At 43.3% G+C, this 288,358-nt stretch overlaps 3 protein-coding genes, 1 long non-coding RNA gene, 3 other non-coding genes and 3 pseudogenes across 20 annotated transcripts; 5 read left to right on the forward strand and 5 right to left on the reverse strand.

Moving 5' to 3' along the window:
- Window positions 1–303: 303 nt before the first annotated feature.
- CLTA (clathrin light chain A) lies at window positions 304–19,118 on the forward strand. The gene is made up of 5 exons (XM_075560137.1): window positions 304–638; window positions 7,213–7,250; window positions 8,694–8,811; window positions 12,491–12,602; window positions 18,665–19,118. The coding sequence occupies exons 1-5, from the start codon at window positions 431–433 to the stop codon at window positions 18,834–18,836; spliced, it is 648 nt and encodes a 215-aa protein (XP_075416252.1). The 5' UTR covers window positions 304–430; the 3' UTR covers window positions 18,837–19,118.
- A 2,556-nt stretch (window positions 19,119–21,674) lies between these two features.
- GNE (glucosamine (UDP-N-acetyl)-2-epimerase/N-acetylmannosamine kinase) lies at window positions 21,675–59,047 on the reverse strand. Of its 3 annotated transcripts, none has more exons than XM_075560138.1 (12): window positions 58,892–59,047; window positions 50,052–50,257; window positions 44,516–44,967; window positions 39,585–39,737; window positions 36,436–36,648; window positions 34,602–34,689; window positions 32,783–32,993; window positions 29,910–30,039; window positions 29,266–29,487; window positions 25,695–25,877; window positions 23,431–23,547; window positions 21,675–22,981 (listed from the first exon to the last, which is right to left on the reverse strand). In XM_075560138.1, the coding sequence occupies exons 2-12, from the start codon at window positions 50,213–50,215 to the stop codon at window positions 22,746–22,748; spliced, it is 2,169 nt and encodes a 722-aa protein (XP_075416253.1). In that variant the 5' UTR covers window positions 50,216–50,257; window positions 58,892–59,047; the 3' UTR covers window positions 21,675–22,745. The 3 variants fall into 3 exon arrangements, with proteins under 3 accessions (XP_075416253.1, XP_075416255.1, XP_075416254.1); XM_075560140.1 differs by lacking the exon at window positions 58,892–59,047 and adding an exon at window positions 58,660–58,681; XM_075560139.1 differs by lacking the exon at window positions 58,892–59,047 and adding an exon at window positions 58,422–58,579.
- Window positions 31,958–32,073, reverse strand: LOC142460356 (U5 spliceosomal RNA). Its single transcript, XR_012786571.1, has one exon. It is a non-coding gene; the product is annotated as a U5 spliceosomal RNA (small nuclear RNA).
- Window positions 55,830–58,132, reverse strand: LOC142458478 (NEDD4 family-interacting protein 1 pseudogene; annotated as a pseudogene).
- A 28,720-nt stretch (window positions 59,048–87,767) lies between the features above and the next one.
- LOC142457885 (mitochondrial import inner membrane translocase subunit Tim8 B pseudogene) lies at window positions 87,768–88,246 on the forward strand (annotated as a pseudogene).
- Window positions 88,247–88,533: 287 nt separating this feature from the next.
- On the forward strand, window positions 88,534–89,429 carry LOC142458479 (small ribosomal subunit protein uS5 pseudogene; annotated as a pseudogene).
- Window positions 89,430–118,898: 29,469 nt separating this feature from the next.
- RNF38 (ring finger protein 38) lies at window positions 118,899–226,280 on the reverse strand. 12 transcript variants are annotated; one of them, XM_075560152.1, is made up of 13 exons: window positions 226,183–226,280; window positions 178,824–178,894; window positions 152,569–152,616; window positions 139,721–139,914; window positions 137,275–137,488; window positions 133,676–133,846; window positions 132,880–133,050; window positions 131,170–131,331; window positions 130,571–130,677; window positions 129,703–129,787; window positions 127,403–127,524; window positions 124,200–124,299; window positions 118,899–122,273 (listed from the first exon to the last, which is right to left on the reverse strand). In XM_075560152.1, exons 4-13 carry the CDS (start codon window positions 139,825–139,827, stop codon window positions 122,211–122,213), a joined length of 1,302 nt encoding a protein of 433 aa, XP_075416267.1. In that variant the 5' UTR covers window positions 139,828–139,914; window positions 152,569–152,616; window positions 178,824–178,894; window positions 226,183–226,280; the 3' UTR covers window positions 118,899–122,210. The 12 variants fall into 12 exon arrangements, with proteins under 12 accessions (XP_075416267.1, XP_075416266.1, XP_075416265.1 ...); XM_075560151.1 differs by having other exon boundaries at window positions 152,554–152,616; XM_075560150.1 differs by having other exon boundaries at window positions 152,467–152,616.
- Window positions 166,552–166,658, forward strand: LOC142460392 (U6 spliceosomal RNA). Its single transcript, XR_012786604.1, has one exon. It is a non-coding gene; the product is annotated as a U6 spliceosomal RNA (small nuclear RNA).
- On the reverse strand, window positions 219,777–219,880 carry LOC142460408 (U6 spliceosomal RNA). Its single transcript, XR_012786619.1, has one exon. It is a non-coding gene; the product is annotated as a U6 spliceosomal RNA (small nuclear RNA).
- Window positions 226,281–226,687: 407 nt separating the features above from the next.
- Window positions 226,688–237,226, forward strand: LOC142459029 (uncharacterized). The gene is made up of 3 exons (XR_012786436.1): window positions 226,688–227,434; window positions 231,175–231,349; window positions 231,667–237,226. It is a non-coding gene; the product is annotated as an uncharacterized LOC142459029 (long non-coding RNA).
- The last annotated feature ends 51,132 nt before the right edge of the window (window positions 237,227–288,358 follow it).

The raw sequence follows: 288,358 nt of genomic DNA on the forward strand, positions 1-288,358 counted from the left end.
CCTCGTCGCCCGGGTCAGGACTAAAATCCCTTTCACAGGTGCGGTCCCAGGTCTTCCGGGCTCCTGGAGGCGGGGCGAAAGCGATGCTTTAAGTCAAGCGCTGCTTCCGCCTCCGCTGGACCGCCCGGCTCGCCTCCCGCGTCTTCGGCGCGGCCCGAGTCACGAGTTACCGTCGACGGCCCGCCTCACCTCCTGCTGATTGGACAGTTCCTAGGCAGTTCTCCCCTCTCATTGGCTGCTGCCTTTCCAGCGTCGCGTCACTCCCTAGCCCAACCGGATATAGGGGCAGGGTTTCCGCTTCCGCCTTCTCCCTCCTCCGGCTCGTCCTCCGAGCGGACTCGCCAGCACAGCTGCTGCTTCCTGCTGCGCTGTCGGTGGGTCGGTTGGCTTGTCTCCCAACGTCAGTGGCCGTGCCGTTGAACTGTCCGCCATGGCTGAGGTGGATCCGTTTGGCGCCCCCGCCGGCGGCCCCGCACTGGGGAACGGGGTGGCCGGTGCCGGCGAGGAAGACCCGGCCGCGGCCTTCTTGGCGCAGCAGGAGAGTGAGATTGCGGGCATCGAGAACGACGAGGCCTTCGCTATCCTGGACGGCGGTGCCCCGGGACCCCAGCCCCACGGCGAGCCGCCGGGGGGTCCGGGTGAGAGTGCGGGCACGCGGGGGCGGGAGCACTGGTCTGGAAATTCAGGCCAGAGTGGCTCTGAGGACGGACGTGTGGCGCCTTGCTCCTTGCGAATCCGGAAGGCTAGAGAGGGGTGAAAAGAGGAAACGAGACCCCTGCCCGGCCATGCGAAACCCAGGCTCGGGAAGCTGCCCCGTCAGTGACTACCGTGGGCGCGCGAGCGGGGCGAAAAAGTAAAAGAAAGTAGGATGGGTGGTACTTAGGCTGAGGAGCCCGAGGAAACTCGTTCAATTTAAGCAAGTTTTCATTAAGCACTGCTCTTGGCTTGAACTTGCCCTCTGAAACAGCCGCGTTGGCACATTTAGGCCAGTCTTCCACGCGAGTCTGCCACCAGAGAGATCCAGGACAGAGGAAGAGTAATACTTTGTGTTTGAGGTCTCTAAAGCTGCCAGCCAGCCAGCAGTGCTGGTCAAGCGTGTCAGCGCTGAAATGCACAGGGTGCGGGGTCTCGGAGAGAGAGGAGTGACCCGCAAAGTCAAAGACCGCCTCCAAGAAAGACACTTGAGCCAGGGAGGACGAGAAGGTTAGCCTTTGCTGAACTGGGATTTCTGGAGCTCTTCTGGGAACGGCTACATGGGCTTGGGACGCTAATATTAGCTGGCACCAGTTAGAGGGAAGGAGAGGTGTAGAGAGAGTGCAGTCTGGCGCTCCCCTTGCTCCCCCAACTCGGGCCAAAAAAAAAAGGGGGGGTGTCTGTGTCATAGGATGCTACTTTGACCTGTGAATGCTTTGCCTATGTGTGAGGCTTAACATTGGAGCACTTAGGACAAGCCTGTTGTGTGGCGGAGCGAAGTAGGGACTGTGGTAGCCAAAAGAAAGGAGACGTGACTGGCCATTTACTTTTGTAAATTTCCAATTAAGGGGAAATAAGGCCTTGGTGGGGCAGATAGGGATATCTGTACCACTCTAAACTCTGGAATGGAGGGATGTGGCAGGTAGTATAAATGAGATAAGCAAACTGGATGTGAGACCTAAGGAACATTGGTGACTGACGCTGAGTTCACTTGAGAGTAGGACTGTGTTTAAACAGGCCCAAACTCTCCAGTTTACTGAGTCGGCCAAGCAGAACATCCGCCAGGGTGGGAGCCTGCTTTCTGTAGTCTCAGTTCTCTACGACACCGTGCTATCTCCTAAGCTATCCGTCCCCCAATAAGAACCTAGATGGGAACCAAAAGTGCCACCATACAATGCAGATGAAGGGCTCCCCAGACATAAGCTGTTGGTATTCTCTAGAATTGCCCAGTGAACATAGGATCTGTAGTAGGCACATTGGACTGCGCTGGGCTGTGACTGAGAGTCGAAGTTGCTTTTAGGTGGTTAGATGGTATTTGCATGCCAACTTATTAACATTTGCCTGAGCATCATAAAAACGTGCTTTTTAGTTTTTTGGGGGGGGGTGTTTGTTTGTTTTAGCTTCTTAATTTACTTTCCTACGTTTGTCAAAAGAAACCTTGAGTCCCAGGGAGAAGTGACTTAAAAAAAGCCAAGTTAATAGCTGAGTCCCAGTCTTTCTGCTCTTTGTGCCCCATTCTTCTACAGTTGTGTTAACAGGTGGGGTGAGAGAGGTGGTCCTTTTTGAAAGGTAATTATGCTGCCCTGGGTGTCGGAGAAGCAGGAGCCCATGGGGTGTGTCCTTACTACACCCCTCCTTAGAAGGCTGCCCTGACTCAAGGACAGTGTTCCTTACTGTTCTATCCCTAATGCCCAGCAGGTTTCTGGCACCTTGTAGGTGCTTATATGCTTGCCAGAAGAATGGGCAAAAGTATCAGGCCCATCTGTCCCTGCAGAACGGGCAGGTCTGGACGTAGAGAACAGAGTTGGACACTTAGGCCCCGTGTGCATCAAGCCGTCAGCAAAGGGAAGGAAGGAATGATTGCTGACTTAGTTCTTTGGAAGAACTTTCTTAGTTAACTAAGCATTTGGTGACCTAAAGCCAGATTCCTGGCTGTGAGGCTGAGTTGGTCATGCAGTGGTCAGCACTTCCTTTGAGGATTAGAGAACTACTGGACACTTTTCTTCATTTGTGTGTGTGTGTGTGTGTGTGTGTGTGTGTGTGTGTGTGTGTGTTTTAAAGAGACAGCACAGTGTAGTATAGTATAGTATGCTGTTATGTAGTCAGCTTGCATGTTTAACCTTTGTGGTCTCAGGCAAGTTACATGTCTGCTACTACCATCGTGCTTCAGCTTCCTCTGTAAAAAAGTCCAATATATGCCACATAGGGCTGTTGTGATAAAAACAAGCATCTCTACAGTGTTTACGCATCGTACCCGGTTTAGTCATCTTCCAATGAATTCCAGCTACTTTTTGAGGGGATGGTGGAGAGAGGGAATTCAAGACCTATGGGTTTGGGGATATTCTGATGAGATTGAGAAGTTTTAGGTGGGACCGCTTTCTGATGAGTTTAATAAGGTAAACAGGGGAGTTACAGGGGAAAGGAGGAGAGCCACACTAACCCCAGCCATAACCAGGGCAAGTGCAGAGGTGAGAAGTAAGCGTGAAGTGGCTCCAGCGATGAGGAGACAGACCAAGGGAACAAGGAAGGAGCCGCAGATGCCCAGAACCATTGAGGGCTGAGCAAGAATGGGAAAGGTGATATGGAGCCATGAAACACTGTTTTCTTGAAGGGGGGGAGAGTGGAAGGACAGTAGTTGGAAGTTCCCTGGAGGAGACATCACATTGGCAGTGATGGCAGTGAAGAAAAGTTTGGGAATCTTGGGCACGCAGTTCACTTAGCAATAATGGACTTACTCTGCGCTCCCTCCATTCTTGCTGTCAGGTGCCATTGAGTCGGTTTCTCTTGTAGCAGCGGTGTGCATGCTCCTCAGTCGCTGCTGTGCTTGAGCCCATTGTTACCGCCAATGTGTCATTTCATCTTCTTGAGAGTGTGCTTATGTGGCTGACCCATCACCAAGCCTGATGTCCTTCTCCAGGGACTGGCCCTTTCTGATAACAGCGCCAAAGTATGTGAGATGAAGTCTCGTCATCACATCTTAAGCAGCATTCTTGCTATAATTCCTCCAAAACAGATTTATTCAATCTTCAGGTAATTTGTGGCATATTCATTATTCAAAACACTGTAATTCACCTGCATCAATTGTGCTCCTTGCTCCATCATCCAGCTTTTTGTGTACATGAGGTAATTGAAAAGAACCTGGTATGGCTCAGGTGACTGCTTGGCATTTTAACGCTTTAATGAGAAAATGTGCAGTAGATTTGACCACGATATGTCGCTTATTTTCTTGATGGCTGCTTCTATGGGCATTGATAATTAACCCAAGTTAATAAAAACCATTGCCGACTTCCATCTTTTCTCTGTTTATCTTGGTATTCCTTGACGCAGTTTGAAAGACTTGTTGACATTGGGTTGTAATCCAGGCTGAAGGCTGCAGCTCTCTCTGGGCTGTCATCTGCTAAGTGCTTTAAATCCTCTTTGCTTTCAGCAAGCAGGGCTTCTGTCGTGCACCTATCTCGGGCTTTTAGTGAGCCTTCCTCCAGTCTTGATGCGGTGCTCTTCAGAGAGTCCAGATTCTGTGGTATTTGCTATGCATAAAGATTGAATAAGCAGAGTAAAAGGATACAACCCTGACGGATACCCTTTTTATTTTGAATGATGCAGCATCTCCTTGCTGTCTTTGAATAACTATGCTGTCTTTGAATAACTACCTCTGTCCAGGTTTTCCTTGAGTATAGTTGTAGTATTTCTGGGATTTCCATTCTTTGGTAGTAACCATAATTTGTTATGATCCCCACAGTCACAGGCTTTTTGTGTTATCAATAAAACAGAGATGTGTCTTTGTGGTGTCCTCTGCTTTGAACCAAGATCCATCAGATGTCGCATTGAGGACCATTCCTGTCTTCCGAGTCCAGCCTGGACTGCTGGCGTTTTCCTGTGGCTGTATGGCCACAGCTGTTCTTAGCTTATTTTCCACGATGTTACTTGCATGTCTTATTCATGGTATCTGTGGCATGTACTTCCAGATATGATGAGACACCATGGTAAACTGATAGGAAGAGATAGTATGGTGATGGGAGGACTAAGTGATAAGACGGGGGTCACGCCCTGCTCCTAAGGTAACAAGCTAGTGATGTCTCAGCTGAGAGTCAAACCCACTAGACCTGACTTCAAATGATTGAGAAACGCAGGAAATTGAAGATGAATTTGGAACAAAGGGTCACATTTGGAATCTTTGGCCATTGTTTCTGTCTCGATTTTGAGTTCCTACTGTATCCCAAAAGGTTTCCTTCTGGATCATCAGGTGGCTTGGTTGGTTGTCCTAATAAATTGAGTCCAGGACTCATTTCCGCATATTTCTGTGGACCGAGATTTACAGTTTTCAAAAACCCTAAAAGGCCAATCCACTTTGTCTTAGGGAGGGTGTGAGTCAGAGTTGACTTGACGGCCGATGGCCGCGTGCTAGCTACCCACAGAAGAATACCAGCCCAATAACCGAAACCTCGGTCCATCAGGATGCGTCTTCTAGAATCTAGCTCGACAGGCAGGCACCACCTGATCTAGCCAGAGGTATAGAACAAGGCTTACGTGTAGTTTTCTTTTTGGAGTAGTGATCAAAGTCTCTGTCCCCTTAGGTATAGCCCTGGGCTGGAACAGATTAACTGGGTCCTCCGTGTGGTTGCTGTAACACATTAACCAGAATGTAGGCCTGGCCAGACAAGCTCTAGGATTCAGAACTATCTCACTCTTTCCCATCTGACAGAAAATTAATGCCAGGTGTATTGAAGAGGCTTACTTAAAAAAAAAAGGAAAAGTGAAATTATCTCAATAAGACCTTAAGCATGAAGGAAATGCTAGTGTGTACATACCCGTTAAAGGGTTCTTACAGTCCTTGGGCGTGTACGCGGTTGAAAGCTCAACTAAAGCGAACAGCTTGGTGGTTTGAACCCATCCAAAGTCACCTCAGAAGGCAGCCCCCACCTGCTGGGTTTCCGAAAGGTCGGGCACAGCCTTGACAATCCTACGGACACGGAGTCGTGAGGAGACCAGCACGATGGCACGTGACGGCAACGTACAAGAGGTTTTTGTTAAATATCACAAAAGACAGAATGGAAATATCTGCACCTGAAAAATTTCATATCTGCTAAATAGAGAATCTTTAGATCAAAAGATAGAAAAATGGGCAAAACTCGACAGTTCAGTACACAATAAAATGCCAGCTAGGTACGTAATTGCAGGAAATAGGATTTGTCCATCTAAGTCACCATGAGTGTTGTTTTCTTTTGCCGCAGAAATTCAGTATGTTAAGTCTGCAATGTCAAGGGTACGCTCGTGCTGTTGGTGCCTCACTGCTTGAGAGGATTGTGACGGATGGAGACTTCATATAGGACAGTGTAGCTCTTCCTCTGTTGGTTTCTGAGACTAACTCTTTCCTGGAGGAGAGAGCCTCAACTTTCTTCCATGGAGGAGCTGCTGGTTTTGAATTGCTTACCTTGCAATTACCAGCCCAACTTGTAACCACTGCACTTCAGAGCTCCTTGACAGTAATATAAATTGGTAGGCCCCTAGGGGAGCAAGTGGTCAGTGTCTTAGAAGTCTTTATAAAAACCTATCCAGTCATTCTTTTTTTTTTAAACAATTTATTAGGGACTCATACAACTCTTATCACAATCCATACATGTACATACATCAATTGTATAAAGCACATCCATACATTCCCTAGCATCAGGTCCTCTTTTTTTTCCCCCTTCCCTCCCCGCCCTCCCCTCCCCCCCCAGTCATTCTACATCAAGAATTATATTGAATGTGCTAAAGAAGATGATAGGGTTTGTGTGTGTGTTTCCGAAACTTGACAGAGTGCGATGCACAGAAACAGCCACTGACAAAGGTCAATGTCTTTTTGTGTGATCAAATAGGCAAAGGACTAAAGCAGAGAATTGAAAATTTTTAAAGGATCAGAAAAAATGTTGAAATTATAAAATCTATAAACCGACAACTGAAATATAATGAAAACTGATGTTGGTTAGTAAATGTTTGCTCCAAGGATTGTATTCATGTGTCAGATGAACAGATGGGCTTTTTTGAATTTCCTGGCTTGCTCAGGAATTGACTCTTGTTAATTGTTGATTGAGCTCAGTGGGCAAGTTAGTTCTAAGCATAAAGTACTTACATGAGAAAGTACTATGATTGATTATCTTCGCGTCATCTCTTCATGATTGTGATGTTCTTCCAGGTTTGTTCTGAGAATTAAAACTGCGCGAAGTGTTAGACACAGCAGATAGCTGTCACGTGGGAGCATTAGATAAATAGGCATTCTCAGATTGAAAGGTGTTGAGAATTTAATGATGTAGATAAGTAGATTACCAAAAAGCTTTGTTGTAAGTGTTCCAATTGTGCCGAAAAAAGCTCATGTATCTACATTAGATCAACGGAAAGGATGGGAAAACTCCAAAGCCCAGGGAAAGGAAACCAGGAGGCGCAAGAGAGCCAGTGGAATTTAGAGATGGTTTGGGAACTCATTCAGATTGGGTCTGACTAGTCAGCCACCCTGACTAAACACTGACCTCTTTTGTCCTGCAGATGCTGTTGATGGAGTGATGAATGGCGAATACTATCAGGTACTGAACACTGGGATAATGTTGAATGAAATTGGGCTGGAGTTTTCCTGGACTGTGGTTTGAAGGAATGAATGACCTAGAGAGAGACCCCTTTCTTTTGACTTCCTTGATGTACTCTTGAACACAATCTGCCAAAGTAGAGGACCTGACGAGAAGTGGCATTGGATGGATGAGCTCCTTTTACGATATTAACCAGGCTGGCTGGAGTGTCAGCTGACTCCTCCAGAAGCGACCTGCTGTCCAGTGGGACTAGGCTCGCATGTAAGGTGCAGGGAGATAACCCCTCTGTGTGCCTTGGGGTGGGGAAAGCACTAAGTCACTGAGTGAACACTTTGAATAATTCTTTGCTTATAATCTCAGTGGGTTGTCCTCATAATAGTGCCCAGCTCTGGTTGGTCACCTGCGGCTTGACAGTCATGCCAGCTCTTTCAGGACGCATGTGTGACACTTAAGTAAAGGTGAACATGAAAAAATAAAACTATCAGTTTCTTTTACAGGATATCTTTCAGATAATGATGATTTCATTTGTTGGTAAAAATATGCTTGTGGCTGCCAAATAGTTTTTAACTTGTCAGGGACAGGATTGGCTCTTCCATCTCAAAAGTTTGCCAACCCCTGCCCTAGTTCCACAGGTGCAATACTCTTCTAAAGAAGTACATCTCTTGAGTGTTTTTCTACCTGCTGACTAGCTCCCCAGCCTCACCCATCAGAATGAGGCGTTTCTCCCCAGGACTCACGCTTAACTGCTTTATGCGCGCCCCCCCCCCCCCCGCCCCCCGGTCCTTGGTGTGACTGGCCACCAGGCATTTTCTTTAGGACCCTGTTTCCTTGGCCACACTGAGTCTCGGTCAGGTGGCAGGGATGACCTTTTCCCTGCCTAGTACGGGAACAGCTAGACCCCTTAAGGGCTAGAGTTTGCCCTGCTGCATGTTTACCTTTGTTAGTTTGAAGTCTCCACTAAACTTTTTTATCTCCCTCTCATATCCCACTTATTGGTAGGTAAGGTCAGTACTTTGCCTCCCTCATGGTGTGGTAAAAATGAAGTGCACTAATTCAACTTTGAGCTGAAAGGCCGGTGGCTCGGATTTATCAACAGCTCACGTCTTCACAGCTGGTCCACAGGGGCGGGAGAGGGAGAGATAGAGGCGATCGGCTTCTATGAAGGTCTGCCACCTCGGACACCCTATGGCGCCTATGGGGAGGTTCCCCGTCCTGTAGGGTCGTCGCTGTGAGTCGACACTGGCTTGATGTCGGTGGGGACTGTCCACAGAGCCCTGTGGCATGTAAGGTTCTCTTGTTAGGGTTGAGGTCCTACGCCTCTCCCTTACTTTAGCATTTCACACTCGCCTTCAGCTCTGTGTGTAACGAAAGTTCTAACCGGGATGAAGTACATTTCTGGAAGGAGTTTTTGGTACTGACAGCACAATTGTGTTTTGTGTTAAGGAGAGTAATGGTCCAACAGACAATTATGCCGCTATCTCACAAGTGGATCGATTGCAGTCAGAGCCTGAGAGTATTCGTAAATGGAGAGAAGAGCAGACGGAACGCTTGGAAGCCCTTGGTAAAGCATCCCTTTTTGTCTTTGGGGTTAGTTTTCAGTGGAATTGTTCACCTTAGCTCTACCTTTAGCCCCTTTTAGCTTGAATTAGCCCTGGTACCTTTGTCTCCTGTGCGAGAAGAGAAACGTTTTCAGCTGAAGATGACAAAGCCACTCTGTGGAGGTCATTGTAGGGCGGCAGCCCCGAGAGCCTCCGAGTGCCTCCTCTTTCACAGAAAGCGCAACGTGATCTCATCTCGAGCAGGAGACGTGCAGGAAAAGACTGGCCCCAGGCCCAGCCCCAAGCAGCTCAGACCTTTCAAGAGTCCGCCTCCTCACTGGAGGAGAGTCAGCTATAGGCCCTCACAGGTAGTCTTAGGTGGTATTTATGAGAATACTTTATAAGCTTGAAGGTAGTCTGACCACATAAGACTTCCGTCATCCACTTATCGTTACAAGGCTGGCTTTGAACGACACTTGGGAAAGAAATTTGAATTGCACTCGCAAATGTACAATCTGTTGTCATGTTACTGTAATACCTCTGTAAGCCTAGTTTTTCCATTTTTATGGGTGAGGAAAGTAAGGATCAAAAGTAAATTTCGCTCTTTGAATCACAAATTAAAAATGGGAGAGTTAAAGTGATTCACTTTATATCAGCCCTACTTTGGAGTCCTACCCATCCTTTCTCCCTCTCGTTCTATCCCAGCGGTTCTCAACCTGTGGGTCGCGACCCCGTTGGAGGTGGAACTACCCTTTTACAGGGGTCACGCGATTCATAACAGTAGCAAAATGACAGTAATGAAGTAACAACAATAATCGTATAGTTGGAGCATCACCACCACCACATGAGGAACTGTATGAAAGCGCCGTGCATTAGGAAGGTTGAGAACCACTGCTGTATCCAAACACACTCCATCTAAACAGTCATCTAGTCTGGCAGGCAGAGCCTCAGATCAGTACCCATTCGCCTGCCTTCGGTGACCAGATGCATGCGGATGGAATAACACCTGTCCGTTGACTCAAATGAAGTAGAGACCTGGTGCTTTAAGTTAGGTCGAGAAGGCTGAAGGGTGATGAGATACGCCAGGACATGTCCGTGTTCAGCTGTTAATTAAGAATTTCAAACACAGAATAGTAAAATGAATTCCTGTATCATCTAGACACAATAACACTTTGGGTTACATTACATAAATGAAATATATATGTGTATGTTTTATATACACAAGCACACTTGGGGGCAGGGGGCTGTTCCACTTTTAAGATACAAACATCATTTACTTAATGCCTGCTATTTTGTTTTCCTGCAAATCAGCAATATTCAAGAATCACCAAAAAGAGGTTGTTTTTCAGATGGAGAAATTAAAAATTCAGAAATAAGGGTCTTGGACACAACTAGCTAGTGTCTCTCTAGCCCAGTAGCTGATTTTCAGAACAAATCTCACACTTAATTCTGTTGGACTCCGTACGGATTTCCTGGGTCACAGAGGTCGTCTACCTTTGTGCTGTTCCGTGTGGAAGCCACTAAGCCCCGTGTTGATCTTGAACAGGGCCTCCAACTGCCCCTTAGTCCCACCTCTCCTGAGCACTTGCCTTACTGCTTGCTGATGAACCGAATCAGCATCTGCGCTTTGGCAAGGTCTGCAGGTGATTCTTACAAATCTTGGGGCAGCTTGTTAAACTGTTGGTTCTAATTCAGTATATCTGGGTGGGAAGGTACATTCTCGTCAGGGAGTTAAACTGGAAAGACCCAGGGCAAAACCTTGCTCTTGAAGACTGGTGATGTAGCTAGTAGCTACTGTTCGGGGTCGTGCAGCCCTAGAAAGGTGAGAGGGTCTTTGGTGTTAGCAGGCTTGTTTTTTGTGTCTTCTGCAGGCTGAGAGGCAAGACTTACACTAATAGTAGTCCTTCTGGAGCATTCTCATGTTAAAGAACCTACCTTCATCTATGTTCTTTCTCAAAAGCTTTAGCAAAGTTTGTTTTTCGATGGCGTGTACCTTGCCTTCTGGAAATTCTTAGTTTTCTTTGTCCATGATCACATCGGGCCCTTTGGAAATAGTCCTTGAAGCTGGTTAACTCAAGCTAGCTGGAGGCTGAGTTCCACATCTCTTCCACTTGAATTGAATGCAGTAGGCCGGGGAGCTAAGCGATCTTCCGTTTCCCTTTTCCCTTGCTGAGAGCTAAGAGGGAGCACCAGGTTGGAAGCCAGTGCTGCCTGGCTTTCCGCTGCACTTCTGCTGGAGATGGACAGAGGCAGGACCTCTTGGATGCCCTGCTCTCTAAGAGGAGACTTCTCTCCCGCCCCTTCCTCCGTCACTCAAAGAGAGTGCAGTAAGGCTTGGATCTTTGTCCCATTAAACGAAACATTTTAGGATGCGAAGTTCTTACTGCCAGTAGTTCCTTGTAAATCTTTAAAAAAGCTACATGACAATTTAAAACAAGCGGTTACATGCAATAAATAGCGTTTTTGCAGGTGCCCATTGGCTTTTATTTAAATTAACTTATTAGAGATCAATTTCCATATCCTTGGCCTTGGTATAATTTAAAACTTTAAATGAGTATTAATATATTGAAAGAAAGAAAACATGTCATTCAAAAACTAACTTGTTGGATACAACTTCACGATTACCAAGGAGGTCCTACAACCTAAATGTGGTGTTTCCCGGTTCCTGTCCACGTGCTCACACACCCTCCCCCACTGGCTTTCTCGGCAGCTTAGCATCTTCCCTTCCACATGTGGCTGTGGGCAGGGATTTGCAGTCCTCAGTGGGAACAGCCAAGTAAATAGATTTTCCTTCTGAATAACAGATCACCTTCTGAGAAATTAACAAATTAGAAAATGCATAAATGAAAACCTTGGATAATCTGAAACTGTTGAAGAATGTCTAGCTGCTGCTAGGAGATTGCTGGCTGTGACTGAGCTTGCCCTGAACATGCCCAGGAAGGCACATTGCCTCCCTTCAAGTGGTGACCGGACACCGCCCTGGGCTCTGCTCCCTTCTCCAAAGATACTAATTGTAGGTTGAGCTCTTGTCTGGATCACTGGCCACCACCTTCCAGCACATCCTATTATTATTCAAGATGTGCTTGAAAGTCAGAGCCGGGTCTGCAGTGTGGCTCTGCCTCTGACTGTCTGCCCTTCGGAAGTTCACTTTAACTCCCCGAGCCTTGGCTTCTCTCACTCCGGGTGTGTTTACCTTCTTGGGCTGGTTGTAGTGATGAAACAAAATGTCTGTAAAACACCTCCCAGAGAGGAGATCATTCCAAACGTCTAAAGTCAACTCTTTGAGGGTCACCGGAATTCTCAATTCCACTCACCGATAGTGTCTCCCGCGCTCCATGCTCATGTCCCTTTCTTCAGCTGAATGTCTCGGTGAAACGTATAGTAAGTCCTAAAAATCACCTTTGGTGATAAGTCCCTGGAAAGGTGGGGTGGGGAGGGGTAGACATTGTCATGGGAATATCTGGCTGGTGAGCTAGCTGCCAAGGGCTTGGCAGATTGGGATGAGCTTCGAAAACCAAGAATCAGGTCACTGAACTCCAGAACTGATGATACAAACAGGAAAGACAGGGCTTTTTGTTCACTGCTCCGCGCGCGCGCACACACTCACTCACCCTGAATTTAATGAGACCCAAATAAACTGATGGAGTTAACTTAAATGTGTGTTTTCCCTCATTTATGGTATTACCTGTCCTCCCTTCCAAGATGCCAATTCTCGGCAACAAGAAGCAGAGTGGAAGGAAAAGGCCATCCAGGAGCTGGAAGAGTGGTACGCAAGGCAGGACGAGCAGCTCCAGAAAACAAAAGCGAACAACAGGTCAGTCAGGAGGGAGGGCTGGCCGGCTTGTTTCCTAGGAGCGGGTCCCAGTCGGTCCCGGACCCAGTCTAAGTCCTTGCTGCCTCTGTTAGTACGAACCGCCTTTGCAGACTGTTGTTTCCTTTAAAGTGCTCGACCCAGGCTTGCAGCTTTCTCCTGCTCTGTGAGCATCAGCCAGCTCGTGTGTGCAGCGAGTGAACAAGACCTGGGCCGTTAGTGCGTCGCCTGGACGGGTCAGCACCACAGGATTAAGCCCCTATGTAAACATAAAGCCCCGAAATGAAAGGTCACTTTCTTGCCATCCCAAGATCCCATTTAGCTCACGATGATTATAGATTTCCTTGGTCTCTTCGCCTCCCCGGAGCCCCGCCCTGCCTGCTGAGCTGCCTCCTGAAGGGCCCATTGGTTGGGAGTGCGCTTTGTCATTAGGCCACCAGGGCATTCCAACACAGTGCACGCTTCTCCCAGGAGAATCTTGAATTGACTTTTTAAAACGTTCCTTTTTCGGTGCCTGTGAAGGTTCAGGTGTGTGGAGAAAGCACTTTGCATTTTGTGTCACCAGCCGGTGGCTGTGACTTCAGGGCTCCCCACTTGGCCCATCCCGCAGGCAGCGTGGAGAGAGGCCAACGCCCTCTCACGTCTGTGTAAAGGCGGGGCTGACTGACCCATGCAAGCATTTCCGGCACCTGCTCCGGTGCCCTGGGAGGGGAGCAGGCCTTGGGCTACGTGCCCTTGTCTCTGGAAGTGGATCTGTCCGGAAACAAGGGGCAAGGCAGGGGGAGTCGGCAGCCTAGCAGCCAGCCGGGCAATGACAACAGGACAGACGGACTCCTTGTAAAGCATCCCGTCAGCAGTTTGCTTTTAGTCATCTCGCTCTGCTTGCTGTCCTTCAGGTGCCAGGCTCCAGCCACATCCTGGCCGCCCCTGGAGGACTCGCACTCAGGGAGTGCCAGCGGTGCCCCATTTGAAGTGGTGTGGCAAGTGTGGGGGCTCTGCTCTCGGGCATCAGCAGCACAGGGCTAAGGCTGAGCTATTGGGGTCAGTGTGACTTGCAGGCAGGTCCTCCTCTTCCCCCATGTGGGTTCAAGGTCACTTGCCTCCAGTCTGTGCAGAGAGGAGTGGGTGCTGGGTATGAACCCTGTGCCAGGCCCTGCAGCTCCTCGGCAGATGGCTGTGATTGGGTTGGGGACAGGCTTCCCTCTGCACAATTTTTCAAACCAGTTTTGGTGAACTATTGTTCTGTAAAGAAAGGGGTGCTTACTTTCTGGGGGTAGAATTTTTTGTCTTTCAGGAGAGTATATGCTCTGTTTTAAGGAGTTCAGTCTAGTTGACTAGTCCCCGCAGACACTGGTTTGTGGCTTTGATACCTTTGGGGAGCCCTGTTGGCTTTGTGGCTTGATTGGTAATTGAAAGGATGGCAGTTCAAGTCCACCAGCTGCTCTATGGGAAAAGATTGGACACCCCGTGGACAGTTAGGTCTCCCCCGTCCTCTGGGGTCCCTTTGAGTTGGACTCCACCAGCGGCAATGGGTGGTGGGGTCTACTTCCCCTCAGAGGTGCAGAGAGGGAGAGCTTCAGCCTGCGAGCATAAAGCATGTGGCCTACGAGCCACTGTCACCAGGGCAGAAGGGGGGTGGATTTTACATTTGGTCCCAATTTTTCTTTAGTGGTTAGGGGTGGGAGTCATTTAGAATCACTGGGGAGGACTTTTTCCAATGTCTTCCCCTACCTCTCTCTAATGTCTAAACATCTTAAGAGACTGGAGGATCAGGACCCATTTATAGGTATGAGATGTCTCATCTTTCTATTGTCGGTCTACAGATGAATAGTGTCTTTTTAGGAAGGAGAATTGGGGTGTCCATTTCAAGCCCATGTTGTTCTCCTGGGTTGACTCCTGCAGCAGCTGGATGCTCCAGGGACCCAGAACTCTGAGGCAGAAAAGCAGAGACGTTTGAGAGCAGCGTGGCGGGGTGGAAAGGGCCTGGTTCTGTGGGTATGTCACCGGCCTCCCAGAATCCCTCAGTCACTCAATGCAGCCTTGGAGAACCTCTCGGCCAGGCTTTGGGTGGGTGGTCAGCAGGTACAACGGGAGGCCTTGCCCTCGCAGAATCCACTGTCCATTGGTTTAGGCTGCAAACTATACATCTGCCTCCCACCTCTTCTTCAGTGGGGGCCTTAATGTCAGTGCGCAAGAGCCAGGTGTTATTAAGTGGCGACCTCTGGGAAAAGGCCCCTTGTCGAGGGGGTCAGTGGGCACGCTCCCATGTATAGTTGGGGGTTGCTACTCCTTCCCAAGCCCTCACAGGAGCCTTTCTCGGATGACAGGGACCTTTGGAGCTGAGACCTTGCAGCTCTTTGGGGGAAACCGAGATTTTCCGGGAACATGTTTTCCCATGCCCACTCAGGGTTATTTATGGAGGGCCCGCATGGGAGTCAGGCTTGAGCTTGCTTGTGTGTCGAGGACCGAAGGTATTCCTTCCTCCGCCTCCCCTTGCAGTCCTCCCTGCAGCCTCCGTTGCCCGGCTGAGGGCAGCTGCTTTGTAGCCCCTGGTGACGAACAGGCAGGTGGAGGAGCTGCCTCTTGGATGTGTGTAATTGCCTTTTTGTTCCAGGCCTGTGACCTTGACAGACTGTGCTTGTCACCAACTGGCCCTTTAGCTGCAGGGCTTGCTGCAAAGGAGCAAAGCCTGACACTCCACACTTTTGTCCTCGTTGGTAAACGCTGACTCTCGCAGCTGGAGAAGCTCGAGTTAAAACCAATTAGATGTGGCCTCTGTGGGAACTGACAGGCTCAGGGCTTCACGAGCTGGCCTGCCTTTCCTTTCCCGCTCCTCACTGTGCCCACAACCAACTCTGTTTTCTTTCCTGCTGAGGCGCCGGAAGCACGGGCAGACTGCTCTGTGTGCTCTGGGAATGCCCACAAAACACCTATCTTTAAAGCAAATGGGAAAGAAGGAAGGGTGAGCTTAAAAATAAACAGATGAAGATTCGAGTACATCGTGCACTTGGAGGAAGGAGCCAGCATGGGTATTCCTAGGGTCCCTTCCAGACCACCCCTCCAGATCGACCTGGCCCAGGCTCAGGGTGGGCTCACACTCGCCACGGTGGACAGCGCTGGGCCGGCCGGGCGGCCCCCGCAGTGACAGTTCCTCCACCCAGAGCCCTGTCATTTTGTCCCCTTCCTGGTCTGAGGGGTCTCAGGGCTGTGCCTTGTGAAAGCCAGTCCAGCCCAGTGTGGAGCTCTAACTTCTAGAGTGTGATTCCCGCTGGAGGCAGCGCCAGGGCTCCTGCCTCCTGCCCGCCACGCCCCCCGCCTCCAGGTGCTTTCATTGTAAGGTACGCATTTTGGAATGACTTTTCCCAGGATCTTGAAAATTTGTCCGAGCCAGCCAGGGTGGGGAATGGAGCTAGAGCAACTAGAGCTGAAGTGGCAATGCCCAGTGGTCTTTACTCAGCTGCACATCCTTGGAAAGAGGCTTCCTATCTAGAAAAGCACATTGGGTCCGGGTCGTTGCAGAGAGCTGAGCGGTTCATTGCCACCTTGTAAAATGCAGGTGAAAATGCTGGCGGTCCTGCAGCTGGTAGGGCCGAGGACAGAGTCAGTGTCATGTACCTCTGGCAAGGTCTTTGCCCATAATCGGGGTTTAAGTGCCCATTGCTGCTGGGACAGACCCCTCTGTGGCATGTGCTCCAGAGCACCCCCGCAGGCCTCCCCACTGGAAGGCTCCCGGGCTGGAGGCCTTGCCGGGCTAGGGCTGAGCTCGCGGGTTTTAGACAGTTCTGCTTCTCAACGCTCTCTCTTTTTTCCTGCCTGCTTGCCGCCTTTCGGACCTCTCGCTGTCTAGGGTGGCAGACGAAGCTTTCTACAAACAACCCTTCGCTGACGTGATTGGTTATGTGTATGTTGCAAAACTAATTCCTTGTTTTGATTCTTTCTACTTTTGTTTAGATTTAATGCTCCTTTTATGTCACAAGCCGCTTTGCTTTTTAAGTGATTTCAGCCTGGCTCTGTGGGGCTCCTCAGGGGATAAGCCGGGGTGTGACCCATGCATGGTAACAAGTGGCAGAAGGACAGCTTCCTGCACCGTGGGTTTCCACTTCGCACAGTCAGGGTTCTAGAGGGAGTAAAGGGACTCCCTTTCGAGATGTAACTCCCTTGTGGCCTGGTCTGGGCAGGGTTTGGGACTCGGGTGAACTACTTCATGCTGTTGCTACCACCACTGCTGCTGCCGGTGCCCTGCGGCCTGCGAGCCCCCCCCCCCTAAACACACACCCACCCCACCCCACCCCTGGTAGGAAAGAGAACTCTTCCAGTCTGGGAGGAGGGGAGACCAGGAGCAAGGAGCAGCAGCAGCACCTGCTTTTCCAGTCAGCTCTGGTTACTGGACACATACATACCATATATGCATCATAAGATAGGGGGTTGCTTGCCTGTCCCTCGGGCAGAACCACCCTGTGCTGGGGCAAGGGAGTATCTTTGAGGAGTACCTGTGCAGGAATCATTTGGTTCTCTTAGGGACTTATATTGGGAAATTGTTTAATGGTCAGCTTTCCGCCAAAAATGGTTCCCAGTTAGGAGGTTCAAAATAGTCAAAAGTGATAAGACACTGCCGTTTTGGCTCCTCCCACCCCAGAAAATGGCATTCTGGGAGTAGATTGTGTTTTTTAAGAAGATTCCTGATCTCAAAGCAGTATACCAGAGACTTGAGAACAGGTCCCATGGTTCCCTCCTGAAAGCCCGGGGTCCTGGTTGATCTGAGGTAGATGGATGGAGGAGGTGGGGAGGTTAGGCAGTAGGTGGAGGTCTGGGAAGCCCCTGCCGGGCCTGTGCCCCGGAGGTGGGCATCCTGTTAGACGACAGCTGTGTGTCCAGGGCCCCCAGATGTATTTGCACTGAGACTTGTGAAATGCTGGACTTACAGGTGGTGGTTGAGTGATTTGTGCACATTCTCTCTGGAGTCGCAATGGAGCCTAGAAAGGCCGAGTCTGGGTCTGCCGGCAGCAGGGCAGCCCAGCAAGGCCAGCTGCACGCTCCTAGCGTAGATGGAGTGCCAGGGCATGTCTAGCTGACTGACCATCTGCATCGAGCTCATTCTCATCTTCTGTAGCTGACCTAAAGTTTCTCTCCTTGTTTTTTTCTTCTCTTCACTTTTAAGCACAAACATAAACCATCCTTGCTACAGCCTAGAACAGTTAAGTAAACCTGTCTCCCTGCCCCTGTGTGTGCCATGAAGTCGCAGTGTTGTGGTGGCTCTGGGCTTCAGCAGTGTTTGCCACGGCCATCCCTGTGATAGTGCCACCCTCCCTCCCCACAGACCAGTCATCTCCATTGCTTTCGCTTCGCCCGTGCTTGTTGGAGTAGCTGAACATACAGTGTGTTTTCCCTCCTCTCTTAACCACTGTCCATCTGGGGCTAAGCTCCCAGCTCGGGGTGGGCCGACGTGGACCTGAGCGAATGTTGGAGCAGCACCCTGCCACAAGGCAACTCCAGTGGCTCTTCTGCCAGCGTGCGCCGGGCGTGGCCCATGGCACCTGGCCGCAGGGAAAGTGGCGAACTTTTGGCTCAATTGGCAAATGTCCTACCCAACCCTCTCGGAGAATGGCTTTTGTCTCTGGTGCCTGCTAGCATGGGGCTTTGTCTTGAGTCCCTGTGATCTGCCCTGTTTCTCTCCTGCCTTTGGAACGCATCCACAGTGTGTTTTGCAGTGCCCTGTGGACTTTTTCCAAGGTCTCTCAGTTTCCTTGAAACAGCACAGCCCAGCTCAAACGACGACTGCTCCCGTTCCTTGGCCAGCCGCCTGCTTTGTCCTACTCCTAAAAGCAGTGTGTAGCTGGCTCAGGGCATGCTTTTCCACCATTCAGAATGGGCAGAACCAAACACCTGTACTCCAACATTTTACACAGCAGTCCGGGCCCACTTGTGCTTAGAGAGCCGGCCCTATGTCTGCCCCGGGCCGGGGGGGTGCCCTTCAGTCAGGCATGAAGAGCCAGTCACTTGTATAGCAAGGCAGCCAGGTAGCGCGGGTTCTACATGACACCAACAGATTGTGTTGTTGCTTCCAGGGCAGCAGAAGAAGCCTTTGTAAACGACGTGGACGAGTCTTCCCCAGGCACTGAGTGGGAACGGGTGGTCCGGCTGTGTGACTTTAACCCCAAGTCCAGCAAGCAGGCCAAAGACGTCTCCCGCATGCGCTCTGTCCTCATCTCCCTCAAGCAGGCTCCCCTGGTGCACTGAAGAGCCACCTCCCGGAAACACTACATCTGCAATATCTTAATCCTACTCGGTGAAGCTGTTCCCAGTAATTGGATTAATTATGTTGAGTTCTTTTGGACCAAACCTTTTTGTCTTTAGAGTTGATCATTGTTTGTGATTGCATGTTTCCTTCAACTGTGTTCTCCCTGGTGTTCAGAGAGGAAGGGAGAGGAGGAAGAGGAGGGAGGGAAGAAAGCCTCCCAACTGTAGCCTCCCCTGTGCTTTTGTGCATTCTTTCTGAGAATAAATTTCTGTTCAAACAAACGGGAAGCTTCTTATTGGCCTCGGTGTTATGCAGCTTGGAGTGAGGTTTGAAGGAATGAGGCACTTCCTTTGTCATTGCTAGAGCTGAGGGGGCACAACCATCAGGCGCCCCTCTCCCCCATTCCCCACCCCGCCGGCCTTAGACTCAAATCACCCCTAGTCTCTACTGCAGTAGGATTCTGGGGACATTTTCACTGGCAGACGTGGCTCTGTGGCTAAAAATTAACCCGTTACTCACCACAAGGTCAGTGGTTCAAGCCCACCAGCTGTTCCACAGGAGAAAGAGGAGGCTGTCTGCTTCGGTAGAGAAGCCCTCCATACTCACCAGGTGACACTCAACCTGGTGGCGGTGCATTTGGTTGGTTTGGGGGCCCTTACGAAAATGGCTATGGTTTTCTTCATCACCCAGACGTTTCCTCCAAGATGGGCTCTCGGCACTGCTCCTTAGTGTAAGGTCGGTTAACAGGCTTCATCCAGGGTCTCTGTGTAGACTACAGATAATAGGGTCTCTACTCCATCGAGCTCAGCCAGGAAGCCTGGGTGAGGGAGCATTACGGTGTTGTGAAGCCATGGTTCTCGACTCCCTAGCGGGGGGTGGGCGGGGGCAGGACCTGGGCCATCCCTAGCATTCCGTTCACGGTTCTCTAGTACAGTATTTCAATGGACAGGTGCTGTCCAGTGTAGTAACCACTGACTTGTGACCACTTAAATGTGTAATTGTTCCTAGCCTTAGTCTCATACATGTGCATTAGCCATGTTAGGTGGCTTCCAGAGTGGATCACACAGGGTTAATAGCCAAGTACTTACCCACTGTGCCACCAGAGTACCTTGATAAGACTCAAGACACCTGATCGTATTTCCATGTTGTAGATTGAGGTAAACTATCATACTGCTTTGGGGTTAGGTCTCACCATTGTCGCCAAGGAAAGTTCACAATCTTGAATATCACTCGCGTTTGGTGGGCAGACACACCTCCTTTGGCATTTCTCGTTTGGCATTTCCTAATCTGGCCACATTTCTAGCCTCTGACCATTCCTCCCCTTTATCTATCCAATGCAATTAGACTCTGTTTACAAACTCTTATTTCTGGGCCTGTTCTCATTGCCTCCCAGCTACATGTCAGAATCCAGTCCCAGAACGAACTCTTTGAGGTGGCTTTTGGCCACCTCCACCATGCCTTGCCTTAGTCTCTTCAAGCCCCCTGGACTCCATGACCCTCTCTGTCTCGGTATCATCTTGTGCCATCTGGACCCATCTTCCCATACCATGATGGGCTGGTTAAGGGTAGGCATGGCAGGTTTAAGATGTCAACAAAGTCACTGGCATTCCCCAGACCAAGAGCCGACTGGTCAAAATGTGAAAAGTGATGGTATGGGACTTCGAAGACGAGGTTGTAAAGGGCAATGCAATTTGTGTCTAGTTTGCTGGGACACAGCTGCCAGTGGCGCTAAGCTACTGTGTAGAAAGCTCTACCACCCTCAAGTCACCAAACTGAGGAAGCCCATGCTGGCCCATGTGGAGACCAAACGCCCATAAACTACATGCGGAGAGGCCTGGCTGAGCCCGGGGCGGTCTAGCCTTCTGTGCCAGCGCCGGCCACCAACTGCTGGGAGGAGAGGCGCCCTGTGAGCCACAACCGCCAGGAGCACCTTTCCTGGATTCCTGACCAACAAACCTAAATCTTGAGGTCGCTGTTACATAGCAATGGGAGCCTGGATCGACTCACACCTTTTATATTCCCATGATGGCTCGATACTTCCTGTTTATAAAAGACTCTCGGGTTGAGAGATGGGTACTATTAGTTGCCTTAAATAATATAACCTTTTAAGGGTTATAGAAATGCTTTTAGCTAGTGAGTTCGTTTAAGAGCAAAAAAAGAGAAAGATACCAGAGTATCAGAATTTCCACAAAGAGATATATTTTTTTCTTTAAAATTTGGCTCAGAATATTAATATATTTACATCAAAATAAATTAAGATTTTAACTTAATGTGGTTAACTATATGTAATTTTAATATATTAGCTGTTCCATGTTTACTAAGAACTTACGATTCGGTTTTTTTATTCGGTATGATCCTTTCAGTGTTTGTTGCAGCTGCTGGAATGACTGGTGCCCTTCACCACCTTGCCCAGACCTTGATAGCTGAGCAAACTCAGGCTCACTCCCTTCCCAAGTGTCACCATGGAATGTTTCAACCAGAACCAGGACTGGGAGCTGACTCAGGGGCTGGTAGATTTTCAGGAAATCTGCCAACCGCTATCAATTTTTCACATTGACCCACCAGGAAGGCAGGCAGCTCAGATGTGAGTTTGAATCTTTCAATATATTTTATATGTTAACACTGAAGCAAATATATTGTAGAATCCCCAACGTTTCCCTAAGATAAAAATAAAAGATCTGAAAAACAGATCTCTCTCCATTTTTAGGTCATTTAAAAGTACCCATAAGAACTTGTCACCAGTCTAGACCAAATACCGTGCAGGCAGAGCGACAGTGATTGGCTCACAGCTGAGACAGGGTCAAGGATGCATCTAGTTTTGTCCAAACTACAGCGAGTCAATTCAGGTATATTTATAGTTGAAGTACGTTTTGATGGTTGAGCAGAAACATAATGGGCTTTAGGCACAGCATTTAAACAGCCCTAATTTTTCTCTCTCAAACTCAATTTTTGTGAGGATTTAGGACAATGTCTATAAAGCCCCTAGTTCAGAGCCTGGTATATGGTAGGCCCCAAATCAATGGTGACTATATTAGTATTTCTTCCAGGTTAAAATTGCTAACCACCTTCTTGCCTTGGCCCTTGTATTTTGATATCAATAAGAGCACTGAATCTTATTTACAGGATTCAGACTCAGATCTGGACACTTACAACACATACCAATACTGGCCTTACGGGTGTGGGTCCCCTTCCACCTGATAGGAAAGCTGTTGGAGGGCGAGGCGTCTGTTGACAGTGGTCTTTTGGGGACAGTTAATCTCCTTTCAAAAGCTGTAAGTGCCAGTGGCTTTTCAGCTGTCCCTAAGAAGATAAGGACAAAGGTTTCCAAGGGCATCATCATTCAGATCCATGGACTTCATATAAAGTCCCTAAATTCTGCTAGAGTAACAAAGCGACACCATTCAATAAATAGCAGACAGGTCTGATGTCCCGAGTGTGGTGACTGCTTCTCAGGGAGTATACCTGTACCAGAGCCTATGGAAGAGCGCCACAAAGCTGTCTTCTGAACGTGCGCAAACCTTTGTGGGGAGCCCTCGTACTGGGTCTGCACCTGTGAACTGGGTGCCGAATTAGAAGAGGAGAGTGACTCATCCAGACTCCAGGGTCCCACTCCCGCTCGAGTCAAGGCCTGGAGCTCGAAGGTGTACAGCTAGTCGGCAACTCCGTGGGGCTCCCGCACACCAATGTGACTGGTACAAGGTTTGAAATGACCCAAACTCGGAGAAGGAGTTTCTACAAAGCAGGGGATGGGCAAGGTGACTTTGGAAAGGGAGACAAAATGTAAAAACTGCTTATTTCTCTGTTCAAGAGTCACCTGCTTTTTTTCAATTGATTATCAAAAAGGTAAGAACTTGATTTCACTACATCTATCGCTCTGGAGACTCAGGCCTGGTCCAGCCGTGGAACACCTAGTAGATCCTGCGAGTTGTGTAGTCCAGGACCATGCTGGCAGCACCCAGCAGGGCAGGATCTACCAAATCGGAAACTACCACATCCACATCCTGAACTGAAGGCAAGGCTTGCTGGCGGATGACGTCTTGGATGGTGTGGATGTAGTGGTTGGCCAGGACCCCGGAGAGGATCACAAGGGAAGGATTCATCGTGTGCAGGATGTTCACAACTCCGAGACCCAAGGCTGTGCCAGCTGCGGGGAAACCAAGAGTAAGCTTAAGGGAGAAGGCCAGATCCAAGCCACCAAAGGGAAGTGGCAATGAGCCAGTGGTACTTAAAAGGAATGACGTATAAACATCTATTCAGTATCCCCATAGGATCTCTACTAGGTGCAAAAAGAAATGACTAGAATGTAATATAATGGTGAATCTAAGTGAACATCAAAACCATTTCTCTACTCTCCTAAACAGAATAAACAAACATTATTTTCATAGTTGTGAAACAAAACGAAACAAAACCTCTTTTTCAGAAAGGCAGTGCTGCCAATACCATGAATGTAACTTCCCCCTTTCTGAGTAGGAAAAACACTTCTAACCAGGCATCCTCATCTGTCAGTGGGTTCGGGGCCCCAGGGTGCTGGAGGACCACCCGATCCCCCTCTCAACCCCACACAAACTTACTACAGCTGAGCCCCACACTCACCAGTCCGTAAAATGCTCTGGGCCTTCACGTTGCCGAGTTTCCCAGCTTGGATGAGATGGAGGGCGCCCACCGCCTCACCTTTCGGTACTGACATCCCTTCTACTAGGAGCAGGTCCTCTGAGTAGATGTGAGAAGGGCACGCAGTGGTGAGCGACTTGTAAGCAACCTGGGGCTGCATAGCTCTCTAGCCTGCAGAGTCCATCCTCAGTGCCTAAGACCGTCACTGCGCTCTTAATAGCTGGTTATACATAATCCAGACCCCCCGCTCCCCGCACTCAAAAGGCTTTCACCCTGACCACAGCCTCTTTCCCCTCTGGCTCCATTGCTCTTTCCAGTTTTAGAAAGGGTCCTTGGGCTGTCCTTTCTCCCCTGTCATCAGACTCCTCCCACAGTCACCGCCTTCCTCTGCCAACCCAGGGATTGGGGTGCACTCTTCAGTCTGGGCACACGCAGGCTTCTGCCACTGAGCTGCATGACCCTGTCCAGGTCACTCAGCTAACCTCTCGGTTTCTCTTTCCTGGAAGATTGGGGTAACAATAAGGATGAGTGTACGGAAGGAAGAGGTGCTCAGTGCAGTGTGGCCCAGGGGTAGTTCCAGCATCCGTGTCCTTGCTTTGCCGGCATCCTGCCAGTCAGCAACCCAGCTCACCCCACTGTTGTGACCTGCTGTTCCCCTTGCTGGTGGGAGAAAATCCACACACATGGGCTGCTACCTAGGCACCGAGTGGAGGTCCCCTGGCAGTGCTCCCTCCCACTCTGTCATTGCTTGTCCAAACCTTCACCGCCTCCTGAGGCCCCTCCCCCCGGGCACCACCCAGGTTTACGGCCTTTTGATTCTCAAGGACCCCCTTTCCATTCTGCCCCCCGCTTCCTGTTTCTGTCTACCTGGGCTTGACTAAGGGCTAGCCCACCCTTGTCCTGCGTTCTCAACCTGCGCTGCATTCCCTGTCCTGTCCAACCGCTGTGCTGCTGCAGGTCCTTTGAGCACACCCCTCCGCTTATGCAGGAAGCTTCTGTTCCCGCTACCAGGGGCCTTCAAAATGCTCCTGGAAAAAAATCCTATTATCTTTTCATTACACCTTTCCACGAGCTTTTCTAAAGCACTCTTGTAGTTGAATGGAACTTCTTTAGGACATGTATTCACGCCCAAGCAAGAAAAAATTTGGGTCTCTGGGGGCAAATACAGCTTATCCTTTTTCTGTATAAAACACAACTGCATAAATAAACATGTACCAGTACAGCATATCTGGTATTAACATTTCATGGAGGGGAGATATTGGGGGGGGGTGAGGCTGATAAGGGAGTGATGCTGTAAAAAGGTTAAAGATGTCCTAATAAAACTGAGTGAGGGTCTCGTGTGTCTCTTCACGGCAGGAGGCCATACTATCAAGCACTCCCTCCGTGCAACCCCCTCATTCTGGCTTTCAGGCCATTCCGATTCCTGCTCCCCACTCCAAGTGTAGAGCTTTCCCTCAGGAAGCCACCCTCTGGCGCCTGTGGTCTCCTAATCAATAGCGCCTCCTGGGCATCGTCTCGGGCAGCTCCCGCAGGTACCTGGCCATCATCGTCCACTAAACCGGTCCTCATTTATTCTCCCAACCCCCATATGTCCTCCCCCCAAGCTGCAGCTGTCCCAGTCACAGCCAGTTTAGTGAAGAATCGAACACTGAGGTCCAACTATCTAATGAAAGCTTTCCATTGCCTGTGGCCCCAGCTTACCTCTTGCTACTCTCTTCTGGGTTGGCCTGTCTGCACCAGCACCACTGGAGAGCTAGCTCCGGTGGCTGCCTGTCTCCTCCTCACTTTCGTACTCTATTGCTCCCATCCTTGTATGGGGAGGGTGCGGAGAGAACCTAGGTGTCCTTATATGCACTATCCTGTCATGATGGTCATAGGCATTCTCTGGCCTTAACCTCGAGATCATGCTGACTTTTGAAACATGTCCATTAATAGCGTTCATTCAAACAGTTCCCTCAGGGTTCAAAATTTCTAACACATTCATCCATTTAGTTCCTCATTAAGTGTGTACTAAGTAATCAGCCTCAGCAAGAGACTGAGAAATCAAAGATGAGAGGAGTCTTCCTGGGCTTGTCCGCCTCGCCCCCTGGAAAGGAGGAGTGCCACTGTGGGTCAAGATCAGGGGCACTGGGCTTCAGGATGAGGGGGCGCAGCTTTCCCTTTTGCACCTCTTTTGGGGATTTCTGTTTTGAAGTACCATCTGTTTACCATCTGTCTATTAAATTTCTTAGGGAAAAGAAACCAACCATCGTGTAGCTTTTTGGCTTCCCTCTGTAAGGCCATCCCAGAAGCATAGGCTTCAATACACCCGTGGCTTCCACAGGAGCAGTCGGGCCCATCCAAAGACACGACGAGGTGGCCAAGTTCTGCAGCACAGAAGGAGCTTCCGTGGATCAATTCATGGTGGTGGACGATGCCGCCGCCAATTCCTACAGAGAGACAAAGTCACTGAGGTGGCTCTTCCTCAAGCACAAGGCAAAGCCTCACCTGTCCCACACTGCTTCGGAATGTGAGGTTCTGCGCAGTGCCCAGTTTTCTAGATAGCAGAAGCCTATGAAGTAGCAAGATTGACTTTATCTAAAGAATTCTGAATGGGAACCTTTTTAGCAGGGCCTTTGTTGTCCTGGGACACAGTGATTCAGCCCCATCTATGGCAGTTGAGTGGGAACTCACCCTACAGTGATTTACATCCCCAAGCACCCAGTGCCCAGCCACTCCACTTTCTGCACAAAGGCTTCAGCCAGCGGCCAGCGGCAGCCCTCCACTAAGGAGGGCAAATCCACTAATCCCGTGGGTTTGAGCAGCTACTTCTGAGTGGCAGTTGCAGGCTTCTCGGAGGTTTTAGCAGATACCAGCCCCAATTGCACGAGGGCAGCGTCTGTAGGGATGGCTTTCCTCCTGTCTCTCCCTCCTGCTTCCATGAAGAAATGCCGGCCTGAAACCTTGTCTGAGGCACTCACTGTCTTTGGAGCAATGCCTCTTGTGTTATGGAATCTGGAGTTAACTAAGGATTCAACAGCATTTTCACCATATATATGTGTGTGTGTGTGTGGGGGGGGGGCTCTTCTTTAGCTTCCACTCCTTCTATCCGCAGCTAACAACTGCTCTAAGCTGCCAGTGGTGTTCACGCTGGCTCACACTACCCAAGACAAAGGGAATTCATGGATTGAGCAAGGGCAGAGTGTGGTGAAGAGCAGACCAACTTCGGAGCTTACGCAGGCCTGGAATCAAATGTTGGGTAGTTCACTTTCTCACTGAATCTTTCCTCACGAGGTGTGGATGGATGTTCTCTTTTTTTTTTTTCCTACCCCCAGAGGAGATGACTGAACAAGTACATTCAGGAGGTGTAGTTGGGTGCCATCAGCTTTCTTCACCACATTTGCTTATGCACCTGCTTTGTCTTCAGCGATCGTGTCGGGAAGGTGAGCACCACGGAATGCCAGGTTAATAAAAGAAAGTGTTCTTGCATTGAGGGAGTACTTGAGTAGAGACCCATTGGCCACCTGCTACCTTAATACTAAACCTATAAATATATGCACATAAGTCACCTTGTTTTACAATGGGCACAAATATGGATCTCTTAAAGTTAGTTGGCCAGGTATTTGTCTTCCAAATTTCTTGGCTTAGATGAGTGAATGCTTCCAATATTTTATCAACTTGTTGAAACATTTCTATTGGTATTCTGTCAATTCCTGGAGCCTTGTATTTTGCGCATGCCTTCCGGGCAGCTTGGACTTCTTCCTTCAGTACCATTAGTTCTTGATCATATGCTACCTCTTGAAATGTTTGGATGTTGCCTGGTTCTTTTTGGTACAGTGACTGTGTATTCTTTCCATCTTTTTTTTCTTTCCATCATCTTTTGATGCTTCTTGTATCCCTCAATATTTTACCTCTAAAACCCTTTACTATTTCAACTCAAGGCTTTGTTTTCTTCAGTGCTTTCAGCTTGAGATAAATTGAGCATGTTCTTCTAACATGGTTCTCTAACTCCATGTCTTTGCACATTTCATAATAATATAATTCATTATAAAATTCTCTTTGAAATTTTATTTTTAAAATCATTTTATTGGCATATAATTCACATACCACACATCATTCAATCATATTATGAAGACTTGTATTATCTTAGACATTTTCTACCTAGTTGTTTTATTTTATCATTTCTTCCACCTTCTTGGAATAGTATCGAGCCATAGAGAGAAAAGGAATTCTGGTATATGGTGATGATGCAGATGAACCCTAACATCCAGCGTTTCAAACACGGTCAGAGCCAAAAGGAACAAGAGTGAAGAGCTAAAAGAAAACTAAAGAACAAACGGACTAGAAGAAAATCTGTAAGAACGATGAAGTGAGAACTATGCCTGTACTTGACATTTGCATAGGAAATGTTATTAAAGAGATAAAGATTATCAAGAGAAATTCTGGACATTTACAGTAACAAAACTTCAAGTTATTTTACTTTTTCACTAGAGGGGATTTGAGTAAGCAGAAGCAAAGAATCAACAAGGCTTCATATAGGTCAGTTACGATTATCCAGTCTGAGAACAAAAAGAAAAGAGAAATACAAGCAGGGCCTAAGAGGCCACTGGGATGCCATCAACAGTGCCAATGGGAAGAAAGAGGAGTCAGGTGAACTTTTTAATGGAGAAGGGGTTTCTTTCTGGGCAATGAAAATGTTCTGGAAGAGCTGTGGTGATTGTACAATACCATGAAAATACTAACACTAACTTCATGAAATCAATATCATGAAAATACTAAAATGCTAACTTTGTATTATGTGGATTTTATTTCAATAAAAAAGGGTTCAATGATGAACCCTACTTTATGAGCAGTTAATAGCTTCTATTATTAGAGTGAACATAGATTTTCCCACAATATTAAGAAATAAGTGCTTTTTTAATCCCTATTTGACAAATGAGGAAACTAAGGATTTGAGGTGAAGTAGTTTCCAAAGTCACGGAGCTAGCTAAATGGCAGAGCTGGGATTCGTGGTAAACTGAGGGCCTGCATGAGAATGTCCTGCAGCTAAATCCTCCATGCTCAACATGACAGGTCTGGAAAGCCAACTCTGGTGGGAGAAGACTCTCATGGTGATGAGATATAAATAAATCTTAATATACATTCTCATGACTGCATACAGTCCTTCCAATAACCCCCATAAAGGAACTGTCATAAAGGAGCTACCATATAAGATGGATCATTTCTGTGTCTGGCTACTTCACAATGCCTAAAGGTTATCTGCAGATAAAAGCAATCAGCTTCTGTAGCCAACCCACCACAAAGGTAGCAGCCCCCTGGGAAGGGTTCGGTGGGGGTTGGGTGGGGCAGGGAACTGGTGTCAACTAGTACTAGGTCAAGACAATGACCCACTTTATTACAGGTTTATTATGTTACCCGCTTCTGAATTATCACCCATTGACCTTGTAATATGTTAGCTGTATGACGTGCAAGTCTTATGACAAGCCCCACTAAATATACCCACTAGAAAATACATTCTCTCTCAGTCCTGACATGGGATGAAGAGCCCCTATGCCCCACTGTCTGTCTGTCTTTAATATTTTCCATAATCGTAAAGTCGTGCCTGAGGACCCGCTCGAGTGTTGGGGACCCTCTCACCCCCACAGAGATTCAGTCAAGTTCAACAATCTCCAGTCTGGACTCCTAACCACTATATACATTTGTTGCTAAAGGGTGCGTACATGTAGGGTTTAAAAATATATATTCTGAACAAGGAATAAGCATAATAGGAGAGGGGGTACCTTACCCTGAATTTAAAATTCTAGCTCCAGAAGCAACCTCCTCTTTGACTCTCCTTACCTGTGCCTGTGATAAGAGTCACAAAGTTCTCCAGGCCCTTCCCTTGGCCAAATTTCCTTTCTGCCAGGGCAGCACAATTGCCGTCATTGTCTACCCACACAGGAAGATGCAACGTGTCAGACAGAGGCGTCCTGAGGTCCACAGAGTTCCACTCTTGGATCAGTTTTGTTGAATGGAGAACAATTCCTTCCCGAGGGTTTACCCGGCCACCCGTGGAGATACCTAAATACCACAAAAACGAAAGGATGCAATTCTGATTAACAATTGAAGCACGGGGTGCCGACTTTCTTGGCTCAGGACATAAATCATTTTACTTACCGTATTTATTAATCTATAATGTATTTAAATAAATATAAATTTACAGTAGGAGAAATCTATCCTAAGGCAAATACTACCCAAGGACTGCAAGAAAATCCAAGGCAACTCTGGTCAAAGGGTACAGTCCCCCGAGATTTATGCCACCAATGTGTCCCCATAACACTTGTTGCAGTGATCCACAGAGTCCCCATGCTGGGTCCCACCGACAGAACCTGAGCCATCTGAACACAGGGCCACACTAGCTTGATGTTCAGTTTTGCATCAGAACCAAGTAAACATTGTACATTGATATGTCCATTGCCTGGATATGTAATTCACAATCTCACCTACTCCCAAAATCCTGCAGTTCAATTTTACAGCTTCTGCGGCAGCTTCCACACACATCTGTAGGATTAAATTAATTCTTTCTTCATAGGTTCTAGGATTGAACTGAGTATACTTCTTAACTATTTCACCCTGAAAGAGGAAAAACAACAAGGTCTATCTAACTGATCTCAGCCGAGAAGCATTCCATAAATCTTTTGACCTTTATGTCAGAATCAAGCAGACATTGCTGTAGACTGAGATGACCACACAGGAGCGCTAGTACCTGGATTAGGCTGGTTCCAAGGTAAGCCCAAGTGGTTTCCTACGAAGCCACCTTGACACATGGCTGCTGAAGCAATGGAAACTCCACAGCTGCCCCAAAGGGCTTTTGCCTTAAGCTGCCCTGAATCCAGTTCCTTCAAAGATCCTATTTTACGCCTTCGTTTCAGGCTGACAGTTCTTCTTGCTGAAATGCCTAGGTAAACAAATAGATACCCTAGACAGCTGGTGCTAGTCAACTGGGCTACCTGAAGCCGTACCGGCATGCTTACCCACTCATTCAGCCATTCCCCCTGTTGGTGGCACAAACACCACTGTGCTTTGTGACATACTTTATTATCAGACAGGAATCCTGTATTTTTGCTGAGTCTTTTCCACCTCTTGGCAACCTCATGCGTTCCAGGGGAGAACTGCTCTCTATCATTTCCTTGACTGCAGTCTTTACAGAACATTGCCAGGCCTTTCTTCTGTGCAGCCAGGGGGTGACTTCAAGCCAGTGACCTTTAGATCAGGAGTACAGCATAACTCTTTGTAGTCATCAGGGCACTTACTGATTCTTCTTTAATTTTTTTCTTTGCTCATATTTTCGTATTACTTTAAGTAAATCTTAGCATAATGTTAACCGTTTAAAATCTCGCTGATTTAAGACTCTTATATAAACTTACAAAGAAATCTCATTGATGTACAGATGTGCTTTACACAATTGATGTATATATGGATTGTAATAAGAGTTGTATGAGCCCCTAATAAAGCGATTAAAAAAAAAAGAAATCTCACTGAACTGCTGACTAGAATTACGAGGGGTACCCCCCAAAAACCAGGACCCCACCACCAAAACAAAGTTATGTATTTAAATTTTTTTTACAAAACAACCTTATCACCTTAAAGGCACTCTCCATTACACTTAACACATTTGTCAAATCTGCGATTCCATTCTTGGAAACATTTTTCAAACTCATCTCTTTGGATGGCTGACAGCACAGCACCTCCCTCATTTTTTTCTTCATCTCTTATACATTGTCAAATCACTCTCCTCACATGTCCCTGTTTATTTGTAGAGACAAAAGAAAAGTCGCAGAGTGAGGTCAGGTGAGTCAGGTGCTTGGGGCATGAGAGGCATGCTGGTGTTTGCCCAAAACTGGCGCCCTGAGATGGTTCTGTGAACAGGTTCACTGTTGTGGTGGCAAAACCAGTCCCGTCTGCCACAAATCAGGCCTTTTCTGTCGCACACTGTTATGCAATCTTTTCAGAACCTCTAAATAGAAAGCTTGATTAACAGTCCGACCTGGTGGAAAGAACTCCAAATGTACTACAGAGTTGACATTTTCATCCATTCGGGAAGTTGACAGATGTCCAGAATGAGGTCTGTCATCAATGTTCCATCTTTTTTGAAACAAGAAAACCACTCGGACACTTGAGCTTTTCCCATTGCGCTGTCCTTGTAAGCTGTGTGCAACATCACAACAGTTTCTGTGGGATTTTCCAGAGTAGGAAACAAAATTTCACAGTCCCATACTGTTCTCTTAAATTGGCCATCACAAACGAAGTTTGAGTGAAACTGATTTTATGAACAAATTCACTTTCTTCTTAATGTAGGAATGTCTCTAGAATTTCACCATTACAAGGAATGTTAGCTGTTTACATGGATGGAGTACGTAATCTTTGTGTTAAGAAACTACTCTTCTATTAACACTTTTTTTGTTGCTGTTAACACTTTTTAAAGAATATGTATGAGAGACCTTTTTTTTTTTTTGCAGGTTTATTTGTCCGTTTTTATAACACCAAAGTGAACCTTGCATAAGCAAGGTCTCAAAAAATTGGTTAATGACTCAGAGTTGTTTCTCTCCACGGAAATCTTTAGTAAAAGGCGAAAGATTTATACGATCTGAAGAGAAACCAGAGTATTGAGAGACCTTTTAGCTTCCTTGATAGTCATGTTTTGTTTCTTATTTGACCTAACCATATTATATTAACTGATTTATTTTAACTTCATCTTTAAAATATTAAAAGGCTCCTCATTTTATGCATTGACAATATTTTAAAATGCTTTTATGTAAGGCTTATCCTCTTTCATTAATCAATAAAGCATTTTAACATGGACAATTTGGTATTTTCATGAAGGCTCTCTTGAGCCCTGATAACACGGTGGTCTTGATGATGGTCTGGTTAATAGACTGCAAGGATACTGGACTCAGGAAAGAGAATCACACAACTGAAAACTGGAGAACTGACGCACCTGATAATGTTCTGGAGGAGACACTATTCCCTTTCATACGCCCTCACTGGGGCAGTCTAGCAGCCAGTATACTCCGGGCTCCATCTGTCACCAAGCACAGAATTTCAGGCCCCTGGACAGTCAAAGTCCTCTCTGGTGCCAGAGGACATCTCCATTCTCAACTCAGGTCAACAACACTGGATTCCCTAAGGACTAACTTACTTATTCCTTTGAAATTTTATTAGTAAAATGGTAAGAGAAACATTATATATTGGATCCAAAGTCAATTATATGGGCAAATGATTATAAGCGGTTTTGTATGTCTTTAGCCCTACTTTCCTACTATACATTTTCACACTCACATGGGACACAAAATTATGAGCTCAGTAGTGACTTTACCTTCATACTGACTATTGCAACCCGGAGGTTTGTCCCACCCAGGTCAACAGCCAAGGCACTTAGAGTTTCAAGAATATGGTCGATATCTTGAGATATATTCTCCTTCACAGGAGGAAAGCAGAATTTCTTTTGTAATGGCTCTTGAAGATCAATAGATTTGAGAAATTTCAAAATCCTGGGAACGGCATTTCCATCTCCATATATCTTTGAACTGCAAGATGCAAAGTCAATTGAATTAAATATTTTACCAGACACATCAAATAATATTGAAGACATATTGCTAATGCTATTTGAGACTTCTGGTCAAAAATAGGTAATGATTCTTCACTTTAAAATAGTAACCTTTGAATCTCTCTAGCAACATAGAACTAAGTACCCTACGTATCAATTATCAATTAAAAAATATATCAAACTCGCCAACCGGACACCCTTTACTGAAGGGTTGTGGGGAGGAGATGAACCAGGCAGTGTGCAGGGTAGCAACGATGAAACATATAACTTTCCTCTAGTTCTTAAATGCTTCCTCCCCCTCACTATCATGATCCCAATTCTACCTTACAAATCTGGCTAGACCAGAGGATGTACATAGGTACAGATAGCAACTGGAAACACAGGGAATCCAGGACAGATGACACCTTCAGGACCAGTGGTGAGAGTGGCGATGCCTGGAGGGTGGAGAGAATGTGGGGTACAAAGGGGGAACTGATTACAAGAATCTACGTATAGCTTCCTCCCTGGGGGAGGGGCAGCAGAGAAAAGGGCGGGGGGAGACATTGGACAGTGTAATATACGACAAAATAATAATTTATGAATGATGAAGGGTTCATGAGGTAGGGGGGAGTGGGGACGGAAGGAGAAAATGAGCAGTAGATACTAAGGGCTCAAGTAGAAGGCAAATGTTTTGAGAATGATGATGGCAACAAATGTACCTATGTTCTTGACACAATGGATGTATATGTATGGATGCGATAAGAATTGTACAAGCCCCCAATAAAATGATTATTAAAAAATAAATAAATCAAACTCACTGCCATCGAGTTGGTTCATCAAACTGATTCCAACTCATAAAACCCTATAGATATAGGAAAAGGTAGAACTGTGTCTGAGTTTCCGAGACTGTAACTTTTTACCAGAATAGAAAGCCACGTCTCTCCTGCGGAGGGGCTAGCAGTTTCAAACTGCTGACCTATAGTAGCCCAACTCATAACCCACCATGCCACCATTGTCTAATTTGAGGGTTAATTACAATACAACTATTTCCAGCATGAGCTGTCACTAACAAGCTCTCTGTATCTTCAAAGAAACATTATCAATTGTTAAGCTAATTTAATATAAAAGTTTTCAGCTGCTTTTTGATGTTCTTTTTAAATTTTTACTTCTTGCACTTTTAACATTCCTGGGAAAACAAATTGACATTCAGAAAAGCTATTCAAATATAGGACAACCATCTCTTTGAAACAGAGAGCAGGGCAGTCTGAATTAGTTAAAAGGATGAACTAGAAAAATCAGTGACATTATTAATATATCTAGAAATTCAAATTAGTCCAAAGAAGTATTTCTTAGCAAAAGTGCTATATTAATTAGCTGAAAAAAGTACATTCTTCTTTTTTATTTTTATAAAAGTACATTCTTCTATGGTGGAGTCCATGATAGAGTGATAGGGCTCTGATCACACACTCAGTGGAAGCGGCAGCTAGGGCCCCGGGCATACAGAAGGAGAGCTGTGTTGGGGTGTTTAAGCAGTGCTCAGTTTTAAAGTGGCCCCTGAGGCAGCTGCCCTTTTAAAGCACCCCCACCCCCCAAACAGCTCTCTACTCACCACGGGTACTGTTTGCCAAACTGAAGGTGCAGCGCTTGCAATATTTTGTCCTGCGTGTCCGCGTCCCGAACATGAAGCACGTTCTCCCCTAAGTGGACCAGCGACACGTTAGAAGGACTTGGAAGTGAGGCAGCCAAAGACTTAGCAGTTAGCTATGTGGTGTGCTAATATTTCCTGAAATGAGGACATTCAAATGGAAGTCGTCTCAATTTCCACTTTTGGACACTCCTAGAAAAATGTCCAACTATAAGTCACATATAAGGGCACTAGGATTGTGTGTTCCCAGAAAGAATACATCAAGTTCTTGTTGTTTACTGAAGTAAGTGGATTAATCTAGCATCCACTTACGACTCTTTCGTCATCTATTAAGCACATTCTTCCAACCTGCTCGGTGGCAAAATCACTTTGATCCTCTGGAACTCAGACACCATGACCCTGAGGGACCCTCTAGAATGTTGGAAATGCTCATTGCTTGGAGTCACTTTCAGGTTGAGCAGAAATAGCTTAGCAGAGAGTGTATTAGGCACCGAATTCCTTTGGATGGTATCTACACGCAGCCATTTTTGAGAAGTAGGAACTGCAGGGTCTAACTGAAAACACCTCACTGTCATCAAGTCAATACTGACTAATAGCAACAGGGTACAAGGACAGGGTAAAATTGTCCCTGTGAATTTTCAAGACTGTAACTGTTTATGTGAGTAGAAAGCCCTTTCTCCCTCAGAGTGACTAGTGGTTTTGAACCCCTGACCTTGAGGAAATTCACAGCCCAATTCTTAACCACTCTGCCACCAGGGCTCCTTCAGGGTCTGACTAGAGGCTCTTTGGCTGATTCTGTTGCTACAACGAATGGCCTCTGAAACGGCTGGAGCTCTGAAGCTATCTTCTGAGACACGAGCGTATTAATGATCTCTATAACCCACTGTCACCATTCCCTCTTTGGAGCGTCTTCCTCTTATGTTTGGGTGATACTGCCTGAATGGAATCATAGCTAATCAAAATAAATGTGCTGTATCACACTAATTTTGGTCTTATGCTAATTCTAGGTTTTTGACACCTGCTTCCCATTCAACCACTCAACCAGACAAGGTCGGCTAGTTCATCAGCCAAGCAGCTGCTCAGGCAATCATTTTCTCTCCAACACACCAAGCTAGGCATTTCCTTACCAATGGGAGGGAGAAAACACAGGAAGATGGTTAGGTTTTTCAACAGGCTGGCTATAACGAGGAGAGCAGAAGAGGGGTAGCCAGGAAGAGGGCGGGGGGCGGTTCAAGGAAAATGATGTTTTTAAGAGGCCTACATGTGTCTAAATCATAGGCTCTCAAACGTATTTGGCCTACCACCTCCTTCTCAAAAAAAATTTTTGTTTTAATTACTCAGTTCCCCTGGCAATAAAAAGCATTTGTACTCTAGCCCAGAATCCAGGATAAAGTATACTTTCTGCTTTTGCAACCTCTTGAATTGACCCAGCAGGCACACCCCCCACAGGTACCTTACTTAGACATTAGAGGCCACCTTACAACGACCATGCTCTGAAGTACTTACTGCAAGGAGTCTCCCCTCAGCCCAGAAAATGAAAGACTAGTGTAGTGTTCAGCCACAACCCTCAACACAGCCACCAAAGACCAGAGTTACATTTTTAGCTCCAACAGACATTACAGAAACAAGCAAAATGTAAGTAGAGTTTTCCTGACTATAGATTTTACGCTGTAATTCGTTATGAACCTCATTCACATACTTGTTCATAAATATATATGCTTGGTACTATTTTATGCATCTTATAATAATTCATACCCATTTATAAAGCCTAGTCAGTTGAAATATAAGTAAAGTTGACCTGTTTCTCTTCCGATCTGACGTGTTCCCAGGTTGATCACAGGTGTTCCGAAAGCCCCAACCTCTCGCACCCCACAGCTGCTGTTCCCAATCATGCAACCAGCATGAGCAACCAATTGTATAAACTGGTCAAACGGGACGTGTTTAACTGCCCGGAAATTAGGATGATGCTCAATGCCCTTCTTCCGCATCACTCGAACCATCTCTTTGCTCCCTGTGAGAATAAAAAGCATCAATGTTAACTGATTTATTAAATAAACAATTTTCATTGGCAAGTGTAATAGGCCCATTTAAAGAAATCTTCCTATAAATATCCACACTGACTATGGATTAGGGAAATAGTAAGGTCACTGTCTGACCTTTTCATGAATGATGAATATCTAAAATGTCTGGCCAGGTCACTGCTTCAACTCAGCTAGGAACTCAAACAGCAGCACGTGGAACATTCCAAACAGAACTTAACAAAGAGAATGTCTTTCATTAATTCCCCAATGAGAACCCGTGGAGATGCAGCGGTTAAGCGCTCCGTGGGAGTAAGATCTGGCCATCTGTTTCCATAAAGATTTACAGCCTTGAAAACCCAATAGAGACATTCCACTCCAGCTTATATAGTTGCTATGAGTTGAAATCAACTTGACCACAAGGGGTTTGGAAGAACTTTTACTTTAAGCAACAACTGAGAGGCTAAAAACAGGCCAAAAGTTTCTCTCTTAAGCCGGGAGGAGCTAAAGATCTCAGACTCTATACACCAAGCTAATGAGTCTCTGTCTCAGCTTTTCTCAAATTTACACTCAACTGGCTAGCTCTCACACTTAGGTGGGATGAATCCCCCCCAACTATAGATAGATCCTGATACTGTGGTGAAGAACTCATCTTAAATGCAGTATTTAAAACATCTTAGGGTATCGAGGGAAAGAGATGTAATAAGAGCCTCTCTGGTACACTCTTTTCTTAGCTAACCCCTACCCAGGGAAGGAAAGTTGGAAGTCTGAGTAGTTAGAAAGCTGGACAGCAGCCACGCCATGTTCACAAGCGCAGAGCCACTGCGTTAGCAGGAGCCCCACAGCTCTGGAATTTTCCTCATCAGTGGAACTTTCTCTACAAATCAGGATGGGTAAATGGACTCCAAACCTAACTCCCTGGAATATGCCTGGACACCACTTTCTATATCCAGTCTTCCTAGATCACGCTGGTCATGACCTATAATTACTGTAGTCCGGGGAGATTCAGGAGGTGCTACTCTGATCAGATTCAGAACAGGCTCCTCTTTGGCCTTAACCCTAAACCACTAGTGCTCCAATCCAGTTTTCCAAAGAGTCTTACGCTGGGGTCTGGAAGGCCCCAAGCACGCCGCGGTCCACGGCGATCTCGTCGGTCGGCCGGCTGGCCGGCCGCGCACTCAGGTACGCGTAGTGCTTGCGGGTCAGGCTGCAGGTGTTGGCCTGCGGGTGCATGGCGCTGTTCCCGCTCCACTTCTCGGCCGGTGACACGCTCTGCTTGAAGCACGACAGGCGGTCCTCGGTGCCGCCCAAGTAGCCCGGTGCGCTGGGACTGCAGGGACCATCGGCTGTCGTCATGCGCAGTGGGAAGCGGCAGTGGGCATCGGGCGCCTCGCGCTCGCAGGCCACGTTGCCCTCCTTGTCAGCAGCCAGCTAGCGGCTGCGCTGCTCGCCTTCTCGTCGGGCGGCGGCTCCCGCGTCCAGATCTGCTTCTTTTTCAGGCTTCAGGCTGCTGGCTGACGCTCCACAATAATTACTTCTTTATATAAAGCTTTTTTCTCACACATATATGAATGTCACTGGATTTGTTTCTCTGGTCAACCCCGCCTAACACCAATACAATTCAAGTTTTTCTGGGATCCTTTACTTCAGCAATTTTCAGATGGTAAAAGTAGCACTAATTTAAAAGTGTATTATTAAGAAAATCTCTTAAAAAGAGAATATCATTGACAGTGAATACAAGAGACATACACAACTGTTTTTAAATATTTATATAAAAGTTCAAGGATTAGAAAGGAAAAAAATGTTGATTTTAGAAATATTAATGTACTACCTGAATGAAATCGGGATTATCAGTTACCCATTCCCATTGAACTGATCCCAACTCTTGGCAACTCTGTGTGTTACAATAAACTGTGCTCCACTGGGTTTACAATGGCTAACGGCACTAACTGGTTGCTGAGAGCATCAACGATTTGTAACACCCAGGAAGAAATTTGGGTTCAGGGTCCTAAAAAGATATGTCAACTAACATTCCACTTTTTGCTTCCTCTAGAATAGCAGTTCTCAACCTGTGAGTCACGACCCCTTTGGGGGTCGAAGGACCCTTTCACAGGGGTCACCTGATTCATAACAGTAGCAAAATGACAGTGAAGTAGCAATGAAAATAATTTTATGGTTGGGGGTCACCCCACAACATGAGGAACTGTGTTAAAGGGTCACGGCCTTAGGAAAGTTGGAAACCACTGCTCTAGAAGAAAGATTATTCAAGGCACACTGCATGCAGACTTTCCAAAAAAAGTCCTGAGAGTTCTGCAGTGCCACACACTCATGGTACTGCCTGGTGTCAGTTAATAATAACCAGTCATTACATTTCTTTGCTGGCACTTCTCACGTATACTTCATATCCACATGAAACATTACCACTACACCACAGTGAAATACACCAGTGGGTGATCTACCAGGTCAAGTCTGAGGACCCACTGGTTGGGAAACCCAGACCTGTATGACAAGTTCAAGATGATTTTAAGATAACACCTCTCATAAATAAGCAAAAGAAAAGGAAATAGCAATAATGGTTATTTTATTTCAATCAATAGAATTACTTTTCTAGAGATAATCTTTTTTAAGGTTAAGGTTTATGTCTTAGTTATAACTATAATATTAGACTTCATAAAATCATCAAATTTTAAGCCTATACTTTGAAAATATGAATGAATTTCAGAATGGCTTTCACTAATGATAAAAATAGGAATAAGAATGTAATAGACAGTTTTTAAAAGTAGGTGACATACTACATATCCTCGAGCATAAGCCAACCCGAATATCAGCCGAGGCACCTAATTTTACCACAAAATTACATTAAAAATGTGCTGAAAAACTCGGCTTATACATGAGACTATATGGTCATTTCATTTTCAAGTTCAATTACCTGCATCAATATTTGGAAATAGAACCAGGGTCCGCTTGTTAAAGGAGATAAGTGCATCCAATGTTAATTCAAACATCTTTATGGAATGCTTAATGTCAGTGGTCACAGGGTGCTGTAGTGCCACAATGTAATCTTTAGCTTTTACATCATCACCTGTTAAAAGAAAATCAAGCCACATTAATTAAGAATACTAAAGAGAAGGATCTACATATAACCTCCTCCCTGGGGGATGGACAACAGGAAAGTGGGTGAAGGAAGTGGGTAAGATAAGACAAAATAATAAGAACTTATGGATTATCAAAGATTCATGAGTGAGGGGGGAGTGGGGAGGTAGAGGAAAATAAATGAGGAGCTGATACCAAGGGCTCAAGTAGAAAGCAAATGTTTTGAGAATGAAGATGGCAACAAATGTACAAATGTGCTTGACACAATGGATGTATATATGAATTATGATAAGAGTTGTACGAGCCTCCAATAAAATGATTTAAAAAAAGAGAGAGAAAATACTAAAAGGAAGAGGGGAATTCTGAAAGCAAGATTCCAAAGTCTGTGCTTTTTAAAAAAAGAATTCTCAGCTAAAATGGTTTGTCATGTTCTAAGCAGGGTATCCAAATTAGAATCAATTTATAAAGATTTATTGCAACTAGCCCAAGGATATAGCAATTTTAAGATATTATAAAGGTGCTTGCAACCACAAACAAATAGTGTCAGTAACAGGTATAAGAGATTTATTATGTTTTAAAGTCCAAAGTGTTTCAAAGCATTATAAAAATAAATGTAAACCTTTCCAAATTCTCCAGATGTTTCTTATGAATAACCAGCAGTGTTACTAAATAATAAAATGTCGCAAATTAAAGCACTTAGAGCTTGAATGAACAATAAACACATTTCATATAATACATGGAGCTTCCTTATACCATTACCTGGCAGATTCAACACAGTTAAGTATGTCTAACTCTGGTCAAAGGGTTATGAAGACATCCCCAGGCTGGGACGCTATGGACAGTCTTCAGCAAAAAACCCTGAAGTGTAAAAGATAAGAATGGACAGTGCTACACCACATGAATGGAGAGCACCATGCCAAACAACACAAGATGCTTATCAACATAGACCAGACCCAATCAAGCCCATTCCAACTAACAGTGACTTTATGGGCTCCTTAGTGCTTCTGAGGCCATAGGTCTTTCCCTTGCAAAGTCACCTATCCACAGGGCCGCATTAACTTAATGAGGTGTTTCAACAGGCAAAGGTAACACCCGAGGCACTCACTCATCTATGCTAAGAAATCTGAGGGACAACTACCTGGCCAGCCAACTGGAAGAGATCCATAGCTCTGTCCATTCCAAAGAAAAGGTGAACAATACAGGCATTACTGAACGACAGCACTAGTATCACAACCAAGTAAAATTTTGCTGAAGATCATTCAAATATAACTGCAGTAGTACACCAACAGGGAGCTGCCAAAAACTCAAGCTGAACTCAGAAAAGGACATCAAACTAGGGATCTCACTGCTGATATCATTGCTGATGTCACATGGATCTTGGCTAAAGTGGAAAATGCCAGAAAGACATTTGCCTATGCTTTATTGATTATGAAATGGATAACACTGTAAAGAATGGGAATTCCAGAATCCCTGGAACCTGCACTTACACAAAGAGGCAGTTTTTCAAGCAGAACAAGGGGATAACCTGTAGGGTTCATCCTAACTGCACAGTAAGGAAAGGTGTGTCTTAGGGTTGTATCCTTCCCCAGATTTACCCAGTCTGGATGCTGAGCAAATCACTGGGAGCCGGACTATATGAAGAAGCATATAGTGTCATGATTGGAGGAAGAATACATAATAACCTCTAATGCACAGATAACACAACCTTGTCTGATGAAAGTGAAGAGGAGCTGAAGCACTTATGGAGGAAGATCAAAGATTCAGACTTCAATATAAATTATTCTTCAACATAAGGAAACAAAAAATCCTTATAATTGGACCAATTAGCAGCATCACGATAAATAGAAAAGACTGGTGTTGCCACTGATTTAATTTTCTTTGGATCCACTATCAATGCCTATGGAAGTAGCAGTCAAGACATTTAACAATGTTGGACAAATCTGCTGCACAAGACTTCTTTCAAGTTTTAAAGAACAAAGATGCTGCTTAAGCAGAACCAGTTTTTCAGGGTGGTGCAGGGCCAGGCAGGGTTTCGTTTTGCTGTCCACAGGATCGCTGAGTCAGAACGGACCCAACAGCATCTTCCCAACAAACCCATCATCAACTACATGGTTTGTATTTGTTTCTAAATTCAACCAGCAGCAGTTATTTTTGTGATTTAATAGTAACAATGGAGCTTCACTACGTTAGAATCTTCAGTGGCATTTTATTTAAAAGACTATGTTGATTCCAAGTTTTTATTAAAAAAATTATGAGTCACATATAAGCTTCTAAAGTAAGGAGGAAATATAAGTATAAAACGTCTGTACACAGTATAAAAAAGACCTAAAGGCCTAAACAAATATATAAGAAACTTGATAAAATATGAATGGTTCAAAGATCAAAAACAAGACACCATCTCTAATTATAGTTAACAGAAATCTTTGAGAAAGATGTATTCAAAGACAAATTCAGATAATTGACTAGATATATATTAAGCCCTAGGGTCTCCTAAAAGAAATTATTTCAAGGAGAATTTAAAACTAGTAATAAAAGTGTCTTCACTGTAAAGGATATGGGGATACTATGTATAAACTATAATCTGACCACAGCTACAAGTCGGCTCTGTTATCATGCGTGTTTCTGTCTATAAATTGGCTTGTCTCTGCCTGGTCAATAGAGGAATGACGTCACTCTTTAATGTAGCAGTTGAGTTATCCACAAATATTCTCACCACCATTGAGTCATGTCAGACTCACAGCAGCACTTCAGGTTAGGTTAGACCTGCCCCTGTGGGTCTCCGTGACTAACTCTTACAGGTGTGAAAGTCAAGTCTTTCTCTTGCAGAACTTCCAGCTGCTGACCTTACACATAGCAGCCCAATGTGTAACCAAGACATCACCAGGTCTCTTCTCTACAAGTGAAGGGGCTTAAAAAATGGTATTAATACCAATTTTGGTATGAATGGAACTTATGGAATAAATTTCTGGAAATTTATAATGGAATTTTTCTGGAGGGTAAGAGAGGATGGAGAAAAATGAGGAGCTGATATGAAGGGCTAAAGTAGAAAGAAAATGTTTTGAAAAGGATGATGGCAACATATGTACAGATGAACTTGACCCAATGGATGTATGGATTGTTTTAAGAGTTGGAAGAGCCCCCAATGAAAGTATTTTTTTAAGATAATAATGGAATTTTTCTACAAACTCTTCGAGGCATGTGCCTATGATCCCCCACAGTCCAAGACACAGAACCCTAAGGGAACTGTACCAACAAGCTGTGGAGAAGCACAGTGCCTGTCAAAGGACCATTCACCTCACATGCGGTCTCTTGTTTCCGTTTGCCCGTGTACTCACTTTCTTGAAAGTACATAGAGCGCAAGTCCCTCTGATCTTTGTGCATGGAGGATGGGGGATTGTTCCTTTGAAAAGCAGTAATGTTAGAGTCCCCTTCAGCAGATCATTGTATACAAGAGGATGTATCAATCCTGACTGCTACGGACCAAGCAAATGGTGACAAGGGAGCTAAACTCCAGTTTACTCCTTGGGAGTGGTCCACTTCTCATTTTTCTCCACTTCGTGTGATTAAGAAACATTTGTAGTGGCTAAGAAAAGCCATTATAATGCAGAGTGCTGTAGGAATGCATGGGCAACGTAAGATCCCATTTAAGCAGTTTCTTTATGAAAGGACTGCTCAACAGCCAAACCTACATGTTTTTAAAACCACAAAAAAAGAAAACACAAGATCCAGAATCATGTACTCCTAGCAAGAATCCATTTTGTGCGAAGCCTGCACACCTGCTTTTCAGCCTGCACTTCTGACGAATCCCTCTGCTCATTCCTTCAGGACTCAGTAGCCTTGGTGCACCTGTTTCACACTTTGAATCATGGGACCACAATTTTGTTTTCTTTTGTAATAGTCTTGAATTTACTGTGTTGTTTTTTCTCATTATTCTGGACTTACAATGTCTAACTTTGCTAATATTTTTAGTAGGATCGTTACTAATGTTCTGGTTATAGAGTTGCAATAAAGAAACAATTTCAATACTCTGGTTTCCTTTCAGATCTTATAAATCTTTCGCCTTTTACTAAAAAAAAAAGAAACAGTTTCAATGATTTCAAATAAGACCCTAAACCCGGGGTGCTTTCTGCTGCACAATGGTTATTTTCTATTCACTGCAATTTTTTCAAAAGCATGAGATTTTTCAGAGCACATATAAAGCTTAGTAGCAAAATCAGAACAGAGTACAAGAGTATTTACTTAGAACACAGGCTCCCAAACGTGGCTGCTCATTGGAATCACCTAGGAGCTTCTGAAACCACAGCTCTCTTGGTAGCCTAGTGGGTAGAGGAGCCCAGGGAGCTGTCGTCTCACCAGATCTCCAGGTGATTATGATGACCAGCCAAGTTCGGAAACCTAAGACTTAGAACATACGTTCCCAAATGCATTGGGCCTACCACTCCTTTTCAGAAAAAAAAAATTACTCATCAATCCCCCAGTAATTTTTGTAAGTTATATATATAAAAAAATTGTACTTTGGCCCTTAATCCACAATAAAGTATAGGTATCTGCTTTTGTAGACATGTTTGTTTTTAAATTCAATCCACTATTCTTATAGAAAAAATAGCGAGTCTGAGAGACCAAATCTCACAGCACGAGATTTGAACTAAAACCTTAGTCTTTAATACCTACTAGTATATTTTATCCACAATAGTTTCCAAAAGGACTAAAATATACCCAGTGTTTTTGACAAAACAACCATCAGACTGACTGAAATGCAGTACGTACCTAACCACATCCGAATGATGCTCATATAGTCCTTGTTCTTGGCTGAGAGAAGTTTGTCGTAGGAAGGACAGCCTGCCAAAAGGATGCGATCATGGTCCTCACACATGGATATCAGATGCTGCTCTGCACTTCGGGTGCAACATACGTGGTAATGAGCCAATTTTGTTATGGCGTGTCTGATAGAGTCATCAATGGTCCCACTGACTTCCCCACCTTCAATGTGAAGGATTCGGATGTTCATCAAAGCAGCAGATGTAGCCAGAGCTAGGGCATCAAACCTGTCTCCGTGAACAATCATGATGTCAGGCTTCAGGCGATTCAGGACATCTGGTAGCTTTACCAGAGCCAGGCCTACTGATTCTACCATGGCCGCCTCATCTTCTCCTCGAACAATCGTGTGTAGCCTGGTGTTAATGTCAAAGTCATCTTGTTCAATCATGCGATATGTGTTTCTAAAGCAGAAGAGAAAATAAAGACCTGAGAATATATCCTTAAATGTAGGCGCATTTAAGAACAGGAACGACATCTAACGCTAAGCGTGACAAGAACGAGATTTCTTGTTGTTAAAGTAAATAAACTGAAGTGCAATCGTTCAGTAATTACAATAGCCGAACACACTTCCTTTAGATACACACTAAGGTATACAGTTTTTCACAAGAATACACGTGTACTCACCACCTAGGTCAAGATAAAGAAGACTTCTAGACTTAGTGCCTGGAGGAGAAGCACCTGAGGGAGAGCTGTCTTATTAGGAAGAGACCAAATGTATAACAGTAATCATTTGTTTTCTTTCCTTCCTCTTGTGAATGTGTGTATTCACCAACTTTTTAAAAGCTGTTCTAATAATAGAAAAAATGCTACTTATAAAACAAAAGCTTATTTGTACATACACAAAGCTGGGAATCAGAAAGTCTAACATGTCACAATAACTTTGGAATGCTGAAAATCATCTCCAGAATGCTCCGATACAGTACCACTGCTGTTTTTCGCTCCTACTGACCCAGTCCCTGACTCATGGCGACCCCACATACCATGGAATTGCACCATGGTGATTCTTAGTAAGGTGACCAGATTTTAACATTGGTAAAGCTGGACACCAGTAGGGCCCATTGATAAGACTCATATCCTGGTGAAATAGCCACATGGCAGCCGAAAACCAGATATCCTAGCTTGTTGTGCATTCTTTCCAAAAATCGGGACTTTTTAAAAACACCGCGGGACACAGGAAAAATTGCTAAAAAGCAGGACGTCTGGTCACCTTTTATAGGGTTTTCACTGGCTGATTTCCAGGCTGTTCTTTTCAGTCCACTCTACTCTGGAAGCTCTGCCAGGTCTGATTTAGCATTGGTGACGTTTATCCTTGTTAGGGTTGACCTTCCTAGATATGTATGTTGATGTTTTTCACCAAATATAGAAAATCCTGATTATCATTTATTCTAACACCTTTCTGCTCAATTTTACCCCTTTTCTGATAACCCAATTAAATGTACATGCGATGGCTTGTGATCTTGGTTCAGACATCCCCAAGGTTATGTTCTCTTTCTTTCTTCCTCTTCTTCGCCTCGCTAACGCCTAATGATAGGTCTGTTCAAGTTCACTGATGTTTTCTTCACTTCAGTTTTCTGCCTCAGATTTTTCACTTCCTATATTGTACTATTCAGGCCTAGAGTTAATTTTTTTTTTTTTAGTTTTTTTTTTTTGTGTGTGGTGGTGGTGTTTTGTTTGTTTTTTTAACAATTTATTGGGGCTCATACAATTCTTATCACAGTTCATACATACACATACATCAATTGTATAAAGCACATCTGTACAGTCTTTGCCCTAATCATTTTTTCTCTTTTCTTCTTTTACATTTTATTAGGGACTCATACAACTCTTATCACCATCCATACATATACATACATCAATTGTATAAAGCACATCCATACATTCCCTGCCCCAATCATTCTCAAGGCATTTGCTCTCCACTTAAGCCCCTTGCATCAGGTCCTCTTTTTTTTTATCCCCTCCCTCCCCTTTCCCCCCTCCCTCATGTGCCCTTGGTAATTTATACATCGTTATTTTGTCATATCTTGCCCTATCCGGAGTCTCCCTTCCCCCCTTCTCTGCTGTCCCTCTCCCAGAGAAGAGGTCACATGTGGATCCTTGTAATCAGTTCCCCCTTTCCAACCCACTCACCCTCCACTCTCCCAGCATCGTCCCTCACACCCTTGGTCCTGAAGGTATCATCCACCCTGGATTCCCTGTACCTCCAGCCCTCATATGTACCAGTGTACAGCCTCTGTCCTATCCAGCCCTGCAAGGTAGAATTCGGATCATGGTAGTTGGGGGGAGGAAGCATCCAGGATCTGGGGGAAAGCTGTGTTCTTCATCGGTACTACCTCACACCCTAATTAACCCATCTCCTCTCCTAAACCCCTCTATGAGGGGATCTCCATTGGCCGACACTTGGGCCTTGGGTCTCCACTCTGCACTTCCCCCTTCATTCAACATGGTATATATATACATATATACACATACATATATACATATATACATATATACATATACATACACACACTTACATCTTTTTTTTGCATGATGCCTTATACCTGGTCCCTTGGCACCTCGTGATCGCACTGGCCAGTGTGCTTCTTCCATGTGGGCTTTTTTGCTTCTGAGCTAGATGGCTGCTTGTTCACCTTCAAGCCTTTAAGACCCCAGACACTATCTCTTTTGATAGCGGAGCACCATCAGCTTTCTTCACCACATTTGCTTATGCACCTATTTGTCTTCAGCGATCCTATCATGGAGGTGTGCAGTCAATGATAAGATTTTTTGTTCTTTGATGCCTGGTAACTGATCCCTTTGGGACCACTTGATCACACAGGCTGGTGTGTTCTTCCATGTGGACTTTGTTGCTTCTGAGCTAGATGGCCGCTTGTTTATCTTCAAGCCTTTAAGACCCCAGTCACTATCTCTTTTGATAGCCGGGCACCATCAGCTTTCTTCACCACATTTACTTGTTCACCCACTTTGGCTCCAGCCGTTGTGTCGGGAGAGTGAGCATCATAGAGTTCCAACTTAATAAAAGAAGGTATTCATGCATTGAGGGAGTGTTTGAGTAGAAGCCCAAGGTCCTTCCGCCACCAGAATAGAGTTAAATTTTTATGTATTACATCTTCTTTATAGTTTCTGTTTCCCTGTGGAGGTAACTGTTTCTAAAATCCTTGCTGCTAATTCCAACATCTAAACCATCTCAGGATCTGTTTTTACTGACTGCTTTTTCTCTTGATGTTAAGCCAAAATTCCCTGCTGTTTTGCATAATTTGCAATTAGATGCTAAACATAAAGATGGTCCACAATACAGACTGGATTCTGTAGCTTCCTCCTAGGTTATTTTGTATAAGCAGGAGAGTGAGTTGTGTTCAAAGTAGACAGCAGATGGCATTTGAGCTCAGTTTTTTCAGCCTCTGGCTGTTGCTTTCTGCTGGGCTGCTATGACCCTCCATTCACGTGCAGTTCACCACACATTGGAGAAAAGTTAATATATGAGAGGGCATCAAAATGTTTGTGGAAAAGTGGAATAAAAACATAACATTAGTTTCCCAAAAACTTTTTGAAGCCCCCATACAGTCGCATGGCTTAAGATCCATAATGTACAAATGGTTCTACAGTGACAAGTCTACCTATCACTTTCAGTCCTGTGGTTCCTCTCCCAAGAGGCAACTCATTTCTTATCTTAGAATACACTTTTCATTAAGTACTAGTCGAGCTTCCAATTACATTACCTTTCCACACTAAATTATTAGTAGTGCATAAGAAACCTACTACAATTTCCCTGAGAGCCTCTCTCCTTTTATTCTTTTATCAATCTTTTCTCACACAAGTAAGCAAATTCACTGAGGAGACGTTCATCCCGAGCAATGAATAACATCCCGCTTACTTCTTCTTCTTATCCGAATGGCTATTTCAGTCAGACATCCTCTCACCTAGCAGCAATCTGGGAACCCAGGAGCCAGCCATAAGCTCCTTCTCTAGTGTGCACATATATTTTCTAACAGTACATTGCTTAATTGTTTTATGGAACGCAAGGTTTTTTTTGTTGTCTTGCTTTTAAAGAATAGTCTGAAAAAGACAATTTTAATTTAACACACATTTTCTTCAAGTATAACGGCATTGGGTTTTTTTAAACATCTTTGGAAACTGCATTAATATTTCCATGACAAGGGCACACTAAATGCTACTTTACCACTTTCTGAGTTCAAGTACATAGGGCAAAAATTCATGTTAATTTCTAGTTTAACATTTTACTTCCTCAAAGATTTCCCAACCTTTGTTTTAAAATTTGAGATTGTGATCAATAGCAAACCTAGTGGCATCATAATAAATATCAATGATAATGGTCTACTTCACTTAGTGACCACGATTGTGTGCTCTCACCTTGATTCCGACGATAGCAACCCTAACACTTAGTAAAGCTGCCTCTTGGGTTTCCTGGGCTCAAAATGCACAAAAGCAGATCCAGGTCTCTTCTCCTACGGTGGGTTCAAACCACCACCTTTTCAGTGGCAGCAAGCACTAAACCACTGCACGCCAGACCTCTGTATATTTAAAGACCGTGTTCTGTGAGGCTGCTGTTCCGCTTGAGCCCACAGTTGCAGCCACTGTGTCAATGCATCTTGTTGAGGGGCTTCTTCTTTTTTGATGCCTTCCTACTTTGCCAAGCATGATGTTTTCCTCTCGGTATTGATCTCTCCTGATAACATGTCCGAAGTACAGGAGACAAAACCTCACCACCCTCCTTTCTAAGGAGTATTCCGCCTGTAAATTTCCTCCAAGACTGATTGGTTTGCTTTTCTAGAAGTCCATGATATTTTCAATATTCTCTGCCAACACCATAATTCATATGCATCCCTTTTTCTTCAGTCTTCCTTATGCATTGTCATATGAGTTGACTGAAAATACCATGGCTTGGGCCAGGTGCACCTTAGTCCTCAAAATGACATCTTTGCCTTGTAACACTTTGAATAGGTCTTGTGCAGCAGAATTACCCAGTGTACTATGTCGCTTGCTTGCCTGACTGCCACGTCCATGCATTGTGCCATACTCTTATATACATATGCTATTGGTCTCTATACCAGTAATAACTGCCGTCAGAGCTTACAAAACACTGCACGGGGAACAGTCACATTACACAGTATAGTCACACAATACATATTTACAAGTGACATTTCGCACAAATGTACCAACCAGTAAAAAAAATGTACTAACCAGTAATAGTGACATTGATACTCATCATCTATCAAGCATCTACTAAACACCACCACAGTGATGGGTGTGTGCATCACTCTATTCCTCACAGTAGAGGTTTTTACTCCATTTTATACTTGAAGAAACTGAGCCTCATAGGTGCTAAGTGAATTCTCCAAGGTCACATTAAAAGAACAAAGTGGTAAAGTGGGATGTGAAGCTAGTTCTAAACAGCTTCAGAATCCAAGCTTTCACTAATACACCAGAACGATGAAGAATCACAATGAAAGCCCTTTCATCTTACCCATAGTCATCTATCAGGTGAGAGCCAAGTACCACCACATCAAGCTCAAAGCAGTCCGGTTCCGTTTTAATGCCAAACATGATCGGGGCAAGTTTGGAATAATCAGCCCGGTTGCAAGTAGCGACACAAACACGAAGCTTTCGGGTATTCCCATTCTTCTCCATGACTTTTTTATTTCCTTTTAAGAGGGTCTTAAAGTAGAGTTCCTGAAGTTGCAAAAAATGAAAAGTATTATTAATAATCAGAATGACATGTCCTAAATGTAAACACAGAAAGCTTTCATTTTAAGACCTTAAAAGTTTGCAGTTGTAAGGAGCCCGTGTATGCAATGGTTAAAGCACTCAGCAGATAACCAAAAGGTCAGGGATCCCAACTCACCAGCTGCTCGTCAGGAGAGAGATACTTCCACCCAGACTTACTAGGTTCTGAAGACCCTACAGGATGGTTCTATTCTGGCTTCTAGGGGGCAATGGGTTTGGCTTTGCTGAGTCCTTAATCACTATTTAGCATGTAAGAAAATAACCAAACTCACTGCCATCTAATTGAATCCAAGTCATAGAGACCCTAGAAGACAGAGTAGAGCTACCACGACCACTCAAGAAGGCATACTGGAATGCAGTGAGAGTGATGTAACCACTTCTAATTTAGAAAAGCAAGCAGTAATAAGGTAACGATTACTTGTCATACTCCGTAATTGATCCCCACATGCAAAATTCTGGCTGAGAACCACTGGTCTAGCTCAGTGCCCTCAATTTACAGAAAGGAAACCATGTGTCTTGAGAGGGGAAATGATATCCTCCAGATTCAAGATCACATCTTGTTACGGTTACGACCACTTCACCGACACGATGCGTGTACAGACAGAGCACCATGATCAGCGCTGGGGAAGCAAACGAGGAAGATGAACGCCCTGCCTCCGAGGCCTATATAAAAGTAACTGCCAAACTGACAGCTCTGAACGCTACCAGATACCCCTGTTCTGTGTCCCATCAGCACTGCGAGTCCCAAACAGAGCTCACTTTCTTTTCTAAGTTGTTGCTTTTGCCTTATTCTCTCAGTTAGACACTTTCACTCACTCAAATGCCATGACATCTGCTCTCCTCTGTTCTTTATCCCATTTTTCCTAAGCCCAGTCAATTCTACCTCAGAATCCTTCAGATCCATCCCATCTTCATCCCACCAGGATTCCTCTGAGTCCAATCTTCACCTTAACCCCACCCACTGTCACCAAGTCATCCTGACTCCTAGTGACCCTACAGAACAGGGGAGCGCTGCCCTTGTAGATTTCTGGGGCTGTGAACTCTGTGGGAAGAGAAAGTCTCATCTTTCTCTCTCGGAGCACCGGTGGGTTCAGATGGCTACCCTTGTAGTTAGCAGCCCCACGTGTAACCCAGGCTACCAGGGCTCCTTGGTCTTCATCTTAGGTCTATTTAAGTAACTATTCAATGGACGTGCTTGTCTCTAGTCTTGTCCTGCTTGGCAAAAACTCTTTTGAGTGTTCTTTCTAAAAATCTTAAACCTGACTACATCATGCCAACCCATCTATCACTTGTGACAGAAAGGGTTAAGCTGCTACTTTGGACCTAGTCCATCTTTCCAATCTCTTCTGGATGATTGGATCTCTCTTCAGACTGGAAGAATGGACCGGGTGACAGAGCATAAGCCATACCAAAGTAGCTGCCGCTCAATGAACGATCTCCATACCTTACAGATGCGAATCTCCTCTGTCTAAAACTTCCTTTTCCTCTTGCCCAGACTCCCCTTCAAATCTCAGTCCTGCGGCACCGCTTTTGGCGTGCTTTCATATAAACTTGTTCCTGTTCACCCAACCCCACTGAGTTGCTCCCTCTTTCTTAGCACTCTGCCCTACCACATGTCCCTGACCGGGCTTCAAAACATGCATGGGGGAAAACAATGAAAAGATAATGGACTCTTCCCATGTGTTGAAGCACCCTCCTCTCCCCATACTGTGACTCATGCATCTGCCACTCACACAGTACCCTTCATTCAAAAATACAAGGCCGGGAGAAGGAATAAGAGATGTTTTACGGAGCACTGTCAATATCTCAGCTTAAATGTATAACTTCACTAACTCTGATTCCAATGCCCATGTCCTGGAAAACATACCAGTGTTTAGAATTTGTGATCAGGAATCCTGAGAAGCTTGATTCAGGATGCCAGTGAAATGGGAACTTCCCTCTGACCAGGGTAAACTGATGCTCACTGAGGTCCCTCTGTTCCGGGTCCCTCATCTCTTAGGCTAGAAAGAACCCTGTGGCCACGCCAACAGCCTCTCACTAGGCTGACTCTGAACTGTGCACCTTAAATGAAAGCTAATTCAACCTGCTGGAAAGCACTTTTAAGACACTGCAATGAGCTTTCTGCCTGAGCAGTTGTATTCTTAAGGTCTAAGCATTATTTAATGCTTATTAAAGAGACGAAAATATTCTTCAGAAACCACTGTCTTAAGTGTTCTTGCATGGAATCCTCCCTCCACTGATCATTAACTTTGAGCTGGATCGATTACTACTGATATTGAATTTACTAGGAGATAAAGGAAACCACTCATGATTGGTCAATTTACATTAATTTTACAATGAACAATAAACTTCCATGTGGCAGTACTGGAACCTTAAGCCTTTCCCAAAACTCAAAGCCTAGTCTACAAAAATGGAGAATAAGCTAGTCATGTAAATAAATGATGACAAAAAATCATCAGGCCAAAGCTTTTCTTTTAACTCTTAAAAGCAAGTCCTATGAGGATGTGGAGACATTTGAACACTCGTTCACTGCTAGTGAGACTATAGACTGGTACAGCTGCTCGGAAAAACAGCTTGCTCCAAAAGTGAGGCAGAATAGCCGCAGGATTCGACAATTCCACTTCTAGGTGCATCCCCCAAAGAATCGAAATCAGGGACTCAACCTTGCTGCACACCATGTCCACTGCAGTATTATTCATAAGAGCTAAGAGATGGAAATAACCCGAGTGTCTAACAACAGAATGAATAGATGAACAAAGTATGGTACAATGTCATACTACTTAGCCATAAAGGGAAATTAAATTTTGATATATGCTACTCAATGGGTAAACCTTGAAAATGCATGCTAAGTGAAATAAGCCACACACCAAATGACTGAGTGCTCCTCCATTTAAAAAATAAAAATAAACATTATGCATTATGTTAAACCCAGAAATCTGTGATTAATCATGGATCAATTCTCATCTGGATTGTAATCTGTTAACTTCCTTAATAAACACCTTCAATACACACACAAAATGAAAGAAATATCTACGATAGGCATTGCATAGAGACTGAAGCTTATTAGTAGTTCCCAGGAGCCAGAGTTGTAGGGGGTGTGGGGAGGGGGGGAAAGAGGAGAGATATGGGCAGTTCTTGCTTTTTTTAAGTAAAAAAAGCAAATAATGGTAAAATGCCCTTTAAAGAAAGCTCTTTTTAAAAATAATTTAAATGTAAATAATTGTTGTATTGAATAATGCATGCCCATTTACTCATGTTTAAACATATTTAAAACTTAAATGTCACAGGTTATAGGAGCAGAGCTTCTGATCTGTATTTTCTAGCAATCTGTATCTGGTGTCTGGGAGCTAAGAGTTACTAGTATTTTATTTACCTTGCATAGATTATACTAAGCACATATAAATACATATATTTTATAATTGGTTATATATCTACAAACTGTTATTATACATTTTGCTTTTAAAATGGACTAAAAGGTCGATAGGCTTTGACTTGGTGAAAGGGAGAATAGAGACCCATGAGGGAGAAGAGAAACCCGAGAGGAGAGGGTGGGATAGAAGATGGGGGTGGCGGTGCTTGGGGAGGGGTATAAACTCTTGAATGCAGAGTTGATGGTTTGAAATATAACCCCTTCCACCTAATTCACAATTTAAAAAAATCATAAACAAAAACCCCACAGAAATAAATGAAAACGCTTTCAATTGCATTTCTGAATTAAATGGTAAAGTGGAAGTTTAAATGTATTGGGAAGGAACCTCAAGGTGCAAAGTGCTGAAGATTACTGACCATCAATTTTTCAAATATCTAAAGGGTTATGAGAGCTACGAATATAAAACTATTCACTGTCACAAACATTTATGGAATATCTTCTCTTCAGAAAAAAAACTAAGAGCTATGGAGCTGAGAAGGACCTCCAGCCAAAACCAAACTCACATTATTGAGTCGATTCCAGCTCAGAGACTCTACAGGACAAGCAAGACCTGCCCGGGTGGCTTTCCAGAACTGTAAGTTTTGATGGGACTGGAACAGCTGGTGATTTCACACCAATGAGCAATGAGCAAGCCCTACCCCACTGGATTCAGCCCTTGAATTTTAGAAACTTACCATCTAGTACAGGACACCAGGACACACAATAGATTATAACAATTTTACTTTCTCAAACTGAAGAATCAGAAATAAAATTGATGTTCCCCCTCTTTCCAGTGTACATTATTTATGTGTTCAGGATAAGATGCATGCCTCAAAATTTACTTTTAGATGGAAAGCTGTGGCCAAAGTTGTCTTTATCAGTACGAGACAGGTAAATGTGATGAAATGGCCTTTGGGAGCAGCAGGAGAATTTAAGCTGTATAAAGTTCAAGATAAAGCAAGCAAGATAACACTCATTTATTTCCACAGTGAAATCCTGCAGGTAAATTTTAACTGCAATGAAAAAGGAATGGACTATGTTCATACTGTCAATATTGCTAAATCACAAAACCATAAAGCATGTTTTGAGGAAAAAGGAGAAAGTCTAAGAAGTTAAACACAATAGGGAACCATTTTTGTAAATGTTGAAAAAGACAGGCATTACTGTTTGGTGGTGGGGTTTCGTCTCACTTCCTTTGGACATGTGATCAGGGGAGACCAGCTCCTGGAGAGGAACCTTGCGCTTCAGAACATGGAGGGGCGGCAATGAAGGGGAAGACCCTCGGCAAGACGGACAGACCAAGGGGCTGCCCCCGTGGCTTCCAGCAATAACACCTTGAGAAGGACAGGCAGGCTTTCTTTCTGTTGTACATGGGCTCACTAGAAGGCCCCTGACAACTAACAACATGTACTGACATACAAGGATTAGTTTAAAAAGCATGGTACTAGAGCGGCAGTTCGTGCATCCATGTGTTTATTCTACACAAAACATGTGTAAGCCATGTTTCTGTGGTGGGGGAAGGTTGCAGTCAGGTTCTCTCAGTCATGCACTTGTCTTAGTCTCCCTGGAGTGCTTTCAAAAGAAGGTGGAATCAAAACAGCAGCTTCAGAGGGGTGTACTTGCCAGTTAAAGTCACACAGAGACGTCCACTCAGAAGGTTACGGGGACAAATTTGGGGGATTCTTGATAGATTTTTTTCTAAAGGACACAGGATGATCACAGGAGCTAACTATGAAGCTGCTTTAAGAAGTCGGAAGCACTGTTGGTGGGAACAAGCCAGGAACACTGTGCTGAGGAATGTTTGCCCAGCACAACAATGCACCTGCTCATTCTTCAAGGGGAGCAGGGCTGTCCCAGGAGACTTTCATTGAGAACCCCACCCTCCTCCACCCACCCCTTTAGGGTGCTTTTTGTTCCTGAAATTCAAAAACGTTTAAGGAGTACAATTTGAGTCCTTCAAGGATGCAAAACTGCTGTTCTAACCTGTGACCAGAAGAGCACAGAATTCTTCAGAGCAGGGTCCAAGGGACGGAACAACCCACCCACCTTCAAAAGTGTATCGACCTAGAGAGAGGATATGTTGAAAAACAATAGCTTCATATTCTGATATTTTTTGACAGTACTTTCTTTATTTTTGTAAAGCAGGTGATTTCTCCCCTGTTCTGCATCTTGATTCACTTCCTGCAGGTGTCCTCTGGCTTCTTGGGAGAGAATTCATAAACGCAGGAAGGCCTTTGCCAAAAAACATCTTTAATAAATAAAGAGAACTCTGGTTCTAGGAAGATTTGAAAAAGTTTCTGGCACCTTCCGAACTGTTGTATAATTGATGAATCCTCTGAGAAACAGGGAAAAGCCAAGAACCAGAAACACCCACCAGAGCCAGTACTGGCCATCAAAGTATCCAGGGAAATAGGTGGAGAACCTGACAATCAGGATCCACTTAATTAGTGAGAGACCAAATCCTGAAATGGCCCCTTACCTTCCTGCAGCTGAGGTGGTCAAGGCACAAAGACAGGAAAAACCCAATCCAGTTAAAGAGGAATGCCATGAAAAATGTTAATAAGAAAATCCCCCCCCCCAAAAAAAAAGAAAGAAAATCCCATCATTTCCCATCCTCAGCTGGTCAGCATCATCAAAATCATCCCGGCCCACAAAATCTTCATCTCTTCCAGGAACCAGAGGGATGGTGGCTTCAGCCTTGGTTCTCTCAGCTTCATTGTAACTGGGCAGTGTGGTAGCCACACTGTAAGATGGGGGCTTTGGAAACCCAGACTCATCTTTGTAGTCGGAATATGCCCCACTCTTGGCAGAGATGCTGCTGTAGGAGGGGAGCATTGCTTCCAGCCTGCTCAGCTTCTCCAGGCTCTTCTTCATTCGGCAACTTCCCAACCCGACAGCTGAAGACAAATGGGTGCACAAGCAAGTGCGGTGAAGAAAGCCGATGATGCCTTATAGCGCCTGGGGTCTTAAAGGCTTGAAGATAAACAAGCGGCCATCTAGCTGAGAAGCAGCAGAGCCCACATGGAGGAAGCAGCCCAGCCTGTGCGGTCACGAGGTGTTGATAGGGTCAGTTATCAGCCACCAAAGACCCAGAACAAACAATCATATCATTGTGAATGACAGGGAGTGTGGAGTGGAAGGGGACCCAAAGCCCATCTTATCTTGTGATATTTTTAATAAAGGTTTCTATGATTTTATAGCAATACTATTTTACTTGCCTTCAAACAGGAAACTTGTATGGGAACACAGGACAGGAGCGGAGTGGAGAGAAGGAAAGGAAAATGAGGCGGTGGGGATGGGGGTGAAAGGGCTTTAGCTAGCTACACAAACACGTTTTGTAAAAGACAAGCAGAAATCTGAAACAAACATGGCAACATAATAATATGGCAACATAATAATATGTTGACGCTTGGGAGCTGGCAGAGGATGTCTGCTGTTCTTTCTAAGCATATTTGAACTATTTCAGAATAAAAAACAAGAACTTTTAAAAAGGAACACTATGAAGTAAGTGTTGTCCATAGTATCCTGAAACTAAAACTCAGAAACAACAAACGAGGAATTGGATATTTAAATTCATTTCTCCATTTTACTCAACCCCATAATCGTGACCTACCGAGGCCAACAACCGTGTGTATGCCTACATCCAACAGAAAAGTCTGCTTGTCCCTTGCCCTCACGGGCAATCGCTGAGGAACCCCACTCTTCAAAAGCCCTTCCTGCATTCTCTTCAACTGGCCATCATAAACACTGACAAAAGGTGATCAACCCGTCCCAAGAAAATAAAGAGCATCCCACTCAACTTTGAATAAAGGTTCCACTTCCTATACACGTGTCTACATATATGCATCCATATTATGTATGTATGTAATTACCGTGGAGTGATAAACACAATGACAAAAGCTCAAGCAGTCATTGATTAAATAGTAGTAGTAGTAAACACTTGCTAAGTAACCCCTAGTGGCCAAACGTGTGCTATTCATTTCTTCTGCATATCCCCCTTATTAGCTCCATTTCACAGACAGGGACAGTGGGTATGAAGAGAATATTTGCTTTTCTGAAACAAAGTTAATAATGGACAGAACCATAATCTTAACCAGATGTGAATCATTCCATCAATCATTGCCTCACATGCAGCGCTTGCCTTCTTTGTTCATTTCATAAACATGGAGTGCCTGGCGCTACTAGAAACCACGAAGCTTAAGAAGTGCAGAGAAGATGAGATAGGAATTTGAAGGGGTCTGAAGGAGAAAGTGGCTTGTAACTCAGAGCTCTATGCCTCAAATATAATTCGGCTGAGCTTCTTGTCCCTCCAGAGTTCCTGCAGTTGGGGCTTCAAAAAAATCCATGGAAACATTCCATTATCCTTCAATTCCATTTCCCACCTTGTTTCGATGTTTCTGAAGCCCTCTCATTACGCCACCCCTCCTCTCGAGCACTCTAGCACTCAGAGAATATTTTTTGTGGTCTGATAAATTTACTAGAACACAATTATTTTAATTTTACTAGGACAAAATTATTGTTCTAGTCATTTTACTAGTATGTTCAAAGTCGCTGATGGAAAAACCAAGCCAATACTGACTCATTGTGAGCCTACAGGACAAGTAGAACTGCTCCTGTGGGCAGGACCGAAACTTTTATGGGAGCAGACAGACAGCTTCCTCTTTCCCCCCTGGCGCAGCGGGGTGTTTTCAAACTGCTCACCTTGGGGCTGGCGCCCCAAAGTGCAACCACAACACCACAAGGTCTCCTCTTGCAGATGGGAAGCAACAAATACTTATCAATCCGGACTCCAGGATGGACAGGGGCCTTCGAGCAACCTGCCGGTCACATAACGGTCCAGTCTCTCCAGTACACGGAGGGCATGGCTGGCTTTCTCCACCCTTCACGACAGCCCGTTTCCTGGCAGCACAGGACCCAGTTGGGCCTCCCTCTTACACACCCCACGCCAACGTGCCGGCCCTCGGCGAGTCGGCCTGCTCCGGGGCCACACGCAGAGCCGGGCCGGGGCAGAGCCTTGAGGAGGCGGGGCACGCAGGCCCTCGGAGGGAAGGGCCACCCGGGAGGCGCGGCGCGCAGCTGCTGGCCGCACGGCGGCCTCGAGGAAGAGGCCCCGGACGCCGAGAGGATGCTCTCCTCGAGCCCGCCCCCGAGCCCCGCTAACGCGGACTCACCAGAATCCTGCCCTGCCCGCCGCGCGCTTGGCTGGGCTGAGCTGAGTCCGGGACCTGGCCAGCGCCTCAGCTTCGGCAGCTCGGCCGCGCAGGTCGACGACTCGTCGCTCGACCCCGGCACCGGCCCCTCGCACACCCCGCCACGCCCACCCGGAGCGCCGAATCAGCGAACGCGTTACGTCACCTGAGAGAAACGCCGTGATTGGCTGCTGACCGTCCCTGCCACCACCCCTCTCCCAACAGTTTTTCGAAAAGCCGGATACGGTGCGGACGTGTGAGAGGCTTCCGTAGTCGTGGCGGTAATTACCTGAAGAGAAGCTGACCGCAGTCCCCGCCCTGAAGCGTTTTCCTCTGCTGACGGCATACACTCGTCCGAAATCCAGCATGGTTTTGGCCTTGCCTCCACGCTGGCTCTTCATCTACCTCCCACTCCCTCGGCCATTCCGTAGACCCTGCCGCAACGGGTCGAGTCCCGGCCCAGCCCGGAGCCGTCTCCTGAGTCTAAGCTCAGGAACCCAGAACCGTGCCGCCTCGAAGGCTCTGGGGGAGTGCGGGGTGGTGGCCGGGTCTCCGCATCCACTGCAGGCACCCCCCACCCCCGGAAAGCCAACGAGATTACGAGGGAAATGTGGCCGAAAGGGCTCACATAATTCCTAATGAAGACTTTTAAACCTTTTTTCTTCTCTTCAAATTTCGGGGTCACTTTGAGTGAGGTGGTGATCCAAAGCTTTGCCACAGGCGAAATTATTTAACTGATTTAACATCTCATTTAGATTTCTAGTAATGAAGCTAATTAACTAATTAGGCTAATCTATTAATTATTGCAAAACACTTTTCAGTAGTCACCCTCCAGCTGTCTTGGACACACTCGAAGGTCCCATTAGCCACTAAAGGGCACACATTAAAGAGGTTTGTGTGAGGAAGCGCCATCGGATTTCTTTGTTAAAGATCCCTGGCATTTTTGTGAAGAATGGATTAGATGAGGGTCAAAATGGTGGCAGAGGAACTCAATCGAAGTGGATAAATACGAGATTAATTCTGGAAACAATGGATGGAATTTGTAGGTGGCTTAGATAGGAGAGGATGATAGAGAAAAAGGAATTAGGGGAGACTTCTGGTTTTGGTATTTCGGAATTGAATGGATAGTGAGGGAACTACTTACTGAAATGAGAAAGAAAGGCTGGGGGAGTGACCCAGTTTGGGGGAGGAAAAAAAAGCAAAATTGGCACCCTAAATGTTTGAGTTGCTTATGAGTAGCTACATTAAACCATTAAATAGACAATGAGAGATATGAATCTGGACAGACTCACCAAGGTATGGATATGGTAATCATTTCTTGTTGCTGCTATAACAAATGACAGCAATTTTAATAGCTTAAAGCAATAAATTATCTTATAGTGCTTGGGGTTAGAAGTCCAAAATGGATCTTATAGGCTAAGATCAAGGTCTCAATAGGACTTCCTTTTGGAAGTTCTAGGAGAAAACTACTTTCCTAATTCCCAAAGGCAGCCCCCATTCCTTGGCTCCTAGCCTCTCTGATCTTTTCCCTTTTTTCAGTTCAAGGTCTGTTTGTTGACCTTTTCCAGTGGAATCTGGTGGGGTGCCACACCTGCCCTCAAAAAGTCTATTTTTTATATTCCCTCGTGACTTCCTTGTTCTGCTCCCCTTGCTGTTCTGTTACATGCCCTTAGTGTTTTGCCTCGGTGTGATTGGTTCAGATCGGATGCAATTCCCACACTGTGTCTCCAGTGTTGTCCCCTGTAGGGCTATAGGTCAGTGAGGGATGCCTGTTTCATAGTGGGGCCGGCCATATGATCCTCCTTACATCGTCCTCAAGGATTGGTGGGCCAGGATGTACTCCACTCTCTCTTCCCCTTCATTTGCTCTTGTGTGCTCTGATCAAACATGTCCCTTTTCCTGAGCTGTAGCTTCAGTGCTGTCCTCTGAAGTAAATTCTTCTGGGCGAGGGGCAGCTGTCCACATAGCTGGGATTGGGGCCCACCCCTCAGACCTCTCTATTGGTTCTCTGACTTTTTCTATGGTCACATCACACCAAAACTGTTAAGCCAGGAAGACTCCCAACCCCAACACTTCAATGCCCAGCCCCAACTGATTGGTAGAGGTCATCTGGAAAGCTGTGTTGAAAATGACTTAGGCTGAGTAGGAATTCAAGGGGAAAGATTCTGGGGGCTTGCCATGTTGGTGGCTGTCTGTGGTAAAAGCAATCAGTTTCTGTAGCCAACCCACCACAAATGTAGCAGCCCCTGGGGAAGGGCTCAGGAGGGTTTGATGTCAACTAGCACTAGGTCAAGACAATGACCCACTTCATTGCTGGTTTATTATAATACCCACTTATGATGTATCACCTATTGCCCTTGTAATACGTTTGCTGTATGACGTGCAAGTCTTATAACAAGCCCCACTAAATATACAGTCCTGACATGGGATGAGGGGCCCCTGTGCCCCACTGTCTGTCTTTAATATTTTTCATAATCCCAAAGTTGCTCCTGAGGATCCTTTCAAGTGTTGGGGACCTCCTTGCCCCAACAGTTGTAGGGGTGAGAGAGGATTATGGGAAAGCTGGGGTAATGTCATATGTTTGCCATCCCTGCTTTAAGTCAATATCTTGAAGAAATCAATTGAGATGGAGAAAACTGAGTACTGACTCCCTAGATTAAGCTGGATTTTTGTTTAATAATGTTTCCCTTTGCTTTTCCTTTTACCCCACTCTATCTTAGCTGTAAGGCTTTTAATTGTCACAGCTGTTAAGTATGCAAAGAATAAAACACTCCTTACAAATGAGACATTACTGCCAAGGCAAATCCCATAGACACCTCCCTACAGCAAAAAGAATGGTTCCTGGCACCCTCTTAGTAGCCTTATGAGGCTGCACTATATAGATAGTCATTCTTGAGGAGCCTTGGTGGTGTAGTGGCTACTCACTGGGCTGCAATCCACATAGATGGTCATTCTTTTCATCTAAGGCAGTTTCCTAAAGTGAGCAATATTGTCCACCTAAGGGGCACTGGAACTATCCAGGGGAGCTGTAAAAGTAAGTACCTTATTTACCTGGATTCTGGGCTATAGTATAAACGTTTTTAATTGTGGGGCAGGAGGATGCTGAGTAATTTTTTCCCCCCTGAAAAAAGGACAGTTGACCAAATAAGTTTGGGAACCTATGCTCTATGGCAAAGCTTCTTAGGCTGGGAGTTGCAACTCCATATAGGGTTGTACAACTGAATTGTGGGAGTCATGAAAAATTTAGCAACATGAACATGCAATGACGTAAATTAAAATGAATGAAAAACCAAACGCATAATGAATCCAAAGTGTTTCTGGCACCACTTGCCCATATGACAAATTCCTCAGGCAAAAGGTGAGTGGGAAAAGGTTAGGAAGCCCTGCTAAGTAAAGCATTGTAAGGATATTGGATACATTGCCTTAAAATAATTCAGTAGCATTCTAAACTACATGAGTCAACTTCAGGTTTTCAAGCCCCCTCAAGTGAAACATATGCTTACAAATGTACTGATAACAATACTCTGAACCCTTTGTGACCTGTGGACATCTAATGCTTACATATATTTCCTGCCTCTGGAATTTATTGGCAATGTCCTATCCTACTTTTATTGCATGCTGTCAGCTGGTGAGGACCTGAATGACTGCAAGAATCTGCAGAATCAGCCCTCATCCCACCAACCCTAATAGCAGAGACCCCTCAAAATCCCTTTACCTCGAAAAAAAATGTTTCCATTTCATTATAAATGCTTTTCATTACTGAAAACACGTGGTTTCAACAAAAATTGATAGCAGAACATAATTTGGCTTCAAAAGGATTAGCTGAAAGGGAAGCCTTTTTGTATTGAATTCAGTCCTCATAACCTCAATGATGAACCAAGTTTATCCTGCCAGTCAATCAGCTTTTAAAGCACTTGTGGTGGGTAGGTATCCTGTGTTGGTTTTCCCAGTTAAAAAGAGGGACAAGGATTTTTGTTTGTGTGTGTGTGTGTGAGAGAGAGAGAGAGAGAAAGAGAGACTGACACTGACGTGTATTGGAATTTTAAAATGTATTCTTTATGGGCAATGAAAGGATCATATTTTAAACCAATGAATGATCCTATTCCCTGTCTTCTGGGAAACGAGATAAGTCCATGCTCAGCCATCCTTGACTAACAGAAGTTTAGAAAGTTAAATTTGCACAGCTATTCCAGAAGAACTGGAAAAGTGTTAAAAACTAGTTTGCCCTTTAACTGTGGTTTTTATAAAAAGTTGGGTCAACGAAGTTATGATTTACAAAAAAGTGCTCTACTCAGGCCTGGCTCATGAAACCAGGGCTGTGAACCTTTACTTCCCAGATTCCCTTAAAGCACACGGCCCAATCTGTTACCTGAAAGCAAGGCCTGCGTCACCCAACTGTTATCCCCACCTCATGAGAACAATGCTCTGGGATTAAGGCACAGACTGCCAAACCAAGGACCACAGCCTGAATGGGCCGCAAGGTCGGGCCCCAGATAGTACTCTTCAAGCCACTTGGAGCAACACAAGCAGTCCCTGTGAAAGTTCTCATCTCTTCCCTCCTTCTGTTGTTGCCAATTAACGCGGCCCAAATCCAGGGTTGCCAGAGACCACCAGGGCCAGCGCCAGGGCTCAGGGAGGTGGCTCTAGGAAGGCAGGCTATGTTGTGAATGCAAATACCAGTTCCAAAAAGTCCCTAAGGGAAAGTTTATGACACTAGCAGTACTGGGGTCGCCAAAGAAACAGTGTCCCTGTGATCACTTCATGAGCAATGTAAAGAAAAACGGGCGCCGAAGGCACTATAAGGAAGTCAAACAAGTACTCCAGGCCAGAGGCTGCCAGCAGCTTCTCCAACAGATCCAGCTGGCAAGCTTGGCCCTGCCTTCTTAGGAGCTCAGAGAACCCACTCTCCCAGACAAACCCTCTCAGAACACACCCTGGGGATACTGCTCTACTGCCTGGTGCTTCAAAACCCTCACCACTACCCCTAAAATCGTTCCAGCAGTCTCCCCAACTTTTTTCCCCTCAAGATCATTTTGATTGCCCTTCTTAGGGATATTTCTTATCACTCAAACTTGGACTTAATTACCTAAAAGAAACCAGGAACCCTACCTTCCCTGGCTGGTCTCACCTGACCGTAAATATAGCAAAGAACAGAGGCAACAGAGATCAATAAATATTCTTAAATGCAAAAAAAAAACCCTATTCATGAAAAGAGTTGTATGAGAATATTTTCTTTTGTACTTTAAATGGTCAGCAGAGTTCAACAGCAACAACACAACTTTGGGGGAATCTCAAGACTGCCCAACACAGGCTAGGAGCCAGACTAAACACTGCTTGGAACTCCTGGCGCAGAAGACCAGGTCTCAGTGGTAGTCAGCTTACAGCCAAGGGTGAAAGTGGAATCCCAAATGGACATTCCTTTTGAAAAGCACATAATTAGCATCTATAAAACCTAAGAATGAACATAAGGTCTCAATGTTTTGCTTATCAGACCTTTCATGCCATGATTTGGTATCAACCTAATTCTTCCTCTCAAAAATCATTTGTTTTTCTTCCCTAACCTTTCTGCTCCTAAATGTGGGAACTCTCTTATTATTACTCCTCTGCCCCTTGTCTACATACTTGGTCTTTCAGAATTTTACCCTGTTGATGTCTGTAGAGATGATCCCTTGGGTAGATGCTCCAGTATGACCCCCTTTTCCTGGTTCTAGGCTCATAGCTTCAAGCCCCTGTATAAGACAATGTAGTTCACTTTTTTCCCTCTTGTTTTCCCTTCTAATGGTACCAATGAGTCACTTTCATTCAGACTCAAAACCTTGGTGTCATAATTTTAATCTTCACAGTGAATTCTAACATTTAATCTTTCAAAATCTTCAAAATGTTTTTGTATGTCTTTCCCTTCTGATTCTTATCACTACTAGTGGGAAAATATGTAAAGGCAATTAGTTAAGCTCTTTAACATCCAATTTCATTAATTGTGGCATGTTATATCTTATGATTTTCTATACTTAAAACCACAACCTATAATCAATGAATACATTTGATACAGAGGCTTTGTTATTACAAATTTGGTTCATAAAGAGTGCCTTAAGATCAAGAAATATATCTTTTCAGGCCTAAATGGTTACATTTTTATCTGTTCTTCTGGCCTGTATTCTCTTGCTTTTGTACTCTGTCCCACAAACAGCTGCCTGATCTGATTGACACAGTGGCTGTGCAGTGATGGCTGCAGCTTGGAGCTCAGGGCAGTGACTGTGAGGATTTGGGACCGGGCGGTGCTGAGGGCTGATGCAAACAGGGTCATTATGCGTCAGAACCAATTCGATGGCACCTAACAATAATCGCCTGACTAATTTCCAAATTCTCCTGTTCTTCCGGCACTCCCATTACACATATATTGGTATGCGTAGTGGTGGCCTACATTTCTCTGATGCTCAGTTCATTTTTCTTCATTCTTTCCCACTCCCACCCCCATCTTTTGGCTTGCCTAATCTCTATATTTAATTCTTCTTCCAGTTCAAATCTATTGAGTCTTCGTAGTAAAAAATTCATTTCAATAATTGTGCTTTTTAACTCCAGAATATCCATGTCTTTACTATTTTCCTATTGGACGCAGCATTGTCGTCATGCCTGCCTTCTTTAGTGAAACTTTCTTTTCATTGTGTGAATTTTCTGATAATGGTTACTTAAAAAACATTTTTTCTGGTAAGACTGGTGCTTGATTCGTTTCAGATGCATGGTCCTACTTTGTTTCTTTACATGCCCGGTATTTGGTTATTGTTGGAAAGTGGACATTTTAGACCATATAGTGTAGCAACTTTGGATGGACAGGTTGTAGTCTTTGTTTAGTGACTGGATGAATGGTTTTTAAGAAGGTTTCTCTCTCCCCTCACAGTGTTGCGTCTCTGGTGTTGCTCTCTGGGAGGCTCAGGCTTGCTGATGCCCACTGTCCCCTCAGACAGAAAGACAGCAGTGCTCTCTTTCCTTGAGCACACCCACAGTTGATTGCTCTGGTAGGGACTGCAATTCTACAGGCTATTCTGATGAAATTATGGCTCAGTCAACAGAATAATTGCTCAGGTCAGAGTCTGAGATTTGTTCTGACTCCCGGAGAACTCCTCTCGGTTGTCTTCTGTACGAAAATCACTCCAGTAAACTAGCCAATCTAGGCTATACTTTCATAAGATCCAGAACTCTCCTCCCCATTCCCTTTCCCATAGATTCTGCTGCTTTTGAGAGGATTTGCCTTGAGCGTCTTACGTAAATGTCTTTTGAAAATTAAGCCAGTTCTTTGGAGAAGAAGTTAGGAACTGTTTTATGACCTGCTTATCTTCCTGGCCAAAATCTGAGCCAGGGCTTTGGATCTAGGAACGAGGCCAATGGCAAAGTTCTTTCTGAGAGAAACCCTCCATCAAGAAGCTTAGCACTGTTGTTTGTTTGTCTTTTGGTGTCTGCCCATTGATTTGTTGTTTTTGTTGGGTAACTGGTCTTATGGAGTTTTGAGTTTGTCATAATACGACTCCAAAGTCAACCTGAGTTATACATGTTCCAGGGACAAGCAGATGGATTCTGGGCCCCGGCTTATATTCAAACCAGCAGCCATCTAAGTGAGGAGTCAACTAAATCCACATGGAAGAAGTACACCACCAGCTTATGTGATCCAAAGATGACAATAACAAAATTCAAATATGACAAAGGGAAAAGTAGCAGAGCCTAGATTGCAAACACTCAATTTGTAGAATGCTATAGAGGAGTGGTTCTCAACCTGTGGGTCATGACCCCTTTGGGGAGGGAACGACCCTTTCACAGGAGTTGCCTGATTTACAACAGTAGCAAAATTACAGTTATGAAGTAGCAACAAAAATGATTTTATGGTTGGGGGGTCACTACAGCATGAGGAATTGTATTAAAGGGTCTTGGTATGAGAAAGGTTGAGCGCCACTGCATTGAGGGTCCTTTTATGTCCCTCTTCATTCAAGGAAAAAAGAAGTGGCACAGAGCGAAGTCAGTAAGGGGTGTGGGGCAAGAGAGGAATGCTGGTTTTTGTCAAAATTGGTGCACCGAGATGGCTGCGTGAGCAGATGCATTGTCATGTTGACAAAATCAGTCCCCCATCTGCCACAATCCAGGCCTTTTTTGATCACACACTTTTATGCAATCTTTTCAGAACCTCTAAATAGAAGGCTTGATTAAGTCTGACCTGGTGGAACAAAGTCCAAATGCACTACAAGTCGACATTTTCATCCATTCGAGAAACTGATGGACATCCAGAACGAAGTTTGTCATCCACAGTTCACCTTTTTTGAAATGAGAAAACCACTCAGACACTTGAGTTTCCCCATAGCACTGTCCTTGTAAGCTGTGTTCAACATCACAACAGTTTCTGTGGCAATTTTCCTGAGCAGGAAACAAAATTTCCCAGCCTCATGCTGTTCACTTAAATTGACAACCACAAAAAAAAACAAAAAAACAAGGTTCCAGATCACTGTGAAAAAGCTCACTGACCAGAGAGAACACTCCCAGGTGCACTGGGTGCACTAACTTGGAGCAAGTTGCAGAAAAAAATGTGTGATGCTAAAGCTCCACCCAGCTGAGCTTTGTTTTGGTGGGTTTTTTTTGGGGGGGGGGCACCTCTTGTATATCTTTACAGGAGTGGAAACCCTCACCTTTCTTCCTCAGAGTGGCTGGCTGGTGGGTTCCAACTGCTGACCTTTCGTTAGCAGTCCAACACATAGCACCCACTATGTACCAGGGCTCTAGTATCTACTCACAGATTATTGTTATTACTGTTATGGTACAACTGTGTATGCAATACTATTTACTTCTGTTGCCTTTAACCTGTGATGAGATGGTTGGTCAAAGCAGATGTCTACCAAATTTTTTGGCATAGATGGATGAGTGAATGCTTCCAGTGCTTCATCAACTTATTAAAACATTGGTATTTCAACTGGGATTCTGTCAATTCCTGGAGCTTCTTTTTTGCTCATGCTTTCAGTGCAGCTTGGATTTCTTCCTTCCAATAGCATTGATTTCGGATCATATGCTACTTCTGTAGACAGTTAAATATTGACCAATTCCTTCTGGTACAAAGACTCTGCATTTTCCTCATCTTCTTTTGATGCTTCCTGTATCATTCCGCATTTTGTCCACAGAATTCCTCAATTTTTCAGCTCCAGGCTTGAATTTATCCTTCATTTCTTTCACCTTGAGAAAGGCTAAATGTGGTTTCCCTTCTGGTTTCCTGACTCCAGGTCCTTGCACATTTCATTGTAATGCCTTGCTTTACCTTCTCAAGGTGCCTTTTGAAATATTCTGTTCAGTTCTTTTACTTTCTTTCTTTCCCTCGTTCTAGCTATTCCACAGTCAAGAGCAAGTTTCGGAGTCTCTTTTGACAACCAATTTGGTCTTTTCTTTCTTTCGTCACTTTTTAAGGACCTTTTCTTCATGTATGATGTTCCTTTCCTCCCCCCCCCCCCCCAACAGTTTTATTGGCATAGAATTCACATCCTATACAATTAAATAGTTCAGTCACATCAAGGAGAGTTGTACAATCATTGCCACAGTTTTACAATATTTCCTTCATTCTTGTACTCATTATTAGCTCCCCATTCATCCATCACCCCATCCCCTTTGTATGATGCTCCTTTTGTCCTTCTAATTAATCGCTGTATTGGGAGCTCTTACAGATATCGTAACATTCCATAGTTCAATCACATCAAGCTACATCGTACAATTGTTACCAGTTTCAAAACACTTTCCTTTTTAAACTCCTTTATATCAGCTCCTCTTTACCCCTTCCTCCCTTCCTAATCACCCCCAAACCCTTATTTTTCCTCCCCTAATGGTTTTTATTTCCATATCTTACATGATCCAATATATCCATTCACATACAATTCTGTTGTTTGATCCCAGTGAATGGAGTTATACAGTCGTCAATGCTACCAGCTCCCTCTTTCCCCCTTTCCCACCTCTCTTCCTGTACCCCAGGAAACCATTACTCCAGTTACTGTTTCTGAAGGGTTATCTATCTTGACTTTCATGTACCAAACAATCTTAAATATACAAATGAACATGCATAAATCTAACATGATTAATGAGGTAAAACAAATAAAAAGCATAAAAGTACTGGGAGGAAATATTAAGGAACTAGAGGATAGCTATGTGGTTCATCAGTGCTGTACCTGGATTTCTCATCCCTTTTGTGTGGCCCTTCTAGGAGGGACTATCCAATTACCTTACAGGTGGGTTTTGGGTCTCCACTGTATCAACACCCTTTCACATCAATTTTGTTGCTTGTTTTTGAACTTCTGTCTTCACATTGACACCTAGTGGTCACACAGGCTGGTGTGCTTCTTCCATGTGGCCTCTGTCGCTTCTGAGCTAGATGACCACTTGTTTACTTTCAAGCGTTTAAGACCCCAGACACTGTATCTTTTGATAGCCAGGCACCATCAGCTTTCTTCACCAATTTTCTTATGCACACATTTTGTCTGAGCGCTATCAGGAAGGTGAGTATTGTATGATGTTCTTGATGTCAACCCACAACTCCTCTGGTCTTTGGGTAATAGTGGTCAGTGTGTCGCATAATTCTTGAGAAGCCCTCTAGATTCAGGGGTAATATATTCAGGTCATATTTTGACTCTTATAGACTTGTTTTAATTTTTTCATCTTCATCCTGAACTTGCACGTTGATATCCTATTCTACTATTGGCTGCTGGCCTTGTTTTGGCTGATGATGTTGAGTTTCTCTATCATCTTGTTCCACAGATATAGTCAATTTGATTCCTATATATCCCATGTGACGAGATCCACGTGTACAGTCACCATTTTCTTGTTGAAAAAAGTATTTACAATGTGGGTGGTATTAGTCTGGAAAAACTCTATCATGCTCTCTCCAGTTTCATTTCTATCACCAATACCTTATTTTCCAACCACTGATCCTTTCTCTTTGTTTCCAACTTGTGTATATCAGTCACCAATAATTATCAATGCATCTAGATTACATGTTTTTAGTTGGTAGAATTCATCTCCCATTTCTTTGTCATTGGCCCCAATGGTTGGTACATAAATCTGAATAATAGTTTTATTTACTAGTCTTCCTTACATGAGTATAGATATTATCCTATCACATACAGTATTGTACTTTAAGATCTTGAAATATTCTTTTTGATGAATGAAACATCATTCCTCTAGAATTTGTAATTTCCAATATAGTAAGCCATATGATTATCTGATTCAAAATAGCTAATACCAGCTCAATTCCGCTCACTAATTTCTAGGATATTGATATTTGTGTGTTCAATTACATTGTTAATAACTTCTAATTGTCCTAGTTTCCTACTTCATACATCCCACATTCTCATTATTAGTGGATGCTTGCAGCTAGTTCTGTCCATTTTGTGTTATGCCCCATCAGCAAATGAAGGTCCTCACAGCTTTGCTCCTGCCACGTCATTAAAGTCAACACTTTTCAAGGAGGCAGCTCTTTCCCAGTCATATTTTGAGTTTCCTCCAACCTGAGGGGTTGACCTACTGGCAGTCTGTCAGAAAACGTTCTGCTGCTATTCATAAAGCTTCAGTGGTCAGTTCTTCAGATGTGGACCACCTATGCCTTATTCCTAGTCTGTTCTTACCTGGAAGCTTTACTGAGACCTGTCCACTGTGGTTTCTTGCTAGCATTTGACATGCCAGAACATAGCTTCTAGCGCCAAGGCAACATGCGAGCCACCGCTGCGTGTAACTGACAAGTCGATTGCTTTTGTGTACATGTTCTTAGAGAGAGAGAGGAGAATTTCCCTTCTATTTCTATTGTGCTGGCTGTTTCTTTCAGGAATAGGTATTGTACTTTTTTCAAATGCCTTTTCTGCATTGACTGACATGCACTGGTGGTTCTTTTCCTTTGTTTTGTTTACATGGTGGGTTTTTTTAAAATAATAATTTTACTGGTGGCTCTTACAGTGTGTGGTGGACTTTGTGGATTGTTCTTCTGTTGCTGACCCATCCTTGCATATCTGGAGGTTACTATCAGGACTACGGTGTGCCTAACTCAAGCCATGGGAGTCCTTTCTTTCGCTGCCCCTCTACTTTACCAAGCATGATGCCCTTCTACAGGGACTGGTCTCTCCTGACAACATGTCCAAAGTACGTGAGGTGAAATCTCGCCGTCCTTGCCTTAAGGAGCTGGACTGCTTCTAAGACAGGAACGTTTGCTCCTTGGCATCCCACGGGACTTTTGAGATCCTTCGCCAGCTCCAGTTCTTCACTTTTCCTTTTCAGTGTCCAACTTTCACGTGTTACGAGGCGATGGAGAGCACCATGGCTTGCTCAGGCACATCTCAATCCTCAAAGGAGCCTCCTTGCTTTTCAACACTTTAAGCAGGACTTGTACAGCAGATTGACCCAATGCACTTCATAGTCTGATCTCTTGACTGCTTCTTTCAGGAGCATTGTGGCTCTAAGTAAGGCAAACTCCTGGACAACTTCAATCTTTTCTATTTATCATGATATCACCTATTGGTCCAGTTGTGAGGATCTGGTTTTCTTTAAATTGATTTGTTCTGTTTTAGTGTTCAACAAATCTTTAGGATTCCCCCCCCCAACTTTTTGTAGGGTTTATTAATTTTCTTTGAGGCTACCCTGTAATTTATCGTTTTCTTTCCATGATTAGAACAATCTGTTCTATCTTGATATCATCTTGACCTCCTTTCCATTTGGAAGGTCGGCAAGTACACCATTTATTCCCTTTTGGCTTTAACAAATTGTTGTCTCTGATCTCCTATTTCCAGTCTTGTCGGTTTAGTTTAGTTTAAAAACTTCTACATCTGATTGTATTTCCAGGTGATGTTGTTGTATATCTTAATCTCTGGTTGTTGTCTGCCATTTGGTTGTCTGTCCAAAGGATCTCTTTAGCACTTGTTGTACAATTCATTTGCTTTCACAACTTCCCTTAATTTCTGTTTATCAGGAAATGTCCTAATTTTACCATAATAATATTGAGGGGAAATTTTACTGAATATATAATTCTTAGTCTACTTTTGTTTTCTTTCAGGGTTTCATGTATGTCTTCCCATTGCCTTTTTGCCTGCATGATTTCTACAGAGAAAGCAGAGCATAGGCTCATTGGTTTTCCTTTGTGCTTTTTGGGCATTTTGCCAAACTGCTTGAATATTATCTTTGGCTTTGATTTTTGGAAAATTTGTTTCTGACATGTCTTAGTGACTTTATTTTGGGGTCTATCCTATTTGGGATTCGTTGAGCATTTTTAGTTCTTTTTTATTTTTATTTTATATGCATATCTTCTCGTTTCTCTTAGAGAAGTTTTGTTTTTGTTTTTTCCCACAAGTGCTCTACAGTTTCTCTCCTTTTTTTGCTTGTTGGCTGGTTTTCTCTGTTCTGGAATTCCAGTCATGCACAAGGCATTTCTTTTGATGACGTCCCACATAATTTGGTTTTGTTTGTGTTTTTGTTTTCCATTCGTCTTCCTGCTCATTCCTCAGATTAGTATTGAGAGATTTGTTTTTAATTTCACAAATTCTGTCTTCCATTGATTCAGTTACACTTCTTTGCCCTTCCAATACATTATCTGTTTCTGAAATCTTAGTATTAATCATCATGATGTATAGTTATGGTTTTTGTATAGTTTCTAATTTTGCATTTATTTGGTCAATTTATGCTTGAATTTTTCCCTAAATTCTTTTATAGTTTTGTCGATGTTTTCCTTTATATACCTCTCATACTGTTGAAGGGACCTAAGTATAATTCTTTTAATTCCTTATCAGGTAGTTCCAATACCATTTTTTCCTCAGGAAGGTTTTCTTCTCTGTATTTGGTCACTTGTTTAAGTCACTCTAATTTCTTGGTGTAAACTGAGCTATGTGTTGTTTCTGAGACATTGTAGTGTCACTGTATTTGACTTTCATTAATGATTGTGTGTTGGTGTGTTCTGTCAGGATTTGGGCTTTATTTCATCTTGATGAATCTGGGCAGGTAGGGTAGGTGTGCTATTCTGCACACTAGTTTGGCAACGTTTAGGTGCTCACCTCCTGTTTCCTGGTGGGTGTGGTAGAGATGGCAGTGTGTACACAGTTCTTTGTTCATTGTTTATACAGAGCAGTTAAAGGTCAGGGCTGATGGTAGCTGCCATCTGTCATCAATTAGGTGTTGCAGAAGCAAAGAGTTACCCTCTTCCCCCAGTGGGTGAGCAGCATGGAATGAGGGGTGGATGTGGTTGTACAGTATGGGCATAGTTGCTAAAAAAAAAAAAAAGCAAAAACACAGGAAAGAAAAACACAAAATCAAGAGGGGTCATGTAGAAAAGAGAAAAATAAAACACAAAGTCAGGGAAGGGAAATAAGATTGGGTCAGAGAAAACGGGTCACCTAGTCCAGGATGGGGCTTCTGCCAGTAGTCACAGAAGTGGCATGTAGAAGTCAGGGGATGCAGGAAGCCCAGTCCAAGATGGTGCTCCCTGTTGTCGACAAAGGTGCCATACCACCATGGAGGCAGCAGGGGTGGTGTGCCTGGCCTGTAGTGGCATGCTCTTCCAAACACAAGAACAGCATGCATGGCTGTGCCTGATCTGCAAGGGCATGTCTACAGCCTTAGGCAGGCAAGGGCAGTGTGAGAAGGGAGTATCACCAGCCACCAGGTGGGTGTGGGCAGGGGAGTCACCCTTCTGGTCAATGGGAGGGTGTGGAGATTAAGAGGGAAAGTACAGCTTTCTGGTCATCTGCTGTCAGTGTGGGCATGGTGCCGTCCTGGGCGAACCAAGTCAAGGATCTGATTCCTGCGCTGATGGAAATGCTGCTCGCAATAATTCAGAATGGCCATTGGGCAATTTGCTGCTCTGCATAGCTCCTGGTTCACGGTTCCCTTCAGCTTCTGCTCTTGGTATTTGATCTACTTCTTTATCGTTTCATTTAGTTCACGGTTCCATCCATATCCACCTCATTTTGTTCTCAGGTCTTCACTGGAGAGTGTCTGGGCAACACATATGGCTAGTCTGCCATCTAGCCAGAAGTCCTTTCTGGATTTTCAAAGGCTGCTTTTACAAACCATTTCACCAGTTCCATTGGGAGCATGTCAGCAGACCCTCTCCCACTGTCATACCTGAAGTTAATCTCCTTAAAAGACTGCCTTTAGCAAGTTATTCCTTTGCTTGAGAAAAATTACAGAGGCTTCTCATTCGCTGCGGACTAAACTATGCCATGGTGACTAACTAGGGATTTAAGGCCTTGATAATTATACCCCAAGTATACCCTGATCCCCCAAATCCTTCTGCCCTGGATGATTTGTGTCATTTCATTCCTTATTGAGAAAGCCGTTCCTAAATCTCTGCTTCTTAATCCCTGCCCAAGCTATACATCCTCTCTGTTGTAAAACCAAATCTGAACACTCTATCCCCAAAGTATCTCTCCCTCCCCTGAATTTCTGTAGCACTTGATTACCCATTTCATACTTTTTAATTGCCTGACATGTGTGTTTCTATAAAGTAATGCCTGTGATGTTTTTTATAAGGTACCTGAGAAAATCAGTCATATTAGCAAACTAATTCTTTACTATTTAAGTTCTTAACCATGAATTACTTGAAGTTAGCCTTGTTAGGGATATGTGTCTCCCTAATAGTTCCTCAGGTAGTACCTTACTTCAAAAACACCATCACTCATCATACTGGGAGTTGAAGAGACTCACCTATCTCAGTAAAGATTCAATCTTTTCCCCATGGCAAAACAAGCACAGGAGCCCTGGTTGTGCGGTGGCTGAGCACTCAACAGCTGGCCAGAAGATCGGCCGTTTGAACACATCAGCCACTCCACGGAGAAAGACGTGGCAGCTGGCTTCTGTGCCGATTTACAGCCTTGGAAACGCTAGGGATTCAAGTCCTACTCTGTCCTCTAGGGTTGCTGTTGTTGGAATCAACTTGACGGCAACAGGTTTGGCCTTGTTTTGTTTTTAAAGTCTAAGTCACTGCACTCAGCTCCCCCATTTACTCTTCTCCAGAACCAGGCCTTAGGACTGTAGTTTTACAATACTGTTGCTTGGTCCTTACAAGGAATCACGTTCAAGAGCATGCTGCACTGAGAAGAAATGTAGCAGTGGGAAAGGGTAAGTGTGGGGGTGCCGGAAGTGACTGGAACTATGTCTAAGATATGGAGAGTGAAGTCAGGTCAACAGAGACTTCCCGTGACTTCATGCTAAGGAGATTAGCCTTTCATCTCACTGAAATGCGGAGGGTTTTTAATTGGGGGAGTGATGTGATGATCATTTCCCTAATTAGAATTGCGGACGACGCGGACAGACTGGGAAGAAGAGGGAGGACTACAAGAAGAGACACCAGTTAGGAATCACATTTCTAACTGAATTAAGATGGTAGTAGTGGGGTTAAGAGTAAGAGGAGAGAATCGGAAGTATGTAGAAGGAGACTGGATAGAGCTTGATGGCAGAGGGGAGACTGGAGGGATATTGGTGGAAGAAAATGACTGAAGTTTCTATTTCAAAATCTAACTGATTGACAATAATGTTACCTGAAATAGAGCTGCATGTTTGGGGATGGGTTGAAGTAAGTAACAAAATAATCGAGCTCTAATTTGTATGCGCTGATTCTTTTTTGTTTTAATAGAAAACCTTTTTATTTATTAAATTTATTTTTATTTTATTTTTAAGTCATTTTATCGGGGCTCATACAACTCTTATCACAATCCATACATACATTGATTGTGTAAAGCACACTTATACATTTGTTGCCCTCATCATTCTCAACATTTGCTTTCCGCTTGGGTTCCTGGAATTAGCCCCTCATTTTCCTTGTATGCACTGATTCTGAAATGCCTACAATTTTTATGAGGATCCAGAGAAAGATACAGGTTGAATTTACAGCTGCACAAATCACCCCATAAATGGATCCCTTTTGAAAATGCTGGCCAGTCTAAGGCATGCCATTACATTTCTTACCCTACGCTTCACCAGATTTTTCTGATCTTCCTGACTCCTAATTTGCCAAACATTTACTTTTAGCCAATTCAGACATCTAGTTGGTTAGAGAGGTACTTGCTAACTGAAAGGCTGGGGGTTCAAGGTGGCCCAGAAATGTCTAGTGATCTTCTTTTGAAAAAAGGGTAGTTGTGCTCTAACATACATGGGGTTACCGGGAGTCAGAACTGACTCAATGACAATGAAGTTTTTTTCCTACACAATCAGATTCCAAGACAATATTACATTTAACATTATAGGGTATTCACTTCTGTGGGAAGCCAGAAACATCAGTCTATTGCACCTTATATTAATATGATGCTGCTTTCCTTGGCACAGTCTCACATTTTCAATTCACCTTTTCCAACTGCCCATTGACCTAAGATCCTCCAGTGTCTCTCCTTTTCACCTTCTTTGCAATGTTGGTCACTGCCTCTCTTGAAGCTTTCTTTGTCCCAAGACTCAATGGCATCTTCTGGCCCTACCCCACACCCTGCTGTTCTCCAGCTGCACCACCTCCTCAGACTCTTCAAGTTCAGGTTGCCTAGAATTCTATATGTGGCCTTCCTTTCATCTCCTTTCCCACAGCCCCCACCTCTTTACTTCCCTGTACTTTCTCTTTCCTCCCCTATACTTCCCTGACCACCCTGGCCTTGTCTTCATAGTCTCCCAAGTCTTTCCCTGTGGTGTGAAAACCTTTCAATTTCCTTTCTTCCTTCATAATAATGGTGCCATAGAGTATTGATCTTTATGAGAGTGACTAGCTTTGTGAGCATAACTTTCCTCCAGTTTTGCCCACGTCGTGAGGTGTTTGACAGACTCATCGTGGTGTGGACATACTAGAGTTTGTTTGCCCAGTCCCCTACAGACTTTTTTTATGACTGGGTTCCATCGTTTTGCTACTATAGAAATCGCTGCAGGAAACGTGGAAATGCATATGTCTGCTCACGTCCTGTTCTTTCATTCTTTAGGGTTTATACCTAGTAGAGAGTCTAGGATCACAGGTATTTGTATTCGCATTTGTTTAAGGTCACGTCAGACTGTTTCCCATAATACCTGTTCAATTCTGCAACCCCCCCAGCAATCCTCTCCAGCAGTTATTTTCTGTATCTTTACATTTTGTTAATAGTGTCAGTGTGAAGTGATATCCCACTGTTGTATTTCTCTTCTGACATTTCTTCATATGATTGGTGACATCATGAATGTCATCTTTAGTAAGTTCATGTCTTGTGACCATTTTTTAATTAAGTACGGTAATTTGTATTTTTCTTATTAAGGTGTTGTGGTTTTCTGTACATTATTGAATTTCGTTCTTTAACTGATATGCCATCGCCAAATAGTTCTGCTCGGTCTGTGGCTTCTCTTTTTACTCTTTGATGAAGTCATTTGATGTACAGAAATGCATTATTTTTAGAAAGTTCCAGTCCTCTATCGTCTCATTTTCACATACATCCAGCATGACTTCATCCAGTTGCACAGTTTAACAATGAACCCTTTTAATAGCTATTTCTAAAGTGAACTCTCTTACCAGTTCTTCACAGTCCAGACACTGGCTGCTTAGAAGACCTGTCTGTTTAGATGTGCTCCAAGAGCATTTCGAATCCATTCGCTCAGAATGGAGTTTCCTCTTCATAACCCTGGGCTTTGCCTCTGTTCTAAACCGCAGTGGCTGACATTAGCATCCACCAGTGCTGGGAAAGCATCTTTCATTTCGCTCTCTTTCACTTTTCATTCAGACTGTCATGAAATTCTATCAACTTTATACTTTAGGAGAGTATTTTCCTAGAAGAGAACACAGCATGATGGAAGACAACAGATGGGAATAAAAGTAGTACGCAGAGCAGACCAGCCTGACAGAGGAGTATTTTATTAAGGTCATACTGAAAAGTAACTGAACTTGTAGGTAGGAGAATACCTCAGAATAGAACTTAAAAACCATAGAGGACTTCAGAGTTGAAGTGCTCACAGAAACCATCCGGCATTAGGTAGGTGTAGGAGATGTCATTTCAAACAGCACTAAAAAATACCAGCCAGATGAAACCTTGAATGGCAAGACAGAGCAACTACACCTTCACTAGTAAAAGTAACAGTTTTTTTCGAAAATTTGGCTACAGCTAAGAGTTCAAGGAGTCTAACCTTCCATTTAAATTTGAATGCAACTGCTATTTTTAAAATATGAAGTTAGCCCTCATGGAAGCAGGCAAGTTGAACTTAGGTCTGTCACTGCACTGGCGATACAGCTAGAAGTCAATGTGCGGAAAGGGACTGCAAGAACGGCATGCTCTGGTGGGAAGTTCTCATGAACTCATTCCTTAAACTCACCTGCCACTTAAGTGGACCACATTGATTATTTATATGTTAAATATGTAGAATATGTAATTATTGGTTTCATACTAGGTTCTATATTTATATATGTCCTATAGATTTTAAATAACTTAATTGAAATGTGATGATTTCCCAAATATCTCAATCCATATGTCTCACATATTTTAAATGAAACATTATAGTTTAGCCACTATATGACATTTATATATTGATAAATATGGCAATACTCATTTTTATTTGGCTCAGAAATTAATTCAAAGTGAATGTTCACCCCCCACCCCCACTCCAAGCCCTCTGCTGCTGTGTGTTCAGTCAATAGTAAATAACAGGGGGGGGGGAGTATATACCAGGAAGCTCTCTCTATATATGCCTTGTTTCAAAGGAAAAAAATTACAATATTAAAATAAATTCCAGCAAATGATTTGAAAATAAACTTTAGATTTATGAAGCAGAGGCTTCAAAGAATGGAAGTAAAGCCAAGTTTATTTGTTGAAAGTGTCAAGAATCTGAGTGCTGGATTTTAGTTTTCCACTTAGGAAATGCAAAGAGACCACGAGTTTCAGCACGGTAACTGAGAAACAAAAAGCAACCTTAGGAACACCAACCTGAGGCAGCAGTGAACATTTCACTTTTAAAAGCCATGGGTGTGAGAGATTTCAAACCCAAATTTCCCTTTCTTCCTCAAAACTTCCCATTCTTTTCCAACTGCACTTTCGATAATATATGCTCCCTTCAAATGCTAAATTACTTACATGAGGCCCTTGGAAGGACTGCTCTCTGTGAGGATAGGTGTTCATCTCCGTCTATAAGCCCCAGCTCTGTACACAGCGTGGCTCAGATTCGGGAGAGCAGCTGCTTGCTGTCACGCTTTAGCTGCCACGGAGTCAACATAAGGAAGCACCTGAATTCAAGATGAAAAGTTAAGCCCCACCTCTCATAAACAAAAGGAAAAAATGTGGCTCTGGATTCTTCCTGTGTTCTTGGACACACGCTTGAAAGTCGGAGGATAGTCAGTCTCCCGAGCATTCCTTCCATGCTTTCATAGACCATTCTGCTGGTTTTACTTTCCTCTGGAAAGATTCATGACTTCCAAGTTTCTGAAAGTAGAAACGAATCTATCATCAGAAACGCAGTAATGATTTCCCATTGTTTTCCCACCTGCGTAGAGTCAAAGCTTTTACTGATATACGTGCTGTTTTGAGAAAAGACGTAAAATAAAGAGATTAAACGATAAGATTTTTTTAAATGTTTCTTAATAGTCCCAGATCTCAAGATATTTAGAACCCTACTTTCATGAGGATGAAGGAAAATCAATATTGTTGCATTCTATCTCGGCTACATTAGAACAGAAAACTGTTGCTACCTTAGATGGCGGATATACCTATGGCTTTGGTGCTGGGACCGAGCTTAATGTGAAACGTGACTCCTGCCATGTCTTGGGATGCGCTCATATGAACACACGGCAGCCTTATCTACCACTTAACTTTACATTCCACTTGAAAACATCTGTAACAAAAAGAATCAACTCTTTAAGACAGCAATATTTTATAGTGCTGCTTTTAAAACATTAATAAATTGTATGGGAAACATAAACAAGCTAGTATATTTTACTAAGCAGGCAAAAACTAGTACATTAAAAATTATATGAAATAGATTTACTAAGTAATATAAAAGTAAATAAATCTAACAATATATGAATAGGATAACATAGACTAACCAAACAACTTTATCTTGGATTGTGAATTAAGTTTTAGAAAATTGCTTGATTCAATTAACAAAAGAGAAAAACTGTACAGATAGATTCTGCTACAGCATTTAATATATTCCTTTCTGATCCTTTTATTCTCTTTAAGACTCTATAATTTAGGATATCATAAAATTATCTTAGTTTATTAAATAAAAACTACTAAAACCTAAAGCAAGTATCACATATAATGGTAAATCAACCGGGAGGGTGGAGGGAAGGTGGGATGGAAAGGGGGAACCAATTACAAGGGTCTACAAGTGACCTCCTCCTTGGGTGACGGACAACAGAAGAGTGGGTGAGGGGAGATGTCAGACAGGGAAGGATATGACAAAATAAAAATTTATAAATTATCAAGGGTTCATGAGGGGGGAGGGGTGGAGAGAGAGTGGAAAAAATGAGGAGCTGGTGCCAGGGGCTTAAGTGGAGAGCAAATGTTTTGAGAATGATGAGGGCAATGAATGTACAAATGTGCTTTCCACAATTGATGCATGTATGGATTGTGATAAGAGTTGTATGAACCCGATTAAAATGATTGAGAAAAAAAAAGGTAAAACAGAAAGCTTTCATGCTGTCATCATTGCTACTCATCTAGTTTTGAAGATTGTAACCAAGGCAATAAGAAAAACATGAGATAAAATACTAGAAAATAAGAATTAAAACCATCATTATTTTTAGATGAACAAAAGTATGCTTATAAATATTAAGAGTTCACCAAGGTGGCTGGATACAAATCCTCAGTAATAATAAGAAAATGTTACAGAAGGAAAAAAAATCCTGTTTGCAAGAATCACAAAGACAATAGAGTACTTCGGAATTAATCTAAGAAGAAACGAAGATTTACATGAAGAACCTTTACTTGCAGACTCAATACATTATTTTAATAAATGTACAGCCATTCTATGTTTCCAGATAAGAACTTAATATTATAAAGATCATGCCACACACTCCCACCCCCAACCCCACTGAGTAATCTCTAAATCCAAGGCAATCTCAATGAAAACAGTGACAGGATTTTTCATGGAACTTAACACACTACTTCTCAAGATTTTTTGAAATAAAAAATAAGCAAAAATAACAATAATAACAAAAAAATTTAAGAGGGGGAAAATGATGTGGAGAAATTGCTTTACCACATATGAAAATCTATAATGTCACAGTAATTAAAATAATGCTTTACTAGAACAAGAATAAGCAAACAGATTAATGAAATAGAATACAGTCCAGAATGTGAATTTCGTGTATGATAAAGATGGGACTTGTAAATAGAAAATGAAAGATAACTCAAAAGATCGTTTGAGACAGACAGTAAGTGATCCACAAGGAAAACTTTAAGTAAACTTCACATCATACTCAAGAAATTAAATTCCAGATTAATTCAAAGTCTAGAAAAGGTATCATAAGACAATAATATATTTGTAATCATAGGTAGAAAAGAACTAGACACCACAAAGAAAAAAAATACCTTATGAAATAGAAAATAAAAATTCCTCCTAGTAGAAAGCCAGGAGAAAATGTTTGCCACATATACCACAGACAAAGGTTTGATAGCTATAATATATAGTTTCTGCAAACATGTGATGATTAAGTGGGTAGAGAAAATAACAGAGGATAAAAATAATTCTTAGAAGAAAAAAATGCAAATGTTCCAATAAATATTCAAAAAATGCTCATTATGTGATGTTTACCTCCCCCCAACACTATCACTGAAGACAAAATGGGTACATAAGCAAATGTGAAGAAAGCTGATGGTGCCCAGCTATCAAAAGATATTGCTTCTGGGATCTTATAGGCTTGAAGTTAAATAAGCAGCCATCTAGCAGAGGAGCAAGAAGCCCACATGGATGAAGCACACCAGCCTGTGTGATCGTGAGGTGTCTACAGGATCAGGTAGCAGGCATCAGAAGACCCAAACAAACAAAAAACATATTGCTGAGAATCAGGGGTGTTGGAGCAAAGACCCAAAACCCATCTGTAGACAATAGGACATCCCCTCACAGAAGGGTCACAAGGAAGGGATGAGTCAACCAGGGCACAGTATAGCACTGATGAAACACACAATATTCCTCTGGTTCTTTGAGACTTCCTCACCACCACCACCACTCTCATGACCCCAGTCTTGCCTTTCAGTCTGGCTATACCAGAGCTTGTACACTGGTACATATAAGAGCTCATGATACATGGAATCCAGGTCAGATAAAGCCCTCAGGAACAGAAATGAGAGTTGGATGCCAGGAGGAGAAGAGAGGGAAAGCATGGAGGGAGGAAGGGGGATCCCACCCCTACCCCCCGCCCCGGGGGACAAACAACAGAAACATGGGTGAAGGGAGAAAGCAATTAGTATAAGATATGAAAATAATAATTTATAATTTATCAAGGGGTCATGAGAGGAGAGGGAGAAAAAAGAGGAGCTGATATGAAGGACTCAAATAGAAAGTAAATGTTTAGAAAATGATGGTGGTAACATATATACAAATATGCTTGATACAATTGATTGTATAGATTGTTATAAGAGCTGTAAGGGCCCCCAATAAAATGATCTCTTTAAAAAAAATGCTCAATCTCACTCGTACTTAAAACCAAACCCACTGCCATTGAGTCTATTCTGACTCACAATGACCCCATATAGGATTTCCCAGGCTGTGAATCTTTATGAGAACAGACAGCCTCATCTTTCTTTTATGGAGTGGCTAATGGTTTCGAACCATCAACCTTGTGATTAGCAGTTCAATGCTTACCTGACAGTATCACCAGGCCTCATTTCACTAGCACTTCTCAACCTGTGGGTCGCGATCCCTTTGGGGGTCGAATGACCCTTTCACAGGGATCACCCGATTAATAACAGTAGCAAAATGACAGTGATGAAGTAGCAATGAAAATGTTATGGTTGGGGGGTCACCACAACATGAGGAACTGTATTAAAGGGTGGTGGCATTAGGAAAGTTGAAAACCACTGTCCTGTAGGATCGCTATGAGTTGGAATCAACTCAATGGCATTGAATGAGTAAGTGAAGGAGTAGGGAAATATAAGTAAAACTAAAGAAGAATTATTAATATCATTTTGCCTATCAAATTTGAAAAAGTTAAAGGATATGTGTAATACTGATAAAGGTGCTGGGAATGTAAATGACCACATCCTTTTTTAAGAGAACAAATTGGCAATATCTACCTGATTTTTAAGTATACATAATTTTTGGTCTGTTACTCATTACACACACACACACACACACACACACACTCTAGGGGTCTAATCCATACACTACGGTTATTCTAACAAAATGTGCTTAGACACATCTCTGTGATGAGTGGATATGTTCATAAGAAAGAAGTCATAAGTGTAAAACTCAATTACAAAGGAAAAATACTGTAACCACTGCCAGGGTTTAAAAAACCCAAAAACACAACTGTATTCCAGGAGCCCTCTCTCAATCACTGCTTATTTCTCAGGTTCTACAGGATCCAAGGCTTTGCTGCCCAGGCAAACTCAACTAGCCTGGAATAGGGGACGTCTCCTAGGGCAGTGGTTTTCAACCTTCCTAATGCCTAGACCCTTTCATACAGTTCCTTATGTTGTGGTGACCCCCAATCATAAAATTATTTTCGTTGCTGCTTCATCACTGTCATTTTGTTACTGTTATGAATTGGGCAACCCCTGTGAAAGGGTTGTTCTACCCCCAAAGGGGTCATGACCCACAGGTTGAAAACCACTGTCCTAGGGACCCAAGTGAAAACACCTAGAAGCCAAGGGGAAACGTGTCAATACCATCCCGGTCTACCCTCACGATGAGAGCGCCAGACCAATGCCCAGGTGGGATGCCAAGGTTTACGAAAGGCGGGATGCAACAACACATAAAGGTAGGATTTTAAAATTATGATGGCAACAAATGTACAAAATTGCTTGACACAATGGATGGATGGATGGATTGTGATAAGAGTTGTACAAGCCCCCAATACGATGATTTAAATAATAATAATAAAAGCCCGCAGAATTTTAAATTTCCTTGAGTCACTTTCTTTCAGTCTCCCTCCACTGTTGCCCTCGGGGTAAAGACAGGCCAATTGCCACTGAAGGAAGGAGACTATTAGGCAAGAAACCTCTAGGCAAAAGAGAATCACCTATTTCTTCCCGCATCCTGGGATGGTGGAAAGCAACTGAGTCTGGGGAAGAGAGGTTGCAAACTGGAGGGGCAGGGCAGAATGTTAGTTGTCTTCATGGATAGCAGATATTTGGGCTTTTCATTGGATGAGAACTTTAATACAGGAATTGTCGTCCACAACACAGACTTCAGCCCCAAGTGACAAGTTCGATTCTTTTGGTGAACTCTGCCAAAGTATTACACCCCATGTAGAAGGCTAAAAAAACTGTGATGACATAGAAAATAATAACATTGTCTTCTGTTAAAGAGAGAAAGTTAAAGAGAGGTGTGCACCCTGAGCCTTCCCGGGGCACAGAGCTTCTTAGTTAATCATTATATTTGTGGTAATAAAACAAGTTGTGGGCTGAATTTAGAACAGTGTTGCAATCTGAGAAACCAACAAGATCACCGGGGTAATGTAATTTTTTACATAATTGTTTCTTCTATTTCTCAAATATGAGGTACACAATCCGCAATAAATTTTTGTTAATTCCCCCTTTCACACCTATCTTTTTTCACATCCAATCTGTTCCTTTCTTCTCTAAAAAGTTAGGGGGAAAGCCTGCTGCCTCCTCCCCCCTTCTTCCAATCGCCATCCTTAATGCTCCATTGCAGTCTCCCCAAGGCAGCAGGGAAAAGGACTTCCCAGGCCCTAGTCAGTTAATCTTGGCAGAGCACACACCCCAATAAAAAAGCTCAATATTTTAATGTATCACCTACAGGCCCTCTCTTAGTGTTGGTATGAAAGAAATGCCATAAGTGGGTGGCTTTAAAGAAAAGAAATTAATTTTCTCATAGTCCTGGAAGTCAGCAGTTCTTAAGTTGTGCGTCACAACCCCTTTGGGGGTCGAACGACCCTTTCACAGGAGGTCCCCCAATTCATAACAGTAGCATAATTACAGTGATGAAGTAGCAACAAAAGTAATGATATGGCTGGGGGGCGGTCACCACAATATGAGGAACTGTATTAAAGGGTTGTGGCATCAGGAAGGTTGAGAACTGTTGCTGGAAGCTAATGGACAAATTAGAGGGTCAACAGAATGGATTCCTCCCTTGTGCTCATCTGCTCTTTTTATGACCCAGAAATTATTAGATTTAGATGGTACCCAACTTGAATTAGAGGAAAGTTGTATGTTTCGTCGGGGCTATACTGCACCCTGTCTCGTGTCTTCCTTGTGACCCTTCTGTAAGGGGATGTCCAGCTGCCTACAGATAGGCTTTAGGTCTCCACCCCACACTCCCCGTCATTCACAAAGATATGATTTTTTTGTTCTGGGTCTTTCATGCCTGATACCTGATCCTATTGACACCTCATGGTCACACAGGCTGGTGTACTTTTCCACGTGAGCTTTGTGCTCCTCAGCTAGCTGGCCGCTTGTTTAGCTTCAAGCCGCCGAAGGGCACTCCAGAAAGGAGCAGCACAGGCACTACTGGAAAAGGGATTCAGAAGAATAAATCTCAAGCATTTCAGTGAATGGAGAAAATGATTGCGGGTAAGGGTTTGGAAAAAGAAAGGAAAAGCTATAGAACTTGGGAAAACACTTCAAGAGTAATGTGATAAGACAAATGCAAAATTAGAACCCCTATAAAAACTCCAAACAGAAGCCCAAAAGATTAATACTAAGATATTAGAATTAGATAATACTTTGAAAGTACAAGACTATAGAATTAAAGCAAAGGAAGGCAAAATTAGTGAGCTTGATGACAAATCTCTTGATAGAAATCTGAGAATGATTAATAAAATAGAGCAGAACAATCTGAAGAAAGTCTAAGGATTATGAGACTATCAAAGGAATATAAAAGGCAGGACCTGGCAGGCATTCCGAACAGGAACAAACAAAAAAGGGACAGAGAAGGTAGTCTTAAGATCATCAGACTAACATCATAAGAGAAGCAAAAAAGACTACCGAACAGGAGAGAGCCCCGAAAAAAGACTGACCACAGCATGCCAGTCAAACCCCAATGTCAGGGAGATGAAAAATCCTGAGACTGACCACAGCATGCCAGTCAAACCCCAATGTCAGGGAGATGAAAAATCCTGAGGGCATCTCGGGGAGAGAAAGAAAAATACCTAAAAAAGGGCAATCAATAAGAATAAGCTCAGAGTTTTCAATAGAAATTGTGCAGGCAAGAAGACATGGAATGAGAAGTAAATATTTTTTAATGATATAGAATTTATTAATAAAACAGACCTGATTTTAAAAACTTTTTAAATGCTTTCTGCGCACTGTGTTTTACTTAAGAAGACAATCTATATCCACTATTCATTGGGGGCGGAGGGGTTGGTGATAAATAAAATCTTTGAGGAAAAAAAACTGCCAAGCAAAACTCTTATACCAAGCAAAATTATTCTTCAAATGTGGGAGATAAATAAGGGCATTTCCAGGTAAGGAGAAATTGAAAAGATTTTGTAAAAACAACATCAAATTTACAAAAAATACTGAGGAAACCAGAAAGTAGAAAAAACAATAGAAAGAATCAACCAGACAAGAAGTTGGTCCTTTGAAAGGATTAACAAAATTGACAAACCACCAACAAACTTAACAAAGAATAAGAAGATGAAAATATCATGAATGATAAAGGAAATGGATGATATCACAACCGCACCAACCAAAATAAAAAAGACAATAGCAATACTATGAAGCATTATAATCCAACAAATTTGAAAACCTAGAACAAATGGGCTAATTTCTAAAACACACTACCTACCTAAATTAGGAAAGACTGAAGCAGAAAATCGCAACACACCCATAAAAAAAGAAGAAATCAATCAGGTTATTTAAAAATTCAAAAACAAACAAAAAACCTCAACCAAAAAATTCCAGGGCCAGATGATTTCACTGGGGAATTTACCAAGCATTCAGAGAAGAGTTGGCTCCAATCCAGAATATAGAAAAAGGACAGCAAACTCCTGGATAATTTTCCTGAAGGGAGTAAAACCCTGATACCCAAACCAGGCAAACACATTACCAGAATAGAAAATTATCAAACAATATCCTTTATGACTATAAATATGAAAATTCTCAGTAAAATTCTTCCCAAGGGAATCCAACAAAATTTCAACTATATATCTTGATTAAGTGAATATAGCATACAAAGTATGCAAATATGGTTCAACACTAGGAAAACAATCCCTGTAATCCACCATATAAATAAAACAAAGGAGAAGAGTTACATGGCCAGATATAAACTATGCAGAAAAAGCATTTGACAAAATCTAATACCAATTCCTGATAAAAACTCTCAACAAAACGGAAATAAAGGGAAATTTCTCAACATAATAAAGAACATACATGCAAAGTCGACAGCCAGTATCTCACTCAATAGGGAGACACTGAGAAGAGGGACCAGACAAGGATGCCCTTTATTACTGCTCTCATTCAATATTGTTCTGAATGTTTTAGCCAGGGCTATTAGACAACAAAAAGAAATCAAAGGTTTCCAAATTGACAAAGAAGAAATAAAACTCTATTTGCAGATGAGATGATTCTACAAGTAGAAATCATCAAAGACGCAACAAGAAAATTGTTGGAAACAAATGAAAAATTCAGCAACATTGTTGGGTGCAAGATGGATCAGATTCCTGCACAGTAACAGAGAACTCTAAAAAGGAACTCAAGGAAACAATACCATTTATACTAGTTACCCCAAATTTTTATTTTATAAAAATAAAGAGTTGGAGGCCGAGGCCGAGGCTTGGAGGCGATGGCGGAGCTGGGGGAGGCGGACGAAGTGGAATTGCAGCGCCTTGTGGCGGCCGAGCAACAGAAGGCGCAATTCACTGCACAGGTGCATCGTTTCATGGAGCTATGTTGGGATAAGTGTGTGGAGAAGCCAGGAAATCGCCTAGACTCTCGCACTGAAAATTGTCTTTCTAGCTGTGTGGACCGCTTCATTGATACCACCCTTGCCATCACCAGTCGGTTTGCCCAGATTGTACAGAAAGGACAGTAGGCTGTCTCTTAGGAGCGTGACAGAGCAGCAAAGGACTTGCTATTATTGAAGTGTCCGTGGAGTAAGGATGACATCTATTATCAGGTGATCAGGCTGATGCCAAGCCTCTTGGTGCTAAAAAGTAACAGATCAAATGTTCAGAACATAAAATTTATTTGAAATTCCCAAACTCCAGATTGTATCTCACCAATTATTTAATAAATGTGAATTCTCCAAAAAAAAATAATAATAAAATAAAGAGTTGTACAAAGAAAGCTACACTACTAAAAGAAGCCAAAAGAGACTTACAAACATGGACGAGTAATCCATATTCCTGGATAGGAATACTTACCATTGTGGAAAATGTCCATACTGCCTAAGCAACCGGTAAATGTAATGCAATTCTGATCCAGATTCCAGATTCATTCTTTAAAAATATGGGGGAATAAAAAGATGGAAAAACTAATCACTAACTTTATATAGAAAAGGAAGAGACCGCTTCTTCTCCGAGGAAACACCAAATGGCGGATGACGCCGGTGCAGCGGGAGGGCCTGGGGGCCCTGGGGGCCCTGGAGCCAGAGCTTGCAGCGGCGGCTTCCGCGGAGGCTTCGGCAGCTGCTTGCGAGGACTTGGTCGCGGCCGGGGGTCGGGGCCGTGGACGAGGCCGCGGAGCTCGCGGGGGGGCAAAGCCCAAGACAAGGAGTGGCTCCCTGTCACCAAGCTGGGTCGTCTGGTCAAGGACATGAAGATCAAGTCCCTGGAGGAGATCGCTCTGTTCTCCCTGCCCATCAAGGAGTCTGAGATCATTGACTTCTTCCTGGGGATGGCTCTCAAGGACAAGGTCCTGAAGATCCTGCCTGTGCAGAAGCAGACCCGAGCGGGCCAGCGCACCAGGCTCAAGGCCTTCGTTGCCATCGGGGACTACAATGGGCACGTTGGCCTGGGTGTCAAGTGCTCCAAGGAAGTCGCCACCGTCATCCGAGGGGCCATCATCCTGGCCAAGCTGTCCATTGTCCCCGTGCGGCGAGGCTACTGAGGCAACAAGATCGGCAAGCCCCACACGGTCCCCTGCAAGGTGACCGGCCGCTGTGGGTCTGTGCTGGTGCGACTCATCCCTGCCCCCAGGGGCGCTGCCATCGTCTCAGCCCCTGTGCCAAACTGCTGATGATGGCAGGGATTGATGACTGCTACAAGTCAGCTAGGGGCAGCACAGCCACCCTGGGCAACTTTGCCAAAGCCACCTTTGATGCCATCTCCAAGACCTACAGCTATCTGACCCCTGACCTCTGGAAAGAGACCGTGTTCACCAAGTCTCCCTACCAGGAATTCACCGACTATCTTGTGAAGACCCACACCAGAGTCTCCAGCTGTGGCTACCACATAGTCAATTTTATACAAAATGTAATAAAGTGAATTGAGCCTGGGGAAAAAAAAAAAGAAAGAGACCAGGTAAGTAAAGCACGACTACAGAAGAACAACAACGTAGAAGACCTCCCAACCTTAAAAACATCTACACATTGAAAACATCTTAGTATTGGTTATACCAAGAGATATACAGATATATAGACCATCTACCTCCAGACAACTGATTTTTTACAAAGGGTCTAAATACATCAAATGGAGAATAGACACCACTCCCCACTATCATGATCCCAATTCTACCTTACAAATCTGGCTAGACCAGAGCATGTACACTGGTACAGATAAGAGTTGGAACAGGGAATCCAAGACAGATAAACCCCTCAAGACCAATAATGAGAGTAACGAGACCAGGAGGGTAAGGAGAAGGTGGAGGGAGAAAGGGGGAAGCAATCACAATGATCTATATATAACCCCCTCACAGAAGGATGGACAACAGAAACAGGAGGATGGACAACAGAAAAGTGGGTGAAGGGAGACATTGAACAACATAAAACATGAAATAAATTTTAAAATTATCCAGGGTTCATGAAGGAGTGTGGAAAAAATGAGCTGATGCCAAGGGCTCTAGTAGCAAGAAAATGTTTTGAAAATGATGATGGCAATAAATGTACAAATATGCTTGACACAATGAATGGATATATGGATTGTGGTAAGAGCTGTAAGAGCCCCCAATAAAATTTTTTTAAATGGACACCCCCTTACAGAAAGGTCTCGGGAAGGAGATGAGCCAGCCAGGGGGTAGGGTAGCAATGATGAAACATACAACTTTCCTCTACTTCTTACATGCTTCCCCCACCCCACTATCATGATCCCAATTCTACCTTACAAACTCGGCTAGACCAGAGGATGTACACTGGTAAAGATAGGAACTGGAAACACAGGGAATCCAGGATGGATGATCCCTTCAGAACCAGTGGTGAGAGAGTTGATACTGGGACAGGGGAGGGAAAGTGGGGTAGAAAGGGGGAACTGATTGCAAGGATCTACATGTAACCTCCTCCCTGTGGGACGGATAACATAAAACTGGGTGAAGAGAGACGTCGGACAGTGTAAGATATGACAAAATAATAATAATTTATAAATTATCAAGGGCTCATGAGGGAGGAGGAGAGGGGAGGGAGTCGGGAAATGAGGAGCTGATATCAAGGGCTCAAGTAGAAAGAAAATAGTTTTTGAGAATGATGATGGCAACAAATATACAAATGTGCTTGACACAATGGATGGGTGTATGGATTGTGATAAGAGCTGTATGAGCCCCCAATACAATGATTTTTAAAAAAAGGATTCTATAGAAGAATCCTAATCAAACCGGGGGGAGGGGGGAGGGAATCTATAGACTGGGGGAAAAATTGGCAATGATATATCAGACAAAGGACCAATCTCTGAAATCTATTTTAAAAACTTCAACTTAACAGGAAAAGATGATGCCCGGCTATCAAAAGATATAGTATATTGGGTCTTAAAGGCTTGAAGGTAAACAAGCAGCCATCTAGCTCAGAAGCAACAAAGCCCACATGGAAGAAGCACACCAGCCGGTGTGATCACGAGATGTCAAGGGGATCAGGTATCAGGCATCATCAGAATAAAAAATCATATCATTGTGAATAGGGGGAAGTGCGGAGTGGAGACCCAAAGCCCATTTGTAGGCCACTGGACATCCCCTTACAAAATGGTCTTGGGGAGGAGACAAACCAGTCAGGGTGTGATGTAGCAGCGATGTAACACACAACTTTCCTCTAGTTCCTAAATGCTTCCAACCCCTCCCCCCACCCCACTATCATGATCCTAATTCTATCTTACAAATCTGGCTAGACCAGAGGGGGAAGGGGCGGGGGAGGGTAGGATAGGGATGGCACGGGATTCTGTAGGGTCTTGTATGGGAAGGGTTCAGAGGTTTGGGAGCGGGGCAGGTGACAACATGAGTTACTTCCCTGGGTGACACCAACCCGTGATAGTACTGTAGGAGGAACTGTATCAGGAAACACAGTTCTGTGTGTTTTAGCCACCCACTCATGGCATTTGCATCATAGCTATTGGAAACTGAGACAGTGCCTAGAGGACAAGTCATTCCAGGCTTCCCAGAACAAAGAAAATCGATAAGCATCATGCCTTTCCACCTACACTGTATTTGAGAAGAGACAGTCTGAAATATGAAGTAAATGTTAGTTTTCAATGGTGGGTGTAACTGTGCATGATGAAGCTTTCTGTAACACTGCAGGTTAAGGCAATCAGCATCTTTTGCATCTCAAAGAGGAACAGCAGTCAAGTTGGTATAGTGACCCCACTCTGCAGCAGATGGGGTTCTCCGGGAAGCTGGCTCTTTGGAGGAAATGAGTGTGCATATTATAAATTGCTCTCCTCTATGGACGCAAGAGGAAGGAAGGAGGGCTAGGGAGAGGACGAAACTGAGCTACAAGGTAGACTTCATGGAATTCTCGGCCAATCCTACAGAGAGTTCTAAGGGTGGGGAGATCTCACTGCAATTTCCAGTTGGGATGTGGGGGCAGGCCTTTATATCTCCTACGGTCAGTTATGAAATCAATCTGCTCGATCCCGGCAGGAAAGGAGAACTGAACACTCAAGACTCCTCAAATATAGGCAATAAACGTAAACCCTTGTTTGCAACAAATCCTTAAGTGTTAGTTCCCACCATCCAGTGGCTGCCCACTTACTTTCAAAGAGGCTCCATCTCCAATGTTTTTATTTCTTTAGTTGTCTTTTAGATCAGAATGAATGTTTCACGCAGGGCGATTTCTTGAGCTGGACGTGCTAACTTTACAAGATAAGGAAACTCCTTCTTCCTCCCTCCTCTGAATCTTCTTCAATGCACACCACTCCTTGCGTGGTAGACAGCGAACAGAGCCAAGCTTTGAAGTTGGCCAGCGCTGCTTTTCAATTCTAGCTCTGACGCTTACAGTTGATTAATCTTGGGCAAACTACAGAACTTTGCTGAAGTTGGTAACACTTCTCAAGAAATCATACTTCATAGGACTGTGACTGACCTCCAACAGAAACCCCAAGCAAATGCCCAAGCAGTGCCTAATGTTCAGAGCGCGTCTTCCTCTCCCCGGCCAAGGCAGAAAGGGGCCACAGGCTCTTGGGAGTAATGTTGGGGTGGACCTTGGTCTCAGTGACTGTCATATCTGTTTGTACCACTATATTTTTCTCAAATTCAACTTCAAGTCCCATCTTTTTTTTTCTTTCAGTTAGCCTTGTCCTAAACAAAAGCATTTATAAAATCAAGGGCTTACGGTGCTAATTATATCTTTTCCAATACTTGTACATCTATTTAGTCACTGATCCAAAAGCTACTTACTTACATGCTAGTTATCCACACACACAAACACATATTCTAATCTACATTAAAATGACTACATTCAGCTCACCATTCCTTCTGCAGCTATTTCTTAAAATGCATTATTAATTAGGAGTTAGTACATATATCATTCCAGAGTTCAATCACGTCAAGCAGAATTGTACAATTGCTACCACCATTTCCAAACATTCTTTTTCTTCCTAGATTCCTTGACATTGTCTTTTTACCCACCCACCACCACTGACCCACCCTACGCCCAAGCCCCTTATTCTACTTGCCCTTCAGCAGTTATTTAGAGGGGCCTTTATGTTAGAACAGCCTGCAGTTGGTTCTAGGCTCTTGGGCCCCCAAGCAAAGGCAGTTGGCCCCAGGCCCCAGGTATGCCTCCGACTATGGGTGCATCACTGGTACCCTGCTGTGCTGGTGTGCGTTTACGCAGGAGTTGAGTCAGGGTGCTTTGGCTGGAGGCGTTCTGCTATTCGTTTGTTCCAATGTGCAGCAGGGCAGTTAGAAGGAGGGAGAGCTGGGAGTCTATTTCAGGCCTTGGACATTGTGTTCTTACTTTCTCATCTACTTCTTCCTTAGAGACCACCCAAAGGAAATTGGAGCCAAGCCTGCTGTTGGTTTGCCAATTGGGTGTGTGTGTGGGTATATTTATCTGTGTACATGTGCTGCCAGTGTATATATGTGTATATGAGTGTGCATTTGGGTGAGCATAAGTGTATCTGTGTGTGTGTTCTCTCTCTGCCTTCACTTGCTCTTTTCATGCAGCCAATTGGCTGGCGTGGGGCCTGCAGGGACTTTGTAAGTCAGCCATGCTCACCTTCTTTTCTTGTCCTCACAAGCCTTTGCCCTAAGGAAATCCCAAGATTCTGACTTGGGGATTTGAGTTTCAGAACCTTTGAGCTCAACTGAGAGGTCCCACCCAACAGTTTTTTCCCCAAGGGCCACCATGGCTGTGTCAACACCTATCCCCAGTCTGGTTTCCCAAGGTTCCTCCTTCACCGGGGCTCGCTTTCTCAACGATGCCCCCTATCTTGTGCCTTTTCCAGCTCTGCTTTCCTCCACACGTCTTCCCTCGGGTCCACAACAACGGCAGAAGAGTCTTTCCGCTGTGAGCTTTTCAAACTCACCTTTCCCCTTCCCCAGTGAGAGCGGACCCCACGCAGGGCCTCCACTTGACAATCACCTCCCTCCCTAATCGCTGTGTTCAGACCCCAGCCACTGTCCTGAACCCGCTGTCCTAAACTTACCCGCGGCCTTCTCCAGCCGCGACCCTCATCTGCTCCTGCGGGGTCAGACACGCGGGCCTCTCCGCAGCTCTGGCACCTTTGAAAGGCTTCTCCGGATTGAACTTCTCCTCCCCGCGGGGGGGAGGGGGTTCTGGAAGCTTCTCCACTGGGCTCTTGCCCGCTCTCCCTGCACTGACTGTCTCCTGGGGCAACCTCAGCTGCGCTGTCCTCGGCCCTGCACCACGGGCTCCCTCAGCCCAAAGGGGAAACTGGGCCAAGCTGATGACAAGGCCTCTGGGGAGATCAGCTGGAAGGACTTGTGATTCCCGGGAGCCAGCCAGTCAGAACCACAAGGAGCTCCAGGGCCCGCGGAGCTCCAGCTGAAGGAGAAGCGGGTAGGTGAGGAGACGAGTCTCGCTCCCATCCTTGACTCCCACAGAGCCGACTGCCCGCAAACCAACAGGCCGTAAAGCACGCAGCACGCAGCACGCAGCACGCCGCACGCCGCACGCCAAGCACGCAGCACGCCGCAAACGCCGCCCGCCAGAGAGCGCCCTCTCCTGGAGGGGTGCGGAAACCTCAAGGTCACAGGCCTGGTCCCGCGCCCCTCGGGAGATTCGACCCTCTCAGAGGTCCATCCGCCTTCTGATGCCCAAACTTCCCTTCCCGCGTCTGGCGCGACAAACTTCTGGCTCGGAACTTCCATACGCATGTGCGCTTCCAGCGCGGGGCTGTTGGTGCTTTGCCAGGCGGTAGGGGAGGCCTCTTTGGTTGGCTTTTTTTGAAGACACCAACCTGTGTGCTATCCATGTCAAACGTGTAACAATTATGCCAGAAGACGTCCATCTCGCAGGCCGCCTACGTGGACAATGTGCTGACGAATCCACTATGATGGGAAACATTTCATTCTTAGAAAAAAAAGATGCTCTTCTTCCTGTTTTGGGTAGTTCTGAACGTTCCTTTTTATTTATTATTTTTCCCACGGAGTCAAAGGTACCTAAGTAGATGATTGCGAATGGAAAAATGGGGGTCCGGAATCAGGTATTGGCAGTTTTTCTATTTTCATTTGTGTGTGAAATGTTAATATAATGCGGGGACCTGCGGCATTATTGCAAGATGTTCAGTGAACATGGATCAGCAGTTCAACTGTATAGCAATTACCAAAAAAACCTGTTACATTTTTTTGGACAATGGCAGCATTTGGATTTTTTGGAAATATTTCTTATTGACAGCAACTAAATGGTGTTTACAGCATTTTTATCACACAGTAAATTCCATCCATCCACTATACATTTCTAACAAGTTGCTCTACATGCAAGTAAATGCTTTTAGTGTCTGTCTTCTGTGCTGTTCCTGTAAGTTTGCTATTAAAATACATTAAACTAAATAAAAAGAGAGAGAGAGAGAATGAGGCATAGCAAACCAGCCTTGTTTTTATTGACAAGAGGCAAACTGGTAACTGATCAGGGAAGCCTGAAGATACAGGCCCTCGGGTTTCAGAGAGGTGTCCATCTTAGGTAGTTGTAATAGCCTAAGAAGGAGACCTGGAGCCAGGTGAGCAAGAAGAAAACCATTTGTCCTGAAAAGTGTGGAGGAACCTCCGGGAGGGAAACGGGGTCTTGTGAGTGTGTCAGAATGACTGAGCTCCTCATGTAACTGCTGAGGACAAAATAAAGGTCAAAACTGCTCTGGAAACCATATGAGCAGGCTCTGGCCTCTGTTTCTACATGAGGACTCCCCACAAACTGTCTCTGGTAGCTTGTGTGCTCTGTAGAAACCAGGAACCCCTTATCTCACTGCCATCAAGGCCATGCTGTCTCACAGTGACTCTGTAGGACAGGCTGGAACTGCCCCTGTGGATCTCCAAGATATGACTCTACAGGAGTAGAAAACCCCGTCTTCTCCCCGAGGAGCGGCTAGTGATTTCCAACTGCCGACCTTACAGACTGCAGCCTAACATAACCACTGCGCCACCAAGACCCCTCTAGGTATTCCTTCTTACCAGGCAGCGCGGGAGCTGCTCGTGGTGTAGACATCAGGGGGCCCTGCGTGCAGCCTTCAGCAAACTCCCTGTGAACATGCATTAGGTCCGTCTGCTGCACACGACCTCTCGAGAGTATCGAAATGCAGGGATGTTCTTTTGAGGACGAAGGTGTGCCTGCCTCAAGCCATGGCCTCATATGGACGTGACAGTTGGACATTAAATAAGGAAGACAGGAGGAAATTGGATGCATTTGAGTTGTGGTGCTGGAGAAGAACATTGAAAGTACCGCGGACTGCCCAAAAGACAGACAAGTCAATCGTGGGAAAACAATGGCCAGTGTGCTCCTTAGAGGCAAGGATAGCGAGACTTCGTCGTACATACTTTGAACACGTTAGGAGAGACCAGTCCCTGGAGCAGGACATCTTGGTGAAGCAGAGGGGCAGTGAAAGCGAGGAAGGCCGTCAAGGAGATAGATTCACGCCGTGGCTGCAACAGTGGGCTCAGGCATAGAGACCATTGTGAAGATGGCGCAGAGCCAAGTAGCATTTGGTTCTGTTGTACACAGAGTCACTCCATAGGGACTCATTGGCACCTAACAACCACAACATAGAGGCAAGAATAAAGAAACGCTCAACAGCATAGCTTCGGCATTTGTGCATTATACTCTACTGACATTAGATCTTGTTAAGTAAACACCACGGAGGCAGCAGAGGGGCCTCCTCTTTGGTTCGGGGAGGCTACTTAGCTTCTGCAGTAGCTTCTGGCTAGTGGGGCTGCCTGGGTCAGGCAAACCTCTCAGCTGATCTTGCTGCAGAAGAGCAGACACTGAGGCGCATTCCACCTTCCTGCTCAGTCAGAGAGGGTGGGTGCGGGTGGGAAGGTGTGTTTGTTCACCGAGTTCTGAAGGAACCAGATGTCCAAGCAAGCCTTCCAGCTGTGCATCTGTGATCTCGAGCATCTGCCCCAGCATTGGCACCAGTTTTTCTAGTTCACGAGGAAGAGCTTCCTTGTTAGATAGCCTTGCTGTTGTCCTTTTGCTTACACCTTCATTGACTTTACAGCCTCATACAAGGTGTGACCTTGTGAGGATTGAGATTATATATGTAACGAACTCAGTAAATATCATTATTTCCACAATAAATATTTTCCTTCCTTTTCCCTAGTCTCTCATAAAGTCTCCATCTAAAACTCCATTCAGACTTTCCAAGTGTTGCCCAAAAATGGAACAGTTTCTGGAAATGATTTTTGGTCCATGTACGGGAATTGTGGGATCCTCTCTCTTCCAATTAGGTTGGCAGCTGCAAAGTCCGTTCATTAGAAGCGAGCATTGCTAAAAAAATAAAAGGAAAGAAAATATAATAATTTAGCCTTGCTGAAGTTTAGTCTTTCAAAACTGTGAACACTTGACTTCCACCCAGAATTAACGTGTATCCGAGAGTTTACTCCACTTCTTAAGGAGGGAAAGCACCTGTAAGATGTTAACACTGTTCCTAGGGAGAATTTGAAAACCAGAGGGTTAGAGGCCATCAGGAAAGGTGAGAAGGCTGTGCTACCAGATGCCACGCTGGTTATGTTTGCAGAACAATGAAATGTCATGTTTGGGGTTATCGTTTTCTGCAGAGGAGAAACCAGCTGTATCTTTACTAGACAAAGTTCATTAGCATTGGTCTGGGGGTTACTATTGGTTTTCTCCAAGTTAATTTCAACCCCTACGGAGTTGTGACATAGCCAAGTGGATACAAATCATCGAAGTACACAGTCCTGAAGACGCAACACTCCCAGGGTCTCCCAGGCAATGACAAGCACTCAGCTGAGCAGAAAGACTGGGGGAGGGATGGGAAAGGAGGGGAACAGAGGAGCTGATACCAAGGGCTCAAATAGAAAGTAAATGTTTAGAAAATAATTATGACAGAGAAGGATATATCTGATCTGAGCACATGGGAGCAGATGAAGGGGGAGGAGGAGAGAGTGGAGCACATCCTGGGCCACCAGGCCCTGAGGACGATGACCCCCCCATTAGAGCAGTCAGTCCACAGAGAGGACCACATGGCCAGCCCTACTATGAGACATGTCGCCCCTAACTGACCCATGGCCCTGCGGGGGACAGCACCGGCGACACAGTGTGGGAATTGTGCCCGACCTGATCCCACCACACAGAGGCAAAGCACTGGGGGAGTGCAGCGGAACAGCAAGGGAATGGAGCGGCAAGGTCCCCAGGGAATGCTGAAGGTGGACTTTGGGGCCAGGGTGTGGTGCCCCAACAGACTGGACTGGAAAACACTCATAAAGGCCAACAAACGATCCTTGAACTAACTACAAGCTTTTCTTTCTTGATTTGTTTTGTTCTTTGTCAGTGGTTTGTTGTTGTTGTTTTGTTGTATATTGTTGCTTGGTTCTGCTCTGTCTTGTTTTTGTGCATGTTATTATCTCCACAGGTCTGTCTAAATAAGATAGGCTGGATGAACTATCTGGAGGAAAAACAACGGGACTGACAGTTCCAGGGGGACATGGGATAGGGGGTAGTGGGGGGTAAGGAAGTGGTGTTAACAAACCCAGGGACAAGGGAACACCAAGTGATCCAAATTGGTGGTGAGGTGGGAGTGGCAGGCCTGGTAGGAAATGATCAAGGATAAGGTAACGTAACGAAGAGGTATAGCTGTAACCCAGGTGGGGACAGAGCATGATAGTGGGACAGGAGGAAAGTCAAGGGAAATAGAGGAAAGGGCTAGGAGGCAAAGGGCATTTATAGATGTCTAGAGAAAGACATGTATATAAGCAAATATATATATATGAGGATGGGGAAATAGATCTATGTGCCTATATTTATAGGTTTAGTATTAAGGTGGCGGAAGGACCTTGGGCCTCTACTCAAGCACTCCCTCAATGCATGAATACTTTCTACTATTAAATTGGCATTCTGTGATGCTCACCCTCCGGACACAACCATTGAAGCCAAAGGAGGTGAATAAGCAAATGTGGTGAAGAAAGCTGATGGTGCCCGGCTATCAAAAGAGATAGCATCTGGGGTCTTAAAGGCTTGAAGGTAAACAAGCAGCCATCTAGCTCAGAAGCAACAAAGCCCACACAGAAGAACACATCAGCCTGTGTGATCACATGGTTCTGAAGGGATCAGTTATCAAGCATCAAAGAACAAAAAATCATACCATTGGGTGCACACCTCTATGATATGATCACTGAGGACAAACGGGTGCATAAGCAAATGTGGCAAAGAAAGCTGATGGTGCCTGGCTATCAAAAGAGATAGTGTCTGGGGTCTTAAAGGCTTGAAGGTAAACAAGCAGCCATCTAGCTCAGAAGCAACAAAACCCACATGGAAGAAGCACACCAACCTGTGCAAGCACAAGGTGTCAAAGGGATCAGGTATAAGGCATTATCAGAAAAAAAAAAATCTTACCATAGTGAATTAAGGGAGAAGTTCAGAGTGGAGACCAAAAGCCCATTTGTCAGCCACTGGAGATCCCCTTGCAGAGGGCTCTAGGGGAGGAGATGAGTCAGTCAGGGTGCGATGTAGCACCGATGAAGAATACAGCTTTCCTCCAGTTCCTAAATGCTTCCCCCAGCCCCCCCACTATCATGATCTGAATTCTACCTTGCAAGTCTGGATAGAGCAGAGGATGTACACTGGTGCAGATAGGAGCTGGAGGCACAGGGAATCCAGGGCAGATGATACCTTCAGGACCAGGGGTGTGAGGGAGCGATACTGGGAGGGTAGATGGAGAGTGGGTTGGAAAGAGGGAACCGATTACAAGGACCTACATGTGACCTCCTCCCTGAGGGACGGACAACAGAAAAGGGGGTGAAGGGAGATGCCGGACAGGGCAAGATATGACAAAATAATAATTTAGAAATTATCAAGGGCTCATGAGGGAGGGGGAGGAGGGAGGGAGGGGAAAAAAGAGGACTTGATGCAAAGGGCTTAAGTGGAGAACAAATGCTTTGAAAATGATGAGGGCAAAGAATGTACAGATGTGCTTTATACAATTGATGTATGTATGGATTGTGATAAGAGTTGTATGAGCCCCTAATAAAATGTTTTAAAAAAGAGAAAATAATGATGGCAGCATATATACAAATATGCTTGATACAATTGATGTATGGATTTTTATAAGATCTGTAAGAGCCCGAATAAAATTATCTTTTAAAAACTTGGCTATTTGTCAGTATCAACTTGAAGGCAGTGAAAAAATTATTTTTTAATGGTGATTAAGATTATGTGCTGTTTTTCCCGGGGCTGCCACTTGGGTTCTGGACGCCGCCTCGGAAGCGGGAGCAGTCATACCCGCTTGTCTCGCCATTACCGATCAATAAAGACTCCGAGCCACAAAAAAAAAAAAAAAGATTATGTGCCAACTTGGTGGGCTGTGATTCTCAGTGCTCTGGGGTTTTGTAGTAACATAGCTTGTCATGTGTGTAATGATGTAATGTGATGGGCATATACTGATACAATCTGGCAGTTGTATAATGACGTAGTGACCCTCCATTTTGTGATTTGATGTGGTCAACCTCCATTTTCATCCAATGTCGACTTTTGTATAATGACCTGGTCTTTGGAACTTAAACATGTCAATAAGGAAAGAGCAGGTGGTATTTAAAAATTCATCTTTAATTTCAGAAAAAAAATGTTCACTTCTTATGTCTACAATTAAGTTGCACTTCTTTGATAGCGCAAACTCTGGTGCTCCCCAATCTCAGGTGTTAAATATTTGTTGACTGAAAGGTTAGGAAAAAAGGTGTTAGAATAGAATCCTTATCTGCCCAGAGAGTCTTTGACTGCTCAGTGCCTCAGAGTAGAACAAGCAGTTAGTTAATCAATGAGGTCAAGGCCCTTTCAATGCTGCCCACCACTCCTGCCATATATCAGATGCTTGTTCGAGTACAGCATTTATTTCTGCCAAATGATCTTTTGAAACCCACTCATGTTGGGTGCCCCAGGACAGAGCCCCATGGAGAACTCACAGCGAAGGCTCAGTAAGGGCGCTGATGTCAAGCTGCATACCTGGCAGCATTCAAAGGTGTTTCCCTCGAACGGGTCCAATGGTCTGTTCCTTGTGTAGATGAGCCATTCCTGGACAAAGGCACAGCAGAGGCTCTTGTGAGAAAACACCACTTTGGAGTCTGCTGGACCTGGGCTTGCTGTTGTCCACCATTGGGGTCCTCTGACAACTCCCTGTCTCTCAAAGATCCACTTTAAACTCCAAAACATTGAGCTCTCGGCTCTGAGAGAACAACATCTGGGAGGCACCAGAGGAAGGGGGAGACAATGGCAGTGAGAGACAAACCCCAGGGGGGAGAATGGGGGGAGACTGCAAAGCCCAACCAGCTGCAAAACCGGACCATGATGCCCACCGACTCATGGTGACCCCTGTGTGTCAGAGGGTCACCTGAAGGTTTTCTGAAAATCTGAAGGTTTTCTGTGCTTATTTGTTGTTGTTGTTGTTGTTTTCAGAAATAGATCATCAGGCTTTTCTTCCAAGATGACACTCTCAAAACTCACTGCCCTCAGGTCAATTCCCACTCTCGGCCTCTTGGTAAGATCGAGGAGCGTTGCCCTATGGGTTTCCGAGTGTTGACTCTCTATGGGAGTAGACAGCCTGAACCGGAGAGCGACGGATGGTTTTGGATCGCTAACCTTGTGATTAGCAGCCCAACATATAACCAACGTGCTTTGCCACCCGGGGTCCTGTCACATGGGTGGACTCCAACCTTCAGCCAAGCATGTGAAGCCTTCTCAGGATCTGTGCGAGCCAGACACTCCTGGGCCAGCATTGCCAGCCAGTGAGACTCCAAGCTTTCTTTGCAGTGGGACCGCGGCTGACTCAGCAGCCCGTAGGACAAGTGCAACTAACTGCCCCTGGGGCTCCTGAGACTGCAGAGCCTCGCGGGGTAGAAAGCCTCCGTTTCCTCTAGAGTATCACCAGCTAGTAGCTCACGGTTTCCAAAGAAAGCAGATGTTGCCGGCAGGAATCTTCACAAGAGGGAGTTCGGGAGAGCCTGTAGCCCGCTGTGCCCAGATAACACTGACCGGGTCTGTAAACTTGGTTGGAAAAATATTACACCTTTATTTTCATTAACCTCTAACTGAAATTTAGCTGTCCCTTTGGTTAAGAAGGTAGACCACAAACTATGGTAGCGCTAAAGGCACCTGGGACTGTCCCCAGTACACGCACAGATTGTCTCACCCTCACCACACTTGCTTCAGATGCCTGGACACATCACTTCCAGTTCCCACACCCTCCTTCGCAATTACAGTCAGAATCAGACTTCCCAGTAGGTCTTATCATGTCATGTATTAGTAAGCTATCGCACATGTGTTTGCGTGTTTGTTTTGATAACCATCTGTCCATCTTTTCCATACTAATAGTCCTTCGCACTTTATTTTATTCATTAAAAGTACGATTCTGAGAAGCGTCTGTGGCCTGCACCACACTGCCAGGGGGATGAGTTGAGCACACAATGAAAAGTCAAGAACCCAAAAGGCAGCCCACGAAGGGCAAGTTCAGAAAACACACCTCAGTAAGCCTGGTTCAACTTCCTTCTCAGAAGACACAAAGGCCTTTGTTGGTGGTATCTTATTGCCCTCAAAGCTGATCAAGAGCCAACTTAGAGAACAGGATGGAGCTGTGGGAGGAGTGGCCATGGAGACAAAGACGTGGAGGGTCTGGTTGACATTCTCACCTACACCGCCCTCCCCAAGCACACTGGTACCAGCTGAATGTAAACACTGGCACCCTTCCTGAGTGGAGGTAAACCAGCAGAGAGCCTGGGAGACACCAGCTCCTTACCCCCCTCTCACTCGGCCAGCAGCAGCTAGCTCCTACAGTCCCTGCAGCTGCCAGGTCTCAAACTCCCAATGTGTGAGACTACCCAGCTGCAGAGAGCTGAAGCACTCTCAGACCCCACACAGCTTTGCCTGGGGAAGTCAAAGGTCAACATTGTGCCCTTTATTTAAGGATCAGTTTTTGTGTGAACTCCGTATTCTCAGCACCACTTAAACTCTGCCGTTTCTGTCGTTCACTGAAAGGGCTATTGTAGTCTGGTCATGAGTCAAGGACATGTGGACTCTGGAGACAGCCACGTTTCTCTGAGTGAGTCTGTGGACCGGAGCCAACAGGAAGAGGCTCAGACAGAGGAGCCTGACCGGTAGGGCAGCTGATTCCCCTGAAATGAGCTTGCCAGACTCAAGCCCTGGTTGGAGGCCACCACTCTGGGCTGGAGGGCTACTGGAGTCATCGTATGGAGCCAGGAATATTTCCGGGAATAAGCCCCAGCCAAGGAGCCTGGGAAAAGGACTCCCCGCTTGGAAAAGGCGGGGTCAGAGAAAAAGGAAGACCCTTAGCAAGAGGGACTGACCCGGTGGGCACAAGGATGAGCTTGAACGTTAACAGTTGTGTAGATGGTGTAGGACCAGGCAGTGTTTCGTTCTGTTGTCCTAGGGTCCCATTCCATCACCTGACAACTGCCCCCACCATAAGCCCAGATGGTGCGTTGCATTAAGCTTGGAGCCGCTAACTGTAAGGTGCGGGTTCAACCCAAGGGAGGAAGGTAAGGCTGCCTGCTCCCGGGAAGCTTGAGAAGCCGCATGGAGTAGTCTGTCCTATGGGGTTGGCTGCTGGGAATCAGAATGAACTCCGTGGCAGTGATGTGTGAGCTATGCCCCCCCGCCCCTACCCCACCCCACCCTATACACACAGCTCACCTGTGGACTAAGGAGAAATTGTCACACAAAAAATCACAGAGGCAACACAAGTCTACAGGTTTCCTACATCTGGTGGAGCCGAGGTTTATAAAGAGACACAGTCAACAAAGGCTGTTCTTGATGTTCCCAGGACGCTAGGGCCATTGAAAAGAACAGCTGGATTCCTTTATTTGCTGGGGAGCCCATAGGGACATGGCTGTCCCAGAGGGGGAGGGAAAGAGAGTGGTAAGAAACAAGAAGGCCTTCTGCGAGGGTCTAGAGATCAAAGTTCACTGGAAGCCACCGGGGCTGGGGGCCGGTGGGGGTTAAGAGAACGGAAGACGATGTTTAGGAACACGGGGCTTCTGTTAAGGGCGATAGGAGAATTCGAGTCTAGTTCATGGTGACGGATGAACAGCACCGTGAACCTGCGCACTGAGCTGTGCATGTTCAAATGACTGAGATGGCAGATGCCGTGTGACTGGCATACTTACCACACACACAAGTAAACTTCAATAAACAAGAAAGGAAACATGCCTACCATTTTTGTGCATCTGTTCCATAAGCCGGCTTCCCAAGATCTTCCCCACCATCGGTTCTGTAAATTCCATTTTCCCATGAAGACAACATGACTTGGAGAAGTTAAGAAATGTGTGTCGGCTGCGTAGGGCCTACCTGTCTTTTGATTTGGGAAGTGACAGCGGCCTGTGAGCTTTTTTTTTTTTTTTAATTTTATGCTCCTGGACTTAAACCAACTGAGCTCACATGGAGCCATGCGAGATGAGTCTCTCCAAACGTGCTGTCTGGAGGAGGGCTGGTAGGGAGGCTGAGGAAGAGGGAATGGGGGATGGAGGAATGGATACCGCCAGGCAGCAGATCATTTTTATTAGGCAAACTATCTAGAGAGACCTGTAAACCCAAAACTCGTTGCAGAGGACAATGTTAACTTTCCAGTTTCAGAATAACAGGCTTTTAAATTATTGTTTCCGTCCTCTTTTGTGGAACAAAGGGAGAATCTTTTTTTTCCCCCGTTACTATCCATGACCAATAGGGAGATGATTCCGGAATAATCTCTCCAGAGCTTCAGGGTCTGTCTTTGGCCAGTACTACAGTTAAGCTCGTTTACCCGCACCAACGTATTTCATTCATTTCTTTGATTTTGTGAATGATCCCATTTTCCGAGTGGACAGGTAAAGAAAGGGATGTCCAAAAAGGTTCAGTAAACTATCCTCATCGGGGTGCCATCCCTGATTCACTACTCACTCTCTTCCCTGAGCTGGGATGGGATAAACCCAACCCGACCCACTGCCACTGAGTCAACTCTGACCCCCAACAACCAACCCCTCCACGAACGGGATTGACACAGCGGCTGCCCCCACGGACTCCAACATAACAACAGTTGGGAGGAGGCCCGCCCAGGACGGGGCAGGGTTTCCTTCCGGTGTACACACGGTCGCTATGAGTCGGAACAGAATCAAGAGCGCTCCTAACCACGACAAAGGCACTGACTGTCTTTTTCCTCTAGCTCAGTTTCAAAATCATGGCAAAATCCCACCAGTTAGCACAGGGGGTGAGTCACCGTGCAGTAACACGGCTGCTGCCCTGGCCTCCCTCCAGGCGGGTATCACTTCAGGTGGGTGTCCATCGTGAACCGAGCAGATCACTGAAGCAGCATGTTCCCGGCACACTAACAAATCCCCGCAGGAGGATTTGCTGGTGGGGAGATTGTGAGCTGTGAGCTACAGTGTCTGCTGGTCGCCCATTCTTTTTCTGTCCACCCACATTTTGTTCCAGTGGCCCCTGCAACTGTTTCCTGGGCCATTGCACAAAGAGAATAGAGAACGCTTTGAAGAACGGCTGCTTGGAAATCTCCCACTTTCCTCCACACATTTGTGTGATGCCCTTCTGGGACATGTCCCCTGGCACGGTGAATTCTCCGGCAGTCCTAAAGAGCCAGTTCCCAGGGGACTGACTAGACCTTCTGGGGACATTGGCCCTGCCAGGAAACCAAGATGCTGATGGCCTCTGTTCCTGTTGGTGGTTTTCTTGTGAATGGCAAGGGTATGTAGGGTAGGGCGTGGCCTTCCCCCCACCCCCTCCTGCCCTCTGCCCCCGCCTCGCCTGGGTTGGCCATGACCTGAATCTGAAATCACTTGATACACAAATCCAGTAAGGGCGGTTCACTCAGAATGAGGAGAGGCCGGGCGGCAGCAGCTGCAGCTGCAGCCCTGTCACGTCTTAGCAAAGGAGTGTCCGTTTATTCTCTGCCTGGAATTCGTGTGCTAACCCCAGAGCCTCAGGACTTTGCCCAGATGGACAAGCTCCAGTTCCTGGACCGTCAGCGGAGGGAGGTGGAGCTGTGAAGTCGATCACCCTGGAAAGATCTGGAAGGGAGGGGTCCTCTTCCTGCGGAGAAAGCAGTGGTGGCACTAACGTAGTCAAGCACTTCCTCCTGCCGTCTCCTGCGTCAGCCGTGCCTTAGCTGCCACAATTGTCGCTCTCCAAAGCCCCAAATCCAGTCATCTACCTGTCTTAGCTGCCTGGTCATGAGCTCTGCTCTAGAGCCATGAGTCAGAGAGGGTTCCAGAGGCCTATGGGTTTGGGAGAAACACACACACACACACACACACACACACACACACGAAGAAATAGTGATAAAACACCTTGGAAGGGAAAGCTTAGCACAGGGTTTTCCAGGCCGGGTGGAGCGTTTGACCCAGCCTTCAGGGACAGGAGAGATTTCCAGGAAGAGGTGCTACCTGAGCTGAATCATGGAAGGAGGGGAGGAAGGGGCTGAGGGGTCAGCATGAGAAAATAAAGACAGGGAAAAGAGCACCCACGATGTGTCTGCAGAGGGAGCCCTGGCAGTGTAGTGGTTACGTGTTGGGCTGCGATCCCCATGGCCAGCTGTTCCAAACCTCCAGCCACTCCGTGGGAGAAAGACTGGGCTTTCTACTCCCGTGAAGTTATGGCCTCAGAAACCCACACAAGTCAGCATTGACTCAATGGCAGTGAGGCTGCTTTGGGCTTGGGTATCTGGAAGCAGACAGGTGCTGCTGAGACAATAAATACAGGTCCAAGGAACCTTGAGAGCTGGGTCTGCAGCCTCACCCCGGGCAGCTGGACAGGGTGACCCGGACCTCGAGAGTCCCACAGGGTGTTAGCCCAGGTCAAGTGGGGGAATCTCAGCGCTCATTCGGCTCTTGACCCAAATAAAATAGCTGTGGAACTGACTCTCAGTAAACTAGCAAACTAGCTTACCCCAGTGGCTTTTCCTCGAACACAAGGCTGGACAAAAGTCACTTTATCCAATTACCAAGCTAGATCATGTCAAAGGTCTAGTGAACATTCCGGGTTTGCTCCATCACCCCCTGGTGCTACAAGAGCATTTCACACAGCGTTCAGAGCTGGCCAACCTCCAGAAAGCAGTGCCCATTGCCACACCGGCCATTTTAGCTCATGAACTCGCTCAAACCTGGGAGACTAAACCAAGCTCCGAGATGCACCGCTTGATGGCTTTGCAATACTGCCATCTCCTAACCAACAGAATGAACCGGAGGCCTTGGGCGCACGAAGCCTGGCGCTTGACAGGCATTGGAAAAAGGCTCCCCCAAGTTAAAGCAGCAGCTTAAGCCAGAGACCCGTCAATCAGTGACGTCATGAGAGGGCTCTGGGGACATCATGGAAGGAGGCTTTTCCTATGGTGGGATTTAACCTGCAAAGAGAAACTTCTCATGTTAATGGAGAGCCTTGCAGACATCGAACTGGAGATAGTGCAATGAGATTCCCACCCCACCCCCTTTTTAAATCATTGTATCGGGGGCTCCTACAAATCTTATCACAATCCATCCATCCATCACCCATCATCCATCCATCCATCCATTGTGTCAAGCACATTTGTACATTTGTTGCCATCATCATTCTCAAAACATTTGCTTTCTACTTGAGCCCTTGGGATCAGCTCCTCACTTTTCCCCCTCCCTCCTCCTCCCCTTTTATTTATTTGTGATAATTGAACACCTTTATTAGAATGTTCATGCTTTCTTATGAATAATCCCAAATTCCTTATGATTTAAACAGCAATGAGCACACCAATGATCCAGAAGAACGGACAGTGCCGTAACCAAGAGTGATCCAGGGAGATGATTGGCAGGGACTTACATATCGGGCGGTGAGTCCCGCCAACAAAAAGATGAGTGACAGAAGCCACACAGAGAGCAGATTGCGTACCATTCCATTGGAGATCACAATAGGCAGGAAACTAACCGCTGCAGCTGGAAATGAAAACAATCAAACTAAGCACATTTGGATATGATAGCGATTGAAAAGGGGTAATGGGAGAGTACATGGTGCGAATCATCTTTTGTTTGCTATTTTGTTCGTTGATTTGGAATCTGAGTGCTGAATGTGTTCAATCTGGGAAAGCATATCAAGCTGTATCATTATAAAAGGTACCCTAATGGCAACTGCATGTGTCACAGAATGACCATCCCCATGATCAGGTGCAGATCAGATTGTTTTGAATCATAGGCTCCTATTTTACTTTTTAAAATTGTGTTAAGTATGTAGATAACAAAGCAGAATGTCTGCTAATTCATCAATCTTCATATGTACAATTCGGTGGCATGACTTATGATCATTGTATTGTTCAACTGTTGCACCCGGATTCCAGGTATATCAGTCCACACCGAACAGGTCAATTTTACTAAAAGCCATCAACCAGGAGTCAGCTAGCATTCAAAGTCTCTCAGTCCAGTGACACTCAAACTCTGGTTTATAAAGCAACAAACCATGAGCGAACAGGATGGCTTTTTGTGTTCAATCAAAACTGCACACTCTTGACTAGGGGGACTGGTGAACAGCCATGGAACCTCCCACAGATCGTTATGGGCATGGGCAGCAGCCCGCCAAATGTTTTAATCCAGTGGCTCTGGGGGTGAAAACTGATGCAGAAACAGCAAGCTTAAGCATTGGAAAAAATAGAGGCGCTTCACCAGGCTAGCCCAGGAGTCTTGGGGTTCTTTCACAACCATCACCATCCCTGAATTTCCCCATCAAACGGAACAGAAGCTTGGTGCACGCTCCTACATAGGCTTCTGACCCACAGGGCTTTCAGGGGCTGATTTTCATTAAGTACATCACAAAGTCTTTCTTCCAGGTTCATCTTTGTCTGGGAATCTGTGACTCGTTTGGCGCCCCAACAGCCCTCAAAGCCTCCACTGGCTGACTGGCAGTAGTCTCGTGTTAGGTGCACAGCCCAGGAACACAAGCCAGGTCTCCTTGAACCACCAAGAGACATTTACCATGGTGCCCTAAAACTATGCCACCAGAGTGTGGGCACTTAATAAACGACACTTTCAATAATGAGTGGCTAAAGAAGGAATGTACATTTCCAGGGAACACTTGATTCCCCACTCCCTTCCCCTGTTCCTGTTTGAGGGTTCCCCTGGTTTCTGATTGTTCAGTCACCCCTGTTTCCCTGGCTGCTTCCCGTCAAGGAGGAATACCGGGCAGGTCTGTGGGTTGAGGGCCGACTTTGGACTTGGACTTGGGATAGAGAGGACGGCTCGCCATCTAGTTCTGTTCTGAAACTTTTCCATGGGATTTTAGTTGTGCTGTCTACTTGCCCTGTCTGCTTTTATAAGACAATTAAAAACTCTGACTCTATTGCTGCTGACATTTTCTCAGAATTCACTCTAACCGTATTAAAAAACAAAAAAAACCCGATTGTTTCAAAATAGCAAAATACATAGCAAATCAATAGTGCTGGTGCATAAAGCCTTAATTTCTAGTCAGAAGCACTGGTAGCAAATGTAGCTCCATGGGTAGTTATTGGACACGTGCAAATGTAGCCTAGGTGGCAGGTCTGGACCGAGGTGAGAGACAACATGGTAGCACATTCCTCCCACAGTTTGGAGAGGAAACCTTCTTCTGTCCTCCTTAGTATATCGCAGTGTTACCTCAGGACCAGCTTCCAACCGAGGACAGATGGAAGACAGGGCATCCATGCCCAGCTGCCTTCTGTCCAGATGGAATTTTTCCGAGGGATGATTTTTACACCATTTCTGTGTTTCCCTTGAGTACGGAACTCCAGTTTGGGAAGGCCCGTTCTTCATGCCATATCCCTCTCTCCCACTACTTTTGACTGAGCAAACGTCTGGGGTGGGGGGGAGCCCAAACTGCCGGCTGGCTGTCACCAAAGCACCGTGGCTCATCCCTCTCTTCTTGACTACTACATCGCGCCAAGCGCCTGCTCCTGGTCTCCCCTGCGCCGGCTGGGGAGCTGCTATGGGCAGGGCAGGGCAAAGAGGCCGGGGCCTGAGAAAGAAGGTGGAAGGTAGAGGGCAAGCTTTGTCCTCTCCACCCAAACCAATCCCAGCGACTGAGCACGCCCAGCTGCCCAGCCGTGTCCCTGGCAGTGCTCCCCACCCCCACTTTTAATTGGGGGCTAGAAGAGATGAGGTGGAAACCCTGGCCACTCGGCAATCAGCCCCACGTGTTTACAAAGCCTCTGCCCCTAGTCCTAACACTTCACAACTTGCACTGTAAATCAAGAAGGGTTTTGATTCACTCACAACCTTTCCTATTTCCCTCAGTCCTTTCTGTCTCAGCGCTGGCACTGCTGCGAGTTGTGCTGGACAGAGAGGGACCGTTTGTCTAAATGGGCCTGCTGTTCACAATTTTCTGAAAAAGGTGACTATCTTAATTTTTTGCTGAATTAAATTTAGAAGATCACTGATTTTAAAAAACCCAAATTAGCAAAGTTGGATGAAACTGAGAAACGAATGCAGATGTTTCTCGATTCCCCAAACCCAATTATGGTTAGGATCTAATTAGAAGCTTATCTTCTCAGTTTCATCTCATGCCCGGGTCTTACAAGCTCTCCACCAAAGATCCACGGAGGAGGAGCTGAAACAACTGAAATCCTCCAGAGAGTCTGGTGGAGACAGTCTTTCGGAGCCAGCGGGGCTGCTGCTTCTCGCTGCCGTCTGCTGCTGCTGTAACAGGCAAACCTGAAGTCTCCCATGGGAGGCCCGTGACGCCCACAGTCTACGCTTTCATCCAGCCCCCCTCTGCAATGGCTACCACGAGGGCTTGGTCATGGCCTGCCGATTTCCACATTGGGTAGTCACTTGTCACGCCAATGCAACTTTTCTAGCTAAGAAACTTCTTGAAAACATAACCCCCACCTGGGGATCACCAACATTTTTTTTTTTTCAGTGACAAGGAAACCTGTTTCCAAAATGGACAAAAACTGAAAGAAAGAGGCAAACATGCTCCTACCTATCAGAGCCTTCATTGGCCTTACGATCCACAATCTGGGCTATCAGAAAGAGCTAACGGTGTACTGAAGCCCAATCGCCCAAGCCTTCTGAGTCCTTCGGCTTATCCTGGAAGAAAGCCCATCTTCCTGTAATTCTAATTTTGAGGGCCATTTTATTTGGGACATACAAATGAACCCACATGAAATTATTACAGGCAGACGTGTGACTCGCCCTTATTTTAAACCTTCTCCTTATTCCAATTTAATTGCAGAATTGCGCGGCCATTCTGTAAACCAGCATGGCACCTCCTGAAACAAATGTGAATAGAAACATCGTACAACCCAGCAATCTCTCTACTACGTTCTACTAAGAAGTAAGAACAAAACACAGATAGAAACACGCACACCCGCGCTTATCACAACGCTATCCACAAGGGCAAATAGATGGAGATAACTAAATGCCCATAGGTGGAGGGATGGGAAAATAAACTCTGGTACATACACACAATGGAATAGTATGCATCCCTAAGAAACAGTGATGAAACAGTTAAACACCTTATACTATGAACAAATTTGGAGACGTTATGCTCAGCGAAACCAGTCAATCTCATAAAGACAAAAGCTGTGTAAACCAGTCAATCTCATAAAGACAAGAGCTGTATAAGACAACTTTGATACAGCAAAAAATCAAGAATTGTTTTCATATGAGAGCAGCTGACTTTCCAGGTTATTGGGAGGTCCAGTCACAGAGGGAAGAAGTGGTCACCAAAGGACAAAGGTACGAGAACTAGGTTCAGAGGGGAGAGACGACGGATGCAGCAAAGCTGACTCTTCTGCTTCTGGGTAGTGTGTTTGGATGGCGGATCAAGCTAGCAGTGGAAATGGAGAAAGCAGGAGGAGAAACAAACTTGGGACATGTTTGCTAAGTTCATATTTGCATAGATGAATGGCTCTGAATCATGGTTGAAACTTCATCTCATGGATTTTGCACATGCCATCGGGAAGGACCAGGACCCCAACAAAGGACAGGTTTCCCTATGTCCCCACTTTGCCTTATCCTGGAGTGACTTCATTCTCTCCAGTTCTCAAGATTCAGATTTCGGTGTCTGTTTTTAGCTTCCTGCTGACTGTTTTTTTAAAAACATTTATTAGGGACTCATACAACTCTTATCACAATCATACATACATACATCAATTGTGTAAAGCACATCTGTACATTCTTTGTCCTCGTCATTTGCAGAGTATTTGCTCTCCACTTAAGCCCCTGGCATCAGGTCCTCTTTTGTTCCCCTCCCTCCCTGCTCCCCCCTCCCTCATGAGCCCTTGATTTCTAAATTATTGTTTTTGTCATATCTTGCCTTGTCCGACATCTCCCTTCACCCCCTTTTCTGTTGTCCATCCCCCAGGGAGGAGGTCACATGTAGATCCTTGTAATTGGTTCCCTCTTTGCAACCCACTCTCCCTCTACCCTCCCAGTATGACCACTCACACCCCTGGTCCTGAAGGTATCATCTGCCCTGGATTCCCTGTGCCTCCAGCTCCTATCTGCACCAGTGTACATCCTCTGCTCTATCCAGTCTTGCAAGGTAGAATTCGGATCATGATTGTTGGTGGGAAGGAAGCATTTAGGAACTGGAGGAAAGCTGTATTCTTCATCGGTGCTACATCGCACCCCGACTCATCTCCTCCCCGAGACCCCTCTGCAAGGGGATCTCCAGTGGCCGATAAATGGGCTTTGGGTCTCCACTCTGCACTTCTCCCTTCATTCACTATGGTAAGATTTTTTTTCTGATGATGCCTTATACCTGATCCTTTCAACACCTTGTGATCGCACAGGTTGGTGTGCTTCTTTCATGTGGGCTTTGTTGCTTCTGAGCTAGATGGTTGCTTGTTTACCTTCAAGCCTTTAATACCCCAGAACTCTCCCTTCCTGAACATCCTGTAGGCTCTGACTCACTCATCTACCCTCCCTACCTGGTCCCAGCACTGTGGTCACTGCAAACAGGGGCTGTGGGAAGGGCAATTTGGTCATCAAGAAAGTTGGGACCAAAGAGGACACCATCAGCATTCATAAGCGTATCCATGGTGTGCACTTCAAGAAGTGTGTCCCTCGAGTTCTCAAGGACTCAGAAATTTGCCATGGAGATGGAACACCAGATGTACAAATTAACACCCCTACTGGGTGCTTGGGCAGTTGTCCAGAAAAGGTAACGAGGGTAAAGAGTCCCCAAGGAAGCTCTATACTCTGGTTACGTATGTGTCTGGTACTACTTAAAAAAAACTTAGTGTGGATTAAAACCAATGACTTGGTAGCTAACAAAAGTTATACAACTTAAAAAAAATTTCATTTTCAGACAGCAAAAGTGTGTCATTTGCATATTGCAGGTTATTGATTCTTCCTCTAATCCTGCTGCCAGTTTCTTGATTTGCTCGCATAGATTAAGTATGATGAAAGTGTGAAATCTTGATACACACCCTTGTTGATTTAAAATGAAATACCGCTTGTCCTGTTTAACTGACTGCCTTTTGATCTATGTAAAGGCTGCATGAATGGACTGTTCTGGAATTTCCATTCTTTGCCATGTTTTCCATTCTCAGCAATGATGATATCCATGATTTCCTAGCCTCTTCTGAATCCAGCTTGAATTTCTGATAGTTCCAAGTTTAATGTCAATGTTCTGCTGCAACCTATCTTGAATTATCTTGAGCAGAATTTAACTTGCGTGTGTTATTAATACCATTGTGGATCACAGCCCAACAAGTTACCAGTACACCACCAGGGCTCCTATTAATACCATTGTTAGCTAACTTCCAATTGTTGTTCATAGGATCTTGTCCTAGGGAGTCTGGACAGTAAGGGGCAGGTTGAGGTGAATAAATGGAGATGAGAGAAGTGGTTTAGGGAGAGACAGAGAATGGAGCAAGAAGAGCCCAGGCTGGGTCCCAGCTTTCAAAGAGACATGAGCAGCGACACATACTTCTGGGACGTCTTGTGAGACAGAGCTGGAAAGTGTTTGCTGCACTTGGCATTAAGGAAGCCACTGGTGACCTCTGCTTGGCTTTTTCAGAAAAAGCAGCCCTGATCTCAGTTGTACCTATGTGTGTGAGAGAGGTGCATGGGAGTTAAATTCCTTGAAAAATTGCATTTTAAAACTAAAGTGTTAAGCTACACATTTAAAATCCATTTAAATGTTTAGAAGACCAGTTCTATCTGAACAAGCTCACATGCTTAGGCGGGGTGGAGAGGAACAAACGCAGGATTAAAGCATTCTGGCAATTTCCCAGTAGAATCACGTCAGTTGTTGGCCTGTGAATGCTGAGACTTGGCTTTGGACAACAGTGCCCCCTAGTGTGGATGTTATGCATAAATACTCACCTTTCCACGCGGTGGTGAGAACCTAGAAAACAATGCTGCTGCTGCTCCAACTTCAAGGCACAAAGCACGGCTGTTTGGCGATGGGGAGTATCTGACGCGGGGTTGGGTTTGGTTTTACATACGCCACACTGGGCAGCAATATACCTGGCTAAGTTCAGTTAAGATGATGATTCATTTGTCCTTCTGTATTGTCAGCTACGGATTCAGACAAAAGGGCCAACTCATGTTTAAAACCAAGTTCAAAAGATGACAGTATATATTGTACATGAACCAGACAAGAACAACTCAAGTATCTGGTAAGAAGCAAAACAGTTTATTAAAGGGGGACAGAAAAGAGGGAAAAAAGAACCTGTGCAGGGAGCAGCCCTATGAGAAGAGGGAGAGTGACTGGCCCTGATGGCTCACAGACTTGGGTTTTCATAGGGTGGGGTAAACAATAGAGGCTTTGCAGCTGTGCAAGCAAGCAAGCAAGAAGAGAAGCAGACCTTGCAGTTAGCCTTGACATTTAAAAACTTTTTTTCCCTTCGAGAGAGATGAGTGGCCTTATCTTGCAGCTGCTATTTTCTGACAAATGATTGCTTACCCTTAACCTCAGGGGGATTCCCATAGCTTGACACAATATGGAGACTGCTATAAGATGGTTCCACTCAGGCTATCACATATACATACTTAAAAACTCACTTACCTTAGTAGAATACAATGCATCTCTTTATGTGAGCCACCTGTGACTGAGTACAATATCATTGTGAAACACCCATGATGTATTTACCTATTCTATGATGCTCACCTTCCTGACACAACAGCTGAAGACAAAGAGGGTGAACAACCAAATGTGGAGAAAGCTGATGGTGCCCGGCTGTCAAAAGATATGGCATCTGGGGTCTTATAAAGGCTTGAAGATAAACAAGCGGCCATCTAGCTCAGAAGCAACAAAGCCCACATGGAAGCACACCAGCCTGTGTGATCACGTGTTCTGAAGGGATCAGTTATCAGGCATCAAAGAACAAAAAATCATATCATTGTGTGCTCACCTCCCTGATATGACCAGTGAAGACAAATGGGTACATAAGCAAATGTGGTGAAGAAAGCTGATGGTGCCTGGCTAACAAAGATATAGCGTCTGGGGTCTTAAAGGCTTGAAGGTAAACAAGCAGCCATCTAACTCAGAAGCAACTAAGCCTAAATGGAAGAAGCACACCAGCCTGTGTGTTCACAAGGTGTCGAAGTAATCAGGCATTATCAGAAGAAAAAAAAATCTTACCATAGTGAATGAAGGGGGAAGTGCAGAGTGGAGACCCAAAGCCCATTTATCGGCCACTGGAGATCCCCTTGCAGAGAGATCTAGGAGAGATGAGTCAGTCAGGGTGTGATGTAGCATACCAGCCCGTGAGGTCATGGGATCAAGTAACAGACCTCAGAAGACCCAAAACAAACATTGTTGAGAATGAAGGGGGAGGTGTCAGTGCAGAGACCCCAAACCCATCTGGAGACAATTGGACAGTCCCTCACAGAAAGGTCACAAAGAAGGGATGAGTCAAATGGGGTGAAGTATATCACCAATGAAACAGTTTCTCTGGCTTCCTCACACACACACACACCACCATCACCACCCCTGCTATCATGACCCCAATCCTGCCTTTCAGTGTGGGTTAGGCTGGAGCATGTACACTGGTACAGATAAGAGCTCATGACACAGAATCCAGGTCAGATAAACCCCTCAGGAACAGAAATGGTGGTAGTGATATCGGGAGAGGAGGGGGGAAGGGAGACAGTGGTTGGTGTAAGATATGAAAATAATTTATCAAAGGGTCAGGAGGGAGGGAGGTAAAAAAAGGAGCTGATACCAAGGGCTCAAATAGAAGTAAATGTTTAGAAAATAATGTTGATAACATACAAATATGCTTAATATAACTGATATAAGGGTTGTAAGAGCCCCCAATAAAATGATCTTAAACACAAAGTTCACAGAATGTAAGCTGATTTTTGCAAATCATGTATGATTAGGAACTTGTATCTAGAATGTATACAAAATTCCAGTTCAATAAAAAGACAAATTTTAAAATGGGACAAACAACTGTCTAGCTATTACTCCAAAGAAAATATACAAATGGCTAATGAGTTCCTGAAAAGATGTCACGATCCCATTAGCCAAGGGCAGCATGCAAGTCAGAATATAGAGAGAACGATTCACACCCACAAAAAAAGCTTCCCTGATGGTACAGGGGTGGAGTGCTCAGCTGCTAACTGAAAGGTTGGCAGTTCAAACCTATTAGTTGTTCCACAAAAGAACTGCTTGTGTAAGGACTCAGCCTTGGAAACCCTGTGGGCCTGCTCAACGCAGGCCCTGAGTCGGGATTGATTGCAGTGTTGAGGATGTGAAGGAATTCCACACCCTCAGACAGGGCAACTCTGCATCTGTGGCTGCAACCCCTGTGGTAGCTAGCTGTTCAGAATGTTAACCAGGAGTTGCCACGTGACCTAGCAATTTACTCCTTGTATGCTCCAAAGAAGCAGAAGTGCACAAACTCTTGGATAGCAATGGTCAGTTTAGCATGCACAAGAGCCCCAAAGTGGAAACAACCCAGTGCCCAGCTGATGACTGAATGACGGCCAGTGACCATGGCATATTAATAAAGAGGGTGAACTTTTGAAACTGACAAAGGATCTTATCGATGGTTACTTTGTGTGAAATGTCCCGAATGGGAAATCGAGAGAGAGATCAGTAGTTGCCGGGCCGGGGTGGTGGTGATAGGATCAGGTGGGGTTGGAATTGCTGACTGAAAGGTGTTTTTCAGAGGTAATGAAAATGTTCAAAAACTGTGATGCTGAAGGCACCAAACTTCAGACGTGTGAATGCTATGGTTTGTGGGTTCCATCCCATTGTGCTCGCCGTATAGCGACATACAGCTGCAGCCACACACGACCCGTACTGGGTGCTGCCAAGCAAGTGAAGGAGCCAGACTTCGCAGGCCTTGCTGGTGGGAACCTACATGGTTCACACCCTCTGGGGAATGATGCCGCCATCTACCCCGGCAGCTCAGTTCCTTGCCTAGCTCCATGTACAAAGAAATGCCTCAGGACGTGTGGGCTCCACAGGCATGCACAGGAAGTGTTCAGACTATAGGACCCCAAACCAGTGACCCAGGTTTGTTTGTTTATACATCATTTTATTAGGGGCTCATACAACCCTTATCACAATCCATTCATACATCAATCGTGGGCTTGCTGCTTCTCTGCTAGATAGCTGCTTGTTTAGCCTCAAGTCATTAAGACCCCACTGTGTCTTCTTTTGAGAGCCAGGCACCATCAGCTTTCTTCACTTTTTCTTGTGCACCCATTTTGTCTTCAGTGATGGTGCTGGGAGGGCTTGAGTAGTTTACCCTGTGTCTGTCCACTTCCTCAATGTATTGCCATATAAATATATGTACATAGGTCAATTCCTCTATTTTCATGAATATATTTACCTGTTTATACCCCTCTTCTTATCACTGCATCCTCTTTCCTGCTTCCTTTTTTACCTTCATCCTTTCCCACCATCATGCTCGCCCTTCTTCTGCCTTGGCAATTCCTCTCAAGCTACATTACTGTTACTCCAACATCCCCAGGATCTCTCTGTCCTCCTTGCTGATTTTAATTCCTGAGTTGTTCCCGTTTATGGCGTTGTTTGATCACTGCTCCCTTCTCCCAAGTCCCTTCGGGTTCAATTGAAAAAAAGTAGAAATCGAACAAAAGGAAAAAAAAAAAACACACAACTAGCCAACCCCCCCCCCCTTTTTTTTTGGTTTCTTGAGGCCCTTTAAGGACTGTGTAAATTTATGATGCCCAGTTCACTGTTTGGGGTGTCATGACTAAGATACTACTCCTCCCTGGTAGGTCAAAAGGTGACTTCTGCTTTCTTCTAAGATAATTACATCTCTAACCTTTTAGTCTTGCCTGCATTTTGAGTTCTTTTTACTTACTGGGATCTAACAGTCCAAAAGACATGCTAATACAAGTGCTCCTTTAAGTTAACTAGGAAAACAAGGCAGGGAAAATCAAGACATGACTTTCTGTATGCCTGAGAGCCAGACAGAGTCCCTAGCCTTCCCTTTAGGCCAAACTGTGACTTTCCCAAATGAGGAGGAAAATGGGCTCCATCGCAGTTTAAAACCACAGGGGCACGGCCAGGCTTTCTGCTGCCAGAGTGACAGTCCCAGAAACCAACAGGGCCGCCGAGTCAGAAGTATATGGAAAATGACAGGCCAGAGACTCCACCTCCACGTTGACAGTAAGTTTGATGTAATCCATGGCTGATGTGGGCCAATCTGCCCAATTATTGTGACCTCATGTCCTGTGCATCCTATGGTAAGAGATAGAAAGAAACCCAGGTATCTCCCTAGAGATGCATCGCATGTGATAGCACTTTCATCCAGCTCGTTGGCCTTTTAAAGATATAAAGCCTGTATTTTGTGCTAGTTGCTTTCATGTTTCTAAGTTGCTTTACCCAAGCTGCTAGTAGCCCCATCACCCTCTCCCCGCTAGAATCTTCCTTCACAGGCATACGCAGCCCTGCCCTTCTCTAGCACAGTAACACGAAAGACAACAAAATGCTGTAAGTGTACATCATACATTTATTACCAACAACCCTCTCAACTCCAAAATTGGGCACAGGGATTAAAAATAAAAATTCATTGCACTACTTAGTAAAGCATTACTAGTAACTTTCATAAAAAATGTACAAACTTTGTTAAAAATTTATCAAGCCTTCAAATGATTTGGTTACAGATATGTATAGTACGTACATTTAAAACTATATGTTAACTGGTACAATGGAATATGAATTGAGAAAATGACTCAGCAAATGATTCCCAAAACACCCCTGTAAGCTTTCATAATCTGAAACAAACAGCAAAATGAGGTAACCAAATGTACCCACAGGGGGAAAACCCACTTCCTAGTGAAGGCCTAAGGGTCTCTAGGAAAAATTTTCTCAGGAGTGAGCTGGTAGATCTCATTCAAAACATTACAAGAGTTCCAAATTTAAGAATCTTAACAAATCATATTTTCAGAGTATATAAAATCTAAATATGTGTTCACATTTTCCATATTAAAAAAAAGTTTTTGTTTTTGTTTTTCTAGGACAGAAAATCCTAATATGAGATCTCGACACCTGGGAGGCCTTGACTTTTGGGAGTCGGGGGTGGGAGGGGTTGGGGAATCAAAGTTGACAGTTCATATACACAGCACACACACACACACACACACACACACACAAAACCCACCCACAGCAGAGATGGTGAAGCCAATCTTGTTTCAGGAAGAGGAGGAAGGCAGCAACCAACACCTGTCTGAGACGTGATGCGCTGCCAAAGAGGCAGGCAGGCAAGAAGCAATGCTCTCTGCCTCTTGCTCACCACATGGCCCACTGTGGCTCCTGAGATGATTCGGAACACAGGCCCGTGTGCCCCTCACACACACACACCACCTCCTAAGGCAGCCTGCATCTCCAAGAGCCCCATGCAAAGACATTCCCAAGGAGAGATCCGTCCCAAGCGCAACACTCATAGGATTTATCAGAACAGACCCTGCTGTCCTCTAAATTGCCAACAGCCTCCCCAAATTGGAAAAGGGACAAGAATTCAGTTGGAGGGAAGAAAAGCAACTTTTCCTAGTCACTAGTACAATGTGCCTTGGTAAGCAGGTATCTCTCTATAAATTAGAAAAAATGCTTTGCTTGCATGCTTCAATAAAATGAATACCGAGTGTAGTAGTAGGTTAGATCTGTACAGATAGAAACTTTTTGAAGCTATATAAAAAGTCTATGTAAAGACAGGCCTTTACCATTTTAAACATGATTTTTCTTAATAAAAAGATTAAAAACTACACGTGATTTGTATGTGGCTGATTATGGTGCCAATAAATTTGGTCTTTGACACACTTTGTATTCATCTGGGCAGGTGGGGATAGCGCACTGGTTTATAAACCGCATGTGCATTTATCGGTGGGATGGTGTCTTTCTGATGTGCGCACAGACCTGGGGGAAACAAAGTATGCAAAATGCTATGTGTAGAACCAGACAGGGACAACAGTTGTCTGTAAAAGGGCAAAATTGTGCTTCTGTGTGAATGGACTTTACTGAATTGGAGGCTGTGAAGAGCTGAGAGGGGCTTCCAGGGAGGGCAAGCAGCACGGCAGTAACGCACAGTTAACACTGCCTGAAGAGAGGGCAGGTGCAAGCCATCCCAGTCCTGCTTGGACTCCGACAGCTGTGCTGCTGCGAACAAAGCAGTGGCCCTGGCCGAGACAGCCCCTGGGGGATACGGACAGAACAACGACTTTAAACAGTCTCAGACCACATGAACCTATTCGAACAAACAAACACACACAGGCATGTATTGTCAGATCAACAAAATGAAGGTCAATTCCTGTTTCACAGCATTATTACTTTTTATACAAAAATCAAATCTTCATTTAAACTGCAAGTATTCTGGACACCTATGTAATTAAATTTTCCTCAAACAAAAATTTAAAGAAAAACCAAGAAAATGTCAAAGCAAATCAAATCGGGTCTAAGGAAGATGAGCCGCCACAGCACTTGATCCATCCCAGACTTGGGGTCTTGATGAGAAAGAAGCGCATCAACTGCGGGAAGAGCTAGGCAAATTTCAGAATGGGAAACTGACAGGAGAATAAATTAAAAAAAGAAAGCCATTTTCTTAAATCAACTTAGTTGACTCTAGGAGCTTGAACAAAGAAGACATTTCAGGAGTCAGGCTGAGTTAATTAACAGATGTTCTGGTAGAAGTCCGAGAGGGGAGACTTCATGGGACCAGTGGTATTCGTAGAAATATATTACTCAAATATCTTCAAAATAGACTACAAACCTAAACATTAAGAAGGGGGAAAAAAAATCACAGGTACATTCTGTAACAATCTTACTGGAAATGTAAAGGAAAAATAAAGTATCAACATTCAAATCACTGATTGAAATGTTAATATTGCTAACTGATGACATATGATATTGCACCTTCTTTTTGGAAACAGCAAGTTGGAGATTAAATTTTTTTTTTACTCCCAACAGAATTATAACTATTAGGTTCATGGAGTGAGAATCTGTTACACTTTTTTTCTTAAGTGACCCACTTAGGACCACCCACGAAGAGAAGGTGACGGCAGCCTAAAGCAGAGGAAGCAGGCTTTTCTCACTCCATGCTCTGGGAGGGACGGGAATGGAGTGATCAATGCGTATCATGGATGCACCCTCCGCAATCAGTGTGCAACAGCAAACACAAGGGGGGTGGGGGGGACCAGTGTACAGTACTAGTGCTGTTTAAATAACACATCAGATTACACATTGCAGCATAATTAAAACTACACACACATTCTTGGTACATGCTGGTATATAGGATCTCATACACACATTAGCTACCATGCCCTCACATACAAGTAGTTGCACACACTAGCTCGCTTGCTCGCTCGCTCGCGCACGCAGACAGCTATCGCCGGCCCACAGGCACACCCTGCATTCATCCCCACTCACAGTTTCTGAAGGCTCTATAGAAGGTAGATTGCTATTATCATCTGGAGCTACCACTTTTAAAAAGCACATGCTAAAAGATCACGTCCACTGTAATCTTGCAGCAACACTCGGAATGATCACACAAAAACCAGGGAATGTTAGTGCACACACAAAATTAAGCTAAAGAAAGTCTTTGGAGTTCCAATCACACGGTTAGTATAATAATCCCGTAATTGTGAAGACTAATGTAAGCTTTTATAGTTGATTAAGTCACACAGTGCAAAGAAAGGTCCATTGACCCTTTTGGTAAAGGGAGGGCTGGAAGCCACACAGATGAAGTTCAATGGCTAGTCCGTATATACATGTGAGAAGGAACACCCAGACGAAACTTGTGCTCTTCGGTTGGTCACTCCGAATCCCGATGCACTTCAGAAGCATCAGCTCGGCAAATTGGGCAAGTTCGATTCGCCTGTAAAGCAAAACAGAGAGAAAAAAAGTCTCAATCGTGACCTCAACCATGAAACAATTTAAAAGCAATGCAACTATTGTTTTGCTTCCAGGAGTTCCTTTAAAGGGGGATTGTTATCTATCTTAAAAAAAAAAAAAGGCAACACAAAACCCCACGTGGTGGCCAGTGACCTTTCTCAAGCACAGCCTTGGCGACATCCTTCGCCACTGCTTGCTGGCTCAAACGCCCATTTCTTTAGTTACTGGCTACACCTCGATGCCTCTTCGCAGGTTGCTCCCCCTTGCTCTCCAGCGATCAGTCTCCCTGGGACCTGTGATTTCCTAACTACTTTTTTTCCATGCACCCAGGTTTTGCTATATAATTGCTTTCTTTTTGCTCAACCTAAGACCAGAGCATTTGGACACTTTTGTCTATGATCATTCGAAAGACTAATTATGCTTTAATTTCTTCTTCATCAAATTATGGAATTATATAATCTTCTATTATTCTCCCTAAAACACAATTTCACAGAACAGTGAAAAATTATGGTATAAAGACACAAGTTCTTTAAAGGACCACATTTACTAGAATGGTTGAGACTAGAGGAAAACTCTCCAAGAGAGAGTCTTGTTAAATAAAGAATAAACTAGTTCGGCAAATACTTGGAGGTAGAGATGAGAAGGAAGCAGGGAAAATAGAGACTAGAAATGGAACATGAATAGAAAGAATGAGGACGTTGATCTAGTAACAAGAACGTAATCAATGTCAATGAGCAACCTGTGTAGAAAACCACTCAATATGAACCTAAACTGCTTTCAAGGGGATTAGAAATGATTATTATGAGACATAAGATAGGGATCCAGAAAGAGTGGCTATGAGGGTGACAGGGGTCATGAAAACTCCTAATAAATCTGTAACACGTGAGGCTGAGAACACACCGGCAAATGCAATAATGAAGTTCATATTCTCACCAACATCCCACTTTAGTTCTTATCCCACTGTTTCAATGCATCATATAAAATATAAATATTCTTCTTTAAAGACTGGTTGTTAAATTCTTTCACTGTATCATTTTTATTTTACTATTACAATGTAGGACTATAAGAGTATGAAGAATCAAAAAGAAGGCAGCAACACCTGTAATAACTCCACCCTGCCACCACCAGTTACAATGTGTGTCTTCTGGGGGCTTTTTCTTATCACAAATTGACAATACATGATTTTACGGAATTAAATAAAAGCATTAAGTTTGCTCACCATGCAAACCTCTAATCAAGGAGCTAGAGTTCTAAATTAATTCTTAAGGAAACCGCCTAAGAAATTTCAGCCCTCACCCCATGCAGTAGTTATATAATGGTTTCTCAATTTGAGGAGTCTAGCCTGTCAATCAGGCATAGCCAATGTGACCTCTGTGTGGGCATGTCCTTTTCCTGAGGATTCTGGGAGCTCCAGTATTCCTCCTTGGAGGTTGGAGACATTGCAGCTGATAAGACACATGGAGCTACTAGTGGGCTGAGTTGTAAGAGCCACGTGGAGACCCTGCCAGCGCTGAGAAGCTCACAGCCCCACTGGACCAACAAGACTTCCCACCCGCTGGCCTGTGAGCGTCCTGCATTGGTGTCATTGCATGTGTTGCATAAGTCTTAAGAGGACTTTATAGATTGGTATCACATATATGGGTTAATATCAGACTAATGGACCGGGCTGTTTTCTTAATGTACAACTAATCCTTACATAAAGCTCTTTCTGATACACATGAGTGTCTATCAATTTGTTTCTCTAGTCAACCCAGGTCAACACACCCCAATATAACTTGAGAAAGTTGTGATACATTAACTGTCAAGTTTTCTTGATAACTGTACTCTACAACCTAGAGTCAGTAAAGAAAGGGGGGAAAAGTAAACAAACAAAAGCATTGCATTTCCTGCACAAGTGCCACCACTTTACCTTAAGCCACTTGTCGACACACTTGGCATGGAACTCGTGGTTACAGGGTAAGACTCTAAGTAGCTGCCTTGACTCAAAATCACACATGCATACTACACACCTAAAAAAAGCAAAAAGATCATTTAACTATAAGACTTGATTTGTTTTCTATTTAGTTACAACTATTAAAAAGCTTGCAAAATCACATCTTAAAAGACCGGGATGGGAGGAGGTTAATTTTAAGGTATTCGCTAAGTACAACAATGAATTGCTTTATTGAAAGATTAACGTATATACTCATGTATAAGCTGAGTTTTTCACCATCTTTTTAATGGAACTTTTGTGGTAAAATTAGGCATCTCGGCTGATATTCAGGTGGCTTATACTCAAGTATATACAGTATTTAAAAATTTTTAGTTTAATATACATGCCAGTCTTTTAATAGATACTTTATTATTATTTTAAATCATTTTATTAGGGGCACATACAACTCATCACAATCCATACATACATCAATTGTGTAAAACACATTTGTACATTCATTGCCCTCATCATTCTCAAAACATTTGCTCTCCACTAATGCCCCTGGCATCAGCTCATTTTCCCCCTCTCTCCCCGCTCCCCTCTCCCTCAAGAACCCTTGATAATTTATAAATTATTATTTTGTCATATCTTACATTGTCTGACGTCTCCCTCCACCCACTTGTCTGTTGTCCATCCCCTAGGGAGGAGGTCATAGGCAGATCCTCGTAATCGGTTACCTCTCTTCACCACACCCTCCTGGCACATGTCAGTCTTAACATACTAACACAGTCAATACATGGTGGTGGAACCACTGAATAGTCACTCAAAAGAATGAAGTTAAATGCTTCCCTAACATCATATAAAAACTATAAGTGGATTAAAAGCTGAAATGTTAAGAGCTAAACTACTAAACACTTTGAAGAAAATATAGATGTAAAACTTCATGAATTTGGATTAGACAATGATGTCTTAGATGTAGCACCTTAAAAGTACAAATAAAACAGGTTGAACTTTAATGCAATTGCAAGCATACGGCCTCAAAAAGACACCAACAAGAAATTGAAAACAGCGAGTGGGGAGGGAGGGGAAAAAAAAAAGAGGACCTGATGCAAAGACTTAAGTGGAGAGCAAATGCTTTGAAAATGATGAGGGCAATGAATGTACAGATGTGCTCTACACAATTAATGTGTATGTATGTATGGATTGTGATGAGTTGTATGAGCCCCTAATAAAACGTTTTTTTAAAAAAAAGAAATAGAAAAGACAACAACCAACTGGGAAACTTTGAGAATCTTATCTTTCTGATAAGGGATTTACATCTAAACTACAAAGGATGACTACAGTGTAATAATAGTGAACAATAAATTGAAAATGGGACAAAGGTTCTGAAGGCCAACAAGCGCATGAAAAGATGCTCAAAATAATTAGCCATAAGGGATGACAATCAAAACCACAATGAGCTGTCACTCCATATCCACTATGATGGCTTTGATTAAAAACAAACAGGAAAACGCAATGTTGGTAAGGATGAGGCAAAACTGGCAGTCTCATATGTAAAATGTTGCCATGTAATGGAAACCATCTGGCAGGCATAGGTTGCAATAAAGAATTACTACAGGACCTCCTAATTCCACTCCTGGGTACATACTCCAAAGAACTGAAAAACCAATTTTCAAACAGCAATGTGTAAATGCATGGACACTGGAGGAGTTATGCCAGGCCAACCCAAAGGTGGAAGCAAATTCCACATTCTATCAGCGGATGAGTGAATAACTCAAATGGGGTTTATCCACACAAAAATACACTGTTCAGCAATGAAACACCAATACATGCTACAACACAAACCTTGTACACATGTGCAGGAAGTCAACACAAAAGAATGTCTATGGTATGAACTGATTTATATAAAATGTTCAGAAGAGGAACAATTAGAGACTAAAAGTAGAGGAGTACCGTATATACTTGAATATAAGCCAACCTGAGTATAAGCTGAGGTACCTAATTATTACCTGGGAAACCAGAAAAACTAATTGACTCGAGTATAAGCCTAGGGTGGAAAATGCAGAAGCTATTGGGGAGTTTCAATAATCAAAACAAATGAAAATAAAATTACTAAATATTGAGACATCAGTGGGGTAAAAATATTTATTTAAAATAAAAAACATAAATAAAAGGACAAGTCATTTAACATTAGTAAACTAGCACAGTGAGTGGAAAATAGGTTCAACAAAAACAGTAAGGTATCAACAGTGATACCTTAAGAGTACTATGCCCTGAGCTCAATCAGCAACCAAGCTAAAGTGTAAAGAGTTAAAAGCCTTCAAAACTGGATTCCTCATCATCATCCGTATCCCAATGCAGAGCTTCAGCTGGTGTGAGGTCATCATAGACTCTGTCCTCACTGAGATCGCCGTCATCACCATCACTGCTGTCATTTTCATACAAAGCGCAGTCTTCACTGCCATCCATAGCATTACTAATACTACATTTCTGGAAGGCATGTCACACCATGTCTTCTCATGCATCTCAAACCCATTTTGCTATTAACTCTATGTCAGGCTTCATGAGATTTCCTCCTTTTGTTAGTTGGGCTTGACCAGATGTCATCCATTCATGCCACTGACCCATGTATAAGCCGAACCCCAGTTTTTCAGCACATTTTTGGTGCTGAGAAACTCAGCTTCTACACGAGTATATACAGTAGTTGCCTAGGGCTGGCAGAAATAGAGTGCTGGTTGTAGGGTTTCTTTTGGGGGAATGAACATGTTTTAATTTTGATTACAATGGTCACACAGCTCAAAGCACTGGATTGTGTATTTTTAAGCTGTTCTTCACGAAATTATGATAATAAGCAAAATTACATAAAACCACCAAAAATTCAGAAATGTCACTAGAACTCTAAGACAACAGAATGTTTTACCATCTACACTTTCCTATGGGGTAGCTAGTAGTGCAAGCAAGAAACTTAGTTCTTAGTTAACCTTAAATAGCCACTTGTGAATAGTAGCGTCATTGTTGGGACAGCATAGGTGTTGAGTAGGAAATAAAGATGTTATTTTTATCCAGTTATCTCTCCAGCTTTCATTTTGTACGATAGAAAAGGATGTGCAATGTAACATGATGCTACAACAGTATACTCACAAAGTCTGTTCTGACTGGTGATTGTTAGGATTGAACCGGTAAGAAGGCAGTATACTCACAAAGTCTGTTCTGACTGGTGATTGTTAGGATTGAACCGGTAAGAAGGCAGTTGTTCAATATCTGCTTTAGTAAGTCCTCGAGGTTTAGCCTCTCCTAGTCGCTCTGCAAGGTTTAGCAGCGCCTGCAGAAGGAAAAGTCAACATCTTAATGTTTTCGGTTTTTAAATCATCTTTTACTGGGGATGCATACAAGTTCATACATCCATCGTGTCAAGCACATTTGTACATTTGTTGCCCTCGTCATTCTCAAAACATATGCTTTCTACTTGAGCCCTTGGTATCAGCTCATTCCCTCTCTTCCCTCCCCAGTTCTCCCCTCCCTCAGGAACCCTTAATTATTTATAAATTATTATTTGGTCCTTTCTTACACTATCCGACGTCTCCCTTCACCAACTTTTCTGCTGTCCGTCCCCCAGGGAGGAGGTCACATGTAGATCCTTGTAATTGGTTCCCCCTTGCTACTCCCATCTTAATGTTTTTTTTTTAATTCTTCTATTCATTAAAACAACCAACACCGTACTATAAGGAAAATTTAAATAATATATAAGTGAATATATAGAGAAATAATATAGTGAACACATTCATGGCTGCTCTCACTTAATACATTCCACACACTAAATCCCAGATTATTTGAACGAAGTAAGACACGATATTTTCATTGGTAAAATAGTTCTCTGTGTATCTCTAACACAGGGCATATCTATCTCAGTACTTGACGTGTGGCTTGTGAGGAGGACAGGAAGGGAGAGGACCCAGTTCTAAGCACTGTAGGATGTTTACCAAGATCCTAGACTCAATATAGAGTAAGAGGGGAGGGTGGTAGAGGCAGGGAAAAAACACTGGCCGGAGTGAAGCATTCAAAGGCAATAGAGGTAAATAGTGCCACACACAATGCTGCACACACACGCACAGACTGAGTGAGTGTGGGAAAGAGACGATGCCAACAAACACAAGAGGCTTCAAGAATCTCGTGGAGAAATTCCATAACCTCTTAATGCCATTTTCCCACAAGCTTTTTTAATCCCCCTCAAATAGACTTGAGAGCATGTAGCTCTCTTTCACAAGCATAATAAAAAACACCCACTGGTGACTTAAGATGATGTTTATGTATAAAATCCTTCTAATCCTTAGGTTGAATCCACCCAGAGAATTGTCCTATACTGTAAAAATATTCATATTGTGAAAATGAGACTGGGATGAGGAGGATGGCTGGTAGTGTGTGTCAAGCCACATAGCCACACATATATTCAACATATCCAAATCGAAACTTGCCTTTCCAGTCCCCAAAACACACTTGCTCTGTCCCTAAGCTCAAATACTAGAGGCATGTCCGCATGACCTAGATGAGAGCCCCCTGCTGTCTTTGGGGCAGCCTCCTGCGTGGGGGTTCCTGCAGTCCTGTTTTGCAGAACCTCTTCTTTTGCAGTCCCTCCACCCAAACTCACCCCAAAACCATCACCAAGCAATGATCAAGATGACTGATGCGCATGGCTTTTAAAGCTGTATTTTCTTTTCTTTTTGCAGGTCACACAGCTCAGAGCTTGCAGCGTTTAGCACACACTGCCTGGCCCGTCAGCACACTCAGAGGTTGATCTGTCACCAGCTCGTTACCACTACCACCTATTCCTTGAACTCTCCAGTGTGGCTCCTTCCTCTTCCCTAACATGCAAAATGGAAGGGAGCCAATTTCCAATCCTATCTCCATTTTCTCCTTCTCACTTTAGCCAAAGATCATGCTATGCACACGACTCCTTCATAATGCCCAGCACTTCCCTGACTCAATCTACACATAACAAAGCCTCCCCTATCGTCAAGATACATCTTCAACACAACACGTCTGTTTCCACCAAATCTTTTTAGAATGCGCAATCACAACTTTTCCTTTTTCTTATCTGCAGTCTCTCAAAGGACCTGTATGCACCAATGAAGGAAACAAAGCCTACTGTGTTATCAAGGCTGCAAGGTACATGGCCATCCTTAAAGATGCCAAGCTCTTAAATCAACCTGTGGGTCTCGACTCCTTTGGGGGTCAAGCAACTTATAACAGTAGCAAAATTAGTTATGAAGTAGCATCGAAAATAATTTTATGGTTGGGGATGGGTGGGTCACCACAGTATGAGGAACTGTATTAAAAGGTTAGGGCATTAGGAAGGTTGTGAACCACTGACTTAAATGGCACGGTTATATATTAAAATGTGTAAAACACTTACCTATGTTTGATTAGGTCAATCAATTGACTAGGACAATATTTTTCTGCACACAATAGTCCCCAAATCAATACTCACAGTTTACGTACTAACCTCATAATTTTCTACTTCTCCATCTTCCACATCCAATTCGAAGCTAAATGTTGGTCCCACTGCAGGCGGCACCGGAAGCATTGATCTACAAGGAAAACAGCCAACATGAGAGAACAAGAGTTTATGCATTACTGCAAGCTGCAAGACATTTTAAGAACAAAGCGACAGAATGCACACTCTGATGTTAATGGCTATAATAAAATTACAATCATCAACACAAAGTGTGATACAAGCCTGCTGGCATATTGAGATTACATCCACTAGCCCTCCTAACAAGCAGTGTAACTAAGTTTTGGCCAATGTGATCGAAGTGGGAACCATATGTGAAACAATTCTTGGAGAGAGGATGGCGAGTCAGAGAAACCACCTTGGAGTTTGTGGTGGAAGCTGTAAAATTTGAAAGTGGTAGGACAACAACTACCGATAGTCATAGGACTAATGATGTCTCTCTGGACCGCTGACTTTGGGAAGTCTTTTACATGAGTCATATAGACTCATCATGTTGCAGACAACTTCATTCTAACAGGACAATTCTAAGAATAGAAACAAGGACCTCAAAGCTAAATAACTAAAGGGGGTTCAAATAATACCAGTTGTAAAATGGGCAAAAATCTTAACCATCAACTCCTACACTCTTGATTTGTGAAAGCTATTTTCGGGCTCACAGATTCCTTCCATCCCCACGCCCCTCAATGTCTTTACTATTTTCCTTTCTCTCATCCCTAACTGGCTCCCCAACCCCCAACCCTGTAACATACGAGAAACCAAACTCTAAAACACCCAAGTTACAGACGTAGAAGAGCCCTTGGGTGTCAAAAATGAGCATGTACACAGGCACAAACACACACAGAAATAAGGAAGAACTTACAGCACATATGGTAGTAGGCTGGGATGGTAAGGAGGAGGTGGTATCGGCTGCTGTGATCTGTATCTACTACGCCCTGTGAGTCTCCGGGGCATAAGTGGAGGATAAGGCTACAGGGGAAATGGCAAAATGATTTAGGGTCGTTGTATCTTTAGAGTTAATTAATTTGTCCAATAAAGTTTCTTGCTATTTAAAAACCTAGAAATCTGTTACCTATTTAATATTTCTTATGCTATGCGTATAGCTGCCAACATACACTTTAGTTAGTTGATTCTGACTAACAGCAACCCCAACTCCAAAGTTCTAAATCTTTACTGGAGCAGGCAGCCACCTTTTCTTCCTTGGAGTGGCTTATGGGTCTAACCCTCAACCTTGCAGTTAGTGGTCCAACGTTTACCCAACAGTTCCACGAGGCCTCTAGTGTACTTTTACACAGGAGTTTCAAAAAGTTGATGGAGAGGTAGAATTAAAATATAATGGAATTTTCCTACAACTTTTGAAAGCTCCTTCAGATTTCTAATTCTAAACATGCTGGGAGTTTATACTGAAATGACTAAAAATAATTGTTATGACAGCAATAAAACAAAGCACCCAAAACTTACTACTCCAAAGGACACCTCCTGGTGCAAAGGGTCATGCGTTAAGAACTGCAAAGGAGCAGAAGGAGGTAATGTCGGGGGGTGGGCGGATGGCGGGTAAGTAAAACTTCCTACTGAAAGATGTTCCCCTAGTAGTTCCACTTCATTTTCTATCCTTTGTAGAGGCTGAGAGGGGGAAAAAACAGTAAATTGACATAGGTCTAAGTGCTTACAACAATTGAACAAAAAGTTGAAACATTTCAAAACATCTTCAAGACCATGTATCTCTTCAGCATGCATATTGACCTAAGGTCATACAGTGGGTATACTATAGTAAATCTTCCTACCTTTCACCCAATTTCAATAACATTTCTAAACCATGTTATAGAATACTCCCGCTAGTCACTAAAGGAGCTATTTCTTTTACTATTTGAACTTCCTCTCATTTTAAGAAGAGAAACGTAAAAAGGCAGTCATCTAGGAAAATCAATTATATGTAAGTTAGAATTACTTTTATATTCATGCTGCTTAAAATCATGTTATGATTATCAAGAAAATGAACGTAGAAAGTACATGGTGCTATGCAAAGCATAGAACATGTATTTCAAAAATAGATCTAACTCACACACTAAGAGATTCACCCTTTTAATGGGTCTGATTCAGCAGCTCTTAGTATCATCGCAGAATTGCACAACCAGTCCCACGAGCACGGTCATCACCCAAGATGAAGCCCTGTGCCCACGAGCGGTTACTCCTCTTTCCTTCTAGCAGCCCCTCCCTCAGCAGCTCCACACAAGCACAGGCCTACTTGTGTTTCTACAGATTTCCCTATTTAGAACATATAAATGAGACCAATCATTTATATGTGGCCCTTTGTGACTTCCTTAATGTTTAAAGTATACCCATGAGTATACATCTATGTACAGACACGCTTTTAATTCTCTTGAAAACAAATGTTCTCACATGTTATTCTGGTGTCCTCCCCAGGTAAGCTCACTTCCTCTGGTGCTCTGCATGGCATGTGAATCTTGAGTACAAGTGAGTTAAGCCTGCCTACAACCAGTGGAGGGTTGCGACCTTCTACTCTAACAACGTCTATGCTATTTCCTTCTGGTCCCTCTTAATGCCTGTTGGCTCGGAGGTTAACAACTTGGATCCTTCCTGGACTGTTTCTTCCCCTTAGCCCTCCCTATTACCCCAGCCCATAGTCATGTGCTCTCAGCTACAGTCCAACCCCACACAGGTTAGCAGACTATCTCACTGCTCATTAAACCTAGTCAACATTCAGAAACGACAAGTTATGAAAATAATGAGAAGGCCTAAACGTAAAATTCTGATACTCAGTATACAAGTGGGTATGAGTGTGTGTGTGTGTGTGTGTGTGTGTAAATATTAACAATTTAGTTATTTTTCCCCTTTTCCGATTTAGAACTACATAAAAGGAAAAATCGGTATAACTAAATAAAAATTTATCTTCAACTTCTTTCCTTTTCTAAGATTTCAAGCATGAAATAGAACAAATTTAAATTAGCTATTCAAATAAAATAACTAGAAAAATGTTTAAATCTAAGCTAAATCTAAGTAAATTTGCCTATTGATGTCTTTGACGTCCTTAATTATTTTAAGAACTCAAAGTTAGTGTTTAAATAGTAACAATGCATACTTGCTAGATTAATCTGCCTCTTAGGTCTAAACATTCTCAGAAAATTAAAAGACAAAAATGAAGATACTTACCGATCGAGACTGCTGTGTTTGGAAAGGAACAAACTGGCCTGGTGGCGGCAAATGAGGAGGATGGTGTGCAGAGAGGTGAGGAGGGTGTAAAAGAAACGGGTCGCTAGAAATAAGGGGTGGGAACGCAGCATACGGTACTGGTAAGTGCTGAACTGAACATGCCTGAAGCATCTGGTAAGAGAAACATTTATTTTTGTTAAAAAATTATCAGAACATATGATTTAAAAAAAAAAACAAAACGACAGCGGGATTGAAACCTATCATCGCTGTACCTTCCCAGAATACCGAGACATTCTAATAACTTATACTAATAAAATATTAGCATATTTTTACATCTATAAAGAAATCTCTAGTAACTAGCAATTCTGCTTGTCTGTCATGATGTGGTGGCCTGTAGGCCTGTATCCTAGTACTGAAAATAAGTCAATAACACAAAACAAGGTCTGACTTGCTTGCTTCAGACAGATTAGGAAAGACTTACTGCTAGAGGAGGAGATTATGGGTGGATGAAATTATGGGTCATTGAAAGGAGCTGGCAAAAGAACTGCAATGATGGACTCGAACATACTGGTGATTATGAGGATGATGTCATGGGTTGAGATTCGTAGCCCACCCCTCAAATGTGTGCTGCAACAGAATGGCCTTTTTTTTTTTTAAACGTGAATGTGATGCCACAACAGCATCTCCTAAGAAATGCTATTTGCTTATATAGGCACAGAGCCACTCTCCTAGGAATCTGAGATTCAAACGGCAAAACAAACCCAGCTCAGTTAGATAAGAAAACACAAACACTTACGGGAGGAGGCACACTACAGACAGGAAGGTGCTGTCCACTGAAAACCACAGAGCATCCTGGGACCTGTTGCGCACTGCAAGCAGGGATGTGCTGGCCTGTGCAGAGGGGGATCCCGTGCGGTGCCACTGTTGTTACTGTGTAAGACACAGGGACTGTACCCTGGTGGTGGAGCTATGAGCAAACACAGACCAACATTAATTCCAGCTGTTTTCACAGAACAGTAATGTTTACAAATGAGCACCAGGACCAAAGCACCACGGTTAACAGCAGCGTTATTCACAACAGCTAAAAGGTCGAAATAATCCAAGTGCCCATGAACAGATTAATGGGTAAATAAACTAGATAGAGTGGCATAAACATAAAAAAGAATCAAGTTCTGGTAAATGCTGCAACCAGTGTGAACTTACAAACAGTGTGCTGTGTCAAACAAGACAGGCACAAAAGGATAAATATTGTATAACCCAACTTACTAGACATATCCAGAATAACCACTATAATCATTTTTCTTTAAACCATTATAATCTTGATTATGCTGGATCAAAGTTGACACTTGGCCAGTTGACTTTCCTATAGACCCGACCTGAATTTGGTTCTGGATGCAAGTATCTCTTACTTGTCTCATGACAGAAATTTCTTCCCTGCCTTTTTGAATGTCCATGGAAGTCTTTTTTTTCCTTATTCATAATATTTAGGTCTTTTTCTCCTTACCACCATTATCTTCTGTTTTTGTGTGTGTGTGTGGATTCCCCAGTTTGTGATGCAATGGAGGAGCGGATGCATAGTGATAATAACTGACTGATACAAGGGTTGATAAGGGATGAAGGGCTGGGGTGAAGTTAGGGGGGAATAGGGAGGGAAAGGGAATTTCAGGAAAGAAAAGTGAAGGCGGAAGGGAGGGGGGCGCAATGGAACTGACTGTGTCTATGTAACCCATTTGGGGGACGATTTAACCATTGCGGGGAGGGATGTTTTAGAATGGATATGGTAAAGATTGCACAATTATCCTTGATATGATTGAACTATTGAATTGTACGATTTGTAAGTTACACGCCAATGGAACTGTTTAAAAAAAAATTGAGAAATACCCTGAATAGGCAAATGACCGAGGAATAAAGTACATTAGCAGTTACAAATGGAGGAAGGAGTTTAGGAAGTTATTCCTTAATGGCTTGAAACTTTCAGAAAAAGGGGGTTATTGTACAATATGGTGTACATGGCATTGATTTCACTGAATTGTACACATAGCTCACTACAATAAACCAAACTGGTTGCCAGTAAGCCTCTTCCAACTCAAGGTGACCCACTTGTTTCAGAAGAAAGTGCGCTTCATTGGGGTGGGCTCTGAATTACCAACTTTTTAGCCCTGCAGTGTTCTACAGATCATGACTACCTACATCACCTCCTACAGCCATCTATCGCTTCTGAGTGCAAAAGGTGGCAAACGCAACTCATTCTTACTGATTCTTTCCAGGTAACTCCAGCATAATTATTTAATGTAGGCCTTCATTCATACACTACAGTAAGTTTTTTAAAAAAAAGGTGTTGCTTAAAAACGTAAGACCCATTCAACCAAAATATCAAAATGAGAAGGTATTGTTTTGACATATGTTCTATCAAGGTCTACATACTCCCTGCCCACCCTATTTTCCAAGCTAGATCTCTGACAATCAAACACCTAGTTAGGTCTATAAATTTCTGAAAGGAGTGATTCCCTCTTCTAACCCTCCCACGAAAGAAGCCTTTGTAGCACTGTTGGGTAATCACAAGGCTAGTGGTTCAAACCCACCAGCTGCTGTTAACTATTTCTTGAAAGTATTTAATATCCTTATTGTTACTTTATTGCATCTGCTAACATGTCTAGCACATTAAATAAAATGAACAGAATAAGCCTGTCTAGTTGCCGATCTTACCGATTAGAATTATTTGCTGTAAAATTTACTTATATTTAAGTACAGATATGTGTTGCTTAATATCCACGTTACATGAAATGTGATGACATTTGTATGCTGTATGGTAACCGTATTAAAAAGCCTTTTTCACTTACAGTCACCTTTGCAGCTAAAAGACAGGTTGGTGGCTGGACAAGAGTACAAGAGGAAGTAGTGTGTACCCTATGCCCCTGGAGGTTCCACTCCCCACCTGCTGCACTGCATAAAGCCTTAGAGTCTGTGCCCAGACATGACTGCTGCCTCATCTGCCTGTATTCACTCATCGTCCAGTGCTGTTACAGTCTGGGTTTGGGGAAATAATAAACAGAAGAAAAGCTATTCCTTTTTTCAAAAAAATGAGCATACATTCTAGGAGACCATGGATACTGCCCAAACAGGTGTTCTAACACCCATCTGTTTAAACAAACAGGTTAAAGCAACAGAGACTGGGTGAGATGGATGCCAAAATACATGGAGATCTCCAAGGAACCAGAAAGGAGCAGCTGAAGAGACCAGGGCCTTTCCACAGAGGGACCAAGATAAATCTGTCCCTAGAGCAGGCACTCTGAATTTGTACTTCCAATCTCTGAAATGGTGAGAAAATCGATTTCTTTGTTAAAGCCACTCACTTGTGGTATTTCTGCTTTAAAACAAAACTACACTTGCTGGCCACAAGTCAATGTGGACTCACAGTAACCCTATAGAACTGCGCTCTGGTGAGTTTCTGAACCTGTCACTGTGAATGAGAGTAGAAAACCTTGTCTTGCTCCCTAGGAGGGACTGGTGGTTTCAAATTGTTGAACCTTGAATATAGCCCAATGCTCAGCCACTAAGCCACCAGGGTTTCATTCCTACTTTAATCTAGAAGCACTATATAACTAAGATAGACTAGGATGAGAGGCAATGCTAGTGAGGCTTGGCTGTGAGGAGAGCTCTAGAGAAAGCACTCTCTTAAAGAATAAGAGAGAGGGGGTTACTTGTTGCTGGCCTCTCAGCATGGGACATGGGCAGCAGAGTGTTGCTAGAAATGTGAACATGAACTATGCTTCTGGGAAGCTTTCAAAATAATGGTGAACATCATATTCAATAATGGGGGGAAGTGATGCTTTTTACACCGTTGCGAAGAACTTTTCTCAATTATATCTGGTGCAGGGCTGACCTTTTCAGTGATCTGGGTAGATTCCTAAGCATGAGTTTTTCTGGGTGCTTATAGCAATGTGTCATAAGAAATAGGGACTGAAAAGTGAACTGAGCAAAATGAAAACAGAATAGCAAAGATTTCAAAATTCTGTGGTGCAAACTAAGGGCCCATGTAGGAGAAGATGTATGTCCATGAAATTAGCTACCCAATCTTTTAAAAACAAATTAAGACTGTGACGGATGGATTTAACTAAGCACCACAGTAAAAACAAAAAAAAATCCTCATAAGTTTAGACTAAAGAAGACAGAGAAAGCGTGAAAGGAAAGCACCGTGTCTGCCCCTTGGAATTCTATAGGCAGGCAAAAGCTACCATTGATTGTCCTTCAAGAAAACCAGAGACCATCTGTGGAGTGGCTCGCATTAATGTTACTGAACTGTCCACTAAAATATCTACAACAAAACACAAAATATTTCAATAAATGACCACCAACTATTAGCATCTGTATTACCAGAACATGCTGTCACTGTACCTGATCGTGTATGTCGACCATTACTGCATTCTGCTGTGGCGGGTGAGCAGCAGGATGTAACAGGCGGGGGGATACATTCGGAGGGTGGAAGGCTCGAGGTTCCTCTATTGCTTGCTGCTGGGCATATGGAAGATGGTGATAGTTTTCATCTTGACTAATGGAATTATGTCGAGACAGACGATCCCTTCTTCCTCTCTGGCGTCTGACAGGAGGACTGCAAGATAGTAAATGTCACAGAGAAGGTTGAAATACTGTTTCTTGAGCTGTCTCTGTTATCTAACCACATACGCTAATGTACACGTGAGTACTACGTGGCTGCTATGCTCTACTATCAGCTCTAAAAGCTTAAAATTGTTAAGTTGTCCTTTTATAGTCAAATATCGGCATATTCTTTTGCTTTCATCTTATAAATACTGTAATGAAAGTTTATAAACCTGTAGCTAGCTCTATTGTCAAAATTTATCATACACATAATGGGCCCCTTTTGTTTGTCTACTTGCCTAAAACCTACAGGAACTTATAGTTCCTGGATGTCAAAAATGATGCTCTAAACTGAGGCTAGAATATATACGAAATAACATAGACCAGACAAAACTCATGGACAACTACAAATTTAAAAAATGAGTCAATGCTGAATGAAAATAGTCTGACATGGTGTCAACATAATAAACGTTCTGAAAACCTAGACTTTCCTATTGGAATTCGGTTACCAAGGAAATCACTTTCCTTCCCCCAAATATTAACCATCTACATTTAATAATTTTTTTAGAAGACTACTGTTACTGTGCTTTATTTTCTATTTCTCTACACTTCCACAATTCATTTTCCTGGCTTTTCTTATCAGTTACACAAATGCAATTCTAACAAGTAGTAACAAAAACCAAACCAAGCCCAATACTGTCAAACTGATGCAAACCCAGAGTAAACCTGGAAGATAAAGGACAACTGACCCCAAGGGGTTCCTAAAGCCTATGATTTTTTTGTTTTTACCTTTTTGGTAGATTGGGTAAAAATTTACAGAGCAGATCGGTTATTCCAGTTAATAGTTCATACTAATTTGTTACATGTCAGTGATTATAACCCCTGAAAATGACACCACTTATCTCGCTCCGTCATTATGTTTCCCATTTCCATTCCCCCTTCTTTCCTCTATCTTCTAAACTTTTCCTTGGGTGCCATGGCTAGCGTCTTTACAAAAGGGGGCAGCACTCTCCTGCAGAGTCTGGCAGGTTTGAAATGTCAGCCTTGCAGCTCCTGGCTGAATGTTTCAATCACTGCACCATCAGGGTGCTTCTACAAAGTGCTAAGCCACCTTAAAATCTTTATTTAAACAGAAGGTCAAACACGTCCCTCAGCTGCACACGATCACTCGCAACCTCTTTCACTGAGATCAGGTCAGCTCTCCTCTCCCATCCCTAACTCTGCTCCTAAGAGAACATTTCTTTGGAAAACAAACATCCCCACAGTGAAGTTGATACTCCTTCCAGGTTCTTCTATGAATGGCTTTCATTTTAATGTTCCTCTCTGTATTTTCTCTTTAAAATTTATATATTGTACTTCATTGGATTTAAAATGCCACCTCCCTTAGGGTCACCCCCTTTCCAATTTTTTATTTTGAGATAATCATAGTCAAAAGAATCTCTACATACCCCACCTTGCTTTTCTTCATATTAATACCTTCTGTTAATTATAGAACCACTAAAATTAATAATCTTGACGCAGAACACTAAACTACAGAATTTTTTTTAAACTTCACTAGTTTTTCCACCAAGGTCTACTCCCTCTGTTTAAGGATACAATTAAAGATCACACTCTCCCAGCCTTTTTTTTTTTTTGCACTCTTCCAAACCATTGCCATCTAGTCCAGTCAAGCTCCAGTGACCTACGAAGGGATTCCAAGGTGGTAAATCTGTACAGGAGCAGACAGCCTCATCTTTCTCCCACTCAGAGGCTGGTGGGTTTCAATCACTGATCACTAGGGCTCCATTCTTGCACTAAAGTAAGGGTAAATAAAATAAGGACTTCATGTATCTGTTCTGATTCACTTACAAATTTCAACTTAATGATTTAAAGATCATAAGGAAGGGGTCTTGTTATAACCCAGAGACTGGCAGAATTCCCATGGCTTGGACTGGCTTTGGATAAATTCCTTTAGTCTATTTCAATTTCTACACCTGACAATCACAAGTTAAATGAACTTCCATGGTTTAGTGTCAGAGCCTAAATAAACACCCTGCAGTGAGCTATCCTATGTGTATATGTAGTCACAAGGGAGGATTCAAAAAGTTCGTGGAAGAATAGAGTGAAAAGATAATGCTTTTGTCCCATGAATTTTTTTGAAGCTTCCTTGTACGTGTACATAAAATCCCCACAGATTAAAAACATTCTAATGCTAAACCATCACAAGCCTACCCAGGGAAGGAAATGTAAGCTGTAACCAACTAACCTTCTTCTGTTGCGTGCAGGTGTGTTGCATCGTTCCCCTGAGAAGTGATGTTGGCTTGGTCGAACTGAAGGGGGCTGCCTATTTGATGTCATCTCCCATGGTCGCATTGGTGGTGAGGGAGCTGGTGATGCTGATGTATAATCAAAGACTGAATGAGAGAGACGCTGTCTCTTGGGACTTGGGCTATCTTCACTCTGCCAATGCAACAAAATCAATCAACTCAATAAGGATTTCACATCACTACATATGCATTCGTTTTTAAATACATTTACCCTAAAACGTGTGTGATCAGGCCACATAGAGGAAAAAAGGTGCTGGAATGGGGGGAGAGGTGTACATCTCAAATGAAAAAGGAAATCTTTTTTAAGAAAATTGTCACCATATGCACCAGCCTACAACATACAGGGTATACTTTTGCATTCTCCTTATTGGCCCAACCCAATGGAGACATTTAACTACACCCTCCCTTTAGTTAATAATAGAAGGTAGTAATTCTCAGGTGAGAGTCCTGTTGAGAAGGATTTATAAAAAACAGATTTTAGGAACCAACAATGACATGGAGTTGATTCTGACTCATGGTGACCCTACATGGCCAAAGCAGAACTGCTCCAGAGGGCTTCCAGAGGGCTTCCAGGGCTGTAATCGTCATGAAAGCTGGCAGGTTCTAAACCACCAACCTTTCCAGTAGCAGCACACAGCTTTTACCCGCTGTGCCACAGATAAAGGAATGTACAACTCACTTAGGACAACAGCTCTGAACTAGACTGTCACAGTCCTTTGGGAGTCCTTTTAAGAAAGACATAGCCTATAATTAATCTTGGCAGTCAATTTTTGTATTGTTTTTAAAAAGATTTTTAGACTAACACAACTTTCAAAAAGCTACACCTAGAACTCAGAATTGTATAGAAGACTATGTAGGATATGAAGATAATGATCTATAACTTATCAAGGATTCACAAGAGAGGGCAGGTGGGGGAGGGAGAGAGAAGCTGATACCAAGGGCTCAAGTAGAACGAAAATGCTTTGAAAATGATGATGGCAGCATACATGCAAATGTGCTCGACACAGTGGATGACTGTATGGATTGTGATAAAAGATGTAAGAGCCCCCAATAAAAGTATTTAAAAAAGAAAAACAACTGTATGGATAAGAATCCAGGCCAATAAATTACAAATTTTGGAACAACGGAAGCCTATAAAATCCTAATCTCTACTGAAAATCCTTTGAGGCCTCTCCAAAGTTTTTCAAAAAACGAAACAACAAATGAGAAGCTAGAAAGCCACCTCAGCACAAAAGACTGTCATCCTTATCTTCTGGCTCCTTCCATACAGAGAAAGGTTTGCCAGGTCTTGTTTTCCTCAATTAGCAAACGTGCACCCACTCCCAAATTAAGTGGAGAACCTTAACCAGGTTTGAAAAGCCAAGAAATATAAAAGGGATTCAAGATGTTCATGGAAAACAGAATTGAAAAATAATGGGAAAATACCATGTACTTTTGGAAGCTCCCTAATGAAGTTTTAGGAAGGTATGCGTATTTGAAAGTTGAGCCCAGGTGGTGCTAAGAGTTCAGTTTTGGTCTGTTAACCGAAAGGTCAATGGTTGAAACCCATCAGTTGCTCAGTGGGAGAAAAGAAGAGGCTTTCTGCTCCCATAAAGATTTAATCTTGGGAAAAAAAAAAAGATTTAATCTTGGAAACACTATATAAAGTTATTGCTTGGAACCAACTTGGAGGCAAGTGTGTTTGGTTTGAGGATTAAATGGTATAAACCAGGCGTCCTCAAACTGTGGTCCGCCAAGGACGTTTATCCGTGCCCCCTCCCCCCAACCTGGTGGTTTTGCCCCGTTTTTTTTTTTACTTCAAAATAAGGTATGTGCAGTGTGCATAGGAATTTGTGCAGTTTCTTTTTTATTTTTTTTAACTATAGTGAACAGGCCCCCTGTTAAAAAAGTTTGAGGACCCCTGGTCTAAACAGTGTGGTATATATTCTCAGTAAATTTTACAATACCTCCAATACAAATGATTTTGTTACTCTGCCCACTAACGCTTTAGCTGACTTTGTTCAGAAATGCCAAGTGTCGATCAATAGACTTGGCAGTCACTAGTTAACTCTGGCAAGTAGCACAAGGAGACTAACATCTTTGAACTTTCCACCACTTTAGCACACTGAGCTGTTAGGTGCTGTGAAGTTGCTTCTGACTCACAGGCAACCCTACGCACAACAACAGAACAGCCATTTGCCACCCTCATGCTGTTCGGAGTCTCCTAAATGTGATTTTTAAGTCTTTGTGCAGCTCTGAACTTAGCTTGTGGAAAAGATAATACACATAAAAACATGTAAAGCTTATTTTTTGCTTCATGGGGGGCTTCAGAAAGTTTGTGGGGAAAGTCTATTATCTTTTAAATTTCCTTTCCATTAACTTCTTAAAGCATCTTCATATGAAGTTCAACCTAAGCTCAAGTAAAAATACACAATTCATATGATGTGCTGTAAAGATTATAAATTGTGTTTTTATACCCTATTGACAAACTACCTAAAACCAAGTACACTTTACAGTCTTTTCTCTATAAGTAGCCAAGACCCCAAATGTAATAAATTTGAAAGCTTAAAAAAAAGCGCTACTGGTGATTTATGTTTATAAGCTGAGGCCACCATATATGAAACTGCAGTAAAAATATAATCAGAAGATATTTAACAATATCCTTTTAGAAAGCACCGATTCTCCAATAAAACACCATCGGAACTGTTGCCAGCTGGTCCAGGAGAAAGCTAAGAACCAAATTAAACTATGCCCAAACCCAATGATTGAAGCAGCTTTGTATGGTGGGGTGGGCACTAACTTCCATAATTCTCATAACTGTATGCAAGAGGGAAATGCTAAGGGTTAACATGAACCAGGAGTCCAAATTAGAACAAAAGCTCGACTCCTAAGCCTTAACCAGTAGGCCACATGGCCTTCCCTGAAAATGGATACCACCTGAACTTTTGTCTCCTTTTCTCTCTGTGAGCTCGAGAAGGGAACAGTGCTGACAGGTATGATTGAGGGGAAGGCAATGAAGGTTCATGGTAAAATTCCTGCTTTCCAAGCAAGGCCCTTGGGTTTGACTCCTGACCAACCCACCTTTAGGCACAATGAATTATTTAATGGGGCCCTTTCTAGGCAGTCTCTACCACCAAACAATCTTTCCCTGATAGGATTCACCCATGGGTGACTGCAAATAGGATTTCTTTGAGTGACCTTCTGCTGTGTCTAACAGCCCTCTGAGAAGTGGGGATCTCATTATCAGCAAGAGCCAGTAGTAGAGGGAATGAAGCGTGTCCTCTGGACTCAAGGTTCTTGCGGCTCCCGGATCCAGATAACAACTATAGCATTAGAGGCGCAGCAACAGAACCAGGAACCAGAGCACAGAGTAGAGAGCAATGGGCTTCCTAATGCACAAGGCAAGTTAAATGAGTGCTTTTGTGCAAGAGGCTGGCTTGTGGAGTGGGATGTCTTTGGGCAATAGACTTGCTGACCCTTGGAAGTGGAGCCGAGTACCTTCAGGCTGAGGTACCTCTGAGCACTTAATTCAAGGTTTGCTGAGCTGAGACTTAGAGCAGAGTGGTGTGCCCCCTTTGGGCATTTATTAGCAGATCTGAGACTGTCTAACAGTTCCTGGTAAACTACCGGGAGAATTTCTCACTGTCATTACAACTTAACTTCCTTAATACGCCCTTTAATCATGAATAGTATCTGAGAACATGAAGCCAATGCTGAATCTCATGCACAGGCAACCACCTGTCTTATCAGTGATGGCTTGCGTATCACTATGATGGCGAGCAGATTTCAGGGAAGCTTCCAATTGAGATTAGGAAGACTTATTGGGTTATCTACCTCCAAAATCAGCCAACAAAAGCCCCATAAACCACAACAGTTTGATATGTTAATTATCAGGAGATGGCACAGGATTGCACACCATTTCATTCTACTGTGCATGGAGCTGACGCTGAGTCAGGGGCTGACTCACTGCTGGCAACAGCAACAGGGAGCCAACTGAAGATTCTGTGACTGACCAGTAACTGGCTACATGGTTCAGGCACAGTAGTTAAGACACTATTAAGGAGGAAGGAAATTAATAAATGGTGACAATTTATAAAGGCACAAGAATTCTTGAAAAATTCAGAAAAGGCAAGTGTGCTAAGAGTGAAGATATAATAAAGGTTGATAATTGCATTTGTGTTTATTATGAAAGGGCTAAACTAGCAGATTCTGTGATTGACTTCACAACTCAAGTCACTCTCAAAGAGAAAAATATTTAGATTTAAGACTAGACATTTTTACGAAGATGGTGCTGAAGGAGAAGGAAGCTCCTGCGCCTCCCAAAATGGAAGCCAAAGCAAAGGCTTTAAAAAGCCAAGAAGGCCGTGCTGAAAGGTGTCCACAGCCACGCGCACACACCAACAAAAGATCAGCACATTACCCACCTTCTGTTGGCCAAAGACCCTGAGACAAAGAAGGCAGCCCAAATACCCTCGGAAGAGCAACCCCAGGAGAGATAAGCTGGACCATGTGCTGTCATCAAGTTCCCCTTGACCACAGAGGCTGCCAAGAAGAAGATGGAAGATAACAACACACTTGTGTTCGTTGTGTTCATGTCAAAGGCAACAAGCACCAGATCAAACAGGCTGTGAAGAAGCTCTGTGACACTGACACAGCCAAGGTCGACACCTTGATCAGGCCTGATGGTGAGAAGGTGGTGTATGCTCAACTGGCTCCTGACTATGATGCTTTCGATGTTGCCAACAAAATTGGACTCATCTAAACTGAGCCCAGCTGGCTAATGATAAATATAAACTTTTTTAATTAAAAAAGGACTACAGATGTGGAAAAGTCAGGTCTCTGAGAAGAATGGCCAAAATAGATTCAAATTTATGATAACAGTGCAACCATTTAAGATACAACTCTTGGATTCTACTATCTGGAGTGAAAGAGATGAAAGGAAACCAAAAATTCCAAGAAACTAGTTTACAAAGCTAATTACCTACACAAACCTTGGGCTCATCTACTCTGAAACCAGAAGAACTAGATGGTGCCCAACTATCATTACCAATGGTTCTCACCAGGGACATGACAGATGGCTCAAATATACATGGAGAAAACTGTAGAACAAAATGCTAATTCTTTTTATGGGACCAGTAAATCTACTGGAATCCAAGACAATTATTGCCCTCAAATACTCTTTAAACAATTAACTACAATCACTCCTAGAAATCACTTTTCAGTATTACTTGCAGTACTATGCACCTTTAGAAAAAGTCTGTAAGAATACAGTAAACACCCTAAAGTAAAATCAAAGTGGAGTAGATTAATGGAAACTGAATAACCAGAACAGAAATAAGGATAATGTTGACACATGCAGAAAATGTAATCATTATCACTGAGCAAGTCTTTAGAATGCAGTAGAAAGTCTTATCTTTCTCCCAAGAGGAGCTGGTGGGTTTGGACTGCATACTTTGTGACTGATTTGCAACACAACATGTAACTTTCCTTCTATGACACCAAAGTTCCTTGAATATTGTTAATATTATTAAACCCAGTATGATTACAAACTCAGTTCTTAATAATATTTAAGCACCTGGTACTTTTGCATAAAATTATGAAAGAGCAGAATGTCCAAGAAAAACAATGCTACCTGACATTGTCGTCTAAAGGAGAATCGTCTAGAGAATTACATTCCTCCTCCACGGGCCAATCACACTTCTGTTTCTGTACCACTGTACAGAACGGCTAACACTCTGGAAGACAAGCCTGGCAATCTATCAAACATAAAATACAGTCAATGACTAGAAACACAGGTCACTCCTGACGCGCACGGGCTTGCCGTGTGTTCAAAGTGACTCAAGGACAGCTGGCTTTGGGTTTTTTATTTTGTATGCCTAATACTATTAAAAATGTTTACTGGTTTTTCAGTGATCAGAATCAATCTTGTCCTAGCTTCAGACACGTCTGTTCTGGCAAAAATTTCGGTTCAGGAGCGTAACAAAGGGCCTGAGCCCCCAGGGGAAAGCCCATACTTTTAAAACACTACACTTCAATGAAAGGGAAGATAAAGAAGCCCTGGCACACAGTCGACGGACACACATCTGTTGGTGGATTTGCCTTTGTGATTTAAGACAACACCTCAGATCAAGTTGGGGGGTTCAATTGTCACTACCCATGTTGTTGTCACCATCCTAGCTTCAACTCAACTAACTCATAGTGACTCAAAGAACTGAGTATCCAAAACTTCATGGGAGTAGAAGGCTGGGTCTTTCTCCCGAGGAGCGGCTGGTGATTTTGATTTGGGAGTGCTGACCGTGCAGTTTAGCGGTCCAACCTGTAACCACTTTGCCCCCAGGGCTCTATCCCAGCTTAGAAATGAATTCAAGACCTGGTCCACACCTATGCCACCTCGAAGATTCTTGGCAAAAATGCAAAGCGGAATCTGGGAATACTCCCTTTATCAAAGTGGTGCTTCTTAAACTTGCAAGTTTAAAACACCAGACTGCAGGGCTCACCCCACAGTTTTTCAATTCAAGACTGGGGTCCAAGAACGTGCACTTCTTATACAATTGCAGGGGGCTCTTCCTAATGCCGTGGGACCACACTTTGAGAACAACAACAACAAAATCCTATGCCACAAGGGACTCACTCACTGGGGGTAGGGGGATTAGGATAAATTTACAAATTTTTAAAAAGTGACCTTTTCAATTCTCAGGGGGAAAATTCTGTCCCTCCTCTCCTTGTTGTCTCTATGGTAGTGGGCTTACTTTTCAAAGTGCCAGATGCTGACAATTCCCCAATTGACATCTCCAACCAGGAATCGCCCTTGACATCCTCTTCATTCGGATTATAAGCAACAAACAACCCCCCCTCCCAACACACAGCAAATTCCTATGTCAGTGTGCTCCATAGGGTCTTTCACTAGCTGTCTTTTGGAAGCAGACCACCAGGCCTCTTCTCGGCCACGTCAACGATTTGTACCCCAGGAACTAGATGTTTAATAGGCACCCTAAACCTCAACTACAACTATAACTGAACTTGCTCCATCCATCTCCTCTTGAAACTGTCTTCACTTCCTTAGATCCCAGAGAGCCCACTGCTATGCATTCCCTTCTCAGCTGCACTGCTGGTTGCTTCTCTTCTCCTAAGACATTGTAACACCCTAGGGCTCATTCTCTCAACTAATTTAACAGATTCTTAGCTGAAAATATGGAATGGTTAAGACAGAAAATCTGAAACATAAACCAGTGAAAAAAGAAGAGATATTCAGAGCCTGAAATCAAAGGATACCTTTAAAAAAACATTAATGAAGCTAGAACTCAGAGGCCAGGAATAGAAATATAAGGATCTTTGGTACATATGTAGACAAGCTATAGAAGTTGCAAGCATAGGCAAAGGGGCTCAAGAGTTTATATAGTGAAGAGCCCCATGCTGACACCCCTCCCCGCTGCCCCATCACCAACGACCACTGGTTAGTTGGTTTTTACAGTGCATGGGAGAAGACCACCTCAGGAGGGTGAAAATGTGGCAGAAGCCAAAGCACGGGAGTTAAGAGTTCAACTGAGAGATCGCAGATGATGGGAGCTGAAAATCACTAACCAGAGGTAATACTGATAAGACTAATACTTAAAAGATTCCGTTTCCATTACAGAATTCCTTCTATTTTAATAACTAAAGCCTTCCCCATGTCTTTTCTTCAATAATATTGCTATGAATTTAATAACTAAAACCAAAACAAAACAAAAACCCCAACCAGATAGTTTGGAATTTTATTAAGTCTATAAATCAGTTGGATAATGGTTATTTTTACAATAGACTTATTTTTTCAGAAAATAAATATAATTCTTGGTGCATATAAGGGGAGCTTCAAAACACTGATAGAAAAATGGAGTTAAAAAAGGAAACACGCAATTAAAAGGTAACAGAATTTGACTGAAGAGCTTTTAGAAGCTCCTTCATATAAATCGTCATTATAATCATACTAGTAAATTTACAAAATAAAGGTATTGTATAACTGTACATTAAGATGATGCACACACATAACCCCTGAACTCAAGGGCTGTATTACACATGAAATTCAAGTTCAACACAATGTACTTGACCATTTTATAAAAGCATGAGATTTTAACCACAAGTGAGAATTAATTGGTAATAAGGGAAACCTACTAAAAGAAAGAAAGATACAAAGAAACATGACGGAATTTCAGAGGGTGCTGAAACCATTCTGTATCCTGATAGTGATAGTTTTACGTTTCTTTTTTAAAATCATTTTATTGGGGGCTCATACAACTCTTATCACAGTCCATACATCCATCCAATGTGTCAAGCACATTTGTACATTTGTTGCCATTCTCGTCCTCAAAACATTGGCTTTCTAGTTGAGCCTTTGGTATCAGCTCTTCACATTTGTTTTGTCGAGAACCACAGGACTATACACTAGAAGGATAAATGCTACTGCATTATTAAATGGACAAATTTAATTTAATTTAAAAATATAGGGCACAACTTGATTCTATTTTAAACATGGGTTTATTTTCATAGAGATACAAATATATCTAAAGTAATGACTTTCACGGAGAAAACCCAGAGCAATGAACACACAAAGCCATTAATTTCATATAACCATTAAAATAACAACTATATGTGTACCAGGAAACACAAACTAAAATATTCAGGGTGGCAATATGCATCATAACAAAGTAAAATGAAACTACCATATATACTCGAGTATATACCGTGTTTTTCAGTACAAAAAATGTGCTGAAAACCTGGGGTTCGGCTTATACATGGGTCAGTGGTACCCCAGCACCCCCAACAGGTAACCACGCTGACACTGCATGCTTTGAATGTTTGTTTACTCACATCTAACCAGTCAGAGCCGTCCCATGACATGTATATTTGAATAAGCCTTTTAAAGACCATGTGCGAAGGATGTGGCATGAACAGATGTCATCTGGTCAAGCTCAACTAACAAAAGGAGGAAATCTCATGAAGCCTGACATGGAGTTAATATCAAAGTGGGTTCGAGATGCATGGGAAGACATTCCAGAAGACATGGTGTGACGTGCCTTCCAGAAATGTAGGATTAGCAATGCCATGGATGGCAGTGAAGACTGCGCTTTGTATGAAAATGACAGCAGTGATGGTGATGACGGCGATCTCAGTGAGGACAGTGTCTATGATGACCTCACACCAGCTGAAGCTCTGCACTGGGATACGGATGATGATGAGGAATCCAGTTTTGAAGGCTTTTAACTCTTCACATTTTAGCTTGGTTGCTGATTGAGCTCAGGGCATAGTACTCTTAAGGTATCACTGTTGATACCTTATTGTTTTTGTTGAACCTATTTTCCACTCACTGTGCTGGTTTACTAATGTTAAATGACTTGTCCTTTTATTTATGTTTTTTATTTTAAATAAATATTTAAATACATCACCACACTGATGTCTCAATTTTTAGTAATTTTATTTTCATTTGTTTTGATTATTGAAACTCCCCAATAGCTTCTGCATTTTCCACCCTAGGCTTATACTCGAGTACATACGGTATTCAAATGTCCATCAAATATAAACTACTGTATATCCAAATAATTAATAGCAGACTAAAAGCATACTGGTAAAAACTCAGTAGCCACATGCTTCAATGTGAATGAAACTCAAAATTATGTAAAAACTACATTATTAAGTATACTGTAATTATATAATAAGTTCAGCAAGCAAAATGAAATATATTTAAAACCATCAAGAAAAGCAAAAGGATACTAAATGTAAAACTTAGTAACAATTTACTCAAGTACCAATGTACTGGTTGGTAATGGCTGATTTCTAAACTGGGTGGCAAACTTATTTTTATATTCAACTGTCAGCTTTATCCTTTGTGCATGTGGGCGATATTTTGTAAACTTCATACAAAATTTGAAAGTCTTTTTTTTGCAACTAAGGAGAAATCTTCACTAGACATAATGTAAAACAAGTAAACAAAAAAAGGAGCAAAGTTTTAAAGCACTGAATAAATAAGGACAGTGACTAATAAATGGATCTGAATGAACGAAAACACACACACACACACACACACTCAAAAAGGCAAGCTTTTTGTTTAAGGAAACAGGAGGAAACCACAGTCAAGATCCAGGAGAATAATACGTCCCTTCTTTTTTAAAACCGCTTAAGAGTAAGAATCACCTCTATGGTATTGGCTTGGTTTTGGTTTATGATCATCCTTACTAGTCACATACCCCCAAGTCCTTCAAGTGGCAAACCCAATAGTTTATCTTGTGAGAAGGCTTCAAGTAAAGTGTATCCTCAGAACAGAGAGGTTAGCTAAAACAAGGTAGTAAAGAGGGCCATCAAAATCACAGTGGAAAGAGGTAGATGAGTCTGTTTAAATGGGAAGACTCCAAAAGAAGAAAAAAGTAGAAGTGAGAGAGACTTACTGGTCAGTACACAAGACAGGAGTTGAAAGCATAAAACATTAGGGAATAACTTTCTGGGGAGAGGAGGTGGGTGGGTGGATTCTCCTTTTCGTGTGGTAACAAGTTTTATGGTGATGAGACATAACCAGAACTGGCAAATGACACCCATTTGGGCATCATTATTAATTGATGGCATCCGTATCCTAAAGGTGTAAGAAGAAAGGACTAACGAAGTAAAACCTTTCATGATCTCCAAGGGGTGGGGGGCAAAGTACAGGATGGTCTCTCTGAAGTAAATTCTTAAGTTAAATTAAGACCTATAAGTAACAATTTTGTATCTTTCACCTTACCGCCATCCTCAAGTCGAACTGGTTCTTTCACTTTCAAAGTAAAGGTCTAAACCTATTGCATTCGGCAATTTTTTGATGTTGTATTGACTTAATGGCTGACAGTTCAAAGGAAGTATGAGCACCTGCATCTCCCGTAAAACAAACAACAAAAACTGTTACTGTTAAATTGATTCTGACTCATGGTAACCCCACGTTACAGAACAGAACTGCTCCAGAAGGTTTTCTTGGTGCTATATCTTGCAGAAGCAGTGTTTGAACCAACAACTTTGGGCCAGTAGTCAAGACCAAACCATTGTGCTGCAAACTTCAAGTTCAAAGTTCGAAAGCACCAGTGACTGCAGAAAAAAAGGAGGCCCAAAAACTCACAGATGCAGTTCTGACCACGTCCTATGGGGTTGCTATGAGTCAGCATTGACTTCATGGCAGTGGGTGGGAGGGTGAATGCGGGCCGGCGCTGACAAAGGAGCCCTGGTGGTGCAGCGGGGACAAGTTGGGCTGCTCGCCGCAAAGTCCGCAGCTTGCCCCCTGGGAGAAGGATGAGACTCTCTTCTTCCACAGAGTTAGTTTCAGAAATCCACAGGGCAGTTCTACCCTGTCCTACCAGGGACTCTTCTAAGAAAGAGTCAACTCCATCGCAGTACGTTTGGTTTGTTTTGGGTTGGTTTAACGTCCTCCCTACAAAGAACCAAATAGCCAATGATAGTAATGAAGGTACTGTCAACTTCCTTAGCTACTAGTCTCTAACTAAATCGAAAGCTACTGCAGACTGATGATGCTTTATCAAAACACATGTACCAGTAACGGTGTCTCTAATATATGAGGCACTGTTTACAGAAGTACCTACTGGTGTGTAAAAGTAGTTTGATATGAGCTCTGCTAATAGACGAGATATGAGATTGAAGGCACCCTGGTGGCACAACGGGTTAAGCATTGGGCTGCAAACCAGAAATTAAGTGGCTTACAGCCAGCAGCAGTTCCTTAAGAGAAAGATGAGGCAGTCTGGGACAGCCAGTTTAATCGATCATACAGGGTCACTATAGGGGAGAATAGACTTAATGACAGTGGGTTGGGTCAGGGCTGAGTTTGGACATAGGTGATCTGGACACCTCCATGAATTTTTACTGAGCCCATTTCATCTAGAAAACCAGCAACACTGAGTTTGCGTGTGGAAAGCAAAAGGATATGCATGCAAAGTACTAGGCATAGAACTGAGATGGGTTTCAACTAGAAGTACCAGTTAGCAAAGGCCAGGATCAACTACAACAGATATGACACATCTCCAACTTAACATGCCGCAAAGCACCTCCCTTTCAGAACTGGTCACTCCACAAAACAGAAAACGAGCTGGCTCTGTCCCAAAATTCTCAGCCTCCATCCATCTCGGGTTAATAAACACAGGTACAAACACAAGCCTTGGCACACAACTCTAGCATCCTGTCAATTTGTTTCTTATGTGATAATAGTTAATAGAGCTTCTATTCAGAAAACCTATTAACAGCTCAATCCATTCACCCAGCCTTGGATAAGTCCCAGAAGGCAAGTAACTAGGTTTTTCCCTCTGAAATAAACATTATTGCCAAGCTCAAAGTACTAAGCAAGGAAGTCATAATTACTTTTAAAAAATGTATCACATGCTTCCATTTTTCCTTTCCTACACGATTTCACATATTGTTTTTCTTCTGCTGTGCTATAGAATTTGTCCTAAAAAGATAATTAAGAGCTAAAGATGAAACTAGGTGTTCATACAATAAACAGCAGCAACTCAAGAGAAGACGTATATTCTTCAGAATAGCTGGCTAAAAATACAAGTTATATTCAAGAAGTCCTCTAAGAAGGATACGCATTCCCACATACAGTAGAAAGTAAGATACTAGGATTTTTGTTTCAGGCCTTCCTAGAAATCACCTCGTCTGTCTCTGTGACCTTCAGCCCTAAGGAGGGAAAGGGTAAATGTATAAGAACCTGGAAGAAAGCTTTGAAGTGAGCATCCTCTTGAACGGTAGTGTTCTGATCACTTGGGAGGAGAGGGAACAGGCTCTGAAGTCTCACCCTTTCACAAATCACCTTGTTAGGATGGCCAGGTAGAGGTGCTGAATTGGCCCCGGGAGAAATCTGGGAAAAAGAGGAAGAAGAAAAGGATAGTTCATGGCTAGCCGCACCAACGTGGAGAGTCATGACTATGAAAGATCGTCCAGGTTTTCTAGATATGGGTGGATTCTGTTAAACCTAAAAACCACGGGTGGCAAAGATTGGTTCTGGCAATGGAACACTCTTAAAACAACGTTTTCAGGCAAAACAGCACACTGTTCAAGAACCCAAGAGCTTCCTGTTTGCCAGGTAACTGGTACCTATTGATAACTTTCTTGGTGGTGGCAAAGCTGAAATCCTAAGGAACAGGTTTTACATTAGGAAAATCCAAAATAAATCCATGTAGCTTAAGTAAAAAAGATTAGTGTCTGCCTCGACTAAGATGAACAGCTTTTCTCAATCAATTTTTTAGTTAGCCTTCCAAATAGTCATGCCAAAGAAAGATGACATATTTGAGATTGCTTGAGACAAATTTCTATAGCAATCACAGGTTTGAAAACCTAAGAGTTTGCCCGATTTTCCTAAGGAATAAAAGGCAAGATCATAAGCCCCAAAGTAAGTGATTGCATGTTTTTAATGCTTGACTTGACTGTGGGTTAATCACCTTAAGCCCCAATGTAAAACTGTACTAAATCTGTGCATTTTTAATGACTTCATTACCATCATGAGCATCATGTGCTGTGAGAGGGAACGACTCCTTGTGGGGTGAGGCTTGTAGACTTGCCTAATTAAGGCTTCCAGATCATGTCTTCTGAGGCTGTCAGAGTTTCAATGCCTTGTCCATTTAGTCAGTTACACAATTATGTGTCTACCAGGTAACAGGAACCTGGTAGAAACTGAAAAGACAGATATGGCTTCCTACCTTCAAGTGTATACTACACAAAGAAACAAAAGTAAATCAAGGTGTGAGTACGAGGGTACAGACAGACACTGGGGTGCTATGGAGAAGTAATTGGCAAGAGCTGTGTAGTCAGTAACCTCAAAATATTCAGTATGGCTAGACATACTAAAGTAAGGAAGTAACCAGAGGTAGGTAGTGACCAGATCGTGGGATGCTCATGGCGCTACTCTCCCCTAGTCCCTTCTGTAATTTTTCTGTTTCTGGTTTGCTTTCACTGCCACTGAGTCCATTCATGAGACTGTTGAACTCCTTTAGGGAGTGGAATGCCTTATCTTTCTCCGAGGAGCAGTTGGTGGTTTTGAACTGCTGACCTTGTGGTTAACAACCCATTGCACAAGTAACCCACTACCCCACAAGGGCTATGAGCCAAGTAAACAAACTGCAAGCCTCTCTTGGTAGGAGTAAAGGAGACTCACATGGGGCAAAGTACTTTAAAATGTATTTGTTAAGAAAGACGGTAAAACCTGGCTGCCATCCTGAAGAAGCTTATTCTAGTAGTAAAACAAACACAAACAGCCAACTCCAGAATGTTTCAATGTGTTTCAATGCCATCATATAGGTACAAATTAGAACAGGCAAGAGCTTTGTATCTGAAAATTTACTAAGAAGAGGTATATTTCACACCCCTAGCACCTCACTAAGTTCTTTCACCACTTGAAAGCAATCCTCTGCTCCCACAAAATGACGTTTTTCTATATTCCCAAACCCCAACCTTATGTAAGGTTGCCAAGTTTGTAATAATCTTCATGGAAGCAGATAGCCTCATCCATCTCCAGGTTTCTCTGTACGGGTTTAACATTCTTTTTTTCACGCTGGTAGTCTGCAGTTAGTACCTTTGCAGTCACCACCTGTCTTCAACTACCATGGCCACAGCATACAATGTAAGAGTCTTAAAAACCATTGAGTACAGCAAGTTGGCTTGAAAAACAGAAGTCAACGAGTCCAGCTTCTCCTCCTTTTTCAGTCTTTTGTAATAATATATATTTTCCATAAAAGCTAGCAACCCTGACCCCTATGGCCACACGTTTGTATTTTCATGCATATCCTCTTACCAACAATGCCCTTTGACAGAAAGCTCCATTTATCTATAAAAGGGGAGGGGAAAACAATAGGGAAAAGCTATATTTAAACCATGTAGTTTATATATGTCCCAGACAAAACAATAGATAGGCTTGATCAAAACCAGGTGTCCCCACTGGGTAAGATAAAATCTTATACAGGCCAAAAATAAACAGCCTCTATCTTGAGAGCCGCTTTCACCAGGCTGCGTCCTAGCCTCCACTGCAGGCGCTAAAGGAAATCTAACTGCAGCCATGAGCAGCAACGAATGCTTCAAGTGTGAGCCATGTGGTGGTCACCGGGCCCGGGAATGTCCTACTGGAGGTGGCCATGGTCATGGCATGAGAAGCCGTGGCAGGTTTCCAGTTTGTTTCCTCGTCTCTTCCAGACATCTGTTATCGTTGTGGTGAATCTGGTCAACGTGCCAAGGATCGTGATGTTTAGGAGAATGCCTGCTCTAACTGCGGTAGCGGTGGTCATATTGCCAAAGACTGCAAGGAGCCCAAGAGAGACAGGGGGCAGTGTTGCTACACCTGTGGCAAACCAGGCCATCTGGCTGGTGACTGTGACCACGCTAATGAGCAGAGGGGCTACTCTTATGGAGAAATTTGGACACATTCAAAAAGACTGCACCAAGTGAAGTGTTACAGGTGTGCAGAAACTGGTCATTTAGCTATCAACTGCAGCAAGACAAGCAAAGTCAACTGCTGCCGCTTTGGCGAATCAGGGCACCTTGCACAGGAATACACAAGTGAGGCTACAGCTTCATTATTGTCCTTTGTCACCCCTTTTTCTGACTGATGGTTGGATTCTTTTCTCTGGCTCCTCTTCACCAGTCAAAGGTTGCAGATAGAGGCTACTCCCAGGCCAGTGAGCTTTACTTGCCATGTAAAAGAAGGAAAGGGGTAGGGTGTGGGGGGAGGAAATCAACTTTCGCTCTCTCTTCCAGTCCCTGGTGCTCAGGGAGCTGCAGGTGTTGGTGCAGACATGGCCAAGTCCAAGAACTACACAACGCACAACCAATTCCAACCAAACCACACCACGGAAACGGCATCAAAAACCCCCGGTCACAACGATATGAATCTCTTAAGGGGGTGGACCCCAAGTTCCTGAGGAACATGCGCTTCGCCAAAAAGCACAAGAAGGGCCTGAAGAAAATGCAGGCCAAGACGCGAAGGCTGCGGTTCCTTGCGCTGAGGCCATCAAGGATCTTGTGAAGCCCACAGAGTTCAAGGCCAAGATCCCAATGGGCGTCAACCACAAGCTCAGCCGAATGGCCTACATTGCCCACCCCAAGCTTGGCAAGTGGGCTCAGGTACGTATTGCCAAGGGTCTGAGGCTCTGCCGGCCCAAGGCCAAGGCACAAAGCAAGGCTGATGCTCCAGCTAAGGCCACGACTCCAGCAAAAGTTCCCAAAGGCGCCCCAACCCCAGTTCAAGCTCCCAAAGGCGCCGAGGCTCCCACAAAGTAGAGTTCTCTGTGTGAGGGCAAGAGGGACTGGTGTGAGCCCTGGGCTGCTGCCTGCATGGCGCTGGTGTCTTCTTGTGCTGTTTGTTGTAAAATAAACCCAGGCGGCGCTGTTATCGGTTAAAAAAAAAATCAACTTTCTGCATTTAACTACAAAAAAAAGTTTATGCTTACTTTGGTAGAGGTGTTATATAATGCTTTTGTTAAAGAATCTGTGCCACTGGTGAATAAGGGATTAATGAATGGGGAAGAGTCAAACCACTAAGCTCATTCTGGGTCTCTTGAGATGTTCCCATGTAGGAGATAAAAGCAATTCTGGAAGTGTTCATGAACTTCTGTAAGTAACTTTAATTTTAGCATCACGGAGGCCTTGGGTTGTCTGACCTCAGAAGCTATAACATCAAGCCACGTCTGTGTCAGGCCCATAATTGAGTGGGAGCAAACAAAGAGAATCATGACTATGCCAGAGAACCCAGGATAAAAGTCTGAACAGGAACAACTTCATCACAGAGTTGATGCTGAGCAAGCATATACATGGTGATGGCAAAGGTTTAGAACACATTTTTTTCTCAAAGACTTAAATCTAAAGCCCAGAGTAAAAAATCAATACTCAGCTTAATTTGGAGCTTGTTCAGGAATTGCAAAGAAATGCATTTTCACAGAAATCAAGATGTTATTATTATTTTTAAACATTTTATTAGGGGCTCATACAACTCTTACCACAATCCATAGTTATTTTTGTAACTATATTACTTAGAAAACTGTTTCATTTACAGTGATCAGTTTTTAAAAATCAGATGGAAAAAGCAACTGAAGTCCTACAAAATAGAAATGTAATTTTAAACTATCCAACAAAGCCAGAGAAAGGGGAGTTTGACTTAAAACAAAACACCTTAGTGAGACCATTCTGAGTATAAGTATGTGGTGGAGTACAGTGTAGGTGGAATTCTAAGGCACCCCCAAAAGCCCCAGGCCCTGGTGTACACCAAGGTATAATCTCTTCTCCTTGAGCATGGTGGGGCTCTGAATCGTTATTATCATGATTGGATTATATTATGATTAAGGTGAAAAGATTGTCCAGATTTGACTGATTCTAAATCAGAGAATTTTTTAAAATTTAAAGTTATTTTATTATTAATTGGGAGTTACTATATCTCTCATACCACAATCTGTTTCCAAACATTCTTTTTCTTCCTGTAGTCAAAAATGGAGAACCTCTCGGTGACCCTGACTTACTCTGAGAAAGTTCATCAAACAAAAGACTATAAAGGCTGCCTGAAGAGATCCTTTTGTCATCTCTGAAGATGTACAGGATTGTGCTGAGAAGGCATACGGAAGAGCAGGAGACGGGCCTGACAGGAGTAACCGGCTGGCAAAAAAAAAAAAAAGGGCTATCTAGCCTTCAACTATAAGAATCATATTCTGCCAACAACCAGTGAGCCTGGAAGAAGACTCTGAATCTTAGAAGAAACCACAGCTTTAGCCAAGTAAGATCCTCACCCAGAACTCAATACTTAACTGTATTCACACCACTGTCACCCCATACAGGGTCTCACAAGCTTCTGCAAATCTTTACAACAGACAGCAGCTAGCCCCATCTTTCTCCTGTGGAGCAGCTGGGGGTGTTGACCTGCCAACTTTGCAGTTAGCAGCCCAACAGACAGCACCACCAGGCTTCTTTCCATTGTATCACGCTTCCTGAAACCATGGAAACTGTTAGGTAACATTTGGGTGTTTTTAAGTTGCTATATTTGTGGTAGTATGTTACACAGCAACAAAAAAGTAAAACAGCAAGGGAAAAAGTGATTGCATCACACTCAAGGTTAAGTTTTGTCTCCAAATTTCATCTGCAATGATTATAAAAGATATCCAATAATCTGGGCCCATGCACTTCTGGGTGCAGAGCAGATTCGGGGTTGGTAAAAAGTTATCATAGACCTCTCAGCCTGACCCTCCCAGGTCCCATGAGTATCACTAAGGGAGCAAAAAGAACTGTATGTTTATATAAAATTTCAATACTTTCCACAATCCTGATTTGCTGCACAAATAGTCTTCTCTCCTCAAAGATTTAATCTTCTCATTTTACTTAGGTTCATAGTTTAAGACAGCTCTTAAGTACCTTCTTCAAGACTCGCTCTCTCTCTAATTACATGCAGGGCTTTGACAATTTCTAGGCAATGACCAAGTAAAATGGCACTGTGGCACTGTACGTATCGTATAAATAGAACTGCAGGTCTCACAATTTTCAAAAAAGATGACTTGTGACTGAGCTCTTTATAGTTTACTTATTAAATAGATTACTGCTGAGTCATTCTAAGATTACATCCTCTACCAGGAATACTATGGGGGAAAGACACTCTTTGCCCTCAAAGACCTCTAGTGTTGGAAGGTACACTTATGGGGCCCTAAATGAGGGCAGTGAGTGTGAATCTACTCTGCACCCATTAAGTCATCATGAGCTGGGACTGATTCAAAAGTAACTAAACTAGTTAAAGAAGTGGGAAGAAAGAGCGTTCAGATGCTTATAAAGAGGAACATGAAAAAATGGTAAAGTTGGGGGACGGGGTGACTTATGTATGAAGGCCTTCATTTGTTTACTCCAAAATTTTGTTGGTTTATTAAATAAATTGAAGCATTAACTTGATCTCTTCCAAATAAACAATGTCATAGAGGCTGTTTAGTAAATCTATGCAGAGTGAATGAACTACAAGCTCCCGAGTTTACAATGTTCACCCTCCAAAGAAATGGAAAGCAAGATAAGTAAGCAAGCCAAAGGAGAGCAGAAAACTGTTATATGTATGCTTAATAGGAAATAATCAGTCAACTTAAGATCCTATGCCAACAGACACAGATAGAATACACTGGAATTAGAAGGCAAAAATATACAACAGACTTTGAACTGAAAAGAAAACTTAAGAAGATAATCAAACCATCTTTCTAAATTGATCAAATATAAATGTGCACAGATATTCAGAGTCTGGCTATCTGACACAGATAAATGCTTCATCTAATGCTATTACTGTACCAGTCTACACTATGATGCTGAGTCTCATTTAAGTCCAACAAAAGGAGACCTGAGGCCCCCACTGCTGCTTTGTGGAAGTTTATTCATTTCATCAACCTGAAACGGCCAATCCATTGAGAAATAGTCCTATAGAAAATTAGTGAAATTAACTTAAAACTGACTTCCATAAAAGGAGAGGAAAGAACTAAGGGTCAAAGGACACTTTTAGGTCTACAACAGGCATGTACATATATTTGTTATTAAGGTAGCAGACAGACATTGGGCCTGTACTCAAGCACTCTTTCTATGCAAGAACATTTTGTTCTAACAACCCAGCATTCTGTGATGCTCACCTTCCTGACATAATCACTAAAGACAAAATGGGTGCATAAGCAAATGTGATCAAGAAAGCTGACGGTGCCCAGCTATCAAAAGATGGTGCCTGTAGTGGCATCATCTCCCAATTAAAAACCCAGTTTAATAATAACCTTTTGATTTTGCAAGTGTTTTCATCTGGCACTTGTGTTTGGTCTTGTGTTGTTACCAGGCAACGAAGTCCTATTTCTTCAGGCTGCAGTGTCTAAAAATAGGTACAATTTTACTTTGATGTCAAATGCCCCTAGATCTTAGAAAATTCTGATTTTATGAAAACTGTACAAAACTTTTTATTTTTTAATGGAAAGCGTTAAAAGGGATGTTTGCTATTTTAAGGGACTTTTCGATTACTACAGTGCCTGCAAGCATAGGATTCACCCTCAAGGTAACACATGATTGTGAATCAAAAGTTGAATAGACAGGTAGCCCTTATAGCCACTGGCAGGACCCCCTGCTGGCACAAACCATCTGGGGCACCACACACAAGGTAGCAGCTCTGAGTTTGCTGAAATCACCATTCTTAGATGTTCAAAGATACTGACAAAAGGCCTTTGATGTCAAAATAGGATGAACTCACTTCTGAGATAGAGAACCAGAGCTTCCAACCAGTTCGTTCTGGCTCGCCCCCTCTGCTGACACTTTGCCTTTCCACCCCAGATGGATGTACTGAATCATTTTAACAAGATCCCCAGGTGATTCTTAAGAATCTTCCTAAATTGTAGGCTCCGGTTCAGTACAGCTGGGGTGGAAAGGCAATTCTCAGCAGGGGGCGACTCCTATCTGATACTTCAATTTCCATACGTTAAACCCACCATTTAGGAATCAGAAATGAAAAGGGCAGTATTGGGTTTTTGTTTAAGGTAGAATAATTACATACTCCGCTTTTCCATGAAAAAAAAAACACATCTTCCCAATTGCACATTTCCCCCCAAACATCCATCAATGGATGCGGTGTTCCTTACAAACCTTACACACAGAAACAAAACCTTGATTCTCTTTGGCTCTCATTAAAACCAAAAGACTCTGAGTTCAAAAACCAACCTCTCTCATTCTTCGGCCCTGAAAGGAAGAATTTCCATTCCCTAAGAACAAAACGCAGTCCACCTAGAAGGCCGCGACAGCTGAAGGACCCTTCCGACAGGGTTCCGAGTTCTCATGGGTGACATCATTTCACCTGCGCCTCGGAAGAAAGGGAGGGAGCCATGGAACGAGGCCATCTGCCAGCGGCCGGTGGCAGGCCGGCGGCTCCTGCTGGTTACAGCCGCATCTCCTCGCCGCCCCTGAACAAAGAGGGCCCGGTGCCCGAGCTCCCCGCCAAGCACCAGGCAAGCAATCCTCCTCCGCCCAGTTGCCGGGCCCAACTCCACATGGGAACCAACGGCCACCGGGACCAGTACCTGAGAGGGGAGGCTGCGCCCTGCGCAGCTGCTCCCGCGGCTCCGTACTGGGCCACCGCCTCCTATTGTGACCGCTAGCCCCGCCAGCCGCCAGATCCGCTGTCCCCGGGCCTCCTCACCCCCAGAGCACGGGCTGCGGCTGAGGCACTGTCGCGGCGCTTCCTTCCTCCCGGCACCATTACACAGGCCACGCCAGGAAACGACGCGGCCTATCCAGGCCGGAACGCGCCGGCTAGCGCGCTCGGGGCCCCATCTCGGGCCCCAGGCCCCAACTGCCCGTGCCTCGACTCCGTCCCGTGCCCCCCACCGCACGAGGGCCCCGCCCCCGCCCCGCCAGCCCCCGCGGCTGAGCCTCGGGCCGGGTCTCGCTGCGCGCCGGCGCACTACCTTCCGCTGCGCGCGCAGTCGACGCCCCCCGCCGCTGGGAGCGCCAGCACCCGCCCCGGCCACTTCGGGACTCCCAACAGCCGCCCCGCCCCTTTCCCTGCGCCGGGCCCCCTTTGTCTTCGCCCCGCGGGGGAGGCGGCGCGCCATTTCGGGCCAGTTCCGGCCTCCGAGCCAGTCGCGCAGCCCCGGCCGGCCCCCAACAAGGCCGCTACTCGGCCGGCCGAGGCCCCGGACGTGGAGTCCTAGTGGGTCTTCTCCCGCTAAGTTACAGCGGCTGCTTTGTACTTCCCGCCTCCAAAAATCAGTAACCAAAGTAACCTCCCTACTTCTCACATGGTAATGTGGGGCCCAAGAGGTAGCAATTGTTAATGATGGTGAGAAGATTAAGGAGACCTGGTGAAGCTATCAGGTCAACATCAGGCCGCTAACCAAAAAAGGGTCGCTAATTCAGATCTACCAGCTACTCCCCAAGTAAAAAATGAAACCGCTGTCCTCAGGATCTACGGCCCCGGAAACGATGCAGGGTTGCTAAGTTAGAATCGACTCCATGGCAGTGGGCTATTTTTGGTGTTTCGAGGTATTAGTCAAAGATTTAGCAAAACAGCCAGCAGGTACCTGGACCCCAAGTTGTGCATGGTTTGAGTCCTAACCCCAAAGTCAGCAGTTCAAAAACACTAAGGTCTCCACGGGAAAAGGCAGGCTTTCTACTCTATTTCTACTCCATTAGAGAGTTGTCTCGGAAACTCACAGGGGCCGATCGACACTGCCCTCTAGGGTCACTAAGAGTCGGAATCGACTAAATGGTAGTAAGTACAAATAGTAAAAAGGCTTAATGCGGGGTAGGCAATGAGATAGGGCTGGCTGGGCTTCTCTGCTCCGCTCAAGCTTTAACTGAAGAAGACCTTCCACAATACCACCGCAAATACAAGGAAGAGACACATAGGTGGAACTGCAGGGCAGAAGGGCTGGGAGTGGGGGTGTATTATGGAAGAGCCGTCATTCTTTGAAACAGTTAGGAATTAGATAATAGATTCAACTCTATGGCAGTGTGTTGGTGTGGCAAAGCAAAAACATTAAAGGGCAGTGGGCAGAAAACTCATTGTGGGGTTTTTGGTGGGGTTCTTACACTCTTCTAACAATCCACACATCAATTGTATCCAACATATGTTGCCATCATTCTTTTCTAGATGTTTACTGCTCATCTCATTCCTTCTGTGGGCCTTTAACTGCCAAGGTAGAAAACGAGGAACACAAACGAAAAGAGGGTTGCAGGGCCCATATGGTGATTATTTATGTACGTCTGTGTTACCCACAGACTGGGCACTTGGACTCAGTTTAGATTGCAACCAGAAGGCCAAAACCTAACGCCTGGCACTCAACAGGTGCTTGATCAACATTCCAGCAATTAACATCACAGGGCTTGTGAAACTGCAATAAGCTACCATAAAGCAGCCCCTGTGAACACATCCTGTCTCCTAGCGCCACACCCCCTGTTAATGTGGCCCAGACTGCCTCTCACCAGAGTTCTCTGCCAATCTTCCAAAGTACCCAGTTTAGAGACTTACAGTTAAATGTCATGAAATGAATTGAAAATAACATTTCCTCAATCAAAGTCAAAAGCCACAAGCACACTTTCACGTGCAACAAATGTAATGCCTTTCCAATATCACAATCCTTGTTCTGCTGTTGTGACTTCACCTAGTATGGTAGATTCTCCATCAGAATGTCAGCTGAACAAGCTTCCATACACCCATCACAAGGGAGGGAATCCTTGGGAGTTGTCTGATCCTAAGTCAAGATTTTTCAAGTGCCAAATCTCAGGAGTATGATCTATTACAGTCCCTTCATGGTTCCCTACTCATAAGCTTATGTGAAATCTCCTAGGTTTCAGCCAACACCCTGGGAAACAAAATCCTTAGAATCTTTCTCAAATGGTTAAGACTTAGCTAATTGGGCTCTGGAATCTTTTACCCAGGAAGTCTTTTCTAAGTATAAACAATGCTGTGATAACCCCTAGGTGGGGTAGTGTGAAAACCTATGCTGCGGGGTCTGTAATTTCCTAACAGGAAATCTGGTGCCCTCTCAATATACACCTGAAGGGATAGGCTATAATGTAGGCTACTGCGTCCCGGAGGGACCTCCTTACCCCTGGAACACATAATAGTGCAGTTAGAGCCCAGGCGAACTGCCAATTAACATTTGGAGTTTCTACATATAGGTAGGAAGGCTTGTTGGAAAGTGGTCAGTAAAACTTTCATCAGTAATGGGCATGCTCTACATCTGTACCATCCATCACCAACTACATGTGGCTAGTCAGCACCAGAAATGTGTCTATTGCAACTAATACCATAATCAGATTCAACATCCACATGTAGCTGGTGGCTATCACAGCACTTGTATGAAAAACTAGTTGCTTATAGAGAGATTTTCAAGAACTCTGACTCCTTGGCTGCCCTCTAAATATGGCTTTCTTGAAAGAGTGAAAACAGGAAGAAGTTATTAAGATGAAAACATCAATAGGGAAATAATAAGGTTCCTTCTACAGGTGCTAGGCAGTTATTCACTGGGATTACTATGTTAAAGCCCTGCCATCAGAATACACGGGAAGAAGGGCAAATCTTCCTGAGAACCCCCTCACTGCACAAAATCCAACCACACGGAGTCTTAGAACTTAGGAAACTAATCATCAACTGAACCAATCTAAATCTGCCCTCCTCTTGCACTCCAAACCTCCTCCTCCCCTGCCTCCACTTCTTTCTTTGTGCCGCCCTGTCTCTCTCTGGACCATTACCAGAGCATGCAAACACAGCTCTACCACCTGTCATTCTCTGCCTCTAGGTCGTGTTGTGGTGGTGGTCTTAAATCTTCTATTTAAGAAACCTGTATACTTAGAACATAAATTTTCTCCCATATTCTTTGCTTAGATTTTTTGTTATTTTCTTTCAGATTTAGACCTACAGATCATTGAAAATGTCAGTTCTGGGTAAAGCGAGATCTAAGTTTCCTTTTTTTCAAATGGTCCTCCAACTGACACAGCATCGTATACACGTCCCCCACAGCTCCTTTGTTAAAACAAAGTGCCCACACATGCAGAGGTCTGTGTCCAAGTTCAGTGTCTGTAGTCACTGATCTCTATTAGCCTTTCATCTTAATTATGTTAGCGTTATAAGGCCTTATCTAATATAGTGTTTTGTTTTGCTTTTTTCCTCTCATTTCAAAAGTACCTCCACATTCTAAACCACTGAACTTTCTAACGAACTTTAGCATCAGATTCTCTGTAGCTAGCAAAAACAAGCATGAACAGCAATCTGCTGGAATATCACTTGGGGCTGCACTGCATAAAGGGATGAATTGGGGATGGTCTTGAGACCTGGTGGCACAGTGATTAAATATACAACTGCTAACCCCAAAAGGTCAGCAATTTAAACCCTCCCACAGTTCTGTGGAGAATGATGGAGAAAATCAGCTTCTTTCAAGATTTACAGCCTTGGAAAGCCTGTGGGGCAATTACACTCCATCATAAAGGTCATCAATTTGATGACATCGGCTTTGGGATTTTTTGGTACTGATATCTTTACAATATTAATTTTCAATCTATGAACAAAATATATCATTCTATCCACCTGGAACTTAAATTTTTCTTCAATGATGTTTCATGGTTTCTTAAAGACTTTAGTTTTCTTCGTAAGCTCATTCTAAGTTTTTCACATATGGTATGTTCAATTATTGTTAAACTAAATAAAATTTAGCTTATCTAAAAATTTTTTGGCATTTCTACTCACAGAATCCTGTGAGCAAAAAGTAACAAGTTTGTTTTTCTTTCCTTTCCAACATATATTCCTTTTATTTTTCTTTTCTCACTGCACTGGCTAGGATTCTACAGCACGGTGCTAGACACAGTAAGAAGAGGCATCTTTGGATAGATGTTGCCTTCAATATTGGAATGGATTTTTTACAACTAAATTTTATGTCCCAATTTACTAATTCTAATGCTCTCAGGCAAAATAATAAACAGGTCTCCAGTATTCCAACCACACCCCATTTAAGAATGAAAGAGGTATTCATATGCATTTCTGATTTTCGATTGGGATACAATAAGAAGAAGGAGACACTGGACAATCAAACTGCCATAAACTGCTCGTTTTCAGTGATTCAGATCAGTGACAAAACCCCTTCCGCTCTGACAAAGAGCTATTTAGATGTGGCAGTTATCTGAGACCAAGCTCTCTAGAAAATTAAACCTGGCCTTCTAGAAGAGCGCTAAAACATTTGTCTAGTATAACTAGAAGCCAAAAACCTAACCCATTCCCATCAGGTCATTTCTAACTCATAGCAACCATGTAGGATAAAGTAGAACTGCCTCATGCAGTCTACAAGGCCTTAAATTTTTATGGCCGTAGACTCTCAGCATCTTTCTCACACGGCATGGCTAGTAGGTTCAAACTGCCAGACTTTTGGTTAGCAGGTGAGAAATGCCATCAAGTCGATTCTGACTAATGCAACCCAAGAATCTGTGTATTTTTATGGACGCCTCAAGAGCAGGTAGTGGATTCCAAGCGTGGACTTTGCAGCTTAGCAACCCAACATGTCACCCACGATGGCAAGGGGCTCACAAAGCCCTTTTCCTATTTCCACCTATGGAAAACTAGGCATAATCTTAGAATATATACTGTGTAAGGAAGACCTCATTGAAGAAACCATCCTCAATCTTGCAAATTTGAAAGGAACTGCTGGAAATATACATATGAAGTACACTGCGTAAATCTCTCTCTCGGGCGTTAGTTTACAGTCTGACAGATAGCAAATATGATATTTGTATTTGTGTTCAATTTTGTATTTCTAGACATCAAGGACTATTTATGTGGTATCTGAAGGATCTTTCTATAAAAGATAACTATTCAACATCTTTCATGTCCTTACACACTATCACCACACCATGCAGCTTTTTAAAAACTTTATTGTAGTTGGGCTAAGAGTTTACAGAGCAAATTGGTTTCCCACTAAAAACATTTATACACATTCTGTTTGGTGACACTAGTTGCAACCCCTCAGTGTAACAACCCTCTGCTTACTTCCGCCCAGGATTCCCTGTTGCCATTCGCTCTTTGAGCCTGGCCTTTCCTATCTCTGGACAAATGTTGCTTTTGTGGTTCCATGGAGCTGTGGTGCTGTGAATTACTTGATAGGGCTCTCTGGCCATAGTCTTGTAACCACACTCAAGTAACTGGCAGAGACCATGAACATTAAGTATATTTTTCCTGTTTTACTGACCGTCAATGGAAAGGAGGAAGGATGTCGATTAGATTGTAAGACTCAGTTGCCAGTGATTACTAACAGGATTAATTGTGGTTGTAAAAATTTGGAACTCTATGCTCGCTTTGGCAGCATATATACTAAAATTGGAACAATACCGAGAAGATTAGCATGGCCCCTGTGCAAGGATGGCACGCAAATTCATGAAGCGTTCCATATTTAAAGAAAAAAATTGGAACTCAAATGAGGGATTGGTCAACTTAAAACGGCTTAGGTTTTAAATGAACCAACTCAGAAATGGGAAGGGGAAATCTCACCACCATCAACAACTTTGGACACTGAGCAGAAACTTCCTCCCCATAAAGATAGAAAATTGTGACCCCCAGAAGAACAGTAGAGCCAGAGCCAGAGCCGGAGGATGGGAAGTGATGAAGCACGCAAAAGCTGGAGAGTGGCTTGCGGAAGACTCCGGGTGCCACCAGGCATGTACTCTACATTTGCAGGCCCAAAGGTCAGCCTTCAGACTGAGACTTACGGCTCAGGGGAGTGTCCTTCGGGCCTTTAGCAGCAGTGCTAAAAGCTTTGTCACATCAGCCAAGGTTAGAGAATCAAGGACCTAAAGGCCAGAGAGTGGTCTGCCTATATAGGATGGCAGAGAAGGGGCTGTCCTGACTGAAAACTGTATCTTGAGCGTTTCATTTTTGATTATTCATTTATTTTTTCTTGAGCATTCTGATCCAGAAGTGTAACTTGCTAAACTTCCCTGAGAAAAACATAAATCATGAGTGTGTTCTCTGAGTTGTGTGTGGCCAATGCAACAACTTCTTGAACCCAGCTGAAAAATAAAGTATGGTTTTGGGAGGGAAGGATGATGTCAGAATTGACTGGTAAACATTTCATGGTAAGTCTGACCTCTGCCCAGTTGGAATTGGCCTTGAACCTGTTGAGTTTGATTCTCCTGCCCCCTTGTAAAGTCATGCTGTCTGAAAGCCATTTTCACTTGAGTGCATTCCACCCTGATGATACTATTCACTTTATAAGCCTTGCTGTAATTTGGCTGGAATTTGATCGGAGGTGGGGGAAATGTTCAGTTCCAGGATTAGAAGGGTATCTAGGAGGGGATTCGTATTTTTTATGATTTCAGATTTTGTTCTCATTTTTATCCTCCCTCTCTGTCCAGGAGGAGCCCTGATGGTGTGCTGGTGGTCTATCTAGTGGTTAGGCATTGAGCTGCTAACAGCAAGGTTCAAAATCACCAGCTGCTCCATGGGAGAAAGTTGGAGCTTTCTACTCCGTAATGAGTTGGTCTCAGAAACCCACAGGTAGTTCTACCCTGTCCTATACAGTTGTCGAGTTACCATAAGGTGGAATGGACCCGCAGCAGGGAGTTTGGGTTTTCTGCCCAGGCCCTTCCATGGTGATCCTGGTAAGGGTAACTGATAAGTGGTTGTCAGAAAGTATCTAATTCCTTGGGTTTCTGCATAGTTGTGGTTTGTGTGGCGCATTTGTCCTTTGGGCTCACCGTCTACTGAATCTGACTTTCTTCACTCTTTTTGACTCTGGATTAAGAGAAACCAATAGGTGCATCTTAAGTGGCAACTCAACCGCTTTTAAAACTCCATTCAGAACTCCCAAGTAGGAGACAGAGCGTTGTCTTTATGGACTGTATCAGGCCAGTTTACCTAGATGTCCCTTGAGACTGTGGTCCTAACGCGCCAGGCCCATTGATTTTATATGTGATAATGGCTAAGAAGTTCTGAGAACTACCCTGTATACGCTACTACAACCTTGGATATATTTGTAGCACAAACAAATACACATATAGAAAATAGTCTCTGCCAACCTATATAAACCTTTGTGTATGCTTCCATTTGTATTCCCTTATCTGTTCAGCTTGCAGGTCTACCCATGCGTAGACTCATGAACAGTGTATTACTATTATTGCAGGAGTGTTGTGGGTGTAACAGTATTTACTTTTGTTGCTGCTTACTCTTGTGCCACTCCCACTATCTTCCCTTACCTTAGTCATTCGGGCTGCACATCCTGCGATTGTACATGGCCTTTCCTTACACCCAAGTTACTATGTGTCTACTCTGTAGACAAACCTTTCACCTTCCCCTCCCAGCCCTGGCAACCATCAGAGCATACTTCTGTGTATAAACCTCTTCATGGCTTTTTATAATAGTGGTTTCACACAATATTTGTCTTTCTGTGGTCCACTATTTCACCCGCATTTATCTATGTTAGAAGGTATTTTGCAAACTCATCGTTATTTTATAATGTATTAATATTCTATTGTGTGAATACACCACGGTTTGCTTATCCATTCATCTGATGATGGGCACTTGGATTGTTTCCATTTGGTATTGTGAAAAAGGCTATCATGAGCATAAACATTTATATGCATGGTTGTATCAGGGTACTATTTCTCTAGGATATATACCTGGTAGTGGGATTGCTGGATCATATGCTATTTCTGATCAAATGGCAAGTTGCATTTGGTAAATATGCTGCCCAAGACCTCTGTAGTGTATGTGCCACCAAAGCAAGCACCCAAGACCTCTTTAGATTGTTGAAAAGTAGGAAGGATACTGAAAGGATGAAGGTGCACCTGACACAAGTTATTCGTGGTATTTCTAACTATCTCGTATGTGGACAGGAGCTCTGATGATGTAGTACTTACTTAGTTGGGCTGCTAAACACAAGGTTTGAAACCACCAGCCACTCGCTGGGACAAAAACAGGGCTTTCTACTTCCATAAAGAGTGAACAGTCTTGGAATGTTACAAGGGCAGTTCTACCCTGTCCTACAGGGTCACTATGAGTCAGCATTGACTCCAAGAAAATGAGTTTGGTTTAGAGTTTTATAAATACGAAAGTTGGACACTGAATAAGGAAAACTGAAGATAGATACATTGGAATTTTGGTGGCTAGTGAAGAATTTTCAAAGTGCCATGGTCTGCCCAAAGAGCAAACAAATCTGTCTTGAAGAAGTACAACCAGAATGCTCCTTAGAGGAAAGGTGGGTGAGACTTGGTGTCAGGGCCTTTGCATTTGAACATGTTGTCAGGAGAGACCAGTTCCTAGAAAGACCCCAGGCTTGGTACAATCGAGGGACAGTGAAAAAGAGGAAGGCCCACAACAGGATGGACAGACACAGTGGATGCAGCCATGGGGCCAAGCACAGTAGCGAGTGTGAGGACGGCGCAGGGTCACGCAGTGTTTCCTTCTGCTGTACAGAGGCTCGCGATGGCTCGAACCGACTTGAATGCACCTAACAACAACAACGACAGATCACGCAGTGTTTCCTTCTGTTGTACAGAGGCTCGCGATGGCTCGAACCGATTTGAATGCACCTAACAACAACAACGATATCTCTATTTCTAACTTCCCAAGACACTGCAAACCATTTCCACGGTAGTTCTACACCATTTTGAAACCCTATCTGCAATGTCAGGAAGTTCACTCTCCATACCTTCACTAGCATTTGTTGGTTTCGTTTGCATTTGACAGTGATCTCAAGCATTTCCTCAAATGTTTGTGGCCACCTGAGTGTCTACTTTGGTGAAGTGACTATTCATATCCTTTTCCTGTATTTTTAATTGGATATCTTATCTTTTCACTTTCTTTAGTTTTCAGAGATTGGTTCATTATCACATAGGTCGTTGGCTAACATTTTTCATCTGTAGGTTCTTACTTTACTCTTCCGGAGAAGTCTTTTGATGTGCTTCAGGGTCTAATTTTTAGGGGTCCCAGTCACCTAGTTCATCTGCTATTTTTGAAATTTTAGTTGTGTTTGATAATGTACTTATGACAAGTGTTAGGGTCGCTAAGTCTATCCTTATTTATTACTTTGATCTTAGATTTTACACTTAGGTCTCTGTCTATCTTGAGTTAGTTTTTAAACAGAGTGTAATGAATGGAGCCTCTTTGATTTTTTTGCACATGGATATTCAGTTTTGCCAGCATCATTTGTTAGAGACTATTTCTTCTCTACCCACAAGAGGATGGGCTTCACTTCTTAGTTCTCAATTCTGCACCATTGGTGTAGGTCTCTTTGTACCAGGCTGTTTTAACGATTGTAGCTTTGACATCATGAGGTGTGAGACCTTCTGCTTTATTCTTCTTTAGTAGTGCTTATAGCAATGACTAAACGTTTCTCCTCCCCTATTAAACTGTAAGCTCCTCAAAGACAGATACTGTTTCTATTTTACCTGTACATCAGTGATAAACCAAATGTTGGGCCAGTGGGGACTAGGAGAAAATTCAAGAAAAGTGGAAGCAGGGGCATCTCCTATTTTAAGGTGATGAGAGGCGAGATTGAAGAACTGCAGAAAAGCAATGAATTGCCTGGTATCTGGAGTCATTTCCAAGGAAGGAAAATATCCCCGAAAAGCATACCAGAAATAATGCTATTACACAGCGTTAGGCGCTGCCAAAGCCTGTGCTCAGTAGACTGGTCTATTGGCGGATTACCTCGGTCTTTACTAGTAAGGAGGCCGTTTCCTCTGGTGAGTGTGTCTTCTTGGTGAACACTATCAGGAAGAGGGCTATTCTGCCATCATACCAACTGCCAAGTCCCCTGACTATATCTTCACTACACTCCCAAACACCAGTGCCCAGTTGGTGACCTCTCTTCTGTGCTGTAACCAAACAAGTGAATTCTGCCGCATGGCAGCCTGTGTGCTTCGGAATCGGCTGTGTTCTGCGGGGTTTCCAATGGTTGTGCTCTAACAGCACTTAATTCATGTCCTCAACTCTTCCACCCACCAAAGAACTCCTTAAAGCTCCAGACATTGTTTCAGAGAGTATCCAGGGCTGGCAGTCATATTGTCCAACACATATATCAACCAATAATATGTTACTATTCCAGAAGTGATCATTCCAGTGTTTTTCTCAATAACTACATTTCCAAAGAGAAATGGGGCATGAAAGTTTTTTTTCCAATTTTTTTCCTAAAATTAGCTTTTCCTCTCTTCCCTAAAATTCTCTTTTCCTCAAACCAGTTAAATCAGAGTTGGGGAATGTCTGGTCTGGGGGGAATATAAGGCCCATGAAGTCAGTATCAGCTAAACATCACAATTCACCAAAGAGAAGCAGTTCTAGCCACTGCATTATGGGTGAGTTAATTAAAGTGTTTGACCAAATATAGCAGACTAGTGTTCAGCTGATCATTTTGTATGGCCCTTGAATGGTGTTATAAATATCCAAATGGCTTGTGGCAGAAATATGGCTCTCTACCACCACCAGGATGACGCTGCCTGCACTAAGGAAACAGGCACTTGGCCAGGTGATGAGCACGGTATGCGCTATAATCAAGTATGCTGACCTACAGGTACAATGATGAAATCACTGGCACGAGCAGCTACATCCAGAAAGATGAACAGTTATTAATGGGGGAAGGAGCCCTGGTGCTACAAGGGTTTAAGCACTCAGTTGCTAACTGCGAGGTCAGCCATTTGAACCTAAACACTTTGGGAGAAAGAGGAGGTAGTCTACTTCAGTAAAGATTTCAACTTCACTCTGTCTTGTAACCTGAGTTGAAATTGAATCAACAGCAGTGGGGTTAGTTTACGTGGGTATGGAGGGGCAAGGTCACTATTAGCAGCTGCCAGCTATAGCTGCCAGAGAACAGAAGAGGGCAGCAAAGGCACACCCACATCCCCATCTACAGAAAGCCTCAGCCAGCTACTGGCTTCGGAATTGATTAAGCAGAATGAGCCAAAAGAGAATTCTCCATAAAATTTTTAAAAAGCTAGTCTTGGAGAGGTTAGATGTTATTCCATGGTAACCAGTGAGCCACAGAAGGTTGTGGTAAGGTGAAAGACACGTGGCAGCTGGTTCCACTGGGCACATGAGAGATGATAGGGGCGGACAAGACAGAAGCGGTAGGGACGACAGAGGAAAAGGTCTTGTAACAAAGCCACTCAAGCAACCAGCTGGGTAAGAAGCCATCAGTCAAAACAGGAGTCCAAGAAGGAAGGGTGAATAAACCTGAATGCCTAGAATAAGCCAAGTCTGAAACAGAAAGACCCAAACCAAACTACAAGTCCAAGGTGGTGCAAACTGCACCACCACAGCACGGTGATGGGCTGCGGCCTTGCTTTGTCATGGGGACCTACTCTAGCCTGCCGTAAAGTTCTTATATCCTTGGAAGCAGAGGTCTAAAGATCCTGGATCCGTCCTCTCTGGTCTGAAAAGTACCTTGCTCATTTGACTCTGATGAACGGAGCACATCATGAGTGTCATTCCAGCTGTCCTGGCTCATTCTGGTATTACTCCAGTGCCATGCATCTCAGGCCAAGTCCGACTCTGACACTATGGGTTCACTCAATCCCCTGGAGAGCCGGAGGCACAGAAAAGAGGTAATACTTCACTGTTTGGATGACACGATCTCTTATTTTTAAATGTGTAACATTTTAGATTGTTTCCAGTCTTTTGTTCTTACAAAGATATCATTAATATTCTTGTACATACATATTGTTTGAGGGAAGGCCAAACACTAGGAGGCGAGAGAGACCCTGAAGATGAAGCTTGAGCCAATGGGCGAGGAGACTTCAAAAAGCCAATGGGGATAGAAACTGAAATAATGGGATTTTCCATGAACTTTTTGAAGTCTCCTTCATACTTGGCAGACAGCTGGCTACCTTTCAATAGCCAGTTTTAAGTTCTCTGTTACCTCCCCTTCCATTAAATCCCTGGGTCTTTACTGTGGTCTCAATAAATGTATGCGTCTAGGAACTAGGCCCAAACTAGAGTCCGAGCCGGTGTTACTTAGGAAAAGGTAACAGTTTAAGGAATTCTAGTCCTGGGCTAAGGGGGCTGACCCAGAGGCAAGCAGCACAGAACAGTAATCCAGAGTGTTCCAGAAACACCTGGGGAGGACAGCCAGGACAAACTGGTTAGTTGCACTTCTTCTCCTCTCAACCTAGAAATCACAAAGTGGTCGGTCTGGAATGGACTTTAGAGACCAACTAGTCTAAAGATAACCAATAGTTCTTTTCTCAACTACTGGTCATGATGACCTTGAAAGCCACGTTAGGCAGATATGGAAGCTATTGGGATGGCAGGAAAGAATGGGGTGACCCAGCAGTGGTCTCTGCACCAGTGTAAAGAAGAAAATAGAAGTTCCTATGGCAGAAATCTGTTTGTCCCTTTCCTGATCCACCAGTCCTGCCTTTTGTCAAACATCCCGCGGACATGAGAGCAGAAGCCACATCTGACTGCATAAAAGCAGCATGTTAGACAACGACTAGTTTTTTCTTTTAGTAAGAGTGCCAAAACCTGAAGTCTAATAAAACAGTGGGAAAAAACTCATTCAAAAGATAGAACAAAATTAATAAAAGCAAGATAACTGGTTACCAAAGAGATGAGACTGAAGATTCTGTTACATGAATAATAGGGCACTTTCATTTTTATACACTAATTTTTTTCCAGCATAAAATTCCATCACTAATAAACACTCCCATTTAGTTAGCACCCTATTATTGGGACTAGAGTGTGAACTATGAAGCCAAGCTGCCTAGGTATCAGCTTCCTTGTCACTACCATGCTATTGATGTGACTTTGAACACATCCCTTCACTGGTTTGCCTAATTCTTCATGTTTGCCATGTGAACAACCATAGCACCTCCTTCCGAGGGTAGCTACAGGATTCAAGGCAGAGGTGTACTCATATTTGGATAGTAGTGAGATCTCAATAGCGTCATCTGTCCCTTTGTGGCTAATTTCTGGTGTGATGTAGCTATTGCTCCTACTTTACCAGAAACAAGTGGGATCTAATCATGGGTCTTTGGCTCCATCGTTTGTGGAGGCTGCTACTTGAGGGAGGAGACTTCATGAGTTCTTCAGCATGATCTCAAATCTACTATTTTAATGAATTAAAAGTCAATCGTGTTTGTATATTTGTATTCACATCTGTTCACAAAAGTTTGCAAAGATAAAAAATATCTTATAGAAATAGGATACTAGGAAAAATCCCATTAATGTGCTAAGTGCAATTATTGTAACAAACTTCTGGGGAAAGGGAATTAAAGGGAGTCCTGCATTTAAAAACAAAGCAAGCCAACAAAAAAAGCCACACATGTAATTAAAGAAGAAAACACTGGACATTTTAAAAGATCAATATAAACAGTATATGCCTATGGAAGAAAAACCAGTTAACACTTTTCCCGCCTTCCTCAAAGGCAGTCTGCAGGCTGCTGCCTTCTTCCTGTTAAACAGAACTAAGCCTAACCCAAGGAAGTGATGTCCAAAGCGACCACTCACACATACAAAGGCTAGAACGCTACTTGCCGCCTTCAATTGCAGGCTTTCCTCAAGTATACCAATGTACTCTGAAAAAGTAGCCCACTGAGGTACAAATTTATTCACTTCACCTCGTCAACTGTCTCCTTCTATCCAACTGCTCAAGATTTGTGAACTTGTGACCATTTATTCCCTAGGTGACAGTGGCCAGGTTAACGTTAATAGCAAGAGAAGGCATAAAATTGCTATCGCAATCCTATTTGGGGTTATAATTTGTTAAGTGTGTTTCTACACGACTATCACATTTGACCTGAGCGATGTATCAATGCACAGTGAGGTGTCTTAGCAGGAAGCACAGGGTCAGAGCATGCACTAAGGCGAGGGTGTCATGGAAAAGGAGCCTGAATAACACAGTCATGAATCAAAATTGAGGCCAAAAAACCTAGCCAAGAAAGGAAAAAAACGGTGACATGCAAAGACTGCCTGCCAGCAGGCTTGGCACCACTGTGTTTCCACAGGACCTTCTCCACTTAAATCTCTATTTTTCTCTGAACGTGTCATATATTGAGTGGCTAAAACTAGGACTGGAGTTTGGATAGGAGAATGCAGACTCACGCTAGGCAGTCAGGGTTGGGATCTGTTGTAAATTAATTTGTCTCCCAGATTTCCCATCTACAAAGGGGAAATGTTAAATAATTTCCCAGCTTCACAGAGTACTGTGATGACCCTGTTTTAGAAGGCAACTTTTTCCCAATATTCCTCTGCTTTAAGGTTTCCTTATAGTACAAATGATCAATTAGCAACATTTTAAAATTAGTTAATGTCTCACCACCTCTCCCCCGCGCTCACAGAAAGCAAGCTCCATAAGGACATGGACAGCTGCTGCCTATTGTGTTCCATGTGCCTTCCTCAGTACCTAGAATGGCATGCAACCGTCTATTGACTGAGTGTTCACTCCCTGGAAACTGCAGGATACAACTTTATGAATGAATATAATATAAAAATAAAGCTGCTAGGCTGCGTAAATTGCTCTGCTCAACATAAAATGATAATATGTGTTTCCAACTCATAGCAGTAGTTAACCTCAGAGCTGGCTGGAATCAGCCCTTTCAAGTTGTATCGGCTACAAGTGGGTGTACCTCAGCTAAGAAACTATAAAACTTGGAAATGGGCCAAGGCAAGAGATTTGGGGTTTAAAAATCAAGGAGCATAAGAAAACGTTTTGAAAAATATTGTGGTAGCAATTGTGCAATACTGCTTGATATGACTGAACTATTGAATAGTATGATGTCTGGATTATGTCCTAATAAAATGGTGTGTGTGTGTGTGTGTGCGTGTGTGTGTGTGTGAGAGAGAGAGAGAGAGAGAGAGAGAGAGAGAGAGACAGAGACAGGCAGGCTGATTGATTGACTTGGGGCTTGTTACCATTTCCAAGGCCAAATGAATTGGCCCTCTTTCTTTCTCCTTGCCAGACCCCTGGTCTCGCCCCTAGCCTCATATGAAAGGGTTTCAAATGGGCAACCATGAAGAAAAATCTTTTTTCTGTTTTCTAATCTGCAAAATGGTCCGCGCTTGGGCAGAATACTACTGCTCTGCTGACCAGAATAGAAGTGAGTGTAATACTTAAAGCTTACACATTCACGGGGCAGTGTGCTCACAATAGCTATGCAAGTATTTGCTATAGCATTTGCTCTGGGGACAGGTATCAGATCCGCCCTAGCTCCAGTATACACATTCCAAGGCTACAGCGGAGCCCCAGGCTTATCTTTTATTTTGCTTTTGCAAATCTACTCACTACAGAAAGTAATCAGGAGCTGTTGTTGCTAACAAAGGGGTTGGTTCCAACCATTTTGAGGCCAGATTACTTTCTGCTTGAATTCTTGTTGCTGTTGAAACGGTTTTCAGTATTTATCTGAAATTTAATGGAAGGCTTTTTTTGGGGGGGGGGCAGTAAGAATTTTGATACAATTTGTGAGACACAGGTGTCCTGAGAGGGCTCTCTGTCACTGGGATTGTGTGTGCATTTCTTGTGTCAGAATCGAGCAGGCCCCCACCAGATGGCAGCATGCACTAAATGTGAATTAGCTGCTTCTCACTGAAGCTCTGAGACCGAAAATGTAGGTGGGTGCTCTATGGCCCACAGGTCACAAAACTGTTATGTACACCATTTCTGCTCTTTGAATAGTGCAACATCATCCTGCTTTCAAGTTATAATCTGCACTGTCCACACCTGTCCTCATCATTTCCTATCTTCTCTCCATTTTCTTTTTCCGTTGCAATATTATTACATACATAACTATCACATACACTCGAGTATAAACCAACCAAATATCAGCTGAGGCACCTACTGTTTCCACAAAAACTACATTAAAAATGTGCTGGAAAACTCGGCTTACACACAAGTATATACGGTATATAATTCATGTTATGTTTATTTTTATTTTCTATCTCCTCCAACTAGATTGTAAACTCACAGAAAAAGAGGAAACTTTTACCTATTTGGGATCTTCATGTGTTCTATTCCCCCAAATGCCTGGACACATTGCTGCCAATAAATAAATGCTGTTTGCTGAGAAAATTGGTTGCGTATTAATCCATAGTTAAGAGATTCTGGTCCATTCTCTCCATTTCCCTTCAGGGAACCAACATAGTTATGTGTAGGAGAGAAAGGAGGGATTAGTGACCATGCCCCTCCAACTTTTCTTTTTCTCCCTTATGATATCTGGAAAAAGTTCTCCAGAGCATGAAACGAGTCATACAAAGATTCAGGATCAACGAAGAAATCCAATTTAGGGAAGTAGAAAGTAGCACTCCAAGGTGGGCAGAAGTCTCGTGGCCAGCCTCAGATCAGGAGACAGCACAGGGCACAGTTCAGCTTCACCATGGTAAATGAACACAGGGACAGATGCATTTACCCAAAGCAGGAGAAAGAAAATTAAGCTCGTGACATCTGAAGCAATTTGTTTGTAATAATATTGGCTGAAAGTGATTTTTGTCTTTTCTTTGTACGAACAAAATGGCTTGTATTCTGAAAGAACTTAAATGTGAAACCTGTCTCTGGGTTACTGTAATAAGAGAGACTTTTGGAATGTTGTGAGTACCAGCAATCTCTCTGTAAATAGACTCAAATCTGTCTGAGCAAAGCTCACAAAGACAGACAGACTATAACACCGAACAAAGAAAGCCATTTGGAAAATCCCAATGATCAGCCAACCTCTTGATCTAGTTCCAACAGGATGAGGGAGGAGGCTTTTGATCAAAACAGCAGAGAAAATGATTGCTTGGGTTGGTCTGCACTGGAAACTACCAAGGGCTACATTCCTGCTACAAGACACAGGAAATGGGAGGGAAGCCACTGGAAAGTGGTGGTGGAAAAGACTCCATTTCAGCCCATCCAACACCAGCAGCCAGATGTTCCTAACACCCACCCCACAGCAGTATCTCCTGCAAGGGCTGGGACATCAAGGGTGCTGATGAGTACTGGAAAGTCTCCACATTCAGGCCTCTTTAGAGATAAAAAGAGCAGAAGCAAAAACAAAATGAAGCCATTTTACCACAAGTTTGGGCCTGCATTTATATTAATCAAAAAGAAAGGCAAAGGAGGCCTAAAGCAGGCTGCTGCTTCATGAATCGGATAAATTCCAATCTCAATGCTCAACTTTTAAAGTACATGAATCAGATAAATTCTGATCTCAATACTCAACTGTTAAAGTAGAATTTGGAAACAGTCCTAAAAAGGTAAAGTCTGAGAAGAAAACACAATTTAATGGAACTGATTAACTCTAAACACACCAAAAAAATTTGAAACGTCCAAGATATTTCATATTAGAATTCACCATGTTGTACTTCTCCGATCGCTATCAGCATCGGGAGGTGTAAGACTGCAGGAGGAAGTCTCCGGAAACAGAATGAGGCTAGGGTTGGGCAGAGTTAGGAAATGAAAGACAAATCAAGAGTCCAGCCCACCGCCTAAGATTCACCCCCGGGCTTTCCGACCCACTAACCAACAAGGCTCTCTAGTCCTCCTCCCTCCTATCCACAATCAGACTCTCTTTGCCCTGAGTCCACAGTTATGAAAGGGAACCCAGCCATATAAGGGTGACATGCATTTTCCCCATGGTAGACATCAACACAGACCTCACCTTGTCACTGTCATCATGACAAATTTGGTCGTGATGGATGGACTGGCACTGAAAGGAAGCACCAACACTACCTACAAGAGAAAGGGAGGAAAAGTTAAGATGCAATAATTCCTTACATTTACACCAATTTATCGATGCAAAGTGCTATGACATCCACCATCCCATTTAATCCTCAAAAAACTCTGAAATGGGGCACGGTAGAAATTATTATTATTTTAAAGAAGAAAAACAAGGCACAGAGATGCGTTCAGTGAAATGGTCGGAAACTAGAACTCAAGAGTTTCAGACCTTAATTCACCACGTGGTTTTATACTGAGTGCTTTCATAGTCAGGCCCCCCAAATGAACACACCCTTCAACATAAGGCAAACTGACTTTATGACTATGAAATACTTTGAGGTTTTCTTTCAAATGACCTTACAAATTCTCACCATATACATAACACAATTAAAGTATACATTTTTAATACACACCATTTGTTAATTTGCAGAACTCTCTAAGTAACAACTGCTCTATGAAACAGTGTATACCTAACCAAGAGAAAAACAATGATTATTCAATAAATGATTTCCCAACTGGCTGGACATCTGAGGAAAAATTTGATTTCTTTACCTCACACAATACACAAGGCTGTAGCTCAATTATGTATGTAAATATGAAAAATGAAAACACTTATTCAGGAGAAAATGTAGGAGACTTCCTATAATCTTGGGATAAGAAAAAGCTTTCAAATAAAGAACCCCAAACAAGAGGCTACAATGAAAAGTCAGTATCATGACCCCAACATACGAGGAGGTACCCAAAACACCCGATGCTCATGGTTCTTGAATGTAAGGGGATAGTGCATTTGGAGTTTGTTCCACCAGGTGTGACTGTTAAGCAGCCTTTCTCTGTAGAGGTTCTGAAGAGATTGCATAAGAGTGTGCGACAAAAAGGGTCTGATTGGTGGCAGACAGGAGACTGGTTTTGCCACCACGTCAATGCAACTGCTCAGACAGCCATCTCAGTGCACCAGTTTTAGCAAAACCAACATGCCTCTCGCCCCACGCACCTTATTCACCTGACCTCACTCCGTGCAACTTCTTCTTGTTTACAGTGAGGGACATGAAAGGGCAGCGATTTGATGACTTAGGAGAGGTGAAGAAAAAAACAAGGGAGATGCTGTCAGCCGTCCAAACAGATGAGTTTGAAAAATGTTTCCAAGAATGAAATTGCAGATTGTCAAATGTATTTTCTTTTTGAATCATTTTATTGGGGAATTGTACAACTCTTATCACAATCCATACATATATACATTGTATCAAGTACCTTTGTACATTTGTTGCCCTCATCCTCAAAACATTCACTTTCTACCTGAACCCTTGGTATCAGCTAATTTTTTTGTCAAATGTATCAAGTATAATAAAGAGTACATTCAAGGTGATATGGTTGTTTTGTTAAAAACTGGTTTGGGGGCTCAGGGCTATTAAGATCAAAGCTTCACAAGACCCGTTTCTCCTTATAAATGAGAATTTGATCTGTTAAGATGTACAATCTATTTTATTTGGCATGGCTACTTTGTCATTTATCATTGCAATATCCAAGATTTTAATGTTAGAGAACAATATTGTATATTTCTTTCCCAAACATATGGATTTGGAATATATTAAATGATGCTTACTTGAAAAATCTGTACCAGAGGAAATGCTATGGTGTTTATCGTTTCTTATCCATAATTAGAACTTTATTGGCAACTCTATGCTTTCTTCACCTCATTCTTCACACATATGGTCTCACTCACTCACACACACGGAGGCTGCAAAGAATTCGTGGAACACGTGGCTACTTTACAGACATAACCAGGCACCATGGAGAAATGAATGAGTTCCTGGGCCTGGAGTCTCAAGACCATAAGGTTAATTAGCAAAACAGTCCACAATGATAATGTTCTACATCTCATTTTGGTGCGTTGCAACTAGGGTCTTAAAACTCTGTGGGCATTCACATAAGGTGCACCTATTGGTCTCTCCCTGTTTAGAGAAAAGTGATGAGTTTCAAAGGCACATGGGAACAAGGAGCTCATTAGTGCAAAGTATCAATGAGCCACTCAAGCATCAGTCTCCAAGACTACGAGACCAGAAGAACTAGCTGGTGCCTAGCTACCACTACAAACTGCTCTGAAAGAAAGCATATTAGAAAGTTCTGGATAGAGTGGAAGAAAGATGTGGAACAAGAAAGATTTGCTAGTCAGAAACCAGTGGAACACCCAAGACTGTGGCCCTTGATTACCTTCTGGGACTAGAAACGAACTCAGCCCCATGGCTCAATTTTGCGCCTAACAATAGATCTACAAAGAGAATGACAACATTACTGGTGTGTGCACATCTTAGAATAATCGACCAATCAGGATCGGGGGGCAGCATTTACCCAGAGACAAAGTTCAGAAGGAATAGAAAAGGAGGAATGGAGACAGGAAACACAGGGAGATTAAATGGTTGTTGTTACATTGATGAGATTATAATGTCTGTTCATTGTTATAAACAAAGCTGATGATCTAAACTTTCAACCACATACAATTTTTTAAAATGGAATAAAATTTTTCCATGATCTTTATAAAGGCTCCTCATGTCAGCCATCATAATATGATGAGGCTTCCTAGTTAGACTACATAGTAAATATCTTCATTTTCAAAAGAGTAAACAATTTCATGTGCTGGGCATTGTGCTAGACACTGTTCACCCACCCAGTCCTTGACCTCATGGAGTCAAGTTTAGTGAAGTAGAGAAATAGGCAAACCAACAGCTAGTATCTTCCTGGCTAGGAAGGAGGAAGTATAAGGGAAAGGAGAATGGGATCAGGCAAGCTTTGCCTGTTACTCCCCTTACAGCCGAGTAAGGATGAGTGTCAGCTAGCTGGCAAGCTCAGGAAACAAGAAAGGAAAACGTACATAAGCAACTCACTCATTTTGGAGGGTGGGGTGACAAGTACTAAGCTACAGATGTCAGAGACAGCCTGGTAATGCCACCTCTTAGAGTTTTCATACGATACTGAGAAGGCAACTGACTGTAGCTGGGCAGTAACAGGATAGGAATTGTGTCATATGAAAGTAATTCTGGTGGCAGTATACAGCAGATAAACCGGGAAGAAATAAATTCTGGTATCAAAACAAGTCCTGGGGGAAAAAACCAACTCCTGAGTCTGTCAGGCACATTCCCAGAAACTAAATCTAAGAACAGCAACGACCTGGTTGTCCTCAGCAGCAGCAGCAGCAGTTTCACCTCATAGATTGTCTCTTCCATCTTTAGGATTTAATCAGACTTTCACCAAAGTTTGAATCCTGCTGTGCTACAGGCATTTGTATACAGGTCTAGTTCCCACCTCCCTCCCCCCCAAAAAAACAGCAGGTACTGTGCCTTTCCCCCATCTCTACCTCAGCAACAACCTGGCCTCAAGAAGGTTTCAGCTTCTCAACCTGTAAATCTTGTACACGGAACAGTACCAGAATATGCACAGGAAGATGCAAGGTATTTTAAATGTTAAGTATTCTAAACATTTTTTTTGTTTCCCAGTAAGAAAAATAAGAGCATTAATAAGAATAAAGTCTGAAAAGTATGTGAATGTGCTAGACAAGTTCTAAACCTTAGAGCAATGTCCTCCTTGTGCTGGGGCTTCTTGGGCCTTTTGCCCCAGTCGTGAGGATCAGGATGCACTGGCCAGGCCACTGCGGGCTGGGTTCTCTGCTGGAATCCCAGGGAATCCTCATAGGAGTCAAAGGAAAACACGTTAAGCACCGTTCTCCAGCTGTGCCTGCCCAGGAAGACACATGGAGCATACAGAGCTCTCATGCTATACAATAACACACGGTCTTTAGGCAGCTTTGGGTAAGTCAGTCAAGGAAAGAAGAAACCCTCTGTCATAGAACATGGGGGTAAGTTTTGAAACTTGACCGAGACCAACAGAGAACACACTAAAGACACTACGTTAAACAGTAGTGTTTACCACACACTGGTGTCCTTTTCTTTATTTTTCAAGTAAATTCTGTTAACTTGTATACATGCTCAGTAATCAATAGCACTCTACTACCCAGGAAATAAAGCCATTTGAATCCTGGCATGCGGACTACTGTTTTATTTCATACAAATTAAAACATTCTCCTGAGAGTCTAGAAGTTTCTCCAGATCAACTATACTTAGGTGAAAAAACACTACTAGATGAGAAACATTTAAGGGGAATAGATGTGCAACGTCCTGTGAAGAATCAGGACTGTGTCAAACCCAGAGGTCAGAACAAGTGAGGATGAAAGCCAGGGTATTTTGATCTAGAGAACACAAGCAGGCTCCGCCTCAAACAGCTGTGGAGAAGTAGGGGCTTTCGTCTACAGGGACACAGCAGTTAAGTAGTAGCAACACTATTTACCATGTTCACAAAGAAATACAATGCAAACGCAATGGTCAATTCTCACCTTTTCTGGATCTACTGACAGTGTTTGACCCAAATGACCCTTCATTTCTTGAAACCCTTTTCTTTCCGCAGCCTCAGAAAACTTCCTGCAGCACAGGACACAACTTCTCAGTCTCATGTTTTGGGTTCTACTCATCTCTCCAATTTCCAAAGATTGTAATGGCTCAAGAATCAATCTTCAGGCTTCTCATTTCTATCTTTATTCACTAGTGATTACGAGTTGAGTTGCTAATCATCAAGTCATCAGTTCAAAGCCACCATCCACTCTTCTTTATTCCCATAGTTACAAGGGCAGTTGTACCCTGTCCTATTATAGGGCCACTGAGTCAGCGCTGACTCTGTGGCAGTGAGTTTGGGTATCCCAACTAATTTGTGGTTGATACCTCCAAAAACTATCTCCAAACACTGATCAACTCTTAAAACCCAGGCTTCTTTATCCACTGAGATATAGCCATTAGGCATCTTAAACATACCATTTAATTTGAGCTTTTAATCTTCAAACTTGCCCATCATCTCTCCCCACCCCACCCCGATTTCAGTCAATGGCAACACCATTTACCAGCTGCTCTGGCCCAAACTCTTGGCAGCAACATCAACTTCCTTTTCAATCACATTCCACACTTGATCAATTAGCAAATCTTGTTGACTCCACTTTCAAAATATGCCTATAATATAGCTACTCCGCTCCTGCTACCACCCACATCAATGCCTGGAAGAATGCCATTGTTTCCTGTTTCAATCTTTTCTGGTGAGCCCTCACCTCCTCCTCTGCCTACCACCCCACGGTAACAAAAATTAACCTTCCGCAGTTCCTTTTCTTACACAAATAAAATCCAAAGGCCTTACACCTCAGTCTACTGACCTGCCTACTTCTAGACCTTCCTGTTTACATTTCCTGTCACTTCTTGCCTAGAGGAAACTAAAACACAGGAAACACACATCAAATACAGTCCATTGTGCAACATCTCTAAAACATCACCAAACAGTATCATTAACAGTTCTGCCAGCACTGACATGGCCTGTCTTATTGCCAGGCCCATCCAGAACCCACAATCTCTTTTGTCAAGATGGGGAGTGTGCTTTTAAAAATGACAGGCTCTCCCAGATAGTTGGAAGATAACAGACTCTTTCCATACATGGCTTTGTAAAATATGTTATACTGAGTCTGTTAAACATAAACCTAATCTTCTTATATAAACATTGGCAGAAAAACATTGTTGAGACATATGTATATTCCTTGAAATCTTGGCATAAAAATCAACAGGAAACCAAACTGCAGCAACTTCTACATTGTGCATCTTTAAAGGCAATTAGCTGTCTCAAAAGGGTGACACTTGGAGCATTAATAAATCATTCCTCAATGTGTACAACTAAGATGGGCTTTGCACTGTAATCATGTGTTCCATCTAGAAATAGGAAGTGGCCTCTTATGCATTCCTACACTCAGCAAGATTCCAGAGTTTAAAAGGGAAGGTTTTGAGCCATAAAACTGGACAACGAGCAGGGTAACGGCACTCACTACTTGCTTTCTGAGGCCTGTTCTAAAAGAGCAGAGTGAGAGGCTTCCCCTGGCCAACTTTTAACAATTTAAATGTTTTTTATACAAGATTGTAGCTAACTGAAGTCATGATAAAAAGAAAATCCAAAAACTCCTAGCAGTACTCAGAAGAAAAAATTAAAACATCAACTGTCATTCACAGAGATTCCATTAAATCATCTCAATTTGAAAATCAGTAAACAAATAAACAAAAAAAACCCTAATAGCCCTAGCCCATGAGGGCACATTCTATTTAACCAAATAATGCAAGCTAATAAAAGTACACAATTTCAGAATTTAAAAAATATACTTTACAAGGTCTACAAATTACTGATTCACGTGGAATTTATTAACCGGTTTAACCATTTATTAGTTCAGAAATTGGGAATCTCTGGCCTGAAATCATAAATACCAACTAACATCACATGTCTCACAGAAGAAAAGCCATTCCAGCATCACATTCGGGAGGGGGTGTTCTTTTTCTAATCTTTTTATTAGGGGCTCACACAACTCTTATCACAGTCCACACATATTATCAATTGTGTAAAGCACATTTGTACACTCACTGCCCTCATCATTCTCAAAACATTTGCTCTCCACTTAAGTCCCTCACATAAGGTCCTCATATAGCCCCTCCCTCCCTGCTCACCCTTCCTTCATGAACCTTTGATAATGTATAAATCATTATTTTGTCATATCTTGCCCTGTCCGACGTCTCCCTTCAGCCACTTTTCTGTTGTCCATCCCCCAGGGAGGAGGTCACATATAGATCCTTGTAACCGGTTCCCCCTTTCCAACTCACCCTCCCTCCACCCTCCCAGTATTGCCACTCACACCACTGGTTCTACAGGGATCATCCGCCCTGGATTCCCTGCATTTTCAGTTCCTATCTGTACCAGTGTACATCCTCTGGTCTAGCCAGACTTGAAAGGGAGAATCCAGATCATGATAGTATGTGTGTATAGGGGTGGGGCGGGGGGGAGGAGAGAATTTAGGAACTAGAGGAAAGTTGTATTTTTCATTGTTGCTACATCGCACCCTGACTTGATCATCTCCTCCCAGAGGCCACTCTGCACGGGGATCTCCAATGGCCTACAAATGGGCTTTGGGTCTCCACTCTGTACTTCCCCCCTCATTCGTTATGATAAGATTTTTTTGTTGTTCTGATGATGCCTGATATCTCATCCCTTTGACACCTCACACAGGCTGGTGTGCTTCTTCCATGTGGGCTTTGTTGCCTCTGAGCTAGATGGCCGCTTGTTTACCTTCAAGCCTTTAAGACCCCATTGCTATATCTTTTGATAGCCGCGCACCATCAGCTTTCTTCGCCACATTTACTTATGCACCCATTTGTCTTCAGGGATCGTATCAGGGAGGTGAGCACACAATATGATTTTTTGTTCTTTAATGTCTGATAACTGATCCCTTCAGCACCTTGTGATCACACAGGCTGATGTGCTTCTTCCATGTGGGCTTTGTTGCTTCTTCGCTAGATAGCTGCTTATTTATCTTCAAGCTTTTAAGACCCCAGACGCCTTATCTTTTCATAGTGGGGCACCATCAGCTTTCTTCACATTTGCATATTCACCCGTTTTGTTGTCAGGGTTGTGTTGGGAAGGAGAGCATCACAGAATGACAATTTAATATAAGAAAGTATTCTTGCATTGAAGGAGTACTCTTAATTACCTATATACTCAAGTATAAGCTGAAGCACTTAATTTTACCACAAAAACTGTACCTAAAATGTGCTAAAAAAAACTAGGTTTATACATGAGTATATATGGTATATTTTTGAGCAGTATGGCCTGAGAGTGATACTATAAATATTCAAATGGGCGCTGGCAGAAAAAAATGGCTCTTCACCTCTGCGTTAGGTAAATAGGGAGTGGAGGTTTTTTCGAAAGTACCAAAGTAACAGATTACTTTGAGCTGCAAGGGAATCTAAGGACACAATAGAGATCCATTTTCACCATCCAAAGATGTTGGTATCAGCACCACTGGCAGTGGAGTGGGCTAACCCGATAATCAAGGGGCTTCGGAAAGGTTCAAAAGAACTTCAAATAGGTTTTTGACAAAGTGGAATTAACTGTTCCATAAATTTGTTAAATTTGTCTTCTGCTGTGATACAATAATACAGAACCTATCTCTGGTTTGGTTTCAAGCCAAAGATATTTTATTTGAATCCATCCAGCTATTAGTTATGAATTCTAGTTTACTGGAGATAGATAAATAAGCAATATCATAAGGAAGCAATTAAACTCATCCAAAGGTGGGACATTCTGCGACAAGTAAATCCGTGGAGGCAGTCACTGGATGGGGGATCTGGGAAGGTGAGATGGGGAGCTAGCAGCAATGAGTACAAGAAGATACTCCGTGAAGATGCTTGTGCCACTCTTCTTAATACGAGTGAATGGTGGAAGTGTATGGTGTATAAATTATATGTCCATAAAACTTTTTAAAACAATAAAAAGATTTTTTAAAGGATTAAAAGGTATTTTTTAAAATTTTAAGGCTTTTTAAAAAGTGGGAGGTTTATGAGGGAGGGGGAGTTTGGAGGGAGGGGAAAAATGAGGAGCTGATCCCAAGGGCTTAGAAAGAAAATGTTTTAAGGATGACAACAAATGAACAAATGTACAAATGTGCTTGACACGATGGATGGATGGGTGGATGGAGGGATGGATGGATGGGTGGATGGTGATAAGATGTAATAGCCCCCAATAAAATGATTTTTAAAAGAAAAAGTGGAACATGTGTAAAATAACTGGCCCCAATTCTCATACAAAGGTAGGACAATCTGGGATAAGAAATGTTCTTATTATTTTAAAAAGAGAACTGTGCTAGATTGAGAGTCTTAGAGAAAATGATGGATTCAACGGATGGTGCAGGATTGTCATCCGTTTGAATAAAGGGTATCTAAGAAAGAATTTAAGAAACCTCAATACAGTAAAATCAGGTGGGATCAAAATTTCTGAAATGTTATCCCAAAAAAAACAAGGTATAAAAGAGCATGAATAGCATGCCCTGGCAGTTTAAAAACCCATGTATGTGGATCTAGGGATCATTCTTATTTGTATTTCCTGGCTTTCCATGATGCCCTCAAGCTGCTATTTCCAGGAATACTGGACCAAATAGAACAAACCTAACTCAGAAAGGTAAACATAATAAGAGTATTCCAATGACCACGAGGGGGATCTTTGAGGTGAACTGTATCCATTAGACTCGCCCTGGGAACCCATCCACAAAATAATCAAATAATCTTGACATCAACTGGTACTCTCTTAAGACAGAAGTGGAAGCATAGTGTAGGTAGAGCTGTTTTGATCTCAAGAGCTCTGTTTAATAAACAAAAGTCCTACTAGCATCTGACCAAAAAAATACCTTGGAAAATGTACCTGAGACCGGCCTGTGAACATGACACGTCTCTGTCCTCCTCGAAAGAAAGGATGTGGTTAGAGAACAAGACAATCCCTGGCCTGGGCTGGCTCTAGGTCAGCACCAAAAGAATAAGGACTCAACCTCATGCCTCCATGGTCTAACCATGCCTCTTAGTCAAACTACCATCAGTATATACTAAAGAGGTCAAAGAGTTTTGGTCCCAGGTGGTCCAAGATGATCACATCTCAGAACTCTCTTTGACTAATCCAAAGATAGGCTATCAAAGTGGAATTCAAGCATATAGTTTTGTTTTTAATTGTTTTAGCACTTGGATGCACAAATTCCTCCAAGTAGATTGTAATATTTAGATAGAAGAAATAAGTCTTCTACTGCTTTTAGATCCTTTACAATACTGGTACCAGTCCTTGCATACTATGATGATCTTTGTGTGTCTAATCACTCTGAAATCTGGTCCTATTTTTTAATGTATTATCCATAAGAGTCACTACCAAATCAGTCTTTTAAACACAAAATTGCCCTACTTGTCCTGGTTGATATGTAGATGCTAAAAACATTTAAACTCATAATCTATGTAGCACAGTAAGTACACTTGTTCATTCTACACTAAGAACACACAGTAGAATTGTTTTTTTGGTGAATGTAGCCCCAGGAACCTTGACTGTATTTTTAAAGTAACTGAGAGACGCTCAGCACTCTACTCTAATTTTTATCCCACTCACTGTTCTTTCAGGGCTCTTTTCCTTTCACTTTAGCAGAAAAAAAAATTTTTTTTAAGTGCCTGATTTTATAGCAGGGCATGAAAACATGCTGAGCCTCATCCAATACTTGGCCCAAAGGCTGCTGAATTTCTGGAACCTGATCTCTCTAAGGTTTTAATAGTCTCACTCTCAAACTAGCTGCCTTCCTGGCAGCAACTTGGGTAGCAGCCGGGTTTGTGGCGTGGCTACAGAGACATGTGCTAAAGAGGGTTCCAAGTCTTAACAACCAACAATTTCTGTCTTTTTGCTCCAATAATTTTAAGTATCTTCCAACTGGCAAAACCTAAATTTACTTACTCGTCTATTCTCAATCTTTTAAGTTCTCTCCAAATGAACTTACAACATAATAGGCTGCATTGTTTTTAGAAATCTTACCTCCAATTACAGGGAAAACTGTTGACTATTCAGTAACACACTATGACATTATGTATATGTTAGGTAACCTGAGATTAAAGTCAATCTTGCTCTGTAACTGAGGATCATTTTTACAGTAGCTCCTGCTTATTTATTACAGTAAGTCCTGGGTTACAAATGTCGAACATAGGGAGAACTCCTACTTGCTTCTCATTGTTGTTAGATGACTTCCAGTAGCTTCTGACTCAGAGATTTTATGTCTCTAGAAAATGGCATCATGCTTGGTAAAATAAAAGGTCAGTCAAAAAAAGAAGACTCTCTGAGATGAACTGGCAGAGGGACTGAAACATTATCAACGGTGAGGATAGTGCAGGACCAGGTAATGTTTCCCTGTGTTGTACACAAGGTATTGGATTGGAGTCAACTCAATGCGTGTAACATCATATGTACTTCATAGAGTTGTTTTAGAGGTTATGTTAACAGTAAATCTATGAAAATAATCAGCATTGTATCTGGCACATAGCAATTAAAGATATGGTATTAGAGGAAGGGAGGGTATAAAGAGGAGCTGACATTAAGGGCTCAAAAAGAAAGTGTTTAGAAACTGATGATGGCAACATCTGTACGAGTTCACTTGATATAATTCATTTATGGATTCTTATAATATATGTAAGAGCCCCCAATAAAATGATTAATTAAATGATATGATAATAAACACTTCCAATCAAACCAAGGATGCTGATTTCCCTGTGAGACACTGCCTGGGCAGAATCCTTTCGTTTTGCTAAATGCTTTCATTGTGTCATCATCATACTGCATTTTGGGGGTACCTGACTCTCTCCAAACAGATTATGAGCTCCTTAACTTACCTTTCATCTTCCAGTAGGAAATACAAATGCCAGACACTAAGGAAATGCAGAAACAGAGGGCAGGAAAAGGGGGTGAGGAAGAAGTGTGTTTGTCTTCCTGATTCTTTCCCCTTTCTAGTCTGCATCAGCTCTACACTCTCCTACCCTTGAATGAGATTTATTTACAACTTCTTCCCATTTCCAACACAAGCTGCTTCTGCCTCACATGTGTCTTCTGCATGCTAATTAAATGTCCATGCATTCAACCTCCCCTGCTTGGGGGATGTAATGACATGTGGGGTGGGGGTAGAAAGTTCATAATAAAGGATATGGAAAAAGAGGAATCAATGGGAGAAAATAAAGACAAACGAGCACGTTTGGGGTTTGGGTACCGCAAGAAGGAAGAAAGCAAGGAGCTGGTAGCAAAGAGAACAGTTCCTTTCTTTACTTTTTTGAGCAGAAATACAAAGACCTCATATAAAGAAAATGGAAAGTTTACAATAAAAATCATCTTTTTATTCTTTTCGTGTTGAGGTTCAAAGTGAGAAAGCCTAATTCAAACACAAATTGATCTTGATGGCTGCTTCATGAGTTGTGAAATTGATGCTACACGTGTTGCTGTTGCCTTTTAAATCCAGTCAGTACCTCTCCTTGCACACAGAACATGTGCAAGACTCTGCTCACACTACCTTCAGCCATTCAGTTGAAAATGCCAAGTATACACACGGCATACGTGACCATCTGATACATATTTGCAACAGTCAACCATATTATCAATATAATGTATATTCATTTTATAGTTTAGTTCTTAGATTAATTCAAATATTTGTTAAAAGTACTTGAATTTGTTAACACCCTTCTTAAATGACAAATGAGTTAAGTTATATTACAGTTATACCTTTTTAAAATGAAAGGAAAAACACTGCCATCAAACCACTTCCAACTTCAAGTGTCCCTACATAGGGTTTTCTGTCAATCTTCACAGGAGCAGACAGCCTTCTCTGAAGTGGTGCAGTTGGTGATTCTGAACCACTGCCACCCCAGCTCCTAATTTCTAATATAGATACTACCTAGCATCTTTCACTCAACATAAAAAGGATTAGCTTAAAAAAATCAAAATCCTAAGAGTTTTAAGGGCTACGCCATTTATTTATTTATTTAGGGTTTCAGAACATCAATAATTTATTTTTAAACTCCTATAAAAACAAATTTAAAATTCAACCAAAAAATGTTAACAAAGGATAGCAACAGTTTCCAAAAATGAAAATAAAAATGGCAAGTTACTCTCAACAGAAAATGAACATTCTAGATACGTTACTCAAAAGTTTAATGAACACTTTGTTAGAAATGCATTCAGAGTGAGGGCAGGTACTGAAATACTGCTAGTAGTGTAAACCAGCACATTCAAATTAATGCATCCTCTGTGAAATGCAATTTGGCAATAATCACGCAAATGAAAAATACACACACTTTAAACTGGAAATTCAATTCTAAGAGTTTGTATTACAGATATAATGGTGTCCAGGCAAAATGATAAATGTGTACATTTAAATTATACATCACAGTTCATTGCCGGTCTCCCTGAATTACAATTGGCTCCCTGAGGGTAGAAAATTTCCCTGCCTTATGCATTCTTTCGTACATGCACAGAACAGTGCCCAGCACACAGCAGGTGCTCAATAGATGTGTGTCCAATAAAATGAGTAAAAGCATAAATGTTTCCTTTAAACTCCAAATGCCCACAGATAACAGAACACTCTGCAATTGTTAGGACAAAGAAAAATCGGAAGGTCTTTATGAACTAGTTTGCAATGAGTTCCACTGTCCAGACACAGGATTAAGAAAAACTCAATGTGTGAAGCAGAGGGCTAGGAAAGGTACAGATGAATAAAAACTGGTGATACAACAGTGTCCCCAGGCCCAAAGCGAACTAGGAGGCTGGAGGACAAGTGTGCTGAATCAAGGTGTTGACAGCAAAGTTTCAAAAGAGCACCGTCTTCTCTAAGTTACAGCAAATAGAAAACAAGGCGGATTTTTAAACACACTTGAGTTAGCAAGCTGAAAATTTGCGTCAAGCACCAGAGTCGCAATTTCACAATGTGATGTGATTTGTATCAAAAAAATATCTACATCCAATACTAAAGTTAAAAGTTAAGTGGAATGAGTCTGTTTTAATTTATATTATTCTGGGAAGTCTATGTCGTTACAGCTTAGATAACAAGCCACTATTCAAATGGAAGAACTGAATTTGGAAAGTAAACAGTCATCCTCAGTCTGGTTCTTAGATGGTCAAACACAACAAATATAACCCCATTATTTTCAACTCTAGGTTTTCTTAACCACCAGGATTTATTGATTTTTGTTCTCTGGCAAAATAATTCATTTACATGTGGAGCTTCCCACACGGTGCTGTCAGTTTCTAATACTGAGGACGGCCTCTGCATGTATATTGAGATCTGTGTAATTAAGGTTTATAGGTTAGTCCTTTCACTGAAGTTCAAATTGTTTCACGGTCAAGTGGCAGCAGGGTTGTCTGTTTTGTCTTGAGGAAGACAGTACCAAGACTGTGGAGGGCGAAGTAGAAGAGGAACCTGCTGGCAGTTGATATCCACTCCGAGGTGCCTTAGAGGCAGGTCTGCGATGTTTCTAAGAAGTCAGTCTTAAAAACCCTGTGGACCAGTCCTACTCTGCACAGATGGGGTCACCAGGAATCTGAATCAACGGGACAGCAACTATCCCCACCACCTCAATACTGCCCACCTTCAATACTCCAAGAAGTCCTCATAGTGAGAAGAGGGAGAATTCCCAGGACCGCCAAGAAAAGAGTCACCAGCAGCGCATGTTTATTCAAAATCCCTGCCTGCTGTGGGATCCATGCCATGCAGAAAGCAGAGGCCAAGGCAAGGAGATCATGGGCCAGAGTAGAAGAACAGCAACAAGACTCTGAGAGTGTGAGACACAGAAGCAGATGGGCTCCCTGGCCCACAGAGGCAGAGACCAAGGGACCACATAGCTGAGAGGCTGAGAATGAACAGAGACCGACTGACCGAGTTGCTGGCAGATTAGAAGTACTACTGTGGACCAAATGACTGCATCCTTCATGTTTTATGATCCTGATTTATGGTAACCTACTCATTTCCCTAATAAACTCTGTAATCTGTTGAGCACTGTCTTGTCAGCTGTGTGGTCATTGCAGTGAATTTGACCTTTGTCAAAGTAGTAGAAAACAGTTGGTATCAGAATAGGACAAAAGAAGGAAGGAGTATGGAGGCACACCTGACCTCTACCTTGTAGCCCTTGGCCTTGGCAGTGGTGTGGCTTGAATTCTCCATCTTCCTTGTGAAGTTAGAAGAGGTCAGACGTAGCCTTCAGGCTGCTTTCACACCACTAAATTTGGGGGTAGGGAGTACTTAAGAAAGTAAACAGACTCATCCATCTCGTTTGTGTAACCAATATGACTGTTCTGAAGTGCTCAGAGAGGGTATGGAGAGAAAAAAAGAGGTTCTCCATGTGAGTCTGGAAGTGTGACATGGAAGACAGTTTGTAAACCATGGGATTCAGAGATGAGGAGGGCGGGCTGATTAGAGACAAGCAAACTGGGGTGGGCATGCATCCCTCCCAGAGGGGCAGCTCTGGTGATCACAGCCACAAAGGGGGTGGTAACTGCAGCCAGTCATGGTTCCTTTTAAAAGCTAGACACTCAAATGCTTCAAGAAAAAAATGCTCTATTTTTACTGTTAGCAACTGACAAGAACATTTTCTCAACAACACTCAGCACCCAACAAGGCATGTTTGCAAACTGGATTTGACAGTGATTGCCAGTGTGCCACTGCCGATTTAAGACATGAACAGAGAGAGACCACTGGACAAAAGTCTCTGAGAAGGGATGGTGACTGATCAGGACCAAATAGTTCAATGGAGAGAGATCCCAAGAAGAAAATAGTGTGGGAGAGGGGGGTGAAAGAAAGTTTTTTAAACTGATTGTGGTAACATTTATACAATACTGCTTGATGGGATAGAACTATGGAATGATATGTTATCTGCTAGTAGCTCCCAATAAAATGGTTTTGAAAAAATAAAAATAAAATAATTATAAACAGGAAGTTCTATTACAAAATACAAAGGATTTGATATTAGAAATTCAGTCTCCCTCCCTCAGAAAAAAAAAAAATTCAGTCCTGGGTATGAGGAAAGTAAAAGGAAATAGAGAAAAGAACTAAGAGGTAAAAGCTAGATAAAGATATATATATATATATACACACATGTATATATGTAGTTATATTAATATATAAAGATATGTGGTATTGGTCTATATATATATATTTATGTATGTTAAAGCACTAAGGTAACAGACGGACTTTGGGTCTCTACTTGTTTTCCCTTAACAAAAGAACACTTTGTTTTAATAATGTGGTGCTGTGTGATATTCATCTTCCTGACACAATTGCTGAAGGCAAGATGGGTGTGTAAACAAATGTGGTGAAGAAGGCTGATGGTGCCCGGCTATTCAAATATATAGCATCTGGGGTCTTAAAGGCTTGAAGTTAACCAACTGGCCATCTAGCAGGGAAGCAACAAAGTCCACCATCTTGGTATGATCATGAGGTGTTGATGGGAATTGGTATCAGAGGTTCAAAAACAAGCAACGAAATTGATGTGAAGGAGCATGGATGTAGTAGAGACCCAAAGCCCACCCATAAATAATTAGACAGCCTCTCAGAGGGGCCACATAGATGGGATGATAAATCCAAGGTACAGGATAGCACTGATGAAACCCATAACTATCCTCTAGTTCTTTAATATTTCCTCCCCTATCTATTGTGGTTTTTATTTGTTTTGCCTCATGAATCATGTTAGACTTGCATATGTTCGTCTGTATAATTAAGAGTGTTCAATACTAGGAAGCCAAGATTGATAACCCTTCAGAAACAGTAACCAGAGTAACGGTTCCCTGAGGATACTGGAAGGGTATGGAGGTGAGGTGGTGGGAATGGGAGAGCTGATAGCACTGATGATTATATAACCCCAGCATAACCCTACTCAAAGGGAGCAAACAACAGAGTTCTGTGTGATCAATTGGAGGGTGTGAGATACAGCAAATAATAAACTAATAATGATTCTTGGGAAGGAGGAAAAGGGGAGATAATATTGTGGTAGCAATTGTACAATAATGCTTGATGTGATTGAACTATAGAATGCTATGATATCTGTAAGAGCTCCCAATAAAATGATTTTTAAAAACTTAAAAGAAAAAAATGTTTGAGAAAATTTTTAGTAAAATTTGGGAGAGAACTAATGATGACTAGGGAGATAAAAGACATGCAAAATACAAGATTTCACAGCTCAGTGCCGCTCACTTTGAGTTAACGTTTCTTCCAGGTTTATTTGTTTTTTCATTTTAATCAATGGCTATTTAACTAACAGTTATTGCACAAATAAGTAGACATTAATTTTCATTTGATCTATTTTTTCATATTAAAAAGTTTACAATTTTTCTAAAGTTTTTCCTCAGAACTGATACACATTTGTGGTTGGATACTTAGGCATGCTATCTTAAAAAAAGATAACTGCATCTACACTAAAAGAGATACTTCCAAGTAAATGACAAAGTTGGGATGTGAGGCAGTTAAGCAAGGGGTCAATGCTAAGACAGGGGAACAGGAAAGCAAGCCACAAAACAGAAATGTGGGGCCATTGGGATGGTGAAGGAGAGGGAAAAAAACTGTCAGTGACTATCTTTTAAAACAAAGAGGCACAGCTCTCCAAGTGCCTGTGGGACACAAAACCAACCACACACTGTCACAAGCCCATTCTGACTCATAGCAGCCCCACAGGATGGGGGGAAACCTATCCCTGTGGGTTCCCAGACTATAAATCTTTATGGAAGTAGAAAACCTTAACTTTCTCCCTTGCAGTGGTTTTGAACTGAGGACCTTGCAGTTGGCAGCCCACCATGAAACGCACTAAGCCACCAGAGCTTCTCAAAAGAACTGCAAGCCTAGGTCTCTTTCATCTAGTTTTTCAACTTAATACTTCAGGCTGTCAGCTGAAATCAGGAGTGTCACGAAACAACAAAATTCCAGAAGCAAACATTTTTAAGAATACAACTCATAACAATGTCAAGATGTCATGTGAAATGACAGACTATGGAAAGAGGCATGAAACTCATTTCTTTTCCAATTATCAACCAGGATGGTGATGCTCCTGCCAGTACGGGAGAGCCATTCCCCATACTACCTCACTCAGGACTTGGATTTTCTGGTTCTCCCACATCGGTCAGCTTTCATCTAGTCCTGCCTGCCTTTCCTTTCCCTCCATCCAACCAGAGATCAGCAGCTGCCACACCAACAACTGGGCCTCACAACTGTCAGGGAGTTTTCTGTGGGTCAGTCCTGCAAAGTCCTGGTCTTGCTAACCCACCTCCAGCTGGAGCCTCCGGTACACTAACTTGTGTCAGAGAGCAAAATTCTGTTCTGGAGTTTGAAAGGAAGGGGTTGCTTAGGGCTGTCTACAGTGCAAGGACTCACCCAAGAATCTCTAAGAGTTGAGGAGAATAAGATGAATGCATTACAAAGGTTTCTATGAAATGTTTTTTTGTCCCTGTGCTTCTTGGAAAGAAAAATTGGGACAAGACATTGGCTTGGAATTATTTTTTGTTAAAACAAAAACTAAATCTAAAATCCTTGTTTTTCACAATCAAGTTTAATTATATATCAAGTTAGACCATTAAGCTCTCCTGGTTAAGTATGGATAGAAATTTTGACTCCAGAGACTCCTGGTGACTGAAGAGCCCCATGAAGACTTCCCCTGTACTTCCAGAGACTCCTGTCAATCACTGCTTAGTTTCTCCTTCCAGACAGGCTTAAACACCTGATGCCATTCCTAGCATGGTGCCAGGCATGTCACTCACTGAGTGGATTCCAACTCACAGCAACCCTACAGGACAGAGTAGAACTATAACTTTTTATGAGTAGAAAGGTTATTAACTTTTTTACATGAGTAAAAAAGAAAGCCGCCTCTTTCTCTTTCAAAGGGCTTGGTAGTATTGAACTGCTGATCTTGGCGCTTAGTTGCCCCAATTCGTACCCACTACCCACACCCGACTGCAAGAAGAATACTTTATTTTAAATGCAAAGCTATGACATTCATTGTTCAAGTGGCAAATTTCTAACTAAATTTCTACTGGTTCTGAAGGATTCCAAATTAGCAGGAAATAGCTATACCTCAAGTCCTAGTTGTGTGAGCATCTGGTAATTTGTGAAATTAAGTAACAAATGACTTGCTAAAATACGAACCAAGGAAAAGATCCCAGTAGAATGTAATGAAAAATACAGCCTTTTTTCTTTCTCTTGTGCTGCACATTCTGAACTCTAGAGCCCTCAGCTCTCTTAGAATACTGAATATTCAAAGTAACTATAATAGAAATGTAAACACAGAAAGGAAATGGTCTTGCCAACTACCATTTGCTTTCTATTTTCTTTTCAAATTCAATGACTTTAGGCTCTGGACCAAATTTTCACAGTTAATACATTTTTCTAGTGTTGAAATCTAAAGCTTCCTTTTGACCAAAGGTCCAAATCATCTCCCTACATCTACTATTGAGTATTTATTTTCACTGTGATAAATTGCATATTGAAATGATCAAATGGAAAAAAATCTACCCGCCGGACTTCTCAAAACAACTGTTCTAGTTGGTTTAATTTTCTGGTTAGCTGAGGCTGCTTCAGATTAACTGAACCTCACAGTCATCAGGGAAAGAGGCAGAATATATGCAAAGAGCTGTATCTCCCATTCCCTCTTTTTCTCTCCCCTAAATCTTTAGGATAAAATGGTGGTGGTCTAGTACAAACTGCCCATCCCAATCACTGACTCACTTAGCTGTGTGGCATTATTCAAGGCATTTGCTCTGAACTCCTTATATCCTTAAAATGAGATGGTTGGGGAAAAAATGAGATGGTTGAACTTACTGTCTAAGGTCCCTCCCAACAATTTGAGTTTCTAGAAATTACCTAGGAGTCTACCCCACATACCTCCTAAACAAGTCCTGATTATATGATTATCTATGGCTGAAATAGACATTACTCAAGTGATAATCCAGATCTCTTCTGAAAATATTTGTATATACATTACACTCTTTTTAATAATGACTGTCTAGAAGAATTAGATCTAAGTCTCACTTGGGAAGGAACTGCTACCTATGGTCTACACCATTTAGGAGTATGATGGAGGGGGCGTGCTAGGGTGCTTCTCAGCAATACAGAAAAAGGATTCTTCAAACAATAGGAGAGCTCGTTCCAAGGTGTTCTCTAACATGATTTTGAGGCGCAAAGTAATTTTGGAAGTTCACTGATTTCAAGAATGATCTGGGAATTTCTCCCCAGGAAGAAAAGTGTAATACACCTATATACTCGAGTATAAGCTGACCCAAATATCAGCCGCAGCACCTAATTTTTACCTCAAAAACTGCTTTAAAAATGTGCTGGAAAAGTTGGCTTATACACAAGTATATATGGTACATTTATTAGTGCTTTCTTAAAAAGCTAACCTCACATCATGTATTTATGTGTTATCATATACCCCACCCCGTTTATTTTTTATGATTATATTCTCAAAGAACTCATTAACTTTAAAACTTTGGTATGCTGCCACCATGTGGTAAGAGAGTGTCATAGCTGTCCAAGACTGATGAGGGAGGGGTTTTGTTAAGAATCAGAATGCTAATTTCACCCATCACAACCATCTCTATATAAACAAATATGCAAATTTTTACACCTTTCGATTCACCTCAAAAATATACACTACCTGAAAAAGCTTCAATTATCTAAGGTACTTCAGGGCAAAGTTTAAATCAAATGAAACTCAAGATGTAAAAATTAGTAAATATTTCTTCCTCAGTTATAATTGTCACATTTTCCCCGTTTCAAAATCAAACTTAATTTTTAATTCAACACAAAACACCTCTGAAAATTATAATAAAACTAATAAAATCCCAAAATAATTCTTGGTTAATGGTCTAGCTCTATCAGTCCCATAGGATTTTCCACTTAGCAATCCACAATAATAGAACTGGGCAAGGATTAATAGCTTCTAATCCCACGATACGTCTTCTGAAGAATGGATGTGACACCCCTAATGATGTAGTCCTGCTTTTACTTCCCCTCTCCCCCCCCAAAAAAAAACACGCATGGCTGAATCTGACCAAGCTTCTAACAACCAATGCGGAGCAAGGGGCAGAGGACCACGGTAACAGACACCCCAGGAAAGCAACAGGCCTACTTCAAGCTGTGGGAAAATAAGAGACAAACACACTGCAAAATCACTTTTTGTTTTTTAATACAGAGGGGGAAATCTCTGAGTCTTGAGAAGCACTGTCAACCATGTGCAAAACAGGACGCTTATCTGGCTTATGATTAAAACAATGCTTTAAAAGAAAACCTTTTGTGACAGTAAGAAAAACACTAACTGGATATTTTAATGTTACTTTTTAAATTGCCAGTTGTATTGAGATATAATTTTCTTCAATAAAATCCACTCTTTTAAAGTGATTTTGATTATAATCATAGAGTTGTGCAAGCAGCTCAGTAGCACAGTGGTTAAGCATTCAGCTGCTGAAAGGTGAGCTGCTCCTCCTGGTGAGAAGACCTAGTAGTGATGGGCTCCCAGAATGACAATGATCACAGCTGCTTCCTCTATCCTATAGGGCCACTGAGTACGCTGGCTCAACAGCAGGGGTCTAGTTTTCATAGAGTTGTACAACACTCACCCCTATCTAATTCCAGAACATTTTTTACCCCAAATTAAATCCCACACCCAGTACTAGTCACGCCCCAATTTCCCCTCCCCCGAGTCCTAGCCAGTCAGTTCCAGTCAATGCTGACTCACGGCAACTCAATGTACGGTACGGCAGGGCAGAGCCATGCTCCACAGGACCAGCAACTCCTCCCACTGCCACTGAGTCCATTCCACTTCCTAACAACCTGCAGGCCCGTGCCACTAATCCACTTCCTGTCTCTGTGGAGTTACCTACTCTACATATATATATTTCTGTGAGAAAAATAGACTGAAAGGTAATGGAATTTCTCAACAAATGTTTTGAAGCCCCTTGTGTTTCCTAGAAATGGTATCACACAACATGTAACTTTTTGCATCTGGGTTCTTTTATACTATGTTTCCCCAAAGTTTTGTCTGTTGCAGCATGTATCAGAACCTCATGCTTGTTATGGCTAAATATTCCATTTTGCAGTTATAGTCATTTTGTTTACCCATTCATCAGCTGATGGGCATTTGGGATGCTTCCACTTTTTAGTATTATGAATAATGTTGCTATGAACATTTGTGTTTCTTTTCTTTAAAGCAATTTTATTGGGGCTCGTACAACTGTAATCCCAGTTCATATAGCCTTCTATTGTGTCAAGCACATTTATATATTTGTTGCCAACATCATTCTCAAAATATTTTCTTTCTACTTGAGCCCTTGGTTTCAGCTCATTTTTCCCCTACCTCTCCCACCCTCTCACACTTGATAATTTATAAATTATTATTTTGTCATGTCTTATGCTGTCCAATATCTCCCTTCACCCACTTTTCTGTTGTCCATCCTCCAGGGAGTTGTAAGTGGATCATTGTGATCGGATCCCCCTATCTATCTCCCACTTTCCCATTAACCCTCCCTCCTGGTATCGCTACTCTCAATATTGGGCCTGAGGGGTTTATCTGTCCTGGATTCCCTATTTCCAGTCCTTATCTGTACCAGTGTACACCCTCTGGTCTTGCTGGATTTGTAAGGAAGAATTTAAATCATGACAGTGGGGGAAGGAAGCATAGAGGAAAATTGTATGTTTCATCGGTGCTATACTGCACCCTGACTGGCTGGTTTCCTCCGGGAGACCCTTCTGTAAGGGGATATCCAGTTGTCTACAGATAGGCGGCTTTGGCTCTCCACTCTGTGCTCCTCCTCATTGACAATGATACAATTTTTTGTTCTGATGATGCTTGATACGTGATCCCTTCGACACAGGCTGGTGTGCTTCTTCCATGGCCACTTGTTTATCTTCAAGCCTTTTTATGATCCCAAATGCTATATCTTTTGATAGCCAGGCCCCATCAGCTTTCCTAACCACAATTGCTTTATGCGCCAGCTTTGTCTTCGGCGATCGTGTTGGGAAGGTGAACATCATGGAATGCTAGTTTTAATAGAACAAAGTGTTCTTGCATTGAGGGAGTACTTGAGTGGAGATCTGCTACCTTAATACTAAGCCTATAAATAGATCTATCTCCCCATCATCATATATATTTACATACATACATGACTGTGTTTAGACCTGTATAAATCCCCTTTGCCTCCTAGTTCTTTCCTTTATTTTTTACTTTCTTCTTTTCCCACTATCATGTTCAGCCTTCATGTGGGTTTCAGTAATTCCTCTGTTACATTGCCCTTGATCAAGCTGTACCAGGCCTCCTACACCCTCACCACTGATTGTGTATCACTTGTTCTATGTCAGTGATTCTCAACCTTCCTCATGCCACAACCCTTTCATACAGTTCCTCATGTTGTGGTGAGCCCCCAGTCATAAAATTATTTTCATTGCTACTTCATAACTGTAATTTTGCTACTGTTATGAATCCAGTGACCCCTATGAAAGAGTTGTTCAACCCCCAAAGGGGTCGCGACCCACAGGTTGAGAACTGCTGTTCTATGTCGGCAAATACTTCCAATATTACTGAACACATATCTGACAATAAAATTGTTAGGTTGAATGGTATTTATTTTTAGCACTTGGAGAACTATCACACTGTTTTCCAAAGCAGCTGCACCATTTTATATTCCCAACAGCCACTTTTAGTTATTTCACATCTCAATATTTCACCATTATACTCTTTTTAATCCAAAAATATTTTTATACCTAATAAAACTATCAAATATATTAATTTTAGCTCTTGAAGCCAGATAGCTGATTTTAAAGGTGACATACCTAGGTGGTTGACAAAAACTCTGTGTTGTATCCAACTAAAGCCCAAGAGATACAAACATAAAAATAATACTTACCAAAAAAAAAATACTTACCAGTATATGTACAGAAATAAACTTAAAGCATAACTACAAAATACTTCAATTGTGAAGTTTTTGTTTAATAGTAAACACTACTCGTCTGTCCGTTTGTCAATACGTATTGTGGAGGCTTGCGTGTGGGTAAGATGAGGGAGCTTTGCTACAGTATTTCAAATACCATCAGGGTCACCAGTGGTGGGCAAGGCTCCATGGAGCTTCCAGACTAAGGCAGACTAGGCAGAAGACTCTGGTAAGTTAATAGCAGCTGAACATTATCTGGTACCGTGCCAGAAGATGAGCCCTGGAGAGAATATGAAAGAAAGATCCAGAGTCACTGTATCAAACGGTTTGGCCCACATTCAACCATTTCGGGAGGGAGCATATGATCAAGAAGTATGACATCAAGGAAAGAAGTCCAAGTTGCTTTAATGGCATTAGCAAAAAAAACAAAGCTTCAAAAAACAAACAAACTGAAATTTGTCAACACACAGGAAGCACTGGAGGTGATCACTTATTATGTAAAGAAATTTGAAAGACACATAGATGGCCCACTGACTAGAAGAGATCCATATTCATGCCCACTCCAAACAAAGGTGACCCAAAAGAATGCAACAATTATAAGCACTTATCAATATCATACTTACGCAAAATTTTGGAGAAAATTTTTTTAATGATTGCAGCGATATCTCAACAAAGAACTGCTAGAAATTAACATCTGGTACAGAAGAGAACACATAACTCAAAAATAAAACAAAAACCACAAACTCACTGCCTTTGAATGGATTCTGACTCACAACAACCCTACAGGACAGTAGTACTGCCCTTCTGGGTTTCACGGAAGTACAAAATCTTATCTTTCTCCAGCAGAGACTGGTGTAGTTAGCAGCTCCGAGTGTAGCCTACTATGCCACATGAAGTCTCCCAATAAGAGAACAAAGAACAGGGACATCACTGCTGATATCAGATAGAGCTTGGATGAAAGCACAGAATACCAGAAAAATATTTGAGTTTCAGTGACTATACACAAATATTCAAGTGCATGGATCACAACAAATTATGATCCACAATATTGCAAAGAATGAGAATTCCAGAACATTTCACTGTACCCATGCATCAAGGAGATAGGTTGATACAGTAGCTGCAAAGGGCTCAAGCATCACAGAACCAATCAGGCAGTGTTTCCCTCTGTTGTGCACTGGATGACTATGAGCACCTACCAACGACATAACATTGCTAGGAGGTCTGGTGGCACAGTGGTTAAACACACAGATGCCTACCTTAAGGTATGTGCACTTTGAACTTATCAGTGTCTCTATGGGCTTAAGTCATGGCAATCTGCATGGGTAAACATTCCAGCCCACTCCCACCAAGTCTATAGGAATCACCAGCGAACAATTGCCCTTCTGGGTTTCAATCTTTACAGGAGCACACAATCTAATCTTTCTCCTGTGAAGCTACTGGTTGGTGGGTTAGCAGCTCAAGGCATACTGTATATACCAGGTGTCCTCAAACTATGGCCCGCGGGACACATGCAATCCGCCGAGGACATTTATCCAGGCCACCGGGTGTTTTTGCCCTGTTGTTTTTTACTTCAAAATAAGATATGTGCAGTGTGCATACAAATTTGTTCAGTTTTTTTAAACTTTAGTCCGGCCCACCAACAGGTCTGAGGGACAGTGAACTGGCCCCCTGGTTAACAAGTTTGAGGACCCTGCTCTATGGGCTACAGTTCTTTTATGTTCTATAGAGTCTAGGAATCACTGTGAGTCACAATGGACTCAAAAGCAATGGGTTTGATTTTAGATAGAGCCACCAGGAGTCAGAATTCACTCATGAATACATTAACAGGGCCCAGGAATATTAAGTGATCCACCCAAGGTCAGAGGGCTGTTTATAGGGAAGATTAAAATAAAAACTTACTGCTATGGAGTTGATTCTGATTCACAGCGATCCCATAGGACAGGATACAACTGCCCCTGTGAGTTTCTGAGATACTAACTCTTTACATGAGTACAAAGTCTCGACTTTCTCCCTCAGAGGGGCAGATGGTTCTGACCGTGAGGTTAGCTGACCAATGCACACCCATTCGGCCAACAGAAGATAGCAGTACTAGAAATCAGAAGTGCTGCTTTCCAGTCTGAGCACTTCTTAACGTTATTTAGAGATCAACATTGACATTCTTTAATGGCATCATGCAATAAGATCAAAATTGACACTGTGGAATGATTTAATATATGTATTAATCCCAACCAATAAAAAAGTTTGTCTTAAAAAAATCAAAATTGACAAATACATTAAGGAAGCCAATTAATCCTTTAAGTTCATGGTTGTTCATCCATCTAGGAAAAAGAAAAAGAAAACCCTAAAATCTGACTTCTGGTAGATGAAGCCATGTTATGGTTAGGATAGCACTAGTTACGACAGGTGCTTGCTTTACTCCAGAACATGCAGGTGGAGCACTCATGAATCAACTGCACTGAAACAAAACAGAAGATAATAAAATTATTTTGAGGAGCCACGTGGACAGGTAGCCGGACCTGCTTTAAGCAGATTCTTTCCAAATTGAACTTAACCATTTCATTTCCTACTGAGTACTAACCAAATATTATGCACCTATCCTTCACACAGAATTTTGCCCACACCACGAGGTTCTGAAAGCCGCAAATAGCTTCCAGATTAAAATAAGGTAATTTTTAATTTAAGATTTATTTAAATAATATAAAAGTTCTTTGGAATAACTTTATAGTATGTTAGTGTGCAAGTCAGAGCTTTGTTGATGTTAATTTTTAAGGTGCAAGTTACAAAACGGAAGTCCACAGATCTTTAAAAGATCTATCAAAGAACATCAAGGTCAGGAACTCTAAATGATGCACAACACTGCTGATGTATTGCACGAGTGCATGTCTGAGGAGAATACTCACAGCTTTCATCTGAGTATTGAAAGAGATGTAAACACCAGAGTCATGAGTTTGCTCTCCTCACAGACACCGACACTTTAAGAATTCAGAACCTAAAGACAGCAGTAAACCTGAGAGACCAGAAGACTGGTCACAAGGCAGAGATGATTCTACTACATATCACAGCTATTTGGACTCTTAACCATAGAGTATGTGTATCGAGCACTGGGGCATTTGGGAGGAAACCAAAATAGCCACCACAGCCATAAACTGGGAAAATGGGGGTGATGGGAGGCAGCAAGGGCTTTCCAGCACGTAGGAGTTGGTAATTAGCACCACTACCTCTTAGGGTTGCTTGGGGTTATTAATCTCTTAAAGTATTAACTTTTTATTTGTCTAAAAGGAAAACTTCTGTACCAAACATCATTCAAGGATGGGGTGATGACCCCAAGGTAGTTAGTTTATTGTGCCAACCTGGCTGATAAACACATGTGGGATAAATTGAAGGCCAGAGAGATAAATGGCTCTGGCGAGTCTCGCCTTTCTTGTCTCTTGCTCTTTGATGATCGGACCAGTTTGTTCTGTGCCTCAATTTGCAAGCTTCACTACCTGAGGGACACCTAACCTGTGTACTGTGTTGTAGTTCCTTCAAGACTTGTTTCGCCACACCACTGGAATATACATCTCTTGAGCTGGGGACTGTCGAACCCTGTCGTCAGGCTGACTGTTGGTGACCTGCCTTGTTTGCTGCCTGCGCCCGGATAGCCTGAATTTCTTTACAGAAGATTACTCAGCGGCCCTCAAGACTTGAAGGACTGCCAGTGTTTCACAACTGTCTCACGGGAGTGAGTTGCACTGAGCCATTGGTACTGCTTTATATAACTGTTTATTTCTTATGTTATATATCTATCTGTATAAATATATATATAATTATTAGCATTCTGGTTTTGTTTCTCTAGAGAACCCTGTCTAACTAACACAGACCTCATTTTGGTATTTTGAGTATTTGGTTTTTAGAAGCTTGGAACACAAATCCTCTGAAGTCTTTCCCAGAACTGTAAAGTTTCTTTATATTAATGCATTGTGTGTGCATACATACACATGTATACACACACCACACAAAACAGTCCCTCTAATGATCATTATAATGCTCACATCAAAATCTTCCCTTCCATCACCAAATACTCTTCATTGCTTTCATACCTGTGGATTTCAGAAATTTTCATTTTCATCTTGTTACTGTTACAGTTTGAATTCCATTCCTCCAGAGTACATATGTAAACCTTACCTCTATGCCTGTGGTTATAATCTCATTTGGGAATGGCTCGTCCCTGTTATGTTAGTCAAGATTAGTGTAGTTTGAACCTTGAGACAATTCTCTTTTGAGACATAGAAGAGATTAATATCAGCCAAGGGAGCAAGCAGAGATGGGGGATGTTTGACGCCAATCCCATGGAGCTCTCCAAGGAAACCAGCAAACAAGGTAATGAGACAGAACCTTCCGCCAGAGCTGACAGAGGGAGAGAGCTTTTCCCCACAAACTGGTATGCTCCAAATTCAGGATGAGAGTAAGTTTGCTTCTGGAAGCCACCTCCTTAGAGTATTTTCTGTTATAGGAACACTAGATAAATAAGACAAGTTAGCGGGTACCAATGCTAACAATCTTTTAAACCCTTTTAACTGATTTCAGTGTTTCTAAAAGCAAATGGAGAAAGGAGTATTAGGCAGGAAGTCTGTGAAACCGAGACTCTCCCCCTAGTGGCTGGGAACAGCAGCAACAACTATTCTACACCTCAGCACCTTCAGGCTGCTGCTTCCTTCCTAGAGCACAGCGTAAAGGGATACAACTATTTTAACTTGAAAGGCACAAAGAGAATTCATTCCATTTGATAAAACCACATTTTATAATACAGGAAAGCCATACTCTGTGCTTGCAATTAGTGATCACAAGTGAAGCAAACAAAAAAAAAACCCTAACACTTTTTACTTCAGATCACAATCAATGCCTGTAAGATGTCTAGAAAGGCTATAGTGACCAGTAAATCTACTAGGAGCTTCCAGTTCCCCGTGAGTGGCACAGTGCCTCTGCTCAGTGTCAGCAAGGAGTTAACTACCCACACACCTTCTTCATAGCTCCAAATAGGTGCCTAGCAAACAAAGAAGCAGGGGTTATTAAAAAATAGGTTGGGAGAGAGGCAGGGATGATTTAATTATACTATTGTTTTTTTTATTGGCACTTAATCCACATATCACACAATTCAACAGTTCAATTATATCATGAGGAGTTGTCCAATCAATCTTAGAACATTTTTCTTCTCCCCACCCCCCAGGGGTAAATAGCTCTTAAAATGAGTTCTGTAATCACCATCAATTCTAGTGCTCCCTTCCCCCACCACAGCAATGTTTTTTCTTCCCCAACCCCTCACCCCTATAAACCTTTGTATCAGTTCTTATCTCTAGGCATCTACTTCTGTGCTTCAAAAATTGGAAAACCCAACAGAAACAATAAAAAGCAAAACCAAATAAAGAGGTAAAGATAAAATAATAATACAGATATAAAAATACAAAAATGAGTAAGAAAGAAAAGACCACCATGAATATTTAAAAGGCTAGGGAGGAAAATATTGTCACGGAGCAAGCAAGAAATACTTGCACCTAGAACAGTGTCAGGTTTCTTCAAGAGGGTGGTCAACTGATCAAGTATCCAGTTCAATGCAATATAGTCAGGATCACAGTGACCTCTACCTGATAGTAAAGCTATTCGAGACCCTTGCCTGTAGGCTAGGGGGATGTGCCAGAGGCTTAATCTGACTAGATAGTCTGCAGGTGGGTTTTGGGATCCCACTGTCCTCCATACTCCATAGCCTTCTACAAATTAGGTGTTCGAAATTTGGGTTCTGATACTTTTCCCTTTGTCATATTTGAATTTTGTTGTTGTTGTCTTTGGATCACAAAGCTGGTGCACTTCTTCCATGTGAACTTGGTTGACTCCTCATTTAGATGGCTGCTTGCTCAAACACAAGCCTTTAAGACCCCAAACACTGAGAATGCTTTGAAAATGAGGATGGGCAGCATATGGACAAATGTGCTTGACACACTGGATGAATGTATGGATTGGCATAAGAGATGTAATGGCCCCAATAAAAGTATTTTAGTATATGTGCTGCCAAAGCGAGCACCCAATAAAAGTATTTTAAAAAAGAAAAAGAATGTAACATTAAAAAAGAAAGAAAAGATCCCAAACGCTATTCTGAACTGGGTACCATCTGCTTTCTTCACCACACTTTGCTGTAGCGCCCGTATCTGGAGTATCAAGCAGGGCCATGTTATCAGAACTGTTCTTGGACTGGGGCTACAGTTAAGTGGGGGTCCAGAATCCATCTGTTTAAATTAGTCTTTCACATAGTTATCAGTTTGCCAAACTGAAAGTTTACACAGGAAAGTAGACACTGATCCAAAGTTTAAGCAACCAAACAAGAAATTCCGAGGCAGAAATAAAAAGAGCTTGTATCTACATTGGTTTAATCAAGTTATTATACATATGCATGTGTATATATAAATGACAGTAACAACAAAGTGTGTGTGGGCAAGGGCCAGCCCCAACACCCATGCCAAGAACTGAGAAATCAGCTAAATGAGAGAGTGAAGTAAATCACTCTCTCGTGATAGGATGCAGGATTTCCCTAAAGCCAGGAATACTTACTGGACTGAGTCACCCTAATTTTATCAGTAGCCTTAACACTTATCAAGAAACAAAGGGTCAGCTGAAGGAGTCAACCAGCAAAGAAGGCAAGTTGGAAGACAGAAACTTTGTCAGGCCCAGCTCTACCCGGAGAGCAGTGTGGAGGTCACAACAGTCTGAGTAACAGAGGCACTCACTGCACAGAGGAAGATTTTTCATCAAGTCCCACCATTACTTAGATGGTATTCTGTAAGACAAGCTGCCTGCTTTTGCTCCAATTCCATCCCATGCACTAAGTAGCTACAAAGTGCCAGACACTGTACTAGGTGCTGCATAGGATGGTAAACACAGAATCTGGAGTGTCTCCTTGTCCTGCTTACAGTCTAGTGGAGAAAACAAATATTTTAAAAAGAAGGAAAAGATGATATAAGCCATGACAGGGGTTTTGAGAATGATGATGGCAACAAATGTACAAATGTGCTTGACACAATGGATGGATGTATGAATTGTGATAAGAGTTGTAAGAGCCCCCAATAAAATGATTTTTTTTAAAGCATAACAGGGAGCTCCAGACTCTCGCTAGGTTACTAAGAAGTCCTCTATGTTAACAACATCTCAAGGGTTCATTAGAACAGACCAAAAAAAAAAGAACAGAAGACCAAAAAAAGAGAGGTATGTCTGTCCTGTGGCTGCTCAATTTTTAAGAATGATAGTCCAGAAACACCTTGCTTGATGACGCTAGAACTGGCCAGCCCGACTTGAGCAATAGCTGCAAAAGGCCTTCCAAGTCCTGGGAGGGAGGGAGAAGGTAGGTAGGTAGGTTGGAGGTATAGAATGGAAGAAAGAAAACAAAAGAATGGGCTCCTGGGAACTCGTCCAAAGCAACCTTCCTACTGCAAATGAAGAATTACTTGCACACCCTCTTGTGAGTGCCTGTGCGTGCTCAGTTATAGTCAAATTTACACTCTCCTGCTAATGGCAGGCTCGTCTGTCCTTCCAGATGTAGATGGGCAAAGGCCCGGGTCACATACGTAAATACACAGATGAGCAACTGCAGATCATGGTAGCCACTATGGAGGGAAAAGAAGGACCGACCGTGAGCGCGGAGAGCTAGAACCGCCTTTAGGTTGGGTAGTCAAGGACAGCCCCAGAAGAAGGGACAATTAAACTGAGGGTTAATGGATAAGTGGAAGCTGAGCACTCAAAAGGTAGATGAATATTTTAAGCAGAAAACATTATTAGAATGCCCCAGAAATTAAATGCTGGGTAAGTTCAAATGCAAGGGAGAGCCACTGAATGGTTTTAAGTAGGCATGTGACCCATTCTTTTAAAAGCTCTGGGCTGCTCTAGAGAGAGAGGATTGGAGGAAGGCCCATGAAGTGCAAAGGCCAGCTGAAAGGCTACTGTGGTGAAGTGGAAAGAAACAAGGCACAGTTTAGAGGTGGTTAGAAAAACCCGGGTGACAGGTGAGTGAGTGTGCGTGTGAATGTGAGTAGGAGACAGGGGTGGAAAGCAAGGGTAAGAAAAATGAAGGCACAACCACCACCACAAAATGACTCCTAGAGTTTCCTCAGCTGAGCATTTGAGAGCAATTTTTAATCAGAAAAAATGAGGGGAAAGAATTTGGCTGTATAGATTTGCTTCTGATGTGTAAATTATGAGCTCTCTGTATAATGCATTTGAAGTTTATCAACATAAGTCCTCAGGAAGAGATGACAGATATCATCAAGAAGGTGAATACAGAAAAAGAAACAAGGGCACAAATTTGGGGGAAGAGGAGGTAATAAACAAGAAGTCTACACAACACACGGAAGATTTCACAGCAACTCGACAACAAGGGTAGAGGGTTGGGTTGAATAGCATCTGCCAAAATGACTTATCTCCTCTGGGAAGCACTATTAATAGGTAAAAGCATTCCCAGAACTTGTTTGGTTTCAGTCCTGTAGTTCAACCCCCGACAACAGAAAGGCACCCGAGACAGCCTTATTAGACTGAAGTTGAGTATGCACTTCTCTGGACATGATAACGTGACCAATGCAGGAATAACTAAACCAGCCAATAATAAAGTTTTCCAACTGGAAAACCCAAGAAAAATCTATGGAAATTTATTATAACAACTTAAGCTCTGGGGAAAATAAGCAGGTTATAAAATAAATATGCAAAACCAACTAAATAAGTGCAAAGAAATCATGTTAACAGATGAAAAGGCTCAATAACGCAAAGACAGCAATTACTTCCAACTTCATAAAGTTAATGTACTTTCAATGGGCACATCAATGGGAATCTGCAGGAACCCTGACAAAAAGTTTTAAAACTATCTGGAAAGAAAACTGTAAGATGGAAGTCTAAAGTCTTCTTCAAGATAAGAATAACTACAAAGATTTTCCCTACCAAGCACTTACTGTATTAAAACTACAATAAGTAACAAAATAATATGAGCCCCCAATAAAATGACTTTTTAAAAATAAATAAAAATAAAACTACAGTAAGTAAAATATGTTAATACTAGAACGAGGAAAGAGGTGTAACAAAAACAGACCACCAAGTCCAGGAACATGGAATTCAGTATATGATTAAACTAAAAGTGTCCGGTTACATGCTAAAGGAATTGGTTAAATTAACTATGGTCACCTGGATCAAATATACTGGAATACAACACAATTATTGAGATTAACAGGAGATCTGGGTAAGGCCGACAGTGTGTAATTGACTGCTAAGTGAAAGGCTGGCAGGTCAAACTCCCTAGCATCTCTGGGGAAGGAAGGCCTGAACATTTGCTTCCTTAAAGGTTATTGTTGTTGGGTGCCACTCATAGCAAATCTGTATGACCGAGTCGTGCCCAACAGAATCTTCTCAGCTGTAATCTTTATGGAAGCACATCTTCAGATCGTTCTCTGCGGAGCCACTGACATGGTAAAGCCACCAGCCTTCTGCTTCGCAGCGGAGTGCAGAGCTCCAGGAAAACCTTCGGTGAAGTTCTACTCTGGAGCACACGGGGTTGCCAAGAATGATGTAGATTATTTAAACTGATATAGAAAGGGCTTAATAGAAGTATCAAGTAAAAAACTAGAATAGGAGCGCAATATGAACCTTTTTGTGATAAATAGACATATTTATTTGAGAGTCATTCTACATGGCACAACCACTGGGCTATAGGGTTAGTGAAGAGGATTAAGAATGCAGGCTTCATCATGTAGGGTCCCAACAGATAATTAGATAAATATTTAGTTATAAAAAGAGAGGATATTTTAAAAACGAGGATTCAGAATGGAGGGTCCATCTCACAGGGTCCCGACAGATAACATAATCAAGTATTTATAAAAAGACTAGTTATAGGAAGGAGGGAGAAGCTACAGAAAACTAACCAGGGTATGACAAAGTAATAATTTATAAATTATCAAGGGTTCGTGAGGGAGCAGGGAACAGGTAGGGAGGGGGGAAAATGAGGAGCTGATACCAGGGGCTTACGTGGATTGTGATGAGTTGTATGAGCCCCCAATAAAATGATTTAAAAAATTAAAATGCTAAAATGTAAAACAAAAAGAAAGAAATCTATTATCCACAGGCCCCAAAGGAAGAAAGGACACGATTTACCTGCTTGGTTAAGGGGACACACACTCTGCTCATTCTCCTCCCTCCCTTCAATATCTCCTCTTCGGGTGAACCCAACAGGAAATCTAAGGCCCTGCTAGCAATGGGTGAGAAAGACTGGATCTGGAGAAGTAAATGGAGGATCTCTGGCCCCAATGATTTCCTTTAGCTTTTTTTAAAGATTAAATACAAAGTAAAATTTAATCTCTTCAGCAAACACTAAAACCTTAAATAGAAAGATAGGAACTGGAAACACAGGGAATCCAGAGCAGGTGATCCCTTCAGGACCAGTGGTGAGAGTGGTGATACTGGGAGGGTGGAGGTAGAAAGGGAGAACCTATTACAATGATCTACATATAACCTCCTCCCTGAAGGAGGGACAACAGAAAAGTGGGTGAAGGGAGATGTTGGACAGTGAAAGGTATGACAAAATAATAATTTGTAAATTATCAAGGGTTCGTGAGGGAGGGGTAGGGGGAAAACAAGCTGATGCCAGGGGCTTGGGTGGAGCAAATGTTTTGAGAATGATGAGGGCAATGAATGTACAAATGTGCTTTACACAATTGATGTATATATGGATTGTGATAAGAGGTGTATGAGCCCCTAATAAAACGATTTAAAAAAAGAAGATAAAATTCTACTCTGAATAATCATGGACCCTTCTTCTCTCCAAAAGGAATCATCTTTATTATCATGTTTGGTGGGGTTCGTTGTTGGCTTTTCTTTTTGCCAGATGGGAACACATATACACAATAATGCAGCATTTTTTGTGAGGTCCAATTCTGTTAGTTTATCATGAATGGTATTACTCTGTAGCTTTCTGCAAATTAAAAAAATCAAACAAACATTTTCTGTTCAGGTAGAAAATAGTGCTCAGGTAGAAAATAGTGCACAGGAAGCCAAGATGATAGCTTGTTCCTCCACGGTGTTATTTATACCATACCTTACAGCCTCCTCAAACAGCTGCATTAGCCTCACCTAGGAATGTGTTAAAAATGCAAACTGTGAGCCACTGCCATGCCCCCACCCCGGCCCTCCCACCAGACCTAGGGGAAGTGGAGCCCAGCAAGCTGATTGTCATGCATGCTAAATTTTGAGAACCACTAATATACTTGGCGACCACTCAAGACCTACAGGCTCCAGCAGCACATGTGCCCCTGCTAAAAATCTGCATTTTAACAGGTCCTCAGGTGATGCATAAGCATGAGAAAATCTGGTTTACCTCAGTGCCATAAACCATAACCCCAATCTAGAATTACCTGCGCACACATCCACACAGGGTGCCCAGGAGTAGTTTGGGGGGGGGGCGGCATGGCAGAAAACCCCCTTCAAAGTGGTTTTTAATGTCTTGAATTTATCACTCTTGTGGGAGGAACGTCAGCACTGCCCACCTCAGTGGGAGCATGTTGGCACTGTTGGTGTGTGACAGGCAGCAGAGAACTACCCTTAAACTACCTGGGGAACATTCTTCACAGATGTCACTGCTGTTACCAGAGTTACCATTTTCCCTTTGAAGGAATTTCAATTTTAACCTCAGGCATACGAAAAATTACACAATACTCACTAGCCTTTGATCTCTGATATTGTCTATATGGCAGTGAGTCTGGTTTGTTTTTATTTTTACTTCTTTGGTTGATATGGTAGCGGGAATCCATAACATTAAAACAAACTGTTCTGACAAGCATTCTTTACCAACAATAACTTCTAAGGAAGGTATCTCACCTCCCAGCTCCATGCCACGGAGCTGGGAAAGAGGGGCAGGGACCCTCCCAGGCATGCCACTTTCAACTTCCTTCCAACAGCCTCCTTCTCAAAGACTCCCAAGATTGTATTTCAAAACCTGCACCCTAAGGCCCCTGCATCTCTCATTTTCCTAGGACAAAAACAATGACTCTAAAATCTGCTGCATGAACAGCACACATTCACTCATGAGAACCACACACTATCACAGTGCGCTCCTTCCAGCCAGCCTCACAGTGATCTGTGTCATCTTTTTTTTTTTTCCAGGCACTTCCACTTTCACTTCTACCTCCTGCCAGGCTTCCGCCCCACCCCAGTGAAACACAGCCCCCATGCCCCCCGTCTTTCAGCTTCCCAGGCCCAGGAAGCAGTATGGTCCAAGCTGTGAGGCCCATATCTAATTTGACTTTCTCCGTGGTAAAAAAAAGTCCTGGATTTAAAATTTCTAAAACTCTCTTTCCATATAAGAACTTTTTTTTCTAATAACAAGGAGTTTTTAACTAAGCCTTTCTTAAAACAAATGTGGGCCTTGAGTTGTTAATTACATAGCTTCAGTAAAATTTTAAAAATTATTTCATCAAACAATTCACTATAGTAAAACTAATTTCTTTCCCTGCCCCCTTTTTAAATTTCTGCAACACAGCTCCAAAATCTAATGCTTGTTTAAAAATCACTACTTCTATCAACTGAGACAGACCTCAAAAAAAAAAAAATTCTCACAAGTTATACTCAAAATAGGCACTGTCCAAACATTCTAGAGTCAAATCCTCACGTTAGCTTTGATAACAACACAGAAATTAGGAACATCATCTACTGTACCTAACAAGTCTAATCTTGCTGGTTTGGGGATGTTTTTAGCACACAGAAGTTTTTGTTTGAAGTTGAAGCTCAAATATACCATCATGGACCAGTCATAATTCCTAAATGTTTACAACTATAAGTGCAAAAACTTTTAATAGAGAAGTTGGACAATTAGATTACAAGTGACATAAAAGTACCCACTTTCGATATACAGTTGGCTTCTGCTTAACCAAAACTAACTGTTAAGATTCTGCAAGTCAGATGCAGTAATACCATGATCGTTACACATAAAGGTTCTGGAACTGGTAGGGTAAACACAAGTTGTGTCATCCACAATAATAAGTATAATAATCATATCTACCTGAAAGGATCTGATTATTGTATATACTCGTGTAATAAGCTGTTTTTTTTAAACATTTTATTAGGGGCTCATACAACTCTTATCACAATCTATACATATACATACATCAAGTGTATAAAGCACATCTGTACATTCTTTGCCCTAATCATTTTCAAAGCATTTGCTCATAAGCTGAGTTTTTCAGCACATTTTTAATGTTGTTTTTGTGGTAAAATTAGGTGCCTCCAAAAAAAATTAGGTGCCTCAGCTGATATTCGGGTTGGCTTACACTCGAGTTGATGCTGACTCATAACAACCCTATTGGACAGAGTAGAACTGCCCCTGTTAGTTTCCAAGACCCGAACCTTTGCGAGAGTAGAAAGCCTATCTTTCTCCCCACAGAGAGCTGGGGGTTTCGAACTACTGACCTTATAATTTAGCAGTCCAATGCATAACCAATGAATTAATCCACATAAAGTCCTTACTACAGAGCCTGGCACACAATAAGTGGCCACTATTTTCTAGGTCTTAAAGAATAAGTAGGATCTGGCAAAGCAACTAAAGGAGGCTAGGCATTCTGAACTGTGAAGTGGCTCTAAGGTGAAGTGAAAAGTAATATGCTTATGGGCAACAGAATGCTCTGTTTCCGTGGAGAATCATATTCATGAAGAAGAATAGAAATTGGAATAATGAAGATCCAATTATGTTAGTCTTCAATGAAAAACTGAAAACACACACACAGGGGTACCCACCCAAAAAAAACCTGTAATTTTTTCCCCCAACACTATGTTTTTAATTTTTTTTACAAAACAACTTCACCTTCCAAGTACTCTCCGTTACACAATACATTTGTCAAATCTGCAATTCCATTCTTGGAAACATTTTTCAGACTCATCTGTTTGGATGGCTGGTTAACACCTTTTTTTCCTTCATCTCTTTTATATTGCCAAATTGCTGTCCTTTCATGTCCCTCTTCATTAGAGGAAACAAAAAGGAGTCACATGGAGCAAGGTCAGTTGAGTAAGGTTTATGGGCAAGAGAGACATGCTGTTTTTTGTCAAAAACTGAGATGGCTGCTTGAGCAGATGCATTATTGTGACAAAATCAATCCCCCATCTGCCACAAATGAGGCCTTTTTTGTCACACACTGTTATTTCTTTTATTTTTTTTGCTATTCTTTTTTTTTTTTAACAATTTATTAGGGGCTCATACAACTCTTATCACAGTCCATACATATACATACATCAATTGTATAAAGCACATCTGTACATTCTTTGCCCTAATCATTTTTTTCTCCTCTTTTCTTTTTTTACACACACTGTTATTTCTTTTAAGAACCTCTAAATAGAAAAAGCTTGAGTAACAGTCTGATCTGGTGGAACGAACTCCAAATACACTATGAGTCTACATTTTCACCCACTCGGTCATCAATTGACATTTTACTTTTTGAAACAAGAAAACCACTTGGACACTTTTTCCGAGTTTTTCCCACAGCGATGGCCTTGTAAGCTGTGTTCAACATCACAACAGTTTCTGGAGCATTTTTTCCAGAGCAGGAAACAAAATCTCACAGCCACAATGTTCTCTTAAATGGGCCATCAAAAAAAAAACCAAAAAAAAAAAAAAAAAAAAACCGAGGTTCAAATGAAACTGCTTTTACAATAAGATTCACTGTGACCAGAAAGAAACTTCTCAGGCGACACCACTGGGTGCACTAACTTAGAGGGAATTTCTCGGTACTCGCTTAGCGGAGGAAAACGACGTACTCGGAAAGCTCCACTCCACTCCACCCAAAGCAATTCCATTCGGTGTGGGGGTACCCCCTGTATACATGGCTTTTACTTCGAAATCCACTATTTAATCTAATTAGATCCTTATTGTTAATTCCATTTAGATACCCAGAGTTCACATACCCTCTAAAACGCATTTGTTCTGTTAATCGCCTGTGAGGATCTGTCAGTGGACTATGGCCTATCTGATCATCTCTGAGATCCTCACTGTGCTAGTACGTGCTGTTGTGTGCAGCCCTCTATGACAGAGAACAGGCTGAGATCTTTACAAGGCAGATCACCAGGTGTTTTCTCCCAAGGAGCCGCTGGGGGTTCAAACCACTCACTAGCTTTGGTTACCTGCCAAGCACTTCATCACTGTGCCACAACAGCTCCTGGTCAGCCCCACCCCCTGCCACCAAGTCCATTCTAACACATAGTGACCCTAGAGGGCAGAGCAGAACTGCCCCGTTTGGGTTTCCGAAGCTCCTGGCAGTCTCTTAATAAAATGTTTACCAAATCATAGTGGAGACAATAAACGGCCTGTTTTCTCACTGACATGGAATCATAATTTGACTCATAGGTAGAAAGAACTGCTCCAATGGGTTTCTGAGACTAAATCTTTAAGGGAGTAGAATGCCTCTCCTTTGACGATAGGACACAATGAGGAAAATGGGTCACCAAAGGCTGTAACACCATGGAAAGTCAGGATCTATGTAAATGAACAGCTATCAGTGAATGGTATCTCAAATATTTCCCACTAAAACAAATAATTTAAAATAAGTGGTATGGCTGCACGGGTCAAAGACAGAAACTTGGCAAGACCTGGAAAAATAAAGCAGTGCCTCCACAATCAGGCTCTCACAGGTTTCACTGATCTAGGAGCCTTAAAAAAGTTTGTGAAAAAAATTCTATTTTTCTTTCCATTTCTTCATGAACTTTTTGGAGCCCCTTCTTAACAGAAATGAAGTGAAATAGCCCAAATTTAAGTAGCTAAAATTTAAGTCACTGCTGATAAACATACTTGACTAAAACTGGAGGAAAATTCAACTTTAGTTTTCATTAAATGTAAATCAAATGGGTCCCTGTGTGTATTTTAAATCCCAGAAGTTAACTGTCAAATTGGTACACGGGATTTCAAATAATTATGTGGTTATCTTTTTACTGGACAATCCAGAAATCTCATGCAGAAATAAACTTAAGGTAAATTTCTTCAAACCTGAGCAAAATCAGGTTAGATAGTAAAAGGTCTGGTTTCCTGACTTACTCCGGAGAGATCAGAAGAAGGGTAGTTGACAGAAGCCTAGATTTCTTTGGATGACACCCTGCCTACCTGTTTCACTCACCACTGATATCAGTGCTAATTACAGACCAAAAAGACCCCCTCCCCTCACCCAGAGTGAGGACTGGAGTCCAAGATCCAAACGTCCACAGGATCTTCTTTGCAATCCATTTATTTGGTGCTTTTCTTAGTATCTGTGCTGCCGAAGCGAGCACATGTCTGGTGCTTTTCTTAAAGGCAACAACACTCAAGCAGTTTGTTTGGGATACTGTTAAGAGTAATAGATAACTGTGTTTTTACTCCAAGATTGCCAACAGAGCGTGGAAGCTTTGCAGTGTACCAGCAGGGGGTGTCTCCTAGTTCATTAGCACATATCCACGAATTGCTTTTTCCACTAGTGGCAGGAGTGGGAATCAGTTTCCTTTCAGGAAGTGCAAACAAAGGTTGGGAGGAGCAGGAGCCCCAGAAACTAGTTTATTTGGCTTTCTTGAGCTATCAGTCACTCTGGCAGCACAATCATAAAGCCACACAGACCCAGATTCCTATAAACCTTCTATAATACTTTTCAAACTAAAAGAAGTAGAGACCAAAACAGGGTCCAGGCTCAGTCTTGTATTTTTTAAGTTATTAAAATTTGGGGGGGGGGATTTTTTTAATGAAAAAAAATTTTTTGAACTCTGAAAAGGAGTCACTGAAACGCATTCCTGTCAGTGTTACCAATAACACTCCATTATCCACTTTTGGTACTGTCTCCAGATGATTTTTAATTCCCGCCTGACTTTTCCCTACCAACAAGTACTTGGATACCATCTTTACCCTGCCTGCCCCCATTACTTGCTTGTACTCAGGGAATTATAATTACAGTGATCCCGCCTTCAGAACATCCTCAGAGTACAAAGTCTCTTTGTATGATGGTGGAGGGGGGGGGCGTACCTTTCAGTGCCTATGGCAAAGAGGTGGTGGTGACAGAGGCAGTGATGCAGGGGAACAAAAACCAAAATGCTACGGTGGTCCTCTTCTAGCTAAGCATTGTTCATGGGGGGTTTTACTTATGTGTACTCATTAGGAGTCCCACACAGCTTATGCACCCCAGACTTGGCCCAGAGGTGGGGTGGGATGGGCACAGTCACCACCAAGCCCAGAAGAACAGAGACCATAAGGAAGAAAAAGGGGAGAAAAGAAAGCATGAACTAGCAGTCCTGGGGCACACTCTATGCTGTTCCCTGTACTTCAGGGAATGGGTGGGGTTCCCGACCATTAAAGAAGAACCCCAATGAATCAGCAGAGAGCACTGCTAAGACCAGGCCCCAGTAGATCCACCAGTATGTAGAGGCTGTAATTGATAGCTGCTGTTGAATCAATTCTTACTCATGGTGACCCTACATCTACTGAACAGAACTGCTCCCCGGCCGGTGGTTCCAAGGCTGTGACCTTTCCAAAGAAGGTCAGCAGGCCTGGTTTCTTCTTTTTTTTAATATGGAACACTTCACGAATTTGCATGTCATCCTTGCATAGGGGCCATGCTAATCTCTGTATTGTTCCAATTTTAGTATATGTGCTGCGGAAGCGAGCACAGCAGGCCTGTTTTCTGAAGTGTCTTTGGGTGGGTTCCACCCGCCAACCTTTCGGCTGGTAGTTAGCACTTCATGGTCTGCACCAGCCAGGGCTCCATGCACTGAGGAGGAAAGAAAAATCTCCACAGTAAGACAAATTCAGAAAATGATGGTTACAAATACTGCCCAAAAGCAAAATGAAAAATGTTTGTTAGGATAGACGCACCTCCTCTCTATTTGTGTAAATGATTATGAAATAAAAACTGGTTTTACCTTAAGTCCACACTACTTCAGTCTAGTCTTCCAAACAGCTTGCTTGGACAATAAACTTTAGAACAGCAAGCACCATCTGCAGATGCTGAAAACAAAGGTGCTGAAGCAGAACAGATGTGGACAGGTAACTTTTCTTCGACTCAATGCACATCCCAAATGCACTACAAAATGCCCAACTGCTTCATCACTTGCTACTCTCCTCTTCCATTTTTGTTTCTTCCTTTTAACTTCCTTCCTACTTCCCCCCCCCTTTCTACATGTATTTTATTCCTAAAGCAGAACATACAGTATATCAAGAGTTGAGGAAACAGCTGATACAGCCAACACAATCTCATCACTCACCTTCTCCACCTGCCTAACACCCCTGCCATGTAGCTTAGGCTAAGCAGAGTACGCAGCATTAATGGTTTTAAAACCCATGAACAGCAGTAACATCCACTTGAGCAGAACCAGGACAAAAACTGAAATTGCTTTGAGGTGAAGTCTAGAGGTGAAAATGGCTTGCTCCCTCTGTGTAGACATAAGACCATTTGGGGGAAGCACTTCTAGGTTTATTTACATGTATTTTCCTCAACCAAACAAATATCCTCCTCAAGGAAAAGCACCATGGGATTCTCTCCATCACTCTCAATTGTACTTAAAACTAATACAGTGAAAACACAGCAGAAGCAACTTCAAATGTGCCTCTCCCTGGAGCCCAGAGAACAGCACTCTTCCATGACAAGTGTTCTGAAAAACGCCCAGCCACTATTTGCAAAAAAGCTGTGGGAAGTCTGGTCTTGTCCTTGGTTGGGTACTCTTCCCCCCACTTACTCCCCTCTCTTCAAAAAAAAGAAAAAAAGAAACAGCAGGAAACATAAACAACCACTTAATGGAAAATACAAATGGGTAAATATTTTCAAAAGTGGCTAAAAAGCCTCAGGTTTTCAAAAATTCACTCATATTACTGTAAGAGAAAGTAAGAAGAGAAAAAAACACACTGCATCACTCCCTCTCTCCACAACCCACCCCCAGCCCCATAAGAAAACAGAGCAAATTGTGGCACTACTGTTTCCCCTTCACTTATCAGACGCTTTTGTCTTTTAATGATTTCTCTCACTTTCTTTCCATAAATAATGGTATTCTGTTAAAGGTGTGTTGTATATTTATTTCTCCAACCCCACAATGAATTTCAAATTTTTATGCTGAGCTCTCTGATTCAGCTGAGCATGAAAAGAGTTGCACTGGAGACAACCATGATTCAGGGGCCTGGGTGTCTAGAGAGCACACTGACAGCTGGGACAAGTATTTCAAAGCTGCAAGATCTGCTACTGGTTCCTGCAGCACCTCTGGGAGAACCAGGGGTGAGGTGACCTCTCTTGGGGAGGATACACACTCTCACCAGGTGCCCATCCTGGAGAGCAGAGAGCAGAACAGATGCCACCCTTTCTGGCCTCTCTGGGCTATGCTGAATTTAATCAACCCAGTCCTACAGCGCAGGCCTGCAAAAGTCTACGTTGGGACAACCCTGCACCCCCAAGTGGTTCCCAGAAAGAATCTCATCTAAAACACACAGGCAGTCCACCAATTCAGTTACAAGAAAGCCTCATTCCTAAATACCTTAGGACTAGAGCAAGAGTCAACAGAGAAGGAAAACTAGCAAATTTGGAAGAAAGTACACTCTTCCATCTTATTGTTTCCAAGGGTCACAAAGCTTTGATCACAGCTCAAATAGTTTAAATATAAATGCATGCCATTTCAGTATATGTGCTGCCAAAGGGAACACTAAATATATGCCATAAGCTAAAAAACGATAACTGAATCAGTGTCATCTCTAGAGAGACAAATGGCCTTTCTCCTAAGAACACATGGCCACGGCCATTTACTTCTGGTGGTTGTGGTACAGTGAATCATTCCTATATGGCCTTTCTCACAAAGGTCTTGGGACTACTAGAAAAATTTGTGGCGGAAAAATACAAATATGGCGTTTGTGGCTCACAAGAGAAACTGTTATCTGCTAATAATGCAAACAAGGTTTATGGCATCCTTGTGGGGGTGGGACCATGCATATAGGTACATGGAACCCTAACAAGTCACTTTTGCCATCCTGATAGGTTTAAGAGTCATCCTAAGGGCAGAAATGAGACCTTACAATCACTGAGAAACAATAGTTTGGGAACACGACCCAGAGACCCTATGCTCAGAACCTTCTAGACCCAAGAGCAAGCAAGAGCGAGAGAGAGCTGTAACACCAGAGTGAGAAGCAGCAGCAGAGAACCGACAATAGCAAAACCTGGAGACCAGCATGAGACAATCCACAGTGGACTTTCTGGCCTATAGAACAAGGTGTTCAGAGTAACTATGTCAACCCATGGAGTAAGAGCTGAACACTTTCAGACAGGAGCCTGTTGGACAGCCTCTGGGCACTTATTAATCGAGCTAAAGAGCTTTGTAGCACAGCATTTACCCAAGAAGGACTGAGGCCAGGCTGAGAGGCGGACCTGCAGGTACAGCTCAGAAACGGATGTTGTAATCAAAGAACTGTACCCTGAGTCAATACTAATCCTGAATTGTGATGTATTATTTCCCTAATAAATATAATCTGTGAGTTCTTGGTGGCTATTGCAATTATTTAACTTAGCAGAGAAGTGGAAAGGACTGTGGGAGGGACCACTGGAATCGGAATTGTTTGAAAGAGGGAGGGAGGGAGGGAGGGAGGGAAGTTATGTCTGACTTCCAACTCACAGAAATCAGCCTTGGGCTGGGATCCTGACTCTCCTTCCCCTTGTGGTCAGGCTTCCTTTATCACCTTTTGCAGTGGTTTACTTTCTCTAAATTTGCTAGTTTTCCTTCTCAACTAGATTCTCTTTACTCAAAACCTAACTATAAAACCATACATAGTGGTACATGTGTTTAAAATCTGTAAAACCTGATAAATACCCCTGGTGGGTAGTGGGCTCCTTGGTAATCTGTGCAAAAAGAGGTATTGACCACCTGGATTAAGACAGGTTTGGCATTCAATAAAACCCAACCCTATCACTCTTTTATGCACCCCAAAAGCACTCAGGATCACAAGAACCCCATCAGTCCAGTCCCCCAGTTGCAGCAGAGGGCAGTCTAAGAGGGAGCCTGGCGCTGGGAGAGCCAGGCTATAGAGCTCAAATGAGAGTGGTAATCAGAATCAACCAACGAGGGAGCTTTGTCAGAAGCCGAGGCCTAGCTCCCTCCCTAGACCTGCTCAATCAGAATGTGCTCACGTGCTTGAGCACCTAGCTTCTGACAGAGCTCTAAACTGCTGACCTAGGTCCACTAGAAAGTTTGGAAGGACTGAGAAATCCTCTGTGGCTGTTAGCAGTTTCAAAATAAAAGTCACTTTACTGGCATATGTTTTATTATCTCTATTTCCACCACAATTACTTTTTTTTTAAGTCAACCATAGCAGGTCAGAATGTGGTGAGAAAAGGATTCCATGGGCTAGTTTCATTATTGAGACAAAACCCTGTGCTAAGAAAGAAAAATGAAAAAAAAGAAAGAAAAATGTTTGCATGTGAGAAGTATTTCAAGCATCGAAAAAAAAGCATAGAATTATATAAGGACTATCTCTGTACCCAATGGTAATAAACTTTAGTAATTTGTCATTACTGGATCTGGCTTGGATTTTTGCAAGTAATAGTGGATTTACAGGTATAATGGAGGCCCTGCGGTAAAATATCCTCTCTTCCTAGAGATAATCACTGCTCTGTATTCAGTGTGAATTGTTCTCATGCATGTTTCTGTACTATTCTACATACATGCAGGATCTCAAACAATGTTATTTGGTATGTTTTTCACTTTACACAAATGGAAATATTTCATAAGAATTCCTTGAGTGACTCATTTCCTGGCCTCCATATTACACTATGTGTGACAGTCATACACTGCAACACATACAGCTATAGGTTATGGCTTATTCTCCCTGCTCTCCCCACATCCATCCAGTGTCATAATGTCAAGTATGCGACTATCTTACAATTTATGTATTCAATCCCCTGTTGGTGAACATTTAAACTGCAATCAACCTTCTTCTACTTATTTTCTTAGACCACTGTGCAAGGATTTCTTAAGAGAATACTCCCAACATGGGGTGCGTGGGGGATAAATATGTTTGCCCATCTACAACTAGACAGCATTATGCTACTCTCCAAGGTCTGTCCATTTAAATTCCTATCAACAGCATATAAAAGTTTATTTCCAGTGATCTTACTAACACTTGGTGATCACAGCATTTCATTTTTGTCATCTGATGGATGTGAAATGGAATCTCATGGTAGTTTTAATTTGCATTTCCTTGTTTATAAGTCTTTGAAAAATACATTTTTGTGGGTTGGGGGAGGTAGACAGACATTCAGACAGCAGAAACAAAGAGGCAGACAGACAGTTGTGTTTCCGACAGTCTTTTTTTTTTTTTAATTCAACCCATCTTGTCTGAATAGGGCCAGCTCTCCCCAAAGGTCCAGCCAGCAGCCTCCACAAGCTAGAAAGCTTAGGTGCTAGAGGGCAGCAAGAAAACAGCTGATTTAAACCAGGAATTATTTATCTTGGACAAAGGGCCCTAATTAATGCATTTGTCAATTAGTCTTTCGCTTCCCCGTTTTATCAAGCCTTACTTCCAAAATTCTGTAGGCACTTTGGGCCCTGCAGCAGGACTGGAAGAGGGAGAAGGCCGTGAAGGCTAGAACATGTGTATAAAAGTGTGACAACTGTCCTTATTCAAAGACATCGAAGAGACTTCAAAGCAGTACCCAGAACTTGTAAGACATCATCCACCTGACTTTCAAACTCATCACAACGTTGGACTCCCTCCTCCACGGAAACATCCCAATCTTTTTCTGGAGACTAGACAGTGTGCCCTTCCTTCAGCAACCCTTTCATCTCCCTTCCCCCACAATAACTGAATACCCTCCCCCCCTTTGCCTCACTCTATAGCGCCTTGCAGCTCCACACCACCCTCCTTGTCGACTTTTCCACGTAGCTTCAGAACTCGAAATCCCCCACTCCTTCCCTTTCCAAGATGCAACAATTAATCACCCACCGAAATAGAAATGGTAAACCCAAGCTTTAGATGCCAGGCAGGCGGGTGGGTTCCCCAACATTCCCAGCTTCCTTCCTTCCCCCTTCACGCCTAGGATAACTGTTCTTTCTCTGGGAGTTGTCCTCCAAGTGTGGTCGGTACAGACAACCTGAAAAAGCCTCAGACGGCCTTCGGCGGCACAAATGCCTTTACCAGGACCATGTGTGCACTTGGCATGAACGAAATTCGGGCTATTACTGGCCTTCCCCAAAAGCAGGCAGGCCTCTCTCCACGAATTCCAAGGCAACTGGTTCAGTCCGTGCAGCGGTGGGGAAGGTGGCCTGGCAGAGACCCAACGGTCCCCACCACGAGCAGAAGTTTCCGAAGCTCTGCCCACACACACTCAAGCTCTCCCTCTCCACGCACACACACCCCTCAGCCGGTCTCTCCCTCTGCGGCTCTCCCAACCCAGCTCTCCCGGGCACCACCACGCTCCCCCAACGGCCCCCAACTCCTCCCTCCCACTCGCAAGCCCAAAAAGGCTTAGGTGGGTGTGCCGGGGGCCAGGGCCTAGCGCCCTTCTTCCAGGATCAATCTCTCCCGGTTTTCGGGGGCTGGGGGCTCTGCATCCTCCCAGGCTCCTCTGCTCCCGGCAAGCGTCGGTCCAGGGTGGCCCTGGGGCTCAGCCAGGCTCCAATTCTCACCGGCTATGTGACCTTGGGCAAGTCACTTCCCCCTCTAAGCCTCAGTTTCCTCCTCCGCCCAGCAGAGACCGAAGAAGTACTGCCCTGCCCACCCGGGGGAGGGGGATCCCCACCGGGGGGTACGCGCTTTGTGAGCCGCCGCTCGCCGCCGCACGGTCGCGGGGCTCGCAGGGGCTCCGGGGCCGGACAAAGCTGCCCGGGACTTCGCTCCGCCCCCTCCTCCGGGCTGGTCGCCTGGACCTCCTGCTTGCAGGTCTCCCCCACCCCCGGGACCGACCCACGCCCCTCCCCGCCCGGCCCGCTCCTCGACCCCGTACCTGCTCCCGGGGCTCGGCCGCAGGCGCCGCCACCCTGCGCGGCGGCCCGGAGAGGCCCGTGGCCCGGCGGGCTGAGGCGGCCGCCGGCGGCGGGCTCGGGCCGGGCCGGCGGGGGTCGCGGGCGGCGCGGGGGCCCGGGCTCGGCGGGGCCCGGCCTGGGAGACGACGACTGAGGCTGGAAGTGCGCGGCGGCGGCGGCGGCGGCTGCTGAGGCGGCGGCGACCGCGGCGGCGGCGCTTCCGCTCATGGCGGGGCCGCGGGCAGCGGCTCCGGCTGCGACTCGACCCCGGCGCGACGGGCGCAGGCTGGGCCCCGACCGGCGAGTGTGGCAGCGGCGGCGGCGGCGGCGGCGGCGGAGGCGGCTCCCAGAGGGGGAGGAGGCGGAGCCGGGAAGCGGCGGCGGCGGCGGCGGCGGAGGGGGCGGGGACGCGGAGGGGGCGGGGACGTCGCGCCGCCGCCGCCAATGGGTGGCGGGCTCCCGGGCCGCGGCTCCCGGGCAGGGAGGGCGGCGCCGCGGGGCATCCTCAGGCACGGCTGCTCGCCCGGGCGGGGAGGACGCGGGCGGGCAGCCCGCCGGGGCCGTCGGGCTCCAGGGCTGCCCCGCCCCTGGGTGCAGCGAGGGCCTCCGGGGCCGGGCCTCTCGCGGCCCAGGCCCGGACCGTGCCTGGGACTCGGTGCTCGACTGCGCCCAGCGCCGGGGCCGGGGCCCTTCGCGAGGTGCCTGCGGCCCGGGTGCTCCCCGGCCCCTTCCCCCCACACTGCAGCCACGATCTCCTCGCCAACTCGGCTGCTTCCTCAAAGTTTCTCCCTTTGAGCTACTTCAGAAGGAAACTCTCCTTTCTCTCCCCAGGCCGTGTTTCCGCAGTGACGCAGTCCTCACGAGCCCAGGAAGGTTGGGAAAGGCAGAGACGAACTAGATTAAGATGAACTGCCTCCCTGCGCCCAGAGGCTTACCAAGAATTCTGCAGACGTCAACCAGCCTGGCCGCTCCCCCACTCGCTGCCTACTTTCAGTACCCTTGTTGGAAGGCTTCGAGCCCAACTAGGCCTCAGCTAACAAGAGCCAGAGCGCGAGGCTGTGCGGTGAGAAAGGCTTTGAGTTGTGCTGACAGGTTTCCGCCGCGGGAAGAATTCTGGGGATTCAGGACCAACAGGGCTACACACCTTCCTGGATACCGCAGACTCATGTTTCTTTCAGACTCTGGAATCAAAGCAGAAGAGAATCAATAGAAACGCAGGCAGTTGTTAAGACTGTAAGTACAGGCGTGTGAGTTAGGGGTCAGTTAACTGCTAACTTAATTATTTCCATTTTTTCCCCTGAATAGGACTATCCTCCGCCTTTCCCCTCATGCAGCCCCCAACTGAAGACAGCGGTTCTTTCTACCCACACAAAGTGCATGGATGAATCTTTGGCAACAAGCATCTGAAATCCCACCCTGCCACTTAGTGGTTGTATGATCATTCATTCACAGGTCATCAGCAATGCTGGCACTGGGAGACAGAGTGATGAGCAAAGTGGAATTCAGGCCTCCAAAGAGCTTAGTCACCTCAGAAGATATTGAACTATCCCTAGATCTTAACTACAGGATGAGTGGGATCTTTTCGCAATGAGCATGTTGAAGAAGAAAATTGAATTAGAAAGATGTGAATTGGTTTTTGCCAAAGGACCCAGGGTTTCCCAGATCCCAACCTTGATTTTTGGGCTACAGAGGAAGCAGATAACATATTACTAATCTGGACTTTGGTCCCAATGCCCAAACTAGAGTGGACTCCTTGATTTTATAGGTCTCGTGAGCCTTGATTAAAATCCAATCTTTTTCTACTCTGGACCCCAACTTCATGCTCCCCAACTCCAGTTTGATCAAATGCCCCACCCAACCAGCCTTAGAAGGGACCAGTGTGTAGTTTGATCCTGTAACCAAAGAGCCCTGCCCACCCTACTGCTTTACTGGCCAGGAGGAAACAAAAAGGAGAGGGCCAGGTGAGACCCTGGGTCAATTAAGGAATGCAAGAGAATGAAGAGACTGGGTCCTTATGGGATATGCCTTTGTCTCTCAAAATGTCCATCTTCAGCAATGATCAGGAAAAAACAGCATGTTTAGTCAACCACTTAATAGGGCAGGAGCACTGAGTGAATGGTTATAAGGTGGGGTCAGACTGCAGGGGTATAAAGCAAGCAAATCACAAAAAGATATTTGAACTTAACCTTATAAAGATAGCTCTGGTGGTGTAGTGGCTAACTGATTGGGCCACTAATTAGGCCATTAGGTAACCACCAGCCATTCCTAGGAAGAAAGATGATGTTTTCTACTCAAGTAAACAGTCTTGGGAAAAGGGGGGGGGTTAAATTTTTTAAAATACAGTCTCAGAAACCCACAAGATGCAATTCTATCTATTCTTTATGGGTCAGAATCCCCTCCATGGTAGTGAGTTTGATTGGTTGTTGTCATTGAATGGTCGGTGAGGGTATGACATAAGATTGAGATTTGGGAGACTGACTGCTGGAATGGAATGCAGAGAACAAAGAGAAGCAAGAAAAGCCATTAAAAAGCTATTAAGAAAAGAGATGAAAGTAATCCAAACTGAGATAAGATGGTAGGAATAGAGAAATAGCGGAGTAGTCAGAGTAGTGGAATCAACAGTGCAAACCTGTGGAGGGAAGTAAGAGACCATCAGGATAAGAAAGGGTTTTGGCTTTCCCTGAAGACAGAATATAAAACAAGGAACAAAAAACTATAGCTGTGATTAAATTGTCCCTTCCTGGGACAGGCCTAAAAAAAAAAAAAGTCATTATTATACAATTGCTAATGTCCTTCTGAGATTACTTTCAAAGATTTACAAAGGAAAAAGGATAGTTGATTGCCCATTTCACTTTTAAGCTCTGCATGACTGTGACTTGAATTTTTCTCCCAGTTTGGCTGCACACTGGAAGGAGTAGGAAGGAAGGCTATCAGAAAATACCCTAAGAGTTATTTCATGAAGAATTCAAAGACAGTGACTGACTTCTAAAACCCAAAGGAGAGTATATTAGAGCTTACATTCTGAGCGCAGAAACCAACAGTTTACAGTGGAAGCCTGAAATCCATTTTTGAGCCTGCACGTAAATTCAGCCATCATTGAATTCTTTCTGACCACTTAACCAACAATGTGACTTAACTGGCCCTCACGCAGAATGAAAATGGCTTGCCACCACTCCCCTAGCCAGTCCAGGGAAGGACAGCCTAACATTTGTGAACTTCCTTGAATATGTCCTTGTTGGAATTTGGAGTATTAAGTCAGTTGGGATGGTTTTGAGTTCCCACCTCACTGCCTTGGTCAAAGGGCCCTGAAACAGCCTTGTAAACTCTTCCATCTACTAGAATGTCTGTGTTCCATCACGGTCCCATGGTCCCATTCCCACTTATATGTAGTCTAGCCTACAATTGTAATGTATTGATCAGCAACCAGGCATACATTTGTGACAGTTCCCCTTGGATTCTCATGACCTATTTATGTAATCAGTTTTCTGTAGATCCCTGGATGTCATTATGCCTTTGTGCTAATGGTCTCCCTTGGCCAGATGAATTGTTTCTGTCTTGTCTTTGTCCAGTTTAAAACTTAACAAATGTGTCACTATGAATTATATTTGGGCTTGAGGGTCTCTCTTGTTCCCTACAGCAGAAGCAAGACAGTGTTAGCTATGTTACAGGATAACAGGTAACCTTAGCAACTGGGACTCTGTCAGCAACGGAGAGGCCAGAGTGCTCATCTTACAAGATGGAACCCAAGGAAGGCAGCTCCACCCAAGGGTCAAATGGCAGTCCCAAATAGGACTGGACTGGAAGAAAATGAATGAAATCACCAAGATCATCCTTGCTCACAGAGTATAAACACATTAGACCTCTCTCAGAATTCCCTGACACACCTAGGATCCATAGGTTGCAAGATGGGAGTAAGGGACAAAGAACACTGGCTGACCATTTTTCTCACCATTAAAGCAAAAGTAAACATGAATTTCTGTCTATTCCCTCCAATTACACTCCTAAAAGGACAATTGCCAGATCAATATCTTTAGCTTTTCCTTCCTTTCAACAAAGACTGTAGCTAGTTGTGTATTTAATCACATATATTTTTACCCAAATATTGAGGATTAAAGTAATCTTATTTCTGACTTAATGGTGAGTTATTATCATTGGTCCAGGCAAGGGCCTTCTCGTTGAATTTATTTACTCATTTACTTATTCTTGTCTTCCTTCTCTGATCTCATCCTTCCCACCATCCGCAGTCATTCCCGTCTGTGTAGTATATGCCCGCTGGTATATGCCCGCTGGTTTATGCCCGCTGGTTTATGCCCGCTGGTATATGCCCGCTGGTTTATGCCCGCTGGTTTATGCCCGCTGGTTTATGCCCGCTGGTATATGCCCACTGGTATATGCCCGCTGGTTTATGCCCGCTGGTTTATGCCCGCTGGTATATGCCCGCTGGTTTATGCCCGCTGGTATATGCCCGCTGGTTTATGCCCGCTGGTATATGCCCGCTGGTTTATGCCCGCTGGTATATGCCCGCTGGTTTATGCCCGCTGGTTTATGCCCGCTGGTATATGCCCGCTGGTTTATGCCCGCTGGTATATGCCCGCTGGTATATGCCCGCTGGTTTATGCCCGCTGGTTTATGCCCGCTGGTTTATGCCCGCTGGCTTATGCCCGCTGGTTTCTAGGTGTTCATTTATTGCGTGCACCATTCTTTTAAGGAGCCCTGGTGATATAGTGCGTTCCATGTTGGGCTGCTAACCGCTTCGAGGGAAAATGCTGACCCTTTTCTTCCGTCAGGATGGGCAGCCTCAGAAACCCACCCTGTCCGATGGTCGCTAGGAGTGAGAACCGTGATGGCAGTGTGTTTGGTGTTATTGTTTTCGATGCATCTGTCTTTTGTCCATAGAAATCATATTGTGAGATCCGCCCCCCCCTTCTTTCTTTGCCTCACAGAAGCGTGTTGTATTTTTCTTTTTTTGTAAGATTTGGTGTGTTGCAGAGAAAGAAAGAAAGAGTCCTGACACATGCCACATTGTGGGTAAACTTGAAGACGTTATCCTGAGAGAAGAAAGTCAATCACAAGGAGAAATGTTTTATGCCTCTCTCGTGGGAAGTAGTTAGAACAAGCAAATGGAAACCAAAGTTTATTAGTCACCAGGTAAGGAGAAGGGGGAGTCATGGCCTAAAAAGCATTGAGTTTCTCTTTGGTTTGGATGGAAAATTTGGCAAATTTTGGTACAACATGATTACTGTAATTGGTGTCAGTACATAGTGCAGGTGAAGATGTCAAATTGGCAAATGTGTGATATATACACACATACATGTGAGGTTTCTCGGGTGGGTAATACCTCGGTTCTTGACTACACACGAGAAAGAATTCATGCCGAAGCCTGGTTTGTGATCCCAAGTGGGGTTTTATAAAGGATGGGAATAGTTACAGGTTTTATAGTCTCAAAAGGTAACACGCTATTTCAGGGAAGCGTGCCAAACCGCGAGGAAGCTGCGCTGGGGCCCACAATGGAACACGGGCAACCTCAAGGGACTGCGCACCCACACGTGGTGACCCGAGGCCAGGGAGACCGCTGCACTGCTGAGCAGACACAGCAGCAGGGTAACAACAACATGAGAATCCTCTCTGTGAGCAAAGTAAAAGGAGACCGGCCTTACCGCTGAATTTAAAACTGGGGAGGCGTGGTTGATGGTATTGGTTGACCCCATTGGCTGAATTAAGCCCACCTAGGTGAGGTCATGAGCCTGGGCCTAGTTTGGGCCGCCCAGGTGTAACACCCATCTGTCTCGGGGCCTGCCTTTGAGCATGCCCAGGTAAAGTCTTTATGGGTGGCTAATGCTTGCCTCATTTGCCTTGCCCAACCTCCTGTAGGGGGCCTGTGCCTGCCTGGGGGGGGACAACCCCGCTGTCCCTGTCAAGACTACCTAACCCATATATCTTATATAGATGCACATATTATTGCTTGCGGTGGTTGGTTAGGTGCCATCCAATAGACAACAGAACGAGAACCACCACCCACTCGTACACCACCCATTGCCAGCAAGTAAATTCTGACTCCTAATGACCCTCTCTTACCGCTGACTCATTGTGAACCCCTGTGGGTTTAGAGATAGTGTTTACGGGAGTAGAAAGCCCAGTCTTTCTCTCTGGGAGTTTTGAACTGGGATTACAGCTCAATGTATAACTATTACACCACCAGGGCTCCAGCCTAACAACCCTATACAAATACTCTCTGAGGCTGTAAATCTTAACAGAAGCAGGTAGCCTCGTCATTCTCCTGCAGAGCCACTGGTGGATTTGAACCACTGACCTTGCAGTTAGCAGTTCAGCACTCACCCAACAGTGCCACCAGGGCTCCTTTCTGAAAATGTAGAACAGTCACACACACAAAAAAGAAAATGTAGAACAATCAATTACTTCCACCTCCCCACAACCAAACACAAAACTGCCGTAAATAACTTCATATAAGCTCCTGACGAGAATTCCTTTGGGTTATCTATCCAGTAGCAGAATTGGATCTATTATACTTGTGTGTGTTTGTGTGTGTCTGTGTATTTAACCATTGTATTCTTCCACAAATTTTCCTATCACATTCTTAGTCCTCCACTGCGTTTCTTAAAGACTAATTTAGTCTGTAATTGATCGTAATACATTGAATAAGTGTGATACACGTGTCCATACATGAATCCATAATGGTACTCAAAGAGAGAAAGTAGAAAAACTAATTTGCCATCATTGGAAGTACTATTTCATCAACTTCTTTCTCAGGAAACTGGTAATTAAAGAGAAAGAATGAAGCATTTAACCTGCCTTTTTAGGAAGAAATTAGGTTCATCCCCAATTGATGAGGGAAAACCCTTCTTTACAGAAGAATGTTAGCTACTAAATGTGGAAGGATTGATAGAAAAGCATCATTTTGTAATCTCCAATGAGATAATTGATTTAGGACAGAATCATCAGTGAGTATTAAGCCTTTTAAAAAAACAAGAAAGAAAAGCCCACTTTACCATTGTATCTATTGCCCACCACTCATTTGCTCTGCAAACGTTTCCAATTTGCTTTCTGCTTCCACTTTCTTGAAATTGTGTGCTGAAGGACAATAGTGGCTTCTCAATTGCTAAATACAATGTTTCTTCTTCTCAATTTTCACCCTCTGTGATCTCTTTATGGCTTCTAACATGAAAGGCCACCTCTCTTTTCTTGTAATACTCCACTTTTATCTACAAAAGACCAATTATCTGTTGCTGTGTAAATGCCACACTAATGTTTAGTGCCTTAAAACAATAATGTATTGTTTTTATAGGTTGACTGGGCTCAGTTGGGTGGCTTTCACTTGGGATCTCTCCTGAGATGTCATTCAGACAGTGACTAAGGCTGAAATTATCTGATACTTATCTGGGTGACACTTCCAAGATGACTTCATCACATGTCTGGCATGTCAATTGAGATGTTTGAAACAGGGCCTGGCGAGGATCTCTTTCCACATGCTTGATCTGGCCTTCTTCACAGTGTGATGGTCTCAATGTCAACAGACTTCTTACAGAGTGACTGGCAGTCCTCATAGCAAGACTCCCTGGCAGAAGCAGCAAGATTTCTTAAATTCAGACTTGGACACCACACAGTGTCACAGTCAGCACCTTTCATTGGTCCAAACCTGAGTCACAGGTGAGTGCGCACCCACTGGGCAGGGACTACACAAGGGCATGAACACCAGAAGCTATTTATTGTTTTTTGAAAAGCATGTTTAGAAAGGCAAGCAATATATTGTCTGTAAATTCAGCATTGAAACAAAATGCAAAACAAGTCCAAAAGCACAAATGTCATCTTAATTGCATTGATAGAACTTACTGAAAAGATCTTGATGGATTCAAAATAGGAGTGATGTGGCATGGATAAAGCCATGTTCATTCAACACACCAATTCCTCTTCCTTCGGGGTGGGGCCAGAAGTCTACTTTTCTCAGCTTGCCTTGCAGTTAGGCTGGGCCCATGGAAGTAACATCTGACTAATGGGAATGTGAGTAGAAGGGATTGTTGCTCCTGATTTATAGCATTAAGGGTAGTTGAACTACTCTACATTGTCTTTCTCATCCCTTGGCCTGACCTTGGAAATCATCAAGTTTGTATTCTAAGAAGGAAGGAGAATAAAGATAAAAAGGAAGCCATGACCTTCCTATTTAAGGCAGGATCTAACAGTTACCAAGTCAGGAAGCTGGGAAATGTAGTCTTTATTCTGGGTGGCTTTATTTCCAGTAAGAGTCAGGAGTTGTTATAATTGTAAGAAAGAAGAAAACAATGAGTATTGTAGGACCACTAATGGTTTCTTTTTCACCCGATCTGAATCATCCACTATTTCCAGATTGGTTTCCGTAGAAAGGGAAACACATCAAGACCCTTCCAAAGCTAAATATACAACCCACCCCTGTTGTATTATTTTATTTTTAACAGTATGTTTACCCATACATAATCCAAAAGCAATTTTGAAATACTCAGACTTTATTGGCTCATTTAATACCTTTCAAAAGTATTTATCAGTTTTCATAGGACCAAGCACTCTTGTGTTTCCATAGTTGTATTCCATATAAATACAACTAACATTAACAGGTTTGGAGACAGACCTCAATTGATAGGCTCAACAAGTACTCGAAAGTAGTTTATTGGCTGTGAGCATTCTGTGCACAGGAATAATTAGTATATTCCACATCGGAAATGGAGAGATTGCTTTAATGAAGTTAAAAGATTTCTTGTGTGTGTGTATGTATGTTCCCCAGAATCTCTTGAAATGAAAAGGGCCCTCATTGGCCCAGTAGTTAAAGCCCACAGCTATTCACCAAAAGATCAGCAGTTGGAACACACAGGTGGCTCTACAGGAGAAAACTGTGACTGCCTGCTTCCATAAAGGTAGACTTGGGGACCCTGTGGGACCGGTCCACTTTGTCCTACAAGGTCACTATGAGTTGGATTCTGTAGCAACAAATTTGCTTTGGTTTTGAATTGGATATAATAACCACTTTAAAAAACATAGAATTTAGAGGCACCAGTATGACTTGTTTCATGCTAATGGGCTCCCTCAGTCCAAGGATTTGTCTTTGTCTTGTGTAAAATTTAGCTAAGAGGGCTCTATAAAATGGATTTCAATTTGGTGTCACTTTTACCTGAGGACATTTTGGGGTAGTCCTCAGAATCCAAAGTCATCTTCCCTAACAGGTTCGCCAGGCAGGCACCCGAGAAGGAGTTTTTTTACCCACCGTAGTCCATGGTACAGGAAGCCCAGGAGCTATGCACTCCTAGATTATCGAGCCCATATTTAGGGGATTTCCAAGGTCTTATTAAGTCTTGCTGTGTGTTTTTTCACTAGAGAACTATTAAAATTTTTTTTCTTTGTTCTCTGGTAAAAAGTGTCTCCCAGCAACAGTAGAAATGACTTTGATGGTTTCTTCAAGGGCATGGGGGAATAAAAGCAGTTTGACCTGTTTGCATTCAGATAAGCTCTCTTCCCTGGGCCTGAACAGAATTCCTTCTGGTGTGTGTTGTAGAAGTGATTCCTTGTTCCACACTTTTTGAATCCCTGGGTGGCATAAATGGTTTGTCTCTTAGGTGATAGTTCCAGTTCTCCTAGTGGCAGGGTCTTCAGAAGAAACATGGGATGCTCTACTTCCAAACAGTCAGTCACTGAAAACATCCCAAGGGGGCATTAATTGGCGACTCAGCCGGCCGTATATAGGGTAACCGTGAGTTAGTCAAGTCAGTAGCAACTGGTAACTCATAATGCTTCATCAACTTTCCATTCTTTTTTTTCAACTTTGCATTCTTGAGATAAGATAAAATTGGTCAAGATATAAACTAAATAAATTATTAAATACATATGAAAAGCAGAATTTCCTGAGGGCAATTCTACTCCGTCATATAGACTGCTGCAGATAAAAAGCAGTGGACACCGTAACAAAAAGATAGACTTTTGTGGCTCATTTCACCTGTAGTCTGGGATGATTCTGGCATGGCTTAACTAAGGCCTTCAAGTAATCTCACCAACTCCAAGCTGGTCGCACCGTCTGTGTTGGTTTTATCCTGGACTCCATGGGTTTGCAGAATGGCAATGACAACTCCGAGCACAAGAGAGAAAGCTTGTATTCTTCTCAACACTCGTATGGAAAATCCCCACAATTTCATTAGCTGAAATTGGGTATGCGTCCATCCCCAATCAGTCTGTGGCCAGGGCAATGCAAATGGCCTGACTCATTTAGGGTTGAGTGCATCCTATACCTGCCCTCCCCACCAAGCCCTCACCTAACCACATGGACTGAGAATTGCCTGGAAGAGTTCAAAGATGTTTTTATAGACGTTTATTCTTGTGGTGATGATTGAATTTAAGGACATACTCTGTATCCCTGGAGAAGGACCTGTGCTTGGGAGGGTAAGGGTCAGCAAAAAAGAGGAAGACCTTCCGTGACATAGATTGATCCAGTGGCATTGGAATCAAACACAGCAACCGTTGTGAGGCAAGTGCAGGACCAGGCAGTGTTCCGTTCAGTTGTACAAAAGGTCACTATGAGTTGGAACCGTCGTGACAGCACCTAATAGTAAGATGTGCCACTGTACTAACCCAGATGAGTTTAACCCCAGCAAGCATGACCAAGCAGCGTTTCACTCTGCCATCCCTGAAGCCTCTGAATCAGCGCCGACTCAATGGCCACCAACGAGGGCCGCTCGAGGGCAAGTAGTATGACGTCCTATTTCTCTCTGTACCTCCACTGCATGTACACAGCGCCCAGCAAATTCTCCTAAAATACCCGGAGTAACTAGCTGACTGTACCCTACCATCCACGAGCATCTTTGTCTTCGCTTTCTGTATTTCTCGAGGCAGTTTATGAAAGACTTCCTCTTGGGGTGCCAATGCTAGTCCACACTTGCCTGGGTTTTGTCCTCTTTTGATCCCTCATGCCATCAAAAGACGTTAACGCCTAGATATGAATGGAGTTTGGACTCAAAGGACCCACGGTGCTGAGCTCCCCATAGAATCCCCTGAATAAAGTCTTTCCCTCGCAGTTTCAAGTCTTGCGTGTGGCTTTCTAATGCTGCGTGTGCGGCGCCTGCGGTCTCCAGTTCTCCATTGCATCTCTCATACTAGAGCCACTGGCAAAGGACCTCCTGGGGTCTTTCCCCTGGCCTCCCTCCCAGACACCGCCTCCACGCCCCCCAGCCCTCCCCGCCCCATCCGGCTTCCCTAGGCCCTCCCTCCCCTGCAGCCACAGCTGCCTGGCTCCGGGGCACTCAGACAGCACTGTTGCCTAGGCAACCCAGAAGGGGGCTTCAATCTACCATCTCCCCAGAGGGGCCGGGCTGGCCCAGAGCCAGAAAGAGACGGGGGCAGGGGGCCTGACCGGCCTCTCGCAGGGCCTGTCGGGAAGTAAACAGCCTGGGAAGTAAACAGACTACTGGTGTGCTGCCTGCCACTGGAGACGGGGGTGGGGGTGGGGTGGGGCTGTCTGGGTGTGATTTGCTGAGTTCTGTGCGAGCAAGTGGCCCAGGACGCCACCGCTAGCTGAGAGCACAGTACTGAGACAGGAGAAAGAAGGCCGCCCCACGGGTGGGGTGTGGGGTCAGATCTGCAGTGCTCCCAGATGAAAACCCGGGGAGAAGCTTGCAGGAGAAACTCCTGTGGGATGAGATTGAGCCCTGGAAAGGCAGTTTGATCAGACTATGACAGTCCTGAAACACCACGCTGAAGAGCTGTGCCTTTATTTAGTAGACAGTGTGGACCCGTGAGGGAGCCCTGGCGACTTAGTGGTTAAGCGATGGGCACATGGTCACAAACGACCAGTATCTCCGCAGGAGAAAGGCTGGGCTTTCTACTCCTACAAACAGTTACAGCCTGGGAAACCTACAGGGGAGTCACTAGGAGTCAGCATGGGCTCCACGCCGGTGGGCTTGGATTTCTGGAGGGGGCCAGGAAGGCTCCCAAGAGCCAGCAGCATTGTGCCTGCTTAGGAGACTGGGCTTTTGTCGTTGTTGTTTGTTAATTGTTTTGAGAAGCATTGGAGTGAGACGTTTCTTTGTCCCCCATCACACTCCCTAGCTACGATTTAGGCTCCCCCCAACCAGATAGTCAGAGTGTGGCAAAAATCTCCGAAATAACGTTAGCAGAGACTCAGATGCAGTTCAACAGGAAGACTGCTGCTTCCCAGCTGTGTCAGCGTCAAATAATGAGAATAGAAGTACCTGGCTCAGAGCGTGGAGGCGAAGATTACACATGCATCACGCAGGCACCCACACGGCGCATAGAAGTAAGCCTGGCAAAGAAAGAATGCAAGGAAGATACGCAATGAGTAGGCCACGATGAAGTCTTTTGGCTAAGGAGAGTACAGACGCTGTGTCAGTGCTGGCGGTGAGACTGGAAACCCTGGCAGCGCTGCCCAGCAGGATTAGCTATTTCTCTGTCACCCCTCCACTGTCTCTCGGGGTCTCTGTCATCCTCATACTTCATCAGGTGGTCTCAACCGTCAGTATTGTCCCATTTGGATGAAATTAGCCACTCGACGTTTTTTCTTCTGTCACACACGTGACAGATGATGTTTGTAGGTGGACATCCTCCCGCATGTAATTGTTGCCATATCTCCCTCCTTTCTCTCCCATCGGAAAGCATTCAATGCTGGGCAACCGGATACTCTGGTTTCTCCCCAGATCACATACGCTTTTCACCTTTCATTAAAGAAGAGCGCGCAGAGCTAGAAGTATTGAAGGAAAAAGATGCCCTTGGTAGACTGGGGATGAAGAAAATGCTATTGCAAACGTACTGTTTATAGTAACATTCTGGAAGAAATGCCTAATAATCTACTTTTAATAATCAGCTGGTGAAAATGTTATGAATCACAGCAGTCAAACTCACAGCCAAATGGGGTGGCACAGGCCTGGGGAGTATTTGGTTCTCTTGCTGCTGGATGAGGTTGGATATAGTCCAGCTCCCTAACTCAGCTCACTAGAGCACAGCTCACTTCACAAGACGTGCTACTCCTTCCATTTCATACTTTCTAATAACTTCTGGTGTTGTGCGTGGCCCATCTTGGTATTTGTCAGTCAGAGCTTGAATCAGGTCAGTTTATGATTTGGGTTAGGGCTCAGCCAAAATCTAGGACTAGAGCTGAGTCTGTTGCTGGAGTCACGGAAGGGATCAGGGCTCACCCCCTAGTTGTGATTAGGACTCAATGCATAGAGGGGTAAAGGCATAGTCAGTGATTAGGGGCTAGGGTCAGTGCAGGCTAGGGGCCTACTAGGCAGCAGCTAAGAACAAGTCATATTGTGTGCGCATAAACATATGCATGAAGTTCGCAAAGAGGCCGTCTAGGAGCCTGTTAGCAGTGGTTAACTCTGGGATTAAGGGGGAGGAGGGGCTAGAGTGGATACAGGGAGCTTCCACTTGAGCTTCATACACTTAAAAAATAACTTTAAACACTTTAAAATAGGTATGTATTGTTTCTAAAATGAAATCTTTATTCCACTTTGAAAATAAAAGTACTTAGTATGCAAGCAACATTATTATAGGCATACCTTGAATCTGCTGATTTTTTTTCAAGGAAATGATTCATGAATATGCATAGACTGTCTCTGGAAGGATATTAAAAAAGCTGGTAACAGTGGTTGCCCCTGGAGAGGAGACCTGAGAGACTGTTTGGAGTCAGTGGTGGGAGGGAAATGGACTTTCCTCACTCTATACTCTTTGATAAAATTTAATTTACTTTTAACCAAAGGCATGTGTTCTAAATTCAAATAAATTAAAAGAAAATTATTAAAAGCTTCAGTGGTTTATAATTATCAATGAACAATTTATAACTCACCTCATGACTGATTACAACACACCAGTGCTTCCCACTGGATTGACGATGGAGCAGAGTATTGTACTGCGATTCAAATTCAGGACTTCGGACTTCAAGTCCACAGCTTTCTATACTATCATATATCCGGGTGGCTGCCTCAAGGGCTGCACCTCCCTACCCCAAGCTAATGGAGTCATGTCACAGTTGCCAAGACAGAAAACCCATAACTAAAGAATTAAATTCCCAGCCAGTCTTAGCAACCACACTTCTAGGTTAGTTCAGCGACTCCCATGTTCCCACTGATGTTAATTTACGTTCTCTAAAGTATACCAGTTTTATGTGTTCAACTCCATGGATCCTTATACATGTACATCAGTGTACCCATCACCCAGATGACAATGTAGGACACTTCATCTGTCCAAAGGCCCCTTGTGTCCTCTTTACTCCATAGTGATGTTCTTGAGTACTGTCAAGTTGATGTTAACTAACTCAGACAACCATACAAGACAAAAGCTAACTTCTTAGGCTGAAATCTTTAGGAACTGATCCCCAGTTCTTTTCTCCCATGGAGCAGCTGGTAGGTTTGAAGCACCAGTCTTGCAGTTGGCAGATGAGAAGTTAATCTTTGCCTCCACCCCCCCTCTTTTTCTAATTGATCAAACAAACAAACAAACAACTCTCACTGCCACTGAGTCAATTGACTCATAATGACCATGTAGGACAGGGTAGAGCTGCCCCTGTGAATTCTGAGACTGTACCTCTTTACGGGGTTAGAAAGCCTCATCTTTCCCTGTGAGAGGTTGGTGGTTTTGAACTGTTGACTTTGTGATTAGCAGCACAACGAATAATCCACCGTGCCACCAGGACTCCTCTTCCCTCTCTGTACCACTCCCAACATGTCATCCATTTTCTGACTCCTACCAGCACAGATTAATTTTCACCTATTTTGAACTTCCTATAAATGGGATTATACAGTATTTACTCTTTAGTGTCTGGTTTATTTTGCTAAGCATTTTTATTGTGTGTAATAGTTGTTCCAAGGTTAGGAGTTCTGGGCCATCGAGGATGGATGGATGGACGGATGGATAGATAGAAATAACCAAACTCACAGCTACTCTTTAGGACCAGGGAGAACTGTTCCCGAGGGCATCTGAAACTGCAGCTCTTTACGGGAGTTAAAGCCCTGTCTTTTTCCCACACAACCGCGGGTCATCGCAAACTGCTGCCATTGGGGTGAGTAACCCAACTGGTAACAACCATGCCACTAGGGCCCTCTAGATAGATGAATAAATAGATACAGACACAGATATTGTTAAATAATTTTCCAATGCTGCTGTATAATTTACATTCCCATCAGCAATTCAATAAAGTTCCATATGCTCCACACACTCGCCTGTTCTTGGTCTTGTCAGTACTTTTAATTTTCGTTCATCTGGTGGGGTTGACAATGCTGGGTTTTTTGTCTCCTTTTTAATGTTTCTGTCAACCCTGTTTTGACTCCTCTTGGCTCTCTTGTTGTCTAGCTGCTCAGCGCTCTGAGACCACAGTCCCTCAATGAACTCCTTGGATTCCTAACCCATGTTTTCTGCCTCTTCTTCGCTGGAATACAACCCTAGCCTGCTCAGATACCAGCCCCTAATCACAGACTGTGCTCTTAACCCCCTCAGGACTGAGTCCTAATCACAACTAGGGGGTGGACCTGATTGCAACCACAGTCAAGGGCATGACCCCAGCAACAGACTCCGCTCCAGTCCTAGGTATTGGCTGAGCCCTAATCCTAGTCATAAGCTGACCCGATTCAAGCTTTGACTGACAAATACCAAGATGGGCCACGCACAACACCAGAAATTATTAGAAACTATGAAATGGAAGGAGCAACTTGCCTTGTGAAGTGCGCTGTGCTCTCTAGTTAGCTAAGTTAGGGAGCGAGACTATAATCAACTCTATGCAGACATGTTATAAAGAACAGCCTGGGGGTGGGAAAGGATGTCTCAAGGAAGCCCAGAGCTTGAGGTAGCCCTGCAGATGGTGGCGGAAAGACGGGTAACATTCTCCTTGTCCTCACAAGATGGCAGTTTTATTTTAAGGGTGTTTTTAACAGCTTGAAAAATGGATTCAAAGAACTCTGGGGGAAGTCTCTGATTTTGGGCTTCTGCCCATGGTGTCTTTTTTCAACAATGGTTTTTGACTCCCAGTGAGAGCTGTTCCCTTGTTACATTCTGATCACATTGAAGCAAACAGACCTTGTAAGAATTAATGTTTAGAGGTTCTGCTTGCCCTTCATCTGTTAATCAACAGCAAGCTGAGAATATAATTTTCACTTTTCCTCATGCCCTTGAGAGTGCACTTGAATGGACTGGATTACTTCCTATAAAGGGTGGGTAAGAGGTCCACAAAGCAAAGTGGACATTCTCAAAGGATATCTGTCCCAGACAAAAGTCCTCATAGTTTGAGGATTGTGCTTTTCTAAATGCTAACTGGGTAAGAGAACTGGTGTGGAGAGCGTCACGTGGTTTTGTAGAAAGCGCCCCTGGCAGGGAGTTAGGAGTTGGTTCTGCCACTGTGTGTGCCGTGGAGAAGTCCCCTTTTCTTTGGAGGCCTCCCCTATCCAGGTACAAAAATGTGTTTCAAAGGTACACTTCCATTATATCTCTACTGATCTGATCTCATTTAATCTCTACAACAATCCCACTGAGGCAGGAGCGATTTTAGCCCCATTTTACAGAAGAAGCATCAAGGGCATAGAGAAATTTAGATTTGATTAAGGTAATGTCATCATTGAGTCATTCTGAAGATAGAATTCCAACCTACCGGTTCTGCCTGATTCCAGAGGCATGGGTCTCAATCTTGGCCGCACATTGAAATCACATCAGAAACACCTGCCACAGTAGACAATGGAAAGCACAAACAGAACTCCACCCGACGGTCTGGCTGAAGCTCTCAGCCACGTTGGTCAAGGAAAGAAGCTGAACACAACGGAGGGCAATCTAGATGATTTTCTTTCAATGAAGTTCAGGAAGGGCCCCAATTAGCTAGAATTATGTCTCTGTTGAGGGGTGGCTATTGATTGAAAAGGAGTACAAGAGCGTCTTCTAGGGAGCTAGACATATTTTATATCTTAGTCCATGTGGTGGTAACAGGCATCTATTCATAAAATCTGGGAAGGCATTTTTACTCAGGGAATCCAGAAACCGAAAGATAATCTGAGTCCTAGGGTGGGTGAGGTGCTTAATCTGGAGACCAAGAAAATTTGAGGCGTGCCTGAGCTGGGGGCTGCATCTTCTGCAAAAGCTCCCACGTTGTCAATATTATGTGTGAATGGTTTTTCAATCAGAAGGTCTCAGGGTTTGGAGTGGGGACCATAGTACCTGGATGACCAACTTCCAGAGGAGTCAGGGAAGTAGAGGCCGGGCAGCTACTGAAGAGCAAATAAATATCCACCAGACAAGGCACTGTTAATATAGGACCTAGGGGAGGCAGTTTTTGGTGCTTATTTTTTATGTGTCTCTCTTTCTCTTTCAACTAATTCGTAAGAAATTAAATTGCAGGATCATTTCACAGAATGCTTTCTAAACCTTTGGGTCAGTCCTTTTGGAGCCCAGGCAGAAACTGGAAGTAGACCCACTTCATGGATGAACTGGATTCATTCGTTCCTGCATTCAAGTTGGCTCGAAGCTTCTGCCATCAGACCAAATTGAAAGGGAGAATCCAGGAGTCAAGAATGAGAAGGAATGGCTTATGAGGAATGGCTGAAAGAGTGGAGCTCATTTGTCCTGGACAAGGCCAAATCTAGGGGAAGGCGGCAGGAGATGAGAAGAGTCTCAAAATAGTTGACAATTTTCCATGTGAGACAAAGGTAGGTGCTCAGGGTGACTTCAGAGAGGAGCAAGGACCTGGGAGTGAAAACTTGAGAAAACAGGGTGTGATGAAGCGAGCCCTTTATGGGGAGTCACAGACATGATGATCTTCCGAAAATGCGGCTTACTCGTGTGTTCATTCTCTATGCTGGGCTCTGGGATGCAGAGAAAACTGAAGGTTTGCAAAATGTGACAGCGAGGGCCAGTTTCCTATCTTTCTTTCTTTTTTTAATCATTTAATTAAGGCCTCATACAACTCTTATCACAATCCATACATACATCAATTGTGTAAAGCACATCTGTACATTCATTGTCGTCATCATTCTCAACACATCAGCTCCTCATTTTTTCCCCATCGCTCCCCCCTCCCTCATGAGCCCTTGATAATTTATAAATTATTATTTTGTCATATCTTCCCCTGTCTGACGGCTCCCTTCACCTACTTTTCTGTTGTCTGTCCCCCAGGAAGGAGGTCAAATGTAGATCCTTGTAATTGGTTCCCTCTTTCCAACCCACTCTCCCTCTACTCTTCCCGGATCACCACTCACACCCCTGGCTCTGAAGGGATCATCCGCCCTGGATTCCCTGTGTTTCCAGTTCCTATCTGTACCAGTGTACATCCTCTGGTCTAGCCAGACTTGCAAGGGAGAATTCGGATCATGATAGTGGGCGGGGTGGGGGTGGGGCAGAAGCATTTAGGAACTAGAGGAAAGTTGTATTTTTCATCAGTGGTACATCGCACCTTGACTGGCTTGTTTCCTCCCCTAGACCCCTCTGCAAGGGGATCTCCAGTGGCCTACAAATGGGCTTTGGGTCTCCACTCTGCACTCCCCCCCCTCATTCACTATGGTAAGATTTTTTTTGTTCTGATGATGCCTTATACCTGATCCCTTTGACACCTCGTGATCACACAGGCTGGTGTGTTTCTTCCATGTGGACTTCGTTGCTTTTGAGCTAGATGGCCCCTTGTCTACCTTCAAGCCTTTAAGACCCCAGATGCTATACCTTTTGATAGCCGGGCACCATCAGCTTTCTTCCCCACATTTGCTTATGCACCCATTTGTCCTCAGCGATCGTATCATGGAGGTGTGCACCCGATGATATGATTTTTTGTTCTTTGATACCTGATAACTGATCCCTTTGGTACCTTGTGATCACACAAGCTAGTGTGGTTCTTCCATGTGGGCTTCGTTGCTTCTGAGCTAGATGGCCGCTTGTTTACCCTCAAGCTTTTAAGATCCCAGACGCGATATCTTTTGATAGCCAGGCACCATCAGCTTTCTTCACCACATTTGCTTATTCACCTGCTTTGTCTTCAGGGTCGTGTCGGGAAGGTGAGCATCATAGAATGTCAATTTAATAGAAGAAAGTATTCTTGCATTGAGGGAGTACTTGAGTAGAGGTCCAATGTCCTTCTGCTACCTTAATACTAATCCTATAAATATAGGCACATAGATCTATTTCCCCATCCTCATATATAAATATATTTGCATAGGTACATGTTTTTATCTAGACCTCTATAAATGCCCTTTGCCTCCCAGCTCTTTCCTCTATTTCCCTTGACTTTCCTCCTGTCCCACTAGCATGCTCCGTCCCCCCCTGGGATTCAGCAATTCCTCTTGGTTACATTACCCTTGATCATGCCCTACCAGGCCTCCCACACGCTCCTCACCACCAATTTGGATCACTTGTTGTTTCCTTGTCCCTGGGTTTGTTAACACCACTTCCTTTCCTCCTACCTCCCCCTCTCCCATGCCCCCTCGGAACTGTTGGTCCCGTTGTTTTCTCCTCCAGATTGTTCATCTAGCCTATCTTATTTAGACAGACCTGCAGAGATAATAACATGCACGAAAACAAGACAGAGCAAAACTAAGCAACAATATACAACAAAACAACAACAACAGACCACTGACAAAGCACTAGAGACACAGTGTGGGAATTGTGCCCGATCTGATCCCACCACACCGAGGCAAAGCACTGGGGGAGTGCAGCAGAACAGCAAGGGACTGGAGCGGCAGGGTCCCCAGGGAATGCTGAAGGTGGACTTTGGGGTAGGGCATGGTGCCCCAACAGACTGGACTGGAAAACACTCCTAAAGTTTCCTATATTTCTTCTCCTCTTCCTTACTAGCAGAATTCTGAGGTTGTAATCAGCTGTGATGTGTCTATCTAAAAGATGTTTTCCAACTTCTTTTGCAGTTAGAAATGGTTTATGAGCTGTGATTGGATGATATAGGGTTAGATTTCCAAGACATCTCCTTAAAAAAGACTCACTTAGATCATACCCAATGAAAAACCCACTGCCATCAAACTGATTTCGACTCATACTGACCCTGTGTAGGCTGTCCAGGGCTGTACATTTCACAGAAGCAGGTCACCTCCTCTTCCTCCCTCGGCTTGACTGGTGGATTGGGAATTGCAGCCCAATGCTTACCCAACAGGGTCACCTTAGGGAATAGCTACCTTCATTGCCCTCCTTTCTGCCTGAAATACAGAGCAGGTGGGGTAAAGTTTCATCTGCCATTTCGTACTGCAAGTTGCTTTTAAGAATTGAAATCACTAAGGATCATGAAAGAAAAACCAAAGGATCTTGAGTTAGGAATGACTCTGGAGAATCTCTATAAGCTCTACATTGTCTATGAAAATCATTTACTTAAGAGAAACAAACATCGACCTCATTCTTATCTTTGAGATGTTCTGTTATATGAAGCTGTTCCTAATCCAGAAACCCTCAGCTAGATTTTTTCCAAACTAAAACAGTATAAAACAACAATTGAGATCCCTTGTACCTCAAGTCGACGAACCTACTTTGATCATGCTTTGTCTTCAGGACTGGACTGGCAATTCCATATTTCTTCTCCTGTTACAATTCTTCCAAGAAATGCTTCAGGACCTTGATCCCACGCAGTTGACATTTCCACAGAAAATTCTGCTTTTGTCTGTAGTTGACTTGGGTGCCACAGTTTGGACACCCATCAAACAATTTATTCCACATTAATGTTTTAGTCAGAATTATTTAAACTGAACCCACTGAGGGGTCTGTGTTGTTTGTGGTGTTAATGGTAAGTCCTCTTCACTGAGAGCACTGACAAGCTCAATGGTTTCCTCATCCATTGATGAAGATGCTCTGCTGCGGACTTCATCTTCAAGATTGTCTTATCCCTTCTTGAAACTAATTATCCATTTGTAAACTGCTGCTTTATTTGTGGTGTTGTCCCCATAAACTTTTTGTCAAGCATAGATGATTGCGACATTCTTTCATCCACACAGCACCATAAATTCTTGTCTTTGTTCATGCTTCAATTTTAGTAAAATGCATTTTATTCTGTAAGGGCTCTTTTCGAATGTATTCCTTCTTAGGGCCTCAAACTAGGTCCTGTTCAGACAGAACTATTTGATACAAGTTAATTTTGGTGCTATTTTTAAAAATCCATACATAGTTTGTTGGCTTTCCCCCCACAATGTGCACTCTACATGAACTTGTTGAAGACCCCTTATATGGTTACTCTGTTTATTGACTGTATAAACATAGCATAAAAAGAATGTTTAAATGGGGAGGTTTCCCGTGTCGCTGTCCAAGGTCCCGAACCTTCAAAGCGCTAGGGACTGTCATTTTGGTCCCTTGGAGACACTGATTAATCCTGACAAACCTCACCATCCAAATCTGATTAGCCAAGGAGCCAGTGGTGGAGAGAAGAGTGGGAGCTGAAAGAAGGAGACAGATGGGAAGAGTGTGCACAGAGCTACTGAGAGCCAGCGGGGAGAACAGTATTTTTCCTGTGACATTTTCAAATAATGTCATTATGGTTTCCAAAGATTGGCAGCGAAAGGTGAATCATAACCGTGTGCTAAATGATGCCGGGGTGTGCAGGTATTGGTATGAACACCTATATTTCTACAGACAACGAAACTGAATTTTGGCCAGGTTGAGATGCCAAGCAGGATGATTTCCACTGGAGTCACCCCAGTGAGCTCACACTTTGCTTTTTCAGTCTTGATGCGGGATTTTTGTTTGTTTGTCTCAATACAGTGTCACCAGATAAGTGGAACTGTAATTTATACTTTACAATGCATACAGCTGATTTCATGTATTTAAAAAAATCTTAATAAACAAAACCTGAAATCAACTATATGTTTTTATGGGTTATAAGGTATGTTTTTCCCTTCCCCAAGTTTGAAACATGTGGTGTTATGCCTATATTTTCCTCCTTCTAAAACCCACCTGAGTTTCTTCTCACCCTAGGTTTGGCTTGGCCAGTCAAGCGATTCCCTCCTGCGAAAGATTCTTACAGCGCTCTTGATTCAAATTAATGCTAGGTGTTTAAAAATGCATTATCTCAGTTAATCCTCTCAACAGCCCCATAAAATCAGTATAATTATTCTTATTACAATTAAATTCATGCCATGGATCTTTGAGGCTGTTTGTGAATAGCTGAAACAATGAATAGTAATTCACAAATGTCAAGGGTCTATTCTAATTTACCTGTCTATCTCCCAAAATAACCAACAAAGACTTTGAAGTCATGAACCATATCTTATTCATCATTATATTCTCAACAATACCAAGTGCAGTTCCTGACACATAGTAGGGGCTCACATGTGTTTTTTGAATAAATGTATTAATTAATGAAAATATATAATAATTAGCATTGAATTTACATCATTTAAACAGAGTGCATTTATGCATAATAGATCAGAGATACATAAGGGAAATCTCTAAGTAGTCTTAATTGTGATGAAAAGATTTTTTAAAGGAATCTGCATGCAGTTTACTACTGTATGAACTGATACTTTCTCAAAAATTTAGACAAGCAGCAGTAATAATAAAATGCATAGCTTGAGGTGATCCCCTTTTACAGTTGATGTCCTTCTGATAAGCTGACATCAGTTTATTGTAAGGAATGAAAGAGGGAGTCCTTCCTTCCTTTCTCCATTCGGCTTCCTCTCCTTTCCCTCCTGTTCCTGTTTCCAAACATTTAGGGCATTCATGCGCTCTGCTGATTTCAATTCTTGTCTTTAAAGGGTTTACTTACTAGTCAAAAGGGGGCAAAAACGTTCACTAATAGTGATTTTCATAACACCGGCACAGTTCTGGCTTTCAGAACTATGCAAAATCAAACCCACAGTTTGACCCTCCAGCTCCTCCCTTGCCCAACATGATTCCATCTTGCAAGACTTGGCTGACCTTGTCTCCTGAGCGCAAGAGTGGAGACGATGACTTTCTTCAACCTGTGAGCCCCATTCTGGAGCCTGGGATGCACTGGCTACACAATGAGCTGCTCGCCGCAAGCCGCAAGGTGAGCAGTTTGAAGCCGTCAGCTGCTCCAAATTGTGGAAAGATGAAACTTTGTATTTCTGCAAAGAAGTGCAGACCCACGGAGGCTGATCTACCCTGTCATGTATGGTTGCTATGAATTGGAAATGACTCGATGGCAGTGATTTAAAAGAAAATTTTTTTTTCAATAAGCACTGATTGAATCGAGGTAAACTGCAGTGACATGAGGGGCTTTCTTCTGGGATTGAAAGGCAGAGAAAGCCTGAGTGAGATTCAAAACAAATAGAGCTACTCAGAAGAATTTCAAACAGCGACAGGAGCCCTGGTGATATAGTGGTTACATGTTAGACTGCGATCTCACAGTCGGAGTTTGAGACCACCAGCAGATCAGCCAGAGAAAGACTGGGCTTTCGACTTCTGTAAAGAGTTACAGTCTCGGAAACCCACAGCGGGGTCGCTGTGAGTCAATGCTGACTCAAAGGCAGTGAGAACTGGAAAGAGTCTTCTAGAATACGATGTTAGGAGCTTATTCCCTTGTTTTCAAGATCTGGTAGTTGGGGTCCAGAAAGGTGGATGGCTCTGCCTGGTATCACATAGCAAAGCAGTAGCCATGCCAGGGCCAAGACACAAGTTAATGAAGTGTCCTTTTATTCCTCAGTGCTTCCTAAACTTGCGTGGCTTATTTGGACTACCTGGACAACATACAAGTAGGCTGGGCCTACACAGCAGAACCAGGATGCTCCCTGGAGCCCAGCCTGCAATGGTAGGGTTTCACTGAACTAAATTCTAGTAGCAGAGGACAAGCTTTAAAAACATGGGTAAGTATGCATCTATTCTAAAGTACACTATTATTGTTATTAGGTGCTCTCAAGTCAGCTCAGACTCATAGTGATCCTATGTATGATGGAGTAGCCAAAAAACCCGGAAGAAAGCTCTGCTGGGCGGAGCTTCCTAGTATGCATTTTTTCCCCGCTGGGTGAGCATCAAGCAAGGTGCTCTGACTTAGTGCACCCAGTGGCCTCGCCTGGGAAGGTTCACTCTGGTCACAGTGCATTTTTTCAAAAAGCAGTTTTGCTGGAACCACGTATTTTGTGATGGCCAGTTTAAAAGAACAGTGTGCAGCTGTGAAATTTTGCTTCCTGCACTGGAAAAATGCCACAGAAACTGTTGTGATGTTGAACACAGCTTACAAGGACAGCGCTATGGGAAAAGCTCAAGTGTTCAAGTGGTTTTTTTCATTTCAAAAAAGGTGAAATGTCGATTGATGACAAACCTCATTATGGAAGTCTGTCAACTTCCCAATGAATGAAAATGTCGACTCATAGTGCATTTGGAATTCATTTCGCCAGGTCAGACTATTAAGCAAGCTTTCTATTTAGAGGTTCTGAAAAGATTGTGTAACAGTGTGCGACACAAAAGGTCTGATTTGTGGCAGATGGGGGACTGGTTTTGCCATCCTGATAGTGCACCTGCTCATGCAGCCATCTCTGCGAGCCAGTTTTTTGATTAAAAAAAAAACCCAACATGCCACTCTTGCCACATGCACCTTACTCACCTGACCTCGCTCCATGCATTTTGCTTCTGAAAATGTAGCGCATGGAAGGACAGCGATTTGACAATGGAGAAGAGGTAAAGAAAAAAATGAGGGTGGTGTTGTCAACCAAACAAACAGATGACTTTGAAAAAACGTTTCCAAGAATGGAGTCGCAGATTTGATAAATGTATTAAGTGTAATGGAGAGTACTTTGAAGATGATAAGATTGTTCTGTAAAAAAAATTAATACATAGCTTTGAAAAAAATTCTGTTTTTTGGGAGGTACTCCCTGGTACAACAGAATAAAACACTGCCCTGTCCGACACCACCCTTACAATCACTGCCATGCTTGAGTCGATTGAGGCTGACAATATGTCAATGCATCTCATTAAGGACTGTGTTAGTCTGGGTAGACTAGAGAAACAAATTCATAAACATGCACATGTATAAGAAAGTGTTTTATATACAAGATGAATTGAGCATTGAGAAAACATCCCAGCCCAGTCCAGATCAAGTCCATAAGTCCGATATTAGCCCATATGTCCAATACCAATCTATAAATTCCTCTTCAGGCTCACAAAACACATGCAATGATGCCGAATGTAGAAGATCACAGGTTAGTGGATAGAAAGTCCTTGGATCCAGTGTCATTGGAAACATCTCAGTGCTAGCAGGGGTTTCTGCATCAGTGTGTGGGGGGGTGGGGGTGGGGGGAGAGGTCCATGTGTCTTGTCAGCTGCTATCTATGTCTCCCAGGGTGCCTGAGAGAGAAGTGTCTCCCGCCTCCAAGGAGGAAGTACCGGATTTCCCAGAATTCTCAGGAGAAGCTCATGCCCACACAGAGGCTTCATTGGCTATGAACTGATTGACAAGCTAGACTCCATCCCTACACTCTTAATCCTGAAATTGACAGATGGTTACATAGCTACCACAAGGGCCTTCCACTTTTTTTGTTGGCCCTTTGCTTTACCAAGGCCTGCTGGGTAGGTGATACTGGGCCAATCACCACTCAATTAGACTAGCAGAAAGGGATCATTTGAAGTGGAAAGAGCGGACTTGCCCTTCAAGCAGGCCTGGAAGGCAGAACTGAAGCCCAGGGTCAAGAGTCCTCTACCAAGAAAGCAGAGTGTGGCCAACACTAAGGACCTGGAGAGCAAGACCATTAGCGAGGCCCTAGATGGCCTCAGAACAGAGAAGATTCTTTTCAAGGCTTAAAAGTGAATTTAAATTGTTCTGCTGTATTTTTTACTTGCTATTAAGTCTGTTAGTTATTATTTTACCTCCAGCTTCTCCATTTGTAATAGAAATATTTACCTTGTGCCTGTTTTACCATTGTACTATGGAAGCAGACAATTGACAGTCTATAGTCACAGATAAAAATAAATTTTACCCTCACTTGAACTTGAATAAAAACCTTTCAGATAAATGATGGGGTGAAAGTGTTTTGCATTTGGCAAGCACATGAATTTGGGGGTGGGGCAAACATTAGAATTTTATGGGTTGAATTTTGTCCCTCCAAAGTACATGTCCACTTAACTGGGCCAAAATTCTCAGTGATTTGGTAGTTGCATAATGATATCCTCTAATATAGCAATGAAGGGATTAGGATGGGCTACAAACCTTGGGGAGCCCTGGTGGCCAAGTGGATTATTTGTTGGAATGCTAATCACAAAGTCAGTAGTTCAAATTCAGTAGCCACTTCATGGGAGAAAGTTGAGGCTTTCTATCCCCATAAAGAGTTAGCCTTGGAAGTCCACGGGGGCAGTCCTACCCTGCCATGTGGGGTTGTCAGGAGTCAGAATTGACTTGAAGGCAGTGAGGTTGGATTTTTCATTTACAACACTCTGAATCAGGTCACAACCCTGACTCAAAGTAAGGAGTTCCCCTGGGGTGTGGTCTGCATCACCTTTGATCTTACAAGAGATAAAAGGAAAGAAAAACAAACAGAGAGAGGGACCTCCTCCCATAAAGAAACAACAACTAGGAGTGACACGTGTGTTTTACCCATGGTCCTTGCACTGGGACCCTCCTGGGACCAGGAGACTCAGTGAGAGAGCTTTCCAGTAGAGCCTGCTCTCTGACGTTGGCCTTCTAGGCTCCTAAATTGTGAATAAATAATTTCTGTTTATTAAAGCCATCCAATTTGCATATTCTGTTATCCCAGCAGATAAGACAGGATCTTTTGCAGTAGATTTGCCCAGTGCAATATGTCATTTAATTTCTTGACTGCTGCTTCTATGGCTGTTGATTGTGGGCCTAAGTAAAATGAAATCCTTGACAACGTCAACATTTTCCCCAGGGAATCCTTTAATATTACAACATGAGGCTTTCTTTTTTTTTTTCTTCAGTTCTTTCAGCTTGAAAACTACCAAGAGTGTTCTTCCTTTTAGCTTTCTAACTCCAGGTCTTTGCACTTTGCGCTGTAACATTATCTTCTGTGAGTGCCTTTTAAATCTTCTGCTCAGCTCTTTTGCTTCATAATAATTTCTTCCATTAGTTTTGATACTCTACATTCAAAAGCATGTTTAAGAGTCTCTTCTGACATCCTTTTCAGTCTTTTCTTTCTATATTTTCAAATGACCTTTATTTTCTTTGCATATGATGCTTTTGATGTCACATTGTTTTGGTCTATGATCATTAATGTTCTTGATATGGTCTCTAAATTCAAGTAGTATGTGCTTAAGGTTGTACTTGATTCTCATGGAGTTGTTGTCATTTACTTCGACTTCATTTGGAACTTGCATATGAGCAACTGATGGTCTATTCCGCAGTTGGCCTGTGGCCATGTTCTGACTAACATCTTTGAGCTTCTGCATCATCTCTTTCCACAGATGGAGTTGATTTGATTTCTTGGGAATACCACCAGTGTATTTTCACTGTTTATGTTGTTGAAAAAGGCTATTCCAAATGAATAAGTCATTGGTCTTGCAGAATCCTATCATGTGAACCCTCGTGCTATTTCTGTCACTGAGGCCATGTTTTCTAACTACTGATTCTTCTGCTTTGTTTCTAATGTTTGTGATTCATTCACCAATAATTATCAGCGCATCTTGATTACATGTTTGATCCACTTTGGACTGCAGAGGAAAGCTTCAGTTTCTTCATCTTTGGCATTAGTGCTTGGTGCATGAGTCTTCTCTATTGGCATATGGAGGGCATTCTAACACTGACAACCTTGCACTTCAGCATAGTTCTTAAAACCTTCTTTTTGACAATGAATGGGACATGTCCTTCCTGAAATAAGAGACCATATGATTGCTCAATTCAAAATGACCAATACCAGGTGATTTCAGCTCACTTATGCCTAGAAGATCAATATTCAAGTATTCCATTTAATTTTTAAATCATTTTTTAAAATTGTGGATTAGGTAGGGCCGTTTCATTCTTGACGCCTTCCAACTTTCCGTGATGCATGCACTCCATGTTCTGTTATTAGTGGACATTTACAGGTATTTCATCTCATTTCAGGTTGTGCTACATCAGCAATTGGAGGTCTGAAAAGCTTTACTCCCTTCCTGTGAGTCAGGTCCACGCTACTTGGAGGGGACAGCTCTTCACTCATCGTTTGATTGCCTTCCAACCTGGGAACGTAGGTTTAGACCTATATTGGACAATGTTCCACTGCTACCCACCTGCCAGTGTTTCTGGAGTAAATCATCAGGTTTACTAACCAAAAACTCTGTTGAAACCTGTGTGCATGCCACAGACAACCCAGATAGCATTTGAAATGCTGGTGGCATAGCTCCCAACCTCCCAGCAAGTTCCGACAGTATTACAGACTGACTGATGAGTAATAGAAGCATGTATGCAGTTATCGTGTTAGGTGCCATGGAGTGGATTCTGACTCATAGCAACCCTGTGCCACTCTCATGATTGTTGCAAAGCGAGAGCCCACATTTGCAGCCACTACACCAGTCCGTCTCACCGAGGAGATTTCTTTTCTTCACCAACTTCCTATCAAACACCATGTCCTTCTCTCGAGATCAGTCCCTCCTTCTAATGTATTTAAAGTAAGAAAGGTTGTAATCTTGAATATGTTGAATTGAACTCCATACTTAGCCAGATGACCTCCCTATAGACCTGACCTGAATTAGTTCTGAATTCAAGTATCTCTTACTTGTTCCATGACAGGAACTTCTTTCCTGGCATTTTTTTTAAATCTTTGGTCTTTTTTTTTTTTAATAAAATGTTTTATTAGGGACTCATACAACTCTTATCCCAATCCATACACACATCAATTGTGTAAAGCACATCTGTACATTCTTTGCCCTCATCATTTTCAAAGCATTTGCTCTCCACTTAAGCCCTTGACATTGGGTCTTTTTTCCCCTCCCTCCCCACTCCCCCCTCCCTCATGAGCCCTTGATAATTTATAAATTATTATTTTTATCATATCTTGCCCTGTCCGAGAGTTCCTTTCACCCCCTTTTCTGTTGTCCGTCTCCCAGGAAGGAGGTCAAATGTAGATCCTTGTAATTGGTTCCCTCTATCCAACTCACTCTCCCTCTACTCTCCCAGTATTGCCACTCACACCCCTGGTCCTGGAGGTATCATCAGCCCTGGATTCCCTGTGCCTCCAGCTCCTATCTGTACCAGTGTACATCCTCTGCTCTATCCAGACTTGCAAGGTAGAATTCAGATCATGATAGTGGGGGTGGTGGTGGTGTGTGGAGCGGAGTAAGCATTTAGGAACTAGAGGAAAGCCGTATTTTTCATTGGTGCTACATCGCACCCTGACTGGCTTGTTTCTTCCCCTAGACCCCTCTGCAAGGGGATCTCCAGTGGCCGACAAATGGGCTTTGGGTTTCTACTCTGCACTCCCCCTTCATTCACTATGGTAAGTTTTTTTGTTCTGATGATGCCTTATACCTGATCCCTTTGACACCTCGTGATCACACAGGCTGGTGTGTTTCTTTCATGTGGGCTTTGTTGCTTCTGAGCTAGATGGCCACTTGTCTACCTTCAAGCCTTTAAGACCCCAGACACTATCTCTTTTGATAGCCGGGCACCATCAACTTCCTTCGTCACATTTGCTTATGCACCCATTTGTCCTCAGTGATCGTATCATGGAGGTGTGCACCCAATGATATGATTTTTTGTTCTTTGATGCCTGATAACTGATCCCTTCGGAACCTCTTGATCACACAGGCTGGTGTGTTCTTCCATGTGGGCATTGTTGCTTCTGAGCTAGATGGCTGCTTGTTTATCTTCAAGCCTTTAAGACCCCAGATGCTATATCTTTTGATAGCTGGACACCATCAGCTTTCTTCATCACATTTGCTTATTCACCCACTTTGTCTTCAGCGGTTGTGTTGGGAAGGTGAGCGTCATAGAATGCCAATTTAATAGACGTAAGTATTCTGGCATTGAGGGCTACTTGAGTGGAGGCCCAATGTCCTCCTTCCACCTTAATACTAAATCTATAAATACAGGCACATAGATCTATTTCCCCATCCTCACACATATATATATTTGCATATGTACATGTCTTTGTCTGGACCTCTATAGTTTCCTGGCTTTTTTGAATGTTGATGGGGGTTATTATGTTCTTTATCCATTATTTTTATTTTGTTTTTTTAATATTATTTTAATTATTACTTTAAAATATTATTATTTTATCCTTACCACCTTATTTCGATTTTGTTTTTTATTGTTTCTGTTGGGCTTCCCAGTTTGTGATGCATAGGAGTGGATGCGTAGGGATAATAACTGATACAAGTGTTGATAGGGGATGCAGTGGAGGGAAGTGGGCGATAGGGACGGAAAGGAAATTTCAGGAATGAAAAATAAAGACAGGAGGACGGAGGGAAAAACAGGAGGGCAGAGGGAAAAACAGAACAGTCTGTGATTGTAACCACAGGGGGTAGGGGTGGATGTTCTAAAATCGATATGGTAATGATTGCACAATTCTCCTTGACATGATTGAATGATTGAACCACTGGATTGTACGATATGTAAGTTATGTACCTTTAAAATGACAATAAAAAATAATAAAGTAAACATGATGAATATACATTGTTGTTATTGCTGTTAGGGGCCATCAAGTCAGGTGATATGCCTAGTAACTCATTCACAACAGAATGAAACATTGCCTATCTCCCACCATCCTCATAGTCATCCTAATGCTTGACCCATTATCACAGCCACAGTGTCAATCCATTTCCTTGGTGGTCTTCCTCTTTTTTTGTGTATGCCAACTTCCTACTTTACCAAGTATGATGTACATTAAAATATATGTATTCAAAAATAAAATTTAACAGAATATATATTAAAAGCACAACAAACTTTGATTTAGTGGGCCATAGATGTTGTTGGTGAGTGTCCTGCTGTCAGTTCCCACTCATAATGACTCATCTGTACAACAGAATGAAATGCCCAGTCTGGCACCATCCTCATAATTGTTTTTAGGTTTAAGTTCATTGTTACAGCCACTGTGTCAATCCATCTCAACCAGGACCTGCCTCTTTTTCACTGCCTCTCCACTTTATCAAGCATAATGTCCTTCTGTAGGGACTGGTCTCTCCTAACAGCATATCCAAAGCACATGAAATGAAGGCTCACCATCCTTGCCTATAAGGAGCATCTGGCTGTACTTTTTCCAAGACAGATTTGTTTGTTCTTTTGGCAGTCCATGGCATTTTCAATATTGTTCACCAGCACCATAATTCAAAATGCATCCAGTTATCTTCAGTCTTCCTTGTTCAATGTGTAACATTCACATACATATGAAACAATGGAAAAAACCATGACTTGGGGCAGGTGCACCTGTGTTCTAAAGTAACATCTTTGCTTCTCAACACTTTCAAGAGATCTTGTGCGACAGATATGCCCATTTCAATGCATCCTTTGATCTCTTGACTGCTGATTCCTTGAGCATTGATGGTGGAACCAGGGAAGACAACATTTTTGACAACTTCAATCTTTTCCCCATTTGTCATGATGTTACCTTTTGGTCCAGTTATGAGGATGTTGGCCTTTTTTATATTGATCTATAATCCATATTGAAGGTTACAATCCTTGATCTTCATCAGCAAGTGCTTCAAGTTCTTCCACTTTCAGCAATCAAGGTTGTGTCATCTGCATATCATAGGTGGTTGTGTTAGTCTGGGTACATTAGAGAAACAAATCCACAGAAATTCATATTTATAAGAGAGAGTTTTAAAAAAGAGAGAGAGAGAGTTTTATCTAAAGGGTAAGTACACATCAAGAAAACATCCCAACCCAGTGCTTCCCAAGCCCACAAGTCCAACATTAACCCATATGTCCAACACCAATCCACAAAGTCCTCCTCCAGTTCACAAAACACACGCAATGACGCCAACTGAAGGAGGAAAGCAGAGTCAGTGAATGTGTAAGCATCTCAGCGCTGGCAGGGGTCTCCAAATGGGTGCTCCAGCACCCAGGGCTGTATTGGGGTAGGTTCATGTGGCTTCTCATTGGGGATGTCTTGCAGGAAGTGAGCCTTGCCAGCTGAAGCAGGGAACTAGCTAAGGAAGCTGCACCCTGCTCTTACCATCACAAAACAAGAGACCTGAGAACTCAAAAGGCGAGACTTACTGAGCCATTTATCTCTCCACCCTTCAATTAACCCCACATGTGTTTATCAGCCAGGTTGGCACAATAATCTTTAACTATCTCAGTGGTTAATAAGCTTTCTTCCAATCTTGATGCCTCAGCTTTCTTCATATAATACAGTTCCTCTGATTATTAGCTCAGTATAGAGATTGAAAAAGTATGGTGAGGGGATACAACTCTGACACACACCTTTCCTGATTTTAAACCATGCACTAGAACCTCGTTCTGTTTGCACAATCATCTCTTGATCCATGAGGATAGAGCAGTGTTCTGGAATTCCCATTCATCTCAAGACTATTCATATTTATTATGATCCAGAGTCAAATGCCTTTATGTTGTCAATGAAACATAAGCAACCATCTTTCTGGTATTCTCTGTTGTGGGCCACTATCCATCTGTCATCAGCAATGATATTCCCTTATTCCATGCCCTCTTCTGAATTTGGCCTGAACCTCTGTCAATGTGCTGCTGCAAATAATCATATTGATGAGAATGAGGGAGGTCAGAGTAGAGACCCAAAACCAATCTGAGGACAATTGGGCATTCTTTCACAGAAGGGTCATGAGTCAGCAAGGGTGTAGTATTGTACCAACAAAACACCTAATATTCCTCTGGTTCCCTGAGGTTTTCTCACCCCCAATATCATGACCCTGGTTCTACCTTACAAATTTGGCTAAGCTGGAGCATGTATACTGGTACAGACAAGAGCTCTCCACACATGGAATTCAGGACAGATAAACCCCTCAGGAACAGAAATGGGATTAGCGATACCAAGAGGGTAGTGAGAATGTGGGGAGAGAAGGGAGAGAAAAGGGCAATCCGATCACAATGATCGCAATGATTGACACATAATCCCACCACCACCTCTACCACCAAAAGGGGGAAAAAACAGAATCATGGGTGAAGGGAGACAGCAGTCGGTATGAGATATGAAAATAATAATTTATAATTTATGATGGGTTCACGAGGGTGGGAAGGTGGGGAAAGGAGGGGAAAAGAGGTGCTAATACCAAGGCTCAAATAGAAAAAGACACGTTTAGAAAATAATGATGGCAATGTATGTACAAATGTACATGATAAAATTGATGTAAATATTGTTATAAGAGCTGTAAGAGTCAGGTCAGTCTAAATAAGAGAGGCTGGATGAACAATTGAGAAAACAATGGGACCGATAGTTCCATGGGGACATGGGAGATGGGGAGGTAGGGGGAAAGGTAGTGGTGTTAATAAACCCAGGGACAAGGGAACAGGCAAGCAATCCAAATCGGTGGTGAGAAGGGTGTGGGAGGCCTGATTGTGCAAGATCAAGTATAATGTAACTAAGAGGAATTGATGAAACCCTGGTGGGGACTGAGCATGATATTGGAACAGGAGGGAAGTCAAAGGAAATAGAGGAAAGAGCTGGGCGGCAGAGGACATTTATAGAGATTTAGATAAAGACATGTACATATGCAAATATATTTATACATGAGGATGGGGAAATAGATCTATGTACATATATGTTTTAAGGTTAGTATTAAGGTAGCAGAGGGACATTGGACTTCCACTCACGTACTCCCTCAATGCAAGAATACTTTCTTCTATCAAGTTGGCATTCTGTGATGCTCACCTTCCCAACACAACCACTGAAGACAAAGTGGGTGAACAACTAAATGTGGTGAAGAAAGCTGATGGTGCCCAGCTATTAAAAAAGATAGCTCCTGGGGTCTTAAAGGCTTGCAGGTAAACAAGCGGCCATCTGGCTCAGAAGCAATAAAGCCCACATGGAAGAAGCACACCAGCCTATGTGGCCACAAGGTGCTGATGGGATCAGTTATGAGGCATCAAAGAACAAAAAAAATCATATTATTTTGTGCTCACTTCCCTGATATGACCGCTGAAGACAAATGGGTGCATAAGCAAATGTGACAAAGAAAGCTGATAGTGCCCGGCTATCAAAAGATATAGCATCTGGGGTCTTAAAGGCTTGAAGGTAAACAAGCGGCCATTTAGCTCAGAAGCAACAAAACCCACATGGGAGAAGCACACCAGCCTGTGTGATCACAAGGTGTAAAGGGATCAGGTATTAGGAATCATCAGAACAAAAAATCTTACCATCGTGAATGAGTTGGGGAGTGCAGAGTGGAGACCCAAGGCCCATTTGTTGCCCACTGGAATTCCCCTTCCAGAAGGATCTTGGGGAGGAGACGAGCCAGTCATGGTGCGATGTAGCAACAATGAAACATACAACGTTCCTCTAATTCCTAAATGCTTCCTCCCCCCTCCCACTGTCATGATCTGAATCCTACCTTGCAAGCCTGACTAGACCAGAGGATGTACACTGGTACAGATGGGAACTGGAAACTCAGGGAATCCAGGGTGGATGATCCCTTCAGGACCAGTGGTGTAAGTGGCAATACTGGGAGGGCATAGCGAGGGTGGGTTGGAAAGGGGGAACCGATTTCAAGGATCTACATGTGATCACCTCCCTGGGGCCGGACAACAGAAACGTGGGGGAAGGGAGACGTGGGGCAGAGCAAGATATGACAAAATAATAACTTACAAATTATCAAGGGTTCATGAGGGAGGGGGGAGGGAGAGGAAAAAATGAGGACCTGATGCCAGGGGCTTGGTTGGAGAGCAAATGTTCTGAGAATGATGAGGGAAACGAATGTACAAATGTGCTTTACATAATTGATATATGTATGGACTGTGATAGGAGGTGTATGAGCCCTTAATAAAATGATTTTTTAAAAGAGAGTTGTAAGAGCATCTTGGTTTTGTGTTTATTATTATCTCTGTATGTCTATATAGATAAGGTAGGTGGGTTAAACAATCCAGAGGAGAAAACAACAGGACCAGTGATTGGGAAGGTGGGGGGAGACACAGGAAGGAGGAGGTGGGGGGAAAGAAAAGAAGGGGGATGTCAATCAACCCAGGGAAAAGAGAACAACAAGTGATATAAAATAGATGGCTAGGTGGTATGGGATGCCTGGTGGGGCTTGATTGAGGGAAATGCAGCCAAGAGGAATTACTGAAACCCACTTGAAGGCCAAACATGATAGTGGGACAAGAGGAAAGTAAAAGGAAATAGAGGAAAGAACTAGGAGGAAAAGGACATTTACAGAGGTCTAAATACAGGCATGTACATATGTAAATATATTTTTATATAATGATAGAGAAATAGATCTATGCACTTATATTTATATGCTAAGGATTAAGGTAGCAGATGGACATTGGACCTATATTCAAGTACTCCCTCAATGCAAGAACACTTTGTTCTAATGGCCTGGCATTCTGTGATACTCACTTTTCTGACACGATTGCTGAAGAAAAAATGGATGCATAAGCAAATGTGGTGAAGAAAGCTAATGGTGTCCAGCTATCAAAAGATATAGTGTCTGGGGTCTTAAACGCTTGAAGATAAACAAGCAGCCATCTAGCTCAGAAGCAACAAAGCCCACATGGAAGAAGCACACCAGGTGTGTGATTATGAGGTGTCAATGGGATCAGGTATCAGGCATCAAAGACCTAGAACAAAAAAATCATATCAGTGGAAATGAGGGGAAGTGTGGAATGGAGACCCAAAGCCCATCTGTAGACAATTGGACACCCCTTACAACCAGTCAGAGTGCAGTATGGCACCGATGAAACATACAACTTTCCTCTAGTTCTTTAATGCTTCCTCCCCTCAACTATCATGATTCCAATTCTACCTTCCAAATCCAGCTAGACCAGAACATGTACACTGGTACAGATAAGAGCTGGCAATGCAGGGAATCCAGGATAGATGAACCCCTCAGGACCAATAATGAGAGTAACGATACCAGGACGGTTAAGGGAAGCATAGGAAGGAATGGAAAACCAATCACAATGATCTACATAAAACCCCCTCCCTGGGGGGCAGACAACAGAGAAGGGAGACATCAATTAGTGTAAGACATGGGAAAAAATTGTAAATTATCAAGGGTTCACGAGGGAAGGAGGTGGAGAGGGGTAAAATGAGCTGATATAAAGGGCTCGAGTAGAAAGAAATGTTTTGAAAATTATGATGGCAACATATGTACAAACGTGCTTGACACAATAGATGGATTGTAATAAGAGCTGTACGAGCCCCCAATAAAATGATTTTTTAAAAAGAGCTGTAAGAGCCCCTAAAAATGATTAAAAAAGCAAATAACACACATACACACACAAATGTACTGGTGCAACTATTGTTTTATGATCTTCATCAAAATTCTGCTTGTGATAGTAATATTCTATAATTTGAGCATTCTGTTGGGTCACCTGTCTTTGGAATGGATACAAATATGATTATCTTCCAGTCAGTTGGCCGTCTTCCAAATTTACTGGCAAGTGAATGCTTCCAGTACTTCAAAACCTCGTTGAAACATTTCTATTGGCATTCCATCAATTCGTGCAGTCTTGTTTTTGGCTAATGCTCTCAGTGTAGCTTGAACACCCTTCAGCACCATTGGTTTTTGCTCATGTGCTATCTCCTGAGATGGTTGAATATTGACTAGTTCTTTTGGGTCCAGTGACTGTGTATTCTTTCCATCTTCTTTTGATGTTTCCTGCATCATTCTGTGTTTTACCCATAGAATCTTTCAATTTTACAACTTGAGGCTTGATTTTTTTTCTTGAATTCTTTCAGTTTAAGATATGCTGAATGTGTTCTAATTCTAGGTCTTTGCACAATTCAGGATAATATTTTATTTTGTTTTCTTGAGTACCTTGGAAATTTTCCGTTCAGGTCTTTGACTTCATCATTTCTTCTATTTTCCTCAGCTCTGCCACTAAGAGCAAGTTTCAGAGTTTCTTTCATATCTACAATTTATCTTTCCTTTCTTTTTAATGACCTTCTGCTTTCTTCGTGTGTGATGTTCTTGATTGCATTCTACAGTTCATCGGGTCATCTGTCATTAGTGTTTAATGGATCAAATCTGTTCTTGAGATATTCTTGAAATTTGGGTGGGATATACCCAAAGTCCTATTTTGGGTTTTGTAGCCTCGTTTTCATTTTTTTCAACTTACATACGAGCAATTGATGCTCTGTTCCACAGTCAACCGCTGGCCTCATTTTAGCTGCTGATATTGAGTTTCTTCATTGTCTTTTCCCAAAGATGTAGTTAATTTGATTTCTGTGTCTTCCATCTGAAGAAGTCCAGGTGTACAGTCATCCTTTGAGTTGCTGAAAAAAGGTATTTGTTATGAACACATCACGGGTCTTGCAAAATTCTCATTCAACCTCCAGCTTCATTTTATCACCAAGACTGTATTTTCTAACTACTGTTCCTTCTGCTTTGTTTCTAACTTTTGCACTCCAATCACCAATAATTATCAATGCATCTTGATTGCATGTTGGATCAATTTCAGACTGAAGATGCTGGTAGTATATAAATAACATAATTATATAGTGATCTAAAATTTTTTCTAAAATTTAAAGTTAAAAGTGAATCAGTAAACAAGGAAAAAGCAAATCAGTAAAATAAACATATTTTAAAAATATTAATGCAGCTGGTACTAAGATATGGTAAAAATGAGAGATATGCAAAGTACAGAAATTTAGGAAATACTGCATTTATTATATCATGCTGTTTCCCTCTTAGATGAGATAAATAATTTATATAAATTTACCTGCTCAGAATATTATAAGAAAATATATGTGAACAACTTTTTAACATGAAAGTGATGATTATAGAGTTAGATATTTTCATACTTAGCAGAAATGGGCTAAAATTCATTAGGAAGAAGCATTTTATCCAGGAAGGAGAGTGAGCAATTGCGTGGGTGAGTTATTGTCATGTGGTAAAAGTTACTATGTATTTTTAAATGCACCCATGGGTTAACAGAGGATCAAGAACAAACCCTTTAGCCCATCTTGTAATTGCATGTGAATATTTATCAGAAGAGCTGGGCTCAAATCATGCTTATGCCATTCCCAGCTTCTCCCCTCTGCCAGGTCATTTAACCCTTCTGAATGTGTAAAATAGCTACATTGTAAGGAATTATTATGAAAATGCCAAAATGCCTCGAAAGAGAAGATTATGAAAGAGAGAGAGAAACAAGAAACAGCAGGGAGGATGAGAGAGAGGAGAGCAGCTAGGAGGGACTACAAGAAGACTGGGAGCTGGCAGAATTATTTCAGACTTTGTGTGTTGCAATAGTCATTCTTGTCACAAGCTGCTAGATTTTCTTCTTATGAAAACATTTCTAAGGTGGCAGATAAATATATTTTTAAATTATTTCCCCTGAAACATAACACCCTAACTGGATGTGTTAGAGAAATGCCAAGAAAAGCCAAGAAAAGAAGGCAGGAGGGAATGTCCTTGATGAAGAGGAAGACAGAGCCATTTATGCCCAGATCTAAAGAGATACATGTCTCATCTCCTCTCAGAGGCTTTTCCTGACCCCGTGAAGAGTGACGCTGACTATCCCTTCCTTAGACCACGCCCCTTCCCCCCCCCCATCTATACTTACACACACTTCTAACAGGGCTGGTGCAATACCGTACGAGCTTCTGTGTCTGGATAGTGCAGTGAACTACTTAATATAACCACTTGAGCTATACATGGTCTTGTAACTTTCATATCATGACTGGGTGGGGCAATGCAAATAAGGTGCTTGTGGCCCACCATGGGGATTGGACAGCTTGCTTGTACTGCAGATGAAGTTCATGATACCCTTGGAGAGGTGACTTTTACAACTAAGATGTATGAAATGCCAGTGAGGCAATTGTTCAGTTGTGCTATCCTGCTAGACTTAAAATGAGCCATCCCAGAGACCTAACTACCATCCAGATGGAAGAGCTGGGAGTGGAGTATGTCCTTTGGACCTAAGGTCCTTGAACTGAGAACCTCCTAGATAAAGGGACCTTTAACACAGAAGACAGGAAACACAGCAGCAGTACAGTAGCAAGTGAGAGCACCTTTGAGATGGCAGGAACCAGGAAGGAGACCAGCACTAGAACACAATTGCGAGGCTTGCAAACCCATGGAACTAAGACTTGTAACCTTTGCTTGAGAAGGCCCCATGGTAGCAAGGCCCTAAGCAGGGCCCAGTAGCAGAGGGTGAGAAATAACTGTTCTGATCAAGAACTGTTCCAGTTACTTCTGAGTCCTTCTGGATTCCAATGTGCACCCCATCGCTTCCCTAACGCCAATTACTTGTACATATGGTGCATGAGTTCAGTGAGATGTTGCAGGAGACTATCAAACCCACAGACTAGTGTGAGAGTACTGAGGGAAGGGCATAGTTGATGTTAGAGTGAAACAACAGTGTGGAAAGCAAGGAGAGAGGATATTAGAAAACAAGAATTGTTTTCACTCCTTCAACTTCCACCTGAAGTTACATATGAGCAACTGATGCTCTGCTCCACAGCAGTACCTGGCCTCGCGTTAGCTGCTGAAGCGGAATTTCTCCATTGTCTTCTCCCACAGATGTAGTCAATTTGATTTCTATGTATTCCATCTGAAGCTGTCTATGTGTATAGTTGCCGTTTATGATGTTGAAAAACATTTCTATAAAAAACATTTCTATTGGTTTTGAAAAACTCTATCATCTCCACCTTCCTTTCTATCACTAAGACCTGATTTTTCAACTGTTTCCAACTTTTGCATTTCAATCGCCATAATTGTCAATGCATCCTGATTGCATATTTGATCCATTTTAGACAAACATTGGTAGACTTCTTCAATTTTTTATCACCTTTAGTGAATAAATTTAGATGCATAAATTTGAATAATATTTCTATTGACTCAATGTCCTTGTTTGCAGATAGATATTATCCTAGCACAGACAGCTTTGTACTTCAAGTTCGATCTTGAAATATCTTTTTTGACAATGAATGCAATGCCATTCCTCTTGAGTCTGTCATTTCCAGCATGGTAAATCGCAGGATTTTTTGATTCAACATAGCCAATACCAGTCCATTTCAGTCTCAGTAATGCCTAGAATATCAATCTTTACGTGTTATATTTCACTTTGACAACTTTCAATTTTCCTAGATTCATACTTCACACATTCCAAATTCCAATTATTAACAGACATTTGCAGCTGCTTTGAGTCGTGCCTCGTCAGTAAATGAAGGCCCTGTAGGCTTCATTCTCACAAGCTTCACTGCATCATGGTTGACGCTGCTTAGAGATGGAAGATCTTCCACAGTCGTAGTTTGAGTGCCTTCCCTCGAGGGGCCCATTTTCTGGCACTTTCTCTGACTACGGTCTGCTTTTGTTTATTAGGTTTTCAATACCGGACAATGTTTTCATTGTATCCATAGAGTTTTCTGCGGCTAATTGCTCTGAAGTGGACGGTTGATTCCTTCTTTGTAATCTGTTCTAGAGTTAGAAAGCCAGAAAGGAAGAACATGCTCAGCAAATGTTAAGCTTTCTTTAATGCAAGGCAAAATTCAAGCCTTGAGTGGCAAGATTGAAAGAGCCTATGGACAATGTATTGAATGATGTAGGAAGCATCAAAAGTTGATGGAAAGAATACCAGACTAATAGAACAAAAGATCTATATGGGAAAACTACAGAACACTATTACAAGAAACCAAGAGTGACCTCAACAAATGGAAGACTATTCCATGCTCATGGACTGGAAGACTCAATATAGTAGAGATGTCAGTTCTGCCCAAGGCACTATATAAAGTTAATGTAATCCCAATATAATTACTCTCATATTTCTTCAAAGAAATGAAAAACTGATTACCAACTTCATATGGGGAGGGAAGAAGCCCCGAATTAGCAGAGAACTCCTCAAGAAGGACACAGTGGGAGGGCTTTGGGGTCAGGGTGTGGCACCCCATCAGACTCCACAGGAAAACACTCCTAAAGATCAACAAACAGAACTTGAACTATTTACAGGTTTTTCTTTTTTTTTGGTCACTGGTTTTTTGTTGTTTTGTTTTGCTCTGTCTTATTTTTGTGCATATTATTATCTCTGCAAGTCTATCTAGATAAGATAGGTGGATAAACAATCTGGAGGAGAAAACAATGGGACCTACAGTTCAGGGAGGGGACATGAGAAAGGGGGATGTGTGGGGAATGAAGTTTGTTAACAAACCCAGGCACAAGGGAACAAGTGATCCAAAATTGGTGGCAAAGAAGGTGCAAGAGGCTTGGTAAGTCTTGGTCAAGGGCAATGTAAGTGAGAGGAATTACTGAAATCCAAATGAAGGCTGAACATGATTGTGGGACAAGAGGAAAGTAAAAGGAAAAAGAGGAAAGAACTAGGAGACAAAGGACATTTAATGAGGTCTAAATGCAGGCATGTACGTATGTAAATATATTTATATATGATGATGAGAACTATGTACATATAATTATAGGTTAAGTATTAAGGTATCAGATGGACATTGGACTTCCACTCTCAACACAAGAACACTTTGTTCTATTAAACTGGCATTTCATGATGTGCACCTTCCCGACATGATCGCTAAAGACAAATAGGTGCTTAAGCAAATGTGGTGAAGAAAGCTGATGGTGCCAGGCTATCAAAAGATATAGCATCTGGGTCTTAAAGGATTGAAGATAAATAAGGGGCCAGCTAGCTGAGAAGCAACAAACCCCCATGAAAGAAGCACACTAGCCTTTCTGATCATGAGGTGTCAATGGGATCAGGTATCAGGTATCAAAGAACAAAAAATCATATCATTGCAAACAGGGGAAGTGTGGAGTGGGGACCCAAAGTCCATCTGTAGGCAACTGGACATCCCCTTACAGAAGGGTCACGGGGAAGAGATGAGCCAGTCAGGGTGCAGTGTAGCAAGACGAAACAAACAACTTTCCTCTAGTTATTTAATGCCTCCTCCCACCCACTACCATGATTCCAATTCCACCTTACAAATCCAGCTAGAACAGAGGATGTACACTGGTACAGATAAGAACTGGAAACACAGGGAATCCAGGACAGATAAACCCCTCAGGACCAGTGGTGAGAGTGGCAATACTGGGAGGGTGGAGGGAGGGTGTGGTAGAAAGGGGGAACCTATTACAAAGATATACATAACATATAACCCCCTCCCCGGGGGACAGACAACAAAAAAGTGTGTGAAGGGAGATGTCAGACAGTGCAAGACAAATTATCAAGAGTTCACGAGGGAAGGTGAAGTGGAGAGGGAGGGAACAAAATGAGGAGCTGATACCAAGGGCTCAAGTAGAAAGCAAATGTTTTGAGAATGATGAGGGCAACAAATGCACAAATGTGCTTGACACAATGGACGGATGTATGGATTGTCATAAGAGTTGTAAGAGCCCCCAATAAAATTATTTAAATTAAAAAAAGAAGATGGAAAGAATACAGAGAATCACTGTACTCAAAAGAACTAGTGGACATTCAACTATATCAGGAGGTAGCATATGAGCAAGACCTAATGGTACTGAATGAAGAAGTTCAAGCTACACTGAAAGCATTAGCCAAAAACAAGGCTCCAGGATTCGATGGAATGCCAATTGAAATGTTTCAACAAGCTGATGAAGCACTGAAAGCACTCACTTGTCTATGCCAAGACATTGGAAGACAACCCCCTGGCCAACTGACTGGAAGAGTATCTATTGCAAATAGAATGTTCAGGTTATAGAACAATATCATTACTATCACATGCAAATAAAATTTTGCTGAAGATCGTCCAACAATGGTTACAGCAGTCCACTGACAGGGAGCTGCCAGAGGTTCAGGCCAGATTCAGAAAAGGATGTGGAACAAGGGGTGTCATTGCTAACATGAGAGGGATCTTCACTTTTGGTATCAGTATCTTTTTTTCCCTCCTTCCCCACCTCCCCACCTCAGGAACCCTTGGTAAATTATGAATCATTATTATTTTCATATCTTATACTGACCACTGTTTCTCTTCACCCACGTTTCTGCTGTTTGTTCCCCTGGGGAGTGGTGGTGGTTATGCATCAATCATTGCCGTTGGTTCCTGCTTCCTCCCTTCTTCCCCACATCTTCCCCAACTAGGACAAACTAGCAGAGAAATAGTGGTCTCTCGGCAAAGTAAACTCATTGCCCTGGAGCCCAATCAGACTCATCGCAACTCGATAGAACTGAGCAGAACTGCCCCAGCGGATTTCTGAAGCCGTAAAGCTTTCTGTGAGCTTACAGTCTCATCTTTCTCCTAATCAGTCACTGGTGGGTTCAAACTGCCGACCCTGTGGCTAGTAGCCCAACAAGTAATCCACTACATAATCACGGCTCCTTTGGGAAAGTAAAAAGGGCCTTTAAAAAGTTCATGGAATCCCTCAATGCATGAATACTTTATTTTATTAAATTGGCATTCTACGATGCTCACCCTCCCAACACAACTGCTGAAGCCAAAGCGGGTGAACAAGTAAATGTGGTGAAGAACACTGATGGTGCCCAGCTATCAAAAGAGATTGTGTCTGGGGTCTTAAAGGCTTGAAGATAAACAAGCGGCCATCTAGCTCAGAAGCAACAAAGCCCACATGGAAGAACACACCAGCCTGTGTGATCACACAGTCCCAAAGGGATCAGTTATCAGGCATCAAAGAACAAAAAATCATATCATTGGGTGCACACCTCCATGATACAATCGCCGAAGACAAACGGGTGCAAATGTGGCGAAGAAAGCTGATGGTGCCCGGCTATCAAAAGAGATAGTGTCTGGGGTCTTAAAGGCTTGAAGGTGAACAAGCGGACACATTTATATACCATAATGAATAAAGGGGGAAGTGCAGAGTGGAGACCCAAAGCCCATTTGTCGGCCACTGGAGATCTCGATCCCCTCACAGGGGTTTAGGAGAGGAGATGGGTCAGTCAGGGTGCGATGTAGTACCGATGAAGAACACAGCTTTCCCCCAGATCCTGGATGCTTCCTCCCCACAACTACCATGATCCGAATTCTACCTTGCAGGACTGGATAGGGCAGAGGTTGTACACTGGTGCATATGGGAGCTGAAGGCACAGGGAATCCAGGGTGGATGATACCTTCAGGACCAGGGGTGTGAGGGGCGATACCTGGAGAGTAGAGGGTGAGTGGGTTGGAAAGGGGAAACTGATTTCAAGGATCCACATGTGACCTCCTCCCTGGGAGATGGACGGCAGAGAAGGGGGGGATGGGAGACTCCGGATAGGGCAAGATATGACAAAATAACAATCTATAAATTATCAAGGGCTCATGAGGGAGGGAGGAGCGGGGAGGGAGGGGGAAAAAAAGAGGACCTGATGCAAAGGGCTTAAGTGGAGAGCAAATGCTTTGAGAATGATTGGGGCCGGGAATGTGCAGATGTGCTTTATACAATTGATGTATGTATATATATGGATTGTGATAAGAGTTGTATGAGCCCCTAATAAAATGTAAAAAAAAAGTTCATGGAAAAATTCCATTATACTTTCATTCTGTTTTCCCATGGAAGTTTTGAATTATCATCATATATTTGAAATCTGATCCCATTGGGCCACAGCTAGGATTAAGAGGTTCAGTCGATAGGAAAGCACATCTTGACTGATTATAAGAAATTCTAACTATCAGAACCAGTAAAGCCATGGCCTATCTCAAGAGATCATCAACTCATGTTAGCAGAGACTCAACAACAACCAAAGAAAAACAAACCATTGCTATCAAGTCTGTTCCAACTCAGAGTGAGCCTGTAGGCAGAGTGGAACTGCCCCTGCGGGTTTCTGCGAGGGTAACTCATTACAGGAGCAGAAAGCCTCCTCTTTCTTCCGTGGAGTGACTGGAGGTTAGACAAAGTATCTCTCCACTGGGAAACTCCATCCATTCTTGGAACCATGGATATTATAGCTGGAAGGACCCTGAGAAGTCATTTAATGCGGGTTTTTCTTTTCTTTTTTTTAAACGTTTTATTAGGGGCTCATACAACTCTTATCACAATCCATACATATACATACATCAATTGTATAAAACACCTCAGTACATTCTTTGCCCTAATCATTATCTTTTTCTTTGTTTTTCCTCCTCTTTTCTTTATTTACATTTTATTAGGGGCTCATACAACTCTTATCACAATCCATACATATACATACATCAATTGTATAAAGCACATCTGCACATTCCCTGCCCCAATCATTCTCAAAGCATTTGCTCTCCACTTAAGCCCTTTGCATCAGGTCCTCTTTTTTCCCCTCCCTCCCTGCTCCCCCTCCCCCGGTTTTTTCTTTCTACTGTTCTACAAGTAAGAAATCACTGTAGTGGATTAGCCCTAGTACCCAGATCTTCACGTTCTTCCCATTGCTAGTCAAGATATGGTACATTGCGATACCAGGGTCTTCCATGTCTATTCCCAATCCTCTCAATTCAGAATAACAAAAACGGAATGAGACTTTATAATTTTTTTTTTACCAAATTAGGACAGATTTCTCATAATAAAAGTATCATTTTTCTGGCTAACTATATGGCACAATTAAGGACTCTGGGCTTGGAGCAGAGTTCACGGCAGAGTCCCCCAGGTTCAAGAGCACCGATGAAGGGCTTCCTGTGCTCGGGGCAGGCTCCCTGTGTTTAATTTACACGTATATGGGATTGAGGCTTGGAAGTCGAAGAAACATGAAGTTCTAGTTTCTCAACTTTCTCGCAGTGCGGTTTTGAGCAAGTTGCTGATCACTCTGAGTCCCGGTTTCCCCACCTCTAATGTGAAAATAAGTATACCGCACCTGTGCCTATTTAAGACTTACATGGAAATATACTTAGAGCTCTTAGTCCAGTTCCATAACAAACTCTTAATATATTTTGAAAAAGATAGTGCTCATTTTTTATTCCTCCCTAAAACTCTTCCTAGATATAAGAACATAATTAAACAAACCCTTTCTTCAACAGCCCCATCTCTTCTCTTCCTATAGGATAGAGTAAAATTGCTGCGTTAGTCTGGGTACTTTAGAGAAACAAATCCACAGAAACTCATGTATAAGAAAGTGTTTTATATGAAGGGTAAGTGCACATCAAGAAAATATCCCAACTCAGTGCTGCCCAAGCCCACAAGTCCAACATTAACCCATATGTCCAACACCAATCCACAAAGTCCTCCTCCATCTCACAAAACACACAAAATGACACTAACTGCAGGAGGAAAGTGGAATCAGTGAACGTGTAAGCATCTCAGCGCTGGCAGGGGTCTCCACACGGCTGCACCAGCACCCAGGGCTGCATCGGGGTAGGTTCATGTGGCTTCTCCTCAGGGATGTCTTGCAGGAAGTGAGGCTTGCCAGCTGAAGCAGCTGCACCTGGTCCGACCATCAGAAAGCCAGAGACCCGAGAACTAGAAAGGCAAGGCTCACCCAGCCATTTACCTCTCCACCTTTCAATTAACCCCACATGTGTTTATCAGCCAGGTTGGCACAATAAACTCTAACTATATCAACTGCCTTTTTGGGTTTCCCAAGCTGTATATAAATTTTAAATAATTTTATTGGCTTATGTACAAATATGCTTGATACAATTGATGTATGGATTGTTGTAAGAGCTGTAAGAGCCCCCCAAAAAATTATCTTTAAAAAAAAAGAAGTGTTCTGAAATTGATTGTGGTGATTACACAACTCTTCTCAATATGATTGAATGAGATTATATGCCAGGAAAATTATTTTTAAAAACCTCAAAAAATAATTGTATTGGCTTATACTTCATACATCATACCATTTAGTGTTTCAGGCATATTAAGATTTGTGGACTCATCACCACCATCCACTTGAGGACATTTTCTTCCCATACTTGTTAGCGCCCCTTGTCTCCCCATCTTTCTCTGCCAGGCCCCTGGGTACTTATCAATTCAGTTACTGTCTCTATAGAGCGGCTGCATTTCCTGTATAGAAAATCACACAAAACACAACCAGGAAGCGAAAAACCAACCCAAAACAAAACACCAACAAAAACACAACCCAACAGGAGGATGGGGAAATAGATCTATGTGTCTATATTTATAGGTCAAGTATTAAGGTGGCGGAAGGACCTTGGGCCTCTACTCAAACACTCCCTCAATGCATGAATACCTTCTTTTATTAAATTGGAACTCTATGATGCTCACTCCACGACACAACTGCTGGAGCCAAAGTGGGTGAACAAGTAAATGTGGTGAAGAAAGCTGATGGTGCCCGGCTATCAAAAGAGATAGTGACTGGGGTCTTAAAGGCCTGAAGATAAACAAGCGGCCATCTAGCTCAGAAGCAACAAAGTCCACATGGAAGAACACACCAGCCTGTGTGATCGAGTGGTCCCGAAGGGATCAGTTACCAGGCATCAAAGAACAAAAAATCATATCATTGACTGCACACCTCCATGATAGGATCGCTGAAGACATGGGTGCATAAGCAAATGTGGTGAAGAAAGCTGATGGTGCCCAGCTATCAAAAGAGATAGTGTCTGGGGTCTTAAAGGCTTGAAGGTGAACAAGCGGCCATCTAGCTCAGAAGCAAATAAGCCCACATGGAAGAAGCACACCGGCCAGTGCGACCACGAGGTGCCCAAGGGACCAGTTATAAGGCATCATGCAAAAAAAAAGATATGTGTGTGTATGTATGTGTATATATGTGTATATGTATGTGTACATATGTATATATATCATATTAAATGAAGGGGGAAGTGCAGAGTGGAGACCCAAGGCCCAAGTGTCGGCCAATGGAGATCCCCTCATAGAGGGGTTTAGGAGAGGAGATGGGTTAATTAGGGTGTGAGGTAGTATCGATGAAGAACACAGCTTTCCCCCAGATCCTGGATGCTTCCTCCCCCCAACTACCATGATCCGAATTCTACCTTGCAGGGCTGGATAGGACAGAGGCTGTACACTGGTACATATGAGGGTTGGAGGTACAGGGAATCCAGGGTGGATGATACCTTCAGGACCAAGGGTGTGAGGGACGATGCTGGGAGAGTGGAAGGTGAGTGGGTTGGAAAGGGGGAACTGATTACAAGGATCCACATGTGACCTCTTCCCTGGGAGAGGGACAGCAGAGAAGGGGGGAAGGGAGACTCCGGATAGGGCAAGATATGACAAAATAACGATGTATAAATTACCAAGGGCATATGAGGGAGAGGGGAATGGGGAGGGAGGGGGGGGGAAAGAGGACCTGATGCAAGGGGCTTAAGTGGAGAGCAAATGCCTTGAGAATGATTGGGGCAGGGAATGTATGGATGTGCTTTATACAATTGGTGTATGTATATGTATGGATTGTGGTAAGAGTTGTTTGAGTCCCTAATAAAATGTAAAAGAAGAAAAGAGAAAAAAATGATTAGGGCAAAGACTGTACAGATGTGCTTTATACAATTGATGTATGTATATGTATGAACTGTGAAAAGAATTGTATCAGCCCCAATAAATTGTTAAAATAAATAAATTAAAAACAAAACAAAACACAACCCAACAACAATAACTAGGCAACACAGAAAAACCTCAGTAGAAAAGAAAGCAGAAAATATTAAAAGCTGCAACAACTTTACAATGGATCAAAAAGGAGATCAAATGATAAGGCGTTACATTGTAACCAAAGAACATCTGCCATAACTGAAGTTACAGTCCTCTGCCTGATGGAGAGGCTATTCGCATGGCTGGACGTGTGCACAGGGGGTTCACTGGAGGCGTAATCCATGTGGGGACCCTGGAAATGGATGTTAGGTTTCTGCTCTCGTGCCTCAGGACTGCAAAGCATGACAGGAGCAGACTGCCACATTTGTCTACCACAGAGCAGCTGTGAGGCTGAACCACTGGCCTTTTGGTTAGCAGCCAAGCGCTTTACCACTGCACCACTAGAACTCCTTCTGACCCCCGTGGTCAGTATCAATTTTGCATTATTAAGCCCAGCCCATTTTCTCTGCAGCCTGAAACCCTGTAGGCAAATTAATGCATGACGGCAGGAACAGACCGAAACTGCCATTGCCCGTGAATCAACAATCATTTAAAATTATTGCCCATTAGTAAGATTTTAAATGTGGTTCATGAGACTATTTTACAAAAGTGTCCAAACCTGCCATGTTATAGGCATTCAATTACAGGGAGCTAGCTGGTAGTAGCAATGAAGTCTGGGTGGAGCTGTCAGTGCGGTGCGCGCAGCATCTGCTAACCAGAAGGTTGTGGAGTTGAGTCGCTCCAGAGGCATTGCAGAATGCAGATGGGGAGATCTGTTTCTGAAAACTCAGCCCGTGAAAGCCCACTGAAGCACGGTTCCGCTTGCACAGCAGAGGCACCAGGAGGATGAAGAGACATGACGGATGCTGCTTTGGGGTTTAGGCCAGTCGTGGTGCTCAGAACTCACTGCTCTCGACTCAGCAAACCTAGAGCACAGGCTAGAACTACCTACCCTGTGCCCTCTGAGAGCGCACTCATTATGGGTGTGGAAAGCCTTGTTTGTCTCCAGAGTTGCCGCTGGTGGCTTGGAACTTGATCCTGCAGGTCCTAGTCCAACATGTAGACTCCGCGCCACCGCAGCCATGGTAGTGTTGTTGTTAAAATTAGTGCGACTTAACTGAAGTATAGTGTATCATCTGGAGGGCAATCTTTTTAAAAAATCATTTTAATCGGGTTCATACAACTCTTATCACAATCCATACATACATCAATTGTGCAAAGCACATCTGTACATTCATTGCCCTCATCATTCTCAAAACATTTGCTCTCCACCTAAGCCCCTGGCATCAGCTTCTCATTTTCCCCTCCCTCCCCACTCCCCTCTCCCTCGTGAACCCTTGATAATTTATAAATTATTATTTTGTCTTATCTTACACTGTCTGACGTCTTCCTTCACCCACTTTTCTGTTGTCCATCCCCCAGGGAGGAGGTTATATGGAGGCCCCTGTAATCGGTTCTCCCTTTCCACTCCACCCTCCCTCCACTGGAGGACAATCTTTAATCAAGGACACCTCCAGGAATAACATGAATGGAAATCCAAAAAGCTTTGAAAAGCCAAATCGATTTTTACTGAACGTCTCTGGAAGAGGAAACAAGGAGAGAATTGTATCACAAAACATTCATGAAAATTCTCATGACAAATTCTTCCTTCATCCAGAGTTCCACTTTTTAGGACAGCAGCTCAGTTTCATCCCTCACCTCTCTCCCTCCTCAGCCTTACCCACTGCCCTCTGCCTCCATCTCTGACCACCCCAAACTTTTGGAGCAGACTGTTTACCCTCAGCTTTTGCTGTTCTCCACGTTTGCGAGGGAAGCTGGCAGGGGAAGGTCCGACATTTTGTTTCCAACATAAATGAAGTCTTTTTGGTTTTTCGTAGAGCACCGTCATGGAGTCTGCTTACTGTCAAAGCAACATAGAGATGGTCCAGACCAGACACATGTCCAAGTTCACAGAGTGACAATGGCCATCTTGCTGGACAGTAAGAAAAAGCCATTGTTGTACAGTGGGGGGAGGAACTGAAAGTTCCAAAATGATAATTGGCTGAAAGGGGATCCAGGTGGAATGTCTGCCGGGGGACTTTAGCAGGCACGGGTGGATAGCACTCACTGGCACCATAGGGAACAGATTGCGCTTCCAAAGCTGCCAAACTTTACGGGAGCAGAAAGCCTGATCTTTCTCCCACAGAGCAGCTGGTGACTTCAAATGGCTGCTTTCTTGTTAGGCTTCCAACCCCGGTCTGGCTAGGAACAGTCGAGAGACAAAGACAGACTGACTGAATGAACATGAAAGGCCAAAACTACGCTTTGGTTGATAAGCAAGGAGCAAGCTGAGGCTAGAGTCAACAACACAGTCTCCCTTCCTCCCCCTCAAAAAAATGGGGTTCACAAATGGTTTTACACATGGAAGTAAGTTGAGGGAGATTATGAATATGTAACCGATTTCTCTGGAATGACCATGAATAGGCTTTAGGGCAGGGTTATGTTCTTGAAGGGTATAGTTTATCAAACCCTTTGATTTCATGTGCCTTCCAACTTGGTCTGGTGACTTTTGGTTCCTTGACCAAAGTCCTCTTGTTCTGGGGTGACCTGAAGGCTGTGACTGTCTTGTGAGTGTCCTTTCAGTGCATGTTCAGTGGATCAAGTCTGGTCATAACCAAAACTCCCTTGCTGAGATGAAACACTTTGCTGAGGGGAAAGAGCACCAAAGAAGCAGGCTATTAGAAAGAAAATACAAGTTAATTATGGTCAACATATTATATATATATACACATATACATACACATATATGTATATCACTCACTACTATGGAGTTGATTCTGACTCACAGCGACTCTATAGGACAAGACAGGGCAAAACTTCCCCTATGGGTTTCTGAGACTGTAAATCTTTATCTATCCATTTATTTTTTGACTGTAAATCTTTATAGGAGTAGAAAAGGCTCATCTTTCTCTCATGGATTGGCTGGTGGCTTCAAACTGCTGACCTTGTGGTTAGAAGTCTTACTTGTATCCCATTAAGCTACCAGATAATCCAAAAGTCCTATGACATTTCATATCCTGAGAGTAAGCTCTTTGGGTAAGCTGTGGAATATACAATGTGACACAGGGCTAAGAAGGTTGGGAAATGGTCTTAGTAACAGCCCTATTCAGAACCCAGTATGCCACAGGTCATTTTGAGTCTGAATTCAAATAGATTACTAAATCTTATATAGGACCAACACACATCATCTGGATGAAAGAGACCATTAGCAGGAGGTCATACTGGTGCACAAGGACTCATGGCTACACAACTACATGTACAGGACATGAAGAATAAAGGAAACTCACAAAGTCATGATTGGGGCGGGTCAATACATCCCAGTTACAGGTGGGATTGCAGAAGTGGGGATGGGACCAAGATTGGGACGTGGACATTATGTCAGACAGAAGAACTCACAAGATTGGTCCAGGGCCTTCCAACCAAGGCAGGCAGGGCATGACTAATAGGACATGACTCATAACTGCATGACCCTCAGTGCGCTGATCTCCATCAAGGACATATCCATGCAAGCCCCTAAGCCAGATTGCCCCCCCTTGGGCTGCCTAGGGGAGTGGTGGTAATCTACTTTTTAGTGCACTCTGCCACAGGGCAAGACTGCTCACATCACTGGTTAATGGTCAGAAACAAGTCTGTGGAGACTTCAAGTCCACGTGAGGACACTGCAAATGGATTTGGGGTTTTCACTGCCATCAGTAGCCTTTTGCAAATGGGTTGCTCAGAACTTATGCTTTGATACAACATGTGCCATATATAATCGTGTACAAGCCAAGTTTTTCAGCACATTTTTATGCAGTTTTGTGGTAAAATTAGGTGCCTCGGCTGATATTCGGGTTGGCTTATACTCTAGTATATGCGGTATGTGGAATCTGTTGTGGAGGAAACGAAGAAACCTCAAATTCAAATATAATTTATGGAGGCACATGTAATAAGTCTCAAACAGGACAAAGGCAAGACAAAGAAATCATGAAGATAAGGGAGCCCATTGAAATGAGGCTACAAGGATGTCCAAGCATTCAGTCTCTCGGCTACTTAAATAGGTCATGATACACAAAGGAAACTGCCACAGACAATGATTGGTGGCAGATTAATTCATCAGAACCTCCAACAGGACTACAGAATTGGGAAAGGGACCATGGCTGGGGATGGATACACTGTGGTAGATTAGAAAAGTTCACAAGATTGGCTCAGGGATCTCCAACCGCCTTGGTTGGGGTGTGACTCATGTTCATGGGGCCCTAGTACTCCAATATCCACCAAGGGAATACTCAAGCAAGTTTCTGAGGCTGAGATTGCCCGCCCTGGACTGCTCAGGGCCTTCAAAACCATCCCAAACTCACGCCATTGAGTTGATTCCAGCGCATCATGACCCTCCAGGCAGAGTAGACTTGCCTCTGGGTTCAATGCTTGTAAATCTCTACTGGAGTAGAAAGCCTTATCTCTGTACTAAGGAGTGGCTGGTGGTTTCAAGGGCTGGTCTCATGGTTGGCAGTGGAACTTACAGCCTCTACACCAGTTCCTGGCCACCTGGGGCAGTTGGACCAAACGCACTCTGCCTCAGGGCAAAGCTTTTTTTTTTTTTTTTTAACACTGCTGGTCCATGGTAGTAAAAAAAACAAAAAAAAACAATGGAAGTTGAATCTATGTGGAAACTCAAAAAGAGGATTTCAGGCTCTCAATAAACCTTAAAGCCAGTGTTCAGAATCTTAGCTATCAGGCAGGTCAAGCGATTGGCTAAGGCGCCCAGTTGGAAGAGTAAGTGTCCTTCATTGATTAGAGGATGAACACAGAATAAGCATTTCAGGTAACCTGTTAGAAAATTGCTTTCTGAATCGTGGCTGTTTCTTGGGGTCTGTTATAAATGTTTATTAATTATGCCATATATCAAGACCCTTTGAGTATAAGCTATTAAATCTTGCTTCTATTCGCCCACTGTGGATTGATCCTCTGTGATCAGGCTGTGATATTCTGAACCACCAGACGGATCTTGGAGGAAAAGAAAACCTCCTTTAAGGTGTGTGGTTCGGGCAGCATCAAGGTTACAGGAACTGTTGTTAGACAGGCAGTGTTTAAACCAGAACACGGGTTCTAGGCTCAGTGAAGATTCCACTTTCCGTCTGTTCTATTTGCATACATCACCAAGTGCCTCGGTGGTTCAGCTCTTATAGAGATTAGTAATGTCATTTATTCTAAGGTCCGACAGACATGTTTCATAATGTTCTCCTCTTTTACTTTTTTTTAATTTTTTAAAATTTTAACAATTTATTAGGAGCTCATACAATTCTTATCACAGTTCATACATATACATACATCAATTGTATAAAGCACATCTGTACAGTCTTTGCCCTAATCATTTTTTTCTCCTCTTTTCTTTTTTTACATTTTATTAGGGACTCATACAACTCTTATCACCATCCATACATATACATACATCAATTGTATAAAGCACATCCATACATTCCCTGCCCCAATCATTCTCAAGGCATTTGCTCTCCACTTAAGCCCCTTGCATCAGGTCCTCTTTTTTTTCCCCTCCCTCCCCTTTCCCCCCCCCTCATGTGCCCTTGGTAATTTATACATCGTTATTTTGTCATATCTTGCCCTATCCGGAGTCTCCCTTCCCCCCTTCTCTGCTGTCCCTCTCCCAGGGAAGAGGTCACATGTGGATCCTTGTAATCAGTTCCCCCTTTCCAACCCACTCACCCTCCACTCTCCCAGCATCGTCCCTCACACCCTTGGTCCTGAAGGTATCATCCACCCTGGATTCCCTGTACCTCCAACCCTCATATGTACCAGTGTACAGCATCTGTCCTATCCAGCCCTGCAAGGTAGAATTCGGATCATGGTAGTTGGGGGGAGGAAGCATCCAGGATCTGGGGGAAAGCTGTGTTCTTCATCGGTACTACCTCACACCCTAATTAACCCATCTCCTCTCCTAAACGCCTCTATGAGGGGATCTCCATTGGCCGACACTTGGGCCTTGGGTCTCCACTCTGCACTTCCCCCTTCATTTAATATGGTATATATATATATACATATACATATACACATACATACACACACTTATATCGTTGTTGTTTTTTTTTTGCATGATGCCTTATACCTGGTCCCTTGGCACCTCGTGATCGCACTGGCCGGTGTGCTTCTTCCATGTGGGCTTTTTTGCTTCTGAGCTTGATGGCCGCTTGTCCACCTTCAAGCCTTTAAGACCCCAGACACTATCTCTTTTGATAGCCGGGCACCATCAGCTTTCTTCACCACATTTGCTTATGCACCCATTTGTCTTCAGCGATCCTATCATGGAGGTGTGCAGTCAATGATATGATTGATGCCCCTCAGTGACTAAGGGCGATACAGGGGACAGCACCGGAGACACAGTGTGGGAATTGCACCTGACCTGATCCCACCACACCGAGGCAAATCACTGGGGGAGTGCAGCGGAACAGCAAGGGAATGGAGTGGCAAGGTCCCCAGCGAATGCTGAAAGTGGACTTTGGGGCCAGGGCGTGGTGCCCCAACAGACTGGACTGGAAAACGCTCCTAAGGGCCAGCAAACGATCCCTGAACTAACTACAAGCTTTTCTCTTGTGAACTGTTTTGTTCTGTTCTTTGTCAGTGGTTTGTTTTTGTTGTTTTGTTGTCTGGTTGTATACTGTTGCTTTGTTTTCCACTGTCTAGTTTTCGTGCATGTTAGTGACTCCACAGGTCTGTCTGAATAGGACAGGCTGGATGAACTATCTGGAGGAAAAACAACGGGACCGACAGTTCCGGGGGGACTTGGGGTGGGGGGGTAGGGGGGGTAAGGAAGTGGTGTTAACAAACCCAGGGACAAGGGAAAAACATGGGACCCCAAATGGTAGAGAAGGGGGAGTGGCAGGCCTGGTGGGAAATGATCAAGGGTAAGGTTGCTTAGAGAAGAGGTATACTCTAGCCCAGGTGGCGATGAAGCATGGTAGTAGGGCAGGAGGAAAGTCAAGGGAGATGGAGGAAAGAGCTAGGAGTCAAAGGGCATTCATGGAGGTCTACACAAAGACATGTACATGCAAATATATATAGGAGGATGGGGAAATAGATCTATGTGTCTATATTTATAGGTCAAGTATTAAGGTGGCGGAAGGACCTTGGGCCTCTACTCAAACACTCCCTCAATGCATGAATACCTTCTTTTATTAAATTGGAACTCTATGATGCTCACTCTCCCGACACAACGGCTGGAGCCAAAGTGGGTGAACAAGTAAATGTGGTGAAGAAAGCTGATGGTGCCCGGCTATCAAAAGAGATAGTGACTGGGGTCTTAAAGGCTTGAAGATAAACAAGCGGCCATCTAGCTCAGAAGCAACAAAGTCCACATGGAAGAACACACCAGCCTATGTGATCGAGTGGTCCCAAAGGGATCAGTTACCAGGCATCAAAGAACAAAAAATCATATCATTGACTGCACACCTCCTCTTTTACTTTTTAACCGCCAGTACTTACAGAGTAACTCCTGAGAAACTGCACAAGCTTATCATTCATTCATCAAATTTTCAAATATGAATTCAATTTGGACTTGGGTAGGTCAATAAGAAGCCTTTGTAAAGTATCCTGGGAGTTTTGAGGTAGGCACTGTTTTAGAACTTAAATCCTGAAGTCTGGGTTTGTGGTGTGAGCCCTAAGTCAATTTCAAGTTGCCACATATGCTCAGCCTCCAGTGAGTTCTGTCTGACCCTGCCTGGCAGTGTGAAAGAGCTAACGGGCAGAGTGAGCTACCTCAACTCTCCTGGCCAGCCCAGGAAGAGCAGTCTGAAAACTATCACTATCAAGTTAATTTTGACTCTCAGGGATCACGAGGTGTCGATGGGATGAGGTATTTAGGCATCAATGAACAAAAAGTCATATCATTGTGAGTGAGGGGGAGTGTAGATTGGGGACCCAAAGCCCATCTGTAGGCAACTGGACATCCCCTTGAAGAGCGGTCGCGGGGAGGAGAGGAGTCACTCAGGGTGCAATGTAGCAACGATGAAACACACAACTTTCCTCTGATTCTCAAATGCTTCCTCCCCCCACTATCATGATCCCAATTCTACCTTACAAACATGGCTAGACCAGAGGATGTACACTGGTACAGACAGGAACTGGAAACATAGGGAATCCAGGGCGGATGATTCCTTCAGGACCAGTGGTGAGAATAGCGATACTGGGAGAGTGGAGGGAAGGTGAGGTAGAAAGGGGGAACCAATCACAAGGATCTACAAATAAGCCACTTCCTGGAGGACAGACAACTGAAAAGTGGGTGAAGGGAGGCATCACTCAGTGTAAGACATAAAAAAAAAATAATTTTTAAATTATCAAGGGTTCATGAGGGAGGAAGGGCGGGGGAAGGAGGGAAAAATGAGGAACTGATACTAAGGACTCAAGTAGAAAGAAAATGTTTAGAGGATGATGGTAACGTGTACAAATGTGCATGACACAATGGATGCATTTATGAATTGTGATAAGAGCTGTACAAGCCCCTAATAGCATGATTATTATATTATAAATAAATAGCTGAGAGATTGACTGCTTAGACATCATTGTAGCCTCTCGATCGGCTCCCTCATCTGGATGATTTGTCTCTATTTGACCTTTGTCCTGCTTAGCCTTAACCACAACCAAAGGCACTGCTATCGAGTGGATTCCAACTCACAGGGACCCTGTAGGACAGGGTAGAACTGCCCCCTGTGGGTTCTGAGAATGTCACTCTGTACAGGAGCAGAAAGCCTCATCTTTCTCTCTCAGAGCAGCTGGTGGTTTCAAGCTGCTGACTTTAGGGTTAGGAGCCCAAAGAGTAACCACGATGCTCCCCATTTAGCTACTAAGTTTCTATAAATTACATTTGAATTTCGGTGTGTGCTCTTATCCCCTGGACCAGTACATAGACAGATAGAAACTGATGACGTCCAGACAATGTTTATCTTGCTAGTCTTTCCCTTTTCCCCTCCCAGCCCCCCACTACTTCCAACATTCATAATTAGCTCAGCAACTTCAGGCACGGGCGGTATTCAAGGCTTTGCGATGGGAGATTCACACTGGAAAGGGTGATACCTAGCTGGTGTTAGAGGGATGTGGAGGGACCGGAATGACCTTCATGAGATGCTGCAGCCTAGAAACTTCTTCCTTTCTCTCCTCTTCTGCCCCTCTCCCAGCAAAACTCCCCTTCCCACTCAGAGGGCTGGAATGGATTTGGAAATAGACTGAAAGCTTCTCAGTGGGAGAGCAACTCTTTTTCACTTCCTTGAACCAAGCCTTGGAGTCCAGGGCTTGGAAGGAATATAAAACAGCCTTTTGAGAAGGAAACTGGAGGGTCTTGTCCCTTTGGCTTAGAACACAAGGACTACTTCCTTCCTGTGTGACTTTGAGCTGCTTGCTTTCTTTTCTGATTCTCAAATTCCTCCTGGGCAAATAAAAGAAAGAAAGAAATAGAAAAAAAGCCTAACTCACAAAAGTGTTGGAAAATAAGCCCTTAACGTGAGGCACTTACTGCAAATTAAAACAACCGTGAGATACCACCTAATACCCTTGAGGTTAACTCAAGTCAGAAAATCAGAGAGCAACAAATTCAGAGGGGACGCGGTGAGACAGGAACTCTCTTTCACTGCTGGTGGTCGTGTAGATACACACCACCTCTGTGGAAAGCCATCTAGCGATATTTAAAGCAAATGGAAAATGTGCTACCCTATGACCCAGTTAGACCTCTACTGGGCGTAAACCCAGAAGAGGTAAGAAATAGACCATGACCAGTCATCTACGTTCCAATGTTTATTGCAGCACAATTCACAATTGCAAAGAATTAGAAACAACCTGAATTTCCATTGCTAGAGGAGTGGACCAGTAAACTCTGGCCGATGCACACAATGGAGTACTACACATAACTAAAAAGCACTGATGATCACACGAAGCACATCGTCTCATGGGAAGAGTTGGAGGAAATTATGCTGAGCGAAGTCAGCCAATCCCAAAAGGTCAAGTACAACCTGAGTCCTCTGAGGTCAGTGTAACGAGCACAGCAGGTACAGAAGAAAAGCCACTTATCTCACACGACACAGGTCGAGGTACAGGCAGGTGGGTGAGGATGTACATGTCATTCCAACACAAAGAAGAAGAAAGTGGGGGGGGGTGGAGGGAGAAAAGGGGAGGGGAGGAGACGATGGTACTGGGGGATCAGGGCACTAACCTACCTAAGCGGAGAGTATTGGGTATGTCTCCACAGAATTGGGAGTGTGCATGCAGACCCCAACACAGGACACCAAACCTTGAGGGCAACAGAACTATGTGGAGCAACTCATGAAAAGAGTGGGCCACAAGGCTGGCCCCAATCAGCGTCAAACTGACCCCCCCGCCCCCTGTCCCTAGAAGTACATGCTACAGAGGACAACACCAAACCTACAGGTTGGGGAGAGGGGCCGGCCTGCAATGCCCACACAGAAGCAAACCAAGTGGGAAAAAGAGAGAGTGAGGGTCTAGATCCCATATCATCACACCAAGCCCTGAGTACAGCATCTCTGCACGGAGCTACTAAAGCACAGAGAAGACCAACAACAGCTCAAGGCACATTGCAACAGAGGACAATACTGGGGACACAATGTGGGGAGTTAGTCTGGTCTGAACCCCCACAGTGGGGGCGAATCAAGAAGGGAACATAACAGATCAGCAATGGGAGCAAAGTAAAGCCACAAAGCCCCCGAGGAGCTCCCAAAATAGACTTCAGGCTAGGAGGGGCAGTTTCCAGAATTCCCCCAGGACTAGTAGGGAGATAGTCATAAAGGTCAGTGGAAAAACCTGGAATTATGTGTGCTTTTTTCTTTTTTACCCTAATTATTATTATCTTCTTTCCCCTTTTTTCTCTTTTTATTCAATCTTTTGTTTTGTCTCCATTATCCTTGGTTTTGCCTACCTTTATAAGATAGGCAGGGAAAGCAAGCTCGAGGAGAAAGCAACTGGACAGATGGTTCCAGAGGGACTTGGGGGGAGAAGGAGGCAGGGGAAGGGAGCAGTGAGCAAACAACACCATAGACAGGGGAACAACTAGGGAATTAAAATCAACATTGAGGAGGACATAGAGGACCTGATGGTGTTGGAGCAACAGCAATTTACCTGAGAGGAATTAATTACTAAGAGGCAGAAGAAGGGTGAGCGTGATGGTTGGGCAGGGGGAAAGTAAAAGGAAACAGAAGAAAGATCTAGGAAGCAAAACTATGTATAGAGGTATAAACATAGGTGTATACATATGTAAACACACAGACTTGGGGTCTCTGCTCAAGCCCTGCCTCAACGCAAGATCACTTTGTTCTAACAACCTGGTATTCTGTGATGCTCACCCTCCCTATAGGGTCACTGAGGATAAAATGGGTGCATTAGCAAATGTGGTGAAGAAAATGGATGTTGCCCCACTATTAAAAGATATAGCATCTGGGGTCTTAAACAAACAAGCGGCCATCTAGCCGAGAAAAAACAAGCTCATATGGAAGAAGCAGACCAGTCTGTGTGATCGTGAGGTGTCAATGGGATTGGGTAGCATGCATCAAAAGATCCCAAACAAGCATTTTGTTGAGAGTGAGGGCAACCAGAGCAGGGACCCAAAACCCATCTGTAGATAATGGGACATCCCCTCACAGAAGGGTCACAAAGAAGGGATGAGTCAACCAGAACACAGCATAGCCCTGGATTAAACACACAATATTCCTCTGGCTCCTTGAGGCTTCCTCACCCCCACTATCATTACCCCAGTCCTGCCTTTCACTGCTGGCTAGACCAGAGCATGTACACAGGTACAGATATGAGATAAGAGCTCATGCCACAAGGAGTCCAGGAGACAGGAATGGGACAAGAAAGTTGGGGAGTGGAGGGGAGGAAGGGGAACCAAACACAATGATGGGCACATAACCACCCCACCACCCCTAGGGGGACAAACAACAGAAACCATGGGGTAAGAGAGACAGCAGTTGGTGTAAAATATGAAAATAATAATAATTTATAATTTATCAAGGGGTCATGAGGGTGGGAGTGGGGGAGGGAGGGAAAAATGAGCTGATACTAAGGTCTCAAATAGAAAGTAAATGTTTAGAAAATAATGATGGCAACATATGTACAAACATGCTTGATACGATTGATGTTGTTGATCTATTGCAATAAGAGCTGTAAGAGCCCCCAATAAAATTATCTTTTAAAAATAATGTTAAAATTCTTTTTATATTAGAAAAAATAATAGTAAAGTCAGGCATTTATGGGTGAGTGGTTGTCTCTGCTGCTTGACCTAATCCTGCTTTGCCATTTACAGTTGCCCTGGGGTGATGTCTCTTCTTATGGTGATACTAGAAGATTCCTTCATACACATCCCAGACCCTACACCACCACCTTTGCGTAGTTTTGCTGTTTTGGAAATGTTTCCTAGTTGGTGAGAAAGACTCTTTCTTTGGATGTGGCTATTGTGAGACCTGTGTCTCGTCCTTCAGAATAAGCCTTTGATGAACTCTTTGCCTTTTGACTTAAGGGACCCTAAGAATACATCTCTCTTTATTTACTCATTGGTTTGGTTAGCTGGGAGCCAAGCATTGGTTCATTCAATACTCTTCCTTTGAGCCTTTAGTCTGGCCTGTGTTGGGGACAGAGTTGAACAAGCAAGCAAACCAAGATGCCAGGTTCCAGGAGCTCAGAGTCCAGTCAGCAAGGTGGTTGGATACCAGACAGCTTACAAAGAATGAGCTAAAGTCCATGGCTGGTCATGCTTGTGTCTGTGGGACCCTTTCTTTTCCCTTCAGAGAACAGAGGCCTCTCCTCAGGGTTTCTCCATCTCTTTGGCACATGTACCAAAAATAATTTTTTGACATATGTAGTCTTGTGTGCATTTATAGGTTGACGTAAAAGTTGCAAAACTTACTATACAATAAATTCAGGTTTCGTCAATACTTTGGAGCTAAAGATGTCGCTCATTCCATTTAAAGAAAATACCTGCTGTAGAATGTAAATGACAAAACAATTGATGCCATTAACCAACTATTTATATATATATAAATTTTTTAAATTAATAAATCTTTTTATTGGGGATCATACAACTCTTATCACAATCCATACATACATCAATTGAGCAAAGCACCCTTATACATTCGTTGCTCTCATCATTCTCAAAATTCGCCTTCCACTTGGGTTCCTGGAATCAGCTCAGTTTCCTTTTTCCCCCCTCCCCCTCCCTCCCCGCTCCCCCCTTCCCCCTGCTCCCTTAATAGTTTATGAATAATTATTTTATCTTATCTTACACTGCCCGGCGTCTCCCCTCACCCACCTTCCCATTGCCCATCTCCCAGAGAGGAGGTTACACATAAATCTCCAAGATCGGTTCTCCCTTTCTACACCCCCTTCCCTCCCGGTGTCGCCATTCCCACCGCTGGTGTTGAGGGGTTCATCCATCTATATATATAAATTTTGTCAGAAAACATTTCATTTCGTAATTCAAATAAATACGTTGCATATATGTACTTGGGACAGTGATCTGGCTTCTGAATTCAAAGCAAGGGAAAGGGAAAGAGAGAGACTGGTTTGAGGTCCTGGATGGAGTGGATTCTGATTCAGAGTGATGACCTTGGAGGGCAGAGAGGAAGTGATTCATAGGGACTCCAAGGCCATGATCCTGAGAAGCAGTCTGCCCCCACTTCCTCCCATAGAGCAGCTGCGGGGCTCCAACCTTCTGGAGAGCAGCTGAATGCTTAAGTATTGCGTCACCAGGCTCCTTGAAAATGACCTTAGTCCTGTTTTAGAATGCAAAAGAGA

The sequence above is a fragment of the Tenrec ecaudatus genome, chromosome 10 (genome assembly GCF_050624435.1).
Source record: "Tenrec ecaudatus isolate mTenEca1 chromosome 10, mTenEca1.hap1, whole genome shotgun sequence".
Taxonomy (NCBI): Eukaryota; Metazoa; Chordata; class Mammalia; order Afrosoricida; family Tenrecidae; genus Tenrec; species Tenrec ecaudatus.

Excerpts from the sequence above, each read along its gene's own strand:
- RNF38 (XM_075560142.1), bottom strand. The coding sequence starts at position 160,974 with ATGGTGCCGGGAGGAAGGAAGCGCCGCGACAGTGCCTCAGCCGCAGCC. Across the intron at positions 131,332-132,879 it reads AAACACAGCAGTCTCGATCG|CCTCTACAAAGGATAGAAAA; the intron begins GTAAGTATCTTC and ends TCCCCCTCTCAG. Across the intron at positions 130,678-131,169 it reads AGGAGGTGTCCTTTGGAGTA|CCTTATCCTCCACTTATGCC; the intron begins GTAAGTTTTGGG and ends TTTCCCCTGTAG.
- GNE (XM_075560138.1), bottom strand. The coding sequence starts at position 50,215 with ATGGAGAAGAATGGGAATACCCGAAAGCTTCGTGTTTGTGTCGCTACT. Across the intron at positions 34,690-36,435 it reads TCAGATCGGAAGAGAAACAG|GGGAGAACGTGCTTCATGTT; the intron begins GTCAACTTTACT and ends TGGTCCACTTAG. Across the intron at positions 23,548-25,694 it reads AGCCAAAAAGCTACACGATG|AGGACCTGCTCCTAGTAGAA; the intron begins GTTGGTTTCTTT and ends ACATCTACTCAG.
- CLTA (XM_075560137.1), top strand. The coding sequence starts at position 431 with ATGGCTGAGGTGGATCCGTTTGGCGCCCCCGCCGGCGGCCCCGCACTG. Across the intron at positions 639-7,212 it reads CGAGCCGCCGGGGGGTCCGG|ATGCTGTTGATGGAGTGATG; the intron begins GTGAGAGTGCGG and ends TTTGTCCTGCAG. Across the intron at positions 12,603-18,664 it reads AAAACAAAAGCGAACAACAG|GGCAGCAGAAGAAGCCTTTG; the intron begins GTCAGTCAGGAG and ends TGTTGCTTCCAG.